The sequence below is a fragment of the Pyrgilauda ruficollis genome, unplaced genomic scaffold, assembly GCF_017590135.1.
Source record: "Pyrgilauda ruficollis isolate IOZ18807 unplaced genomic scaffold, ASM1759013v1 scaffold25, whole genome shotgun sequence".
Classification (NCBI taxonomy): Eukaryota; Metazoa; Chordata; class Aves; order Passeriformes; family Passeridae; genus Pyrgilauda; species Pyrgilauda ruficollis.
This window is the reverse complement of record NW_024523822.1, coordinates 7,900,786-8,105,971: the sequence shown is the minus strand read 5'-3', so window position 1 is coordinate 8,105,971 and position 205,186 is coordinate 7,900,786. Positions and strand designations below refer to the sequence as shown.

The following is a 205,186-nucleotide window of genomic DNA, read 5'->3' as shown; positions in this document are numbered from 1 at the left end:
TTTTTTTTTTTTTTTTTTTTTTTTTTTTTTACATTAATGCCAATCTGTAGATCCCATGAGCACAATCAATGCAGCTGTAGTACAGACCAGAATATCTTCTGTGGTCAACTGTAAATAGCAACTCTGTATCCATGGTTTATTTTTACCATAGTGTGCTATAATAGGAAAAATAGCAAATGGTAAGTCTATATATAGCCTGTTACCAAGACTGTGAGCTAAATGATTAGTCAACAGTAAAAGCCTATCCTAATCAACAAATGGCTTTAGGTCCAGTAATAATATTTTGGATAGAAAAATAATGTATACTAGGTAGTAAGAGGAATTGCAGGAGTGCAGCTAATATTTTATGGGTTTTTAATGGCTCTTTTTAATGTTAAGTAGGAATTTTGTGAATCATGCTGATTTTAACAGAATGGATATGGATAGCAGACTCTATATTGCTGTACTTATATTGCCTGACTTTTTATTTTTTGCCTCTTTCTTTTGTTGGACCAGCAAAAATTAATTTTCCTTTTAGTGACATTAATTAACCATTAAATTGTGAATAGTTCAGGAAAGGAGACCCCCTCTCTCTGCCTTGTTCTTTATTCCTAAACTTACTTAAAAACTCACTATAAAAAAGTATAAATTTTATTCCAGACTTGAAAATATGATGTTCTTTTATATTTTATGTAAAAGTATTTTATGACTGACAAGGTTAGGAATGTATGTAACAAAATTCTTAGATAAGTCTTCAAGGTTACTTCACATTAGACATGATAGGTAGGAAGAAAATACAGACAGAAGTCAGTTTTCCTTATCTTTTGTATAAACAAGCTGGTATTTAATTCAAGGCCTTTTCCTTAACTTTTGGCATACCAGATCACTATCAGGCAGTCACAGGGAGAGATATGCAAACGTGTTGTTGTTGACTATTTGTCTACTGAATTTATGAATTGGATTCCAAGGAAAGCAGGCTCCTGCATTCATTCCATCTTTGTGCTTGCCTGCCTTCCCCTGCCTTTCTCCCCTTCACAATCATTTGTGACTTACCTTACTAGTCTTAAACATGTTTCATGAAAAGTTGGAGGTCTGTAATTATAGTAAATTCCTATTTCTACAAAACTCGAGAGTAGAGGAGAGAATGCCCTGCTTGTGGGGCAGTCTACTCCAGGGCAAAGGAAAAGTAAGGGAAACTCTGTCCTTACCTGGGTTTGGGACCACGCTGTGGACTGGCCTGCAGCTTTCTCCTGTGAGCCAAACACCTTTTCCTGTGAGCTAATCTACAGGTGTAATGGGGACCCAGACCCCTTGGGACTCCGTGGGGTAATGCCAGAGTGGGCCAAGGCATGGTGAGACACCAGTCGTGTGGAGAGTTTTAAGGAGGATCGAGCTGCGAGCGTGCTTGGGAGACTTTATGGATTTTGTTGGTTTTGGTGTGCCAAGCAGGTGAATGGAAATACTGTGGGATGATAATTCCACATCAAGGGAGAGAGCACAGAGGACCCTGTCTGTGTGAAATAAATGGGAGCTACCATGGTGAAAGGATAGAAAGCACACGGGAAAAAGAGCTGGCTTGTGAAAAGCACCACAGACATGATGAAGGAACTAGGGGTGTTTTCTTTGGGGAGTGTTCATGGCAAGTATCTCTTGGAGAACACACACTATTTATTAATTCTGCTGTTTTACAGTAGCATCATGTATTCATTACAATGAACTTTGTTTAAATGAGCCTGATCGAATACCTTCTGAAGGAAATGCTGCTTTTATTTGCTATCAAAGGAATGAGATAAGGTCCCTGCTCTAACATAGGTAATTTATTTGCATGATGTTTATGAATGACTTTGAAGTATATTTGTAATTTAAATCCCAACATTAATAATACCTGTTAGAAATGCAGACATGAGCTTCTCAAGTAATTTTTATTCTTCTTAGTTTTATTACAAACGATATACAACTGAGACTGGACTGATATCTTAGGAGTTTTTTTGTTCATATTTTTAGGGGCTTGAGAACTTCTTTGTGTGTGTTTATAGAGCACCTAATAGTTGTCCATGCCGTCATGATTCCTGATTTCATTGCAGTATAAGTAATTATAATATATATTATTTTATCTGTTTACAAAACTGTATTATAATATAAAATAATTATAGTACTCAAAAACTAAGTATGGTCTTCATCCATTCTTTGGTCTAAGGAATTGTATTTGATGTTGATGCCAGTTCTGCAGAGAAGGGAGTCCTAATTCAGGCACATAAATTTGTAAAATGGATAAAATACTTCAGAAGAAAAAGAGTAATTCAGTTAGTTTGCTCCTACATTTTTAGGGTTGGGCTACATTAAGCCCTTTCTTACTCAGCTGCCTTCTTAGTGTTAGTCCTGCTGTTGGAAGAAATCATGGGAATACTCATGTAGAGTGTCTGCAACTTCCTCATCTCCATCTTGTCTAGACACCAGCAATCTCATAGTATATTCATGCCTCCAGAACATCTAGACTTCTCTTAACTGGGAACTCTGAATGAGGTAGGAGAACAGAGGGAATCTGTTTTCCCTTTCAAAGTTCCTTCTTTGCCAGTGGCTAGGTACAGTATTGTAATGAATACCAAATCAGTGTCATATTTCACAGCATGGTTCTCAAATTCATGTCACAGGGGAAACGTGAGAGAGTGTTATTTATTCCAATGTCATTCACTAAAAATACTACTAGAAATTATAAGAGATGAATAAACTGATCTTGAAAAATACCGTGGTATATGTGTTCTCCTACTGATGTTTTATTTTCAGTTTAAATGTACTTAGAAAGCTTTCTGGCAATTGCACAAGATACAATTTAAATTTCTGTGAGAGAGGCATGGAATTAGTCCATACTTCTTTTTTTTTTTTAGGCACTGTCTGCACCACTATGTAATAAAGCTATGTACCTAACTTCTTCTCTTTCAGACATCCTGAGTTTTTTATACCCTTTTCTTTCTTCAGTGACACAGGTGGAGGACAGTCCTGCTCCGTCTTCCTCAGTTACTACTCAGGGTAGTTTTTGAAGTGGGGATTGTGATATTAAATAGTTTCAAATGAAACGAGAAAATTTCTAAACATTATATTTTTTGCTTGGAAAAAATTTCTTTTGTTCTCGTCAACTGTTGTTTAAGGGAGAGGTACAAGTGGCAGATTAGACTGTTTACCCTAAGTTTTTCCAGAAAATGAAATATATGTGTGAAGGGGGAGAGGGAGCATTTCTTGGCTCTGTTTCTTTGTATTGCTGTTACAACCATAATATAGTACCTGTATTTTATTTCTAAGAATCCTTTTCCTTACTTCAAAGTGTCATTTGTGGCACCTTTGGCTTGAGAAGTGGGAGAAAAACCTGCCTCCTCTGAAATAACCTGGATGAAATACTTCCTTAAATATTTGTGTTAAAGGATGTGGAGACAACCTCTGCATTCCAGGAGTATTAAAGCCAAGTAGAGATGTCAGACTTCCCTTCATTAGGTGAAATTGGTGAACTGTAAATAATAATTGGTCAGTGGCTATAGCCAAATACCCTGTAGAACAAAGCTGGACACTGGCCACGTGGCATTTGCTATCTGCCTGACCTCACCTGTCCTTGAACTGGAAAATGAGACATCTTGTGGGATTCCTCCTCACCACTTTCTGAGGCACTCATACCATACTCCATCTCAGGCATCTGCTGGCTCCTTTTCCTGGGTTTTTTTTTTTTTTTTTTTTTTTTTTTTTTTTTTTTTTTTCATATCCTACAAACTGCTGTTTATGCTATGGACACATCTGGCAGTACTGCTGGTGAGCCACTGTGGCTTGTGGGACGATGCTTGGAAGAGCTCTGCATTAATCTGTTGTGCAGAGGAAGATGTTCTATTGCAGTTTTTCCATGACTCAGAAAAACAAAGAAACCAAAAAGGTCATATGGTGGTGTGTGATTTGTTTTGTGGGTTCATTCAATAATGCCATTGTGCATTTGGCCCGACTGCAGTGAGTCAACTGGGTTGGATTGACTCAGACAAAGTAGAGGACTTGCACAACAGTAGGACTTCAGTCATTCTAAATTCCCTTGCTAGTGCACATCAAAGAGATGAAATTACGTACGGAGTGCAGATTTTTCTATCAAATGGGAGTGTAATACTTGCACATCTAAATTCAGTTTGAAGTGGAACGTGGGCATCTCAGTGTTTTTATGGGACTTGCCTAGGTGTTTTACTACCTTGAACTTCCATTAGTTAGGCAAATAAACCTACTGTCAGGAAAGGATATAGAAATAGGCTTGAGCATGTAAGCTTTTCTTGTATTGACTTGGCTGGATCTACTTGGATCCATCAGATTCAAGCACATAAACAGCAGAAAGTCGAAGTTGTAAGGTGGTGAAATTGCAGCTGCCACATGGTGCTCTGGAGCCTGAAACCCGCTGCTTGAATAATTACGGGACAGCTTCCCCCGCTTTGCCGGGCAACTTGCGTGCCTTGGCACCGCAGCCCCAAGCGCCGGCACTTTTCACCTCAGCAGCTTTCCCTGTCACCCGCGGCGGCTGCGGGAGCAGCTCCGCCGTCCTGCCGTGACTGACTCCGAGCTTCCCCTCAGCGCTGCCCTGCAGCCGGCTGCCCACGAGCACCTGCACTTTCTGAGGGGGGGCTGGGCGCCGCTGCCTCGCCCCTCACAGCCGGTTGAAAGGCTCGGCAGCCCGGCAGCGCTGCCCCGAGGCCACGGGGTGGTCGCGGGGGAAAGAGCCGCCCTCAGGCGGCGGTGCTGCCCTAGGCTACCCTTGCCCGGCGGCGCAGCGCCCACAGCGGGGGGACCAGGCGCGGAGGCGGAACGGCCCGGCCCGCAGGCACGCCCCGCGGGCGGGGAGGGTTTCGGGGGCGGACTACACCTCCCGGCATCCCCCGCGGGCCGCGGCCGCGCTGGGCATGCCGGGAGCTCGGCAGAGCCGCGGCCTCCATGATCTTCCCCTCCCGCCGGCGCGGCAGCGCCTGCTTGTCTCGCGGTGGGCGGGGCTTTCTCGCAGCCCCCCCAGCTCTGAGCGACGTCCACACCACCCTATCAGCGAAGGCTGTAGAGCGGCTGTAGCCAATCAGCGGCGCGGGGGGGCGGGCCCCCGCCGCGGCCGGAGGTAGCGGTAGTGGCGGCAGCCGGAGCGCGGCCGTGCGAGAGCGTGGGCCCCGCGTTGAGGGGCAGTGAGATCGCTCGGGAGCTGTGCGGCTTCGGCGGGGCCCGGGGGCTCGGTAAGCGGCCCTGGGGGGCCGCGGCGGCGCCGGCATGGAGCAGGCAGCACCCAAGAGGTAAGGACCCTCCCCGGCGGCCCCTTCCCCGCCCAGGAGCGGTGGCACGGCCAGGGTGAGGCCTCGGTCCCGGGGTCTGTGAGGGGGCGGTGGGACAGGGACGGCGCTGAGCCTTGCTTGGCGGCCGGAGGGCTCTGTCACGGGGGGAAGGGTTTTCTGTCGGGTGGATGCCCCGAAGTACACCCTCCAGTAAATGCCCCGGCGGAGACGAGCCCTTGGGGGCTGCTGGAGTTGACAACATTTTTAACGTGAAGTGAGGGAAACTTGGTCGCCGAGCAGAGTCCTCTCTGCCCTGAGGGTCTCTCACTCGATGGTGCAGGTCTGTGGCAGGAGCACACATGAGTAGTTCTCTTTTCACGTTGGAAAGCGTCCTTGTGCTCTGCTGCTGGAGGGATGGATGCTTGTGGGGGTGGGCGTTGCATAGTTGCAATTGCAAATCAGGGAGTGGGAAGAGGCAAAACTCAGGAATATTCCCACAGTAGATGTATTTTCTCCAATATATTGGCTCTCAGGTTATATTCCTTACTGTGCACGTATTAAAAAATAATTTATCATTTGACTTAGTGCATAAAACAACTTTGCTTTGTGTTAAATTTAAGTTTAATCATGTATTTCAACTGGAACAAGATATAGTTGTACAATACACTGGCTGTAGTTGTGTGGTGTACAGAATGTAGTTACACGGTTTACATATATATTTACTGTCTTTGAGCTCTGATTTTGCTTTTGCTTCCTGATAATGAAAAATCTACACAATAGGGGGCTACGCAATAGGGGCTACACAATACAAATTTGTGATAAAGGATATTAGATAAGTTTTTACATTCATCTTTAAAACCTGTACATTTCCCATTTAGAAAAGAATCTTTAAAAGTAGCTTCCTGTAGGATTATAGGACTTGAGAAGAATGTTGTCTTAAACATCTGATGACTTCTCCAATAACGCATCAAGTGACAGTACCTACTGTGGAAAACTTCGGAAAAGAATTGGCTTATAGTTGCTATCTAGGGTGGTTTTAGCAGGCAGTGGGGTAAGAAGGGACAGGCCTACACTGTACTTTCAGGCTGACAGTGCTGCATATCTCAAATGAAGGAAGTAGGACAGGCGCCAGCAAAAATTTAGGAAGAGAAATGGAAATGTCTGTGGTGTAATCAGTGTCACCAGCAGCAGTGGAAGCCTTGGGAACTAGTGGTATCACAGGACTGAAAACCATACTGTGAAGTTAGCATAACCTGCCAGATGTTTTGGGGAAGATGTGGCGTTTGCTGTAACTTTATTGCCTAGCTGGAGGTGTGTGTCTGGCCTAACTGAAACTAAGAGATGTTTAAATCATTGGATTAGCTCAGAAAGAGCTAGATTTGGGAATGTCTAAACTCTGGCGTGTTTTTATATTCCACATGGGTTTTGAAGCTTTTTTCCTGGAAATTTGTGATGAGAACTCAGATTTGTTTCTTTAGTGGAAGGGAAAATTTGAACTAATTTTTTTGTGAGATATTAACTCAGGTTATTTCTTAAGATTTGAAGCAAATTTTTCATGTCTGTGCATAATATCGCCTTTGTTGGTAATTTTGTAGTTTCCCAGTTGTTGGTGTTCCCAGCTATTCTAGGCCACCCCCTTTTTCTGCAAGTCCAGAAGAAATGCAGATTATTTTTTGTGGGCTGAATTTTTGGTGCTGACCTTGGATGCAGCAGTGGTGTGAAATGGGCCTTGTTTACTTGGCAGAACAGATGTGAACACCAGAATTCTTTACTTTGGTCGCTGTTGTTCACAGGAGCAGTTACTGGGAGGGATCTCTTGGCATCATATCTGTGGTGCATCTGTTTACAGGTAGCAAGAATTTCATATGTACACTAAAAAGCTGCAGGGGTGTCCTAGAATCCCAGTGTTGCCTTACAGGTGTAGGGCACTTTTATCTCCACTTCCTTGTAGAGAAGCACACAATGCAATTGTCTGTTGCATAAATCTGTAATACAGCCCTTCAGAAAGCAGCAATGGTGATGCCCAAGTGACATTCTAGGCCATTGTGACTTTTTTAATGGAGGCGCTGTCAAAAGAATTCAGTTTTTCCCTTGACTAACACTGCACTGCAACAGTAACACAATACTTTTAAGGAAGAGTCCTTTTCAGAATACTTTTTTACTTTAGAAATAATTTAGAGTAGATTTTCTGATTTTATGCTGAACAATTTGTGCAGTAGTTGACACAGTGTTTTCTTGCATCTTGACTCTTTAACTGTACTTTAGATGTGCTTTATAGTTTTTTCTCTCACTAGAAAAGAGATTTGCTCTTGAAATAGTTACAAAATTTGCCTCTTAGTGTTGCAATTTTCCTTTGTTGTTACTGTTTTGTGAGCAAGCTCTCATGTGAGGATGCAGGTTGCATGCAAAGGGAAAAACAAAGTAGTTATTGACAGAATTTTCTCAAGTACATAGTTTTTAATCGTGCCCACCTCCTGCATGCTGCTGCCGAATGAAAGGCTGCTTAACAAGCATGGGAAGTGTTAATGAAGGTTTTCCAGTCTTTCATTAAACTTGAGTTTTAAATGTTCACTGAAAGCCACAACTTTTCAGGTTTTGTGAGAAGAGTTCTTAGAATACAAACTGTTTGTGAAAAAAAGTGTTTTTTAATGTTTGTGTCAGTGGACGTTGGCAATTGTCAAGTTCCTCCTGAAAATGATGGGACAGAACTGTTTGGGCAGAACGCTAAATGTACGTACACAGCACAGTGCTGTAAACTGTCTTAATCTGGCTTCTACCTGTGTGAGTGCTGTGAAGCAGAGCAAATATCTCATGGCTTCCACATGCCACCTCTACTTCAGATGACTGCAGTGATTTCTCCTACTACCTTCTCTTTTAATATGTCAGTATAATTGATCCCAGCCATTCTTTTTAAATGTTTCAATGTGCTAGTTCTTCTGCACAATAAACCACACATATTCATGTTTCTTGGAGAGGCTGTCCAGTTTTTTGTAACTCATGACAGTAATTGATGGCTTTCTATTCTTTATTCCAGCTTTATTTTTATTTTTGAACTTTCAGGGATTTTTTATCCCTACCTCTGTAGCACATCACCAATTTATTTGTGAAATCTGTATATGATGACTGTAGGGTACTAAAGTCATACTTTTTTTTTTTCCTTTCATTTTTTGGGGAGGAAATCTCTAGCTCTTTCATGTTGCAGTTTAGGATTTACTGATCTTTATGCTGCAATTGAGTGCCTCCTAGGTTTTCCTTTTCTAGAGTTTTGCTGATGTACTCAATGGCAAATAAGATTCTGGTGAGACTAGGAATTGTTTTCTTGTATGAACTGGATTTATAAAAGTACAATTATTTGCTAGGATGTATTTTCCTTGTTAAGAGACTAAGTGTTGTGTGGAAAGTCAAACCTTCTTTGAACAAGAAAACAGTTTTCACAGGTCTTTCCCAGAGGTGTAGTTTAGTTAGTCCTTCTGATTTAAGGAACAGCTTCCCTTCTGGAAGACTTCTAAAATAGCTCATAATCACTACCTGATAGTTTAGATTCTAGAGAAAAAAAGTAATCCAGAACAACTTCGTGTCCAGGTTTTTTGTTGAACTTCTCTGTATCTCCTTTGGACTTTCTCATATATATATATATATATATATATACATGCACACACATATGGCACTTGGCACTTGCATCCTTTGGCCAGAGTAAAGCAGTGCCTGGATTTACTGATTTATTTGTTCTGTTTTAAATGCTTGTGTTATGAAAGTAGAGGATCAGTGAGGGAGAGAGGAATGAGACACATTCTGTCTTTCTCTCCTATTGTTCTTGTGCTCTTTGTCTCTTCATTTTTGCCTCCTGCCCCCTCTTCACCTTGCCCCCTTCCCCCTGCCATTAAGAGCTGATGCTCAAGTCTTAGATGTGTTTCTCTGTCCCAAGATTGTTGCTTGCTTTTAACAAAGATATTATTTCTGGTCTCTTCTTGTATTCTGCTTGGTGCTTTGCAGACAGTTGCACTGGTTGCCACCGTATTCCTTGTTTCTTATAGAGTTTTCATAAATGCTGTTTACTGCTGCCCTGCAGGGTGTATCATGTGGTGTCCTGCAGTTCAAGAGCTGAATATTCTATTTAAACATCCAGAAACAGAAATCATTAGAATGTCTGAGTCATTAGGATTTTTCTGTGGTTCAGAGAACTGTGGTGTCGATGCGATCACTTGAACACCGGACCCAGCATCTGTACTGTTTCAGTGCTTGTGGAGGAGTGGGAGATGCTTTCACAGGGTATTTCGTGATGACATTCTTCAGGCCATGTACCTTTCTCACTGGAAATAGGTTTTATATTAAGCTGCTTTAGTGTTAAGTGTGATTTGGTCTCATCACATGTGTGTCAGAGTTGGATAATATGAAAATAATTTTAAAACTACAGAATGCTTATTTTTTTAAATCTTCTGATTGCTTCTCAGTGTTCCAGATAATCTGTTATTTGACAATTACGTTGGTTTTGATCAGTTTGTGGCTGTTAATGATTGTTTCACTAACTCTTCTCAAACACTTGCAATGCTTTTCCATTAATGGTGCTATTGGAACCCTTTTGGTGTGGAGTTTTTTTTTTTTTTTTTTTTTTTTTTTTTCATTTTAGCAGGTGTTACTCTTTCAATGAGCAGGTGGAATTGTTCTCTATGTGGGCATCTCCAGTCAGGGGTACTGTATGCTTTCTCTTTTCTTGCTGTTACTAAAAAGTTCAGTCCCACTGCTTTTGTGTTTAGTACATCTTTTTTTACTCAGCTCTTTGACTCAGCTAAAGGTTATGCTTTTTATTTTTCAGGGCTCTGCTTATATTATAAACATATTGTGCATGGGGTTTTTTGGTGGCAAGAAGGGGATGATGGCAGCAAGTTATTCTTGAATGCAGTCTCTAAGGCTGCATATAGTCTGTTCAGAGAGGAAAAAAAATTTGGAACAAAGAAGTAAAATGAATGATTTATTACTTTAATACCTACCAGCAAAATATTTTTTCCTCTTTGATTTGTCTCAACATATGCTTTTTCAGTAATGAAATATGTGCTTCTCTGCAAGGTATAAGTTCTGTCTTTCTGCTTTCTAGTGTCTAATCAGCAGAGAGAGTAAAAATGAAAACAGTTTTGTTCGTGTAGGGCGGTTTTGCAGACATTATTTAGCTGTTTTCATTTGAATTTTTTTGCTGTTTTTCTCCATGTTGTGCCTTTCCTTTGCTGTGAAGATTTTTATTTTCCCTAAACACACAGACTTTCCAGCTTTTTGACTGTTTGCTGTAGCAAACTGCATGGTCTTTATTGTAGTTAATGCACCTTTCCTCACTGATTGTGGTTGCTTTTTGTGTTCATGAAATTGCTACATCTGTGAAATTGTTCTTTGATGTATAAATGTGTGCACCCTTGTTTAACACCAATCCATATGTGTGCTTTTACAATTACTTTAAATTCTTTGCTTTTACTTAGATGGTTGGCAATTACAAATCTATTTTGACTCATGAGTTCCCTCATTGGTCAGTCACTTATTTTTATTGATTTTGTATATCACAGAATTGCGTCTCCTAATATGAAGGTTTGGTTTTTTTTTCAGATCACTGTTCTTCCACTATTAAGATTTGTCAGTCTTTTCTGTCCATGCCCTCCTTCCCTTATTGTGTATATGTTTCTAGAAAGTGTTGTGGGATAACTTACTTTCCATAAGTTCTGAGTGATCTGCTGTTCTTCAAAGTTTCCCTTTTTTTATTTCCCTTTTCCTCCTCCTGCATATGGAATACATTGACTGTATTTAACACTACAGCACCAGCTTTTCTTCAGCTCATCTTCTGCTTTATTAGTACTCTTGGCTGTCATGTAGAGTCAACTTTTTACTTCAGTCTTGCAGCAAAATTCCCTATAACTTTATGGTGAAGGATTTACATGCTGCAGCCACGCATCCCTGCTGCAATGTGTGTGTGGTTATATTTTCCTGTGCCATGTTCAGTGTTAGCTCTAGTGCAAGCTTGCAGCTGAGTTGTATTTTGAGATTTGCCAGGAGTCTGGGGGCCTGGATAGCTGGGAATACTAGAGACCAGGGAAAGGCTAGGACTGCTTGTAAAGGACAACAAATGTAAAAAGGAGTTCAAAGTGCTGGAAGAAATCATAGGGTGTTACTGAGTGGTTTGAGACTGTAAGAGAGAGCTAAAGGCAAATGTGGTGGTGGTATGTCATCAGAGATTTTGTTACATCCTGTCCCTATGTGCATTTACAAAGATGCAAGAGAAGCTGCCCCAACAGCTCTTATGGTACTCAGCTTTTGGAATTTCAGTCTTCTGCTGCTACCTGGGAAGTGCTACCATATGCTCCCAGAATAATCTTGACTTCAGAATTCTGCTACTAATGAGGTCATTCACTGGCTGATGGGGGTGCAATTTAGAAACTAAGTACTTCATGTGGATGAAAGATTGGTTTATAAATAGAGAACAGTGTGGCATCCCCTTAGCAGTAAGGGGCATGAGTTTGCATGCTGACAGTTTTTTGAGGGAAGGTAAACTTTCCTGCATTTTTTGTCTGTTTCAACAAAGGAAGTAGTTTGAAGAGTGAATTGGTCCCCTTGCTGCTTTGAATTGAGCAAACATTAATGGGAAAGTGATAATGACAAAAACTGTCATAACTTAATTCATCTTATATGACAGTTGATTAAAATTTGGTTGCTGTTACACATTAGGTATTCTATTTTCATTGGAATATATTTTTCTTTGTAATAATTTATTGTCTGCTTGCTTGTGTAAAAATTTGCTTGAGTTCTTTCTCCCCCCTCAAAAATAAATAACTTTTGCCTTTCTTTTAGCAAACTGAAAAAGCTAAGTGAAGATAGTTTAACTAAGCAGCCTGAAGAAGTCTTTGATGTTCTGGAGAAGCTTGGTGAAGGGTAAGTACAGCTATTTACAGGGGCATAGGATCAGAGGGAAACAATACATAAAGCATATGTTGGAATATTAAGTTACAGAGAGAGTGACTGTAAATGCCTCTATAGACAAGTTTTACTACTAAAGCAAATGCATGCTTTAGTGGATTTCTACACTTTTCCTTATATATTTATGCATTTTTTTATGTCTGTTGTTTGTTAACACAGCAAATATACTTGCACCTGTAATGGAATTAGAAATTCTTAAGTCTTGACAAAAATTTCTGCTGTCTTGACAAAGCATTCTTCTGTCTTTCCTGAGGTCCTGGTAGAACTGATCTTTTTGTTGCCTGAAAAATGCTCAAATTTCTGCATGAACATATGGCTTTTGTGACTTTTTGTGCATAATGGAAAAGAAGCAGTTTGCCTTATTTTTTAAAAAAATTGTCTCTTATTTTTAGGTCTTATGGTAGCGTGTTTAAAGCAATACACAAAGAATCTGGACAAGTTGTAGCAATTAAACAGGTCCCTGTGGAGTCAGATCTTCAAGAAATAATTAAAGAAATCTCTATAATGCAACAATGTGACAGGTAGGTATGAGATTTCTGTTCCCTTTCTAAGAGTCTATGTGGAAATGTATTTGTACTTGTGAAAATAGTTGAAATGTAAGCAGCTGCCAACCTTTTCATGGAAGGTAAATTGTCCAACATAGACTTTTTAATTAAAGGAACCATGTTGTGGACCTCCTCCTCTCCTTGCTTTGGATTGAAGGAAGTACAAATAATGTACATAACAAAAACTGTTGAAAGAATAAATTCTGGCCTCTGCTTAGAATTCTCCCTGCTTGCCTCACTTTATTTGCACTGTTAAGGCCAAAGGTTACTTTAAATATCTTTGGCTTTATGAGATTCTGAATCCACCTGTTTCAAAAGATTGATAAGGATGTTTCTAGCAGAATATGAATGGCTAGCATTTAACTTCCAGAAAAATATTTTCTTTTCTGTCTTTTTCCTGTGGGAATGTCCCTTTCAAAAAGTGAACAGTCTTGTGAAAGTGCTGGTGGATTGTTACCTTACACTTGTTCACAGGTCTTATGATTGCAGGTCTTGTAGAAGAGGAAGCCTTAATGCAAGGATGCAGAAATTGCTTTGCTGTTTCTGTTGTCTATGGAGTTTTGGGCTATAACTTCCAAATCAAATTTATTAATGTCAGTCTTCAGGCAAATATGAACAGTGTTTTGAAATTGCACAGCACTTAATGTTTTGAAAAGATAATCTTGTCCTGATTGATAATAATACCCAATTGTTACTGGAATTCCTGGCATAATATAAATCTGGTAAGAGATGGTCACAAAAATCAGTGGGTTTTCTTTAGAAGTAATACAACCTTCCTCACTTCATGAATTTATAAGGAGCAAGATCAATGTGTCATGCTTGTAAATGGTAGACATTTGGACTAGTTAGGAGGAGACTGACCCACCTTTGCTTCTGAAAAGGCAAATTCATTTAGTGCTAACAGTTGCTCTTAAATGAAGTAGTTTTTTGATAGTGTTGACCTGTCTTTTTGTAAAGATATCATGTTGAAGGAGGCAACCATAGGTCCTCTCTTCTTCTAGTACCAGTCTGTATGAAGAATGTTGCTGCCAGAAATGCTGATCCTAAAATACAGCTCCTTGCTCCAAAACAAAATGGTGTTTGGTTCTACCCCATAATGGAGGTGTTCTGATTCACTGTCTGAAATCTGAGTATCTCACTTCCTGACTTTGTGGGAGATAGATCACAATCAAACTGTAGCCTTCTTTGTTTCAGTTCCTGCCAAAAACTCTACCCCAAACCTACACCTAAATATACCATCTAATAACTTATGAAGGGTGATTTTTTATGTTTACTACATCTGTTTCTGCCTTTCTTTTGCAAGTGACTCCAAGGAAACATTATGTCAAGTGACAGACTGATGAGAGTAGCAAAGCAATACCTTCTACCACATAGTTTGTGACCCTACTATCACTTCACATGAGATGCTTCAGTAGAAAAGCATTTGCAAATCCAGCAGGCTTCAAACCAGCACTAGATTATCTTTAATAAGAAAGTCTAGTTCTGTGCTTGAAGTAAATTCATTCTTGCAAAACTGGGGAAACATGGTTGAGTTTCCATGTGATTTTGCTCTGGAGAGAAGAAAACAAGGCAGTCTTTCTAAGAAGAGAAGCATTCAAGAGAGGTCTTAGAGGAGGGATAAACAAAGCTTTTTATCAGATGACTGATGTTTGGGAAAACTATGTCTGTATTTGAAGGTTGTGGAAAACCTATATACATAGTAGTGCCTTTATAATTTTATTAAGTAATCATAATTTACTCTAAAAAGGCATTGGTTAAGCAAATTACAGATTTAAAATGTGTTTGGTTGCACTTTTTCTTTAGCTGTGTCAAACAGTTTTTAACAACAGGTGTGCTGGTGATTTATTTTTTCTTCTACTAAGAATTCATCTGTTTATCTAACTTTTTTTCCCATTTAGTCCTTATGTTGTCAAGTACTATGGCAGCTACTTTAAGAACACAGATCTATGGATTGTTATGGAATATTGTGGAGCTGGCTCTGTTTCAGACATAATTAGACTGCGTAATAAAACGGTGAGTTTTTTTTTTAAATATAAAGCAGTTCATAAAATCAACTTGTGAATTAAGATTGGAAGCCAGAAAAAAGGCTGGAGTTACAAGACACGATCTTGGCTGATGCCAAGGGGCCTATCTGTGCCTTGGTTCCCAGGAAACAAGCTCATGCAGTTACTGACTGTCATTGTGCATTCCTCTGTGGAGTGGTCACCAGCAGAAGCAAATGCATTTTGAAATACAATTCTTGGGAATTTCCTGAAGATTACTGCTTTGTAGAAGGCAAAACTGGCTTCTTTCCCCAACCTCTTCCACCTTACAGATTGTCAGCAGCCACTTAGTAGCTGCGTAGTTTGGAAACAGGTGTAAAATTGTCTTGCTCTCACTCAGTAATTAGGGAGCATGAGGAGTAACTGGCATTACTCAAGGAAGGAGAAGGGGAAGAGATGCCAACTAAGGAATGTGAGAGGGAACCAAAATGGGGGTTGTATGGAAGTGTCTTCATGGACTTAAAACAGCAATAATATAGAGGAAGCCCGTAGGAAGCAGGTGTTGTTAGTTCTAATTAAGAAACAGCTTCTCTGAAAAGTGTTTTGCTGTAGCTGTCAAGCAACTTTGAACTCCTTTGAGCCCATTGTTTTCAGTAATGGGCTGAAACTTGAGGTATTCTTTTTACCAGCAAGTACTCTGAGGTGACACTACTTGCTGGGTTTCACATTTTGTAAACACTCCCTGAAATGTTCCTTGGCCCTTAATTGGGAGCAGAGGGGGAAAGTATAGAAGAGAAAAGCAACGTTTAGAAAACAAGACATAAAAGAAAATGGAATTAAGTTTATTAGGAAGTGGAGGTGATGTTGAGACTAAAGGGAGACCCTTTGGAAAAGGTAGCTTTTATTGAGGCTGCTGGGATGTTGAAGTGACAGGGAAAAGCCAAAACCAATGTGAGATTGCTGGAGTTCTGCAGTCTTCAAGATTGGTGTTGTATATTAAAAATTCTTATATATCAAAAAATTTTTGCTGCTGTATATTATCCAAGGATCAGTAGCTCCAGTAAGAAATGGCACAAGCTAGTCCAAATTTAAAAAACAAAAACAAACCATAACCCATTTATAGAATTTAAGAAAAGAAAAAAAAAGGTGCAAACTTGTTTGTGCATTGATAGAAAATGCTTGAATTTTTATTTTAAAAAAGGTGTGTGTATGAATGTGTGTGTACTTATATGAAATTAGGCTATCTAGTTTTTCTTATATCTGTTGTAAGATATTGACATAGTAAATTAATTAAAGATTTGAGGGGAAGGGATGTTGGAGTCTGATCAGACAAACTATGTCTTCTACTGCTGTTTGTTAAGGTACATATGATTAAATAGCATGAATTCTAAGACAGACAATAATCAGTAAATGCATGGATACCAATGATAAAGCTTTTGTAAAGGCAAGTCATGGAGTGCATGGCTAGTAGAGTTCTGGGAAGCAGTTGATAAGGACACAATTAATGGTGGCTGCTGTAAATTTGGTTGGATGTGCTGAAATGTTTTTGGACAGACTTCCACACCAGAAGCTCTTCAAGCAAATAAAGCTGTAATCTGGAGTAAATGGCAAGTTCTGTCACAGCTGGGTAATTGTTTTAAATATAAGAAAGAAGGTGTTTTGGTCTACTGCATGGGTTGTTGTCTGTCCTGTTTCAGTAATAGGGTAGAAATACTGGTGAGAGGTTGTATTCCTAGTGGTGGAAACTGGCAAAGACTTGAAAGGCTTTGTACTACTGAGAAAATAAGCACAACTAAATGTGAAGAAATATAGTTGGCTTGGTGAGGAAGGCAAAGTCTTTATATTCAGGTTCATGAGTGCTTGGGCTTAACTTTTAGAAATAGTTGAATAAGTAAAGTGGTTGTCAGAGTTTACAGTGGTACCGAGGACACAGCAGAACTATGGAGATCAAATAAGGTAACAGGGCTGATCAGAAGTAAAGACTACTTCTCTAGAAGCAGATAGCCAGATGTATTTGGATATTTCTGTGATGAGAAGAAGTACCTGGAGGGAGAGACATGGTAAAAGGTTTTGAAAACCATGTGTAGCACCAAGAAAGTAAGATAAGGGTATCTCACTGTTTATTACAAAACAAGAGATCACTTGTCACAGTAGATGCAAAGCAAAAATTTTTTCTTTGCACATGATGATGAGAGTGACTTTATAGTTGCAGAAGTTCTTGTAGGTGCTCAGAGTTGATTTTCAGAAGGCAGCTAAATAAGACCAGGAAAAAATGACTGTGCACTCAAATGGGTAATGACTGGAGCAGGAAGTCCATGTGCTTCACATCTCTGGGAAGGTGAAGCAAACAGCTGTCACAGTTTACTTGGCATGTACTTACATTCAGACAGGCTACCAGGCTGGACAGAATTTTCATCCTGGTGTATATATAGAATAGGGAGTGTTCCGGTGCCTATAACAAAACAATAAGTAAAACAAACTCCTCAATTTCTCCCTTGCTATGCCTCTGTCTTGCAAGTTTTGGAAGATTTAGGCAGAGGCTTTGGATGTGTTTGAATGCTCTTGCTCTTTGTGGAACAGTGGCCTGATCACTCAGACTGTGTGTGATGGGAAACTTGTGACTATTGCTGGAATGAGGCTGCTTAAAGTAATTGAGCATTCTGCTGATGACCTTACATTTTATTTATTTATTTATTTATTCATTCATTCATTAAATGGAAATAAGAAATGTTTTTGTAATAAGAAAATAAATATATTCACTTGCAAATAAGGAGAGAGTTCTTTCTTATTTTATCAGAATATTTACTGAATACAGTCAGACACGTAGAGTTATGTATTCTGTAACTTTCCTAAATTGTCAAATGAAGACTGTGCCGGGCCATGGAAAAGTTTATTTCCTGCTTCTTCATATTTAAGGAAAAGAAAGAGAGAAAGTTGAAGTAAGAACCCTTTAGTGCAATGGCCATTAGGATTATCATTTGGACTTGATCTTAAAGGTCTCTTCCAACCTAAATGATTCTAGGATCATTGTTAAGTCAAGTCATAGGAGAAGGTGGATTTCTCCTGCTGTTTGGGGAGGAAATGTTAATATGTATTTGCCTTTGTTGCTTGTCTCTATTTATTGATCATCCTCTGTTTTTGTGGTTTCTGATTTTCAAAAATTGTGTTTGTCTAGAAAGTGAACAACACTGGGCTTTTTTTCACTGTTCTAGCGGATGAAAACCAAGGGAAACAGAATCCAAATTTGGGGTAATTTTTAGTGACTGTTTGGAGTCTATTCATATGGAGAAGTTTTCAGCTTAGCAAGAGCAGGTTCTTGTCCAAGAGGCCTGAGCCATTAATTTGAAGTTAAATGGATCCCCGCAATTCTGCCTGGAGTCTTCTAGTGTGCCAGGCAGATCAGCAGCACTTCAGCAAATCCATGGTGCTTGTTAGCTCATCCGGGGTGTGGTGTTCATCAGTCCTGGGCAGCAAAGCTTAGATCTAGTTTTGTCTGCTTTTCTCAGAGACTGGTTTGGGAGGTACATGTATCTTATGCATTCAGACTGTGGGTTGCTGCCAGGAAGGGCAGTTCTGCTGCTGTCCTCCAACCTGACTGATGTGTTCCTCCTGCCTTTTCCATGCCTCAGATGCAGTGATTGTCTGTGGCTGCAGGGTGATCTTCGATAAGCTTGATGATAGGATGGGGGAACTTCCTCTCTGTTCTGTTCTCCCCACCCCCTCATGAGCTAGCTCTGGACTTCTCTGGCAGCACAGTGGCTTGATCTGATGCAAGGAAAAGGAAGGAAGAACATGTATGAGACTGACTTCCAGTGTCAATAGATAATTACAGTGTGAAGCAACACTCACTGGCTGCCCTTAACATAGGGGAGAATATTTACACACAACCAACCTTGTCTCTCTAATGATTATTGAGGATGCATTTGCTCATCCACTGATCATGATTAACTAAGTAATTCTAATCCTGACTCTTTGGGAACCAAATTCAACTGACTGAAACATACCAGGTGTTAGCTGTGTTGTAGGTTTATCAGACAAACCTGTCTTATTTGGGTCAATATTGTAAGTAATAAGTGTAGGAATGGATAGCTGTGCTGTGTGCTGTGTAGATGGGCCCAGAGATTGTGTGTTTTGTATCTAAAATTATTTCCTTTACGTGCCATATATAGTGCCTCATGTACTTTTGATGGTTAGCTTCTGTCATGTTTTCTTAGCTAATTACTTTTTGCCATGTGTTTAAGCTCCGCTAATTCAAGTGAATAGTGTTTTCAAATCTCTGGATGCTGTATTTCAATGTCCTGCTGGATTTGCTTTCTCTCTATGTTACCATGGGGATCCAGGGTAAATCTTTTGTTGTCTGGGCTCAAGGATTTTGCTTGTAAGGATGTTGTTTTGCAGTTTTAAACAGTCATATTTCTCAGTAATTTCACAGTTAAAATATTTCCGATTTGTAGGCCTTCGCTTCACTAAAGTTCATGTGATCATTAGCTGTAAAGCAGCTATCTAGGGCTTAGTACCTCTTGTATTTTTTAAGTAGTGTCTGTTGCAGTGTAACTTCCTCAGTTGAGCACACATGGATTAATTAATACCCAGACAGTCCATACACCAAGACTGAAATTCCTTCTGCACTGGCTCACTTGCTTATCTCATTTTGGTGTCCATGGACAAGTCCATCCTGGCTGTGCTGCTGACATGTTCTGTCAGTGGGCCTTCCAGGGGATGAATTGATTCAATGGGCTAATCAGCTGTGTTACTATTCAGACACTGATCTTTAGGCCAACATTCTTAAATTACTTTTCTCTGCAGCCAGGTTGAGGAAAAGGAGGAAAGAACTTGATCACAATTGTCCTGGTTGCCTTATTCTGTGTTTAGCCTTACAAAGCAGTGTAGCTTATACTAGCTTCTGCAAAATGCAAAGCTGAGATTATTCGGTGCTTGTCTAATAAAATCCTTAGTATGGCTCTGAATGATTGTTACATAAATGCTGGGCATTATTTTTCCTTAGTTCTGTAGATCAGCATTGTAAGTTCCTTAAAAAATTGATTGTACTGTCTGACTCTCAGAATGATGGACCTTTCTTTCAACCTTGTGTTAAACTGTGTTTATCTGCTTGGAAATTTGCTCATGAAAATTACTCTTTTTCCCCCCAAATACAAAACTTGCATCTTTTTTCTGGCATACAAAGATATGTGTTGGCTAATTTTTATGAAAGAAAAGGAAGCTTGATCTACACTGGTATTCATCCATTTCCAAAATAACTTTGTATATATTACATGCAGCCACATTTGACCAAAAGCATTCAGAATTGCGTAAGTTTCAAAACAAAGATTGGCCATGCAGCATCCTCTGGTAAATGTGCTTTGGGATACACTAACTGTCCTCTCTTCCCCCTTTTTCTACAGTGTTAGCGGATCATGCTCACTCAGTGAGGACTAATATGCTATTAAATAATACATCCTCTGAACTCCTGTGTTTATTTGTAAATTACTATAACAATTGCTCTGAAGACAGAATTATCCACAAACTTTATCTGACCTTCCTCTTTCCATTAAAAGAAATGCTGTTGCCAGCTTGTGCCGTGAGCACATCTACAAGTCAGTTCTATGAAGACTGTGATTTCTGGATGATTTCTCTAGTTTTGTACAGGTGCATAAAATGTTTGAATTCATTTTGTGGGCTGTCTTAAAACTACCCATGTAATACTAAAATGCTCAGCATCATATAATTCACTATCTGTTTAAAAAGTGTACTTCTTGGAAGAAAGCTTACAAACTACTGCTTCAGTTCCAATAGCTGTATTTCACAGTAAAATGCTCAGCATCATATAATTCACTATCTGTTTAAAAAGTGTACTTCTTGGAAGAAAGCTTTCAGTTCCAATAGCTGTATTTCACAATGTTTATATTTCCTACTGATTTCTTTGCAGTCAGGTCACTGCTAAAAGATGAGAGAGATTATGGTATGTTGAGGAGGAGATAGGATTTTCACATTTTTTTCTGATCTGAACATACTAGTTAGTTGCACAGTCGACAGATCTCCTTTGCCTCCTCACCCATGTTTTACAAAACAAATCTGTATAACTTCTGGGAGAATAGCAGAAGTTGCATCTGTGGTTTGAAGTCAGTTACTCATTTTTCAAATTGAGTTGCTAATGATTTTTCAAATAAAAAGTTGTTAGAATTGCTCAATGCAAGCAGCAGCTTTTTTTTCCCCCTCTTGTAAATAATTTTCAGTTAGTGCCAGTTGTAAGTTGCTCAAGCAATGAAATGACCGTGTAAATGTAGAATATGAAGAAATTTATAATAAAATCTTGCAATAAAAGGTAGCTGTTTGAATGAATGTTTAATCAGTCATCTACTGGTACCCTGTATATAGCTTGCATTGCAAAACACGCAAAATCTTATTCCTGTTGTAATAAGGGATGGAAGTTTAACCTTAATACCTCCCCACACTACTCTTTCCTTTGAAAAGAACCCCATCATTGTTTGCCTTGGAGAGACAGAAATATCACCTGAATTTTTAATGTATTTCCAGTTTGAGTCAACCTCTCTGCATATAAAGTTATAATCTGGGCAATAAAATTTGTCTCCATAGGAGTTGAGCCAAGTTTCATTGCAGTCTTCCACATATATTTTATTTTACAATAAAAGAGTCTTTAGAGTTTAGATGGGTTTATTACTATATATTATTGTGGTGAGGAAACAGATGAAATGTAGAAGAACTGCAGGTAAAAGAAAGGCTACTGTTTTGAATTTGGATGGTTATTTTAGAGGTGGTAAGGAAGGAGGTGAGCAGTGTGCCACTGATTTGGAATAAGTGATAATTTTAATTTGAAATAGACCTCTGGAAGTCAGCTAGGTGAATTTACTTTTCCAAGGAAGGAAGTCCATTAAGTGTTTAGGACCTTGTTCAGATCAGTTTTAACAATCTGAAAAATGGGAGACTCAACAGTTTCTTCAGCCCTGTGAACTTTTATTTCTTCTTGTATGCTCAGTGGGGTTTGTTTTGGTTTGTTCTAGCCCCTCTAGTCCAGTTCTAGTTGGACTCTCCAATTTGTCAGCCTTTCTTTTATGTAGCCTGGACACAGGGCACTGTGTTGCAGATCTGTGTTCTCAAATGCTAAATAGAGGGGGATATTTACTTGACCTGACTCTGCTTTCCCAATGAAGGCCAGTCTATGGTGAGGGCATATTGCTGATGTTGCTGGCTGATGTTCAGCTTGTCTTCTGGAGCCACCCAGAACCTTTCCTGGAGGAATGTTCCCTGCCACATGGATTCTGAGTTCATACTGGTCATAGCATGGAAGTGGTTCTTCGTGGTGTGGGACTCTGCTGTTGTTGAGCTACTGTATTTGTTGTCAAGCTAATTCTTCCAGCTTGTTGAGATCCCTCTACATGGTAGCCCTGCCTGTCTGTTAGTGTATTGACTGTTTCCATCCTGTTTCATGTCATTTACGAACCACGATGGGGGTATGTTCTTGCTCATTGTTCAGGTTGTTGATCAAGATGTTGGGAGTATTCACCCTATGATCAGTCTCTGAGAACATTGCTTATAGCTGGCTCTTGGTTACATGTTGAACCACTGCTGAGCCTGGCAGTCCAGCCAGCTGTTCCTCTACATCTTCTCCATGATTCCCCAGATTTAGTTAAAAACTTATGTTGGAGACTGCCAACAGCCTTGGTTAAGTTAGACAAAATGACATCCTCAGCTTTGTCTTCATCCTCACAGGAAAATTACCAGGTTAATTTAGCATAATTTCCTTCTGGTCGACTTATGTTGGCTGTTTCCAGTAACCTTTTTATCGTTTGTGTGTCTTTAGATTAGCTTCTATGTGGATTCACCCCAGAATATCCTGGGGTCTGAGAATGAGCTGATCAGCCTGTAGTTCCTCAGGTCCTTCTTCTTACCCATTTTGAAGATGATGGTATTGTAAGGGACACCCTGATTGCTGTAACCTTTTAAAGCTGATAAAAGAGAGCCTTGAGTTGACATGAGCCAGCTCCTTAGTACCTTTGGATGTATCTTATCTGTTCTCATAGACTTTTATTTGTCCAATTTACTAGAGTAATTCCCAACTTTATCCATTTTGCTACTAGGCAGAGACAACCGAGAGTCAGAGAAACCCTATTAAAGACTAATGCAAGGAACATATTTGGGAGATTTCTGCATAGCTTGTCAACAGATTGACCACTCAACACTTTTTCTTTTTTTTCCTCCTTCCTCCTGCCTCCTTCCTCGTTCCTCCTTCCTTCTGCATATAGACCAATACAATCTTCTTGCTGTCCTCTGTTTTGTTGTCCAGATTCAAGTCCACCCTATTCTTGGCCTTTGTAATTCAGCTTTTTACTATCCAGGCAGTGCTTCTTTATTATCTTTAGTAATCTGTTTCTGCCCTTTGCATGCCTTATTTTCTGCACTTCAGTTATGAGTTCTTAGTTTGTTCAAGATGGCCTCCTGCTGTGTTTACTTACTTTGCCTGCCAGGAAAGACTGTTTCCATACTTGCAGGAGGTTTCCCTTTATGCCAGCTCTTTGTTGGCCTGTAAGATTGTGCAAGGTGTCTCTTGGTGATGCTGTCAGACCCAGTGGGGATGGTATGAGCAAGCGTGGAGCTTGTGAGCCAAGTGATCTGTTAGCAAATGTGTTCCCTACAATGGTAAAGTTGGGTTAGAACAGTGACAGCTCAAATAGGTGCTTCCTGTTAGAAAGGCATACAGTTGTGTTGTTTTAGCAGACCTGTGTTAAGGGCTTCCAGTGCAGTTCTTGACCTTATTCTTGTCAGAAGAGGACTTTGCACAACCAAACTAACTACATTGGTGCTGATCACAGCTGTGTGTAGACATGCCAAAGCATGTGCTACTGAATCATAGTTAAAATCTGCACTTAGTGCAGTGCTGAAGAGGTTCTGTACTTTTCTGCTTTACTTCTAAGGTTGTGCTCAAGTCTGGTTCAGTACTTTATAGATATCTTATAGGAAGCTGGGACTTGGTAATGAAGGGCTAAAGAGTCTGACTTCCATATTCTGATCAGTTCTTGATCTGCCTGTGTCTATGTGTTAATGTTAGCTAATGTTAAGCATAAGATTTCCTGAAATAGTTTTTCCTATGAGCCGCTAGGTATGTTTTAGACAATTTTATGCTGCTGCTAGGCTGTAGTAATTTTCAAACTACACATAGTGTTAGCACTGTCTTTAATAATCCACTACAAAAATGCTAATTTAAAGGAAAGAGAAGATGAGGTCTCTTGCATATTATATTCAAGAAATATTATGAAAGTTATGTTACTGGGATTATGTAGTGAAAAACAAATCTTAAAAAATACTAACACTGGTCATCACCTGTACAGTGAATATTTGTTGTTATATTTATTGCAGCATATTTTCTGTATGAGTTTGTGCAGCTTGGGTCTTATGATAGTGAGTTCTTACTCTGTCCATTACTGTAATATTGAGGCGTCTCCTTAGATAATATAGGATTAAGTGAAGATTATCTGGCAGATGTAGACCAAACCTTGTTGTCCTAAGTAATGCCATTATTTGGTACTTTACTTCAAGACAGAGGCTGTGATTTTGTTTGAAGAGCACTATCTTTACTCATAGCATATAGATTGGCTCAAAAGAGTCTAGTTGCCCTGAAAGGGAGGCTCAAGGAAAGCAATTTCAGGACCCTGTAGTTTGTAACAGGTAGTGGGAACTAAAATCTAAGATTGGCTTCAGGCTAAACTGTAACAACTCTTTTTCTCTCTGAAGATTTCTGCCTACTTCCTAAGTTAGATGTCAAATACTACAAATGGGAAGGGTATTGTGGGAACTGTCATCTCTTCTTCCCTGCTTATTTGCCCATCTCTCCTGCATCTCAGGTTTTTTCTTAGTCCAGCCTTGTCTTCATGTAAATGAAGAATAGGAGAGGTGTGTGATGATGATAGGATGTGAAATGTTTGAGCTTCCTAGCTTGTGGTGGAAGAATGGCTCCTTTATTTGCCATGAGAGTGGACCTACCCTGTGTGTTCAACCTAATCAGAGTGTTTAGATGCAGTAATCTGATACTTCCTGGAAGCATCAGATTTAATGTGCATGTACTAGTGTAAAAAGAGCAGCTGGGAATGGACTTAGTTAAACAATTCAGCTTACCCAGACCCCTTTAGAGGGCCTCAGGAAGGAGAATGTGTGCAAGAGAACCTGTGGATGAGTTGTCCCAACAGCTGCATGGATTAGGTGGTGTGTGATGGACTGGATAAATGCACCCCTCAGTCTCCCTTGTGTGTGGCATCCATAGCCAGTTAGATATAAATATGTGAATTAGATGTCTGTTATAGTATCCTAATAGATGTGGAACACTAGAATTTGCTGCTTTGCTCCAGATTTTGATTTTAAAGATTGGCTTAATGTATAATGTATTTTATGTAGGCTGTAGAGTTGTTCACCTTTATCATTCATATTCTTTTTAATATACAATCTGTATGTGGTTTTGATGGTGAAGGGTTAGAAGCTGCTCCATGAATGAATCTTACTTAGAAGGTAGCACCAGCCCATCAAAGGGACAGCATACAGGGTTAGAACTAGCCTAAGATACCAAACAGATAAATGTTCCACAAGGTTTTAAGTGAGGGTCTTGACAGGAACAGAAATCAGAAACAAAGCAGAAAGACTGTGACTGTGAGATTATACTAAGGTGCAATGTATAGAGCTGTGCTGATGGAAGACTGATGCTGTGCATGGAAAATCTCAGAATAAAATAGACCAACTTGTTTACAGGAAAAATACTGCCCATATAGATTGATCAGGAATAGAATAGTGTAAGAACCATACATCTAGATCAGGATAGCAACATTGACTAGAACATAATTTTATATTAATATGAAATAGTTTTGTTTCTTTTAATTGTTCTGTGTGGTGATGATCAATGGCATTGCGTGTATGTCAATGTCAAACTACTTCTAGAACTAGGGAGTATTGGGTATTGGGTAGATGGCAAGTTGTGTGTTGTGACAAAGCATGTAATGTTCTGGTTATGTGCTTTGCTATTTGTATGTTCAAAGTTGCTTGTAGGAGCACAGACACTACACTACCTATATAATGACTTTTAACCATGCTTATGAGGACAGATTCTAATTTAGAGTAAAGAAGGGAGGAGACATAATTAGGAAGCATTTTGATGTGAATTTTAAGAGTTTATTTGTGGTTTTGTGAATAAATGAGTACTCATAGGAGCTTTGGATCTGTTTTTATGTATATTGGTCCCTTGTTACTTCCAACAATTGGTAGGCTATAAAAGTGTCCTCCATTTATTTCCCCAAATTCCATCAGGTTTGCATTAGTTTGTGTGTCACATAGTCTCTATGCTGTAAAGAAGAACTGTATGTTATTGTCACATTGAAGAAAAAAAAAAAATCATTATTTCCCCTCCTCTGGACACATTCTCATCCTTTACCCACATTCTTCAGCTGTGGGGCCCAGAGCAGCACACAGCTCAAGGCCAGGCTGCACAAGGCTGTACAGCAGGACAGTCACCTCTGTGACCGGCTGGGGAGGCTGAGTTTGATGCACCCCAGGAAGGGGTTTGTCCTCTGGGCTGCCAGGGTGCATTGCTGACTCCTGCTGAGCCTGCTGCTGACCAGCACACACAAATCCCTTCCTGCAGGGCTGTTCTTAAGCCATTACTCTTCCAATTTATGCTTGTCCCTGTGTTACCCATCCCAGATGTAGAATCTGTTATTCAGGCTTGTTCAGTTTCACCCTGTTCATCATTGCCCAGTGCTCCATTCTGTCCAAATCCCTTTGCAAGGCTTTTTGTTCAAACAGCATCTCCCACTTTGGTATCCTCAACGAACTTTACTAATGGTGCATTCAATTCCTGCATATCAATAATCCAGATTATTGATAAAAGTAGTGAACAAAACTAGCCCTAGAATTGAGGGTATGTCACTGATGACAAGTCACCTGCCAGATGTAGCCCCTTCAGCCTCCAGCTCACTATGTATCTGCTCATCTTGCAGAAGGATGCCATGAGGAACAGTATCATAAGCCTTACTTAACTAAAAATCAGTATCCACCACTTACTTTTCATTCACTGTGGGTGGGTGACCATATCACAGAAAGGTATAAAATTAAACAGGACTTTCTCTTTGTGAACCCATGTTGACAGTGCTTGATGATCTCGTTGTTGTTTCAAAGCCTTTCAGTAGTACCTAGTATGATGCTCTCCATCAGTTTTGTAGAAACTGAGATTAAACTAACAGATACATAGATTCCTGGGTCTTCCCTCATGCCCTTTATGTAAACTGGAATAACACTGCCTAGCTTTCTGTCATCAGGGACCTCAACCACTAGTTTTTCAAGAACTAAAGCTAGTGATTTTACCTTCTTAGCAACACATACTTGCCTTTTGTTCAGACAGTTAACTAACTTACTTATTCCTTAGTAGTGATATATTTTGGAGTTTGCTTATTTTGGGATGATACTCAAACTTTAAATATAGACAAGTCAGCTGAAACAAACCACCCATGTTTTATTCAAATTGATGTAAAATGCACCTAATTTTGTTGTATGGAGTTGTAAATTATATGAATACAGAATCATTGAATGGTCGATGTTGGAATGGACCTCTGGAGATCATCTGGCCCAACCAGCCTGCTAAAGAAAGGTCACCTAGAGTTGGCTGCCCAGGGCCATTTCTGCATGATTTCTGAGGAGGGAGACTTCACAACTTCCCTGGGTAACCTGTTCCAGTGCTTAGTCACACTCACAGTTTAAATGAACCTCGAAGTGCTGTTTAGAGGGAACCTCCTGTGTTTCAGAGTGTGTCCATTGCCTCTGTTCCTGTCACTGGGCACCACTGAAAAGAGCCTGACTTCATCCTCTTTGCACCTTCCCTTCAGTTATTTGCATGTTTGCATTAAAAAAATTCCCCATGAGCTTTATTTTCTCTAGGCTGAACAGTCCCAGCTCTCTGTCTCTCCTCCTGGGAGAGATGTTCCAGTCCCGTGATCGTCTTTGTGGCCCTTTGTTAACTCTCTGGTGTGTCTGTGTCTCTTGTACTGAGAAGTCCAGAAGTGGACCCAGCACTCCAGGTGTGGCATTAGCTGTGTGTCGAAGAAGGGAAGGATCACTCACCTTCCTGCACCTCCTGGCAACATTATCTCATGCAGCCCAGGATACCATTTGCTTTTTGGCAGGCAGTGCACAAAATACTTAAATACCATTAATGTGTGCAAAAACATCTGCACAAGATGGTTCTGGTCTACAGGAACAACATAAGTGAAACTTTTAAAATAATGCTTAGTGCATCCAGTAAGGGAAGAAATGGTGTACTGCGTTTAACTATGCAGTACAGCTCAGCTGCAATACTGCATAGTTGAATAGTGTTTCTGGATTTAGAGGTATGTATACATGTGGAGAACTTTGTAATTTATGTGCTTTCACTGTTATGCATAAGTGGTATGTGTTCTGAAGAAAGTTTAAATGGCACAAAAAATAATAAAATTAATGATTTTGAAATCTTTTTTTTTAATACTTTTTTTGTGCTGATTGCATGGCAGTGTTCAATATGGCAGTGCATTATTTTCTGAAAAGGCAGTTTTGTCTAGGGACCTCTAGGGACGGTGAGTGTACTTCCTTTGCTTCTTGTGTTAGGCTGGCAATACATTGCATCCTTCTAAATAATATTAGGTATTAAAGCCAAACATTTTTTCTGAGTGTTACTGTGCACATACTTGGCCATGTTCAGCAGCAGTATAAGTAGGAGTGATTTTAGTGACTGCATCATGTTATATAGGTGATGATTATGTGAAGCACAAGTGGATAAATCTAGGATGTCTGGAGCTGTGTGGGATTGATGTGTCTTGGAACTGTAAATCTGTTCTTCCTTCTTTTTTCCTGTGCTTTCCTGTTACTGCTGTTCGTGGTAAACATGACTTGTGCTCTCTGCCTACTCCTTAGAGGTGATATTCACTTCTCTGGGCTTTTTTAACCACTTTGTGTATTTGGATGTGTAAATGCTTTATCTATAATATTTAGCCATGTTAGAGCTTTACTTTGCTGAGGGTCCCCAGATAGTGCATCAGGCTGCAGTACTCCAGGATTCTTTTTTGGTTTGCTGGATTCTCACTCCATAGCTTATTTGCCAGCTTTTGGTTCCAGCGTCTCCTTTTGAGAGCTTGACTTTGCCATGAAGCTACAAATCCACTTCAAACCACTTCTCCATCTAGAGCTGATGATCCAAAGATCTTCATGTGGTTAATTTTTCAAGAACTAAAGCTAGTTGTTTACCTCCTTAGAAGCACAACATATTGAAGAGCGATCTCTGCCATGTCCTCTAAGCACCATTTTTCATGATACTTCTTTCTAGATGAAAGTGGGAGGGAAGTTGTATGCTTATCTTGCTACACATTTGTCAGTGCTCAGGGTCATTTTCTGTTGCATGTCCAGGATTAGCTGCACGGAAGGCTTTGGAGATTCAGGACGTTGTATTGTTTCTGAAATTGGGTGGATTCGGCAAAGCTTGGGCAGAAAGTGTTACACTCAGCCTGTCTTAAACCATTCAAGATACAGTGTTTAAAGCCAGGGTTTAAATTGCCTGAAGTGTGAGTTTGCAGGTAATCACAGTTTTAGTGATTCACCATAGAATTTTTAGCTCACATAATGAGGATTGTCTCTTTCTCCAGATATATTTTTGACCATACTTAAGTTTATATTACAGTTGATTTCAAGTCCCTTCTTGCTTGATTCCAGATTAGGTAGATGGTTTTACTCTCATGGCACCTTGCCAGGAAAGTTGTCTTATTTGAGCTGTGTATAACAGGGTTTTCAGTTCTTCTGGCATACAGTCTTTTGAAGCAGCATAGCAGTCAGCATAAAGTAGCACAAATAAAGGCTCTGAGCAGTGTGCTGCTGAATAGAAACACTGAAAGATCTCAGAGATAAATGGTGGTCAAGGAATGCATAATGCACAGCAGAGGCGGTAACTGCTTGGCTTGGAATATACCACCATCAATTTCATCTTCTGCTTGAATAGGAAAAGGTTTATGAAAGTCTCTGGAACTCCTGGGGTATATCAACACATGCAGTTTTTTGAAAGCAATGCCAATTTGAGCAGCAGCTACTTAGTGTTGTCCTTCTTTACTGTGCCATGAGTTGAATCCAGGAACTGTTTTGTTGGAAAAATAATTTGGCAGACAGGTTTGTTTTTAACTAGGATCTGTCTGTTACAGTGGTTCAGTGAGAACCACTGAGACACTGTGAATTACTGCTGTAGGGAAAGGAGGGACTGGAGCTTGGGACTGCTGTTTAAACAAATGTGTAACTGTGCCCTTGGGCTCCACACCTAGGTTTTGTGAGACTGGACAGAAGCTGCAACAGGGAAGTGGTTCTGTTTGTTAAATAATTAAAACTTGTTGTGAGCAGCTCAAGTGCAAATAATCTTGCTGACTAATTATTTATTTTCCTTTTTGTTGATTCATTATTTTGGCTTAGAGTGATCATGAGTGGGTTTTTTGTTTCTTACAGGCTTTTGGTGGTGGTTGCTTTTTGGAGGGAGGTGTGGATGCCTACCAACACTTTCAGAACTGAAGCTGGAAGGAATTGTTAGTGCTTAGTTTATTTTCTGTGTAGGATTGGAAAAGTAGAGGAAAGGGGAAAAATGCAACCCAGCATTGCAGCCAAATCAGAGTATTCATCTTTACTTTTCCAGTTTCTTGTGTTTCTGAGAATGTGTGAAGTTAATTTTAGTTCTTATATTGAAGCATCAGTGTACTGTAATTAACTGGCATTTCAGTTGTGTGGGTAGTTTCTTTGTATTTCCTTGAGCAATTGCATCACATGGAATGAGTTATATTTGCGTGTTTGTGCTTTTATTTGAGAACAAATGTTGATGAAAATCTGAGAAGTGTTATCAAGGGGGTCTGGTACCTGAAAAAGAGACTCTTGCTGTTTCTCTGATAACACTTGTTCAGGAGCTTATTTGTTCCTATTGTGTTGATCTAAAGTGATGAGGATAAACAACTGCTAGCTGATGACTTACTCAAGAAGTAGTGTTATTTATGAAGCAAATAAAATATGTCTGTTTTTTCGCTCTGTTTTGTTTTGTTTCGTAATAAAATGTCTGTCAGCTTTTTGCCAGTTGACTTGCAATTTTTTGTAGCATTTGTGATGGCATGTGACTCTGCACTATATTAGAGTTAAGAGCATTTTGGCCTGCCAGTCTACACAACATCTTTTTTTCTGTATAGTTGGCATTTAATAATTTATTTTTTATTTGGTTTTTTTTAAGCTTTAAAACGGAAGTTTTTCTGGTCTGCTAAAAAAAAAGAAGTCAAGCATTGTGCTCTTTACAATAATCACTATGAAGTGATCATGATTTAAATAAGTCAAATCTATGGACCTTATGTGTATACCTGAAAGTGGTTTTATGTTTTCTTTCAGCTAACAGAAGATGAAATTGCAACTATTTTGAAATCTACTCTTAAAGGACTTGAATACTTGCACTTTATGAGAAAAATACATAGAGATATAAAAGCTGGAAACATCCTTCTTAACACTGAGGGACATGCAAAATTAGCTGATTTTGGTGTGGCTGGCCAGTTAACAGTAAGTAACTGTGGGAAGATAATTTTAAAATGCTGTAGTGCTCCCAACCTTGTTCTTTCGCCATTGTCTTCTGCCCTGAATTTTGTGTCTGAGCAGTGTCACTGCCACTAGTGGTAGTGGCAGAACTAACATTCTTTATTATGGTGGGTATTTGATGTGCTGCAGGGCTATTTAGTTTTTAGATGTCTGTTTTTATAGCCCAGTGTATCAAGTGCCTGATGATCTCTAAATTTTAGTATGAGGTTTATTGTCACCTCTTTGGCCTCTGTAGGCTGATGGGCTGAATCTGTTTGGTATTAATTGGAAGTCACTACCATTTGACCTTTAGGTGGATAATTTAACTTTTAAATGTAGAATTGATATAAAGATAATCTGAAAATAAGCATCTTTGGTTTAATTTAATGAATAATATAATTACAGGATACAATGGCAAAACGTAATACTGTTATAGGAACTCCATTTTGGATGGCTCCTGAAGTCATACAAGAGATTGGCTATAACTGTGTGGCAGACATCTGGTCCCTTGGTATAACTTCAATAGAAATGGCTGAAGGAAAGCCTCCATATGCTGATATTCACCCAATGAGGGTAAGTATGTTGGCATTTCTTGTTTGTCGTATTAAAAAAACCAACCCTCAAACCCACAAAACATCCAAAACTCCCTAATACTGGAGCCATAAAGCTGTATGTTTATGGATAGAGATTTTAATACTAACAATTTTTACTTTCTGTATTGCTTCCTCTTGGCTCCAGTTTGTCTGTGTTTTACCGTACTTCTGTAAGGCTTCAGAATACCTGTATCTCTACTTGAGAGAGAGCTGCAGCAGGAAGCTCTTAATTGGCTTTGGGGTAATACTTAGAATATTCTATTCCATACTGCACTTGGAGATTAGCATCACCAAGAGTCAGTCTGTTTTTGAAAGGCAGTTTTGAAATAAAGGTGACCTAAAGAAGAATTCAGAACTGTCCCATGGGAGCAGTGCTAATAGCATTATTATTAGTTACACCTGACAGCTTTTATTTATTAGTGACTCTTAAGGTCTCTTACTGAATTAGTTTACTTTTTGCAAAAAGAATGTAAATAGAACTTGTTGCTTTATGAGGAGTAGCAGTTACAAAGGAATTACTTGGAGAAGCTAATGGGGATCAATGTTTATCTAGGGATAACTTGATGCTGTTAGTCATGCTGCTATTATTTTGTAATGAGCTATAGAATAGCTATGCTGATTGCACTAAGCATCAATAAATGCTCCGTTCTTAAATTGTTTAAAATCCACTTTGGATTAAGAAGGCACTTTATGTTGCTTAAAGCATATCTTTTTCCAGAAAAATCTTAGCAATTTTCCACAGAATTGTCATACATACTAAATTATTTTATTCAGTTTTCTTTTGCTGGTGCCTCATGCATCAGAATATTAATATAAAGAAACCACCACTATAGAAGAGAAGGTACTGTTCACATACAATTACTATAAGGTGATGCACATCTGAATTTAAGTGTATTTAGTGCTATTTTTGTTTGTGGGGTTCTTGATTTTTGGTTGTGTGTACTCTTTGGAGGAGAGGCGTTTCCTGAAATTTCTGTTAAACCTGGTGAGTGATTTTCATTTAGAAACATTACATAATTTTGGAGGTAAAGTTTAATTGTTTTCCTGCACCATATTTTTTTCCATGTAATTAACTGTTTTAAAATTACAACTCAAACTAAAAATACTCAGGTGAAAGCTGAGAACAAAATAAGTATCTCTTAAGCTTGATTTTCATGAGATTTTAAGATGAAATAACCTCTAAAAATGTTTTGAAGAATGATTGAATGATTGATGACAAATTAGCTACACTTGATCATGCTGGGATTTTTGGTTATACTTCCAACAAAAATGCCTTAATTATATCTGAGTAACATGACTGTATGTAGTTGCACCAGCTGTTGAAAGGTGAGGACTACATTATCAGAGAGGATTTTTATGTGCATGACAATAGCTGCTTATAAATCAAAGGTCATTGTGTTTGAATGCTTGTTTAATTCTTGCAATCAAGTGAATGCTATCAAAGGCCAATGTAATCTAACACAATTCTGGGTTACATACAACATGTGTTCTTGTTAATAAATTACGTTATGGTTTTTAAGGGCTTGTATGTAGTTAGTGCTCTTTTGTATATTTGATACCTCCAGTTTTTCTTAATTTTTATTAGTGAGTTGTTACAGTGGTTAACAAGAAATACACAGATTTAAGTTGCAATAGTTTTTCTGGTGTCATATGATACAGCTTCACAGGACTTTTGGCCATATGTACATGCTTTGTTTTAGTTATGACACAGAATTGATACAGGCAAGCATGAAAGCTTGGGCAAATTTTCATTGCTTTTCCTAGATGTTGCTGGAGTTATGTGGTATTTATGTAAGGCACAATTTTGTTGCCTGGGAATGCATAGTAAAATTACCATGCACACTATTTTGCTGTAGGCTGGTTGGCACTGCCACAAAGGTAATGGACTGCCAGTAGGCCATTTCCTTGTCAACTGCATTTACAGCTTAATAGAAATATTACATGACTTCTTTAAACAAGTGTTTTGGCAGAGAGGAAATAGCAGATTCCATGCAAACAAGCATAGCTTCCTCTGCTTAACCACACTCTGACTATCCAAAGAGTTGTACTAGTTTCAGCTGGGAAAGAAGTAGTGGGGGGTGCAAAAAGGAATTTCAGGTGGGAGGGGGAAGAAGAAACAGGTTTTTTCTGGTTAAGTATTCCTTGGTAATGTATTTGGCTGTAAGTGTCATCCATGCTATTTCACACAGAATCACAAGGTGGGAAGAGACCTTCAAGATCGAGTCCATCCCAGCCCTAACACCTCAACTAAACCATGGCACTGAGTGCCACATCCAGTCTTTTTTTAAACACATCCAGGGATGGCGACTCTCCCACCTCCCCGGGCAGACCATTCCAGTACTTTGTCACCCTTTCTGTAAAAAGCTTTTTCCTAATATCCAAACTATATTTCCCTTGGCACGGCTTAAGACTTATTTCACTTGTTCCTACTGCAAATTTGAGTTCAACACGAGCTGTAGTTGTCACACTTGGTTTGAGGCTCAAAGGTCAAGAGCAGTTGCCAGCTCAGTAGTTTTAATGCTTTATTCATGTAAGAATTATGGACTGTCTCACATACTTGATGTCAGAGTCCTTTTCTGCTTTTGCTAATGATCAAAAGTGAAACTTCTGTGTATTTTCTCTGGTATTATTAGAGGAAGGAATATTTTTGGGTAGTTGTAAAGGAGGGAGAAATGGAGATGTCCTCAAGGTTGCCCTAAAACATGGTAATACAGCCACTAGAAATAGCAAGGAATTTGCTGATTAAAAAATAATTCAAACCTAAATAATTTAACCCCTCTAGCAGGGCTAAAAACACGTTGATTGCAGCAGCCAGGGTTAATGTGGCTAACAGTGCCTACATCTGCCTTTGATTGCTCTGCTGTGATGAGCAGTTAGCAATTTATAGTGGAGCTAATTAAAGGGGACTTCATTGTGGTTCTAGGTCAGGACTGAATCTTTTCCTCTGAAGCTGCAGTGATGTTTTAACAGCTGAATTCCCATGTCCCCATTGACTACAGCATATATGCTGTCCTGTAGTGATAAAATATTTGTCTTACCCCAGACAAAACCTAATTCAAACCATTAACTGTTTTGTTCAGTCACTCCTCTGCATGTGATATCTATCCTTAGTATTTCTAAATTCGCTATTTTTAATCGGTGGCAAGAGCACAGAGAATGGACTGTGTCACTGTAACAGTTGGGCTTTTGCTCTTTTTCTAAAAACTGGTAACATGCTTGTGAAATATCCTCTGTCTTTGCTAATCAAACCGTGATCTCAAATTGTCATGTAAGAATTGTTTTTGGTGGAACATCCTTTAAGCTGCATAGTTTTCATATGATCCTTCTGCTGCTGGTATTTGGCTTTAATAATAAGTAGATTAATAACACTTTACCATAAAGCTAGTTTTTAAACTTAAGCATGGCTCTTTTTGAGGTCCTTCTCTAAGCCACCCTTACTAAAATTTTTCCTTACGTTCGTGCAATGACATGATCAGTTATTCCTGTAAGGCTGAGATTTTTATGATCAATTTAAATGTGGGCTGCTGCTGTTAGAGACATCCTGTCCGTAGCCAGGAGTTCCTGACCTTTCTGTTAAGCAAACACTAACATTTTTGTGGCCTCATATGGAGTTGGATAAAGCAGCTGATGTTCTGAAAAGTTAACGTGATAGAAACCTTCTAGAACTGGGCCAGAGAAGTTGAAGGAGCATGTCGTGGACAGAGGAAATAGGCTGAGGGGAGTTACTGCTTTTGAGCCTTTTAGACCAACTGGCAATGTGTGTTTTATAAAAATTCCTCTTCTTTGCAAGGTGAGCAGTTACTGACAGGTTGGTGTGCTTCAAATAAATGCTGGTAGCTCTCTTACAAAAGACAAGGAAATAAAAAGACTAAAAAAGCCCAAATGCTTTTCTTTCATGCTTATCAGGCAGCTGCAGTAATTCACATTGTTATGGCATGGAAGAAGCTGGTGCTAGATGGCTAGATGTGTTTTTCAACACTTCACAGTATTGCTCTTTGTTTCTTTATGGTGAAGTTTGTTGGAAATGGACATGTGGGCATCACATGTTCTGCAATGAATTGGAGGAAGCCAATTTGAACTGCTTCCATTTGCCTTAAGTTCAATCATGATATTTATTTTTCCATGGCACTTACCCAGATTATCCATGCCTCCTGCTTAGCCTGTGTCATTTCCACCCTGGACTAATCTGTTTGTAATAACCTTTTATTCCTGATGTATCTTATAACAATCTACAATTTCCCGGTTTTTTATTCTCGACATATTGCATTAAAACTGGAGATTGAAGTGAGAATTATTGCTCTGTAGGGCTCTTAAGAAAAAAGAGGTGTCATGTGGAGCATGGTAGTCAGATTGGGACCAGTTTTTCAGCCATTAAGAAGACGCTTTTCTATATGCCTTTTGTGCCAGAAATTGAGGAGAGGAAAGAAGAAAAAACACTTCTGTCTTTCTGTGTAGTCACTCTTGCATTTCTTCTCTCCAACAGATGGTGTTATCTCATTGGTTTCTGTTATTTTCTTTAAGAGTTCACCTATCTTATCTCAGCATTACTGCTTTTAAATTAGACTAGGTTTGTAAAACTATATGGTTTTCTTTTTTTAGTGCTTTTGCTTATCTTTGCAAAAGACTTTGAATTAACTTGTAAAAGTCCTTTACCTTTAAGAACTCTCTATGAGACACTGTTAATTTGTAACTTCATGTCTTCTTGCCTGCTGTGTCAAGATAGAGTGAGCTAATATTTAAAGAGTTTAAAATATGGATATTTGATTGTACATTACTGTTCATTATTTTACTACTCTTCACAATCTTGTGGAAGAGTGACAGTGAGCTGTGATGTTTTAAGGTGCAAGTAACATGTGTTTGCTGTGGGGACCCTAAGGCACTGATGTGATATGGCTGTGACAGCAGAGGAATTGGAGGAGTAGCATGTGTTCTGTTGCAGGGTTTTCAAAGAGCTGTTGTAAGACCTTTGGCCCTCTCTAGGCTTTAAATGGAATTTTTGTATTTGTTTTATACAGATCTAGATGCAGGCAGTAGTTGCAGAGGGGTGGTATTCCTGCCTGTTTCCATGCATTTTCAACATCCATTTCTGCTGGAATGAGGCCACATGATAAGCTGGATCAGAAAACTAACCAAGTAATGAGAAGTAGCTTTCAGTGATATTGTTAACAGGGTACTCCAGCTAGGTGGGGACAAAAATGTGAGGGTGGGACTGGCAGAAGGAATAGCTCATCCATTTTTTGGGCATCAACCAAGTTGATTTAGGTAGCTGCAAAACCAGAGTCTCAGCTGGCCATCTGTAAATTTGTTATGATTAAAACTTAATTATTAAAGGAAACTGCAGAGCTTTTCTGAAGCTGACCCTTAAAAATGCTTGTCCTAAGGGACAAACTGGCATTTTTGTAGCTATTCTGATGTCCTAATTTTCCTTTGAGGCTTTTTCTGGTTGGGCATATTGATAAAATTAGACAAGATTCTAGACCGTTCATGGCTGAGTGTTCCCCCACAAAGCCTTCGTCCTTCTCCACCTCATTCTGTTCTTCCATCTTTAAATGCTATTGCTGTGATACAGCAGAACTTCATTGGGGGAAACTTCCAGTGTTCTTCCAATTTGCATGCAGCTGAAGGCAAGTTTTGATTCATAATATGTTTGCCTCTGGTGCTATTTATAGCCAAAGTTTCAGATAGGTGTTATAACTTTATTCAAGGGAAAAAAAAAATAAAGCACTATTGACACCAGACTGTATTTGTTTAACAGAAGATAAAGTATGTTCTCTCTACAGACTGAGAAAAAAATGGTTTTAAGGGAATTGCTTTCCACATAAATTACCAAAAGAAATACAAGTCCATATCCTAATGGGATATGGAACATTTTTTATTTAAGTGAATAGTAGTAGTATGTGGTTCAGATCACTTGTAGCTCTGCTGATACCAGTGTTGATCTGTATCTTTGGTAGTTTTCATTTTTTGTTCAACAACTTTTCAGGCATGAGCTCTAAGGAAGTATGACTTATTTACTTAAGAGTTCTTAACAAAGGAAAGCTTTAAATTTTAATTAAATATGCTGCTTATTCAAATTAGTCCTATCCACCTGCTCTGATCAAAATGTGAATAATTGCTGGGCAGGAATTGTTGTATGAATCAAAAACCAAAACAGATGAGGCAATACATTAAAAAAAAAAGAGGTGCTAAATGGTTTTTCATTCAAGATTTATTTTATTTGTCAAAATAAGTGTATTCACTTATTTTACTTGTCAAAAGAAATGTATTTACTTATTTATTTTAAATAAATGGTCAATTTTTATAGTGTGTGAACAGACCTCTTTGTCTGAACTGCTGATGATGTGATAAGTAATTGCTGAGGTGCAGACCAGGTCCTAATACCCAGTTCATGATTTGACTCCTTTCAACATAGCTTCTAGGATATGATGATAAATGTTGTGCAAATTAAAATGAGTGATTGTGTACATTTGGACTTTCATATCTGTGCATGGTTCCATTTTTTGTGAGCAAATACCTGAGGTCCTATCTAGATGAAATATTTGCATAGAGTTTACTAGAATCTTAATATCTAGATAATAGATCTACTCATCACCAGGAGAATTGTTGTAATTGTAACAACTGGACTTGATAGCTTATTTCATACGTTATTATTCTTTAATTGGGTGTATGAAAGCATGTTTTTTGATGAGTTGTTGTATGTACCTTAATGTGAGGAGATACATTTCTAAATTTTCTGGAATGCAATTAATGCAATTGTAACTGTTAACTATTAACTGTTAACTATTCCAGTAATGGCATTTTTACTAGGTAGAAAGAAGAGTTTGTAGGTACTTTTGTCAGCTTGACATGACTTTTCATTGTGGTTGAGTTATTTTTAGTAGTGAATTGAAAACTAAATAAAGGGCAAAGTGTGGTCCCACAGAAAAATAATTTTCTGTCAAAAGTTTCACTTGTGGCTCTTGGACAATCTGATCATTGACATGCAGAGATCCTGCTGTGTAGATTTTTAAAATTATTTTTCATTTCAAAGTGTGTATGGATCTCTAAACTCAAAGCTACAATTTATGATTTTAGTTAAAATATGTTTGGTGTTCACCTATGTATGTAAGGTAATTTCAAATGCTTTCTTCCTTAAGCTCTTATTTTTCAAGGAAATGCCAGTCATAGATACAGACATAGTACCCTTTGAACATAACTTCTTTTTTAATATGTAGTGCCTGTAGGATTAATGCAGGCAGTGAATTTCAAAAGGATTTAATTTGGTTATTTGTTTGTGGTCAGCCCTCCTATAGACTTGCTGTAGAGGTGAAGGGGAAGAATTCTCATGAGCGAGGAAGTCAACCCAGGGAAGTACTCTAGGGGTATAGTCTAGTTTCTTGTGGTACAGAAATACAATTTCTTTCAGTTTTTCAGTGTGCCTAGTGTAGAATTTTAATGAAAATTCCTATGGCATGGCTTAGTCAAAATATATAAATGGACTAAAAAGAAATGATGTATGATTTCTCCTCAGACACTGAAGACAAGTTTAGAGCTCTCTGGTTGCAAAACATATGAAATATAGCATGTGATATTTTATTTATTTTCTTAAATTGCAATCAATAGTTCATTGCTTTACTTTACCATACTCAGTGATGTGTATTGAGCCTCCTAGGGAATGATGTGCCAGCATGGCAGCATCCAGTTTCCAAGACTGGACAGCTTGCTATGCAGAGGGATAGTATGTTTAGCCCATTTTATGTGAAAGAGAGATTCCTAATACCACTGTGAAAGCAAGATAGGAAAAATACCATTTGTTCTCTGGCAGAGCTTAAAAAATAAAGCTTTTTAAAATAAAAATTTTCTCCCTAATAGCCCAAGGAACTTTTCAGAGAGGTTCTGCCACATGGCTTCCCAAACAAAGGATTGACAGATCTCTCTGGTTTATTGAACTCTTTAGTGATATGCCATTAACATTGATTTGCTGTGAAAACACTAGATTACTTGAGGTGTGCTCAGTGATTAAATTGGAGGATGATAGCATCCTATTCCTGTTCACATTAAAGCTTTTGACAAAGTCTACAATCTGATGTATGTAATTGTTGTCTTCCTGCTTTTTTTATTTACCCTCCTTTTTTCTTGCATCACTCTATCTTGCTTTTCTTTTCAGTGAGGAGATGGCTTGAAAGTTCATGTAACAAAACTGTTGCAATATAAATGAAGTGCAGTTAAAGAGTAGTTGCAGAATCTAGCATACATGTTTGACTGTGGCTTAGAGAATGTGTTGACACTCCTTCACATCACCTGAATTTTCTTTATGTGATTAGAAGTTTTGGAAATAGAATAAATGTTTATTACTGTTAAAAGTATAAATTCCTTACATTTTTAAATTATGTCGGGTTTGCTGGTGCATACGTGCAAAAAGGAAATGTTAATCTGTCATGTGTAATAAAGTAGCAGAAGCGGAGAATATTTGAAATTTGTACTGGAACTGGAGTTTAACTTGAATTAAATGGAAAACATTTATTGCATGCTTCTAAATGAGGATTTAATTAAAATTAAATTAGTGCATCTTTTTAGACTTATCCCTGAATAGGAAATTTGAGACATGCTTCAGTTGATGGTTGGTTTTCTCTGACTTTGATTAATCACTTTCAAAGTAAGTGGAGGATCAGTACAGTAATTTCATAATTATACACAAGTGAGCTAACTTGAAACTTTTAACTAAAATAACTGTAAAGGGAATTTGATCTTGGTTAGTTTCATGTAATGCTGTGCATCTTCTGTGTGTGATTCAGATTCTTAGCAGTGCTAGTCTGAAAAGAGGACCCGTACCATGATGCTGCCTATTTATTTACAAGGTGCTTCGGTGGTAAATGTTGGACCTGGAAAAATTATTTTTCTAAGGTGTTGGAACAGAAAACAAAGGTTGAATGAAGCCATGAAGTTAATGAAAATATGTTTGATGACTTGAGTGAGCATTAGCTCAAGCCCTATGCCTGTAAACATTGTTAAAGATTGTTTGAAAGAACTGTTAATGAGGGTGAAGCCCGGAATGTGTTCCACAGACGTAGCATGGCACAGGATAACAGTATCCACTCTGGCTGAGCTGGCTGCTTTCTTTTGGGCAAATGTTAAAAGCAAACAACCTTCTACCAAAAAGCTTATTCAGAAGTTTTTAAATTGCTGTAGATTTGCTCATTTGTGATGTTAGAAATACTGTAAACATAGATCAGAGTGCAAAGCAAAATTATTTTGCAACTTGAAGATCTCAAGAAAATTTTATTTGAAATAGGCAATCTGTAGTAAATCATTATGATTCATTAAATCTAAAATGACAATTTTAACATGACAAGACTTTTTTACTAATGAGCTTCACAGCCATTGTTATTTTAAAAAAACAACTTTCCATCATTTGTACATGTCATTGTATGCTGAATTTATTCAGTTTCTGTTTAACCTGCACTATGGATATGGAAAATAATTCAGCAAGATGTTTATGCACAGATTTAGGAGAAGTAATTTTATTAACAATTCTATAATATCTTCCAGGATATTGTCAAATATACGACTTTTAAGTCAAGAGCTATACATATTAGCTACAAATATACTTACATTTCTTTTTACTATTATCTTTCAAGTTCTAGAGTTAGCACTAAATATACAAGGTTAATTTTTATTCGGTCTGGCAATTAGCTTCATTAAAGAGGAGGGAATCTTATATTGCTTTTAATTGAAATGTCTGTTTGAATTTTTTAATACAACTAATGTCTTTAAGCCAAAAAAGAACTCCGTAAACAATTTGAAGACATTCTTGGAAACTTGAATTAATGTTTATTTATTGAAGTGAATTGAATTGTATGTTCACTTTTTCTTAAGTATGTTTTCTGTCAATATTGCTAGTTGACCTGGAGGAAGTGCTTTAGAGACTTGACTGCTGTATTGTCAAATTCTTAGCACATTATTACAAGCTTTAAAAACAGAAGTGTATTTGGATTTTAGTTAAAGTTTTTTTAACATGTGGGAGAAAACCGCAATCAAATTAGGAGGAAAATATTAAGCTTCTGTTGCTACTTACCAGAAGATTTTTATATGCTTTGAGCCTATACTGGTTGTTTACTTCATAAAGAATCTAAAAAATTGTTTAGATTGGGAGGTGGATAAAATTTGGAATGAAGAAAGCTTGTTAAGACTGCGTGTACCCTGTTGCTGTCATGGTATTATATTGCCTTAAAATGTACACTAGGTAATTTTTAAAGAGGATGATGCATATTTAATGAAGAAATTTATTTATTTAAAAAGAAGGGTTGCCAATCAGTCTAAATTTGCTTCAGTTAAAACTTGATGGTCTAAAGACAACTTATAATCCTTTTCTTGTTATAAAGTATTGTCAAATTTGTAGTAGTATCAGTTAAGTTTATGGAAACTTTGTTTTAAGGTGGTTTAAAATAGAAGTAAATCTTTAATTTGTATTTGATGGCACCTGTTTTCATTTTGTTTCCCTGGCAACACCAGTGGTATCAAAAATTGCCTGTAGACCACCCTGGTTTTAGAGAAGAATGAAATCAGCCTGGTTCAGCTTTGACTTTACTGACTGAATCCTTAGACAAAGCCTTAATACACAGTCAGTACTTTACAAACTAACTCAAACGATTTGGGTGTATAATTTGTGATTTTTTTTTAAATTAGAATTTTCTGTACTAATGTCAGTTTGTATTGTTCTGCTGTTTTAAAAGTGCATTGAGATACAGGAAGTATTTTTGATACACTGTCTCAAAAAGTGTGTTTGAAAGCTGTAATAACTACCTGCAAAAAAGTAGAGTAAAAATTCATAGTTTTTAGATAACACAATCTGTCTGCTTTTAAAGCTGTATGGATCCAAGTCTTTCTTTCAGATGTAAGTTGTCATTATTTGCATTCTTACAGGAAACAAAAGCAACATGAGTGTTACCTCTAGATTCTGCTTTCATCTGTGCTTCTTTGCTGTGTCTGAGAATTCACGTTATGAAAATCACATATATGGTGTTCCAAGTGCCACAATTCTTAATACATTATCAGTTTGTGTTTCAGAAACACAAACATAGACATAATTCTTCCAAACACTGCTTATCATTACCTACTTGCCTGAAAAACTCTACTGATAGAAGCCTCATCTGCTGTGAGGAGCTCCTCCTCTGAGCTCCATGCTATACTGTTGTTGATTAAATAAGGAAAAAGTTCGTGTTTTGGTGGAGCAATTCAGATTTTTAGGAATAGTTACAGGAACACTGGACAGTCTGAGAAGTTTAAGGTGTCTTACATTTTCCATTCTCCTCCAGAAACTTAGAATAATTTTGGAAGATAATGAAATAATCTGTTCCCAGAAAAAAAGAGTACCTCTGATGGAGTTCATGGGTACCTGTGGTGCAGTACTTCCCAGTGTCCTGGTGCTGGGACTGGAGGCATTTGAGGTGGCAGCCCAGTATTTTCTCTGCTGCTGCTCCTTTTCTCATGCTATGAAAACATAAAACAGGTAGCATGAGCCAGCACAAGATTTGTTGGCAAATTGACATGCATGTGTTTAATCAGTTGTCTGTTTCAAGCGGGATGTTCCTTAAGAAATGTAATAATCATGAACTCTAACCTGAGACAGAGGGCACGTCTACACTGGGCAGGTACATCCAGACACAAGTGAACTTTGCCTGTACTGTCCCCCTTTCAGTTTTCTCCAGGAGTGTCTGTGGAGCAACTGTGTGCACACTGTAGATGTCTTGCTTTTTGTTTGTTTCTCCGAATAATATGACTAATTTGTGCAAGCTGTGTTTTTTCATATTTAGAAGTAGCTAGCATTTGATTCTTGGTGGTGAAAATGAGCATATGCAAGTTCCTAATTTGTAAAACATGCTGTTGTTAAACAGTCAGAGTAATTAAATTATTTAGAGAAATTGGCACAAAGTTTCTTAGAACTTGATCCTTCTAGCAGTCGTGTGAATCATCATGTATAAATTGTGACTGTGGAGCAACTGCTTGCACTGCCACTTGCTTGGTGTGAAAATATGTGGAGTGCAGTAGCTGGAAGGTTCTTTTTAGACTGGAAATATTATGGTAAGCTGATGGTGCTTGAGAAAGTCTTACTGCTGTAGGCCTGGGTGAATAGTAGGACAGGCTAAAAGCCAGAGGACATGTCTGGCTGGATGTGTGTTGAAAAGTTGAGGGGTGCTCCGTCCGACAGCCGTGCTGGCTGAGGGCAGGATGTGACATGGCTCCAGCTCAGGAGCAGTGCACTGCCCTGACATGCCTCTGTACCCAAAGTAATGTACCTGGACTCTGAGCTTGTTTCCATGTTTACCTCTCCATGTGGAAGATACCTTCTGTTTCAGGCTGTAATTCATAACCTTTGGTACAGAATTCATTCATGGTGCCTGGACTGAGTGTGGACACAGAAGTGCATTTCACCAGGCAGCTAAAGCATATGCTACAGGATTTCTGCTGCTGGCTTGTTGACTCTGTGCATGTTCTGGTTAGATTAAGATTCAGTTCAGCATTAAGTTAGCTGATGCAAAATTTAACCTATTAAATTTTTTTTAAAGTAACTTACTGCAGGACAACAGTGTATTCGTCTGTGGTGTTTCTGATCTAGCATTATGATTCCTAAGGCTGCTTTAGTGTTGTCTGGAAAGAACTTTGATAAAAATCAACTAGACTAACATACACATAATGTAAGAGTTTGTTCTTGACCCCTTAGTACTTATAGATGAAGTCAGTGGGTATAATGTTCATTTTCTTAAGCCATTAAGTCATATGTCTTTCAGGTATTGTTTCATGAGCAAACACTGAGCATGTTCTTTTCCTACTGCCTTTTAACAGTCTAGTTAGGATGTTGCCTTCATTTCTTACCTGTATTCAGAAAATAAAAATATTGTTGGCTCAGCTTTCTTTCACATCTGAAGGGAACATTTTTCCTGTAAAATTAACCTTTAATGTTAACAGAAGAAGGTGTATCCTGAACATCATAATTACATTTGTTACACATTTAATTAATGACAGTTATGAGAAGACACGTAGTGAATAGAAGGAGACTACCAAACCTGGCATTGACACAGGAACTTTTTTTTTTTTCCTTTTGTAACACAACTTTGATCAAAAGATGCTCTTGATGCATGTTGCTAAAATAAATAATTTTTGCACTCCAGAATTTCAGCAATTGACAAAAGTCTCTACCTTTATTGGTTTCCTTTGACAGTTATATTTATAAAAATAGCCTCTCAGAGTGACTTTAAAGGCAGTAAACTGGATTACTAGGGTCCAAGACATCAAATCTGGAGCTAAAACCAGGCACTGAAAATATCTTGCTTTCTGTTTAAATTTGAGAATTGTTACCTAGGCTCTGCTACTGTAGTGTACACACAGGATGATTCGACTTCTGCATTATTCCCTTCTTGAGTTTTGTTTTGCTTTCACGATAGGAATAAAAAAACTCTATCATAATTTCATGATTGCTATGGCCAAGATGGACTTTAGTTTAAAAAAATGTATTTAATTATTTATTTGTATTTCACTACTTATTTATAAACATCTGGGGAATTTTAGTATTATGTTTGTAAGAATTCTCCTAGACTTTCGATGTTGAAATGGGAGCTTTTGGTTGCTATTGAGGCTTCAGAATTTATTAACAAATTCATCTGTAAGGGAAATTTGTTTAACAGAGTAAAACATTATGTTTCTAATGCCTTTGCATTTCAGATGGTGATGGTTTAAATTATGACACCAGCCCTGTGCCTTAGGGCTTGCAGTTCTGTAACTTTTTTCAGATGCATCAACTAAGCATTGCCTAATTTGTTATGAAATTGGAAGAAAAGTTGTTCAATAATTCTTACTAAGTTGTGCTGCTAACATCTGTTTCCTATAAAATACTGGTAATATGATAAGAATTGAAAGAATTGTGTGATTACTAGTTTCAAATAACCATTCCAATGATCATCCAAAGATGGCTTTTCTTTCACTGAGGGAGTCATTTGAATATATGGAGTGTTAAGTCCAAATGGCAGAGAAAACTAATGCTGGTGGGGTGATAAGCAAAGGTGAGGTGTGTTGGTTTTGGATGCTGTTCTTTACAGAACCTCTAGCAAATTTAGGAGTTAAGTTATATGTTTTCTCTTTTTAAATTCATCATTAAGTGTATTTATAATTTAACTAAAGAAATTGATTGAGTATTCACTAAAAAAATGAAGTTGACTTCTTGTTGCAGACAGTTTAAATACGTGTGGTTGGATTTTTTATTTTTAATCAGTGTTTTTAATGTATAAAAAAATTTATGTCATTTGGCAGGTATAGCGATCTGTTCTAGAAACTGATGGTTTTAAATGGCCCTGTTTAAAGCCAGAGTAATGGTTGGCTGGTTCCCTACCATAAGTTAAAGCCAAATTTTGAAATTTAGTCTGAGTTGTTTAGGTCAGGCAAGATGTGATCAGGAATGTTGTCTTTCTTATCCCAATTTCCACATGGATTTTCATCTCTTCCACCTCCTTTTGTGTCCCCGGTGTTTTGGCCAGGCAAAGGGGAGCTCTCCAGCATGCAAGCAGAGAAAAGGTAAGTCAAGTCCCAGGAGTGAAGCTTGGCAAAGCCTCCTTGAGAGATTGGAGTTCTGTTTCACAGAGAAGATCAGAACCCAGCCATGGCAATCCCTTCACTGGATGAGCCTCTGCTTTCAGATTTTTCAGCAGTAGTAGTTTCACTTGTATTTTGTTATTTCTGTACACCAGAAATGTTGTGTTCAGGATGTGCATGTGAGTAGCTAATGGATGTGACTGATATGTTTTGAGAATTCAGCATTCCTTAACTGCGGTACCTTGTGTTCATGTAACATAGAGTTATGCTTCCTCTCCAGTACAAACAGCCTTGCTAGGAAAATATAGGTAAATCTTGTTCAGAGGCAGGGCAGTAGGTTTTAAAAATTTGCATCTAGAAGATTATAAGAAACCTTAGTATTTAGAACTTAGTTTTTTATATGCAGGAATATGTATTTACATATTGATTTATCTCTCAAAGAACTCTGTATAGATACACAGGCACCCAGACATGGAGGAGTTCTTTCATTCTATGTATTTGCAAATAATGCCCTGTTAGAAGTGGCTCTTTTCAGTCATGCAAAAAATGAGTATTTGTTTAATTATTTTTTAGTGTCCGTGTTTAATAACACTTGGAAGGCATTGTTTGTTCAGCAGCTTGCAGATGTCTTCTTGGTGATCATATGAGTGCAAACTGTTGATTTTTATATAGGCCTTCACAAAATGTTTATACCGAAGAGCTCCAGTGGACTTAAAGCTGTATCTGATACTAAACCGAGACACTCTCAGTTTTACTGCCAAGAATGGATACCCAAGTAATGCTTAACTACTGTGTAGAAAATGAGTCTTCTTATGCATTTTCTGGATCAACTGGACATCAGATAGGTCATTTGGAGTGGAATTAGGCAGAGAACCTGGTAAATCATCCTGGATTTACTGCTGGACAGATTCACATGAAGACTTTCAATCTGGCTCTTTTTTTTATGAAAGATATAATTACAGGTATTGAATGTCTGAAGGAATTTATCCTGGATTTATCCTATCTACAACTTTTGCTGCTGTTTTAAAGATCAGCTTCTTAGTTTAATGTGCGTTTGAATTTCAGCTCAAGCAATTGACTTTTCTCTTTATATTGTTGACTTCTAAATCATTACCTGTGTGAGTCTAACAGGGATTACGTAGCCCAGCAGTCTACTAGGTATGTTCATAGTCCCTCTCTTTATTTTTCTGTGTAAAGAAAAGGTGGAAAAATCTCACATCTCCCTTTCCTTTTGTATGTTAGTCGACTTTGGCTTGAATGTGGAGTTTGCTACTGCTTTAAATAAAGGCTTGTTTAAAGTAAATGAATAATTTCTACAAAGTCAGTGTTCTTTGTCCTGGTTGGGTAGCTTGTTTAATCATCTTTATGCCATTCCTAGTTATGTTTTTAAGTTCCCTTTAATTTATGAAGGCAAATTTCCTTCTTCAGTGGGAAGAAGGAAGGAAAGATGTTTCCTTCACAAATATTTTGTCTGAACATTTATGGACAAAGATGATAATTCACTAGACATGGGACTTGGTGGTGGTCTTGGTTATGAAGTGCCTGCGGCTCTGCCACAGGAGTGCCACAGACTCTTTGGAGCATGCTGTGCTGCTTTTGAGTCATTGTTTCAGTCCATCACCCCACATAGTTCCTTGTAAGTAGCCAAGAGAAACTGCAGGAGGAATGTTTAAGATACCACCCTCTGTGCTTTCTGTGTTGCTGTCTGTTCTAGGGAGACCTTTGCTTTATGATTTGCATTCGGTGCTTTCAGGTCGAGTGCTGTGTATTCAGGCAGTGTGCCCACTCTTTCTCTACCTGAAGTTTGAACCGATGGTCTTCAGCAGCTTTTCACCTCTTGCTGTCCTCCAAATCAGTGGCTCTTATTTCTGATTTGAAATAGGTTTGGGTGCACAGTCTGGTGTTCAGCTAAATATATAGGGCTGCAGAGACAAGACATAAGCTCTAAATATAATAATAGAGGAAAGAGTGTTCCTGAAATACACGGCACTCTTAAAGCAAAGTTGTATGATGGCCCTGTTTTATATTAGCATATTGCTTTGGCCTGGATGTATGTCTGGAATTCACATTCACACTGTGCTAGCTTATAGGTGACTTTGAGAATCTGTCTGAGACTCCAGTTGCCTGGTACAGCTTTGGTCTTTGTCCTTTCTAACAGTGAGGACATCTACCTCTCATCATCCATCCACATCAGAAACTTTAGACATAGGAGCTCCTCTGTGGCCCGAGGACACTGTATGTACAGATGAGCAAGAGGAGTGATACTGTGAGAGGGATTGCTTTTTCCCAGGTGAGAATTAGTCTCCTGAGAAAGAAAGAAATCAAGTGAAGTTCAAGTCCCTGTGATTGTGTTCCTGTGTTCAAGTCCCTTTGAAGGTCTTTGTCCCTTAAGCTCAATAGTGTAATATTTGTCAGGAATAGTTTCTGACACTTTTCAGGAAAACATGAGTCTGGAACAATGCTTCAAAACTTACCCTTTGAGATAGGGGACTTGCAAAGGAGGTCTTTTTGCCTTGGAAATCCATAGGAAATAATGATTCTTCCTGTTTCATGTCAAGCTTTTTCTTTAGGATTTTTATCACTTGCGTTACTTCTCCGTGTTTTATCTTCCAAGAGGACCTTCTAACTCAGTCCCACTCTATTTAAGTGCTAGGAACCCTGTTCAGCTAGGAGTGTTCTGGAGCATACTTGAGATATTCAAAAGCCATCTGGACATAGTCCTTGGCATCAGCCTCTGAGTGGTCCTGCTGGGTCAGGAGGATTGAACAAGATGACCTCCAGAGGTCACTTCCAGTATCAACCATTCTGTGACTGTGGTGTCCCTCAGAAATTCTTGTATCCGTAGTAATTTCCTTTAACCTGCACCTTTTAATAGAGTCTTCCTTATTGTTGACTTTGGATCTGAGGAGGAATGGAGGAGTTTGATTAACTTTGTGGCTCTGTGTGGACTTTCATAGGGATTAGGTTATTATTTTCTTATGCTGGGAATCTACCAGCTGATACTCTTTCCAAATTGCATGTGTCCCTCAGGTAACATAGATGTCATTCATGCTTTAGTTTTCTACTTGCTTAGGAATATTTCTTGCTTTTATTGTCTTTGCTCTATGGGAGCTCTCTAGATATTCTTAGGCTGGATAGAGGAATTTCTGTGAATCTGCTTGAGTGGAATGTATACATACCATTATAGCAAGAGAGATGCAAGTTCTTCACCATTTTCAAAGTGTACCTTTCTTAGATCTGCAAAGCCTTCACTTGGTAGTTGCATATATATGTTGTAAAGTATCCTGCTATTCAAAGGTTGTTCAAGCAAGATGAGTCTTGAAGATGCTTTTTGGGATGCTTCATGTGAACTATGCAGTTTACTCAGTGGATAGTTGTCATATTGCTGTTGGAGCCAGGAGTATGATTGCTAACGTATCGTTTGAGGAGAGAGGAAAGGCCATTTACGTGTAACTGTATATGGCTGCTGTGTCTTGAAGAACCTTTGCATTCAGAAATCCTTTCCCCTCTCTGCCCTGAGGTGTTTTGTATAAACTGGGGACAAGCTGCTAGGAATTAAGGGTATGATATGGCCCATTTGTACAATATTGGCATTTCTGGTCAGTGCTTCAACTATTGCTATATTGTTTGCATACTTGAGTGATTGCAACAGCCATATTGCTAAACCAAAATTTTTTAAGCAATATAGACTATAGATTTTTGTTCCTAAACAGTTTGTGAAGGAATGTTACTTCTGTGTATACCTGTAGTAACAGGACTTTCCTTTCACTTGTTTTTTTTTTTTTCTCTGCAGTGTCAGTCATTGTAGAAAAACTGTGATACATGCCTTCAAATGGAACAAAGTGCAGTAGGTTAAACCAGACCCTAACAAAAATGTAGAAAATATGACCACTAAGTGTTTGGACAGGGCAGTAAAACACAGACCATAGACCCAACCCAATATTTTTAAAAATATTTCAGGCTAAATAATCTGAGTGTCTTGACTCTAGATGCTTGCTATTTTTTTTATCTTTCTTCAGGTTTGTTTAAAATTTGGTTTAAGCAAAGGAAAATAGATGCAAGGCCAGTTCACATCATTGCAGATCTTTTCTCTCAGTGTCTGTATATCTTTCTGGCCTCCAAAATATCTTATGCTATGAATTTTTTTTCTTGATTATGAAGAATTTTTCTCTTCTATGTCCTTGACATCCTGTAGAGTGATACCATGTAAATACAACTGAGCAGTTTATCTGCATGACTTCCTGCAGGATGTGCAATTCCTGTAGGATGTGCAGTGTTTTGGAGATGACCAAGTCTAGTGGACATCTAATTACCATTGGATCCCATTAGCGTAATGCATTTTAATTAATCTGTTGTGTTGTGCTTTGTTTCCTCTGTTGGGTGAAATTTGTTAAAAGTGTCATATCATATTGGTAGGAATAAGAGGTCGATACAAAACCTTGAGATGATACAAATAATAACTAACTTGTATAATTCAGGGTGTTACAGAAGAAACAAATTATGAGGCTACTACTTTATGATATGTATTACGTTTTATTTTAACAATTGATAGTAGGGCTTGAGAGGTGGATAACTTCTGGGGGAAAAAAAGATGACAAGGTCAAGCAGACATGATTAGAAAGACTATCACTGACTGATTTGCAGTCAGGTGCACTGTCTAAACGTTTGGTGTTGTTTTTTTTTTTTTTTTTTTTAATAGCATAGATCATAACTACTGTTTTATAGCTAGTGTTTTTGTCAAAAGAGAATCAGCCCTTGATCACGACTAAGGCATTAAGAAAGACATTGTTTATTTCTTTCTTGGAGATAAACTTGAGGGTTTTCCTACTCCTCTGGAACTAGTTTCTCTTTATTATCAGTAAAGGTTATTGTATGGCTAATTACATGGCAGTTCAGGTTGATTTGAGAATACAGATGTTGCAAAAATAGATGAGGCTTATTTTTAGTACTCACTAAATCTAGGGTGCTATGTTTTTCTTTTTTACTGTGGTATGTTCAAATGAGCAGGCTTGAAAAGGTTAGTTAGCCACTGGGGATATTAAAAATAAAGTGGAAACTAAATTGTTTGTACTACTTAGACTATTAAAAATGTATATTTTTAAACTATGTAGAGAAAGCGGAAACAACAAAAAATTTGAATTTGTTCGTATATATCACCTGAGGGTGGAAAGAGGTGACTTTTAAATTAGTACATTTCAATATGGGAAATCTAGAAGGCAGGCAGAAAAAAAAAAAGGTAGTTTTTAGCTTCAGTTTTGTGTTTGATGTGAGTCAAAATGTAATTCAAGCAATTGTGTTCTGTAGCCACTGTATGACCTACCCAGCGGCAATCAGCCCCCGCCTTTAGGAAAAAAAAAAAAAGCCAATTGGCCTGTGTTTAGCTTACTAAATGTCATCTGGATTCAGTAAAATGCAAGTGACCTGCATTGAATTAGTATAATTGTAATACAAACAGAACATCTCATAGTTTTGGTCTCATACAGGAAAAGAGAAAGTTGGAGAGATTTTTCAGTTTGATAAATAAAACTGAAGATACAGAGTTAACTTTGGCTCACAGTTCATTTTACTTTTTACTGTCTCTTAAAAAAAATATATGGCATCTGAATCTCGTGTGTACATTTTCTCTTTAGAACATTTTCTGGTTTTGGGATAATCTTCCTGAGAATGTATGTCATGTCACTTATTAAATCATGAGCAATTGTTACCAATTCCAGTCTCCTCAGACACAATGCCACTTCAGAGATTTTTTTTAAAAATTGATTTACCTAGCATGTACAGAATTTGGTATATTGCTTTATCTCTGTCATTTGGTAGGAATTCCTTGGCTTTTGAATAGGCTTTTGAATTCCATGGTGTAGTTTATCATTTTTCACACCCTGTTCCAGAGAGCAGTGCTTACACATACCAAGCTAATGCAGTGCCTTGAAGAACTGAAGTATCAGCTCTGGCAGTGTATTTTAATTTTAACTCTGACTATGACCTTGTACAGTTCAGTTTGGTTTAAAAGGAGTGTTAGTTTTGTAGAATGTAAAATTAGTGTAATTATGAAAGTAATACTATGCCTTGGTTGTACTTCTCTTTTCATTTGGACATTCACACGTCAGATTTTACTTTGTAATGCCTCCCACAATGCATCATGGCCTATGGAATAGAAAAAATAGTTTTACTGTAGCAACTACATTTCCTTACAGGAAAGAATGTGGCTATTACACTAATCTAGCAATGGAATTTAAGGTTCTACAATATAAATGACATTTCGTTGAAACTAGTAGGCAGAATACTGGAAGCACTAGCAATGCAAGGACAGTAGCACTGTTTTTTGTATGTACCTGGTAGCTGGGAAAGCAACTCCATGAGTCTTGTATTCTCTCAGTACCTTGAGAGTCAGTGTAGCAGAAACAGGGGAGGTTTTCGTTCTTCTCATGAAAGTAGACTGTAAGGTGTAAGAACTCAATTACTCTTTCACAGACTACACAATCTGTAATTAATTAGTTGTTTTCATTATGTCAGTAGGATGTTGGCATTTAATGTCTGGAATTTTGTAATCTGTCAGTTTAATTGTAGCTCTTAGTTTGCACACTGCAGGTGAATAAATTGTTTTGCTTTGTGCTGGTGGTCAGCTTTTGCTGTCACCTGTTCGTCTGTTATTGTAAAAGGTAAAGTAGGAAGCAGCAAACACTGTTGAAAGGCATTGTTCCTTTGTGTTTCATGTTTCTTTTGTTAAACATGGTCATTCTGTTTCTGTACCTAGGCTGCCCAAACATGACAATCCCCCTCCTCCTTTTTTTTTTTTATACTTTGTTTTTAAACTTAATTTTATATGAGCACAGGTCAAATGGGAAGGTGGTGGTGTTGGAAATTATCTTCAAAACACATGCCCAGATTTTGATAGTGAAGTTCTGAAACTGTGTTTGTTTATATTTTTTTGTAGAATAAAACAACAAGTTCTGGAACTTCTTGGGTAGTTTATTGGCAACTTTCCTACCATGTAACCTGAATATTCCTTGTTAAAATTTAAACTCATTAGCTCCTCTTCGGTTCTTTATAGACTTTGTCCCTCTTTGAAGTGGCATTTAACATGTTGGGGGGACTGTTACCATATCTCTCACTGTATCCTCCTCTTTACACTGAGCAATCCTAATTCATTCAATCTTTTCTTGCAGAGTATGTTTTTTAAATATCTAAGCATTGTAGTTACTCTGTTTCAAACCATCTTAGGTCAGTTCACGTCTCTGAAAGTTTGATGCCTGAAACTGAGCACAAAACTGCTGATGGAGGTCTAACATAGCCCCAATAAAGGAGAACTGCCACATATTTCTTGAATGCCTTCTTTCATTACTACTGTTTGTGGTTATGTCAGAGATTTCACATTTAAATCCAGTGAGTTTACTGCAGCTTTTTCTCACAAATATAAGTTACTCACTCCTTGATTCTTCTACTAGTAAATATAATTGCAAATGCAGTTTTTCCACTTCCTGTCTCATTAAATGTTAGTATGTCTCTGGATGTAATCATTGCCTCATTTTCTCAGAAACTGCCGAAAATACTGTGGGAAGAAGAGAAAATATTTTTTTTATTACGGTAAGCTCTATTATTGGAGTTTTCTTGGAGGGAAAGTAAGTTTCATATTCTGGTAAAAACCTGGAACCTTCTAGGCATAATGCATGTGAATTTTCAAGATAGTACTGAATCAGGAGTAAAACAAGCTATGGTGAAAGAAGACTAAATTAATCACAAGAGTGTTCCCTGGATTCTGTCATACTGTGTGCACTTTCTGAACCATTTCCTTGTTCTGTAACTGATAAGAAAGTAGTTCAGTGCTGAAAAAAGTTGTTCAGCTTCAAGCTCATGTTCTTGATCTCATGTATCCTGTGATGGGAGTGATAGCAGTGATTATGTGATCACAGCTTGCTTCTGGCTGAGAGGTACCGACATTCACAAAGGCATCTTCTTTTTTGATTCCTGGCCACCTGTGTGGCTGGAAGATATCCTTTAGGCAGTGAGTTGCCTAGTTCTTGAGCAAGGGCTTGCTTCTGGCTGAGAGGTACCGACATTCACAAAGGCATCTTCTTTTTTGAAGATTGCCTAGTTCTTGAGCAAGAATCTGTCATAATGTATAATTTATTCTGAGAGACTCTTTAGGTGTTGAATTCTGAGGGTTTGAATTGAATTGGGCACTGGCCTAAAGTGGCCCCATCTCTCTGTTACGGAGATTTTGATTTCCTCACAAAGAGCAGGTGTTGCTCATCACTGTCAAAAGGAAATTTTCTCCTCTACGACAGTGTTTAAAAATACTTGTTTTTCCAAGTCTGTGTTTTGTAAAAAATCACTTAGGAGTTTAAAGCACTACAACAGATACTTCTTTCTAAACTAAAGGGGTTTTTTTTTACCCTGTGTCAACCCCCTTATTTGCTAACACTTTCTCCCCTCAAATAAAACCTTAAAAACCCCATAGATACATACATGCAGTGCACCCTTCTTTCTCTCTCTAATAAAATGAATCTTGATCACCCAGTGCTGAAATTGAGGGTACTTTTCAGAATAAGAATTATTAAATAAATTTCAGCTCATTTAGATTTTCCTTTTGGTAAATGAAATTATTAGAAATACTGTCCTAGATGGTGTCTGAATGCTGCAATTCCTTTCAGCTAATTGAAACTTCTGTTTTTTTGTAAGACTTGCTGACTTTCACTGTCTTGTTTTCCACTAGTGCTTGGACTTCTTAAAGTCATCAGAGTTTAAATTTTTTTTTTTATGTCCAAGAACACTAAAAATCTGTGGGCTTGTAATTATTGTGGATGTGAACTTTCAGTATAATCTTTCAATAAAATGTTTAATACTTACACTTTTTAGTACCTATAAGGGGTTATTTGGAATTAGTTATTTTTCTCTGAAAATTCCTGTAGGTGTCAATTGAAATTCAAAACAGATAGCTGACTGGGTGGTTTAAACTCAAAATCTCAAGTACCCTGAAATTATTTTTGTTTTCACTCGAAAAATTTTGCTTATCTAACTCCCTCACTCCAAAAAAACCCCAAGGAAAAAAGCCAAAAAAACCCAGTAAAGCCAAAGAAGGGTTCAAAAACCTTCACAAGATTGCAGATTTTTCCATGCTTTGTTTTTTATTTCTGCAGACTTTGAAAAGGCATTTGTTGCCCTGCTTCCAAGGATCTAAGTTGGAGGGAAGAATTTTGAGGAGCAGGTTACTGACTGTGTCTTCTTTCTGTCGAAATGTCACTGACATCAATGACTTGCACCTTGCAGATGAAATGGGAACTTGAAGGTTACATTCCTAAACTAGAAGGACAGTGTTCAGCTGAATGGCAGAATTCGGGAACATTTTGTGTTGAAGAGCTGAGCGCAGGAAATCAAAATAACACTACTGAATTGGACAGAAGCTGAAACAGTTCCATTTCAAAATAGAAGATGGAAAGTTGGGACAAGATAATAGTAAAAAACTACAGGCAAAAGTAATGGAGAGTTCCCCAAATATTATTTAAATATGTTAGAATAAAATCTGGAGAAATATTGATAGGTCTGCTGGGCTTGAAGGGAGAGGGAGAAGGAAGAAGCAAACATAAGGAGGTCAGTGCAGATCAACAAAGTTCTGTCTTTGCATACAATTCCCTGAAGTAGTTTGTTAACTTTCAGAGTAACTTTCAGATATCTTTGGATAACACAAGTGATGGGTTGTAAGAGTTCAAGAAGCTTTGAAAAATGAAAAAAAAAGAAATTGATAAACTCGTAAATTAATCAACTGGCACTAAGTCAGCATGCTGAGGTGATAGTTCTGGGAGCAGATTGGTGGTAATAAATGTTTTTGTTACTTATCTGATAAAACAGTTTGATAATGAGCCGGCATATATGCAGATACCATGATCCTTTTAGCTGAGTTAGCAGGGGGAACTTACTCTTTGTCTTGATAATTGCATAGCAGCCAGTACAATAAATTCTGTCCTTTAAATACACTAGTGGAGGATATGGTAGAAGTTAGGAAATGTGATGGGACTTAAAAATCTGTGTTCTAAGTAAGCATGTTTAAAACCAGTTATGGAAGACCCCAAACTGAATGAACCTGTGGCCTTAGAATGCTAACTTGTTCAAGCTGTTGTCATGTAACAAATGATCTGTAATATTCTTTCGAAATTGAAAGCAATTTTTTAGCATCGAAGATTATGTCAATTTGGAAGGGACCCATAGAGTTCATTAGTCCAATTCCCACCTTAGTAGGAAGAGTAAACTCAGAGGTGAATCTGAAGGCACTGTTCTGTTGTGTGATGGTGCTAACAAGGCAAGGGTTGATTCTTTTCAATAGATTTGCAATTGCACTTACTATTGCAAAATGTTTGAGATCGGTATCTTTACATTCTTGACCTGTTGTAATGCTGTCAGTATGTTGTGAGCTTACTAGCAATAATAAATATGCAGGCCAATATAAATAGCTTATCTTTCAGTAACCCATCTTTGCTGTTAATCATGAGAATAGTTTTCTCATTATGTATATTTTCTCTGTGTTTATTACTTTATTGTTTTACATCTGAAGTGAATCATACTTTGATTTGATCATCAAAGGTCATTATTCCAGAGGGAAGCTTATGACAGTGAATGGCTATTATGCCACTGGTAAGAGTTGTGGTTTGTTTTATTCAGTTTGGGTTTTTTTCCCTATGGTGTTTTATTTTATTTTTCAAGTGCTCCTAGTGTTAATATATGTAATTTTATAATAAAATAATTTAAATGTAATTTTAACTTATGCATTATTGTGTACATGGTTTAATCAATGGCCATTACTAAAAACTATAAAAGTAAGTGCAGTAGATTGCATGGTAAATGTCACACACATTTCCCCTCATTAGGATGAAAAATTTGGTCATTTATTGTTTGGCCAGAAGTTCCCTAAACTAAAGCTTCACTTATCCCTTTCTGCATTTAATCCTGTATTGATAATTCTAGTAAGAATCAACTTGGATCGGGTATGTGATAGATGTCTGATAGAACCAGACCTGTTTATACTTCTCCACAAAAGGTGTGTAAATACTAGATGATCTTCATCAAGATCTGTGTTTGCAGATGGGAGGAGGAAGCTGTGGTTTTTGGGATGCTTCTAACAAATAAAACTATTATCTACTATGAAGCAGATTATGAACTGACTTTCTTGACTTTAAACACGTGAGATGTTGTTCAGTAACTTTATTTTTCACTGTGTTGCAATATTGTAGTTCTGAATTAATAAAAACCAACCAACCAAACAAAAAACCTCCTCAAAAAGCCACACCAAGAAAACATGTTCAGCAAAGAAAATCCACTGTAGAATCTGCTAGTATTTTACCCTTCTCCATGCTGATGTTTCATTCTTAGACAGTTGCTGAGTTGTGTAACTCAGTCACTGGTGTTTTAGTAGTCTTTTTGAAAGCTATTCAGCAAAGGAGGGAGGTTCTATGATGTGTATCACAAAGAAGAGAAAAATGTGTCTTTTAGTAACTTTCCAAAGTTACTAAAATTTTGCAGTAATCAATATTTAACTCCGCCAGACTTAAATAGCTTTTTGTACTCTGAAATGTGTTACTGAGTTTAAATGTGTTTTGGTGTTTGTTTCTTATGGTAGATTGCTGAACTAAGTAGTATAATTGTGCTTTCAAAAACTATGAAGTCACAAACTGATATCATGTATCCTTACCCTGTTTATAAACAAGTTTTTCTCTCTAGATTCTAGCAATGAAGCTTCACAGTATGAAAATTATAAAATCACCACAATGCAGAAGTCTTTGTTGTCCTCTTCAGTAGAATTTATGATACTGGGTAGATTTTCTGCTTTTTATTACAAGTAAATTATTTCAGCTAAGTAGTAGAGATAAGTTATTCAAGGAACTAAAAGCCAGAAGACATGGTACCTCTACGAAATTGCTGTTGATCACTTAATGTGTTTGTGGGCTGTGTGAAATACAGATATATTACCCTGACTGACTAGAAGAATGGGCTGCAAGGATTTTCTGATTAGGAATTTCCATGTGTGGTGTATGAGCATCTCATTTTTCTTTTGGCGTTTCCTAATTCATCATCATCACCATAATTACATTTTCACGCCAATAAAATTGTCCGTAAAAGAACCTTCATACTAAAAAGAGCCCTGTTTTCAGCCTGGACTTAATTTAAAATACTAGGCCCTTTAAGAATAATAAAAAGAAAATCCTGGGCTGACTTGTCCATTTCTGCTCTCATTTAAGACCTGGTTCTCAGTCTGGTGTTCAACTTAGTTGTAACTGCTGGTGATTGAGCACAGACGTGCTGCCCGGGAACAGGTATGGTAGAAACTGTTGGATTGTCTGGTGCCCAATTCAGAAGTGGCCCCAAAAGCTGCCCTGAATGATTTTATCTTCCCCCCTTCTTTTGTCATACATATATTATAATCTGCCTTGAATTCTGGTTTCACTGTAAGGAGAAGAATTTGCCTCAGACTGATGTGTGAAAGATGATTCAAAGTAGAATTGGGCTTAAGGTTCAGAGGGGGAAGGGCCAGTTCAGGACAAGTATGAAATGAACTCTATATTATAGGCAGGTGAAGACAAACACAGATTAAGCTGATCCTTCTTGCATCTTCAGAGATTTCTTTCTCTTTTTAAAGATGATTGTATGGTTAAGACTGAAGACTGAGTCATACAATCTAATCCTTTGGTTGTATATTTGCCGTGTGTAAGATTTGTCTGTCTCAGAAATGTAAGGCAATATGGAAGGTAATGGTGAGGGTGGGAGAGAGAAAAGAATCAACCCCAGCTCTTTTACAAGTATGTCAGAACCTGCCCCATCTGTTGAACAATTTCCTCCTAATATTTCCTGCATTTGGAACTGCCAGTTCAGCCCATGTAGTTGGGTGGATAGTAGCTTATATTTGATGTTTCTTGTTAGCAACATTTGCCTAACACTGGCTGTATGAGTACTGTCCTTAGCCCCACTGTGAGAGCTACAATAAAATGAATAGCTGTGGGAAACTTCTGAGAACATTACAAGTGGATTTGAGGTAAAAGAAATACTACAAGTAATAGTTTGGGAAAACACAGGGACTGGAGAAATCTAAGGTAAGATGAAAGACACATAAAAAAACCCAAGTATTTCCTGCTTCCATTGGCACCCAGAGTGATGGAAATAGCTTAGTTTTGTTTTAAAATAACATATGGTTATTTTAGGATAGAAATTACCTTTTTGGACAAGAAGTGGAAGCAAAAATGAGGAATAAGTTCCTGTCAGATAAGTGTTTTGTTTTTATTCATGGAGATTTGGGACTAGCTTTGTAATTCTCCAGTAATTGCTTTGCAAGCCTCTTGAAAGAAAACAAGGTAGTTGAAAGCTAAATCATAGACTGTTTTGAAAGAGGAAAGGAGCTTAACTTTTCTGCAGAGAAATGTGTAAGCCAAAATTAGGTAGTAGAGAGGAAAGATAGAATTGAAACCCAGAATTTTAGGTTGGTTAATAGAGTGGAGTGATGAGAGCTGGAGGGAGAGATACATGCTAGCAAGTACATGACACAATTACCAAGCTGGACTAAACAATAAGTACTTTCTGTATTTTTTCTTGTCTCACAAAAATGTGTCTTAATTTTTCTCTTCAGCTAATACAGCTCATGTGACATAGTAGGATTTAAAAAAGCCTACAGTTTAGGCATTACATAGATATACATATTTCTGAAGTAGGTGTTTTCAATGAGTGTACAAAGCGTAAGTGTGGATTTAGAGCTCTAACACTTGAATATCTCCTTTTGTGGCTTTTGTTGCCTGGCATAAACGAATGATTCACTAATTTCCTCTTTCTTCTCATTGTCTTTTGGGAATGACAAAGGAGTCAGGTCTTTGCTGTGGTTCTTAACTGCTGTGTATTTGATGAAAATAATTGGCCAAGGGAAACATTTTTCATAGAACTGTGGAGCTGAGTAGGACTCTAACTTATCTTTGCTTACCTGTGGGGAGGGAGGTCAATGTTTATGATCAAAGAGGAGGTACCCATTTTGACACCGCATAAACAGAAGTTGGTAGTCTTCTGTTATAGCTGTGTGTTTTCCATAGCTACTGCAGAGTTGGCTGTTAAGAGTAGCTGAAGATAAGATCAAAAGTCATCAGTTCAAAGTTCAGAAGAGATCATTAATTTCAAGGACAGAAACAGCTGAATTTGTTAGCCACTGCTCTTTGCCAGGAGCACTTCACTTGTACTGACAATTAATCTTGCATCGCAAGTGAATTAGATAAAGCCAGTTACTGGGTCACGTTTCCTATCTCAGTCTATATACTTGTTTGGCATGGCTGCCCACTGAAAATATAAAGCTGCTGTTGTAGCATGCAGTTTTATTAAACAAAATGGCAAGTTTTGTAAACTTTTAGCAACTATTCAGTACTGAATTAATTTTTCATTAAAATGTTAGTAAACAGTTTTTACATAATTTTGCATGGATTCCACTTCCCTTCAGAATATGAGAAGAATTTTCTAATGAGGGTTTGAATGAGTTCAACCAACTTTCAAGGCCAGTTAGACTTCTTCAGAAGCTATGGATAAAATCTCATTAAGTTCTCTCTGCCTTTTGCCTATGTTTCAGACACAGGCTGAAGCTTCTAGTGCTCCTAGTGTGTTAAAAGTGTGCAGAATCAGTTTTGTTCCCCTTTTTTTGGGTTTGTATTTCTGCCTATGCTCACAGAAAAACAAATGAAGAGCTTTTATTCCCTGTGAGTTTGGAAAATGTGGTTGAATTGACCCTGGGCTTAGAAGACAATAATAGTTCCTGTTCTTCTTGTTCTTGTCAATAGATCTAGTTCTGAATAGTGTGTTGCTACCAAGTGTAAGTCTTAAGTGATGATATTGGTTGCATTTATTACGTACAAAAGTTCAAAAATTTTCATTATTTTACAGTAGTCTGTCAGAGTTGGATGGCTGTTTTTCCCCCCGCTACAAGTGTGTATGTTTAGTTAGAGGAAAACCTGGAAATAATAATATAAAAAATGGCACAATATATATAATCTTAGAGTAGGACAAACTTTTTTTTTTAATAGGATGAATATTTTTTCCCCAGTTGAAAAATCTGTCTGCATGTGGTTCTCAACAGAAGAGATTTTTGTTATATAGGTAGAACGGTGCTTTTTCAATTTCATGTAAGTTTTCAGTACTGTAAGACTGGTTACTTGATTATTTTGTCATCTTTTAGTGTTACCTTACGTCTTTTAGCATGTGTATCTAAATCTTACTTGGCCAAGCAAGTTTTAAGCTCTATATGATGAATGATGAGTGCAAAAGGAAATAGCAATCCTCCCAAATTTCCTAAGCAATTCTCAAATAAAACTAAGTTCACTTAAGAGAGGAGAAAGTGAGCTTGACTGTTCACAGCGACTTTTTATGTGTGTTTAAACAAGCAGTGCTGTAATTTCTGCTAAGAATTTCTGAAATAATATAGTCATCTTTTCAGATTGATGAACAGCAGTAGATTAAATAAGGAGTCTTGTGCTCAATGGGGTACAGTTTAAATAGAGAAAATCTAATGGGAAGTAGTTATATTAGTAGCAGATGGATTTACTTTCTGAATCTTGATCTGAGTAGAAATCCTTGCATACTTAAAATTTGTCTTCCAGATTCTTAGCCTGATAAGAAAGGTGGATAAAGCAATTTCTTTTTTTTTTTAAACTTGGCTTCAGCTGCTGTGGTGATGTGTTTTGTTTAGACTTGCTATTGTTTGATTTTTATCTAGGCTATTTTTATGATTCCTACAAATCCCCCTCCAACCTTCCGGAAGCCAGAGCTCTGGTCTGATGAATTCACAGATTTTGTGAAGAAATGCTTAGTGAAAAATCCTGAACAAAGAGCTACAGCAACCCAGCTGCTACAGGTCAGTATTTAAGTTACTGAGGAAAAGCACATTTTACGTTTGGGGTTTTTTTTTCCCCTCAAACCCAAAATGTTCTGAAAATTTGTAAGGGAAAATCTTACTTTAACTGTTATTATGCCTTATTTGTTTTTTGTTCTGTAGTCTTTTCTCTGTCAGCTCCTGTATCTCTACCCCCATTTTATTTCTCTTCTTGATGCTTCTATAAATTCATTGCTCATTAAATAATTTAGGGCTGGTTCTTGCTATTAATATTGGATCCTTGCTTTGTAATGAGAGGCCCTCAGTAGATCTCAGGATTTAGACAACTGTTTAGTAACAGAACTGAGCCCATGTTACCCCTTTGTGTGGATCATGCATGGGGTATATTCATTCTTTCCTTCTGATCATGTCAGGTTGAGCAGGCAGGTGGCTCTGTGTCCTGGAAAGGTCTGGTGCAGATGGGCAGTATCATGAGTTCGTTCCTGGGCTAAGTTCATCCAAGTGGGCACTTCCCCGTGTGAGCCACAGTTGGCAGTGTGGACCTTTGGAACAGGGCAGGGTATGCCAGGCTCTTGCTTCCTGTATTACTCTCCTGCTAGATTTATTCTGTGTTGAGCTAGCAATAGCAGCTGTTAAATTTTAAGCTCCAGTGAACTCCACTACAAAGAGAACAAAAATTTTGCAAAGTAGTTTTTGGTAATAAATCTGTCAATTTGGTAGATCATGATATGAATATTCAATTTTATACATTGCAAAATACGAAAATGTAGACCACAAGGTAAGTAAAAATTGAAAGTTATAAGTGTCTGTGTGATATGTGAACCTTGAGACCTCCAGGATTTGAAGTTTGTATGCTTAGCTGAATACAGATAGCTGGATAGAAGAGACTTGCATTAACGTGGACAAGTAAAGAGAAACCAACAAGAAAAAAAACTTAAGTGCAAAGTTTCTTTCCCATGCTTACTGACCAGAAAATCAGATACTGTGTTTGTTCATCAGGAGTCTGTGTTGTCTTTTTCCCCAGCTGAAGCATATGTGATAGAGCTGGAGGAGCTGTCAAAATGTTTGACTAGAAATGAAAGTACTGCTGATGAGGAGAGGTTATGGAATGAAAGAGAGAGTAATTGAATTAATATATAATGGGAGGAGATAGATAATGTAGTGCATGTGGCTTCATTAGTTATGTTCTTCGTGGAACAGTTTTTAAATATTTAATAATATTTTTCTGAGGTGCTTAGTTATGTTTTGCCTAAATTGTACTTGCATGTAATGATGCAAAAAATCAGATTTTTTTCTAACGGCAGGTGTTTATTAGGCAGTAAAATGTGCAAATGGTATAATGCACGTTGTCTTAAATGAAGTAGTAATGTTTTAATTTACCTTGAATTAAAAATTAAACTTCCTGCTAAAAGGGTTTTTTTACTGGTTCCACTGTTCAGCATCATAGATCAAGAAATACTTTATGACATTTAAAGTATAGGTTTGTTGATGTAAGCAGCCACAGATACTCTGGTTAGAGCGATTAATTTATGCTCTCAATTTGTTAAGATTAATTAAATTATGAAACTGAATATCTGAAAAAGTTTGATTTTCTATGTCAGATCATCACCACTCTATTTACAACTTTCTGCATAATTTCTTTGGAAAATTGTATCCTTAATCATGAAACAGTTATTAAGTGATGACATTTCCCAAGCTTGCAGTTATTAAAAATAGTTAAAGTAAAATTTTGGTTACGAAGCAACTGAAAGATACTGTATGTTGTGTTGGTTATTGTGTAATGCACGGTACTCTTTATCACTGAAATCTGTGATGTTGAATAGGACTTGTAATTAAATCTGAAGCACAACTGCTTTAATGATATTACATATTTCAATGATTTTTTTTCCCCTAGCATACATTTATTAAGAATGCTAAGCCAGTTTCAATTTTAAGGGACCTGATCACCGAAGCAATGGAGATAAAGGCAAAGCGACACGAGGAACAGCAGAGAGAACTAGAAGAGGAGGAAGAAAATTCGGTGTGTACCCATTTTTCCTATACTTTACGGATAAGTTGCTGGTTTTACCCACCTTCCTGTGCTTGTGTTCAAATACTTTTTTTTACCAGTTTTCTTTGTAGTTTTAAGCCTATGAATTTTGATTATTCCACTCTTTAATTATGAGTAATGCTGTATAAGCCAGCTTCCAGTACTATTCCATGAAATGTCTTAGTAAAAAGCTTTTCTAGGAAGTGGGAAGAGAAACCATGTCAACTTCAGCTATTCAGACTAACACTAAAACCCCCAAAATTGTTTAAGATTCTGATTTCACAGGTGGACTTCTAGATGAGTGGTTTAGTTTTTGGTTCAGGGCGCTTTGCTTGGTGTTTGGGTTTTTTCATTTAAGTCTAATGCACAGAATAGTTAATGATGACACTCAGTAAGCAGTAATTATTGCAGTGTGGTTTAAATAAGTAACATGAAAATGGCGATGGCACTTCATTCTTCAGATGACATTGTCAGCATATGTTTGAGGACAGAAGCAGGTTGTGTGATAAGTAGGTTGAATTTAGAATTGTTTGGCAGTGTTAAGAATAAGCCTGTGTTCCTGGCATTTTTACTCTTCCCTACATAATTTATTTCAGGTTAGTCTTGTGCAGTGCAGCAGAATATGCTTCAAAGAAGTGTCTTGCCATACATACAATGTGTGGTCATTCAGAAAGAGCACAAAGAGAAGATGAAGACTGGAATGTTACAACTTTGAGCAAACAGAAAAGAGCAGTGCAGTAAATGCAGTTTGTCCTATAGCAAATTGTAGAATCCTTGTTACAGAGTGCTATGTGATGATCTATATATAGGAATACTTTTCAAGCAGATTCTGTGCAATCTTTTGTATCTCCAATAATCAGTGTGGATGGCTGCAGTTTTTTTATGTTCTAAGAGTGTGTTATAAGAATATTGATAGCTTTTTTTTTTTTTATAAAGGTGGTTTACTCTGAATTGCATTTGCTTACTCAGTAATAAACAGGCAGGGAAAACTAAGATGATTTTTTTTTTAGCGTTAGGAAATTTTCCTCTGTGTGACTTGATGTGCAGAGTTGATGTTTGTGACTTGACTTATTGAATAGTTGATTTTTGAAGATACTGATTTATTACTGACGTAAAAATCTGATACCTTTACTAGCTTGCTTTCATCTGTACTATTGCCTTCTGAACTGGAGATGTTAAATGCTTGGGCAATGTTGATGTCTTTTGCATTAACCCAAAATTAGGCATGACATCTGATTACTTAGTCTGAGGTTCAGGTCACAGTGCCAGGCACAGTCTATGCCAGCTAAGGATGTGGTGTAAACCTCCCTCTCCCACTACTGCATGGAAGGGTGTAACACAAGTTTGGTTCACCTCAACTGAGGCAGCATTTAGCAACTCCTGATGGTTCTTGCATGGGTACAGAAGTCAGAACCTGACACTGCACTCCCCACTCTGCCACTCCCTAGGCTCCTTCCCTCCATCCTTCCCCTAGTTTAGTGTTCAGTATCAGAGAGCCTCAAATCTAGGATTGAGGCAGCAATCGGTTACTTGTGTTACCATTGTGGTAGTTGGGAATTCTGCCATGAGCTTTTGTGGTGCTGTAAGGGAACAAGTTATGAGTAAAAAAGACAGCAAGAGTCTGCTTGTCACTAAGTACAGAAGATAAGTGCCTCAAATCTGAAAGTAACAGGATATCTTTGATTAACAGGGTTGAGAAAACAGAATCACAGAGTGGTTGAGATTGGCAGGTACCTGCAGAGGTCATCTTGTCCAATCCCCCTACTTAAGCAGGGCCACTGAGGTTTGGCTGCCTGGGACCATGTCCAGACAGCTTTTGAATATCTCCAAGGAAGGAAACTCCACAACCTCCCTGTGTAGCTTCTGCCAATGCTCCATCATCCTCATGGTACAAAAAGTGTTTCCTGATGTTCACAGGAAACCTGCTTTTCATTACATGCTCATTGCCTCTGCTCCTGTCACTGGGCACCACTGAAAAGAGCCTGACTTCATCCTCTTTGCACCTTCCCTTCAGGGGATATTTACACATACTGATGAAGTCCCCTAGAGCTTTGTGTTCTCAAGGTTGAGTAGTTCCAGCTCTCAGCCTTTCCTCCTGGGAGAGATGTTCCAGTCCCTTGATCGTCTTTGTGGCCCTTTGTTAACTCTCTGTGGTGTGTCCATGTCTCTCATACTGAGGAGCCCAGAAGTGGACCCAGCACTCCAGGTGGGATCGCTCGCCACCCTACACCTCCTGGCAACTTTGTCTAATGCAGTGCCTAATTTGTGTAATTAGCCACTTTTGTTAAAAGCTTGGTTTGCTCTTAAAAATGAGTGCTCTTGTAGTATATGGAAATGCTAATCTGTCATTTTTTTACTTACACTAGTAGAATTTTAGGGGCTATAAACCATATAGCAGTGCATGAGCAGCAACAAACCCAGAACCAGAAGTCAACCTCTGCTTGAAGAAATTGCTCTTCATATAAGGCAGAAGGTCAGAGCAGTTGGCAGCTCAGCATTTGTTCAATTTTTTTCTGTGATCATGATGTAGAGGAGTTCTAAAGGCCAGCCTTGCAGAGGGCTGGAGGCAGCCCTGCCTGTAGTTGCACAGGATGTGAGAAAAGAGTAAAGGTTTGAAAACTTCACAGGTAAGGAAAGAGGCAAATTTGAGGCAGAGCTGACTTCTCAGTACTAAATAGTGACAGAATAGGAGAAAGCCATGAAAATGTGGGCTTGTGAATGAGACTAGTTAATTCAGAAAAGAAAGGTAGTAGAAAAATAGAAAGAAGAGCATGACTTCAGCACAGTGAAAGACAGGGAGAAATTGGAAATTGAAGCTTTGTAGTATTCCCTTCAGTGTAGGGGTCACTGGATGAGACTTTAAGATGACAAAGTCTGGGTAAAAACTTTAGCAATATGTTCTTTCAGAATGCTTTTGTCATCTTTTGTTATATGATGTTGTGTACTCCTTTTTATTTTTCACTGCGGATGTTGACTTCCAGGCTGTAATTGTTTAACTAATATTAATAATTAGCACCAAATGATTTTTACAAGGCCTGTTAAGAGACATGCAAGAATATCTTGTAATGGACAAGAGGATGTCCAGATGTTTTTGCTGTAAAGTTTATATTGAAGAATTAAACATTTTCAAAAGCTTCCCATTATAAAAAGATCAAGAAAAAGAAGATTTTTTTTATCTTCTATAAAAATAATTTTGTGTTTTTTATGCTGTTGAGATTTTTTTTAGTTCCCTAAGTTTTCACACAGTTTTATGGTTCAAGAAAATGATATGTGGTAAGATTTGTAGTTAGGATGAAATATTTAACAGTTATTAAATCTGGTGGTATTTGGTAGTAAGTATGACTTTTGCTGTCAGTAAATATATGTCCAATAATTTTGTGTTGCTTGGTAAGCCTTGAGTGAAAAAACTTTTGAAATACTTAGCTTTAATAGAAAAAGGAAGGGTACAAGTGTTTGAAATGAGGAATATTGATGGTGAGATGAGGAGAAATTTCCTTGATGACAAAAACAGTTTCTGGAGTGATCTCTGAATATCTTTTGTGTATCACAATGCTGAACAAATTTTGTTCTGAGCTGGTTTTAATAATTGTTCAGTTATAATACAGACTTTCTATATCTTGCAGCAGTTTCAGTGCAGTACATCACTGTAAGAAATTCCAGATTCATTTGAGAGATAACACCAGAATCTTGTCCAGTTGCTGTCACCAAAGGTTCTGATCAGCCAGAAGTGCAAACTCCTCCAAACTAGGAAACAGCAGCGTGAACTTGTACCAGTGCCTAGGGGGGCCTACAAGAAAGCTGGAGGACTTTTTCCAAGGGCATGTACTATAGGGGTGATGGCTTTTATCTGAAGGCAGGTAGATTGAGATTAGATATTAGGAGGAATTCTTTGTGGAGAGGGTGTGGTAACACTAGAACAGGTTGTTCAGAGAAGCTGTGGATGCCCTATTCCTCCAGTGTTGTAGGTCAGGTTGGATGGGACTTAAAGCAATCTGATCTAGGTGAAGATGTCCCTGCCCGTGGTAGGGGAGTTGGTACCAGATGGTCTTTAATGTCCCTTCCAATCCAAAACATTCTGTGATTCCTTGACACTGTTACCATTTTCTTTTCAATTAATTTCATTATCTGTAAGGTGTTTCTTGAATGCACATTGTTCACGTACTGCATAGTGGAAGACTCCTGAACAACATGATAGGTGTGAGGCCTGCACTAAGTGGTATTCGGATTTTAGTTTTGTAAGCATACTAGGCAGAGGTTAATCAATGGACCCACAAGTTATTAGAGGAAACCAGGATAAAAATCTGGCAGAATAAAATGAAAGCATTACAGTATTTGTGTTTGTCATTTTAGAAAAAGAAGCAATCAATCCCCCAACCCCACACTTCACTTCAAAATAATTTGAAGTGAATAATAATTTGACAATAATGTGTCTTTAATTTAAGTTGGAACTTGTTTGTGGAACTGCCAGAAAAAGAGTAAACCAATTCTTTCTGCACTTCTGAGTGTTTATTATTTTCCTTTTGGAAAGGGAAAGCAGGTAATACAAGTGCCAGTTTGGTATAATTGGTATACAGTTTGGTAGTGGATGAAGTCAGCAGTCCAGCATTCAGAGATAAACATAAATAACCCTTGCACATTCCTCTTCCTTATATATCAGTTTCACAGAACCCCATAAGAAATACAGTATGTAGTTTATATGACTACATGGTCCTGTAGTTCAAATGATAATACAGGTCTTGATAAGTCTTCAGTGATGGCAACAATCCTAGAAAGAGCTAACGACAGTCCCTGTGTTGTAGTAGTAGTGATAGTAAATAATGCATGTATTTCTTAATATTTTAATGTATATATATATAAATGGTTGTAGATTCTGTCTAGAATTGGAGTCACTGTTCAGTTGCAAAGTAATAGCCACCTGGCACTTCAATTTTGTAAAAGAACACATGAAAAATGGATTTTTTCCCAATCATACATCTGTAAAGGCCTCACTGTAGAAATGCATAAACAGACTTGAACTTTGAGAAATGGATATTTAATAACATCTAAAAGCAAAAGCAAATATTGGTGTTAGTGTTAAGCAGAATCTATTGAGGTTAAAGTTCTCTCATGGGCAGTGAATTGAGTCCATATACTATTGAAAAAGAATGGTTTCAGTTAACCTGTCAGGGGCTTGAATTTATTGATCTAACCCCCCAAGAATTTCCTATGTACATTGTGAGGAGTTCTGCTCGTTACTCACTAGTACATGATTTGAGACCCATCAAGAAGGAAGGTGTAGAATGCTCTGTGAAGTTTCTTATGTTAGGAAACCTGTTTAATCCTACCAGTTACATTTGAATAAGTTTTTGTGCTTTAATACCTTCTTAAAGTCACCTATTGTATAGTAATGGGCACTTAAGTTAAAAGTGCCTTACATAACTGGAAGTAGAATGGATTGTGTGGACTTGGAGAAATAATCATATGCAAAGTTTTCACCATTATGTACTTAATTTTCAGGGTCAATTCAGGTAGTTGTCCTTCAAGTGAGAAAGAGTCACATCCCCCCTAAAATTGATTCATATTTTTATTTTTCACCACTGTCTGTGAACATTTTATAGCATGAGAATTTGTAAATTGTAATGTAAATGTTTTTTACTGTTCAAAATGTTGTATTATAGACCTGTAAATGAATGTCCAGGTTGAATACAGTCTTCATATCTGTATCCTTCCTGAGGGATATATCATTATAAATAATGTGCTCAGAATTGATTTTATGCTTGTTTTGAGAGCCGCTCATGTGATGAGAATGCCTTGTGACAAACTGACATGTTTTGATAGGTGCTGAGGTAGTTGTACAGCTTTTTTTAATTAAGCAAGAATTGCAAGTGTTGTGTTCTACATAAGGTTAATCCCAATATCAAAGTTTAAATGTTAGTTTAGGCATTATGAGACATGACCAATCTCTTCTCGTGTATTTTTGGAAGTGTGATGTGAAGTGGATGCTGAAGCTGGGCAGCTATATTATGGGAATGTAAAGTAACTTGTTGCCTGGCAGCTTACAGAAAACATGTCTAAATATTTGTTTCTGGGGACCTTTAAAGGAGTGAGCTAACAAGCAGCTCTCTGTATGTTTTCTTTTACATTTTAATGTCACTATGATGTGAGAAATGTTGAAGTCTTTTCAAGTATTAAATCAAGGAATTACTACTTCAGCGATCCCTTTTTTTTTATTCTTGGGCACTTGATGGTTGACAACTATCAGCACCAAAGCCAACTGTCGATAATCAGTTGTTCCTATATGTAGGATTATTTATTCATTCATTCAAAAGGTTATTTGGTTAATCCTGTATTAATTATGAAAAGTTGTCATCTGTATTTTGAGAGTCTAAGAAATAATTGCTGTAATTATTCCTTTGTATTTTTACAATATTTATAGTGTTGTAAAGGAACTAGTGAATCAGATCAGTTATTCTGTATTTTAAATCTGATACACTGTGCTGTACTTTTCTGAAGGTTTTTATATTTACTTTCATGCTGCTTTCATGTGTTTGCATGTATATGTTGTAGCTATGTCTGTCTATATATATGCATGTAATTTTGCATGAAAGTGTTAAAACTTTATTTTCCCCTGCCTTTTTTTCTTCATGCCAAAGAACATTTGACATATGTGTTAATTAAATTCGACTGCAGTCCTTTAAGTGTCCTGAAGTTAGAAATATAGCATATTGTTAAAAACCACAGCAGTGTGGAGTCAGAAACTGGTTATATGAAGAATAGACATGGGGAGGTATGAGCATGCAGCAAGGCATCATTACCTGGAGGTAGAAAACAGGCTTAAGTGCTGTTTTGTGACCGATGTCTGTTCAGTGTGGTGGGATTTGACTGTGTGCTGAAAGTCAAGTTTTTACCTGTTGTACTGATGGGTCTAAGCTCAGTATTAATCATATACTCAGGTTGAAGTTGGCTTTGTATGTTAGGAGCTTTCACAAAATCCTTGTGCTTGACCAAGCTATATTGTGTGTTTATGTAGATACTGCAGTCCTTTAAAAAAAGATAGCTGTGACTACAGCTACATTTTTCAAAGGTGATGATGAGGTGTTAATAGTAGATGAAATTATTTTATAGGAGACTAAATTTTGCCAGCATGTAAATAAATCTTCCTTTAATACCTTGCAGCCGAGTTGGCCGTCTTTGCTGCCCTCTAGTGTTCTTTTAACATGCCAAACCACAGGCAGGGAGATTTTAAAGGTAGCTGCTGCCGTATTTGCTTCTTTCGTTTAGTTTTTTATCAGTCTTCATCCCTACTGATGTTTAAAAGGCAACAGAAAAATCCTTTAATCTTTATCACCTCGGCTCATTCACTTCTGTACTGTTGTAGACTCAGATATGGTCTGCAAGGCCAACTTCTCTGAATAAACTCCTTGTGTGATGCGATCTTTTATTTTACAAGTATATCATGAAGCCTTGTGCTTCAAGGCTTTTTGAATTTTCTATCCTGATAATCAAACCTCTATGACTGCTCTAGTTTTTATGCTCTAAGGGTTGATTTTGTTAATAACATCATTTTGGTAAATAAGGAGATCCGGAGAGTTAGTCTTACAGGATCGCAGGTTATTGCTGGTACTTTACTTGTACTTTACATTATGTTATTCAGAGTTTCTGTAGTCTATTGTTATTTCTGTAGCATTTCAAGAGATTTTAGAGTTCTCAATTGTGCCTCACCTTCTGTCGCTGTACAGTGGTGTAACTGAAACCCCTTCCAAATATAAGTTTGGTTGCTTATTACTTGTACCCAGGAGAGCAGCAGACAGTTTAACTCCAGAGTTAGTTGTTTTTGTTGTTTGATTCTTGTATCTGTTTTCATAAACAGTATGAGAACATGACACTTCAGCTTTAATACTTCTCTTTTTTTTTTTCCTGGTTAAAATTGAGATTGTGTTTGTTTTTATTTCATCAGTGTGTTTACCTTTTTTAACAACAGATCACAAGTTCTACACCAATATTTATGTACTGTAAAGCATGAATCAGAATTTGTATGAAGGAATCACTTTCATCTCTCAAGTAAACGTGCATGTCCATAACTTGGATCCACTGCATATTTTTATTAAGTTACCTTTTCAGAACCAGTGTAGTTTACTGCCACATTAGCTAAATCTCATATTTGTGAGAAGTTCTGGAATGACAGTTCTGGAAGCAATCTGTGTTAGCTCCAAAATTAAATATTCTGGGGCATGCACAGGCCGCGAGATGTTTGATGTTGTTCTGTCTCACTACATCATTCCTGATATAAGGAAAACACCATTCATCAAAATTGTTGTGCACTTCCCTTTTTGCAACAACTGTTCTTCTAGTACTAAGGTGGGCTTTTGTGATTCTTAATCTCCTAGGGGCTAAAAGATAGCTGTTCTCTTTGCTGAGAGACATTCTAAGACAAAGGCTTTTGGCACTCTTAGACTGGAAAATGAAATGCTATTCTTTGGGCCAAGTCCAGGTAGTTGATTTGACTGAACAAATAAAAGATATTTTTTCAATTAAGCAGAAGTTATGAAAATGGTAATTTAGGACTCCATTTCATACTTGTTCATATTTTTAGCCATCACTTTTTCCCATTAATTCTACAATAAAAGTTTAGAGCTCCAGGAAAGTGTTTAATTTCTTGTTTCAGTTTAGGTAAGTTTAGGGCCATATGCACTGCAAGTGCATATTAATATGGATATTAATATTAGTCAGCCTAGTCTGTAAATCAAATGTAACTGTGCCTTAAACTCAGAGATTTGCCTGCTTGTATGCTTGAGATGCCACATTTGTAGTGATTAATAGGCGAAACACCAGCATGTTGTGAGTCAGTTTTATGTTCTATTGCAGTATGGAAAGAAACACTTGTAGGTTAACTGTTCTGGCACTTTTAAAATGCGATGCAAAACTATTTTTCTTTCTGAGTACCCTATTTAGAAGGGGAAGAATGCAATTCATAGGAAATACTGGGGTTAACAGTAACATTGGGTAGTAGAAAGTAAAGAAAATTGAAGTTGCCACCAGGAGGAGCAGTACCAAAATATTCTCAATTTTCACTGTCACAGTTGCCTAGTGCTGTAGCTGTAAGCTGTCTGTGTCTTTGGGAATATCACAGTTTTTTTAAGGGTAGGGTACTAAATAGAATGCAACTGAAAAAAAACAACCTCGAAAGAATGCAAATGAAGAACTCAAGTATTTTTGCAAATTATAATCTGGAAAATAATTATTCTTCTGACATTTGGAATTTTAATTTAAATCTGTTTAGATCTGTATCCTGGCTTCATTATGGTATGCTGTTAGCTGGACTATCAAAATTAAATCTGGTTTTGTATCTCTTAGTTGAGATGCAAAAGAATAATTTTCAGGAGCTGGTATTACTGCACTCAGTTTTCTGTATCTACCTAGACCAGCCCTTAGTGAAACAGGCACTCAGGACATGCAGCTCGTGCATGTGTCTGTGTGAGAGGCAAATTGTCTGCCATGCCAGGGAATGAGTTCAGTGAGAAACACAAAGTGCCAGACCTTGCAGGCATTTGAGTCTGGGCTTTACTTTTTCTGACATTCTGCCTCTGTTCTCCCCAGCCCCTGCACTTAAAAGTTGCTTTGTACTTTAACATTTCAAATCTATAAAGCAATGGAAAGATTTAGCAAAAAGGGGAAATTTGTTAGTGGGTAAAGACTTGTTTTAATGTTACATATTACCCCAAATGTATTTAAAAGTCTTGTAGATGTGGCATTTAGGGGCATGATTTGGTGGTGGACTTGGCAGTGCCAGATTAACAGATTGATGATTTTAGGGGTCTTTTCCAAACTAAAGAATTCTGTGATTCTATGTAGCGACAACATGTTATTTGTAAGGGGTAAATTAAAAAAAAAATAAAGGGTTATGTGATAGTCTTCCAAACTGTGTAGCTAAAATATTCTCCTAGTCAAGGATAAAATTAATTTATCAAGGAACTCTAACGAAATTTTGAAACAATAGAGGAGATGGATGCATATATGGTTATAAAACTTGTGAAAGTAGCATTTTTATTTAAAATACAACAATTTGACATAGAATAACTTCACAGTGATGGGTATTATTGCTTACATTTAATCAACAAATGAGAATAATTTTTTTTACCTTGATTAATAGATTTTATTAAAATAGAAAATATGTACAGTCATAGTCCATCACATTACTCCTGAAACACAGTGATATTTTGTGTCTAATCTAAATCAGATTTTGGAAACCAGGGGGATTTCCCATTAGTGTTTTCAAATATTGATATTTGATAAGAATTTCGTGTTTCATTAACTGGATGGCCATTGGTGTGCTGCTTCAAATTCCTGGCCCATTACTGTTACCAATTCAAAATGTTACAGTCTATCTCCTTGATACTGTCTCCCCCACACTTAGTAAGTATGTGCTCAAGGGCTATTTTTATGTGTAGTATTAGCAAGTTATTTACTCACATTTGTAACAAAGGTTTTAAAATGGAAGTAAACACTTAAAGTAAGTCAAGTTGGTTTTTGTTTCTGAAGGGGACTTTAAAAATTCTGTTGGAGATTGTTTGATAGCTAAATTGAACATGAACCTAGCATCTGGGTCCTGTATGTAATGTCAGATGCTGGGCACGATCCTAAGTGAAGGGTGGTCAGCACCCTTTGTGACAGTCCCTTGCAAAACAGCAAAATCTCTTTCTGTAAATTGTGTTAAGTGATTTTTGGAACCCAGAGAGATAAAGTGGGTCATGAAAATCACAAAGTAACTCAAACCTGAATGCTAATACAAAGTGAGTGTGTGGGCCATGTTATACTTGCCCTGCTATGCATCTGTGAGAGAGAGAAGAGTTTTTATTCTTCCTTATATGGAAGATCTTTTATTTTGTGATTTCTTTTAAAGTTTTAAACCTGGGAGTCCACCAGTACAACTAGGTCACATAAAGATAAAATACTAATCAATAAGTGATTGCATCTTACCTTTGTTTTGTTTTAATGATCTGCTGTGTTCTGGCAAATGTTTCCCCACAGGATGAAGATGAGTTGGACTCTCACACCATGGTGAAGACCAACTCAGAGAGCGCTGGTACCATGAGAGCCACCAGTACGATGAGCGAAGGCGCTCAGACAATGATTGAGCACAACAGCACCATGTTAGAATCAGACTTGGGGACCATGGTAATCAACAGTGATGATGATGAAGAGGAAGATGGGACCATGAAACGTATGTTGTTAATTTGCTTTCTTCTAATAGTGTGTTTTCTCATGCTGCATGACAGTGTTGTATCATGAAAGGCTTTTAAGTGTCAAGTTCTGTGAGTTAAACAGGGAGAGAGGGTTTTTGTGCCTCTAAGCACTCTATAATTCGCAGAGAAAGAGTTGACTATAGTGGTAGATTCAAAGCAGAAGCCTGGTTTTGGTGCTTTGCTAAGTTTCTCTAGAGGACTCTCAAATTGTCCTTCTGTGAATTGTACTGCTTGTCTCTTTCTCTGCTGTCCCACATACATTTGGACCAGTTTCTTGGAGCTAAACTGGTGTGATTATGTGAGAGGCTGCTGTTTCAATGTCAGTGGTCCTGGGAATGTATCATGAATCTCTTTGGGGTCAGCAATCAATAATATATTTTGCTGCAAAATCATTTTGTAACTCATGATCACTTAGCAGATCTGTATTTTTTCAAGCAAATAATTATTTGGACATTTTTTGGAATGTAATTCAACAATGGTTGATTTAAGGCAATGATGAAAAGATTGTTGAAACGTAACTAAAAAGTTCTAATTGATTTTGGCAGCATGTGAAGGAGTAGGTAACAAGGAGAAAAAAGAATTGTGAATTTTTTTTGTATAAAAATATAAGTTATACTGAAATCTCTATAAATACACATTTTAAAAATAGTTAATTTACTTACTTTCTAGCTGATAGCCATTGTTTGGCTGAAGACTACTGCAGATTGAGGTCCATTAATTTTAATAGAATTATTTGCATGATTAGGCAGCATCAATAGATGACTCTAACTCAGGCTGTAGCTGCCTGATTTAATGTAATGTTTAACTCCAGGCAGTTGCAGGGAGAGGGGGCTATGGGGAGTTGTCTGTGTGTGTAATATAGAGAGTTAATATCTCAAGAGTGGAATTCAGTGCCAGAGAAATAACTTTGTAGTGTTTCATAGCAAATACAAAGCTGCATTTGTGTTTGCATGCAGATACCTGATGTAATTTGCTCAAGATTATTTGGAAGTGCAAAGCAGAAACTTTTTGTGTGTGTACAGGAAGTTGGAAGGAAAAAGGGGTTTTGTAGATGTTGCTTGTTTGGCTTTTTTGTGGTTTGTTTTGAGTTTTATTTTGTTTTTCCTTTAGAGTTCTCAGCTGTGTGATAAAAAAAAAGGGGGGGGAAAGATAGCATGAAAAAAATTGGAATTAATTTTTAGGGTGGAAGTATTATGAATTAGGGTTTAGTGCAGTTTCTATGCAGCTTGACAAATCAGTCTTCATTAGTAAGTTCTGTGTAAATAGTTTACCAAATTGCACCGTACTATCCATGCAGTTTTGATAGGTGCTGAGAGGAAATGACTGTTGTTAGGGCAAACAGATCAGAAGAGTGGCATTGGGTTTGCATTGCAATCTCTTAATCTGTGTTTTATTTGTCTGCTGGGGACATTGCTTTTTAAATGTTCTGTTATTTTCAGTTTTTAATTGATTCCAGTAACAATCTGTAGTTAGGGAGTTGCCTTTCTACATCTTCACATTTGGTCAGTATATGTCTTAATCCCATTCTGCTTTCTTCTCAAACAAGAATAATCTTGGGATTATTCCCCTTCCCCTCCCTCCTGTCCCGTAGATGACTGTCTTGAGCCCTGTAACTGCAGCAAAGCAAAGCCAGCAAACTGGAGGTAGTTTGCCTCATGAAAAGTGATTGCTTAATCATTCAGCTGTCAGGCCACAGGTTTGGTTTCAGCACTTACTTGCTAAAATTCCTTGTATTTTGCATTAGGCACCCATTATTTGTATTTTTTACATTAAAAACTAGAAATAATTCAAGAATGGGACCTCTGCATCTCTCAGCTAAAAATGAATATAAATCATGTCCACTGTAGCTGTCCTGTGTTTCTGTGATTGTTGTGCTATTGGCTGAAATAGGAGCAATAGCAAGTTTCCTAAATAAATGTCACCAGGAAGGGACATAAAAATTCTTGTTGTCTCTGAAAGGCAGCCACAGATTTTGTGCTTCTTTGTGCTCAACAAGGACATGAGATTTTGGAGATTGGTTGCCTTTTCCAATATACCTTTAGAGGCAAAGTAGGCACTTTCTGGGTGTTTGTGTGATTTGGTTATAATAAATCAAAATTAGTATCTTAAAAGTGCTCTTTCACTGATACTGCTGAATAACAGAACATTGCAAGCAAGAAGGTTGGAGAAATAAACTTCGTAAACTAGGGAAGAGAGATTTCATTTCCTTCCTAGAGACACAAAATATTTATGACAAACTTCTTATTTAATTGCTGTTGTGTTTAGTTTCATGTTTTGTTTCCTTCTGCCTTTTGTTTCCCTGCTCAAGGACAAAATAAGAAACAATAATATGTTTTTATTTATAAGTACCCATGCTTAGAGGCCTCTGGGAGCCATGACAGAAAATAACTAAAACCATATTTTTTTCACAAATAGGGAATTGTGCCCAGATAAAATTGGGATTTGGAACAAAAAGAGGCCAGTCCTCCTGCCCCAACATACATTATACAGTCTAGTAATAAACAACATTTATCCTTTCTTGCTTGGTATGTCTCTGCATGCTCTGAACAGAGACTCCGTGGTATGTACCTGAAAGGAGGAAAGAAAATGAAGAACATAGGAGAGTTGGGAGGAACTTAACTTTAGGAGGTTTAATGTGGAGCAGAGGAGAGAGTGAGAATGATAGAAATATTACTTCTTTTGTTTGGTTGTCTGGGTTTTACTTATTTTTGTGTAGAAGCTTTTTCATATATCAGTGGAGAGACTAGTGTTCAGCTTCCTCACGTTCCCTTTGTGGTTTTTCAGCACGGCTTAGTGTTAGGGCTTTCCGGTGCACCAATAGTACTTGTGGTCATTCTCTTTTCTCCTTTTCACTAACATGCCCCCTGCTTCTCCTTCTTTTGCATTGTTGAGTTCATATTGGCTATCTGCATTGGGCTGGAAAAGAAGTTGTCTTTAGTGCAGTTTGGATTTGTTCTGGATTTCTGGTTGCTGTTTCAGTCTTTGGGGAAGCTTCTAGATAGTTTGTGGTTGGTAATGGATGTATTAAAGGACAAAGACAGAGAAGGCATGAGGTGGCATTTGACAGCTAGAATGTAGAAAAGTAATGAGGTTTTATTTTGCCCTATAAGACATGAACATTTTAGGTTTAGTCAGTATAATTCTTATACACATTCTTCCTTCTAATCAAACATAAGAATATAAGAATATAATCTTTGGGACAGCAGGTTTCCTTCCCTGTTCTCCCCCTTCCCCCCCACAACAGATGACTGTTTTGAGCAGCATAACTCCAGCAAAGTTGGCAAACTGGAGATAGCCTGAGGCAAGTGATGGTTTAATCATTCAGCTGTCAGGCAACAGGTTTGGTTCCAGCACTTACTTTCCTTATTATGCAAAATGGTATTTTTTATTACAGCGGGACATGCACCATGCTGTAGAACCTACATGTTGATAGAGGAATTCATGAGTTGGTTTGTTCATTATTTTTCAGTGATTTCAGCATCCAGGGTAAGGGATTGTTTGATACTGTAAGTCAGTCTCCTCTGTGATACGAGGTGTATGCTTGGCTAGCTCTGCAATGGTGCTTCAAAACTCTTAGAAAGGCCTAAATCCTTCAGCTGGTGTTTCAGCCGACAAGCAAAAGCTGGTGAAACATGTTTGACAACTTATGTCCTAATTTTGGTAGGAGTTTTGTAAGGAACCTCAGTTGTGGGCTGGTTTCAGTGTTGCTGTAGCCTAGATATTTGCACTTCATGGATGTATTTTCATTCAGGCATGTTTACTGTGTCCCCATTAAGATGGTTTGCTTGGTGCCATATATAGGTGTATATGTATAGAGGTGATAGATGTTTACAGGTCTGTATTGGTTCTCATGTCATTTTCTGTGACTGGTAATAAAGTTGTTCATTTATGTCACTAACAGTAGTATGTTTTAAAAATGGGGATTTTTCTTTTTAAATAATGTTGTTGTCAATTCTGCTTTTCAGAGCTGTTGCAGAATGCTAGTTTAATGTGGATTTTCTTTGTTTTGCTAAAACCAGAAATAAAGTGTAATTCTGCTGGAATGGACTAATGGGAAGTGTTTGAACAATGCTCTCAGGCACATGGTGTGATTCTTGGGGTGTCTTTTACAGGGCCAGGAGTTGTACTTGATGATCCTGATGAATCCTGTCCAGCTCAGAATATTCCATGATTATAATAGTAGTATAATTGAACATTTTTTTATTTTTTTCCAGGGAGTGGGGGGAAAAAACCCAAAAAATTATTGAACCAGTTTTACAAGTCTTATTCTCAAGAAACAAAGGAATGTTTTGTGCTAGAAATTTTCCTCATTAAAAATTGTAACTTGGGTTCATAGTCCTTCAAAAAGTCTCTGAAAGCTTCAACTAGTTGAAAATTATGTGGATTTTCCATTTAGATGCCAGTTGCAATTCTTTCTGGTAAACAGGTGTGTCATACAACAAACAGAAGACTGAATGAGGCCTGATGCTGAATGAAGGCTTGGGTATATAAGTCATTGTCATACAAAACCTGTGAACTCAGTAACCACTTGGCTACACAGCTTTCAGTAGTCAAATATTTCTTAGATCTGTCCTGTGGTAGAATCCCAGGTGCTCTGGCCTAAGTAACTTATACAGTTTCTACTGCTGCTTCCTTGTGGTTCCCAGTAGCCTGACCTCTAATTCTCTGGGGTGGAGAATAGGTGTGTGTTAGCAGCAGAACTTTCCCACTCATAATATATAGTCACAATTCCTGCTTAAAATATGGCTGAAGGAGGTGGCTGTGGCAGCTTTTTATGTGGTTGTTCACTGTTAGGTGCATTTGCCTGGAGACTGAGGTCAAATTGACATTCTAGGCTTCTGCCTCCCATTTCTCAGAATTAGTGCCACTGTGTTGCAGGGCACCTTGTGAGGGGAGAGAGTAGTTGTAGGAATGTGTGGAATACGAAACTTAAGTAGAGTATGATTTTGTATGAGCTCTAGTATCCTTTGCAGCAGGGGTGAGAGCACATAGGTAGATACAGGTCTAAGGGAGGCTGAAAGCTGATTGCTTTGCAGCTTCTGATTCTTAATAGTGACAAAGCAGTGTATTCTGAGGGAATAAAAAGATACTGACAGGATGTTCAGAGAAGCACTTCAGACAGGAGCTGAACTAACTTCAACAAGCAGCTGAAAATCTTCCTCAGTTGTGAGGTGGATGGAGATCCACAGAATCTGGAAAGCTATGCAAGCTCATAGCTCATAGCTTTTGGCAAAAGGAAGAAAGCTTTCCTCCATAGATGTGCAGCTGCAGAAGAGGTCCAGTGTCCTGGTAGTCACAGAGTGAGAGAAAAACTTGTAGGCTTTCCACTGGACATTGCAAACCCTCCACTCCAAAATGCCAAACAAACAAAATACCAGCACCCATGCCCTCCTGGAAAATTGTAGTGGGAGTCTCCCTTCTGTAGGAGATGGTCACCCTCATCTGCTGACCTTACTTGTTAACTAGCAGCAGAACTTCCAAACTGGTTTAAAATCAATTTGATATTAATACAATACTTTTCTGTTGGAAATGCTTCACTGCAAAATAATTTTTCATGGTAGATGGCACATCAATGGAATTTTACCAAAACATGTATTAGAATGGAGTGTGCATTCCTCTTTATTTTGAAATGTGTGTTGAGAATTATTTATTTTATTTGTGATATGTTTTTGAAATAGTGTCATAGAGTTGGTGTTATGTTGTTGCCTCATTCATTTTGTTCAGGATACTTTTGGAAGAAACTTGCTTACAGAACTATTTAGGGACATCCTTGTTGGCTGTGTTCCTATCAGGGCTATGCTATTGCTCAGGTAGAGTGTGTTTTCAGCATCAGTGGTGCTCTCTCTGTTTTCTGGCTTGTCAGCAATTTCTGACTGTTGTTTTGTTATAGCCTTTTTCTCCAAGCTGTCTTTGCAGTCGGCAGGTTGTAGGGATGATAGAAGATGAATATTCTTGAATATTGAATCTGTGGAAAACATTTTTAAATGTGATCATTACTTATTGAAAAGCAATTAATTAGAAGAACTGAAAAATCCAGTTCCTTCTAGAATGAAACAGGCTATTGCACAATAGGCTTTCAGTGCAATTTTGGGGTGATACTGACTGTGCTGTAGATTTGTTGTGGCAAATGTAACTTACTGAATAGATGAGTGAATTAATTGTCCTTAAGGGAATCTTTATATATTATACTTTCAATTTTCTTGGTTCTTGAAAGATGGTTGAGAAGATAGCATCACTCTGTTGTTCATGAAAGTTAAGAAAAGTACTTTCAGACCAAAATGATCTTATTTTGGGGTAAAAAAAAAAAAAGGTGCAGCTTTATTGGTTTGCTCTGGTATAAAGATCCTGTGTGTTTTCTAAAGTAAATACAAAAGAGATAGCAGCTTTCACATGGCCTTTAAACTGGTAGATGTCAATGCATTCCTATAAAACACTAACTGAACCTGTTAGGTTAGCTAGAGATGGAAATAGTGTCTCTTTTTTCATTTATTTATTTATAAAAATAAAATAAAACCTTAAATTTCTAAATAAATTCTTTGGGATTGTTTACATTGGAGGAAGAAACAAAAAAAAATAGGTTGAAATACCTCTGGTCCCATTGTTTTGCAGTCGTGTTTCTGGTTTTGTGTGTGAGTTTTTGTATTTGCAGTGAAGGTAAGCAGCTCTTGCTGTTTTAATTGGGCTAACTGACTGTATGCTCAGTTAAAATCAGAAGTGAGTTCTAAATTCTTACTTAGTAAAACAAATAAAAGCCATTCTCAAAGTAAAAAATAAATATTCTTTGCTTACCTTGGAGTAATTTCAGTCCTGTTGACCCAATTTCCATAGTATGCATTTGGTAGCAAGGAATTCAAAAGGGTTGGTTTGTTTTTTGTGTGTAGATAGTCTTCTATTGCATGTATAAGGAAGATATTTATAAATAGCTTTTAAAATTACCAGCAGTGCTTGGAAAATCTTTAGTATTGCCTTATATGTGAGAGAATGGAGACTTCCTTACCTGTAATAGGCCAACATTTTGGTACTTGGAGTCTTGCACAGAGACACTGGCAGTCTTTTTGTTTATAACTATGTCTCAGCAATGAAACTTAAGTGCAGCCATCTCAACAGAAGAAAAAATTGGTTGTGAAAGGCCAGCAATGTGGTGTCCTATCTTTGTGGTACAAACAGTTTCAGGGGTTTTGGGCAGTGATCACCAAGTAATGAACAGTTTGTACTAAAAAATGTGCATTGTATTTCTGTTTTTAATTCTACCTCCTTCATACTACTATCTTCTCTTGGATCTGTTTTCTAAATATGTGTTTTTTAAAAATTTAGATGCTTCCATTTTTCTTCTGCTCTATTCAGCTCTCATGAGGCTCCACCTGTAATACTGTGTTCAGCCCTAGCACCCCCAAAACAAGAAGGACATGGAGCTGTTGGAGTAAATCCAGGGGAGAGCAATGAAAATGGTTGGAGCACCTCTGATATGAAAACTGGCTGAGATGGTTGAGGTTGTTCAGCCTGGAGACGTGAAGACTCATTCTCTACATAAGTCCCTGGGGAGACTTTGTAGGACCTTGCAGTACTTAACGGGGAGCCTACAGGAGAACTGGAGGGGGACTTCTGACAGTGGCCTGTAGTGATAGGACAAGGCATAATGGCTTTAAACTGTAAGAGAGGGCAGGTTTGGGGTAGGTATTGGGAAGAAATTATCTACTGTGAGGGTGTTAAAATATTGGAACAAGTTGCCCAGAGAAGCTGTGGATGCCCCATCCCTGGAAGTGTTCAAGGCCGGGTTGGATGGCGCTTTGAGAACCTTGATCTAGTGGAAGGCATCCCTGCCCATGGAAAGGGAGTTGGAATTAGATGGTTTTTAAAGGTCCTTTCCAACTCAACCCATTCTATGACTATGGTTTTTGCTCTTTAGTGCTCTTTCTTGTATTTATTTGGCATCCTTGCTGTTTACTTTTCATCCCTTCCTGAGTCCCAGATTCAAGAGATCAAGGAACGTCCTTGAGGTGATCTTGAGTTTAGTGGGGGCAAACTTGGGAGATTCTGGAGAACATGTCTGCTGTTTGGTCAGTTAAATTTAACCTGGAATTTAGTTCACTGTATTGTTAGTTGCTACTAATTAAAATACAGTGAGTAGAGATCTGCGATTAGAAAAAAAAAATATGTGAAAAAATGTGGCAAAAACTGAGAGAAAAATCAGCTAAAAAATGTGAGGAAAAGAAGGTTTGTATGGAAATAACAGATTGATTGAAGGAATCATTGTGGAGTTGAAGGAAAGCAGCTGAAGTCAAATTCACTAAAGCTTAGAGCACGACAGTAGAAGCACACGTTAAAAAATGCCAGAAGAAATCTTACTGGAACAGAAAAATTTAGGAACAGCAGAAAGAAAAGAAGCAATAAATCAACATGCAGTCTTTGCTTTTATCAAGAATGGTGTGGCCAGCAGGTCCAGGGCAGGGATTGTCCCCCTCTACTGAGCCCTGGGGAGGCCACACTTTGAATCCTGTCGTCAGTTTTGTGCCCCTCATTTGAAGAAGGACATTGTGGTGCTGGAGTGTGTCCAGAGAAGGGCAGTGGAGCTGGTGAAGGGTCTGGAGCACAAGTCCTGTGAGGAGCTGGGGGTGTTTAGCCTGGAGAAAAGGAGGCTCAGGGGTGACCTTATTGCTCTCCACAATGACCTGAAAGGAGTTTGTAGCCAGCTGGGAGTTGGTCTCTTGTGCCATGTCTTGAGACATGGCACAAGAGGCCTTAGGTTTTGCTAGGGGAGATTCAGATTAGATATTTGAATTTCTTTTTTTTTTTTTCACAGAAAAAGTGAGTAAGCATTGGAAAGTCCTGTCCAGGGAGGTGGTGGGGGCAACATCTCTGGAATGCCTGGAAGTGTCAGCAAGTGTCTGGATGTGGCACTTGGGGTGTGGTTGTGGTGACTATGGTGTTTCTAGGTCAGTGGTTGGACTAGATGATCTTGAATGTCTCTTCTGGCCTTGATGATTCTGTGAAAAGATGGCAGTACAAAAATAAACATTAATTAAAAAAAAGGCTGCTATTAGCCATGCAGCAAAATTAGAATGAATTAGGAAATCTTAAAACAAAGAAGATGGAAAGAGATGATGAAATAAGAAGTGGAAGAGAGGGGAAAAACCCACTTAGTGAATGAATAAAAACAAGTGTAAAGCTAGATAAGGAGATTAGCAAGTCCTAGTGATCATGTAAAACACAAGCTTAAAATCTATTTTCAGTTTACCTTTTCACTTGTTAAAACAAATAGATAAAAATTCCTATTACTTTGTTATGCTTGTAATTTAAGTGTATAGTTTTGTCTGATTTTTGGTGTTAGGTTCCCCCCCATCTTGGTTATTTATCTCTCATATTTTATTTGTGGAAATATATTTTATATATCTTCTTGTCAAATATGTTACACTTCCAGGAAGTGACATTTCATGTGTCAGTGCTATGCAGAATATGGTCTCTGAGGTGACAGTCATGTTTGTTTATTATGTAATTTAGTAATGAATTTGCTTTGAAATCCCACAAATGAAAACAAATTTCAATCATTTAGGACTGAACATTTTATTTTTTTACCTTTAGTTTTGTGAAAAGGATAAAAGAGCAGGAGTTCATGATGATCTCTCTCTGCTTCATAAAGCTTTTGCAGCTCTTTGATGATGACAAAAAATCCCCCAGGATATGGAGACAGGGTGCTTTGCAACCATCTGTAGAGGGTGATCCTGTAATTTTCTGGGCATATTAATTGGTAATGAATTAAATTAAGCAGCATCTAGACACAATTTGTGTAGCTGTATTTTGCAAGGTTTTTTTTTTGTTTGTTTGTTTGTTTGTTTTTTAATAATTATTAAATCCCACCCATCTGTAGAGGGTGATCCTGTAATTTTCTGGGCATATTAATTGGTAATGAATTAAATTAAGCAGCATCTAGACACAATTTGTGTAGCTGTATTTTGCAAGTTTTTTTTTTTGTTTTTTTTTTTTTAATAATTATTAAATCCCATCTTTACTGAAACTCTCTTCCTTTCCTACAAGTGCCTGTGGACCAGGCCTTGAAGTTAGGGGCATTCAGCACCCAAAGGGATGCTTAGCACCTCATGTTATTCAGTCTCTATAACAACAAATGAATACTGCATGAAGTAACTTCTCAGATTATTTGTGTGTGCAACACTGAAATGTCTTGAACATTTCTCCACATTGTATCTTGCTAGAAAAATATCATACTTTGACTATGAGCTTTTATGCCAGAGATCCTCAGGGGACAAACAGAGGCTTGCATCACATACAGATGACTGTATTAGTTTCTGCAAACCCCAGGAAAATTAATTAGTGAAGTTTAGTTTATAGTACATTAATTCTTTAATCTTTGAAGAGTTTTTTACCTTTTTTGTCTATTTTCTTTCAACTAAGGAAATGCTACTTCACCACAAGTTCAAAGACCTTCTTTCATGGACTATTTTGATAAACAAGATTCCAAGAATAAAAGCCCTGAAAACTGTAATCAGAACATGCATGAACCTTACCACATATCCAAAAACATTTTCCCTGATAACTGGAAAGTCCCTCAAGATGGAGACTTTGATTTCGTAAGTACTTCTTTATTGTTTCATCTCTTGCATGCAGTTTATTTTATATGTGCCAAAAATAGTTAATCCCTTTCTATAACTATATTAATGCAAATAAAATAAGTAAACTTTCAAGAATACTGTCCAGATATCTAATTTTTGTGCCTCATCCTGGTTGTTGAAGTAAGTACACCTGATTAACACAGGACTTTTTTAATGAGGAGTGGTGTGTGACATTAGAATACCTTGTAATTACTTTTTAAAAAAATGTTTTTGGTTCCTTAAAATTTCATGTGCTATAACAACTTTAAAATTTGACCCAATACTGTTAAGAAAAAATAGAATTGCTATAGACACGGAATATTGTTGTCATGTTTTCTGGCTATCTCAGTAAAATGATAAGCATTTTAAAGTGGATTGGAGCCATTTAATCAATCCGCTTGGAGATGTTTAAGACCACCTACTGTTTTGCACAAGTCATCTTCTTGGTACTATTCCAATAGCATACATCTCTTTACATAGCATTATTCTACCTAATAGAAGTTCATCTATTTTAGGTTGGAGTTTTTACCCTTCAAAATATTTGTAGTTTATTTTATTTTGCCTGTGTTGCAAATTATAACAGGATCAAAAAGAAAATGTTCCTAAGTTATAGCTTGCACTTAAAATGAAATATATAATTAGTGATTAGAGACTTGTAAGTAATTATACCTGGTTTTCACCTTGGCTTATTTTTTAACATGTTTCAGTGTAGTATTTGTTTATCTGTTGTGGATGAAATGTTCTTAACTACAGTGCAGTAGCTAAATATGATCATATGGTGCCTTTTTGAAGCACACTTGAGATTTCAAGAGAAATGTTGTGTTTAATTTTAGGTAACAGCTGTAGGTGGGGAATTTTCTTTCCAGTTTTCACTTACTGCATTTCTACTTAAAGCTGACTCTTAAATTTAAACTACTGATGTAAAGCCAGTTAAATAGCATAGTACAAGCTGTTGCTGCTAGAGAGTTTTGATTTAGTTAGATTTTAGTTTGGATTGAGTTTTTTTAGGTTTGTTTTCATTTTTTTTCCTATCAAATACAGCTATCATCATCCTGATGATTGACTAACAAAATCGTTGCACTGTTCATTGGAAGATAACTGGCCATTGTTTCAGTGGGGTTATTATAGTGGCAATAAAACTGCCTTTAGAACAATTTTAAATTCATCCTATCTTTTCCATTACTTGTGGAGAAACGCAGGCAAAAATTGTTGTTTTTGTAAATGCTAAGATGATAAATCTGTAAGTACTTACTCATTAATAATTCACACGTGGATAATCATGTGGAATTTGTTGACATTGCTTGTACAATGAAGTTGCCTTCTTGAAACAGGAATTTGTCCTAGAACAAAACCCAAGCAGATCTGATCTTCAGAAACTGAACTGTTCAGTTTTCTACGCATACCTTCCAAGTAGTGTTAGACTGGCAAGTACAGACTTCAGAATCCTAGAATGGTTCCTTCTAAAGGAAGGGACCTTTAGAGGTCATCTAGTCCAGCTTTCCTGCCGTGGACACAGTCATCTTTCACTAGCTATTTAAAGCTGTAACCTTGAAAACGTCCAATAATGCAGCATCCACAACTTGCCTGGGCAATGTGTTCCTGAGTCTGTTGGAATTTATGTGATGTGCAGTTTGTCCTTGGCCTCCTGAAAAGGCACTGTTGTGAGGCTCGTTGCTACAAAATTATTCTGATTGAAAACCAAATAGGATTTTTTTCAAAAGTGAGTAACTATTTGTATGAACTCTATGTGTGTGATGGTATTTTGTTTTAAACATGAAGAAGAGATAGACCATCCCAAGAAAAATTTTAAGATGCTTCAGTAGTGGATATACTGCTTCAGAGTAGTCCACTCAAAAATACATTTCTCTGAAGCATCTGATACCAGCTGATGTTGCACAGGATATGGGTTTTAACTGCCTGCTGATTTGAACCAGTGGCAATTATTATTTACTTATATGTTCTAGAACCACTTCTATTTATGTTTTAGACAGTGAGTGGCAGTATTGGCAAGTGGCCTGCAAGAGACTTTCTCAAAGGATAAATCAGTGGGCAGCATGCATAATATATTGTCTGTTCTTTGTGAGATCAACATGAATGTTTCCAGTTGATGACATGAAGTCTTTAAATGATTCATGAAAGGGATAAATGGTGGAACTTTTTGAACTAAATAATTTCATGCTGTTTTGTTTGGAATTAGCCTTAATGGGATCTAAAAAGGTATCCAAATTGTAAATGATGACAATCATAATTTTGTTTAAAGAAGGGATTGCTACACTAGAACTGAAATACAAATGATCAAAATACAACTTAATGCTAGCATATTCTAATAGTACTCCAGCTTCCTGTGTAGAAGAGGAAAGATGCTCTGTAAGCCAGAAGTCACCAAACTCATTTGCTGAATGATACCATTATTTCTTACCCTTAAGCCAAACACACCATGGCAGCTCTGGGAGCCAGTGAGCACTTCACTTGTGAGCCAGGGTGAATGACAGGGTCATGCTAAGAAGAAATATTTAAATGTATTGGATGGAAAACACTACAAATTTATTAATGTATATGTCTGTTAAAGCATGAAGGAGGAAAAAGAAATGCCATTGAGATGGGAAAGAGAGGGAAAAGAAAGTGAAAACAAACTTGATAAATCCCTGCAACTAATTAGTTTGCTTGTCTCTGTATATTTTAAGGTGAAACATGCAGAACTGGGAACTAATTCCTGTGGCCAAATAGTATATTTGCCTTAGGTCATAGTGATATTTTATCCTATTCTTAGTCTATCGTACTGTCTGATAAAACATAGTTATTTTATTTGTTGAAGTGTACAAATACATGTAATGTGCATAGAGCAGTTAGTCTTACATACTTGCTGATGTTTTTAGATAAAGTAAATAAATGATATAGGAAACTGGTCTCATAATGTGGATAAACAAATATATAAAATAAGGCAAATGAACATGGTGCTAGGGCTGGTTTGAAAGTCTTGGTGTGAGCGTAGTTTTCTGCCCTGATGTAAATGTTTTAAAAACTACTTGCCAACACAAATATAACTAGAAGACTTTTCCAAGAAAATAACATGCTTTGGTAATGCAATCTGAGATTTAAAAAAAGTAAATTTTAGCAGCATTAGTTGTTCTGTAAGTATGTATTTATGGTTTGGTTTTTTTCTCTGCTGAAGTACATCTGTTTTGAAATTTAAAAGCTCATCTTAATTCTTTTTCACTGATGCCATGTGGGAATTTAAGATCTATCTCTGACTTTTGGTCCTGCGGGCTTTCATTTCTGTGATCTGTCTGTGCTGGTTATTGATGTCCTATTCCAGGAATTTATAAGAAAAAATTGTCACTGAAGACCTTCAAGTTTTACATGGCATTGAATCAGGTATATTGCAAATAACTTTAACTAAACGGAATTCTGTTACTGTATACTCACCTTGAATATTATGTTATTCCAAATTTACACTGTTATATTTGCTTCTGGGTTTAAAGTGATGTTTTTCGTGCAGAAAGGCTGTTTGGAATTTTTGTGCTACGTTTCTTCTTGCTTTTTAAAAAGAAACAATAACCTAAGACATTCAAGCTCAAACACTTTTGAATATTTTCTGTTCTGTGAGTAAGAATTTGTATAGAGTTGCTGGTTTTAGTCTTTGTTTTCCATTATTCTACTGTCTGGTTTTGATGTCTCATGATAAATTCTCAAACCTAAAAGTATGGGCCTTTGATATCAGTGAATATTAGGGAAATGTATTTCTGGGCAAGTACTTGTAATGTTTTGTTTTGCTTTTTCCACTTCAGCCTTTGAAGTGCAGCTGTTGAAGCTCTGATTTGATATACAGCTCTTTCAAAAAGTTCAAACTAATGTTTATTCAAACTTCAGCTTTTATATTAAATTGTTAATGTGTATCTCACACTCAGGGATCATTGTGGAATTTTGCTTTCAATGAGTTCTACCAGTCTATAGGCAATTCTCCTACACATTTTAATTATTTTTTAGAGGCATGTGGCAGATGGCATAATTAAAGCAGTACTTTTAATCTTAATTCTGTCAGTTTTATTTGGGGTTAAGTGATGCTTTATGCGTGGCAAACCTTGATGCCAGTAAGTGTAATCAACAAGATAGTACTCATTGTGAGGAATAGTGGCATAATGTCATTGAATAAGTAAAAATGCAGTAAAGCTCTGTAATGTATGGGTGTGTGAGATTCCTAGGCATATTAATGGTGCACGGCATAAGCAGCTTTATCCATAAGGAGGCTTAACTGTTGACTCTTAGTTCTAGCTCAGAAGTCAGCAGTTTGGATCAGAATGAGAGCAAACGATGTATTTGTTTCACTCATCTGACTGGCCAGTCTTTTTAAGAGCAGGGTTTTTTTTTTGTAGATATTTTGTATTCCTATGACCATGTTGCTGTTACGATAGCTTTGTTCTTTCCATGGGGAATGTTTCCTGTGAAATAGGCACATGCTAGAGAGAGCTATGTATTAAATGAGTAGTATAACTGCAGCATGTTGTTAAAGCAGTTTCCTTAAATTTTTTTACTGTCCTTCACAGTTGAAGATTTTATGTGGTATAACATTTATAATAGAAATTAGTTTTCACCAAGAAAAGGTGAACCTTTAATTCTGAGCAAGAAGAGCTCAACATTTTTGTTATGTGGGGGTACCCAGATAAATCTTAGCTTGTGAGATTGATGTGCAGTGTGTACATGTTGTGAAATAACCTGCTGCTTACATTTTTACTTTATCATGACATTTTAGATCTCATTAAGATGTAAAATTACCCTGTGAATCCTTCTGCCCCTTAGTAATGTGTGTTAGAGTGGGACATGATATTAACAAAGGATTTACATGAACCTAATTGATAATAACCTCTGGATTTACATTAGTCAGAATGAGTTGCTAAACTTCATTTGCACAAATTGAATATGTTATTTCATTTTAAATGAGTCATTTACTTTTTGTTATGAGACAATAAAATGTAAAAAGGCAAATCTGTTTATTATAGCAATGCTAGGGTAATGATTTCTGTCTCTAGTAGAATTATTTCCAAACAGGAATGGTGTCCAGATTGTTAAATATTAAACAGTGAACATGTAGATCATGCTTTGCATAATAACTGCAGTATCATGTTTAAGTAGATGCATTTTGGATGACTTAAAGATTCTGGAATAGCAACAAAAAAATAAAAAGCCATCTGTTACTGTAGGCAGAATATTTCCCTGGGTTTCAAAATGAATAAATACATTAGAATATAATAATTTTGGAATAGTAGTACTGCAGATACTGCAACTTCAGTTAACATTTACAAATGTATAATGTAGCAATTGATTCTGTAAAAATTAAATAGCATAAAATGACTGAAGACTATCTAGAATTAAATTAAAACTTCACTAATAAAGCTAAGCTGAGATAACTTCATTGGAAATATGTCTTTGTCCAAAATCTCGGCTGGGTTTATGCTGACTTTATTTAAGCAGTGGATGAGTTTGTTTGGAACAGTTCTCTTTCTAATTAATGGGAATTAACATATTTAATCTATTTTCAGTCATTTCTGATTCTCTTCAAAGATCTGAAAATTGTAAATGAAGTATTAATGTAGATTCTTTTTGCTTTGTTTTTAATTAGTTGTTGATTATAATGAAGCATTTCCAGATGCTGACAGGAAGAATGTTTCTTAACTAAGCAAGTATGAAACTTAGATTTCTCTGTTTACATGGGCCATACACTCATGAGGTAAAGGTATTATTGGTGCTGATAGTTTCCACACAGAATTTCATTCCGCTCAGTTCAGGCATGGCTGAAAGGGGAGAGACTGTAAAATGAATTTAATGAAAATGACATACTTTTTCTAGGTCATTTTGTGCGGACGCCAGTAGTGTGAACCTCAGCAGTGGAGATTTTCTGTACCTTTTCAAGTAGGTGGGTGCTAGAGAAACTTCTTGTGTCTTGGGTGATTATTTACAAAAAATGAGAGGTATGTGTTTGGGTAAGTCAATGGGAGAGGTATTTGTATTAGGAATCCACAGAGGATGGTTTGCACGTTGTGGTTTGTTAGGTTTATCATGCAGCTGTTTAGGAGGGGAGTTTTGCCAGTCTGGCATGTAAACCAGAAATGTAGTATTGGTTGCTGAGATTTTATAGGCAAAGATAGCAGAACAACCTATTACACTTTAAAAAAAACTATAAGTCAAATACTTACTGATTTAACTTAATTCTGTTTGTATATTCTTATCATGAAAAGAGAATTATTATTCATGCAGAGAGGGGAAAATACAATGCCTGAGCAGAGTGTTTCTCCAACTGGTATTGAATACAGCATCCTTTCTCTTTGAATATGTCCCTTCTTCTGTTTGTATGTAAGTAAATAATTGAAAATCAATCCCAGTAAATTTTTAGGCTGTAAATAGGATCAATACTTTCTCTTAAATTGTAGGACTATTATAAGGCTGTTACTCTGACTACTGAGTCAAGTGTAACAAAGTGACAGTGCTACCCTTCAGCAGCTTTGGAAAGTGAATCTTGCTGTCTGACAAAGATTATATAAATTTTTGTATCTTAAAACAGCACAGGAAACACCCTTCCAGAACTAAAGGCTTTTTGCGTTCTTACATGTTAAACAGAACAAAAGGCTTTCATTTATCATTGACATACAGCCCCTGAAGAAAAGGCAAGAGGTCAGGCTTGAATTGCAGTAATTTATTTGAAGTTAGATAGTAGGAAGAATGGATAACTACGTACAACAGCAGATTGCATGGGAGGGTTGCAGAAGTTGCCATTGTTGTAAGTGTTGAAGACCTGGTTATATAAACACATCAGGAACTGTTTTGGTGGAGTTAATCCCACTTGGAGCAGAGGATTGTTCTAGGTGACCTGCTCCTGTAAATGTTTCCGATGGCCTTATTTCCTCTGGCTTTTTAAATTACTGCTAATGCGTGATGTTTGTAATCATAAAAGATGTTGAGAACACTTACATTTTACAAGCTTGAGCTCTCAAAAATAGTGACATACTTAATTTGTTTGTTAGGAGCATCAGTGTTTTGGAGGAGCTAAAGCTTGAGTAATCTTAATCTATTTGGCTAATAGCAGACAAGTGTTATTTCCAAACATGAGTCTTCCTCTGGAAGATTTCAGCCAAGATTCAGTCAGTAAGATTTAACCAGGTTTTCCCTCCCAAAACATTATAGGATCCCTGCCATCTTATTTTATCACATCAAAAAATTTCAATGTGCAGTTGGTTTTTACTTACAAAATAGTTTCTAGTGAGAAAACGTTTCAAAACTTACTTTTCAGCCAACTTTCAAATTCTTTGTATAGAGTTAAGAATGAATCTACTACACACCAAAGAGTTCAAATGCTTCCATTATCTTAATGCCTTCTTTTTTACCTCATCAGCTTGGATGAGGAAAATGAGAAACTGAAGCACAGCTCTAGTATGTATATTTGGTTATACAGCATGTCTGTAATTTGTGCATAGTTTAAGAAGAACAAAGGAAAGACATGAGTGAAGCTGATGAGCTGGGACAGTGCTGCTGGTTTTAAGTAACATCTTGTTACCTTAGTAACCAGTTGTCTGTACTAATATACCTCTTTAGGATCATTGTGTAATAGCTCAGTAATGTGCATAGTTGAGAAGGAGTTTTGAGAAACTTGTAAAAAGGAAGTTGTGGCTGGACAAATTTTAAATGTTCCTTTTTTGTCCATCAAACCAATTCAAGTTCAGGTCTGTTCTGTTTTCCCTTACAGCTAAAAAAACCCCAAACAAACAGAGAGGGTATTTAATCCAAGGAGTTTTTCATGTTCCATGAATCAGTGTTAGTGTCAAGAGAGTGTGCCACACCTTTGTGTGTAATGTCTGATCTCCACACTGAATGCTCACACCAAGGAGTGGTTGTTCCAGCTCAGGGTTTCTGCAGAATTCTTTGAAATCATCTCTGTGTCAGTGTCATGCAAATTTACCACCAGGAAACAAAATCTGCTCTTCTGCTCTTTGCTATGATAATTAATGCTAATGAAAAGGACTAAAAATAAAACCTGCCTCAGGAGAGTGGGTGGCTGGAAGATTGTTTTAAGTTAATTTTTATAGCTTCTTAGTTTCAAGGAGGATTTCCGAATTGTGAGGTTTGGTAAAGAATGGGATGTTTTTATCGGTTTAGGGTTTTTCACTCCGGCCTCCTTTCCCTTTTTTTAGACTCAAATGGGATCTTGTCAGATAAGATTCTAGCAATTTAACAGAAAAAAAATTGGATGAGCTTAGTGACTCTGTGGCTGCCTCTGAATAATCACAACACTTGTATTAGATTTCTGTGCCTTGTGTTTTGATCAGCAGCCAATAAGTACCATGTGTAGACTCTATATTAAGCATAGATGTTAACAATATTTCGTAAACAAAATGCTGGAAATTAAATGGTTGACATTTAGTACTATTGTGCTTTATGAGGAACGAAAAATAATCTGTGTGGTTTTAGTTTGCAAATATCTTGTAGAATTTGAAGAAAGACTTCTGCACTAACACATGGACTTGAAGCAGTGGGCTTAAATACTTGGAGTTGTTATTTTGAATTAACTTGTTCAGATATATTATTGGATTTGACTTAGTGCACATATATCAAGTCCAGGGATTGTCCAAAATACTTTGCCTTACATGTAAATTTTATTTCTTTTCTTATAACTTGCATTACTCAGAGATAAAAGGGAACTTCTGTGAAATCTGGGAGCAAAATTTGTATTTCTGTAGTTTCTGAATAACTCATTATTCTCATTTACTTGTATTTTTTAATGTCTGAAAAGTACGTCTTAAAATTACTCAGATGTCATTCTTTTACATTAGATCTGTGACTAAATATGCATTATAATCCACATTTACTTTTGTTTATTGGGAGTTGTAGCATTGCTGTGAACTAGTAATTTTATTTTTGGTGGAAAAGGTAAGATGTGTGCATTGTAAATTTGTAATCGGACTGTTTGGAGACTTGACTTTTTTTTCATTCACTGATGTTATTTGTGCCTGGACAGACATGTGCCTCATGGGCAGCACCTAAAAGTACATGACAGTACTTTAAAAGGTTAAAAAACCCCTATGTGATATCCTCTGGTGTGTGGAGGGTACACCCACACACGCTACAAATCCAACAAAGCAAAAAAAAAAAATTTGACAAGTTTTTATACGTACTTTATATTTTTATTTTAGTAAAAATTTAAAAATAAAGCTATGCAAGCCCAGTATACAAAGCTATGGATATTGGCAAACTCTTCATAAAGTCTTAATCTCATACTTGCTAAAGTCAGTGGCAAAACTCCTACTGATGTCAATCTTAAGTTTCACTGCTCAGGCTGTTAAAGAAGCTACTTTCAGTTGTGTGCCTAAATGTGAAACTGCAGTTAGATTTTTGGGTTAGAAATTTCACAACTTACTCTTTCTCTCAGCATTCCTTAGTTTTAGGCAAGTTCACCCCATTCCTAAGAAAGAAATACTTGAAGAATTAACACTTTTCTGGCATCTGTTTAATGATCATGGTATTACTTATATTTATGTTTGACATTAGGTGTTGTACAGATATAAGAATAGTAATCAGATAATCTAGTTTGTTGACATAAATGTTCCAGGACAAAATTGTTCAGCAGGACAGCTCTAAAGGTACAGTAGCATGGTTACAGCTATTTCAAGAAGCTGCTTGAAGAAGCTTGGCTGAGCACTCTGACTTAATTTCAATGACAATTTTTAGTGTGCCGTAGTGAGAACTAAAATAAGTTACCTTAAACTATTTTGAAAAATTTAACTTACTTTGCATTGCGGCAGACTAGGGTGATGGGCAAAGTTAGGTCTGCAGCTGAGAAGGAGGAACTTTGTAACCTGTGCAGCCTTGACCACATGATGCTATATGACCATGCTGTAGCGCTTGTAGATGTGAATTAGGTGGAACCTTCTAAAAACATGTTTGAATTTTTTCTTCCCTTGTGGTGTCAGTACAGTCCAGTATATGTGGTTGGTTTTTGTATTTCAATATTATACTTTCAAGTAAGAATGGAGGAAAAAGTGTTCTTCAAAGACACAGACAAAACTTTCAAATTACTCTAAAAATTTATCTAGGTGCAAAAAGTTCTGTTAGTAAAAATTACTTGTCCTGAAATGACAGCCTCTTTTATTTTGTGGCATCCTCTTTGGAGATTGTGCTTTTTGGCATGGGGAATTACTTGAAGTGTGAATGGAAGTGGAGGCTTTCTTTCTAAAGTGCAAACATTTGGATTACTTTGATTGGCATTAATTATAGTCCGATGTTCTAAATGCCACAGACAAGAAGAACGTGTATTCCACAGAGATAGCGAACCACTTAAAGATGCAAACTGTTATGCTGATAATGTTCACAGACATAGAAATATGGTATTTCTGTGGTGCTTGTGATATGTGTGTGTAGAATGAAATGGACTTCTTGTTTTGCTTTTGCAAAGTTGTACATTTCATCATTATTTTTGTCTAAAGAGTTTCCATTAACTATTAGAATACGACTGTGAGTCAAGATGAAGAGACCTGTGTAAGTACACCTACATTCAGGCAGGTTCGCATAACAAAGACATTAAATTAAAAAATGAAACTAAGGCTTCACCTTTTATTTTTTTTCTGTGGCTTAAAATTTGGCAAGATATGACCAACTGTGTGCAGTCCACCTTCAATGCTACTTTAGAAAAACAGAGAAGGAATTGGCAGGAGTGTGCTGGTTGTACTGCAGCGTGGTGTGTACATGCTCAACTGTTTCATTTGTTGTCTCTTGTCATAGTATTTAAAGGCCTAGTTTGCAATGGTTGTTCTTCCTTACATAAAGTTTTGAATGGTCCTTTGGAAGGAATGATGTTATGGCCAAATAATGCACCTTTTGCTGACTCTCAGTGGTTGCTAGGATTTAAATCTAAAATTTTGCAGTGCATTTTTATTTAAAAAAGAAAACTAAAAATCTTGAGTCCCAAACAGTTTTCAGGGTAAAGAATATTTGCAGAGAAAAGAGATGGAAAAGAGCTGATACCTCTGAACGGGATTTCTAAGGGATTTAGGGAGAGCAGTAGGTGGAGGGAGGCCAAACTCCATGTTACTTATGCATCCCTGTGAAACTCAAGAGCCTTGTTTTCTTCTCTCTGTGGGTTGATGGCTCTATAGCAACAGCCCAGTGATTATCTCAGAGGTGGGCTAGTTCAAAACTACAGGGGAAAATAGTGACATTGGAAACAGTGGTTAGTTTGAAACTACCTGACCTGTTTTCCATGTTTTAAAGAGCTGTTGCTATGGCAACAGCAGCTCACCGAGGATGAGCGCTGTGAAGTTTCAGAGGTTCGGCAGTCATGTGTGCGTGGAGCAGCTGGATTGCTTCCAGAATCCAAGTGTGCTCCCTGCACCCACCTTTTTTACAGATTCTTATGCTACCCTAGAATTAGCAGATTTGTTAGAAAATATATTTTCCAAACCCTGCTGAGCAGTTTATTAATTTAGCTTGATTTCAGTTGATTTCTTCCTTTGTACATCTCATCTCATTACTGCTTCTCAAAATAGAACACTTCCAAAGAGCGATAGTACCCTGTGGTCCTCATACTGTCCTGTCATCAAATACAATGGTAATTTTCTTCTGCAGTTACATATCCCATGTTATGGAAGTCAGCAAACATAAGCTGTTAGACCATAGGTTAAGGAGAAATAAATTCCAGAGCTGAGACACATTAATTGAAAAATTACCTGACAGTTCTCATCAGTGAATTGCTATCTGAAATTCCTCTACTGCTGGCTGTTGCTGTTATAACTTGTGGTGGTGAGATGATTTTGCACATGGCCAGTTCAAGACACTATTTTACAGTTTGAAATTGAAAATCAGTGCAGTGAACTTTGCCTGGCATCCAGAGTGTACTGTGCTGCTTGTGAGAACTGTCATTTACAAGATGGACAGCAATATAGTATGATAACAGAAAGATTTGGTTAGTAGAGGTGTAATATAATTTTCAATTTAGGGAATTTTTCATGTTATGAAGTTAGAAAAGTGGTTGTAATGTGACCAATGTCTAAAAAAGAAGTACGTTCTTGCCAGACACAAATTTCAAGAGGAAGCCCTTGTTTTTACTGTCCTCAAATTCACAGGAGTAGTTGGGACCCAGCAAAGCACCTTAGTTAAGAGTAATACTGGAGTCTTTGCCTTACTGAGTGGGAGCTATGACAGAATAGAATACTCTAGCTGCTTTATTTTTTTATTTCCCAAATCTGTTGGCATTATTTTGGACTTGTTCTTGTTGAGCCATGGATTGAAAGTCTTCCTTCACCTCTAACAAGCAGATTATAAGACCAAATATGAAGAAGAATGTTCATCTGTGATCTTTAGTTTATTGGTTATGTAGGAAAAAGTAGTGTTTGTAAAGGGTTCTCAACTAATCTCATTAAATGCAAAAGTGAGTTTAAAAACTGTGTTCAGATGCCGAAATCAAATGGTCAAAAGTTAAGGAGTGATGCATTTATGATCACTTGACCCCTTATGGGGCCATTATTTAACTGAGTTTTAATCCACAGTCATGTAATTAAAGAATGTGTTACAGTGCTATAATTAGGAAAAAAAGCAAAATTAAGGTTGCCTAAGGAATCATAGGATCTTCTTCCCCAATGTCTTTCAAGTATTTGACTTAACATTCTTTCACAATTTTATATATAGAATCACAGAATGTGATTTCATATCAATTTATAAAGGAAAAGGAGGGAGAAAAGCAGTGCTTTTTCCATGTACACACAAAAGCCTTTCATTACACACCATCAGTTAGATCTAAGCACTGAATTGTTAACTACTGATGCCCATATCACCTCTGCTGACTGGCAGAGAGAGGAAATCAAAAGGAGGAATAGACTACTGGGAGCCTGGATGGAGGGAACAGGGAATACAACAAAACAAGGAAGGTCACCTTAGTCTTTCTGCTGATCGTGAGGTAAGATTAATATGAGCAGATGCTTTACTCTGGACAAGACACAAATGGCTTTGACCGCCAGTCGTAGTGGCAGAGAGTCAGTCCAGCCTGGCCTTCGTGTAATAGTGCACGCGTGACGGAGTTGCCCAGTAGATGTGTTACAATGCATGCTGAGATGGGACTAGGGACTGATAAGGTGTGAGAAATGATGTATCAGTTATTTCTGCTTCCATGAAAGTGTAAGTAGCCTTAAAGTGCTTTTTTAAAAGGGAGCTGGGCTGTGTGGTCTTTAAACGTCCCTTCGAACCCAAACCATTGAACGATTCTATGAATATACATTTGTGGCTCAGAGAGCCATTTGCAGCTGAATAAAAAAGCACAGGCAGCAGGTCCAGGAGGTGATTCTTCCCCTCTACTCAGCTCTCATGAGTGCTTACCTGAAGTGCTGCTGCATCCAGCCTTGGAATCCTCAGTGCAAGAAAGATGTGCTTTTGCTGGACTGGGTCCAGAGGATGGACACAGAAATTATCAGAGAGAGGAAAGGCTGAAAGACTTGGGGTTGTTCAATCTGAAGAAGAGAAAGCTATGAGGCGTTCATACTGTGGCCTTTCAATATTTATGGTGGAGTTCTAAAAAAAGATGGAGACTTTTTACCAGGGCCTGTAGTAGAAGACAGGGTGCAATGACTTTAAACTGATTCAGTGAGCTGTAAGTGCATTTTTGAATGGAAAGATTTTTTTCTGTGGTTGCTGACACACTGGAACAGATTGCACAGAGAACTTGTAGATGCTCCATCCATGGAAGTATTCAAATATTGGATGGGGCTTTGAGCAGCCTGATCTAGTGGAAGATGCCCTTTCCTATGGGCAAGAGGGTTGTATTACAGATGGTCTTTAAAGGTCTCTTCTAACACAAATCATTCTATGATTCTATGAGGACTATGAGGAGGAATTGTTACTGACTGACCATAACTGCTCACCCTCTATCCCTTTGTGTTGTTGGGGGAGTAGTGGCTATGAGTAGCAGTCTGTAATGAAGGAGTGAAGTCAAGCCTGGGAAGAAAAAGAGACCAGTGTTGCTTCAGAGGTTTTCTGTTGTTGGTTGGTTCTCACCACACAAATATATTTATATTGGCAATAAATTAAATTTGCCCCATGTCAAGTATGTTTTGCCTGCGATTATAAATGGTAAGCAATCTCCCTGTCTTTATCTTGAGACACGAGCTTTCTCATCCTATTTTCTCCCCCATGCCTCATAAGAAAAGGGAGTGAGCAGTTGGGTGGGCATTTGGCTGTTAGCAAGACGTATCCCACCTCACCAGCTAAGACTCATTAGAGCAATCTTCTGTAGCTAGAACTTCATCTTCTTCTCTAAGAATAAGTTTTCGTGATTTGTATCAGGTCTTCTCTCTCTTTTCCTGATACAGCACTTCTGTCATGCAGTCACAGCTCAGTAACTAAGAAGTGCCATTGCAGATGCTTGCTTTATTGGAAAGAGTGCCAGGTCTGGTTCCCTCTCAGTGATCTAAAGCACAAATACCATCTGTCCTACAGTTAAGATCACTTCAGTTGAGTTTCTACATAACTGCTCACACATGCCAGATACAGAGAATCAGTCTAGCTGCTTTTTTCGTTCTTTTTTTGGAACTGTCCTCAAATTGCCCCATGACACATGTACAGAAGTACTTCTTCCAAATTCCTACTCATTAAAGTTGTCAGCTTTTTCTGGAACTTCTTAGAAGAAGGCTTGTCTGCAGTACAAGGGCTGCAGGGTGGCCTGAATGCGTTTCTTGGCTGTTCACTGGAGTGACTTGCTGTCCTCAGAATTGTGACTGTCAGAGCTGGCTTGGAGTCTTGGTATTTTGCAACAGCTAGATGCTTGGCAGGTAGGTACACTCATGAATGTGTTAGTCTTAGAGCTGGTGATGTTCATGAGGCAGGCACATGCTTTGTTCAGGTATACCCAAAGGGCAGTTGTGGTTGAAGCAATTGGTCCCACCTGGTCCATCTCACCATGTTCTCCAATGAGGTAATTGAGTCTTAGGAAGATGTATGTCAAGAATGCCAAGAACATACCGGGGCAATAATTTCTGTGAACAAAAAAGGAGGCATGAGATCTTTATGCTCTGCAGAAAAGGTGACTATATGTGGAATTGATATATCTGTATAAGACTTGTATTGACTAACCTTCATAGCATTGGGTAGTGGGGACTGGAGAATTTTGAGTAAACAGGCTTCAGAAAGATACTCAAGCCATTTTGTGGGACTTGAGATGCTTAAATGGGCCCATTTTTTCCCTGATAATGAAGAGGAAATATTTTTTATTAGGTGAATAAGTATTTTTCATCATGGTCTGGTTTATCCACAGGGTCCTATCTGGATACCTCTTCAATCCACTAGTCACAGTCATTTTACTCATCTCTTTCCTGCAACTTTATTTACAGATTTACAAAATATTCCAAGCTGGAAAGAACCCATAAGGATCATCGAGTCCAACTCTTAAGTGAATACGGGGATCAAACTTGCAACCTTGTCATTATTAGCACCATGCTCTAACCAACTGAGCTAATTTTGGTGTTGATTATTGGTAATCCTTAGAAAGTTAGAATATTCAAAAGACCTAAGTTATCCCAAGCTTTGTGAAGGCAGTTTTTATTCTACAATCTCTTCTCCACGATAACAGCTAGTTTTGGGTTTTCAGGCTTACTATCATGGGACTTTCATTGCCTGATGCCTTAAGTGTTACTCCATATTGTGGAAAGTCTCCTGATCCTACACTCATCCTCTAAGAACGGCCATATCAAAAATTGCTCAGAAGTTCACTATATGTACACCCACAGCCAAGTGAACCAGTTTCTGTGGGTGGTGGCCGGTTTTGTAGTCATCCTCTATGTTTTAAGGGGGAGGTCTCCTTGTGCTTGGTCAGAATAAGTTTTTGAAAACAAAAAAAAGCAGTTTTTCTTTGGGCACTCTTTAGAAGTACACCTTGTTTCTGGAATGAGTTCATTGTATTCTTCAGCAAAATTTCCCAATAGGAAAATTTAGAATAAGAGTTTTCTGGCTGATCTAATGAACCAGCATTTTATTGAGACTTTAATGTTACCTTTACATCCCCTTATGGATCATCCCTCTAAGCTCATGGCTGTGTGATCACTCCTTCAATTTTTTAATTCTTTGAATTCAAACAGTATTTTCTAGTGATTGCCACATACTTAGGAAAATATATCTTGAGTCATACTGGCTTTCTTTACATTGGAAAAAACTGTGTAAGTTTGAATTTTATGTGATTCCTGCAATGTGTGACTGAAACCAGGAAATCACCCTGCCTGTGTTCTTCCTAAAGTCACACGCATCTGAGATACCAGTTTGTTTTGTTTTTTTTTTAATGTGGACAAGAAAGTTTAGAAAGATTGTTCAGCTTTTCAAAGAGATGGCAAAAATGCCTGTGTGCATGGTGATTTCCCTGCAGGGAGATAGTGTGGTAGCATGCTGGGTCAGGATCTACTGCAAGAGAGCCAAAGGTGTGATTCATGTGTATCCACATGAGCACAATTGTGCTTTGAGATGAGAAATATGTCTATCCCTGACACTTGCAGATTTGTCCCTATAAATTCCATATGTGATTTGGCTTTTTTGTATGCATGGTACCATCACTGAGGGCTTCCATGCATGATGCAGCTCAGCTGGTTCTTAAGTACTGCTTTCCTTAAGGTTTTACATATCTTCACCAGTCAAAACCAGTGGTTTCAGCTTGGATTGGAATGGAACTTCTCAAGAAATTGCATTCATATGTATATTTCTAACTCCACATGAGGTCTCATTAAAAGTTACTGGGGATTCTAGATGTGAGGAACCAGGGACGCACATTTACCAGTTGGTACCTCACATATGCAACCTCTACAACATGACAGCATGCATACACCTGTGAGTATTTCAAAGACCAAAAAACCCCAATCTTTCGAGGGTTGTGCATAGAGTATCACATTTCAGGACATTCTGGTTATTGCCCACTAGCTTATTTTAGGTGGTGCTGTATATTATTATTTATAAAAAAGAAAAAAGGCCCTTTGGGAATTAAACAGGAAGGATACTTTTGTATTCATGCACTAGTGGAATGAAATAAGAGAAATTAAGGGAGAAGAAGATGTAAATTCAGAAGAAACTTCCATTTGAGGAATCCTACATCTAAATGTGTGGTTCTTTGCATAACAACCACTCAGTTAAGTTTTGGGGTTGTTAATTTCACACACTATTGCAAGAAAACGAAAATAATAAAACCACCATGAGGCTGCAAGTCTTCTGGTAACATTGGAAACTGTAATGCTTGTTCTCTTACTGCCAGGTTTATGGTTTTGATTTTCTGTTTGGGCGTTTAGAAGAACTAGGATTTCTGTTCAGTAGTAAGGCATTCTGGGACAAAGATGAAAGGAGAAACTTCAGCAGCAATCAAAATTAGAGGAAAGCTCGGACTGCAGTTATTCTCTGTGGCAATACAATCTAATTGTAACCATATTAGAGAGGCAGAGTTGTGGAGGTAAGTACTTGGTGTAATATATTGAGTTATACATTTACATGTTAGTATGACTATAGAAGACACTTATGTTCTCTTATTTCAGCAGCTATTGGTATTTTTGTTAAAACTAAAATTCTTTGGATTGCCATGCAGTATGAAAAAAAGAAAGACTAGAAAGAAGATGGCTCTTGAAATTGAGTAGAAGGTGGATGGAGTTTTTTTTTTGAGAGGCTGCTTTGTTTCTGTTGGAACTGGTGTCAAATCCCAGTCACCTGATAACTCTGTAAATAGAATACAGAGTTAATACCCGTTCTGCACTTTCCTGTGTAAGACTAATGACAGCATTTGCAACCCTTGTTTTAACTGTTTTTTCTTGCCTTTTGTTTCCTCTTGCTGTTATGCAAACAGATGCACTTTGTCTCTTCATTCCACCTTTTCATTCACTAGAAATGGTAAGCACAACACTCTGTGGTACCACATAATGAATGAATGGTTAGATCAAATAATTTGTATGAAATTAATCCCTGTCAGCTGTGATTTATCATGTTTTTTGGTATGGACTCTGAAGATTTTCTAGCCAATAATTTGTATCTGTCAACTATTTAAGTTTTCTTATATCTGTAAGGTTTATCTCTGGCTTTGCCTCTCTAAGAATACCTAATTACACTCCTTGACTCTCTTATCCCTTTCTTTGTGAGTACCAGGTTTCTACCTCTAATTCAGCAAAGCATTAAGTTGGCTTGCCTATGTTATTTATGTTGTAATGTACAAATTGTGTCTATAATAACACTTCTGTAGTCAAGAGTCTATCTTCAGTTATGTGGAAAAATCTGCAGAGTCTCGAGAGTAGTTTGCACCTGCCACGAAACTGTGAGTAGACAGGGTTACTGGGAAAACACATTGCATTTGAGGAAAACTTGCTCCCGGTGCTAATTTGTGGGCAGGCAAAGTTTTTCCAAAGACATGGATCTAAATATGCTACTGCTTGAGAATCATTGACTTCTGACCTTATCTCTTTGGAGTTTTCCAGAATAATCTAGAAAAGTTGACTCTTTAGGTTGTTGGGGTAGAATTGACCCTGTTATTTTCCTCCTTCAGATTAAAAGCAGAAAGATCCAAAAATATAATAAATAGACAATTTTCTTGCAAAGGATATAAAAGGTGACCTATGTAGACTATCATAATTTTTTGTGGCCTTTCAAAATTTTTATTTCAGATAAACTTGAGTTTCACTTTACCTTTATGTTTTAAATAAGACATAACATAAAGAAAACATTAATCACAAAATCAAACAAGTCTACTGGAAATATCCAATGCAATATCCAAAATGAGAAAATCGCTTTATTCTTTCAGTGGTTTTTGAGCTCCTTGTACTTGGGATGTGTTCACATGGCAATTTGAATTTGAATACATGTGGGAGGTTGTCCTAAAGTAAATTAGCAACTAAATATTTATTCCAGTAGTTTCTTTTCTTACATTTTACTCTATTATTTTTGTTTGGTAAGATAGTTTTTGTCCAAACTATTATTAATCTAAAAAATGAGAGATTAAATTCCTTACTAAATGATCTTTTCTGTATCCCTACTAAAGTAGATGTGCTACCAAGTACTTTTTTCAGATTAGCATAACATATCTGAATTGAAGGTACTTCCATTACTTTCTTTGGGGGGGGCTGTGTCACAGTTTTATAGATCTGACAGCTAAACAATATTTTTTTTATCTTGAGTTTAAAATTTTATGATCTTATGCATGGTTAAAGCTCCTTGAACAATCTTCAACAAGTCCTACTCCTCCAAGGAGGAATAACTTATTCAGGTTATATAGGTTACTAAATCTTCCCTTACATGTCTGCCTTAGGGAGAATATTGCACAACTAGAACAATATATATATATATGAGTGCTTAAATACCCACCCCAGGAATTATTAAAAAGATTTGACATTCATGTCTACTTTGAAGATTCCTGAAACACAACCAAGTGATCAGTAGCAGTAAAGAATATGGTTGGTTCCCCTGTGTATCGGTTCTGTACGTGCATCAGGAACGTTCTCAGGTGGGAATAGCTGGTTCCCTGGGAACAGGACATCTCTCAGCGGAACTAATTTTAAACTGTGACAAGTCATCCCTGGCTCTGGAACCATAGCACAAGAAACCCTTGTAAAAACCCTTATAAATGCCTTGACAGCAGCCAGGGGAGATTAGCTGGGCTGTGTGTCATCTTCTTGAAGGAGCTAGTTTTTCTCCCTACAGTTGAACAGACTCTAGACAGAATCAGAAAAAAGGTTTTTGAGCTGAGTCTTTTTTTTTTTGGACACAAAGACAAAATACTGCCAAATGAAAAACCAACCAAACGAAAGCCCTCTGTTTCATGTGTAAGTTGTTTTTAGATACCATGTAAATAAATTATTGGTCTCACAGAAGGAAGAGGTTAGCCACTGGCAGACAGCAAGGAATTTATCCTCAGGGATGCTGCCAGGATTATTAAAATACTTATGTATTGTAGAAAGCAGAGATGGACCCATTATCTTCAGTCTCAGTGTGTCATTCATGTAATTTGGTGGTTTATAGGAATGCTTTTTTATAGTGGGTAATTTTTTGCCTTAGACTATATTGTGAGATACTATTCCTGTTATTAAGGGCTTTAGAGAAGAGAGTATCTACTACTATACATATCTTGAGATAGGTTAATTAAATTCACTACTATAAGTATGAATGCCAACTTATAGAAACAGTTTGAAACTTTTAAGTTCATCTCTTGGTTCCAGTACAAAGGAAGAAAAGATAATAGGGATGAATTTACACTCATTTTTAGGTTTGTGTTCTTATTCTCACTATAGGTTTGCCTTTCTTGCAATATTTTTGACAACTATATTGTGCTGTCATTTGAACTATAATATAATTAACTATGTGCTTTGAACAATTCAGAGACTAATTAATTTCAAGTTTTTGGATCAGATTTAATTGAACAAAATACTATTTTAATTTGCTCATATTATGCTTGTGAAATGGTGATTTTTGTTTTTATTTTGCTATTTAAGGAAATAACCTTCAGGAGAAACCGTCATGATTTTCATTTTGTAGTGAAACTGTATTTTAACTATTTGTGCCCATTCATTTCAGCGTTTGTGAGAGCATTTTGCCCTGCACGGTCTCAAGGCTTTTTTCCAGATTGCCTTTTTAACTGCTGGTGTTGATTTTATTCCTCTGTGCTAATGTAATATGCCTGTTTGCTCCTGGTTGTTTATGTCACTAACATCGTTTGATGGACAGGATTATTTCCATTTCAAAGTAGCTTCTTAGCCATGCTAGATCTGAAGGGAATGAAATACTGTTTGAATTTATGACACGTTATTTTTGTAGTATGTTAGTGGGTGCCATGTTTGTGTGTTTGGCATATAGCCTATGTTGTGAAAACAGGATTTTCTGGTAGAGCTAAAACAACATAATTGCACTGACAGAGACCTTTTGGTTGAGAGAACACAGTGAGAAGGATTCCGATCTGAGTATTTATTCAAGGACTTCCTTAATTATAGTCTAGTAATGGAAAAAAATTAGTAAGTGCTGTTGTCAGGAGAATGATGACAGAGAAACAGAAAGTGAGTGATTTCACAATGAGTTCATAGCAGAGCGGGGATAAGACACAGGAGTCCTGCCATCAGGTCTCATGTGAAGTATAAATTCTGCTCACTCCCATGTATCTCATCTTCATTTTCTAAGATGTATTACTTTGTGACAAATCTCATTTAGATCATATCCCCTCCTGGGCAGTTTGCAATGTGTCTGTGTCAGGCAGTAGAGTCTTGGTTTGGATGCTATTGCAGTTCAGTGAAATAATTAGTGATACATATAGTTATTTAATCACAGTCTATTACATATATGGTTTATGTTGTAAAATCTTTTCTTACTATTTCATTTCTCTTAATATATTTATTGAATTCTGTCAGTGAGGTATTAAAAGTTTGGGATGCTTTTCTCCTTTAGACAATCATTGTTATTACTAGTTTGCCAGCCAAGTAAATTAAGTGTCAACATTCACGGTTGAATATATTTGCTTATCTATATAGGATGCTTTTATATGAATTAGTTGAAACTATTAATTGGTGAAGAATTATTGTTTTCAAAAAAATATTACCTACTCAGACCTAACGTACATGCAAAACACTAACTTTGTCATCTATGTTCAAAACATTGGCAGTGTCAGCAGTGACAGTAATCTGTTCTCATGCTGAAACATTGCCAAAATCTCTAATAACCAACTTCTTTGCCTTTATGTGCTGGAGTATTCTGTTTTGGAAGTATGGTGTGGTCAGCAGTATAGAACATAGACCAATATTCTGTGAGTACATCTTTGAATGCCAGCTCTTTGTGAAATAGCCAGTAGTTTGAGAGATCTTTGTTGAGCATGCTCAAATTCTAATTCCTGTCCTTCCTTAATATTGTTATTCACATAATTTACCCCAAATGCACTTCACATTTGCTGTTATGACATGCTTAGGGGGGAAGCTCTAGGGCTGTAACAATAATCAATACAAAATTATACATAATGTGGTTATATTACAGAAATTTTAGGCCTTACTGAATTTTGAGTAGGCATTACATTCTGTTGACTTGAAATCCCAGATGCTTTAATAAATATGCTTCTTAGCATTACTTGACCACAAGTAGGATTAAAAAACATTTTCAGATATGTCAAGTCATTATTATATTGAAACATTCTTCTAAAACCAATCTGTCACTGAAACTCTTCAACACAACTGAAAAGGGAATTAAAGTAAATATTCAGTTTCAGGCAGATTAGTAACCACATTGCAGCAGTAGAATCCCCATTGTATTTAACGAAGTTTCTGGTATTAGAACCCTTTGCCTCTTTTGCAGCATGTTGTCATGGCTATCGCATTGTCAAAACCTCTTTGTTCATAGTTGCAATACAGATACAAAATCACTAAAAATAGTTCAGCTTCAGCTTCAACAAGATGCTGCTTGAGAAATCTAGACCTGGTGTAGTCTAACACATTAAACATATCAGTAGTGCAGACTTGGTGTTTACCTGTAGAACTGTTTATAGCACTATTGAAATCTAAGAGGGATTTGCATTAATAATGAGGAAAGCCATAAAGGGTGTGTACAGATGTTTCCTAATGCAATAAGTCTGTTGCTCTAAAGGTATATGATCACATTTGGAAAATTGCTATTGCATGTCTTGGCAGTTCGTTAAAAACTGAAAACTTAAAGTTAACCATTATTTTGATAGACTAAGTTCAAGGTCACCCTTTGTTTAAATGATGTTTTGTTTTCTGTAATTAGACCATGCCAGGTGTATTAAGTATGTAATTAAAACCAGAAGGTTTGGCTAATTCAGAGTAAATGAGAACGAAATACAAGGTCATTATTCGTCTCTAGTGAGACTCCAGAAGAACAGCGCACATGGAACTGTTTAGAAAACATTTTGCATGGTCAAAAATTCCTTTAGGTTGCTATCCATGGCTTTTAAATTAAACTGCTCACATATTTTTACTAAAGTACCTGTAGCATAGAAATGTATTCCCTTGCCTAGTGTTGAATTTGAATGGAAGTAAAATATATATGATGTATAATTTTGTGGCATAGATTTAAAAAAAGAAAGAAGGGATAGTAGGAGAGCTTATGATGCAGTCTCTTATTAGGGTGAACTTCTACTGACAGGCGTGGTACTGAGCAGCTTGTTCAAAGCAGCACAAATAATACCTCAAAGGGGATGACTACTTTTGTATTAGTGAGTTGAATTTCTTCTGTAAATACTTAGTGTAGTGCAACAGTGGCAAATTTCCTCCACTGTACACAGTAAATGGAAGCAAAGTTCATGATGATATTCGTTGCTTCTGGAGTTGTGACCTCCCCTGAGGACCCTGTGTGTGGGCTCCTCATTATGGGGCTGGAGTGGATTTGACCTATGGATCTGACCAGTCCAGGGCAGAGTCCCTGGAATTTGGTTTAACCAGGGAGACTTCTGTTGTCTTCCATCTCCCAAGGTTAGTGTTCTTTTTTTTTTGTTTCGTACCATGTATATTTTTGGGAAGAGTTGAAAAGAAATAGAGTCAAGTGTGTTGCTTCAGTTTCCTATATGCAAATTAAATCCCTTAGATTTGTCATACAAAAATTAAAATAGTCCAAAGCTATTTGGGCTAGTTCTTACAGAAGTGATAGGTGTTTGGCTCTTGGGGATTTTGTGGGTGTTTATGGGGAGTTCAGTTTTTTTAATTTGTTTTCTTTTGGGGATTGTTATTTTTGTTGTTGTTTTGGTTTAGTCATTTGGGGAGTGGGTTGAGTTTTTTTCCTGTTGTTGTTTGATTGTGTTTTGTTTTGGTGGTTCTTTTTTTAAAAAGAAAATTAGGTTCATGATATAAATACCATAATTTGGAATATTGTAAATCTACTTCACTGAATTCAGGTGAAACAAGGAATATCTGTACTTTGCAATTTGGAATATTACTATGTAGTTAAAATTAAAAGAACTAGATTGTTTGTTCCATGTTTTCTTTAGACTATTTTAGTTCTTTAGTCTGAAGAAAAGACTCTGAAAATGCTTCAGAAAAGTACTGAAAATGCTTTTCAGTGGGAGTATCAATATCTTCACTGTGTTTAAAAGTGACTAGGAACTGAAGAGAAGTGTCTTAGAGAAGCCAGCCATGTAAAAACACAAGAAGCACTCACTAGAAGCAAGTTGCTGAGCTCCATGTTTTTTGCCATGTTTCCTGAGGGAGGAAATTCAAAATGCTTACACAGAATAGCTGGACAATTCCTTTTGCCATTTCTTTTTCTTTAGAGGTAGGACCAGAATTTCAGCAAGCCTGGAAACTGTGACAAATGACTTAGCATGAGGGGATAATTCTTAATCTTCTGTTTATATTCCATTATCTCTTCTAGAATTTAGGCTTGTTAAATTCTCAGATGAAGGAGTACCACGGTGTTGCTGGGCTGGTTTAGTTGTAGCTATGGGAATGTGATAATGTTTGGCATGACTTTCATGTCAGATGGCTGCTTATTTTTCTAAAGATACCCTTATTTCTTTTCATGGATTTGCATTCTCCATGCTTGCAGCTACATAATCAGTCCTGATTCCTGTTGTCTGTGTTTTTGTTCCTTAATCTCATTTTCTACTGTGAATGAGTTCATTATTTTTGCAGTTTGTCCTGACAACCTTGGATCCACAAAAGTATTAATTTCTTGGAACCTGCTGCCAAACAATTGCACTGTGTTTTTATTGCATGATAATCCTTCAGTTAATTCAGAAAATCAAGCAAGTGATCTAAGCTGTAAATGGTGAAGTCTCTCCCAAAAAGCAAGCAAAGGTGGTGGAATGCCGTGTGGCTCGGGTGTGACCCGCAGCAGGGTGGGTGGTACCTGCAGCTGCTGCCCAGGCTCCTGCAGCTGGCAGCAAGGGGAGGTGACACTCAGAGTGCCCCTGCACGTGTCCATCCCCTGCAGACACTGCTGTACTGGCACCCAGTGGCGCTCTGGCAGGGTCTGGAACCGGGAATATGCAAGTCCCTTTTGCAAATGTGGCTGTTAGTGTCAGAGCCATGGGAATCCTCTATTCCCAAACCAGGATTTGTGAAATGAAGACTGGGGCTTTTCAGCTAAAAATCAAAATGAGTGCCTGATGAATAAACCTACTGCATCAGGAGTCTGGTGATCCTGCCAACTGCTTTTGCAGGATTGACTGCTTTGAAACATTAAAATACACCCCAAAGCAAGCAAATAAACAAAAAAAAAAAAACCAAAAAGAAAAAAAAAGAAAAACAATCACCATCACCCCCGAGAAAACACCAAGTAGCTATCAATCTGGAATGCAGTCTTCCTGAGAAGATACATATAGCATAAATCATAATTTAAGTAAGATCTGGTTTGTCTCCTGTTATCAACAATACAAGTTTCTTCAAATGAGCAAAGGTGAAAGATTAAAATAAGACGCATTCCATTTTTGAAGTTAAGTGAAAACATGTTTGTGCTTGATACAATGGGAAATAGCTTGAAGAATATTTTATTGGTAAGAAAAAAAGAAAGAAAGTAAAAAGGTATTTTAAAGCTTCCAAGAACTTTGCAGGTGGTTGACAATTGAGTAGGTGTCAGAAATTGAAGTGAAAGCTGCCTGTCTTATCCATATGGGTTTTTTTTAGGAGCAGTTATATTTTGTTGTCTGATTATGCCATCAAACTATGCTTTGTTTCGCCCTATACTCACCTAAGCACATGGTACCTGTTGCCAGGTCCACAATCACAACTAACCTTTTGGGAAATTTAAGTAGAATTGTCATGTTCGATGAATTCATTAACATGGAATATATTTTTTTTATGTTTGAGTAATGTCTTGTATGCTTGTATTCATTGAGTTTTTCTCCTTGCTGTGGTGGTTTGCTACATTTGTACATAAAAGAAGCATATCCTGATTTTTGAGGACAAAAGTACAGACTAAAAATTACTATTTTTACTACCTTTCTTAATAGCAACCATGTCTACCTGTAAAGCAGGCAAGAGATAGAATTTTGCTGTAAAGACAGCAAAACTTTGTATCAGTTTAGGGAAATGTACAGGAGACATGCCAAGAGTTTGTTAAATGTCTTAAGACTGGTTTTGGTAAATGTTAGGCTCATGCTGACACTGGTGCTTTACAAGTTCTTATTTATAGGAATCATTAATAGAGTATTTCCTGACTGTTCTGTACCAAAATTTCCTTTCTATTTCTTCCTTCTAGAGTAGTTGTACCAGGCAACTTCACATTAAAGTATAGGAGGGCTTCTACTTTTAGTCTCTGGGAAGCTTATGTTAAGTTTAGAGTATACTTTTAGAGTATATGTATTTAAAGGTTAAACTGAGCCATGTTCAGTCAGAGCTTTGTCACTAACAGTAGCCATGTGAGACTTGTTCTAATTTCTAAATTTTCAAAGCAGCCACCTGAAATTAGTTGAATCCTTTAAATTAGCACAAATGTCATGAGGATGTGGTAGAGGGAATCTGAATACTATTCGGCTGCATTTCAAACTTTGCTTTTGGAAAAGCCATCTGCCTTACAGGATAAGCACTGTGATAATTCATTATGTGGTCCTGGACCATGTACTGTGCTGGGTGCCAGTGGGTGAAAACCTCCCTTTCCCCACTGCCTTTGGTTTCCAGTTCAGGTTGGGAATAATCAATTGTAGCCAGTCATTTTAGTAACACCTTTTGACCTCCGTGTCACATGTTGGATAACGTGAAGTAAAATGATGTAGTCCTCATCACTCAAAAGTGTCAGTTGCTTCAGGGGTAAGGTAGGTTTTCCTTGTGGTGCTGCAGAATTTCTGTATTTGGAGAGTTTTAGCAGGCTATGTGGTAAATTACTTTGCAATACCTGCAGATTTCTTTTCCCGTGTTTTTTATATTCCATAGGTCCACAGATGCCTTTCGGTTCACTGGACAGTAAATTTAGTAATAAGCATTCACTTCAATTCCTCATAGAACTGGGAATGTTACTTAAGCTTTTATTTTAATTAGTTGTGTTGCTTTTAATTATACTAAAAATCTATTGTAAAGAGTAAAAATAGCAATTGCTTCACTGGAACATTTTAATTAAAACATTTTTTGAAGCATTAGGGTTGTTGTCACATTTTCATCAGTGCTATCACAACAGTTGTGGACTCTGCTATTTGTATGCAGCTTGTAAATTTATTATGGTTTTGATAAAGCCATGCTTTTGCACTGTGGTGAGAAGATGTGATGCCAAGTTTACTGGAGGCTTTTCTGAGAGAGGAGATTTTGAATGCTTCCGAATTAAACCAGGGCTGACTGAGCAGTTAGTTGAACAAGTCAGAACTTCAGTAGTAACACTGAAGCAACATGAGGATACAGACACGAAACCTTTTTTCAAATACACTATTTCTTCCTCTTCAAGGGTGTGAGAGCTTGTTAGATATACAATTGATAAGTTACATTGTGCTTTAAAATTCCTTCTTGTGTAACTTCAGCACTTGAGTAGGTCACCATGTACATCCACAATTGGGCCCAGTTCATATTCTTCTTATAAATGTGAGAAGATCAAGTTTATATAGAGAATAAATTAATATGATACGTTGGTTGACCCCAGCACGGCAGAATCCCCCACTCTTGCATTTAAATTACTTGTTTACAGTTTTGCACACAGACTGAATTCGAGGAAACTACTTATCCTGTTCCAGAGCTTTGGGGGAAATACTTTAAATGATTTAGAAGTTGTACTGTATAAAATCAATTTTATTCGCTTTGTCATAAAAGCACAGTCATCTTTCATAGATTTTTGTGATCCTTCCCCCCACCTATACTTATCCAAAATGGGATACTTAGTCTTACTATGTGCTTTCTGCTAACATTTAATCCATACTGTTGTTTCAAATTTTTAGTCACCCTGTACAAAGATTATTTTTGTGCTATCTAGCTGTATATTTTTCAGCCATTTCTTGAAGAGATTAGACTTATATTATTGTGCTGTTTATCCTGATAACTTTTGATTCATATTGACCAAATTTGACCTCCACCAAAGGTGTATATTTCAAGAGAAGTTTATTTGCTCCAAGTTTCAATACTGCTACGACTAATTTGCCTCTTGAGAAGTGGGATCCAGATTGGTACCTGTGCTGGAGGATGGTTTTAGCCTGAAGCCCATAGTCAGCTGTTGTCTTTGCCATGCTGAAAGGTTGATTGTGGCCTCAGTAGCTTGGAGCCAGGGACAGATGGATGGCTTACCCAGGAGATGGGAGCTAGGAAAAGACTGAGGCATGACAGAAGGGCACACTGGCTCACTTCTGTTATTTCCATGTAGCAGTCAAGCTGAGTCAATTCGTCATGGTCAAAAAATGTCCAATAGCCCCCTTGTCCTCCTCCCTCTCCCGGCTCACCCTACAGCTGCAGAATTGGTAGATTGTCATGTAAGGTTGCCTGAGGGTTTCACACAGCAGGACTCACCCTTTTGGCTACCTCCTGTGATTAGATCAGATTTTGTGTAGAATGAAGTTTCTTCTTTAGTCTCTATCCTTTTTTATGCTGCTCCCAAGATTCTTGTCTTTCATTAAGTTGCATCTCACCTGAACATTTTATGCAACAATTCCCTTCCTTATATAATGGTTTCCATATGTTTGCAGTATCAAATTTAAATATACCATCTTTGAGCTCCATTTTGATGCCATCTGCTTTTTTGTCCTTCTTTGAAACAAGAGAGATATAATAAGAAAGTGGTTTTCCTTGATTATGCTCTCAATACAAGGCAGTGGATAACATCCAAAATGGAGTTTCTCTAGAGAGAGGTTTGATTTTGGCTTTGTTAATTCTTCAGACAAAGAGCTGTAAATATATTATTTCTTCTACTGTACAGAAAACTTTACATTTAACTGCTCTGTGTGTTGACTTTAGCTGTGATACAGAGATATCTGTATAACATTTTTATTTTAGGAGAAATAAATGGATTAAAGATGTTTTGCTCATAGGTAGGAACATCATATTATCCAGCCTGTATGACTTCCATGTTAAACAAAATTCAGGCTTCAGGATGTTTTCTCTGAAAGGTCGTTGGAAAGGTGAGGAGCAGAGATGAAATGATATCATCTCATGTTTACATTCATTATGCAGTGCAGTAGTGGGTTGACCTACAGGAAAATAGGTCCTACATTTGAATTCCTTCATAACTTCCTAAGTCAATTGTTAGTTATTTCTGCTGGAGGGAATTTTAGAAAACCATGTAAAACTGGCAGCAATTTAGCTGTTACTGTATTCAGGTTTTGAGGGCTTTTGACTATTTATATTGTGCAACACTGCAGCAATATTGTTACAAGCAGAAGATTTAAAAAAAACCCAAAAAGTAAAGCAAGTTTCTGTCATAATCTGTGCTGAATTTTTATCTAATGTACTTTAGTTTTCTTAGAGGTTTCAATTAATCTGCATGTAATCTGTGTTGGAGGACACTGGCACTATGCCATACGACTACTTTTTTAATTTTCCAACATTAACTGCACTTTTCTGTTTCTCCACCTTTTCATAATTCTGTCCATGAGCTTTTCTGTGCCTAAAATTTTCCTTAAGGCTAGAACTGACACAACTTGTTCTATTCTTATCTGTTTCTATGGCATTTCATCCTTTATTGCTTGGTATTTTCTTACACAATTTTCTGTGGTTGTTATGGCAACATTAAATAACAAATCTGTTAATTTTCAAATTATATTGCTTTCAAAATGTTGTATGATATATTGGTTAGAAAGAGGTGAAATATTTTCAGCATAATAAAGCAAATTAATGTGATTAATTAATTTACCTTTTAGTTCTACAGTGTGGCTGCTTCTAGGTAACTTATTATGCACTGTGATTCTACTTAGGGAAGTATAAATAGAATACATTTGTTGAAGTAGGAGAAACTGTTTAATTGCTGAAAATACTCTTTTGCTATTTTTATTCTAATGACCAGGATCTGGTAATCGTGACTGGCATTCTAACGACATCATCACCAACCAGATTAGTAGGCATTTAGTTCATAATTACTAGGATTCCTTGTGCAATACAGACCATCAAATGACATAAAATACACTCCCAGAATGGAAGATATTTGGAGGTATTAATGTTAAAAATCAACAGAATAAGATATTTCTCTTAGACTGTATTTACATCAATAAGAGATACTGATGGAGGAAAGAGGAATGTGGTTTGAGATTGAAATGGGCAAGAATCTAAAACTTCAAGTGGAGTATAAAGTCAGAGTCAGTAATGAAAATGGAAGCACAGTTACTTCTTTTACAAAATTAACCAATGGACCAGTTCCACAAATATTTTTGTATGTAACTTGATAATGTTGCTATTTTAAAATACCTCTTCCTATGTTTTGGATTTTAAAATATTGTGAAGTCATTATTTTAATTTTTTGTCTTTTAATGGAGCCTTTGGTGAATTTGACATTCATTGCAACAAAATAGTTTTTTGAAGTTTTCTCGAATGTATTTGATTTTACAGCATTGTGAATTCCCATTGTTTATACAGTATTTGTACTTTCAACTTTGTGCACATAGGTGTGTGTGTGAGATGAAGTTAGGAGTACTATAATGAAAACCTTACCTTTTCAGTGATGTCAAAAAACCCAACAAGACATTGCTTTCTTCATGTCTATAGCATTCTTAAATTACTAACATGATTTCTGTGATGATAAGAAGTTGGGACATCTAGACTTGGATTGCACTCTGATTTCAGACTGTAAGAATGCAAGTCTTTTAGACATTAAGCAGAAAAATGATAGTTTTTCCTTCATCAGACCTGAGCTGGCATTTTGTTTCTTCAACGAAAAAATAGTTGGTTAGTGGGTCCACTACTCAATATGTGGTGTAGTTCAACAAGGCAATTTGTATTCAAAACTGTGGCAGCTTTTCAGAAGATGGTGGCTTAATGCCAAAAGCAACTTCTCTGTCACTGCTACAACATACCCAGAAAAATCATTTGAGATTCAAATGAAAACACATCTCTCTTTTTGGGTGACAAGGGGAGATGATACTAGTACTGGGGATTCTTTAAATATTTTTGGGGTTCTTAGCATTTGCTGCTATATGTTAATGCCAGGTTTTAAAATATCTGAGGTAATGTTGTTTTCTGTTTGTGATGGGATGTAGAAATTATAAAGATACTCATGATTCCTGCCTTTCCCATTCCTGCATCCTGCTGCCGCATAAGGTGAATTTCTTTTGTATCAATTCCATAATGTATGCTGTATATTTACATCTTTCTGAGAGTAAGGTTTTTTTGACAGTAAATCCTAGTGTTCATGTCCAGACATGTGCAATAACTGGACCAAGAAATAACCCATGTGCATTGTTAAATTAATATTTAAAGTCCAGGACAGATAGGCAGTCTTTTGACACAAAACTTACATTTCCTGCATCTGTTTAAGCTTATGCATATCCATCAGATCTGTCAGTGATAAGGGAGTTACCCTCTTTTTATTCTTACAGACTGAACAATGTCACTTAATTAATGACCAGTTCTATAAATTTGTTCATTGTCTGTCTTCAGTGTTGTGTCTTTAAATGCAGGATTCCATTCAAACTGAGGAATAGATGTTCTGTAAGCAGAAACCCCAGTGATGTACTCTAAATAAATTGTGAGGGTATTTAATAACCTCAAAGTTTGTATTTTCATCTTTATTTTGGAAAGGCACTGCTATGAAGATGGTCAAAGCTACTGAACTGCTTTTACAAGGCACTGCAAACTGAAATGCATTTTTTTGGCTTTTAATCATAATTTTATTTAAAGCTGAGCTGTGAACTGTATAGCAGCTTCCTGAATTGAGCATGGATTTTGTTTGAGTTGCAACCTTGCATTGGAGAAATCCATTTGTCTAGCTCACATTTTTCTTATGCTTTTTATGTGGTTTAGGAATATGCTGTGTGGGAGTTCACATTATTTCCTGCCCTGATAGTTAAGTTTGGAAATAATATAGGTGATGCCTTTGGTTCTACTTCAGTGTAACCACAAAATCAGTACTAAAACCTGGATTGAATTCCCAACAGTTTTTCTTGAGAGGGATCTAGACTAGAAGCTACAGACACGAGAAGTTTACCAGTGTTGTGCACTTGAACATTACCAGTGTTTTCACTGTTGATATACTATACAATGGATACGTTTTTATGATTTTTTTTCTTTATGGATTTTTAAGTCTAGAAGATGGAGCCCTTAATTGAATCCTAGATAATAATTCCAGAGATGGATTGGAATACCAGTAGAGAGGCCAGAAAGATTCTGCTCAGATGTGTTTCACATGATGAGGGTTTGCAGAGCTCCTACCATTCCTGAATTTGGGCTATGTCATCGTCATCATTCACTCCAGAGGTGCAGAAGGGGAGTAGTGAGCGCTCTAAATTTGAATGGGGATTCATGAACAGCGCTGGCACAAAAGCTTGTACAGTACCTGTTAGCCTTGAGTAGTGAGTCAAAACTATATCTGCAGATTATAAGCTGAAAAACCTAATTAAATAAACTAATGTTGCTCTGTTGTCTGTGAGAAGGCAAATAGATAAATACTCTGTAGACCTTCCTAGGAGAGAGTTCTGTGAAGGTAAGGTAAGAAAGAGCTGTGCTAATTGTTGGCTTGATCACACTTATGTTTGAGTCACAGACAAAATGTTTGATAATAAAATGTTTCTTTGGCACATGATTTTGTCAGTTCTGGACTCTGTAAGTGAATATGCCACTGAATCCTTGAATCTTAATGAATAACTGTAGTTTCTAAATTCATAGAGAGTGAGCATCACACTTCTCACAAAGGTGGATTGTGTTTTAGTGACTAGATTTAGGTTATGGTTGAATGTGCTGTTCAGTGTCTAGATTCCCTGGATTTCATGTTCATTAAGATAAGTGGTCTGTTCTTTTTAATTTAGTGTTGCTTTTAGTTGTATGTTGGTACATGGAACTCTTGATTAATGTGTGTTGACATGACAGATTATCAGTGATTATCTTGTTCTGTATTTTCAGGATTTTTTTAGTATATTATTTGCAATAGAGTGGTCTACTATGTGTTTGTAAAATAAGAGATACTGTATATTATTTAAAAGCTGCTACCTAAGTGGTGTTATTAATAGATTATCCATTTCTGTATTTGTTCACTTATTTTGGATTTAATTTATTCTGGATTAAAAGCAAACCGGTAGATATCTGCTAGATTTAGCCCATCATACAGTGGATTTCATCAGGTTCATTGATACTGTTTGTTTATTATGTGTTTTCCAAGTATGGGGCTGGTGCACTTTGACAAAAGAAAAACCAAATCCACCTTTAATGAACCAGCTGAAACTCTGTAGTGCCTGATTGATATGATTTATAGATAGGACTTCAGTGGAAGGCAGCATCGGGAACAGTTAATAAACTATTGTTTTGGTATACAGAGATTTTTTAAAATCTGCTCAGTTCTTAAGCCTGAACAATTTAAATCAATTTTCATAACACTAAATGTCCATCAGCAAATGAGATCTCCATCCCCTGTGATGCAGATAGCTGCTGAATGCCGTGCAGGAGTGGAACAGTACCATTCCTCTTCGGGTACGCCGTGGGCCAGGATGCTGCTGTTGGGCACCCAAATCTTCTAGGAAAACTGTGAACCACATCAAACTAAATAGTAGTCAAGTAGTTCTGGCAGGTGAAAAAGGATTTCCAGAAAATGTTTGAGGAAGGAATAAAGAATTTTTGAGGAATTGTGGACTGAGACACATTCTTTAAAAGCCAGCAGTGCTTCTCTTTGATTTTTTAAGTTGTATAGAAAAGAAAATTTGGTACTGTCTGGCAAAGATGCTACAGCCTGGGGGATTGATTCTACCCTTGCAGTTCACTGCAGTCAGTCCCTGTGTGCAGCATCCATGGGCTGTGTGTTGGTGTGCATGACTGTCATCCTCCTCCAGTCCCTCTCCCAAGGTGGTAACCTGCAGGCCTTCCTGAGGCAGTGTTCTGCTCTCGCTGCAATTAACAGCTCAGTTAAATCTTTCTGCTTAGCCCAGTCTTTATAAATAGAGTTGCTGCAAGTTCAGATTATACAATTTCTGAGGTTTTGCAGGCCTCTTTCAACTGATGTCTCAGTTTTCTTGGGAGTTTTTTGCTGCCTTTGCTATATTTTCTTCCTTCTTCCAGTGATTAATAAACCTGGCATTTGTTGCTCATAAATTGCCCTGAGTTTTTGGACTATAGGATGACTTCCAGAAAGCTTTCTGCATTAAACAAACCCCAGCAAACAGTATGTCTATAATTTTTACATTTATTACAGATAATTTGTTATTCGTAGGTCCTTGCTGAATTAGCTGTGCTAAACTAAACTGAATTGTCTTCCTTATAAAAAGTATAGCTAAGTCAAGGTTTCCCAGCAAATAAGATACCAATTTGCGTGTGCATTTTGGGTTTGGGGGTTGAGTGTCTCTTCCAACAGACTTTTCCTGTTAGGAAGATTTAGTTTTGTTGGTTTAGGTTTGAGTATCAACCTTTTGTGCTTCTCAGAAGATTGGGATTCACTTGTATTATCCCTCAGTGGGACACTAAGGTTTAATGTTTAAAATTCTTTTAGCCTCTTGCATTGCTTTTCAGGTGAAATGCTTTTCTCAGTCTGAGGGTTATTGCTGTGCATGCACTGTGTGTCAAAACTCACTATTAAAAGAGTTTCCATTTTTCTTTCTATTTTAGAAATAATCTTAAATGGACTATTGAGGAAAAATAGCTTTAAAATATATCATTATGCATTCAATGAATTTTTAGATTTGTAATACCACTTTTTTAACCTCGGGGCTTCTACTTCAAGTTACTAATGTCTTTAGTTTTCACTATATTTTTGTATCTACAAAATACTTTAGCAAAACTAGGAGTATCTTTCATTTTTTAATTTATCTTTACAGTGTTTTGGTTTCTTAAACAAATAGGGTTTTTAAAATGTTTCTCATCCCTAATAGCTTATATCTTTGTTCATAATACAGCGTGCATTTATGTGTAGATGAGTAGAATTTTACAAAAATAAAATACTGTTCTTTTCTGAATATTTTTTAAATGCTCATTTCATGGAAGAATCAGATGTCAGGAAGGCAGTGGATTAACTTGCAAAAACTTTCGGATATGACAGCAACATTTGGGTTTATGAAGCTGAATGACAGCTGCAGTGGCTGAAATGTGAATGGTGTATTCAAGGACACTGTAAGATACCTGCTGATAGCTGAGCTCAGGATGAAGGATTATTTAGAAGAATTTGCCCTGGAGAGCTATAGATTAATAAAGATAAAATGCTGACTTTTTGATGCTACTTACTTGCTATGCTAAGAGCTTTAAATAAAGAGTCTCTTTTCCTTTTAAATCTTTATCTCTTTGTTTGGTAATAGCTGAAAGAATGTTTTGGGTGTTATTTTGGGGTTTTTTTCTTCCCTTGCTCTTTTTTTTTCTCCAAAAGCAGAAGGGGCTGGGGGGGAAATCCTGCATATTTTTAGTTCAGGTGTAGTAGCTACTTTGCCATCAACACTGTGTGGATATATTTGCAATGAAGTTTAAACAGCATGGTGAGTATCCAGATGGAGTGTTTTTCCTCATCTTTAGCTTATTTACTCTGTTGGGAGCTTCTGTAAACATTTGTAGTATTCTTCAGGACGAACTGTACAATTAAGCTTGAGATTCCTGGTATAGAAAATCACAGGATATAAAAAGCCACTAAGATTTTCTTGAAGTGATTCCAAACTGAATTTTTGCCTGTGATACTCTAAAAGTAATCTTTAAAATGTCTGTGATGGATGATGAAATTCTAAAGAGAAGGTGATAGCAAATTAAAGTGTCATGCTTCAGTAGACCCTAGCGTGTAGTGTAACAATACACTCTGTACAAATGACAGGGGAAAGAGAGATTGGTAGGATTTTTTTCCTTCTGTACGCTTACATTATTTTTTACATTTTCTATGAGATACTAAGGATTTGATCTCAAAGGTACTTAAAATGGAAGTTTACTGGCTACAGTTTTTGAGATACATTGCTTCAGTTTATTTCCCCATGTTCAGACTCTTTCACGGTGCTGTATTTGTTTTAGTGAAAACTATATGCCTAATAGCTCCAAGAACCACATGCTATAGTAGGTAAAACTGATGTAAACTATATTTGAAATGCTTAGGATGTGATAAAGCATCAATGCACACTGCCTTACTTATTTCTGCCTTACTGTTTTGTCAGGAACGAGGTAATATTGCAACAGACATTATTGCTAATTTTGCACTGCTGTTCATGATAAGCTGTGCTTTTCCTTAGATTTCAGTTCCAATAATCATGATTGTTCATTGAAGTTTTTGACGACTAGTTTTTTTTCCCCCTGAGCTTTTAAGCCTTTTTAATTGCAGAAATATTTAAATTTTATCTGCGTCCTGATGACTTAGAAATGACAGGGGAAATAAAAATAAACTTCCCTTTTCTTAAAAAGTCTTATTTTAGAAATCTAATTTTAAGGATAGTTTAATGAAAGTAAATGACTCGACTCATGATTTTTGTATTTTAGTACTGACAGTATTTAATGTGCTCAAAGGAGAGCCCTGGGCACTATTCAAAAAAGCATGCAAATGATAGTATGAACTAATGCTACAGAAAAGTTTGTTTTGTTCCTAGTGGTGATTTCTATTGTAATGTCATTTTGTATGAAGCTGATGAAAGTCTCCTAGAGCTGAAAAATATTCATGGTACTGAATAAGATTTAGCTTTGTGTTGCTAAAATTATGCACAGCTTTAATGTTAGAGCAGAGAGAATTCTGCTTGTGAAAATAGCAATTAGTAATGGAGAAGTTAAATACAATTTTTTCCCTAAAAACCATTTTAAAAATACATGAACTTGTCCATCTTTAATTTTCTCTTATATGCTTATTTTACCCCCCAAGATGCTCTAGGTAACTGCAGTCCTGTGGAATGAACTTTGGCTTTCAACAGTTGTCAGTCCTTCTCTCCTATAAATTGTTACACGTCATTTTTATATTTGTATAACTCTGTGCATTGCAACAAGCATTCTTGCCCTTCAGACACCCTGAAGTAAATGCTCTCATTCCATTCCCCATCCCAGTTTTTCTTGTGACTGATTTGCTCACTGCCGTGACAGCAGGGATGGGGATGGCAGCAAGTCAGAGCGCTGCTGTGTGGCCGGTGGGTGCCTGAGACAGCTCGTCCTTACCTGGCACTGCTTCAGCAGGGTCAGCAGGATTTGCTGTGTAAGCAAACATAAAGCAGTTCTCCTCCTGTTGCTGCATGGAAGCAGCTGGACTGACAGCAGTAGCTGGGGAGTATTTCCTTGCACACAAGTGTGTGACAATATTTTCACTAGCGAGATTCACAGATTTTGGATGTGAACTCATAGTAGAGATGAATTGGGCAGAAAGGCCCACCTTGTGCCTTTTGGATTCTGACTCAAGTTTAACTTTTTATACCATTAAAAAAAGGAGTTTGATGTGGAGCTCATTCCACTTGAGAAAAGAAAACTACTCAATAGAGGAAAGTGAACGGCTGGACAGAAAAGTTTCTGTTACCTTTATCCACTAACCCACAAGACAATCCAAGATATGCACCGGTTAGAAGGTGCTATGGGCAACCCCCTTTTGCAATTGCTATTGATGCAGTAATCGTTGTTAGCCATTCTGTTGATAATTCATACTGTAGGAATTGCTAGCAGATGGGAAAATAGATGACTCAGGATATAGTATTAACAATCCATATTTTTTTAATCAAAGGCCCCTAATAGGCATGTTGCATTTAAGATTCATTTAAGCAGTTGCTAGGAAGAATTTGTTTTTTCAAGTAAACACAACAAACTTGATAGAGATTACTTTTTGATTGAATATCTGTTTTCTTAACAATTTAAACCCTGAAAATGCATTTGTTTGTTTTTGTTGCACCAGCTTAATAGCAGTATTTCATAATTTACTTCGATAGACTGGAGGTTTCCAATGGTAACTCATGCATTATGGAATTAATAATGAAATCTACTTTTATCGTATTGAAAACATGATTGGCATAGAGGTTTTGTTTACCTCTCTTGCTGTCCAGAATGGATTAAGATTATAGTATTCTACATCCACCACAACTTTGGCTTCCGCCGCCTGAAAAGTTTGGATGGCTACAGATATGAGCTGGCCAAGTGTGGCTGTTGAGTTCCAGACCTCCTCACCTAAATCCATGGACTGCAAGCACCACCAAGTATCTCAGTCCATCCTTCTGACTCCTGTGCTGGACACATGTGGAATCCAGGTTTTACATTGTACTCCTTGACTTCACAACTTCAGAGAGTCCATTTTTGATTGTACTTTATCTCCTTGCTTCCGAGCTTATTGCTCAGAACTCAGGTCTGTAGACAGGAATGCACACCTATTTTCCAAGTGCCCCTTTTGGCCAGAATTTTCATCAGTATGATGTGATGAGGATTGTAAACAAAATATGTAAGAGACCGTGTGGGTCCTCCTGCAGGCAGTAGTATTGATTGCAAGTAATTATTCTTTGGTTAGCTGAAAATAGTGATCCAAATGAACCTGGTCCATATGGGATGCAGGAAGTTAGACCAAAAGACAAAAAAAGTAAAACTTGTTGCACTTCCCTTGCAGAAGTTCAGTTCTGGGAGGTGTGCCTCCGTATGTGAGGGGAAAGTTCCTTGTGTGTCACTGAGGACACGTAAAAAAACCAATCACCTGAAATCAGTAATGGCGAGGGTGAGAATGATTTTGGCATAGGTGTATTGGGTTTGTGTGGCCAGGTTTTGGTAGCTGGGTGGCTTCTGTGAGAAGCTGCCAGAAGCTTCCCCCATGTCCAGCAGAGCCAGTGCCAGCCAGCTCTGGACCTGCTGCTGGCCGAGACTGAGCCAGTCAGGAATGGTGGTAATGCCTCTGCGATAACATGTTTAAGAAGGAAAAAAAAGGTATTGCCTGTGGTAGTTGTGGCCAGAGAAAAGCAGAGTGAGACTGTGTGGGAGCAACAGCTCTGCAGACACCAAAGTCAGGGGAGAAGACATGAGGGAGGAGATTCCAGCTCCAGGCACTGGGGCTGAGGTTCCCCTGCAATCTCTGGTGAGGCGACTGTGCCCCTACAGTTCTTGGTAGTAGATGGCGATGCAGAGATCCACCTGCAGCGCATGGAGAGCACCTGGATGTTGAAAAGAGATCTGTGAATCTGTGTGAGGCCTGTGCTGGAGCTGGCTCCTGGTAGGGATCTCCAGACCTGTGGAGAGAGGAGCCCATGCTGGAGCAGGTTTCCTGCTAGGACCTGTGTGTGACCCATGCTGGAGAAGCCTGTCCTGGAAGACCTACACCTCATGGAAGAGTGACCCACATTGCAGCAGTTTGTGCAGACTGATGCCCATGGGATGGACTCACATGGGGGAAGTTTATGAAGGACTGTCTCCCATGGGAGAGACCCCACACTGGAGCAGCAGAAGGACATCTCTGCCTGAGCAGCAGCAGAAACAACATGTGATAAACTGATGAAAACCTCCATTCCCTGTCTCCCTCCACTGGTGGGGGGAGGGGAGGTACAGCTGGGAAGGAGGGAGGGGTGGAGGGGAAGGTGTTTTTAACAGTCTGATTAACTGAGGGAAGGTGTTTTAACAGAAGTCCAATTGACTTCTTGTTATCCTGCTCTGATTTTGTTATAAGTAAATTTAATTAATATCCCTGATTCAGTTCTGTTTGGCCCATGATAGAATTTGGTGAGTGGTCTCTCCTAGACCTTATCTCAGCTTGTGAATCTTTGTTACATTTTCTCTCTTCTGTCCAGTTGTGGGAGTGACAGAGCAGCTTTGGTGGGTGCCTGGCACCCAGACAGGGTCAGCCCACTACAATAGGAAGTGTTCTTCTGATGACTTGCTAATTTGCACTGTATTCAACAAACCTTGCGTGATCATGCTGGATTATTTTAAGCCCCTGGAGTGATCAGCAGTGGCTCCTACCACCTTCACACAAGGGCAGTGCTCCTTTCAGTGGAGCGCTTGTAGCTCTGACCTGTGCTCTGATGGCAACTGGAACACTTCATGCCTGGAGCTGCCTCAGCTTTTGGATTTTTACTGTATCCCAGCATAATGAGGACACTCACATTAAAAAAAGCTTGCTAACGATTCCTTATCTGTTCTGCTCCTTTTTAACATCTACATGTGGACCTTCCTGGAAAAGCCCCCAACCTACTAAAAATAAGTTGAAAAATGAGCAAGGAGGAGTTAAATTGGTGTCCCATTTGCTGGTAGTTTGAGATAAAGTGCACTAAGTTTCCAGACTTACTTGTCTCCCAAGTGTGTGGCTGAGTTGCCTTCTCCAAATATTATAACTGAAAATTGTAGTTCAGTTAAAAGGTTAGTTATGCTTTTATTCTATTTGTCCCATCTTAGGTTGGTGCTGCTGAAAGATACTTCAGCCACTTGGGAACTTGAGTCGATGGAACTCCTTTCTGAAAGGTTGCCTTCTGCCAGGATTTCCCCCTGGATCAGGGAGAGGAGAAGGTGGAGGCAGGAGCTGCTGGTGCTCAGCTTGCAGAACTGGTTGATTTTGTCCCATAAGGATGACTGTTGTCTGGTCTCTTCATAGGCAAAGTTGATTTCCCTTGCTCTAGCAAAGCAGAGAATTTCAATGAGGCTTCTTTGCACGTGACTATATCTTGAGAATACATTAGCTTTGAGGAGAAATTATTTGATGTCGTCTGGCTCTGGCAGTGGTTTGACTTCCTTGTTTGATTTGCTTCCCTTAGGCATTGTAGCTCTCTTTAATGATTAGGTTAACAAATACATCTTTAAGGAGAAAAGTTTTATCATTGTACACCTAATCTTCTGGAAAACTGGGTAAGTGTACTCACGCTAAAAGGCTGTGTCTGTTTGTGGCATTGTAAACTGGAGTTTGGACTATTGCTTTCTCAAATCCATGTGATTACCTGGTGAAATAAAGGGTCCCAGTGAAGGCAAACGCTGCTACCAAAAATTCCATTAAGATCTCTGTCTTGGAAGTGGCCCATCCTGACACTAATTACTGTCTCTTGTGTGGTTGTGGGTGTTTGATTTATGAAAGGGCATAGTTTGGACCATTATGTGGAGTGGCAGAAATGGAATGATATATTACTGTCACACAAATGCTATCCTGATTACAATTGTAATTGGAACAATTCGTTACAGTTAACAGCTTTTTAGAAGCTACTGAAATAAAATTTAAAGCCTTTCTAAATTCCTGTAGCTCATACAACTGAATGCTTCCCTCTCCCTTCCCATTAATGCCAGTAGCCCCAGTAGTTACTGCTACAAGCTACTTGGTGAATTATTTATGGCAGTTTAAATTGCAAACTGTTTACAAGTGGAAGTAAATGAATGCTGAGCTCTATTGCTTTAAGAATTTGAACCAAAATATTTATTCATGCAGGGCAATAAATTACATAGGAGTAATGAAATATCTTGTTTGAGATATTTCTACACATCTTATTTGATATATTTGCTGTTGCATTCAGTGTTTGGATTATTGCAGGCTTTTAGAATTTGTGAGGTAATACCTACATAGCACAGACAGAAGTCAAAGAAATATATTTTTAAATTTGCCAAGGAAACATATATGTGCACAGACACAAATAATTTCTCAGATTCAGCTGTGGCTGGTGGTTTTCTCACCTGATGTCAGATAGGTGAGACCTTCCTAACTTCTGTTTTCTGCCACTTCCTTCCTTTAAATGTCCTGAGTATCAGCTGTTCATATAGATTAGTACTGTGGCTATCTGGGTCTCCTGGGAGACGTGTCTGAGATAATTCTGAAAGATTCTTGGTCTCTGGCTTAAAAACTTATTTTAAAAAATATTTTAATATTCATCCCAGATGTCTGTGATCTTTAAAGAGTAGTTAATTCTGTTTGCTGGCTCAGTTTCTTGATTGAAATTTAAATAAAAACTCACCCACCACATTCTTTGCTGTTAATTTATGAAAAAATGTTTTTTCAGAGCAGAATAATTATGTAATTACATCAGTTGGAGCCTATTCTGTGCCGTTGAAGCCTGATGTCTGCAGTGGTGACTGAGAGAGAGTAAGCGGCTGTCCAGACTGGCCAAGAGTGGCTAGGGACTTCATCACTGGCAGTTCTCACAAAACACACGCACGAGATTATTCAGCCTTAGGCATTTGCTGGGCTGTGGAGCCCCAAATGCATTATTCCTGTCACACGAGCTAAATACATTATTCCTGTCACACGTGGGTTTATTGCTCCTCTCATCTGTGCTGTGTTGGGATCAGTTAAGCAGTGGAGTTGGCACTGACATCTCTTCCTATTATACTTAAAATCTCTTGACACTTAACTCCTCTAAGAGAGTATCTTCACGGAAAAGTGCATCATATGCGAGTTACATATGTCAGTGGGCTAAAAATTAAATAGAATAGTACAGGCTTTTAATCTTTTCTTCCTCTGAAAATGAAAAGGTCTTTTTCTGCACAAGTCTTGGTAACTAAGGAATTCCTTTCCCCCATCTTTTTTCTACATGTTAAATGGGAGGAGTGCAGTAAAATGGATGATGTTTGACACCTTGGAAGGCAACTCTTTCCTTCATAAGGAGAAGAAGAGTCTTTGGGAGAAAGCACGGGAGGGCAAACAAAGTGTCGCAAGGAGGGCAGCAAAGATGGTGGTGAAGGGTCTGGAGGGGAAACCATCTTGAAGAACATCTGAAGTCACTTGGTCTCTTCAGCCTGGAGGACACTGAGGGGAGATCTCATTGCCATCTACAACTTCCTCATGAGGGAAGGAGAAGGAGCAGGCACTGATCTCTTCTTTGTGGTGCCCAGTGGCAGGACACGAGGGAATGGCCTGAAGTTGTGTCAGGAGAGGTTTAGGTTGGACATTTCAAAATGGTGCTTGGGCACTGGAACGGCTCCCCAGGGAAGTGGTCACAGCACCAAGCCTGAAAGAGTTAAAGAACCGTTTGAACAATGTTCCCAGGCACCTGATGTGACTCTTGGGGCTGTACTGTGCAGGGCCAGTTGGACATTGATGGTCCTTGTGGGTCCCTTCCAACTTGGCATATTCTGAGATTCTGTAAGACCAACATTGCTGAGCACATCTGAAGTCTCATACAGATCTTGGGATCTTTGGTCCTGGAAGATGTTTTGACATGTGGGGCTTAATTCTCTTCTTCGTTAGTAACCTAACCTTTTATGGTTAAAATGATGTTGCATGAAGATGTGCGTCTTTTCCATATGCTCTGTTATGCATTTCTGATATGCCCACTCTCTTTATTATGACTTTAAATTATTTGTTTACTATGTGCAGTGTGGTCTGTTAGTAGAAGTCATAATGCTGGGGTTTGGACTGTATGTAGCAGTATGTGTTGCTAATTTATATGCCTCAATTGCTGATAAAAATAAAGATCGAAAGTAGCAGTTAATTCCTCAGGGAAAACAGATCAGATTGTGTTGATAGAAGCCTGCTCTAGTTTCATGAATGAAGTATTGACTCATTGGTAGTTGATTCAGAAAAGTTGGTTTTTTTTTTTTACCCATGAGTTACGTAGTGTGCTTGTTTGCAATGTCAGACTATTTGCAAACAAAATAAAGATTATCCCTTTCATAAGAGGAAATTATATGTGCTATTTGAAATTTGCTGACTGTTTTTCACACTGGTGAATAATGTGACTGAATGGCACATGGGCAGTTCTAGCAAAAGAGAAATGCAAAATGGCACTAAATTACTTCAGGAAAAAACCACACAGGCCAGACAAAGAACGCATTTCAAATGCAGATCATTCCCTGCAATAGCAGGTGGGGCAGTAGAGCCCAACATGCCCCAGTATGTGACAATACTCAACCTTTGTTGGCAGCAGCCAGCCAGGCAGTGAAGTCACTGACATGTTTTATGATCACTCACTTGTAATGAGTGAAATGAACAGTAATGAACTGTTAAACATTCTGAGAAAATATTTTTTGAGAGAAAAGAACTTGGTCAAAGGTAACCCCCCATGAATTCAGGAAATTATTTAATATATTACTTAAAACACTGTTAGCAATTTGTTTTGAGTAGTTCTGACAGCAGCGTGTTGAGGAAGGTGCCTTGACCTTCTTATCAGAAAGTACCTCTAAATATCTCTCAAGAGTATTACTTACAGAAGCTGTGTATTTTTCAGTCTTTTATATAAAGTTCAATAAGAAGTATTTGATTATGCAATGTAAGTTATAACATTTATATATATGTAACATATATATATATATGTTTGTATTCTGTGGCATGCTTTTTTCAGCCTAATGAGGTAAACTCCAGTCCTGGATTTATTTGTGATTTGCAAGGTCTGCCAAGGTTTGGTTTTTTTTTTTTTTCAATTAAATGTGCTATGTGTGTTTGCTTTCCTAGGCTATTATTTACTGTGGAGCACACTGAGGCTTTTGGCTTTATCAACAGTTACATGCATATATATTATGTGTATATGTACACTCTTAAGTGTGTAAAACCCTGCAGCTGTAAATTAAAGGGTTATGAAAGGCAATGATTTTCTTCTTTGTTGAAAACAGTTTCTAATATTTTTTTGTGGAATTGTTTTTTGTTTGGTTGTTTTGCAGTTAAAAAATCTGAGTTTAGAAGAATTACAGATGAGATTAAAGGCTTTGGACCCTATGATGGAACGAGAAATTGAGGAGCTTCGTCAGAGGTACACTGCAAAGAGGCAACCTATCCTAGATGCAATGGATGCAAAGAAACGGAGGCAGCAAAATTTCTGAGTTTGTTTTCCTTTCAAACACAATACTAGGAGTCAGTGTGGACACTGGTAACTTTGTAAGTCAGAAGGAATTCGATTATGAGAGTTTTCAAAAATCCAATCTGTTAAATTTTCCTTCACAAGCAGTGACAATTGCAGCAGTCAAGAATATCCATATGGTGTTCTGCAAAGGCAGCAAAACACTTTACCACTTGTTTGCAGTTTCAGATGTTTAATGTAATAGAAGTCTAATCTGTTACTTCCCAGTCTCTTTCAGGTGTGTAGTGGTAACTTGGTGTTGTACATTGGGAATTGTGTTTTGGAGCACCTGGAATGTTTTCTTGATTGTGCAACACTACCGAGCCTTATATTACAATGTATTTTTCTCCCACATAGTAGCATATTTATTATGTAATCTTTGGTTATCCTATTTATTTTATGCCTGTTTTCTGTTGAGAAGTATTAGGATAATATTGTGGAGAGCAGAGTCAAATTAGATAAACTTACTATTGTAGTATAATGAAAAGCTGCTCATCACTGTATTATCTTTTAAAACTCCAAATTCAACACGTATCCTGATTCAGGACAGCACTTGAACATGTATCCAGCCCATTCATAGCAGTAAAATTTAGGAATAAAGTAATAGGCACATGTTTTTCTGCTCTCCTGAATCAGGGACTGTTGTACAGTCCAGTTGTTACACTACAGAGCATTCTTTGAGAGAGGAGTTCTGTCCTTTGTACGCACACCGAGTCAGCTGTCATTAAACAAGAAAACAAGTGCCTAATCAGTTTTAGTTTTTGTTATTCAGGAGAAGCAATACTTACAGTCACTCCTTAAGTGTAAACTTCCAATTGCTATTGCAATTCTGACGAGTATAAACCTCTATTTTGCACCGTAGTTTTATAATGAAGTAACAGCTACACTTTCTGGGTATGTTTTTTCTTTCATTTGGGGTTTTTTAATCACTGTTTTGAGGGGAGAGGGGAATTATTAGTGCTTTGCGGTTTGTTTGTTTTCGTATTGTAGCTACAAAGGGATAGTAATTTAAAAACCAAAGAAAATAAATTGAATACTTATATTTAATAAGTATAGAAAAGAAGCAACATTTAATAGCGTTCTGGGGGGTTTGTCCTGCAATTGCTAAACATTCAAAATTCCTGTAGTCTTCTGTTGGTAGATTTTGGGGACTCAGAAATGCAGGACCAAGCTCTTAATAGGTTTTTATAAGTTCTTGTCTGGTTTATGTTGTGGAATAACTATTGGTAGAATTTACAATGTTGTAAAAAATATTTGAGACTTCACAGAAAATGTGATCCACTCTCTGAACAATCTACTGTGTTCTCTATTGAAATCTTTACTATTGTTGCCTTGTATGTAAATAACTTCACTGTGATAGTCATACTTTAAACAAAACAGCTGAAAATATCTTTACATTCAGCCTTCAGCTGTTAAACTTTTAATGGTGACTACTGTATGGGCATCTTCTGTTAAACGTTTTCTGGAAGTTAGTAATCATCTCATACCTCTTAACATTAATTGTCAACATATGTGGACCATTTAGATGGAATAGTGCTGATTTTGGAAATGATGCATTATGTCACAAAGCTTATGCCAATGGAAACAAAAAATTCTTACAGGATTAGCATTCTCCAGCCATGCTGGTGCCAGTATTTGGGTTTGAGCTGTATACAGCCATCGCTGTCGTTGTCATTCTCTGTGTGTTTGCATGCACACCACGCTCTGACATGTAAACCCTAGTGGCAAATAAATCTTGTGACTATTAGAATGTCCTTATCCTCAACTCTCTTCATACTTCTTAGAGCAGTGACCATTCCTAGTGAAAATGCAAGAACACAGAAGATCTATAAAAATTACTTTAGGCAAGATAAAATGCACCTGGTACTCCTACGACTCACATTTATAGAACTAAATGATGTAAAGTAAAAAATGGTATAAACATATCACTGTGTCATTAGATTATAATCATAATGCAGGAAAAAAATAACAGCACCAACTTCCCCCTATTACTATGGTTCTTATTTATTTAAAGTAATTTCTGTTTCTTGAACTTTCTGTTCTCACAAGCTCAAAGGTGTGTGTGCATACATTGGTTTGTGTAGATATACACACGTATATATTCATATCTATATATATAAAAGAGAAAATATAGAACAGATTTAAACCATCAGGAGAGGAACCTAGCTTGCCTTTTCTTGGTGTGCCTTTTAAGCAAGGTGTCATTGTCTAGACACTCTTACGTGCATCCTCAGCAGCTAAATTTTCCCTTACTCAATCTTAAACTTCTCACACCAAAAATAAGACTTTGAGTTTGAGTAATGTGGCTTTACAGTGTAATAGACAATAATATAAAAGGATCACAAATTTCTTATTTTGTGTATTCTGAAAACTTCAGTAATGTGGTACCTTAAAGATGAACCGTATATCCCGAGGAACATCAATAAAAGGCTATTTTAGACCAGAGCTGTTGCAGTCTGACATTTGAAAGCTATCAGAAGGTAAATTACATCCTTTTTTCCTATCCTGATGTGTCTGCATAGAAACAACTCAGACTTCGTGCACATGCACGCACACAGAAATGGAATATACATGCATGAGGAAAATCTGAATGCCGTGAATAAAACAAATAAAACAAGCTACTTAAAAGGCTGAAAAGTAGCATCTGATGCACTGTTACAGGATGTTTGTGACCAAAGAATACTTTCATAAATTAATATGAAATTAGTATGTTGCCATTCTGGTATGGTGCAAACTACAGTCAGTGTAAGAGCTGCCTTGGGCTTTTGCAGCCAGCGTACGGACCTCTGAATCCTCTGCAAGCCTTAACATTGGACTCAGAGATGGATGCAACTTATGTTTTCTTTCTTCTGTTTATATAAATGAATCAAATCATCCATGTTGTTGACTACACATCTCTACTGGAGGATGAGCATCTCTAAGGGAAAGCCAATAGAACAATAAAAAGATATTTTAAAAGCAAGCCTTGCAGGAAATCTGGTAGAACTACTGACAAGTTAACCTTCAATAAGATTTTAACCAAGCAATTTCTTACTTGCTTCTGACTTTGTATGTTTAGATTTAGTAAGTTAAAACAATTTTGGAAAATCATTGCTTATTACTAAACATTTTTAATAAAAGCTAATTTTTCCTGTATAATTGTTGACTTGTTCATTCTAACTGAAGCAAAATTATCTTAATAGTAACCATTAGTGCTCATTTCCGTAGTCATCCCTCATGTTTTGTTTCCTTTCTGTAACACTGAGCACAGAAGCCCACGTCTCTCTAAGTCAGCTGTAGAAAGGATTTTTCCAGATCACAACAGTGCTGCAAGAACTAGAAGTCTGAGGATCCCATGAAAATGGATCAGGCCAGAAATCCTTAGTACTCCGTGGAAGTCCTTCTCTCTGCAATCTGATGTTGCTGAAGGCCTAATCCTGAGACAGCTGAGCATCACCCAAGTATCTTGGCTGTCTTAAGCTTGGAGGTGCTAGTGGACATAAGGGGTGTGAGTTGTTCCTTTGTTGTTCTCATGACACTAAAAGACCAGTAGGCAATGGATAGCCTTAAGTGGAAAAGTGGCTACATTTAATGTCTCAAATATGATTCCATTGCCTGTTTCTTTTCTGATTTTTTAAAATTATTTTCTTAATAACTTGCCCACAAATACATTTCAGTAAAAGAAACTCATGACCAATGCTCCTTAGTGAACCATGGTGCATTTGAAGTCACAGAAGTTTGTTGCTAATCTGGATTAATCTGACATTTATTGGATATTGTCATTATTTACTACTTATTTACAGCAAATAATAGCTTGTCTGCATTGCACAGTGTATTCTGATGAGCATGCACAATGGCTTTGGGCTGCTTCTCCATTTCAGATATAAATATGGCTCATGGTGAGTGAGTCTCTGCCCAAGTACATGGGATAGCCTGACTCACCATGGAAAGGCACTGGTGCTTCCAAGCAGAATGTGTACTGTACAGCTTCTGTGAAGCACTTGGTGTGCATGTGGCTCTATCAGAGTGGTATGATGAGGGTTACTTTTTCTTAATTGTATACCTGGTTATAAAGCTAATCAGAACGACCTCATGAAGTAAGAAAGTCTTTATTTCTTCGCATTCTTAAATGTGTGAAAATTCTTAAATAGGACTCCAGCTTACAGTAACATTTCTTTCTGTCTTTGCAAAGGCAGTGATGGATGTTAAATAGTTTAGCTTGAAACAGATCTTAGATAATCAAGTCCAGTATTAACCCAGCACAGCAAACTCCATACTAAACCTAAGTGCCACATCCACATGTGTCTTCAGTACCTCCAGGGATAGCGACACCATCACTTCCCTGAGCAGCCTGTTCCAGTGCCTGACAATCTTTTCAGTGAAGAATTTTTCCCAATACCAAATTAAAACCTGCCCTGGTGCAACTTGAGGCTGTGTCATGCATCTGGCTGGGAAATTTGCTGTGGGATATTTCAGGCTGTGATGCAGCAGTGTTATGCCCACTATTGACAGTGAAAGCCTTGGAGAAGACACATCCTGCATAGGCCATGTTGTTTCTCATGATTATGTTGTGCCAAATGGAGTAATAGCTTAAGCTTTTTGGAGAGAGGCAAATTACATTGATGGCTTAGTGTGAAGTTCTTAAGTTGCATTTGTGAAATACTTTTTCACAAAATGTGTTTCTCCTCTTTGTTCAGTGCATTCATTCTGGAAAGGGCCTATCTTTTACATGGTATGCTCTCATCCATTTTGATTTGGTTTAATTTTGTTAGCATTTTTAAAGCATGTGTGAAAATTCCCCATATTTTGCTCCATATCTTCCTCCTGGTCAGGAAAATGAATGTGGGCATTACTTTTAAGATCAACCCCTGAGCCAAGTGTCCTTTGGACATCGTGGGCACATGCAAATGTCAGCAACAGCTTTTATTCTCTTCTTCTGTTCAGAGATCACTGAAGTCTGAGCTGTCCTGTTTTTCCTTCCTTTGAAATGATGGGATGTTCAGATTCTAAGCAAATCTTTCTGAATAATTGTTAGTCCCAGACCAACAGATGCTTTATACTTCTTTCCATTATTTGCTACACAGTCCTCAGGACAGATTCACACTTCATTTCACTAGGCCTTCAGAGAGTCATCTGGGTTGAAGAAGAGTAGTATTTGTCACAGGAACAGGAAGAAAGAAACAATTTTTTAAAGTTTTCTTTGGGGAGAGAAGAAAAAGAATATGGCATCTGCACCTGGCCAGGCGGCTTGTGAGGCTAACTGTGGATTGTGGAAAAAATGTGTTGGCTGAAAAAAGCAAATCAGGTAGTCATCTGTACAACTTACTGCTCTGTGTTGATGTTTCACATCTGATTTTCTTCCATTAATGTTTATGGTCTTCAATGTTCATGCTTTATTTATCCCATTTCTACTTTAAAGATAGAAGTTTTAATTTTTTTAAGCTTTATATAAATGGAAACATACCATAACAGTGCTAAGTGGAAAAATGGAAAAAGAACCTAATCAAAGTCACCAAAGTGGGAGTGTTTTCTCCTCTCTTTGGGGTTACAGAAGCTTCTGATGGCAAACGTTTGTCTGTGCATGGAGAGACTTTGCATGCTCCAGCTCTGGGCAGACATGGATGGAGATGGTTTTATCGAGAGGGCTGGATGAGCCGTGCCCCTGCTCAGGATGTCCTGTAAGTGTTGTGCCCTGCTGGAGGCCACTGCTGTCCTGCTCCTCTCCCTGCCGGCCGTGGCGCAGGCGCTGAGGCTGCTGCAGAGCATGAGGAACCAACACACAGCAGAGAGCCCTGCTTTGCTCAGAGAGTCAGTGTTGATCTGGAAGCTGTTGATCCCCAGCAGGGCAGCACTAAGCTCAAGTCAATGCCTGTGGTCTGGGAAGCCTTGCAGGAGCCAGCTGTTATCTCAGGGACAAAGCCATGCTGTGGTGGCAAACAGCTTTTGATGCCACTTTACTTGGTTGGCTGATCTGCAGCATGGCCCATGACCCTTGGGAGAGATAAAGTTCCTTGTGTTTATTTTTTTATTGATGTACAAAAAATATTTAGGAAATTATCTCGGTGCAGTGGAAGAGTTTGTGTAGTGGCATCAGCTAACAACCTCTCCATGCCCTGTGCCAGGACCTTTCTTAGCACATTAGAACTCTTCCTCAGGCTCCCAAGTTCCTGCTGTGGGTGCTGGCTTAGCTTTGGCGGAAGTGATGGTGGGAGCAGGAATTTTTCATGTGCTGTAGGCAAACAGCCAGAGTTCCTGCCTAGTGCTGGTACTTGTTTGGTGCAAACAGGCCTTTCTAAAGGCTACAGAAAATTCAGAGGGGATAAATTGGGCACTAAGCAGGGGCTGCCCAGACCCAGGCGGCAAGAAGACACTGGAAAGAATTAAACTATAATCTGATTCTGGGCTCAAATACAGGTTTTCTGTCTTTCACAATGGCGGAAAACATTAATGGTATTCACCATTTACCATGGCACTGCAAACCCCAGCAACCTTAAAAATTTTTTCTTTAGGTATCACAGCTTCAGAAATTAAACTTGTAAATATACATGGCCACATGCTAATGTACCTGCATATATTTTCCTCTGTCAAATTAATTAAGCCACATATTGTTTACTAAAAACTGGTTTCCTGTCCTTGTGGATATTTCTTCTGAGGACAGATATTGCAGTATCTCTCCCTAGCTTCTCCCAGAGAAAAGCTCAGCCCTCCTAGTTCTGTTTCACTCCTCTGGGCAGTATTTGGAGCTGCCCAGTATAATTCTTACAGCTGTTCCTTTGCTGCATACAGGTGTGCCCAGAAGCAAGCACCCTACCCCCGCATTCCTCCTTTCATTCCCTCGGTGTCGGTGGAAGGATTGATGCATCAGAAGATGGCTGTGGCCCTCAGATGTTTCTAACACTGCTCTTTTTCCCTATTCATATCTTTCTGCTGCTTTGCACTCCTCCTGGGCTCCCAAGGCCTGCATGGTTGCTGTTTAAAAAAGCCTCACAGCAAATACATCAAAGAGGGATACCAAAAGCTTTTGAGTTGATTTATATGACACTAAGCCTTTTGTGTGATGCATCAATTTATATTTCATTTTTATTGCAGTACAATGAGGTATATAGGCTTAACAGCAAGAGGTGTCCTTTTGATCTCTCATGGCACATGAAAACAGGTGTCATAGTCCAGAGATTATGGAGGTCAGAGATTATTTGAGGAAGGATTAAGTAATAGTACCATTTTTCATAGCAACCATATCCAGAAGCATGAGATTCTTTTAAAAGTGCAGCTGTTATTTCAGTCTAGATAAGTCATATTTATTTGTCATATACCAATTTTTCCTGCTGAAAGAAGACTGGAATTTTTCAAAGTGTTTTGTATTAAAAATGCAGAACCAAGTCAAATGCTTCACTTACAAGTACAATAATAAAATAACTCCCCAAACTTTTCCTGAAATCCAGAAGCAATTTTGGGTTGCTTTTCCTGTTAGTTATCTTTCCAGAAAATGGCCTTGAGACTGTTCACAAAATAATGGGGTGACTGTATTAATGTTCAGCTCTGCACCAATTTATATACACATACAATTGCTTAGTCCAAATCCAATTTACTTTAGAAAGTGAACAGAATTCTCTGATGTGATGGGTACTGGTTCAGTATTTCAATAAATACAAGTGAAATATTGCTCTGACTCATTCCAAGAGTCTCTCATTCCATTAGAAACAAAAAAAACCAAAAGCAATTTGGTAACCCACTATAGGTATGTGGGTATCTCTCCTGCTAAGGAAACACATCCACCACTGATTGCTCAGCTTTTATAAAAATAGATTAGTTTTTGAGGCTGTTTACATTCCACAATGTAATGTGGGTAAAATCAATAGCAATAGTGTTGTGTTAGATTCAACAAACCCAAGAAGCCTATTTCTCCTAGTTAATTACAACTTCTGTTGACAAGCAGATGTTTAAACAGCCCCTAAATATGTAATTATTAGAATAAGTAAGGAATTGAGGATCTCTAGGATTATAGGACCAGCAATACAGTAATCCTGCATCCGAAAAATCAATGCAAATTTATTCCAAGAGTAAGTACAATTTTGAAGCCTTTTAAGTGTAGTTAATGTTGATTTATTCAGTCCATCAACTGACATAAGTTTATACATCTCATAGCACTTGTCTTCAGTTACTGTCTCCACAAAAAGCTCAACAGTTTGGTCCTATCTTTCAGCTAGAGTAGGAGAAAGTCTTATTTGCATAGTGTTTGACTAATGTGAACTGTTTAGTTCAGCTCTTTGCTCTGGAACAAGGAGCAACCATTCAGGCTTTTTTAGAAGAGCTAGTGCTCCATTTCTGAGCTGTCTTCCAGCTTCTGTCCTGCTCAGGGCTGAATGGGCGCTGTGCTGCACAGCCACGCAGCTGCTGTGTTCCCTCGTCACAGCAAGTGACAGAACCTGCATGGCCTTACCTCCCCAAAATACTGTGAGGCTGCCATCCTCATGTTTGGACCACTAGGCTGCTGTGAGGGGAGGATATGTCTAACACCCCTGGCTGTGCTTAGAAATTTGAAGTTGAAACTTTTGGAAGGTGGTCTCTGATTTTTGGTCTCTAAATGAGACCATGCAAGACGTGACTGTCCTGTGCACTTTGCAAGGAAAGAATTGAAACACTGTCAGTTGCAGCTTTGTTTTCTGTTCAGGTTTATTCTTCTTTTCTGGGCTGCATTGTATTAATGCTTTATTTTAAAAGCCCAGAACTGAAACAGACTAGCTTTTCATTCCCCACGGCTTTCTTCTCATCTTCTCTGGCAAGATGAAAAGATACACTTTGCTTTTATAATACTGCTTTCTCAGGATGGAAAATTGTCAGGTGTCTTGTTTCAGGTATCATTAACTGTCTAGCAAAGCCTTTTTCTTCTGTATTCTTGGTATGCCTAGGCTGACCTTCCTCTGAATCTAAAGGGATTCCTAAAGAAATCAAATGCACCTAGAAACACCTGCCACCTCTGTTCCTTTCCCAGCATGTTCAATTGCTCTGGTGCTCTGGGGCTCCTGCCGAGTGTGAGGGAGCATATTTGTATTTTTGTGTGCTGGTGGATGGGCCAGTACTGTGTTATTACTCATGAGAGGCAGAGACTTTTGCTCTCCAACAGTGCACTGGTAGCACTGGGGAGAGCACCAATACAGTTCCAGTTTGGGGAATGTGAGAGCCAGGAGTGGGGCTGCCCTCACCAACGTATAAGGAAGGCCCAAGCATTTTTGCCATCAAAACCATAAGCAAAATTTCCCTATATTTATAAAGCATTTCCAATACTGCAGCTGAGATGTCCCTTGCAAAAATCAACAGCCAGACCTGGTAGTTCACTTGCCAGGCTGAGTAAGGAAGGATTGGAGAAGGAGCTGCATGCTGACTTTGGCTGGTTGAGATGTCCTTGTTATGGGGCCTGCCTTGCCTCTCTGCTGACCCTGCAGGAAAGGGGAAGTCACATAAGGAGAGTAGGATGGGGATAAGCCACTCTTCTGGAAGGTGCTTGCAAGCACCTTCCCTGGTTTCAGCTGTCTTCTTCAGAGCATGCTCCCACAGGAAATGCTGAGAAGCAGCTCACCAAAGAAAAATACATCCAGGGCTTCTTCCTTCAATAGGAAGGGATCAAAATGTTAAAAAATGATCATGCTAACTGTGTCAGTAGGAAGGTGTGCCTTGATGTGGAAAGGAGAAAGAAACAACACAGACAGTAGATTTTTCCCAAAAGTATACCACAATTTTGACGTGTTATTTTCTGCCATACTTGGAAAACCTAACACAGGGAGGTGCTAGCCCATAGTTTGATGTGCCTAGGCACTGATACAATAGAAATAAATTAGAATTTACCTAACGGGAATCAAATGTGGATGGTCCTTAAGGGGGCTATGGTAGGGTGTCAGTATTCAGAACAATTCCTAGAACGGGACGGAACATGAATACCACAAACAGCATAGTAGTTTGAAAGGATAATTACCACTGGAGGTTGGTGGAATTGATGTTCCTAAGTCAGGAGCTCCAAACCCCCATTTTGCTGTGTTACAACCCCACCACGTCACGTTTCCTCATGTCATGGAGGCTGCAGGAATAGCCACTTTCAGGAGGTACAGGACTTGGGACAGGCAGCACAGCAGCTGCTGGCAAGCAAACTGAGCTGCTGTGTGAGTACCACTCACCTTCCAAGTAAGATAAGGAGTTTTCTTTGAAAGCCAACAGCGTCATCAGTGGAGTTATCTGCTCAAAGCTACACAGGCTTTTGCACCACACCTGCACATTAGGTGACAACAAGCAGATGTTGGACCGTGCATCTGAAAGTGGGCAGCTCTTAGGCTGCTTTAGATCTATAGAAGGAATTGTCAGATTTATAGCAGTCTTTGTCCAATTCCTGAAAAACTTAGCCCTGTTTATATCTGAACAGGGATTTGTGAGAAGCCAGAGCCCATTAGTACCCTTAAAGAAAAAAAGCAAGAGTGGGAGGTGCTGATGTTTCTTTGCACTTTTGTGAAGCTAAAATGCTGGATTTGTGCCACCGCCTCTTATGGCAAATTCATGTGTTTATCCAAGTGAGGACTTAGATGATTTAGGGTTGTGTGTAAAGGGTGAGGCGATGTCAGGCAAACAAATTTCTGCAGTGGGAGGTCAGTGTGAGTCCCAACACCTGCAAGATGATTCTCCATCCTCATTTCTAGCAGGGCAAATAAATTCCAGAGCCAGACCTTTGCCAACAGTGTCATGTGGTCTCGGGAGACACTTTCTAGACTGTTTGGAGGTTGCTTCCTCCACCTGACAACCCATAATTTTACATCTGAGAGGTGAAGAGATCCACAATCTTTATTGGGAGTTATGTTTCTTAGCAGCTTCAATGATTGCTCTGTAGAACTGTTGCTTTGAATAATGTATTACCCATTGCTCTATTTTTAACCCCATAAATTATTCTCAGATGAGAAGCATAATCCTTTTTTTTTTTTTTTTTTTTTTTAAGGAAAAAGGCAGAATCAGTAAAAAATGCTTCAGAAATCAGACGGGAACATTCTTTTATCCTGTCTGAATAGTGTGCAACTTTCAAGTTAGTTACAGGAGATCAAATTAATTTCTGGTGTAAGTTAACGGGAAGCCAGGTGCATAAATTGGAAAAGAAAATAAGAATAACATAATGAGAAAAGAATAGTTCTGGCACAACACCTCACCAAGGGATATGAGTGGTGCCTTGGGTTGAATGTTGTTTGAAAGCGGCATCAAAGGTAGATTAAAGTCAGGAGTATTGTGGGAGGAAATGGATAACCAGCACAGCAGGAGCAGTTACTCCAGGGGCTTTCTGCTGCTTGTATGTGCACAGCTGGGGCCTCTAGGGATGGGGCTTATTTTGGAAGAGATGAAAGGTCATGTCAAGTTGATTTAGTGCCTACAAATGCTGGTGGTATGTTGTTTAGTCCCTAATCTGTCAGGTAGAGAACAAGAAGCTTGTATTGTTTGTTCAACTGAAAAATGCGGGTTCCCCACCACAAACACCAATTAAGAGCATTTCTAAGAATAGAAATCTAGCTTGATGTGCATGTTTAAAAAAACTTAACTTCACAACGAGGCTCAGGCTTCTCTGATTGTAATATATACTCAGAATGTCCTGAAACTTAAATCAGTTCTAGATTCCTGGTGAAAGATAATTTTTAATGCATTTAATTTCCATTTTGTGGCACAAAACTGAGTTCTTTAGTGCATTGCACACTACTGGGACAAGACACACAGTACAAAGAGCACCAGATACAGTAGTTCCCTGCAGTCCTGTAAAGTTCTATACAAAAAGGTACAAATACTGGAGGTATTAAATTTGGAAAACTAAATGCAAAGGTTTTTGGTTTTAAGTTTGCAATGTGAAGTAGAGCCCATGCTCTGTATAACATAGGAGGAAAAACCAGTCTGTTTTCAAAATGGAAAGTCTGCAGGGAAAGAGAAAATTAGCAACTGATGAAAGTAAATGAGTAATAAACCGGGCAATAATACAAAATCCGAACATACATAAAAAGCTTAATCACAATCTATATATAGATTTTACATCTCAGGAACATAATGTAACATATTGCTTCTCAAGGGCATCTCTGACTCTCATAATACCCTAGATTTGTACTAGAAATCCAGATTCTCTAACAGTTTATTCCTTGCAATAAAGCAAGTTACCTCATTTGAAATATTACCACAATTCTCATTTAAACCATACAAAGCTCTCAGATGAAAGGGAGTAAGCACAGCATTTTCACTGATGCCGTGAAGGTGACTCTCACAGGCAGGAGGAGCACAGGCCATTGCAATGTTCTTCAGTAAACTGCACATCCATACTGAGCAGATTCCTGAGCACGGAAATTTTCCAGCTCGGAGAAAATGGCTAGTTAGTCCTCTCATCCTTCAGTGCTGACCCAGTGGTGTATAGAAGTGCAGATGCCCTGCTCTCACACAGCAGTGAGTGAGGAAGTCTGGCAAAAGTACTGACTGTGCAAAAAATGCCCCACCTCTTCTCCCCGTGAGGCTTTGGAGAGATTGTGTTTTTCTTCAAAGTGTAATGTAAACATTTTCCTGTAGTTTTTATTTCATGAGAGATAAGTTTTTTCAGCAATTACTGCACTGAGCCCTGGAATAGCCATTACTTCATAAAATGGTGGAAAAGATGTGCCCTGGTCTTCCTTACGTAGGTATTTTGGGGCAGCTAAGACAGCAACATTTCTTAAATCATTAAATTGTTATTCTGCTCAGTGAAAAATTCTGTTAGTCATAAGCAAATATGCTTATGTCATAAGCAAATATGCTTAAAACTGCTGTACAATACTGTCCAATGCTCAAACATAACAAATCTAACCAGAAGTAATGCAAAAAAAGAGCTACATCCCCTAGCGTGACCAGGAGAACAGGACTTGCAAAAAGAAAACTAAGAGGAAGCTTGAGAGGTATAAAGCTGTGAAAATACGTATGTAAGGCCATATGGTTGCTGTCTATAAATACACTAAGAGGAAAATGAAATATTTAAGCTAAAGAACAGTGTTGGCAAAAGTAAAAAAAAAAAATCTGGTATAAAGCAGCCATTAATAAAATTGTGCTAAAAGTTGTGCAAGCCTTGGAGAGCAGCACAGCTCTGGAATGGTCTTCAGGAGGAGGGGGGAGCAAAAATGTGACTACTTTTAACATGGAGTTAGTTAAGTTTATGAAAGGAATTCCTGTGCACTGTGTAAAGTAATTGTCATGATAATAAGAACATCTTAAATTTCAGTACTTTATTTATTTAGTGTCTTTGATCAAAAGCACTTAGATAAAAATGCAATAATGAAAATTCCTTTCAACCAGTACAATAAAGTTGGAATTCCTTGGGTATTTCATTTTCTTTAGTAAAATGCAATTTGGACACGTTCCAGTCAATATTTGCAGAAATGACAGAACATCAGCCCTACAAATAATAATAAATCTAGAATATAAGATAAGCTATAGGTTATTGAAATGATGTGTTGCAAAGTTAAATCCAACCTTTGCAATGTTAAACTAGGAACAGCTGAGGGAATTTGTGACTCTTTGGCAAGTCTACAGGTCTCACCAAATAACTGCTCTGGAAGTCTCTGGTTTTCAGCTCTGTAAATCTACTGTTTATGAAACTGAGATAAAACCACTGCTTGAAACTGAGTTCTCCAAAAGCCCCAGCGAACAGACAGAGTTTGGAGTGTCCTTTGCACCAGTGAGAGAATTGGCCACCCTTGCAGCATGTAACCTGGCTGGAGGGTGTGTGCTGCCCATGCCACCTCTTCCTCCCCTTGTTTCTGTCTTGGTGTTTCAGTTCAGCGGGTGACTCACGCTGCTCCGTGTGTTAGGGGGCTGTTTGTGGGTGTGTCATAGCTTACACACCTGCACTATGAATCAGGACAGGAGGACTGAATTTATTCCTGGGAGTCAGCATAAATTGAATTGAACCGGCCCTATCCAGAAGTGCAAACCTTAGCAAAATGTTTCAAGTTTGGACACTAAATTCAGGTTATCTAGGTCTACCTTCAGGTATATGGCCACTTATATGGCACTTTCAGGGACAGCAAGTAATGGCTTGCCAATTGACTTATAACTTGTGCAGGCTGTGTTGAAAATTGGTAAGGTTGGAAACAACCTTTTCCCCTCACACTTCATGGCCTAAATCAGCTACTGATGTGAGGGGAGGGTGTTCAACAGAAATGGTGGGGGTGGGGGAGTAAGTTATTTCACACTGTGTATTATTCTGTCATAGATCACTGGGCAAACAGAAATCTGATCCTGGGTGCTCAGCTTTCTGGTTTTTAGGTGGAGCTGATACAGCTTCAAAAGATCCAGACCAAGCTGCATACTCTAATAGCCTAAATGAGGCAATTACCTATTCATACCATATTTGCTTTATTTTGTTGGTTGAGCCACCCTTTGTCATGGTTTAAAAACACAGTCTTCCAAACAAGACAATTTCAGCTTTAGCATTTTAATTTCTCTTCTAACTAGCTTGAATTTAATTTCTGCACCTCTCTAGTCTTCCCAAGTAAAACAAACAAAAAAATTAATTGGAACATTATATGTAATGAATGGGGTGGAAAAGCAGTAGGATCTGAAGAGAAATACTGTTCTGCCCACTGAGTGCCAGTAGTCTGTTTTCTAGCACAGATGTAGAAAGAGGAAAGCAGTGGCTTCTGCCCGTTGACTCCAAGTGTTTGATCTCTGTACGACTGTGTAAGGGACGAGACTGAGCACTCAAAAAACAACTCTATGCAGATTCATTATTACTCTTTAAATCGCATATGATCTGTTCTCTCATGTTGGTTTTTGGTTTTTTTTTTAAACAAGTACATGCTAGCCCTTGAAAGGATTAAAATTGACTACATCACAGAAGTAGGTAGGAGGATCTACCCACAGATAGTGCAGTATTAAGCTCTTTATCTGTTCCCTTCTTAGGCCCTTATACTCTCCCTTAGCTGTAAATTGAGAGTTTCTTTCTGAGTGAAAATGGTTTTTTTGCTTAGAGATTCCTTGGCAGAAATTTTAATGGAATTGTCTGTCATCAACACCTGCTTTCAAGCTTTACTGATAAAATTAGATTTTATATCTCAGCATCACATATGGCATCTTTATAATTAGTCTTTTTGCAGTATATGAATGTCAATTCCTAAAATGCTGCCTGTACTGTTCATGTGGGAATATTTCACTTCATTAATCAAATCCAAGTTTTTCATTGGTGCTTCTAATTGTTTAAAGCCTACATCTTCATATGTCTAATCTCAAAACCTTTTTGATGGACTGATACAACACATTTGCAGCTGCATGAGGACCAAGCTGTGAGCAGATCCCTTCTGGAAATGGGATCCTGAGAGCTCTAGATGGGCCTCCATACCTAGAGTCACTTGTGGGAATGTAGTCTTTGAATATGTAGCTACCTGAAAATGAGGGGTGGCCTTCTTTAGAAGGCTCAGTATTGACCTAATCTTGGAAACAGAGGAAGGCCTATGCCCAGAAGATTCTGAAAAATATCATTATACATAACATTTCAGAACAAGAACACCCAGATTTTAACACACATACTCAGGAATAAGCAAACTCAGAGGTGTTTTCAGGCAAGTGATGATCAGAATTACTGGTCAGCAATATAGGTAGAAATGTTCCTGTATCAGTGACTCACAGGTGGCTGTTTCAAACCGTTGTAAGGGAAGTCTTATACTAGTACAGACACCAGTATAGGTGATAGGTGATTTTTTTCATTACTCATGCCACAGCTGAGAATTTTTATTCCACTTGGGTACATTAATTTCTCTGCTCATATGAGAAAATTCACAAAGTAACAGATCATCACTATACCACTAGCAGTAATGGCATGGAAGTGGTAACATTTGCATGGAAAAGTCAGCACTTAGTACCCTTATGCAACAGGATGAAAATGTGCAAACTCTTAACTTGTAATAGAAATGTCTTTAGTTTCTCAAGTGCAAAGTGCAGTGTCAGCAACACTATCTTCTAGGAAAAAAAAAAAAAAGACAAATAGGAAAACATTTATAAACATAGCTCTTGGTAGCTCTCATGCAAACTGCTGTCAGACTTGTACACTAATGCAGTGAATCATTCAGGCTCAACTCACTGGGGGTACTCCTGCTCATATTGGTCAGACTGGCCATAAGGGATTTAACTTTATAAGCATAGTAGTCCCTTAAGTTGACAGATGGAACTTCTTTCATGCCGTCACCAAAATCACAGCTTCTCATGGCACTCTCTAACTGCTTCTGGCGCCTATAGAAGTGGGAGAATTTATTAAAGATCAGTGTAATGGGAAGCACTACCACGAGGATACCAGCTAGGATGCATGCAGATGCCGTCAGCTTGCCAGCAGTGCTCCCTGGCACCACATCCCCGTAGCCAACGGTGGTCATGCTAACAGTAGCCCACCACCAACAAGCAGGGATGGTGGCTAACCCCTCATTGTCTTCTTTCTCAATGGTGTAAGCCACTACTGAGAAAATGGAGATGCCAACAGAGAGGTAGAGTAAAAGAAGCCCCACCTCTCTGTAGCTGTACTTCAGAGTGGCTCCAAGAGACCTGAGACCTGTGGAGTGTCTAGCAAGCTTTAATATGCGGAAAATCCTCATGAGTCTCAGGACTTGTGCAACTCTGCCTAAATTTGCTAAAGTTGGGCTACTTTCCACCACCAAGTTGACAATTAGTGTAATATAAAATGGAAGGATGGACATTAGGTCAATCAAATTCAGGGCATGCTTGAAAAATTTTAAAAAGTCAGGTGCTACTGCAAATCTTGCCACCAGTTCAAAAGTGAACCATGCAATACCAAAATGTTCCACGATTTCAAAGCGAGGGTCTTCCTCGGTGTTCCCGTTGCTGTCAACAATCTGGAAGTCTGGGAGGCTGTTCAGGCACATGGTCACAATGGAGCCCAACACCACCACTATTGAAAGGACACTGAAGATGCGGCTTAAAACCGAGTACCCAGGATTATCCAAAGCAAGCCAGAGCTGCCTCCTGATGTTTCCAAAGGGCTGTTTGTCAAATTTAGAGGCATCATTGTAGAATGCCAAAATCTCATCAAAAGAAGATGTCGTACTTTCCTGGTCACTTTGTTCCTCCCATTTCTCTTGGTCTGGCTCCATTTTCCTCCCATGGTAGCTATAACTGCAGCAGGAGTCTATAAAGAATTCATTGATTCCCCAGTATTCAATCTCCTGGCTGAAAGAGAAGACACAGAGTTCACCCATCACATGGAGCTTGCCAGTGTTATAAAAATGTAGCACATAAGGAAAGAGCTCAGGGTTCCTGTCAAAATAAAATTCATTCTTGGTGTCATCATAGTCATCACAAAGCTCCAGTATCGACTCCTTTGAGTGGCAGCTCAACAATTTGCCCAGCCTGGTCTCGGGGAACCTTAATAATGTGTTGGATCTCATCTTTTTCTTAAAGCCTCCAACGTTGATGCTGATCTCATTGTCTTCAAAATTCGCTTCAGATAAAGCGCTCAGACTCTGCCCTGTCATAGTGAGCTCCTTCCAAAGGTGGGTAGGGAATGAAAACCTAGGATACAATTACACAGAAAGTTGGCAAAACTAACAAATCTGCAGCATGTTCACCTATTGATATTCTTTCTTTCTTTCCTTCTTTCCCTCTCCTCCCTTTTCTCTCTTTTCCCCCATTCACTCACTTTCCCTCCCTTTTTCTCCCTCTGCCCCCGTTTCTCCCCTTTTCCCTCTTTTCTTTTCTCCCACCTCCCACTGAAGACCTTGAGGGAGGCTCCTTTGTTCCCGCGGCAGGCTCCTGTCCCTCCCCTCGCCCTTCACCTGGGCTGCGGCTGTCGCTCCCACCGAGCCCCCGTTACTCACGGCCTTTGTGCCACCGGGGCGGCGCGGACCTTTCCCTCCCTCCCGCCGCTCCCGACCCCACGACACCAGGAGCCCCGGCCGCCGCCCGGGGTCCCGTCCCACGCCGCGCCTCAGGGCCCGGAGCCCCGCTCGCCCCGCGGGGAACCCGCCCCGCCCGGCTCCGCGGCTCTCCGAAGGGGTGCCGGTGCCGGGCAGGGCAGAGCAGGGCACGGCAGGGCAGGACGGCCCCGCCGGCCGCGCGGTGCTGAAGGGACAGCGGCCGCCCCGCTCAGCGGCGGGAGGCGGCGGCACGCCCGCTCGTCATGGCGACGACCCCCGCGGCTGCCGCCCGCCCCCGCCGCTCCCACCTACCCCCGGCCCGACCCCGCCGGCAGCGATCGGGCCGGGTGGGTGGGCACCAGGGCTGCGGAGGGGCGGCTCGGCGGAGCCGGTGTGCCGGAGGTGCCTCCGCTCGCTCACTCTCGCTCTTGCCCCCGCGCACCGGCGGCAGCGGCGCCGCAAACTCGGGTTTCCTCCCCACCGCGATTCTGCTTCACGCCGGCTCCGAGCGGCACAACCTCCCGAGGGGGGACGGGGGACGCCCACCCACGGCCGCAGTGGCTCCGAGCACCCGCGGACCTTCTGCCGAGGGGCGTCGCCCGCCCCCGCCCCTCTCCCCCTCACGCTGCCGGGAAGGGACCGGGGGTGCGGGTGCCGCTACCCCGCCCGCCCATGGCACCAGCGGGTCCTCGCTGTGGCGCCTGAGCACGGTCCCTGCGGAGACAATAGGAAAGACGGGGACACTTGTCAGAGCAATTTGGTGCGAGGGGAGCGGAGCTGCGTGTTGAAGCTGCTCGCCGCCCCCTCAGTCGCCGGCTGGGAACCCCCGACCTCCGCACACAGCCCCCCCCCGCCAGCCATTTCGGGGGGGGAAATCGTGAGCGGCGGCACCTCGAGCAGGGAGGGTGGGAGGGCTGACCTCCTTGCGCTGCTGCCCTTGTCGGGTAGACTTTTCGTGCTAGCACATGGAACAGTGTCCAGCTACATGGTCAGCGATGGCAGTGTCCCTGCCCACGCTGCAGGCGACTGGGAAGAAGTCCCCTCTGTTGCTGAGCCCGGGGTGAGGCCGAGTTTCTCGGGGGAAAGGGTGATCGAGGCAATCCCTGCTCACCTGACCCCGCCCTGAGCAGGGCCGGCTGTGCAGAGCGCAGATGCTCCGAGACAGGTGCTTTATGCCGGGATAACCCACATCGCCTCCTGCCAGCTGCCTCCTGACCGCCTCTCACTCGTGGTCCTACGCATCCTACGCATGTGAAGTCCGGCTCCTGGAGATGCACTGCTGTCAGTGCTTTGTAGGGTTAGGGTGTGTAGGGGGATGAAGATTCCTTTCTCGCTTCCCACTAGCCCTGTCAGAGCCCTGAGCACTCCAGCCCTATGCATCGCCTTCAGCCTGTTGCTCAAAGCCTTGGTGAGGAAGAGAGGTTATAACTCCCAAGTCCAGCCACAGGTGAGCCTCATTTACAAGGATCCCCCCCCCCCCCGTATTAAAGGTCAGCCCTTTAAGAGCCCAGGAAACTGAGTACAGGCATGAAGTGGGGTAAATAAGTCCTGGTGTATGCCACTGGCCAGGTTCCCCAAGATCCTGCTCAGCTTTTCTACCTGGGGTGTCGTGAGCACCCCAGCATATCCCACCAAGGCTGGTGCATTGTGTGGCCAAAGACTCCACACCTCTGGGGACGCTCCCACAGCGCTGTGCGGGGACCCACAGCACCCTCAGCCACCCGGAGATGCTTCCGACGATCCGTGCTTCAGTGATGCTACGGATGGTCTCCCTGCTCGCCTTTTCTTGGGTGGTGTGTGCTCTTGCTTTGCTCTGTAGCTGGTGAGTGGCTCCTGCCTCCCTTTCCTACAGATGCCCTGGGTCAGGGCTCTGTGTCCCAGCATGCGTCACTGCGTGTCCGGTGACATCCCAGGGGACGCTGAATCCACACGGAATTACGGACACCAGGCTGCTCTCCTGGCCACGGAAAGTGCTGCTCCTCTGGGAAGTGGCACGGAGGAGACAGAGACTGCACACAGCAGGGAGGAGGCTTTGCAAATGTAGTGGCGACCTGCCCGTGTCCCTGTACCAGCGGTGTTTCATGTCCAGAGAGGCAGCTCTCCTGCTTCCCAGTGGCACTGTAGCTATTGTGTTAGTTCCTGAGAGCCGCCTCCTCCCAGGGCTCTGCTGGCGAGCCACTCACTGGGGAGCTCTGATTATACTGGCTTTTAATGCCTGGGGCAAGGGGTAGCAGAACACAGGACTGGGAAACCACCACGTTAAAATTTTTGTGTTGGATGCCCCACCACTTTCCCCAGGGCTTGGATAAATCACGAAACTTCTCTATTGTAATTTCCCACTCACTCTTAGGAGACCAAAAATAACTCATTCCTCAGTAGAATTACAAGGAATAGTAAGCTGCTGCTGCTGGAAGTGCATTCAAGTGACATCCGTGTTTTTCCCCTGCTCTGCTCTTCTTTCCTGGGTAGCTAGTGGGGGCTTTAAACATATTGAAACATCTTCAGCAAATTTTTAAAAATATTAATTACTTTCTTATTCTTAAATTAAATATTTTTCCCTATTGCTGCTTTAGAACAAACTAAGTGGAGATGTATTTGGAGGATTTCCAAGCTTTTATAGATTGTTCTCACCTTGTAAGTCATTTGGCTAAGAAAAAAGGGTTATAGGCAGTCTCATTACTCATTTATCAATCTCTGATCTTATCTGTACCTTGGAAAAACTGCTGGTCACTTTTCTAAGTTGCATTTTCTCATTAAAAAACACATAAGGATACAGCTCTCACTGGTCTCGTATAAGTGCTCCTGTAATTAGGGCTAATAGACTCAGCCCAAGCATTTTCCTAATAAGGCTAAAATGATTCCAGCACCCAAATTAGTAATCCAAAATCCATCTGATTTTTTTTTTTTTGCAAGGGGCACATTCTGCTCCATGGACATATAAGAGTTACTGTTACTGACCTAATATTTTTGCCTTTCCCAGCAGTAAATACAGAAAAAATTGCTGTGAACAAACTATCACTGGTGTAATCTGAGGCAAAAGATATGTCAAAAGAAATCAGGTATGTCATTTTTGCACAGAATGAGCTTGTGATGTGTCAGATAAGAGCACATTTTGGGATGCAGCAAACAAAAAACAACACTGTTTACACTGCTTTGTGGACATTTCTTGGACTGTAGAGAATGCAAGACCAGTGCTGAGGTGGGGCTGGGCTGGGAGCATAAGGAAGCGTGAAGGAATTGCCTGTTGGAATGGGGAGATGAATGAGTGATTCATATTACCCTAGGGCAATATTACAAAAGCTAAACTAACTTTGGGTTTGGTAGTTATAGTTCCTGACTGAGACTGTGTGAGAGACAGGACTTGTTTTATTGGCACACATGGTACCACGTTATTTAAGGAATATGAGAAGGTGCCAGTGCGGTGTAAAAACACAGCATGGGTACAGGTGCCCTTCAGGGCTGGGGAGACTTAGCAACTGCAGTGTTTGACAATACACCCTGCTTGGGGGTTGTGGTGACCTGAACTGTGAGGGAATGTGGAAATTATTGCCATCCTACTGACTGACTCAGTGTAGGAAGCTGCTGCCTGAGAAGCCATGTCCTCAGACAACTTCCCCTGCCCGGTCCCTGTTGGCTGCCCCACCACCACTGCAGTGAGCTAACACTGCTGGGGACATGTGGCACTCTGTCCTGCAGGCACAACACTGCATCTGAGATGCATTGTCACCTTTGGAAGAAATGGAACTGCTCCAAAACTACTAAATCTACAAGTGTTAATGAAATACTGAACAGGGTCTAAAGGAAGTTATGGGACCAAAGTCAGTAATTTTATTGGCATGGTGGATATGGTGGATTCACTTTGAACTTGAGGACACAACCATCTATTACACTGAAGGTGGAACTTTAGTCTGCACTTCATATTTACTGAAAGGCTTCCCTCTGTCCCTAGGGCCAGATTCAAATGTACATTCTTGTTGACTATTTCCTTTTGTTCCAGACAGATTGGAAAATCCTGGAGTCTTAGTGTGTTACTTTAAGATCAATAGGTAAGACCTATTCTTCTTTCCAAAGGTGGCTGAGACCTTTCTGTGTTGGCATTTCTACTGTCACAACTGTTAACTGTGGCCAGTGAGTAAATACGTTTAAAAGAAGTAAAAACACCTTTGCACATCATGCTCACTTAAATACTAGAAAAGGACTGTTGCAGAACATTGCCAAGTTTGTAAGAATGAAGTTGAAAATGTATTTAAACAAATTCATAAAGACTATATCCATTTCTGGATATTTATCCAAATATCTGAGTACAGCCTCAATTTGACAGAAATTTGAGAGAGAACATTGCAGAAGAGGCATCCTTCTAAACACACTTTGTTCTTACCTCCCCCATGTCAGCAAGGTAGCCATTTCATGATGCTTGGTTCCTGTTAGTCTGTGGCTAGCCTTTTCTAACTGGAAATCTAACAAAAGCTGAGATTGTCCCTTTTTCATCGTTCTCAAACCCCCATAACCAGAGGCAGAAAAGAAATGCCATTTGTTTGTGAGTCTGCTTGCCCTATAAGTGCCCTGACTGCCATGCCTGCTTTTCTTAGGAGGCAAAGGCTTTGCACAAGCTCTGTGGCATTTGCAGTATCAAACGGGGGAGGGAGAAGAGTCACTTTACTAAACTCTAAGTTTATAAGGCAGTGATAGCCATGTCTGAAAACAGACCTCCACTGTGACACAGTGGAACTCAGTGGACCACAGAGAGACCATCTGGCAGCTGAAGAAATTGAACGTGAATGGAACACTTCTTTTTGTCTGACAGCACCCCAACAGAGTGGCAAATACTGATCTTTTGTGGTGCAGTGATTGCATGAGCATTGGAGTTTTACTGCGATGACTGCGGTATTCTGCCTTTTGTTGTGAGTTGATCTCCTTCGTCACTGCTGTGCCTGCTCCACCTGATTCTTGACTCTGAGGGACATGTGGCAATATTTGCTTTGGGAAGCCCAGTGGGGAGCATTGCCTTCCTTAATTAAATCACTACATCCCAGAATCATGGAACACAAGGTTAAAAATAATAATAACAAAAAAAAGGATTATTAGATAATTGTGACTTTCTTTTAGATAGATTGTAGAATTTCAAAACCTTCTGTTCCCTACTGGAAACTGATGTCTGAGATGGGTGAGATGAGCCATACCTACAGACCCCTAGACTCCAGCTGAGCTGCAGCAGTAAGCGTTGCCAGTAGTAATGAGCAGTGGGAAAGAAGGGGTTTTAGAGCTGCATTTTTGGATGTAAAGATTGCCAAATGCAATGGTCACTTTCACAGTGGCACGTGTTGCAGACAGCAATGGGCACAGCCTCTTTGCTATTTGTCTGAATGGAGGTGGGGAGAGAAAAGATCTTGCTTGGATGCAGGTTATGGCTATTAGTTCTAAAATGTGATTAAAAAGCCTAGTTCATGTCAGCTGATATGGAGCATTGGAAGGTTATTTTGCTTGCATTTCGAACTTACTTATTTGGAACTTATCCAAGTTCCTACTTGGAAACATAGTATTCAAAGAAAGCACGACTATGAGAAAGCCCCTCCTAGCTTACAGCTATTTCAGTGTGGGAGGAAAACGGATATTGATTATGAAACCAGCATGCAGAAGGGCAGGAGTAGCCTCTTGAGCTGGGTGACCCAGCCTCACAGGCTGCTCTGACTGTCAGCACTGAGCAGCAAAAGGCCATGCCATACTTTACACAGGTTAGTAACCTCCAGGCCAGGTTCTTCAGTGTTGCAATGCTGGGCCAGCTCCAATGTTGTTACCATGGCCTTACATGTGGATCAGCATTATCTCTTTTCTTCATCTTGACATTTTCGGGGGAGTTTGGTGCTAGGAGATTATTAGCTAATCCCATGTTTTTCAAATAAATAGGAACAACATTGAAAATGTGTTGGTAACAGCCAGAAGATACTGCTTGTGCTGCCAAACGCAAGTTCTTGATCCACTGACTCTCTGTCCTGACTCCTTGGATGAGTTTCTGCTGGGTGTCCAAATCTTCCCATCCATATAGTCACCCCATACAGCATACACCCAGGCATGACACCAGGCTCACTGCCCTCGCCTTTTGTTGCCCAGCCTCATCACTAGAGATATTGGCAAGGATGGACTGATCATTTCGTGCCCAGCACATCCACAGAGCGTGAGGCCAGTCTGAAGGGAGCCAGGTAAAGCTTGGAATCATAAGCACCTTTCTAACCTTAAATTAGAGGAGCATAAGAGAATCTTACTCTTCATCTTCATCTGTCCAAATGTATTTATTTTGCAACTGAAAACCTTAATGTCTAGCTAGATCAATGAGTGAGATAAAGCAAGGAAGCAAAGGAAATGGAAGACAGTGTCCCCTGCACCTCCCAAAGGTTGTTTCTACAGGGACAGGGCAGAAGATGTGCTTTTCGCTTTCTATGTGTGTTGCCACTGCCATGCCTCCCTTACTGCCCAAACAATGACACAATAGCTTGGTGATACAATATCTGGTCTCTATTGCCATATTCTAGCTTCAGAGAAAGCTTTACTGGATCTTCAGATAAGGCCATAGAGATTTAACTGGAAAGATTTTGGAGAGCTGACTTAATTATGAAGACCCAGTTCTGGCCACAGAGGTCCATCAGGGGCTCCAGCCTCCTGCCTCCCAATATTTGTGCAGCTGAGCACAGATTCAGAAGCTACTGTTTCCTGGCTCCTAAAAAAAGGTCTCAGCTTCTCAAATATGAAATATTAGCACTGTCTGTTTTTTATGAAGCCACCCAACATCAGATCCTTTGTTTTATCTTTGTGTTACTTGTAAATGATTTAGTTTGCCCTGAGGGCTCTGGTGTTCGCAGTTCTTTAGTATCCACTTTGTTCACGCTGGTTGCCTCATCAAGAGAAGAGCAAAGTTTGCCTCTGAAGTCAGCCTGAGTGCAAAGAAACTTAAGGATCCTGGGTGCCTAAAGAAATAGCAGTATGGGTCTGCAAAGGAGTGGTCCCAAAGTGGCAGTATAGGTATATCCTTTCATATGCAGCCTAGCATCACCAAAAAGGAGCGAGTGAAAGCACATCACACTTAACTGGCTTCCTGAATCTTCCCAAAGCAGGTACTGTGAAGAATTTCTCTCAGTTTGTGTGAACCATTTGCCACTGCCTCATAAACCACCATGTGCAGAGTTTGCCAGCTGAAATAAAGGTAAATCAATCTCTCCTTTAGATGCTTGTAGTGCACTATCTGGAAGATATATGACCATCACATGCTGCCAGCAAAATATATTTCTGCACTATTATTACCTCCAGCAGCTTTAGCTTTTTTTTTTTTTCCTTCCCACAACCCCCCCTTTTTTTTTTTTTTTTTTTTTTTTTTGGTAACAGCTCAAAGAGAAGAATTTGTGCTGCACCAAGCCCTACTGGGATTGAGATAGTGGTTTGGGGTTTTTTAATTGTTTAGTGAAAAACAATCAGCCTTAACCATATATTCTTTAATAACTGCATACACAGCAAAAGGAATTTTAAAACTTTTTCATAATCTGCATTATGCTTATGTCCCTTTTTTTTTTTTTTTTTAGAATGGGCACCCTCCACCCCTTTAGAAGTACTAACAAATTATTTGCAGTAACAGTCTGAGTCATTCATTGTAACTTTGCCATGGCAGTACCTTGCTTGAAATGTATCTCAAAAGCAGTTTGGTCTGTAATTTATCCTAAAGGTCAGACTTGCCTATCTGAGTATCTGATTGAGACTGTGTACATTCTTATATGCTTCCAAAAAGATTCTGGTTATAAAGAGGCCTCTCACTATTGGATGAAGGATAAAGAAACTATTTCCTTTGGATTTGATTCACTATGATATTTTTGGATCATATTTAAAGCAAGAACAAGCCAATTAAAAAAAAAAGGATCACTAAATAAGACTGTAATTAATGTTTCCCACTGTTCCCATTGCTATCGTGGAACAAAAGGTTTTAAAATTTCTGAAACATGTTGGGACATCTGTGCTCAGTTTCTATACACAATGCAGAAAGTCCAAAACATCATGGGAAACCTTATTCTGAAGGGATGCCAGTCCAGATCCATGCTCTGAAGAGTTTCATATGGTTCAGATCAATTTATAAAAAAAGCCTCTGAACTGTTTTATCCTTAGCTAACATGATTTTAAACTTCAAATTTTTAACCTCTATTCAAGAAAGCACTTAACAATATGCTTAATTATAACCCCCTCTGGTTCTCAGACTCATGCTTTTCTTCAGTCTCCTGGAGTTTGTTATTCCTATAATAAAGAGTGAGAGGAAATAATGAAGTAATTTTTTTCAAGAGCATATACTATAGAATTATGAGAAAACAGCAGTAGTTTAAACTCCACCATTTGGTTTGCTGACTGATTCATTTGGTATACAGTCAAGTGAGGGCCAGCATGTTGTGAGGAAAACCTGAATTTTGTTTTATTTGTTTTTCTTTTGAAGCTGCTGCTTTGTGGAACAATTCTGAAATTCTCTGCAGTCAGAATATTACACTAACCAGCTGCAGATCAAAGACTTCACTGAATCTAGGTCAGGTCTAATTTGTGAAGCTCACAGAGTTAGTCACTATGGCAGCTTTCTGAAAGGTACAGATGGAGAATCCATGAGCTGTGGGAACAGAATTATGGGCCTTCTTCTCACCATCAGTTTTAATGCAGTTTATTTTATTTCCTTTTCCAGGAGTTTCTTTTTTTAGAGTTCCTAGTAAAAGAGAGATTAAATGTGACAGCCACATCTGTTTTAGGAAATTCCTGTGGAGATATCAGATTGGTAGCTGGCTCAAGCAATGTTAAAAGTGAATGCTTCTGGTCTGAGCAGGTGGTCTATGAACGTTATGAAAAATCTGTAGCCTTTTATAGCGACTTTTATCTCAGGATCTCAAAGCACTCTGTAAATATCAGTTGATCAAGTCTTACAATATCCCTGGGAGGTGATCACTGTAATTGAAGGGAGTGGGTTTTATGGCTCACAAGTTTGCTGCTGGCTGTGAAATCCTATTTGTGACTCACACAATCTGCCACAAGTAGAGCAGATGTAGTGCTGCTGTGACTGGGTATAAGAGCTGCTTGAGAGGCAGCACTGCCTTTGCCACTGGCACACAGACTTTTCTTTCCTGCTGGTCTGCTTCACTGTCCCTTGCTGTCCCATTCTTATTTCCTGCTACTCCTGTCAAGTGACACTGCTTTTGTAAGTCATCTTGAGCAAACATTTTCTGGAGAGTGCTTGACATGTACGTGTGCTCTGCAGATTGTTTTTCTGCAGTTCCTAAGACAAAACAATGATAAAATGTACTTCAGCCAGTCTTTTCCCAGGTGTAGTGGGGGAAATGCAACTGGGTTCTCCCTTTGCAGTATTGTTGGGGTTCATTTAAATGGGTTTAGAATTTAAACCTAGCACCACAGAGACCACACCAGTAGTCAGAGAACATCTGTCTGAACAAGCCCCAGCAGACAGGAGAAGCTGTCTTGTAAAGCATTCCTCTCTGACCTACAGATGGGCTGGAGCATAGGCATCACCAAGGGCAGGTTTGCTTCAGTGAATATTACTTTTTTAATTCACAAGAAACAACTTAATGAATTCACAATTAATGAACAGGCTTGTTTCAGGGTATGGTCATAATAGGAAAAATAATATTTGTGTGTTGGCATCCACATATATGTGTGTAAGCACTGCTTACATGATAACCACCAACACTTAGAATTTAGGACAAGACTTTTATACAAAATGAATCTTCCTGTGGTTTGTTTGTTTGTTTTTGTGGGGTTTTTTTTGTTTGGTTTTTTTTGGGGTTTTTTTTGGGGTGTGGATTTTTGGGTTTTTTTTGTTTATTTTTCCTATAGCAATAGAGGCTATTTATGTAGAGCATACTTTGACTTGCACTGAACATTCTTAAAATTCTGTCATATTCTAGTTCTAAGTGTGATCTTGGGATGTTGATGTTTGGGCCCTCCAAACACAGTGTTGCTTCGTTTAGTAAAATCTGGATGGAGGGCACGGATGAAGATCAGTATTTCCAGATGAAAACACATGCAGTTGCTTGGATAAGGACATGAGATTTTGTTGCTTGTGTGATAACAATCAGATTATAAATATCAACTTTTGACAGTGTTGACCCACAATCCATGATGTTGGCTGGAAAATCACCATTTGTTGTTTTAAGTATTCTGGAAAGTATGATTGCCATCCAAGGCCAAACACAGAGTACTCACCACTGTTGGTCTGGAACTTGTTCTGCATGTTATACCTCTTAGTATAATAAGGTTAATAATACAAACTCTATCCCTAGCCAATATTTATAGCACAAAGAAGTTCTCAAATTCAGAGATATTTGAGGGCTTTAGTATTACACCAGAGGAGAACTTGACATCAGACATTCAAGCGGTTATAATTTTTCCATTTGCTTTGTAAAGGACTTTACCTTCCCATTCTCAGAGCAGTCAGCACATGTGGATCTCCACCCTGACAGTGACCTCTGGATATGCCATACTATAAATATTAGACAAACATAATTATTGCTAAAACTTGAGTAGGTTATTTCTTCTGTAGGTTTGTTGCTGAAAAGATATCCATAGGCATGTGTTGTTCCTAATCTACAGCTACCAACAGATTAGTACAAGGATCAGTGTGTGAAAATTGTTTCAGTTATTGGAACGAATTCTCAGCTCTTTTAATGCAGTGACACAAAGTGCCCTAGTTCAGCTTTTGCATTTTGGCTATATCACAACATTTCTTGTAGCAAAACGAATTGAATGGTCAGACGGAACGGAAAACAACCTGGGAGAAATTGGAACTTTTACTGGGGCAGAGGAGGAAATCAGGAAGTCTACTATTGCAAAAGTTTGTTCTGTGCCCTAAGAAGGGGAATAAGGAGAAGAGTTTATTGGAGATTAAAATGTGTAATAGCAGGCAAACCTTTGTACACTCAGAGTATCCATTTCTCAACATAGCAAACAGGAACATAGAAACATATGTGGTCAGCAATAACACTCATAAATCTTAAGAGATTATGTGTTCCTAAAGTAAGACTTCAGACTGATCTATTTTGTTAAGTGCCAAACTTCAGCATGATTCAATCAAGTTTTGCTTAATCGGAATTTATTTACTCTTTGTGATGATGAATCACTGAACATGTAGTCCAGTCTGTTGAACTAATTTATCAGGTATTTTGATGGACTGGTGATTTGCCTTCACTGAATGCTTCATGGTTTATTTATTTATATCATCTGGATTGTGTAGAACAAGAACTGGAGTTCTGCTAAGAATTAAACATTCCTCAGTGATGCCTTTAGTAACAGAAACACTCTTTAGGTAGGTAGACTTGTTGCAATACTAGGCAAACAACGAAGCCAGGAAAACTCTTATCTACAGCTCCAATACCACTAAATAAAGTAATTTGTTAAGCTGGGCGGATTTGTATCAGAGACACAACCTGGCAAAGATGGAGGGATGACAGTGGTGAGGTTCCTCTGTGCAGGACACAGGGATTTTTCTGGAGGCTGACCCAAGAACATAGGTCATCCCAAGGAGAAAGAAGACATGGGGGAGTTGCTCACATAGCCCAATTAACATGCAAGTACTGTGCAGAGAGGCAGACTCACGCTAGCTGTTCCCCGATTCCCATGGATAATGATAGTATGAGACAGGCCAGGCTGGACTTCACTGTAAGTTAGCAACTCCCAAAACTGGGCTTGAATTGATGTTCTCTACTGAGCCATGTGCCACTGTGACCACACTGCTGTGGCCGCATGCTAAAGCTAACTTCAGAATAGCTACGAGCAGCTGGCAGGTATGTGGCTTTGGCCTTCTCTTTTCCAAGGGAATATATCTCAGCAGGTATTTTTTGGAAAAATTTCCAACTCTCTACCTGTGAAAGAGTTAAAGAATAAACACATGGAAGTGGCAAATAATTTCCCAGAGTGGAAAGTTCTGATTTTTTTGGACATACAGATGCAGAATAAGAATCCTCTGACTTGCAAAGAAATGCAGTCTGCTAGGTCTGGGCTTCCCAGTGCAAGAGATATGGATGTACCTCAAGTGAGCCCAGTGAAGATGTTATGGGGACTGGAGCATCTGGCATATTAGGAGTTGTGAGAACTTGGGCTGCTCAGCCTGGAAAAGAGAAGGCTCCAGGGGATCTCAGTATTGTCCATAAAACAGCTGACTGGGTAAAGAGATGAATAAAAGATGGAGCCAGACTCTTCCCAGTGTTGCTCAGTGACAGGACCAGAGAAAGTAGGAACAAACTGAAACACAGGAAAGTTACTAAAACATAAGAAAAGAAAATATTCAATGCAAGGGTGGTCAAGTGTTGCCACAGGCTGCCCAGAGAGGTTGTGGAGATATTCAAAACCTGATTGAGCACAATCACAGCCAACATGACCCTGGTTTGGGCAGGGGATTGACTGGAGGCTCCCCAGAGGTACCTGCCAGCCTCAACCATTCATCAGATTAAATTTAAAAATCCTAAGTATCAGTGCAGATTTTCCTGAGAATTTATAGTGGCAGGCAGAGCATTTCAGTTTCTCAGCTGAGGGTGTAAAAAGAGGTAGAGATGTGCTTCATTAGCTCCCATTCAAGGGCTGGTGTTTCTGCCATAGCACTGAACTGAGTCAGTGGCATTAGATTTTGATCCATTTTCTTGTTGTTGCTGCTTCATGGGCTTCATCAGCCCTGGTCTTTGCTGAAAGCCTTCCTTAGAATAGTCCCACTTAGGGATGAGACTATTGTAAGGAAGCCTCACTAGAAACAAAGAAATTGTCAAAATCTGATGTTACATGGATTTATGACATATGTCACTGGAGCTGAAAGTAGCAGTAGACAAAAACTTGGGTTTTTTTTCATCTGATACTTTCTTATGGCCTTAGAGTGTACTGAATTGCTTTGTAGGCCAGCTAGCCCTAAATAACAAAGCCAATCAGTTTGTATCTGAGGATGATGAAATCCTTCTGAGATATCTCAAACATGTTTGGCATGTTTAAACACATCCTTTCAGCTTGTCATCTTTCACACAGCTTCTATATGATGCTAATAATAATATCATTTACTTTGCATGATTGGTCCTGTGATTCTTGCTTCTACATCCCAAATGCAATACCTCCAATCTTAACTTCTTTTCTCCTGCAGGGAAATGCATAAGACTTCTTCAGTTATTTTAGATATTTAGAGCCAGAAGACTGAGACCCATTAATGTACAGGCCTAAAGTTATTAAACAACCAGGGGTACTTGAGATCTAATTGCTTTATTGGTGCTTCTGTGTTGACTTTGATTGTGGTAAGAGATTTACGCTGCCAAAAAGAAGAAATCAATTGGGCCTTTATGTACAGACGTGTATTACAACATTTCCTATAACATGGGAAAACAGCCATTTTTAAATTAAAAAAATTGTATAACAGTGCTGTTACTTATTCAAAATTAAGTCTTTAGGGTAATTAGAAGCATATAAAACCTGCAGAAGGTCAGAATGGAGATCTATGCTTTCAGTCTTATTTTAGATTCAGATAAGCAGCACAGGGTCTATACACAGTTTCAGGAAAAAGGTACTTAGCTTTCCTATCCAGTTACAAATCCACCATGAGTTATTTGGCCCTAACATCTATGGAGATGATTGTAGCCAACAAACCCTCTTCTAAAAATATGGCTTTGTTTTTGTTGTTTTTATATCTGGAGGACAGCCAATATGTTGGTTTACCTATACAATGAACCAAACCTGAGGGATGAAAGCTGGAACAAGAGCAGGAGATTTGTCTGAGGACTACCTTTCTCAAGAAAAGAGGTGCCACATTTTTCCTGTGGAATGCATGAGTCGTGTCTGAAGATATGCAACTGCTAACGCCATCTGAGGATAACAGAGTATCAGCATTAGCAGTTCTGCCCCTGTCTCCTCTCAGGCTGAACTGTGATGAGGATACAAAAGTTCCAGCTCTGCTGTTTACCCAGCTGTGGAGCAGCTGGTTCCATGTGAAGAATTTGTCTTTCCAGTTTGCTTTTGTAAAAGCTTAAGAAACTACTTGAAACAGTAAAAAAAAAAAAAAAAAAGAAAAAAAAAAAGCCAACCCAGAAAACACCGTAATAATTGCCAAGCAAGACTAAGGAATGCCAGAACTAAAACTGCAATAATTCACATCCATTGTGTACATTATCTTCCAATTTCTAATCTCATGACCACAAACCAGTGGTTTCTTGGCCTTTTTTTTCCCCTGACTGCAGAGGATGGACCTGCTGTGGGATGAATCATGGTTACCTTATTGCAGAAGCTGTGGAATTTAGAGGGTGATGGCCGAGGACTTCAAAATAGGAAAGGATTGTACTGTGGTTTGGGAAACTGAGTGCTGTCTTGGTATTGGATTTTGTTGCTATTATGGATTTTGTTGTTATTCTACTTCACCTCATTCCAAACGTAATGCTGGGCTAGTCACTTAACTCACAACTTTTCACAGATGGTAACTGATTTTCTGGAAACCCTGACAACTGGAATCTGATATGGGATATGCAGAAAACTCACGATTATGGGAAATTTGATTTGAAGATATACTTAAGATGCTGAAAAAAAATCTGCTCTTGAGCATCTCAAATGAGAAGCCAAAGTCTGTGGTTTCTTTTGGGAATTTTGACTCAATGACCATGAGTAAACATAGAAGAATACTTTCTTCTCAACTTCAGGAGTACTGGGAAGATAATTTGTCAGTGTTTGTAGAACACCACAATCTTGCAGATGAGAAGACCATAAAATGCCTTTCTTGGAATAAGTACCTGTGTTTCACAGTGTGTGAGATGATAGGTGCCATTCCTAGAATAACAGGGTAAGGTTTTTCAAATATTGATGCCATTATTTTTGTGTAGTGATTCAGCAGAAAACCATGGCAAAGGCTTTGGCAGTTCATTAAATCCACTCCTCTGCCTGAAAGCAGGATCAACTAGGTCTAATATTTTCCTGTTAGATACTTGTCTAAACTCCAGTGACAGAGTTTTCGTGATTGCATGATTTTCCATCACTTTACTTTCCTTACCATTAAAAAGTCTTTCCCAGTAGCTAGCTGAAATCTCCTCTTTGCTTGCCCAGTGCTCGGGGCCTCAGAGAGAGGAATGTTCATCTGTGGGACTGTCCTGTAGCGCACATGTAAAGGGTGCAGAACCTTTAAGACAGTAAAACATGTTGCCAGCCCGCTGGGCTGCAGCAGGAGGGCTGGGGGCTGGCTGCCTGGAGAGCAGCTGGCAGGGGAGTCCCTCTGCTGGGGCTGCTGTGGGCCAGCTGTGCCCTTGCAGCAGAGGCCAACAGCTGCCGGGGCTGCGCCAGGCAGAGCATTGCCAGCAGGCTGAGCATGAGGAAGGTGATCCTTCCCTTCTGCTAAGCACTGGTGAGACTTGTGTGAGCTGCTGGGTCCCCAGTACAAGAGAGATTTGGACATTATGGAGCTGGTCCAGTGCAGGCCATTAAGATGTCTAAGGGACTGGAGCAGTGACGTACAAGACCAGCCTGTGAGAGCTGTGGCTCAGCCTGGAGGCGGAGCCTTATCCATGTGTATAAATACCTGAGGGAGGGAGTGTAAGGAAGGTGGGGCTGGCCTTTCCTTTACAAGCTGCCCAGAGAGGTTGTGAGGGCTCAGTCTCTGGTAGAGGATCATCATCACATGACCCTGATTTGGGCAGGGGACTGACTAGATGATCTCCAGGGGTGCTTGTCAGCCTCAGCTATCGTGTGATTTGATGCCTCCAGGAGCCACCTATAGAAAGCATGACCCTCCTTACCTCCTGCCTACTGAAGACATTGTACAACCATTCTTTGCATTAAAATTGGAAATGGCTGTTTCACTCATGGACTGCCTGTATAATAAGGAGAATCCAAGTGGAAATACCTCATGTTTGAATACCTTTTATGATTCTCTATGGTGAGAGTTCTCCCTTCTCAGAAGGATCTGAAGTTTGCATGTCTTCACAGCTTTCTATAGTAAGGAGTAATTGGTTTTGTTTATTTGTTTAAAAAAAATATTTATCCCCTTTTGAGATTTTTCAAAAACACTAATACCTAGGTAAAGAAATACAGCTTACTGACAAGCCTAATGTTTCCCTTACCAATGATTTATTAAAATGCTCCTCCGTTTCACTTTTGTCCTTATCTTCTTCAGACAGCTGGGAAGTCAATTCCTGGTGTCTTATGCTTGAAAACACGTTTTTCAATAGATTTCTTTTTTCTTCCCCTTCAGCCCAAAGCATGAGATATCGTTTGATAATGCATTATAGCTACTTCTCTGGGGAAGAGAATTATCTAAATTAAGGTTGATTTTCCAGTATATTCTGAACATTCATCTGGCACAGGAGAGAGGCTTAACATCTTAAAACAATGAACCTGTAAGAAATTAGTGCAAGATTAACTTACACTGGAACCAATACTACACCTCAAAATTCCTTGCTCTTTCCTCTTCAGCCTCATGTTGCCTAAATTCCTGAGCCATCTGTGTGTCTACCAGCCAAGTTCCTCTTAATCATCAGCTTCTAGCCCTGCCTCCAGGGCCATCCAAATCCATATTGTGCTGAGCAGTCAGCTTTAAAGTTCACAGTCCACACTGCCACCCTGCCCTTTTCTTCTGCTAAATGTTTTTTTGGATTCCCTGAGCATCCTCCCTTCTCCTGGGGAAGAGACTGGGATGGGAGGATTGGTAACCTCAGTAGCCTCTCCTAGGCTGTGTGGTTAGGGCAGTCTTTGGGCACCTGGAAGGTGTGGGCTCAACTTCAGTATGATGAAAGGAGCAAAGAGCTCAGGTTTCTTTTACCTGTGGAATAATCCAGCCACTAAGATGCGAAATATCCAAGTCCCTGATCTTAATCTGACTTTGTCCCCACTGACAGGTCATTCACTTTAGTTCTCTGGCCTCTCTCTTTTCTTGTTTTTGCTTCAGCTATCCCCTGGCTTTATGTTTGGTTTTTGTTTTTTTCTTCACAGGCTGCTGTACTGTGAGGGCAGTTTAGGAGAGAGAGAGAGACTCTCACTTAGGATTTTACAACAGACAAGACCCATTAGCAGACAAACCGAGGCTGCCATTGCCCTCTACATCCATTCATTCTCTCCTTTCAAAGACAAAAACCTGTTTCCTAGAAGCTATTTTCTCATATGTTTGTGTGCAGTCTACTTTTAAGGGATTCAGAGAAAGAAATGTCAGACCGCTCCTCAGGTAGCTGTTTCACAGGGCAATACGGCTCACCCTGGCAGTGAGTCAGCCTATATTTCTTTTAGCTTGTTTTTGACCCTTGTTTCTCCTCAGTCCATAAATCAGTCCTTCTCCTCCTTTGTGATGTTTACACTTTCAAAATATACAGACATCCCCAGGGTATTTCCTCACCTCCAGCAGATTGTCTCAACATGAGCGCCTGAGCACACTCTGCTCTCTTTGCTCAGCTGTGTACAGCCAAACTCGTCTCATTGACTTAATTCCTCATAAATCAATAGGTCCAGATACTTACCCCGTTGCTTCCTTTGGGATGAGTCTGCTCCACAAGATCACAGTTTGTTGGTCTCTGCTGTTATTAGGACCTTCTGCCTCCCTTTTTTAAGCACATTTCTCTAGTTCATGTCTGCATTGAGGTTGACCCTCCTCCTGCAGACTACTGCTTTGTGCCCATCCACTTGGCTGTTGTTTTGTTATTTCCAGCCTGTCTTACTTTCTTTATGTTTTGTGTCTGTCCCCATTAGTTTACACAACACCTCTCTAACTCATAGGAGTTGTTACATCAAATATAAATTGAATGAATGTGGTGTTTATTGCTTCCTTCCAGATCATAATAGACATTAAATAAAAACAGACTTAGGGCAGATTTCTAGTCCTCCTTTCCTCCCCTCCCCACACCCAATCCATGCCCCAGATATTCTCCCATCAGCTCTTTATGTTCATGTTTATCTTTTGTTCCTCTTTGTTTATGGACTTACAGCCTGTGTTCAATCTCTGTGACACTGCTCATTTTCCAGCCAACTTACATTCATTTTTCAAGTAATTTTGTAACTGAGGCTTTCCCTGGACTGGCTGTAGGCTGCTTCTTCATTCTCTTTATCAGCTGGTTTTGTAAATCAGTAAAAGAGGAGTGACCATGTTTGTTTGGCAAGATTTGGCCGTTGCTGACTCTCTGGGATGGCTTTCAGGCTAGCCCTAAGAAAAAGCACAATCACTTGGGATGGGAGATATGCTCCGTTTTGCACAAGCAGTGAAATTTCCCTGTGCTCTTTACTTGCTGATTTTATTAATCCTGTTGTTTTTATTAATCCAGTCCCTTAACAATGTAAAATATGGGTCATGATGGCCGGCTGGTTGTTGTTCAATGCTGACTCTTAGCTACCTCCTACTAGCAAATACTTAATCCATCTGCTTGGGAACATCTCAAATTCATAGCAGGAGTAAAGAGACTGCCATTGAAAAGTTCTGAGAAATGAATTGTGACAGATCTAGAAGGGTGTAGGCAGGGGGGAGATTCACGTGGTGAAGATGTCCTCTCCAGCAGAGGCTACAGCAGGACCTGTAGTGTGGCTGCAGCAAGCTGTTCTCTGAAGGCAGGATTGGACAAGAGGAGCACTTGCACCCCATCACTTATGGTTGGCACCCCACAGCTGTGGCTCAGCGGTACACCTTGGTGCAGAGAAGACACTGAGGGGAATCACTGAGATCTTTCAGGAGAAACAGGCACATGATGGGGCTGAGCATCACTGAAGCCTGATGTGGCATTATGAAGAGAAACACTGTGTAGTGTTTCTACTCCACCATTTAGCATTTATCTTCATTTTTCTGTAGCACATCAGACCTGAGAAAAAGCAAGTTAAAAATATCTTGTCTTTCCACAAGAAATACAACTTACTCTCCTGCTAGTCTCTTCTTGCTATTTATCTTGGGGCAGAGTTCAAGCCTTTCAGCTCAAAGAAATAATAAAGCAGTAATGGTCACCTGATCAGTGTTAGCTCAGCCCATTAATGGGCTACTTGCTGCAAGTGTTTGCTGGGTAGAGGACTTGAAAAGACAGGATTTGCAGAGAAGACTTCCAAGGTGAGCAGGGTACGTAGATATTTATGGATCTTGAGTAAGAAAAACTGATAGTATAAGAAAAAGTGTAACCTTCCAGACCAGGGGAATGAATGGAGGGATTCAGTGGGAGCAGAAGTGTGAGCCAATGCCTGTTTGGAATGGGGTGGTATAACCAAATGTTTGATCCTGCAATGAGCTGGGTAGGGAGAAGGGCCAGTGACCACAGTTCAGGCAGGATGATACCCAGAAGTTTTTGGTGCAGGGGCACCATGGTCAGTGGTTCTGTGCTACAGCTCTGTCATTAAATTAAGTGTGCAGGCTAAATCTTGGGCACTGAAATTAGCTGGCAGAGGAGGGGCCTTAGATTTGCTTATCTTCCAAAAAAGGATGGCTGCACTCAAACTTAAACTTGAGCTACATCCCAAAGCATGCCCTCCGACTGTTTAGGAGAGTTTGTTGGCACAGACTCAGGGCACGACGAGGGTTGTTCTTACATTACAGTTACTGTGATTGAGTTCAGTTCCTAGGAGCAGTCTCTGGTGCTTTTCAATTTACTTACTCAGGTGATGCTTTATATGCAGACAGAGTGTAGGCCATGGTCAGGAGCACGCCCATCCCTCACAGACACACGTCCCCCCAGTCCCCTGTGCATACCATGGATCCCCAGGAAGGTCAGACACCAAGCCTACCCAGCAACTCACCCTTGCACCCTCTTGTCTCCAGCTGCCTATGCCCAGAGACTTGCACACACACGTGTGCTTGCACACACATGACTCTCTTCAAGAGAGAGAGCCCACGGTCTCTTCAAGAGTTGATCTCCTGCTGCCTCCAGTAGCCAGTTTCTCCAGCTCCCACAGATATGCATGTATCCAGCCCAGGCTTATGGCCACTTTGGTACTTGGCTCCCGGGCTACTTCCTTCTGCTGGCTTGTCCAGCTTGACAACAGCTAGAATGACACATTGTTGTATGGACCCTCACTTGCTGGGGTTGTTGGCACCCCAGGCACATGGGCCTCTGTAACTTGTGGCTCAAATTTAGTTGCTGCACTTAGATGTCAATACACACTCATGTATGCAGAAAAGAGTCCCTCCCTTCCCACTTCCCACCCCCCTCAGGTAAACAGAGATGGAGATTAATAGGAAGACAAGAAAGACTGTGCTGATCAGGTGCAGGGCATAATCCCATGATATGCTGACCAGCCACAGGTTTGCATGCAAACAGCTCCTTTTATTTCCTTATCCCTCTCTGTACTCATGCTTATTTCTCCAAAACAACCATGGTCCATCCCTTTTCCCACCTGTGGTCCTTCTAATCATCCCATAATAAGCCTCAGCTGGATGGTCCTCTGAAGATACTTTCCATTGACTCACCTTCCTGGGAGCTACCCCTGACCCACAGGGCTACTTGTGCCCTAGTGACAGCTCTCCAGAAGATTTGGGTTAGGGGCTCTGTTTCTCTGTAAAGAAACCTTAACAAACCTAAAGCAGAATTCCATGGTAAGGTAATGTTTTAGAAATAAAATACAGAAAGAATAGCAGGAAAATGTGAAGGAGTGTATGGATGAAAAATGTACAAAAAAGCCAAAATCTGGTTACTGATTGATCTGTACTGACCAAGACAGAAGGGTGGTCTCTTGGGCTCTCCCCAAAAACTTGATGTCCACTAGTCATGTCAACAAAGCAGGCTGGGATGTAGAAGTCAACTCTGCAGTATTTTCACAAAGCCAGCAACTGTCTGGGTGCTTCTGGCTCAAACTAGGAGGGTCTGTCTAAATTCCAGCACAGCGTGTTCCACTTAACCCACAAACAACTGTACGGTTTCCTTATGTCTGGATGGTTGGGACCAGGGTATAATTTTAGAAGTTGCTCAGACAGAAGCAGACTTTAACCCTTTCACCCTCTGCCACTGCTCTATGGCTTGGAAGTCAGATTAGCAGTGGACAGATCTAGTGTATCAGGCTCTGGGTCTCTTTCCCTGCAACTGCATGAGGACAGGCAGTGGACTGGTCACCTTGTGAAACACTCTTTGGGAATGTTGGGCAAGGAAGCTGCTGGGATGCACATGCATGGAAATGAATGAAAGGAGCATTTTCATACCTTGCATTGCACCACTGAATGCATGGATGGTTGTTTTCTGTTGTCTGAGTTGTGGAACAGAGAGATCATGTACCTCCTGCTGCTTTTTCACAGGTGTCACTGTGATGCCTTAAGTTTCAGCTTTCACATTTTCCAGATTCTGTGCTGCATTAGTATGTAACTCTGAACTTCATATAAATTTTAGCAAGTTCTCCTCACAGTTTAGTTAGACAAAACAATCCTTTTCCAGCCTGAGAACCAAGGACACCCTTGCTGCTTCAGGCCCAAAAAGTATAAACAACAGCAAATTGAGGAGAGCAAACTGGGGGGATGGGACTTCATAACCTGAAGCTGCAATTGGACAATTAACCCCAACATGTAAATGGACCAAAACTTATAAGAGTGTGAAAACTCATGACCCAGTGTCCATCTTGGTGTAGCCTGGGCCAGGCTCTTGTACTGCCCAAGGTGTATCCTTTGAAGGCCTTTTAAATAAAAACCTACTTTATTCCTTTAACACTGCTTAGTCTCTATTCTAGGTGACCTTTCAAGGCATCAAGTGTAATGGTGGAGGTACTGATTATCACAAATGAGAACAGGATCTCTTGGCCTTAACAGAAGTCTCTTTGTAGAACTACAGGCTTTCTGCAAGGATGCTTCAAATTATAAGGGCTACAGTCTGAAGATACTGCTTTTGTGAATGAAGGTTACTGGTGATTTTGTCAGAACTGTGTAAAAAAAGCACGTGCTTTTTTTTTTGGCACGTGCCAAAAAAGCTGTATCTGCAGATCCATCCGCTGAGGAATTATGAGATCAGGAACTTATGCTCTTTGGCACAGGTAGCATAAATGTTGCACAGAGATCCTGGTTCTTGAATTACATGGGAATAACAGTGCGTAAAAATCACATTTCCATTACTTTTAGGGAGCAGATTTTCAGCTTTATTCTCTACATAAGCACATGATATGAATAAGCATATTAAGGTAAGGGGGTGGGTGGAGGGCTCTGTCTTCTAGTGAATTCTTTAGGAGTTAAAGCATTAAATGATATTAAGCTTCTCCAACTCAGTTTGAAGCCAGAGTACAGCAGAAGATTAGAATCCACTAACTAGTCCCTGCTGTCCCTACTTCTCAGTTTAACTAAGTAGTCTCAGCTGCTAGAGAGGATCTGGACTTTTCTGTTCACCAGGGAAAAATGTTCTCAGGGACCACACTTTGGAAGGCACAGAGCATCAAGTGCACTAAGCCATGTAGCCAAAATGCCCTGTTTAAATAAGTAAAGCCACCCATGGTTTGAGTGACATCTGCAAATGTCATTAAAATGCTACTCTTCAGCCAACATGGTGATTCTAATGAGAGAGTCCCCAGTGCAGAGACACGGCATTAGTAAGCTGCCAGTGCAATTCCCAGCCCCACGTTCCCATCCCCCTGCACTGTGCTGAAACCACACCTGCAGGAATGACACCAGACTTGGACTGCTAGATGTGGAGAGTTATAGCCAGCTCTGATCTCCAGAGAGAGGAAAAGGAAAGGTTTTAGAGTGACTTTGCACCTGTGAAACAATGTGCTGCTATTACAATGCCCAGCACCAGCCAGCCTTTGCTCCAGGGAGGGCTGGAGTACTTTAGAAAGCTTTTTGCAACAGCTATGGTCACTTATAAACACATACAGAGGAAGCAGCTATTAAAAGATTTTTGAAAGGCTCTCTATTGCTTTCTGATGCTTTTGGAAAGGTTAAAGATGCAGTGGATGCCAAATGATAAGCTTGCAATCCTCAGCACTCCCGAGACCTGAAAGAAATCTGCTGGCAATTGTTTTAAGCTAATGATTCCCTGCAGGTTGATTGGTGCTTATTTGCTGAGGGGTGAGAGGCTGTAGCTGCAGAAGTTATGAAAACAAATTGCCTCTGTGTTAAGGAATGCCAAGCTGCCTGCTCAGTCTAACCCACTTCTATGTTTTTTATTTTAAGGTCTGTTTGCAAACTCTGAGCTTGGTTTCTGCTGATTAAATAACCCCCTGCTATGATTTACTGGGATAAATATCTGAACCACAGCAAAACATTGAAAAGCAGGATACTGTCTTTCCTAGTTAAATTAAAGGGGACTAATAGGTTGCATTTAATGCAAATCACATTTCCTATTAGGTTCTTGGGAACCTCTTTCTTTTGGAAATATAGGGGAAAAGATGATTTTTCAACATATTAGAGCTGTGTTTATTCCCTCTCTGTGACTAATCAACTGCCTCTCAAAGGTATTAGGTTTGGATTGAAGCTGGAAAATCACCTGGTCTCCAGAAAAGCCAACAAGGAGACTTCATTCTGGGGTGGACTCCCTAAAAGACTTGAGTACACGGGTCCTGGCTGTGTCAGAGGACAAAATGTGATTCCCAAGCAGCCTGGCTCACACTGCCTGGCTCTCACTGGGATGCCTGCTGTGCAGTGAGTGCACTAGCACTGTCACTTCCCAGGACATCCCAGTTCTTTTGAGACAGAAAGCTGACATGACTTCTGATTTAGAGTTGGTTTTAAACTGATATGTGTGAATAAAAACAAGGTCTGAAAGAAGGCGGGGAATCCTCTGATGGGGGAAGGTTCTTCAGAGCATCCTCCTGAGAGTTAAGCCTGGCAGTCCACCCAGACCAGGCAGAGAAGAAAACTGCTCCAGTCAAGGGATTCCTGCACCCTCCCCCAGCCTAATGGCCAGCAGTGCCACAGGCAAGAGTCCTCTCCAGGAACATTTTTGCCAGGGAAACCCTGTCATGCCTAAAGCAAGGCGCTGGGCTGGAAGGCTAATTCAGTGACAAATCCTGTGCTCATGTGGCCACTTCCCCAGCTGAGCAGTTGCACCTTGATGTTGGTAATGCACAACTACCCAGTTAACTCCACAAGACAAAGTGGGAGCAGGTGGACCTGCAGGACATCCAACACCAGAAACTCAGGCAGGCTAGCAAAGAAAGTCCAGGCTTGCTAGGCAATGTAGGCATAATTAATAATTAATTATAGACATAATACCTGGAATCCCAGCTTCCTTTTGCAACCAGGCTTCATTTGCTCAGTTATGTTTTCAATGGTCCATCAGTAAAAGTGCAATTCCCATAATTATTTCTAACATTGTTTCTCTTCATTATGAGCCACTGCATTAGTTCTAACACAAGTGCTGAATTTTTTCTATCATGTGCAGGCATTGAAATAATTCTGTAAATGCCTCAGCAAATAGGACACAAGCTTCTCTGGGAACCTGTACATTTTATGTAAGATGAGTATGTGATCATTTTGAACTCAAAGGCTATTTTTGTGATGTGGGGGAGAGAAAGGCAGTTAGAGCTGAGAGCCTGGATGATTTCAGAGGCGTGCTGAGCTTTACCAGGGGAGGTGAACTTTTCCCCTCTCTGGAGCTTGAGACTTTCAGTGCAATTGCTGCTACATTTTCTGATGAAGCCAGCTTTGGGAAAATATTTTTTATTATCCACTGAAGGAAGAGACACATAGATGATACCTACACACAAAAACATGTTCTTCTCCTGAAGAATTCAGACTGATCAGAGTGGGAAGCAGAGTCTTGAACACAGTATTATTATTCAATCTGTTGGCATGAAACCTGCTCTTTCAGAATCAGTAGTACCTTCACAGGCAGCTGCTGCTTAAAATAATGCAGCACAGACCAGCAAGTCAGTTGAAGGCAAAAACTGTAGATTGCCTATACATTCATGCTTTTCTTTAAAAATTACAAATTGATTACACTCCTCTCTGAGAAAAAATCCTACCTATAGCAACACACTCCTCATCCATATCTAGGCATAAGCTTCCAAGTCAAATAAGCCAGTAAGTGCATACACATTTATGTTTCTCTTGGTAATCATGACCTTTCCCTAGTATTCTGCATGCAAATGCTCTAGCTGTCAGTGATATAATACAGATGCAAGCTTCTCTGTCAAATAAAGCTGTGCACTAGACATGCAATCTCATTGCTCTTGAAATAAAATCAACATGGAAATATTGTTATTTCTACAGTAACTTTAATTAGCAGAAAAATTACAACTGACTATAATCCCTAAGCAACTACATGGCATGCATTTTGGACTCGCTGCTCTAGTAAATTGACTACTGCAATCAATATGGTCTGCATCATCTACATAAAAACACTGCTTTCTTCCCATTCTTACAAAAAGGCACAAAATCTCTTCTTGCATGCCAAGAAATCCTTTGGCAAATGTACAAACAAAGAAATATAACAGCAGAGGCTCATAATAAACATCTGAACAATTTCAATGAGTGATGTTTTTGTTGGTATCTGTCACCTCATTTTAGATTTCATTAAGTGATATGTATCACTGATAAAAAAAAAAAAACCCTTAAATTTATCCATTCCAAGAGCACTTCTCTGCTTATTACACTTGTTAGGAGCTGAGACAAAGTTTTTAGCAGCTCAGTTCATAAGATGCAGGGGATTTCTAAGCCTGCAAGGGGCTGCCAGTTGAGCCTGACCTCTTGTCTGTCTCCAGATTTTCAATTACTTCCCACTGAGTTGGAGTCCAACTGCTTTTTTTTTATAAACTAAAATTTAGCATGCAGAAAGGCAAATTCAGACTTGAACAGGGGACATTAGGAGGAAATTATGGAAAATCCTTCCTTTCCAGTTTTTTTACTTCCACTGGTTAATTGTTCTCACTGCTAAGACTCTGTGCTTTATTTCCAGTGTGAATTTCATTTGGCTTCATCTCCCCTTCATGGTTCTTGTTATGCTTTTTTCTATGAGAAGCGCCCCTTCAGACTGTGTATTTTCTTTCACTAACATGTCTGTAAATTAGTTCTTTCTTGTTTTCTTTTAAATCAGGCTGATCTCTTTAAGTCTTCAAACTTTAGGCATTTTCCCTGGCCCCTCAATATTTTCATGTTTCTTTGCATCCTCTTCAGTTTTCCTGAAGCCTTCAAAAAAACTTGAGGAAAAGAATGTTGATGATACACAGTATTGTGGTTTTGGTACCCACACTCTGTGTCAGGCTTCAGTTAGTTTTGCTCACCATCAATTCCTCTTCAATATTGCACAGGGAATTTCTGGTAAGGTATTTCTTTACTGGGACCTATCCTGAGTCATCCACCCCAGAATAGGATACCTCCTCTCTGCAAAGATTTGGTCTCCATTCCTTGTTTAGCAGTGTACAATGTATTAAAGGGTGTTTAAATGGAATGAGCACAGTCTCAGTCTTGCATAACTTTCATCCCACACAATTATTTACTTTTCCGTTACCAAATATCTTATTAGCAATGATTTTATGCTTCCAGATCACCAGTGGAGATATCAAACAGTGCCAGACTCAGCACTTGGCCTGACAGAGCCTTAATAAAGCCAGCCTGATTTGATAATCGATGTCACTATGATATGTTGGTTGCTCATCAGCTTAGTGTTCACTTTATTGATATTTTCAAACACTACCATCAGAGCATTGTGTAACACTAGATCTAATAACTTGCCAAAGCTGAAGTGTATTATTTATAACGATTGCCTTTACAGACAAGATGAAAAATAAAGTGGGATTGTTGGAAAAGAACTGCTCTTTACTCTCATAGAGTTGTGAACTTGCTGAATAAACCTTGATCAGATCTAGAAATTTAAAATGCAATGTCCCCTCATTCTGTGGAGAGAATAACTGCTCAGGGTGTGTCTTGGTGGTGGGGTCCTAGCCACGAGCTTATGGCCACCAGCAGCTCCCAGAACCTGCTGAGGCTCAGCTTCACCCTCCTCAGCCCAGCCCAGCACACCGCAGCCACCATCGTGCTCCAGCTGCTTGTCTCGCTCCAGACACGGTGCCACTGTGCACTGTGTTTTAGTTACACTCTCTTCAGTTGGGAAAAGGTGACACCACGGGGGTTTAGCCCAGTCTTGTGCTGTCCTCTGGGTGCCTGTTTAGCCCCAGGACAATACCTTCTCATCTGTGGTTGCCTTTTGTGAAAGAGTCTCCCCTGTGAAATGCCCCCTACTTCCCTAAGAGCCACAGAGACTTAGGCAGATTGTGGTAGCTCTCCATGTGACCTTCTTTGTTCCTCTACAATCACAGAATCACAGAATAGTTTGGGTTGAAGGAACCTGTGGTTGCTATTGGAATGATCTCTGGAGATCATCTAGTCCAACCTCCCTTCTAAACATATTTACCCAAAGCAGGCTGCACTGGATTGACTTCAGGTAAATTTTGAATATCTCCAGAGAAGATGACTCCACAACCTCTCTGGGCAGCCTGTTCTCTTGTGTCCACTGTCACAGAACAGTGTATTATCACAGTAATGATATTTTGCCTTATATTTAGATGGAACAACTGGCATTTCATATTGTGCCTATTGCCTGTGCCTTGTTCTGTCACTGGGCACCACTGGAAAGAGTCTGTCTCTTTTCTATCCTCTTAATACCTTCCCTTAAGATACTTGGATGCAACGGTAAGATCCCCTCCCAGCCATCTCTTCTCCAGGCTGAACAGGCCCAGCTCCCTCAGCCTTTCCTCATAAGAGAGCTCTTTTATCATCTTCACAGCCCTCCACTGGACCTGGGCCAGTAGCTCCTTGTATTTCTTGATCTGGAGAGTTCAGAACTGGACCCAGCACTCCAGATGGGGCCTCACCATGGGCAGTAGAGGGGCAGGATCACCTCCCTTGACCTGCTGGCCACACTCCTCCTGCCACCCCGGGGTGGCCACAAGGCACACACACTTCTGGCTCATGGACACTTCGTTGTCCACCAGGAGCCTCTGGTCCTTCTCCCCAGAGCTGTTTGCAGCAGCTCAGCCCCAGTCTGTACTGGTGCATGGAGTTATTCCTTCCTGTTCATCCCTCCCCAGGTGCTGGACTCTGCACTGGCCTTTCCTGAATTTCTCTCCAGCCTGTCCAGGTGCCACTCAACAGCAGCACAAGGCTCTGGGGTGTCAGCCACTCCTCCCACCATGGAACCACCAGCAAACTCGCTAAGGGGACACTCTGTGCCTCTGTCCAGGTCATGGTGAATGAGGTGAAGAGGCTGGGCCCAGTACTGACCCCCAGGAACACCCTGAGCTGCAGCCCCCAGCCAGGCTGTGTGTGTGAGCACAGCCCTGTGAGCTCTGCTCTCCAGGCAGTGCCAGCACCTCCCTCTCTGCCCACCCAGCTCACGCTCCCTGAGCTTGCCCAGGAGGATGCTGTGCCAGGCGGTGCCAAAGGCCCTGATGAAGGTGAGGAAGACAACACCCACTGCTCTCCCCTCATCTACCCAGCCAGTCATGCCACCACAGAAGGCAATCAGCTACATAAGCCAGCTTTAGGTTACCTTTGGAGTGCTGGACTTGTTCTGTTAGCACCACTGGAGCTGGAATTTGCTGTGCAGCACTTGGCTGGTAAGTGCAAAACACTTTTGAGTGGCCAAAAAAATTTGCATGTGAGTTGCAAACCATGTGAAGACCCTTTTCTTCACTTTGAATTTTGTCCCCCAGATTTGATGATTTCTCCTTGCTGGTAAGGCTCTGCTCTTTTCCTTTGTAATTGAAGAAGTTTATTGCTAGTTTGTGGGTTTCTGAAGAAGTGCCACCCTTTATTGCTCATGTGCAGCCATGATATTAAAAATAAAACAGCCAGTTGTCATAGATCAGAAACACACATATTAATTAGAAACAGACAGTAAGCAATATCTGGGAAAATCTAAATCATCTAAAGCTTAGAGGGTTGTAGTCTAGTTCAGTTAGGTCACAGGTAAAGCTTTTTGAAATGGGGATCAATAAATAGGTTTGTATGAACTGTGAGTGTATTTTTAGTGAAACAAATTTTAACTCAATTTAACCATTTTCCTGTAGAATCTGCAGCCAGAGTGAGCCCTGCCATGCTAGGTTACTGTGGGAAAGGCAGTGAGAGGAAATGGAGCAGAAATGAGCAATAAATAAAAATGAAACTATCTTGATTATTCTAAGTCCTGAGCCTGAATATAAAATGGATGCTATTAAAACATGGAAATTTTACACCAAGTTCATTTATCTTTCTCTAGGAAAAGTCTGAGGAATTAAAAAAATTTCCCTCTCACAGAAAGTTTAAAAGTACTGCTGCTGACTGAATATTCAGCATTGAATGCTGTCTTCTCTAGAGGATGTGATACCCTCGTGTTGAAAATACAGGAGATATATATATATATATATATGTATGTATGTATAAATCAATGTGGTACCTCTTCTGAGAGCTCAGCTTTGTGCAGAGGAATTCTGGTGCTGAGAGCTTTTCCTCAACTATAAACGTGATGTGAGGGCTGTGGGAGAGGTTTGGAGGGGTCATGACAGGATGATGTCAATGGGTCGTAGTGGCTTATCCTCTCAAAAAAAGTTATGCACCCATGAAGCAAAGGTTCATTTTTCTCATCCATATGACAGCCAAGGAAATTTATCTAACAATATAATAAAGGGCAGTTGGTGACCAGGCTGTGATTCTGTGAATAAACTTCATCTTTCTCCTTATTTTGGGTTAGCAAAATGACTCCATGTCATGGAAAAATTCAACAAATGAGACAGCACTGCCAGCACTGATTTTAACACAAATCTCATTAAATTTGTTTACTGATTTGGGGTTTTTTAAAAGCCGCAGAAGAAAGTATGAGAGTGAGAATCTTAGGCTTTCTTTAAAAGGAAGGACAGTAGAGAAAGGTCTCAGAATATGAAGCCCACACATCCCAATGCCTCTGAAAACAGAGAAATAAAGCAACAGTGAAGGCCTTGATTGACCTGTTTAAAATCTCCTACTTAAACTAATTTAATTATTTCTATTTTCCCAGTATATCTCCTGAGTGTTTGACAGCTTTGGGTGATTCGAATGCTGGGGCAAGAATCCAAATGCAAGCAACAGGGTTAGTGAACTACCTTGTCACGGGCACTCCTACCACGCAGGTGAGAGAGCAGGCTGGTGTATCTGCCTGCTGGCTTTCAGCCAGATCTGTGCTTGTGGACACTGGGGAGCAGCTCCATGCCAGCTGGGCGCGGGCCAGGGTGTGGCTGCTTCAGCTGCGGCCCTGGCTGGAGGCAAACCCGGCCAAAGCCGGCTCCTCCTGGAGCTGGCCCAGCGCGCGAGGGGCGCGCGGGGAGCTCGCGCAGACCTTGGGGCTGGAAAATAGCGGGAAAGGTCTGAGAACACAGGCTGGGTGACACGGTCTTGTGTGTAAAAGGGCAAAGACTCCCTGCCAGCTTCCCTGACTCTGAGCTGCTCCTGCTGGATGGGCTGGGGCAGAGGGCAGCAGCCCTTTCCACCAGCAGTGGCTGTGAGTGCTGTGTCTGGCCTGGGGGAAACACAAACAAGTCACTTGTCCCCAACTTGTGGCTGTGCCAGATCTCCCTGTGGCAGCTGGTGGTGGTCCTGCCTGCCTGCAGGGACATTGTGGGATCTCTGCTGCACACCTCTATGGTCCCTGGGCTGCACAGTCCTGCAGGGGCCAGAGGGCCCTGTGACAGGGGCAAGTAGGGCTGCTGGGTGAGTGTTCCTCCTTTTCCACTCAGGAGGCACAGAGACACAGACTGTGGGATGCCTCTTCAGGCACTGAAATGTGGTAAGCATAGGGGATGGCGAAAAACAGGCCACAACCAGTTTGGGTAAGGAAATGAACTCACTGCCAGTAATAATATCAAAAGAACAGTAGAAAAATTACAGCTGTGAGCCTGGAATACAACACAAACACAAAATAAACCATAAAAGCTCCCAGAGAGAACTGCAGAGGTGCCTCCACCCTTCTAGGTTGTCAGCAAATATCTCAATGGCAAAGTGAGTGGAAGGCACTGAAATGCACTCAAAATTCTGCATCCCTCCAGGCTCACAATGCATGCACCTCGTAACTCAAGAAATGCAAGCACCAGCTGAATGGGCAGACAACATTTTTTAACCTCTTTCTACGTAATTTTTTTTTTCAATAAAAGAAAAGAGGCAATTGGACTAATGTATTGCCAGGGTTCATTTGTCTCCTTGAAGGGCAAGATGAATTAAAAACTCATGCTCAGTTATTTTCTAAGTCAAAGAATAGATTTAAAATTTTCTTTACGCAAACAAAATTAATGGGGCCAAAATTTGTCAGTTGCTGCTGGCAAGTCTCTTCCAATGAAAATAGGTGTCCTTCACATACTGAAACCCTGCACAGAGCCAGAGCCTGTAAGCAGTGCCTTGCATTTCTAAGCCTTTTCAAGCATGGGCTGTGATCATGAAATCTGGAACATAAGGACCGTGTTCTGATTCACAGCATGGGGAATAATTGGCAGTGGCTGACTTGCCTAGTGAGTACTACTGGCCTTCCAAGCAGACTTGCCCCAGCATTCTGAAATGAGTTCAATGTGAGCTGCTCTTACACAAAGGTTTGCATAGCTCTGGCTTTGCTAACTCGGTTGGAAGCAATTAATGGTGTTAGCATTTGATGCTCAAAATTCAGGCTGCAGAGGTCTCAGGAGTTTCTTTCCTCCCTTGGAGAGAACGGCTTGTGTTGCTTTGGAGCCCAGCTACAGGAAGCATTCAAGCATGTGCTGATCGATGGATGGGGCTGAAAGCAGATTCCCAGGATGGAAGTGTGCAAAGTTCTTTGTTTTTCCCTGTAGCATTTGCTGATGCTGTCCCATTATGGTTCAAAAGCCTGCAAATAAACTTACTGGCCAAATTCACTGCTCCAGGCAATTTCCTTACCAAATTTGCCAGAAATTCATGTTCCAAAAATCTCATATTTCAGTTCTTAAAAAAGCATGTTTATAGTCCTCATTACTGTGGAATAATGTAAAAAATGTATAAAACATATCAGTGCTATATTTATTTTTGATAAGTGGAACTCATTTGATACTCTAAATGCTCAGAAGGTCATGAATAATTCCTGTCTCCCAGCTCAAACTATCTTCAAAGAAAGATCTGTGTGTCTTGGACTACATTTCCACTGTCTTGTAACAGCAGTATCAGGACTCCCATCCAGAAGGGCTGTGCCAGCCACCTTTACTCCTACTATTTTTGACATGATCAGAGGTACAACCCACACAAATGCTCCGGGAGATGTTGGAATACAAGTCCAAACAAAGCCACATGGTCACCAGGCAGCAGAAGTGACTGGCCAGTGGTCACTGTAGTGACCAGAATGACCCAGGTGACCCAGAATGGCAGGGCTGCTGAGTCCATCACCCTTCAGAGCCATGGAGACATTGACTGTGAGATTAAATGCCAAAATCATGGGGAAGACAGATGAGTAATTGAGCCCAAAGTCTACCGAGGATGGAGCAAAGCACTTAAGAAAAGCAGCAGCTGGGCAAAGCGCTTAGCATGAACTTAAGCCTGTAAGTAATACAATTTTGAGTATTCATAACTATAAGAAATCAAAAGAAGAAAAGCTATCCTATATTATATTGGTAAAGATTCATATGCAGTATGGTATTCTGAGGATGGCCATATATTTTCCTTCCTTATTTTGTAAATTTAGACCATCCAGAGCTTTAAAAATATTCTGTTAATAATTATTAGATTGATTAGTAGTTACTGACAAGGAAAGTAAAATGATGATTGGGTCTCTGTTCCTCAAAATCCACCAAGTAAACAGCCACTGTCCTTCCTCAGGGCTCTTATCAATGCTCCCCTGTACTGCTGTGTAACTACATGTCTGTGAATATATAATGCTGAAAGAAACCCCAGCCCTGTGCAGTGTACAATCCATCCTTGCATCTTTATGCTGTATGAGTCACAGTGCATTTAGAGATCTCCTTCCATCTAAGTGTGATCTATTTACAAGCATGCGTAGGTTTTCATAGTTTCACAATAGCTGACAGAAGAGCATAATTTATCTAAAAAATGTTCTGGCCTATTTGCTAGTCATGTGAGTACAGATTTTTTTTTTCTTCCTTTTTTTTTTTTTTAAATTCAGTGTCTGACTCTAAATGCAAAGTAAAATCTTGATCCTGCTCTGTCTGAGGTGATTTGTTTTCAAGAAACTTTCTCCTGACAGGCCTTTGATATGGTGTTTTAGCACAGAATAAATGAATAAATGTGAATTTCATCCTTGTATTTTTTGTAGAATCTGCTATCTCTACGTACTGTGCATATTTCAGAAGTCAAGGCTATAAAGGCAAATAAAAGCCACTGGATTGTGCCTAACACAAAGCTGGTACAGAATATAACTTTTACAAGACTCCCAAGATTAAATTAGACTCAGAAACCTTTATTATCCTCATTCCTTTGTTGAAAGTAATAACTGAAACCACAAACTACCATCAGAAGAACCACCCAAGCAGTGAGTTGGTCCCTGGCAGATCTTTTATATTAGACAACTGGGGCTAAATTCCATTTGTGTTTCTGTGCTTGATGTTCCTATTGACTAGCTCCAGGCAGCTGCCTGCTCACTGCCTTATTTAGGTCCTATGAATCACCCTCTGTGGCTCCCCCACTGCCATAAGGAGGTAGGTGAAATTTAGTTTTTTCTACACCTACTCAAAGACAAGGCCGGTTTCAGTGCAGCTGTGCATGAGTGTGGGGCTGGGCCCACACAGCTGCTGGCTCTCTCTTCACTGACCTGGCTGCACATACTCTTCCTTGCAGGTTCTCCATCTGTGTGTTATGGCACAGATGTCCTCTTCGATTACAGCAGCAGGCAAAGACCTCTCTCTTTGTCTTTTCCTCCTGAATTGTATCAGATCATATAAAGCAGTGAGCTAAATTAGAAATTTGGAAATTCCAAGGGCTATAGGAATAAAAGAGATTCATGTTGCTTTGTGAAATATTTTGAGATGTATTGTTGGAGCATCTGATATATAAGTTGGGTGCTTTTAATCACCGTCAATGATTGGTAATTCAGCAATAAATTCAAAAAATGTAGCACTATGCAGGAAAGTGGAGCTTTCACTTTGGAAGGCTTTGCAGATCCCACTTACATTCACAGGCAGTGTCCCTAGAATATATGTGTCCCATAGATTGTGTTAGCATTAAATAAAGAGCAACATAAAGCAGTGGAGCATCACTAGTCATCTCTGCAGGCAGCAGTGGCCAGGCTGTGTGATGTGACTCAGATGCAGCCCCTGATTATTCACACCAGGGACCTGGACACGGTGGGTTCTGCCTACACCTCCTTTGTGGATGTATTGCTGGGGAGGGGGAGGGTGCAGTAATCATCTGTAGGCAGCTCTTTGCCCAAATACAGAAGATGGACACAGCTTGGGTGTGTCCAACAAGTCCAAGGGTTCCCACGCAACACATGGATTTTTTTTATCAAAAGAAGCAATTTCTGCCCTGAGGTAGATGTTCACACCTCACCTTTTGGAGTTTATTCCTGCATATCTGATAGCAGAATTTAAACACAGCACAGATCTACCAAGTGAGAAACCATGAAAAATCCCTTTCATGAGGCAGCAATCCCCAAATCCCATGAAATAGCTCAGTGAAAGCCTCCTGCAGCCAACTGTGCAGAGAGTCTCTCTCTGTGGTTTCAGGCAAGTAAGAGCTGTGCAGTTCTCACCCTGTTGAAGTAAATAGAAAAAGCCTCAATGAATAAGTGCAGCCAAGATTTCATCCAGGAATTTAAGTGCTGCAGCGCTTTATAGCTTCCACTCCTGATAACTGAAACATGGACAACCACTTGTTTGGCCGTATTTAAAAATAAACTGTTGAAAGGGAACATAAAGGTGTTGATAAGACCCTTTAGGCATCTCCTTGCTTGTGCCATAAAACCAGACACAGAAAAGCAAAAGGATGTTTCTAAAGGGTCATGCTTTTTTCTTCATACTCAGCAACAGCACCAAGCTGCTTGCAGGAGTTGCTCCATCAAGTACTTCAGTCACATTTTGCCAGGAATGGGAAGGCTGATTTCTTTGCTGCTGTTGGAAGTGCCCTGTCCCTGCACATTGATGAATCATTCTGTTGATGAGGACATATTTTCAGGGACCCTGTCTCTTGTATAGAGGTGTCTTTTGCTTTTTGGGAAGGCTCACCTATACCACATGACAACTATTTACAGCTGAGGGGAAAGTGACCCTGAGCCTCCACTTAGGTTCTTACAAAATCCATTTCTAGCTCCTCTGCTTGTGTTCTTCATCAAGAGCACAAAACTGTTCCATATTTTTCTGATATTTTCTCTACAGAAAAGTATCCAAGTCAAAGCTTCTCAGACAGCAGAGAAGTGAGAACATTGCTATATCTGAATCTTGAGCAAAACTTGATAGCTTACCTTAAATATTTTCCTTTGGCACATCATTTTAAAAACAGATCTAACAAGGAAAACACATGCAGACACATTTGTGGTACTGAGGAGACTTAACTTTGGAGCAATTTATTTAGGGAGGTGTTTATGTTGTTCAAGTCTCTATAGGCACGTGTTCAACAAAAAGTTTGAGACATGATGCAGAGATCAGCTCCTGAGATTTTGTGTGTCACACAAGATCCAGCTGCATGGTTTAAAAGTATCCTTCTATTCTTAGGCTCTACATCTGTGTCACCCTTGCCCCAGAGAGAAAAAAAGGGTTGCACAGGAACATAGTTGGCACACACACACTGTGAATCAAATGGGTTGGGGCCTGAGAGAGACAGAATACTTTATATTTATGTCTGAATTATTTTTAATATATTTTCCCCTGTTTGTTATATACTTTTCCATCTCCTGTGCTCTCATTGCACACCACAAAGTGTTTTTCTTTCATTTCTTCAATTTTGAGAACTATTGCATGGACATGAAAATTTTGGAATAATTTGGCAATGTTTGTGTCATTCTCACAAAAAAGGTAGCTCCAGTCCAAATCTATTAATTTCCATTTCTGTAGTCAAGCACGTAATTCATGTGAATAACACTCAGATGCAGTTCATAAGAAGTCTGTATGTATGCCAGGGAAGGGGATGGTCTCTCTTAGGTGGCCTCTTTAGTTTGGAATAGAATCCTCATTTTAGTACTGCGAGTCATTTTAACACGTGAGTTTTGTTGTGTCACTAGACGTGATCCAAACCAAGAAAATCTGACCTGAGGAAAAAAATTGTAAAATACTATCTTGGAACAAATTGACCCGAAAAATTTTTTCCTGCCTTTCCTACTTACGTTCAGGAGCTGCAATAGTCCCACCTTCCTGTCCTCCTGTGCAGACAGAATCACTGGGGCTTGTCTCAGTCCTCCCAGGTCTTGGCTGTGCAGCTGAGAATTGGGCAGCTCCACCTGAGGCTCTGTGGGATGTCAGCATCCTTGACTGGACACAGCGAGTCAAGACCCACTCTGAGCCAGAACTTGCAAGTTCCTCCCTTTTTGGAGTCCCTGGGTGTCCAGGCTCAGGGTGTGCTGCCTGGCACCCCCCTTTCCATCCCGCAGGCTGGGGCTGGCTGCCAGTGCTGCTCGCTGCACAGCGACCCTGCCTCCAAGCAGAAGTCCCACCTGGACCCTGCCTCCAAGCAGAAGTCCCACCTGGACCCTGCCCCCAAGCAGAAGTCCCAGCTGGACCTGCCTCCAAGCAGAAGTCCCAGCTGGACCTGGCTCCAAGCAGAAGTCCCACCTGGACCCTGCCTCCAAGCAGAAGTCCCACCTGGACCCTGCCCCCAAGCAGAAGTCCCAGCTGGACCTGCCTCCAAGCAGAAGTCCCAGCTGGACCTGCCTCCAAGCAGAAGTCCCACCTGGACCCTGCCTCCAAGCAGAAGTCCCACCTGGACCCTGCCCCCAAGCAGAAGTCCCAGCTGGACCTGCCTCCAAGCAGAAGTCCCAGCTGCCAAGAGCCCGTGGCAGACCCGGCTGTCTGGGCTGGCCCAGCACCACAGACCCAGACAGAGGGACCCTGCTTTTGTGTAGACTGCCCAGAATCCAGGCAGGGGTTTGCTTGTTTAATTTGGTGAAAGCTTGAATGAATAAGAGACTTTTCAAACAGAAACTTTGCAGGAGTAGAAACAAAAGATTTTCCCATGAAGTATAGTTCTGTCAGGAATACTCCTTGCCATATTTTCTGTAACTAGGGTAGCCTCTACAGCGAGAAAGGTGTTTCTTGTCAAAGAATGCACATAGCATCTAGGATATGGAGGAATAAGCCCTCCTCACTGGTGTTTCCTAATAGTCACTACAGCAATCTGTACTACCTTTCTCACCTCCCACAGGTTTTTGAGAGATAAACTAATCCCATCATGGTAGAACCTGACCAGTCCAGAGCAGATGCCCCTAAGTTGGTCTGAGGATTCTTTCTGACCCTCAAAGGTTTGTAATGCAAACCTTTCATAATTGTGCTGATCTTCAAAGAAGGGATGTGAAAATTCATGATGGGATGTCAAGTCACAATAGTTGATATTTTAAAAAATGTATCATTTGCCAGGACTGCCAGCTGCTGGCCAGACCCTGAATTAGCTGCCTTTTTCAAACAGCAATGTCCCCCATCTGCCGGATAAAACACTCCTTTTGTGCACATTTTCACAGCTGAGGTTTGAACTAAATGCCTTGTGGTCTGCAGACATCAGCTTCACAAAGACAGCCAAAAAGTTTCTTGCTCTGGACTAGACAGGCAGGAAACTAAAACCTTTCTCAGCTGGAAGCATTCTTTGCCTATCTCACAACATCCCTTCCAATCATATAAAAATCTTTGAAGGAGAACATCTCCCTGCAATCCTTCACAGAGTGAATCTGCTCAGGCAAGGCATATTTTGGGGAAGGAGCCAGATTTGCTTGGTGGTCCTGGCTTTTGGCATCCACCATGACTCAGTAGGGAAGAGAGAATAAATAAAATACTATTAAGAGGTACAACAATGTTACCAAATGAGATTGTGCCTTTCCCAATTAGAGTTGTTTTTTCTATCTCCATATGTTGCATATTACAGAGCCCTTTTGTTGGTAAACATATCCATGGCTCTCTGCAGGGGTGCCAGGGCCACTCACCAGCAAGTTGGAGACTGAAATTGTGCATGACGTCTGATATGCCATGCAGAGATGGTCCTGTTTCCATGTGTACTCTGCTATAGCACTGAGAAGCTCTGAGAATCTGGAAGCTGTGGCCTCTTCCACAGGTAACTCTCCCTAAGAGAAATGAGGGAGTTTGGGAATAGTCTTAGTGATTTTTGTTTTTTTTTATAGTAGATCCACAGTAATAATACAGCAACTAAAAAAATTTCCAAATGCCTCTGCCCTTACCCAGGCCTATGGCAGCAGTACATTTGTGAGTCAGGCAATGCCATTGCAGTTTGTAGTTGACAGAGGAAGAAGCAAAGTGATTTTTCCCAGTGGTAACTCACTGTGCATCAGCTGAGCTGTGTCTGTGCTTCTGCTCTCAGTCCACGGCAGATCCAGCTTAACTGTCTTTCTCTGTGGGCCCAGTAGAGTGGTTACCTGGTCTTTGGTGGCAGACTGCGAGGTTACAAACACATGTACAGGCAGTTACTGGGGCTTAGTCATTCCATGATTGTCTGCATATGATGGTAACTCACTTTTGTGCTAAGCTTTGAAATCACCTGGCACTTTGCTGGCAGACCATGCAATAAAGTTCCCAAATCCTGGTCCTTGGAGCTGTGCTTTAAGCACTGGCCTGTCAGTTCATTTAATGCTGCAGCAAGCCAGGTACAACTTTCTAACAAAGCTTGAGCATGAACCACAGGAGAGTAAGTTTTAGTGTAGGTACAGTATGGGCTTTGAAATAGGATCTGTTCTGCCTCCAGCTGTTTCTTCATTAGCCTTTACAGGCTGAGTAAAAGCCGATGGGCACCAGAAAATCTCTGGTCATCTATTTCTCCATTAATTCCTTTGCATGCGTGTGGTTCAAGAGTGATGTAAATCATCATCTCTCTCAGTCTATTTATCTGTTTCTTCAACAGGCTCTCATGGTAACCAACAACTACTGTATTTAAAGAATGCACTGTACCACACCTACTCGGTACAGCACTTTGCAATGGAATAGTGAAAGAAAGAGGGAAAGAAAGAGGGACAGAAAGAGACAGGAAAAGAGAAAGACAAAAAGAGTGAGAAAGAGATGAAGGTAAAAAAAAAAAAAAAGATAGAACCTCATGTCCTTTATCAGGAAAAGGGAAAGATTCGGTTTATTTCTGCTGTGACTATGAATACCAGATCAGCTAACTGCAGTTTAGGAGGTCTTTCTATATGGTCTACCCAGTCCCAGCTATTTTAATTCTCTGTTGCCAGCTGGCCTCTGCAGAAATCTATTCAGGGTTCAATTCTAAACAGTAATGTTTGGGAAAAGTACAATCTAAAACAGACAGATCTGTATGTGTTTAGGTTTTGCTTTCTTTCCACTTTTAAATATTAAAAATTGACTCCAGCTGTGGGGTAAAGTAACGCCCAACCTATAAAGACACCGACAAATAAATCACAATGCAATTTGCTGTGCATTTTCTGAGGTCTAAACACCAGCTCTTGAAAGGAATTTTCCATGATTACATCCTGGGAGTATATCTTAACTACCAGCAACTTGTTTGACTTTTATATTTCTTAAAAGTCATCCCATTCCAGCAGGGCCAAAGTCTGCCATTACTTCTCTGTCACATATCTCAGGAGTTAACTGAGCCATCGGATGCTACTGAGGACACATGCAAAGCTTCCCTATCTCTATCTAGCATGCTGTTATGCAGAATACTTACCTTGTGTGTCTATATTCCTCTTTGTACAAGGGTAAATCACTGATTGGTCACTCCCCTCAGCTAATCAATTCTGTTTGTGTCCCCCTCTTTGCTGTGGCAAGTTTAGGCAGCTTTGCCTGAAGCTAAAGCTTTTATTACTGCTCATCTTAAAGTCACTGAAGAGCGGAAGGTTTTCCATTTCATCGGGGCGCTGCCCAGAAAAGTCAAGTTTAGCTCCTGAATTCTGATCCAGCTTACCCTGGCATATTTTGTGGCTCACAGCAATCAGCTCCTGCCTATCCTACATTTCCCCCTCAAAAAGCATAAATATTTAGTGTTTGAGAAAGGAAGAAGACAGAAATCCCATCTTAAAGGCACCACACTTCACTTTTTCAGGGTGCAGCCATTAATCCACAGAGTCCTGTTAATCTGCACAGCCAGGATAATAATCTAGAAATAGCTCTGATGTTGCTATCATATTTTTAACTTTATAAATTAACTTACAGTTGAAAAAAGCTGGCTTTGAACCAAAACCCCTTGAACGATCCTATTTCAATTAGTTACAAAACATTAAAAAAAAGAAAGTTTCTGGCCAAAAGTTTGCAATGTAAATTTTTTTGCGGGGGAAAATAAGTAAAGTAAAAATTCCTGACCGGTTGTGCTCTGCATGGCATTTCGCTGGTGCTCACTCCAGATCTGCAAGTTGTTCTCCCCTTGAGAGCCAGCCTGGGGAGTGCCTGCCCCACCAGGCAGGGGATTTAAGAGGTTCCTGCTGTTCTCTGCCTCCAGCTACGCCACCACTGCCTCTGTGCCACTGGCTCCGTGTTTTGTGTCGTTTTCTTCTGGACCAGATCAGCAAGAAATACAAAGAAAAGCCTCTGCTAAAACATGTTTTTGTATCCTGGATCAGTTCCCTGATGCAGCCAAAGCATTACATTGTCATGATGAGGGCAGTGAGAAAGAAATTGCTGTGGAGCATCTTGCACATCTGCTGGTCTCTGGAGGAATCCTGAAAAGCAACTTTACTTTTAAAACACATTAATGGGCCCACAAACTGGTTTGGTCCCAAGCCCTTTGCCATCCCTGATCAAACAAACATAGATTCACTCCTGGGCAGTGTCAGACCATTCTTCAGAGCAGCATCATCCCCCCATTCAGCTGAATTTTTTTTGTTGAGGTTACTGTACCTTACCCTCAGGAAGAGTGTTAAGACCTCCTGAAATCACAAAAGGAGAAACAAGGATCATGAAGCTGAATAGAATCATTGAGTTGAGTAGAAACTGCACCCATAAGAATAAGGTAACTATGAAAAAACCTGAAGGGTCCAAAGCTGTTGCCAACAGCAAGAGTTGCAAAAAATATCCAACCAAACCAAAAAGGATTCAGTGAATGAAGCTGATGGAGAAGGGGAAGAAATACTACCAAAAAGACTGGAAAATGCAAAATTTTAAAGGGATGCACAGTGCTTTTAATAGTAACAAGGGGACAGTGTGTTAGAACAAAGCAGGGGGGATGTATATGAGGTTTATTGTGATAAGTTAGATAGGTCATGCAGGACAGTTTAATAAAACTTGGAAGACAAAAAGAATTATCAAAAGCAAATGATAGCCAGAAGCAATTTACTCCAAATTGTGACAATATGACAGAGCTAAGAGAGATAAAAATACCTGCTCTTAAAAAGGGTGAGAGGTAGAGAGAGGGTCTGGAAATTTACAACTTAGAGAGCTTTGCAATGATTTAAAGTTATTCAAATAAATGCACATATTTAGGAGCACCTAGAGAAAAAAATATTATAAGAAACAGGAGCATGAAATTGTCAAGAACAGATCTTGTTAAAGTAATGTACTTTTCCTCTTTGAAAAGAAATCTACATCATGGAAAAGGGGAAGTATATGTGACGTGTCTCAACTTTAGTAATATTTTTTACATTTTTCTGATGTTCTCATGCAGAAACTTAGCAGTCTGGCCTAGCTGAAACTGCTGTGGGAAGGGCGCACAAATACTTGGAAATTGTAGTTGAAAAATACTCAGAAATTAGTTCTTAATAATTTCCTGACAAACAGGAATAGTTGCATACATGAGGTTTCAGAGAAATCTGTCCTAAGCTTGGTACCATCCTGCATTTTCATAATGACTTGAATGATGGAAGACCAAACATACTTGTGAAATTCACACATGACCACCACATTGGCAGGCTTTTGGGGGGTGGGGGTGGGTGGGCAGGAGAGGAATTTAAAATGATCTTGATAAATATAAGAAATGGTCTGAAAGCAATTAGGTGAAATTCAATAAGGACAAGCACAAAGTCCTAGACTCAGGATGGGAAAAATCTATCATATAAAGACAAAATAAATGCAGGAATGATTCTTTCCAAAAATAAGGCAATTTTTGAAGCAGAAAGGAATCAAAATTACAGTCCAATTTTTGTGAATCCTGTGGGCATTGAGAGTATCAGGTAATAAATGGGCACTCCTCTAAGACTTAAGCCTTAATTTTTCACCCCCAGGAAAGATCACAGAAGTTCTCACATTGCCATTTCCTAAAAGACTGGAAAGGGGCAGTAGGCTGGCTTTGTTCTTCCCTGATCTTGAGACCCTTACTGCACTACTGCTGTAAGTTAAGGTGCATTTGGAAAACCTAGGAGGTTTCCTAAAGAATGAGGAAAAATATATGCCTTTTGTTTTCTTCATAAATATCAGTATCTCAGTATTGTGATCCTCTGTTTTCCTGGCTGATAATATCCTGCTTGCATGGAGTTAAATCAAAGCAGGCTGTTAGTGAGAAGCTAGCAGGAAATGAAACAATGTAGGGCCATAAGGAAGTATAAATATATGAGGTCCCATCATGGAGAACACCGAGACTCACTGAGAAAGCAATGGGAACTGATCTGTGAGACCCAGCCCTGTCCATGGCTCTGAGTGGGCACGAGGTTTGTCACTGAACAGAGATTTTGTGTCCTGGTGGGGAGGCACGATGGCCACCACAAGAAATCTGTGTTGAATGCCAGCTTTGCATTCATCCCAACATAAGATCAAAAGGAGAGCAGCAGGCCAGGGGTACCTGGTGTGGAAGGAAATTTGGGCAGGGAACCTGGAAGGAGCTGCTGCAGGACAGGCCATCCCCAGGGAGGGGACAGGCACCTGTCCTCTGCCTGTGCAGCGAGGAGGAAGGAGCTGCTGCTCTCACCTTCGCTGCTCTGCAAGAACGAAGAAATGAAACTTCCTTTTAGTGGTGTTATTGATCTCGACTCCCTCAGACTTGTTTATAGTGTCAGCATTTTAAATATCCTTACAGAGATCAAGGCAAACTCAGCTTTTAGAGCAGCAGGAGGGAGACACGGGAGGCTTTCTCTGCAGAGAAGGATGCACTGCCTACAGCTTCCTCCGCTCCCTGGGGACTGGGTGTCCTCTGCCTCCCCCACTTTATGTGGTGGGGCTCTGCATCTGCTACAGTTTAAAAAAAACCCCCAAAACATTCTCGTGGATATGCAGGGCGTAGGCATTTCAGAGACCTTGGGAGTTAAGTGGGTGTAGGAGATAGCGTGTATGTCCTACACAGAGCGGCAGAGAGAAAGGGAGAGACGGAGCAGCGCTGGAAAAACTGAGCAAGTGACAAATGTTCTCTCTCTTAGTAAATGAGTAAGCAACGAGAGAAAATAAATACAAATTCTCTGGTTTAACTCAGAGGCAGCTTTTGCTGGCTTTGGTGTGCATGCTTCTTCCTGAGCACTGCAGCCTCCAGCACCATGCATTTTTAATGATGTCTCCACAGACACACAGATGAATTTTGGGAAGATCAGTGGGACACATGGGTTGCTACTGTCTCCTTTGCAACCTATAAGAAATTGGTGGCAATTCTGAAAACAAGCCAAAAATCTCAATATTAATATTCCACTTAGAGCCACTTAGCAAATAACACCCACTTTTCCAAGGATGCCACTTGATTAAAATAAAAGCTTCCATCAAGTCCCCAAACAATCTCCGTATTAAATCCAGCTATATTGCAAGCAGTGGCACATTTTCTCCTTGTCATTATGCTTTAATGACAAAATAGAGACAATATTTAACCTTCTATTAATTTCTCTGGGTTTGATTACATTATTAGTCCCATAAAGACTGTCAACTGAGAACCAGGTTCATGACAATATGACTGGCTGGTATAAGTGAGCTGTGGCTGTGTGGTCAGATGTGATGGTGTCAAACCAGTGTTTGCTGCCTGAAGAGAGACACTATTTGCGGAGGAAACTCTTTCCTGTGCAGAGGTGTTTAAATCTAATCGAGCACTTAAGATTTTGCAGACTGGTGATTATCACTCTGTGTGTATTTACCTTCTCTCCTGCTGAAACCAGCTGAAGAGAGATCATTGCTGTCAGCTCTGAAGTACCAAAGTGGATTGGAGGGGGAAACATCACCTGAGGCTGAGCCCACAGCCTTGCAGAGCAGCCTGGCAGGCAGTGGGGACACCTGAGCTTTCCTCTCTGCCAGTGAGCACTGCAGGGAGCCAGCTCAGGGCATCAAGCAAGACCCACAAGGCTGCAGCCTGGCAAAGAGACACTGAATTCATATAAGGTATAAAGGGAACACATTTCACATGCAGTTGTGGGTGGGACAGCACTGAAATACAGCCACCGGCCTTTCTTGCAGCACCCTTTTCTGGGTCCAGGTTTTCTGTTTTTCCACCACAAACACAAATATATTGCCCTCCTAGCTGCAAAATGTAAGAAGTCCAAATGTAGGAGTTGTGGTATCAAATGCCATGGAATTTATGTTTCCTAAATTCTTCAGCTAAAATCATGGTTGTGTTCCAAGACCATGCTGTCTCTAGAGGTATGGACTTCAGGCTGTGGTGCCTTTGCTTGCCAACTCTAAAAGAAAAAGGAAGGATAAATTAATCTCTTATGTGCTGAGAATGTGTTCAGCGAGCCACCTAGTTTGGAAGGGGTTTATGAAAAGGCTCAGTTCTACAAATATTTATTGCTATATTACTGTGCTATTGTTCTCACACAAAATGTGGGCTTCCTATCAATTACCTAGGAGAGAGAAAAAAATCCTAAACCAGGATCTTAACTCTAAATTCTCGTTTTTCTTTTGAGGAGTAAGTAATTTCAACAACATTGGCTTTTATTTGTTCAGGTCTAAATCAGTTGTAGTCAATTAAATTTTATGTAAGGGGAAAAAAAAATCACAAATGAGACCAAGCAGATCAGATAATCTCTTAGTCTCCCTGTGGACAGGGTGAGGTCAGTTCTTGCTTTTACTTTGCACCATACTGGTTGCAAAGTATTATTATTGTTGTTGCCATAACATCTTTTTCGTCCCGCAGAATGCACCCACATGGCAAGATGCTGAGTACATCTAGATGATTTTCAATGTTGCTTCCATGCTCCCCTGCTTTGGCTTCTCTGTCCCTCACCACACTGTCCTTAGATGATTCTTTGTCACATGTAAATGTTCAATTTTTTATAAAGCTGAGATCTTGTGATTTTGAAGCATCTGCTTTTGCCTGTGGGAAATCATTAAGCACACTGGTCAGCTAAAGAGTTGGGGGAATGTCAGTATCTGTTGGTGTACACCTCATAAATCATAAAGTAACTCAGAGCTGCAAGACTGTGTAAGTGCCTGCAGTACCTAGGTGAAGGTTGCAGCTGAGATCCCTGCTCCCCCTTGCTTTGCTCACCTTTGGAGGTATTTAGTCTGAGTTTCCCATCCTCTGCAGGATCAGGCATCCCATTTGGGATCAGCTGTGTTGATGGAAAAGAAGCAGCATCTGCTCATGTTCTCCATTCCTGTGCCTTGCTCCTGGGGATGCAGGTGAATGTACTTTGGAGCCTGACCTGGGGATTGGCTCAGGCCAGCAATTTTAACTGTCTTAAGTCATACAATAGGATTTGGGCTTGCCTGCTTGGAAGGACAGGGGTGCTTATGGCCCCTTGGGTGCTTACAGAGTGGAGGACAGCAACCACAGCTGCCCCCAGAAAGGCAGGCTGCACCCTTGAATCTGACAAGTGCACTGGCTTAATGGAATCCATTTAAAGCTGCCATAATTAATGCAGATGCAGAACAGATGTGAAGTCTCACCTGGCATTTTATGGTTGCATTAAATAGAATTTGAAGCACATGAGAAAAGAGCTTGCACCTTCCTTGCACTGGCATCTTTGGACACTCTTGCAATACTTAGAACTGAGCCCAACATGAGTGTTGTTTGTTGGTCTTGAAACTGGAAAGAGACATTAGTGGGATAGTTTTCACTGGGAAATTACATCATGTTAGAACATGTTGCTGGAGATTCCTGGTGACTGCTACCACAGTGTAGCTTCCTGCCATAAACAAGGCCTGGGAGACAGCTGTGGGGAGGCCAAGCATCCTCGGGCTGGGCTGATCCTGCTCGTGTTGGCAGCTCCTTGGGCAGAGGGTGACTCAGCTGCAGCCAGGACAGGGCTGAGCCCCAACTCAGCATCATTCCAATGACACGGTGCAGGCATGCTCTGCTTGCTGCCTGTAAGTGCCAACAAGCTTTTTGTTTTGTTGGTGGTTTTGCTTTTGATTTTAACAGCCTATAAAGAAGTAGATCATGCTTTCTTTTTTAACAGTCTCAAAACAAGCAAAATCACCCCTCTTCTAAAAATTTTGCCTATGAAACCTCTGTTAAATTCAAAGTTTTTGTCTATGATTATTCTCCACTGAATAAAGAGGAAGCATAAACTGTGAGTAAGAGTTTAGGTCTTGTAGGGCTACAATACTTGAGCCATCCCTTTGGGAGCTTTCTCTACTCAATTTAAAAACACCTCCCTTTCAGTTCTCTTGTGGTGATTATCACACACAATTTTGCTGAGAAGCAGCTCAGACTGAACCACTTCAAAGACAACATTACATTTACAAAGGAAGGAATTTCTCTCTGACAGTTCAGCAGGCATCAGCATGTCCTGGAAAATAAGCATGCATCACAAGACAGTGTGCTACACATGGGGAATCCTAAACAAAAAACTGCTTGTAATGAGACTGCACACAGAGAGCTCACATGATTCTGAAGTAGCTGCTTTCAATGCCTTGGAGCACTGAATTAAACTGCTCAGAGCAAAGAGAAGCTGCTCTTTGGACTTCATGTGAAAATCATTATTAGGGAAAATAATTATCATTTACCATGTTTGTACAGTGAAGTCTTAATCGGTGTTGTCAGATTGCAAATTTTAAACAATAACAAACAGAAAGTGCCCCTTTCTTTCTTGAAAATATGGGGATTACAACTTCAGACAACATATAATTGATCAACTGGCATTGAACCAATTTATTGCAAAAGATTGATACTTGCAATATGCTGTTTAAAACTACTGACACAGAGAACACTTGTAACCCATACCTGAGGCTGATGGGTGACCTACAAAAGCTAAGATGTCTGGCAAATATATTTTCCTTTGGCATTTTTCAAATCAGATATTTACTTTTCTTCATTATTCTTTCTCTTTTTTGTGGGAAGATGTGCTTTCCTGGCCAGTTTTTAAATGCTCATTCGGAAACCTGAGACTGAGTTCTGCTTTTTATTAGGTTTAATTTTAAAAACAAACAAAAAACATGATTGCAAAAAAAAAAAAAAATCCATTTTGCAAGCAGCTTTACCACTGCTATGAGTGCTAGTGGTAGGAAATCCACATCTGGGGACATGCAAGACGAAAATAGCTCAAGGTTATTTTAGACCTGAAGGTTTGTGCAGTGCTACAGACCCAATCAGCTCCCAGCCAGCAGGCTGTGCCCTGACCCCCATCCTTGCACCCTGCAGCTCTGCAGCACACCAGGCAGCCTCTCCAGCAGGCTCAGCACAACCTGCCATGCAGCAATGCCAGCTGAAAGACATTGTGTCCCAAATCCCCTTCCCTCTTGCCACTGGGAATGTACATCCATGTTTTGACTAGGAAAATATGACTTGTGACACTGACTTGGTGCCTGCCTGGCCACTGGGTTTTCTTGTCTAACCACGCAATACTTTTCACTAGCAATTAGAATTGTTTTTTTCTTCTTCTCTTCAGCAGTCTCTGTCTACACTTGGAGTTTCAAAATTAGCAACCTTAAGAGTTATATAGGCTAAAAAAAATGCTATCCCAGAAGGATGGGATTACATGTAATGCTTTAATATATAAAGGACGGCTCAGAAGCCATGTTCAGGCTTAAGGGCATAATCTCTACTTTGCCATTCCCATATCCCAGGACAGAGGGGAAAAGGAGGATGTATACATACAAAAGATTCATCCTGACATAGCATAAAAATAGAAAAGACAAGGGGCTGAGACGAGACTTTACAGAAATGACAAACACAGCTTGCATCCAATGTAAAAAGTTATGGAAAACCTGTTATACACTGCAAACTCCAAAATACTATTTCTTGGAGAATTAAAATCACCCTCTAGGAAAAAAGGAAAAAATAAAACCTCCTCAAAATGTCAAAGACATAAACTTCCCCTGGCTCACAGTTTCTGTGCGGATTTGAGCTATTTATAAAGGCAATCTCCACGGTTTCTGTCATGCATTGCTGTTCCGCATGTCCTGAGCTAGCAAACCAGTGGATACAAACCTGATCTATATAACCATGGCAATAAGTGAAGATATCTGTGCACACTCCATGTTGTGCTTATTGAAATAACAGGAATTGCTGCATTTGATTTATAAAGAGATGAGTAGGTTTCTGCATGAAACTCTACTAATAGTTGAAAAAGCCTGTTCTACTAGGGACTGAAAATGGTCTGTCCCCACCCACACATTCATCTGGGATTTGATCACCAACCTTTGAGAGAAGCTCACAGAACCTATTCTACTTAGCAGATTATATTACAGGGCAAAGGAAAACCCTGCAGGCTCAAGATTTGAGGGGAATCCATTTATTCCACATGTGCAAAGACTGGATGAAGAATTGGAGGATCCGCAGCGCCAAAACCTCTCCATGTGCTACACACATAAGCCACTCTTGATTGAAATCCTATAAATCTTTTCCTTATATAATATGTTTCCTTGTCTGGTATAGCTTGATTTCAGTTTCAACTGCTCTTTTTTTCCTTTCCATCATGTTCAAAACTATCATAAACAGCCTGAAAACTCTGCATCACAAATGGCTTTCTAATGATAACAAAGGTATTTTCAAATGAAAGATCAGTTCCTCATGTCTAAGTTGAAAAAGGAACAGTGTCATTCAGTCGGAGGTTAAAAAAATCTATTAATCTTAAAATTATTATAATATGCTAAAAAATATAATAAATACAGAAAGGAATGTTCTGCAGACCCCAAATTTCTGGCAAGAAAATTAATACTTACGCCAAAGAAAGTTAAAACTCATGAAACATCCATGATGGAAGTATTTTAGATATATATATATATATATATATATATAATTTCTATTCTATTTTCTTGAATACATATTCTAACAAAATGGTCTGTGTCTAAAAAATAACCCACATGACAGTGAAAAATATTTTTCTCCACTAGCAAAATAAGGTTTCTCTTCAATGAGGCACTTAAAATCCATCATTTGCCTGAAGTAAATGTAATACACCCCCAGGACATACCCTTGCAAAATCCTGTTTACTTTCATGGCGATAGTATTCCTCACCAAAGCAAACATCTGCACTTCTGCAGCAAATGCTACAGGGATCTCTACTTGCTCTTTCAGGAAACATCTGTGTCAATATACCTCATTGAAGATGTTCCCTGCAAAAGAAGTCTATCACCATGTTCTTGATTTATTATTATTTACTGTTGTTCTCTCCAAATAATTCCAAGTTTTATCTCCATCTCTGAAGATCTGTATGTTCTGTGCTTGCTTGAATGGTTTTACAAGGATGAAAGCAGCATTTCCAAAACACTACAGTGAGTATTGCTGTGGTTACAGCAGAAAAAAAAAAAAAAAAAAAAAAAAAAAAGGGAGCTTTGATCTTTGGTATTTATAAAAGCTAGTTTATAATGAGGATATCTTATGTGTTCTTAGAACACAAAATAGTTCATTTATGAAAACAGAACTCTTATGGAAATAAACCTATTGGATCTTAATTTAAAATGCAAAGGCATAAAAGGGTTTTGTCCTTTGCAATGTGAAGAAAACTTGTTTCCAATTCGTCAAATATTTTAACAAGGAATATTGTGTATATACATGGTTTGTGATATCAATTGACTGGTTATTAAACATAGTTCAGCTCTTCCCCTGCTCCCAGCACACTCACAGACACATGTGATATTCATGTTAACAATTTATTTCTTGGAGGGAAGAAACCAGTGTGTTCTCAGTCCAGTTATCCCAGAGGTTGCCTCAGGTTATTTTACTTTTTATGTTTAATATTGCAGGGATTTTATGGATTTACCAAAATACCATAATTTTTATTTTTAAATCACTATTTTTTTTAAACAGATTCAATCCAGATCAGCCCTTATCATACTCTGTTTCAGTTCACTGCCACCATATGTAAGTGTTGTCAAGGCTGTAATCCATAAAGTATCTGGCTCCAGGGCTGGTTTCAGTGTGGTTTTGGAATACAGATTTTATAATATGCAGTTTCCTTCCTCTGAAGTCAGTGGGCTATTCAGTGGAATAAGGTTTCTGAGGCACAGGTCAGCTCTTCAAAGGCACATAGGCACCCAAATCCTGTTTAAGGATATTCCAGTGATTTGAAAGAAGGTGCCTGCCTTATTCCCTCCAAAGAGGGGGGATTTCCTAAACCATAGATAGAGCCAGGTTAAACAGACACTCAGGCCCTCCCCAGGCAGTCTCTCAACTACTTGTCCCCTACCCTTACTGCCAGGGCACTTGCACAAGACATAGGCAGGACATGCCCTTCTTTTGAGACTCAATTTATTCAAGCAGGACCATCCTCAGAATGATCCAGCTCGTGCCATGGATGAAACTGAAAGAACTGATGGATTTTTGCCTTTGGATTGCGCGAGTTTCAGTGATGTTGCTGCATACACATGTGCAGTGGGCTTGCCGCACAGACCATCTGCATCCACGTGCCTCTGGTGTGGACATCTGGTGCTTCTGGGAAACACCAGACTTGCTGAGCTGGAGCAAAGCAGCTGAATAGCAAGCAGGCAACAGTGTTGATAGTGTCCAGAAGCTCTGTGCTTTTTGTGTCTTCTCTATGAATGTGCAACCTCTGAAGTTGCCTCAAAGCATCAGATCTGCTGTGTTGGTGTGTGGTGACAAGAGCACGTGCCTCCAGCAGAATTTATCTGCTGCAGCACAGTAGTCACGGCTGTGAAATCTGGAGGGGTGCCAGTGCACTTGGAGCTGTTGTACTGGACCTTCAACTAAAGCTGCTGCACACCCAGAAAGTCAGCCAAACATAGCAAAATCCTCAAAACTAAAGTGAAGCTCCAAGACAGAAAAAGAGGACATGTTTTGGGAAACTCAGATGTATGGCTTTTTGACTCACAGCACCAAAGGAATGTCACTTTGCTCAGTTGTCCCTTGGGTTCTGACTTTCTTATTTGGACTTTCTGATACATCAGTGTTTGATGACTTCTTGGGATGTAGATAATGGCAGACCTAGGTCAGAATTTACAGAATAATGGTTTCAGCTCTGTACATGTTCATTAGAGAAAGCAGTTTTGAAGGGGCCTTGTGGCTTTAGCTGTTTGAAGTGGTGCATATGACTGGAGGAAGAGGAAAACATACACACAAGAGTGTGTGTATGCATGTACAGAACTTAAATCATCAAGCCGTCAGAGTGTGGATTGGGCATGTTTGGTAGTAGTACAGGTCCTGCCATAGGACAGGTAATAGGAAGCAGGGAAGAGCCTTGCAGCAGGTTACCTTACTCTGAAAAGCTGTCTTTGATTTCAATAGGAGAAAATGCAATCCTCAAATACCTATATTAAAGTAGAAAACTTAATTTGAGCAGATATTACACTGGGTCATCCAAAGAACAGCTTTGGCCTTCTGGCATTTTCCAGAGTGGGAAGGAGTATGTCAAAGAATAAAAAAATTGCATCACAATTTTCCTGCTATTCATATTTTTTTCCCTAAGTCATCAAAAAACACTCTCTGTGCCCACCTCCTTGGTGACTTCTCATGTTCATTCATAGCCAGAGCAGATACTGCTGCTGTGTTTGGGATGTATCTTCCCTAACTACAAATATGAAAAGCAGGGCTCTGGATCCTCAGCAAGTTCCCCTCTCCCCTCTTGTCATGGATTTGAGGAAGATGCAGGTCTTTGGGTCCATGCTAAGAAATCCCATGGAGCTATAGGTTGAGAACAGGGCCAAACCAGGCCTCTCACAGACCTCTGGATGGGGAGAAGGATTGAAGGCAGAGCAGATGGGCACGTTCCAAGGATGGAAGAAGTAAGCAGATATTTGAGCAAAACCTCACAGGCAATTTCTTCCAGCTAATCCCTGCCATAATTCTTCTCCCAGCAAAGCTGATCTGGTTCATCATTTCCATGAGGCAAAAGGCATTTTTGTAGCTGCTCACGTCTCAGAGGTCTTAGACACTTGCTTTTAATCATATAGTGTATGCTGACATCTGGTGGCATTCAGCAACAAAATCTTCATTAAACAAATATGTTTCAGTTTTAAGGAGTCAGCATCCTTATTTTCCCTTAGCTGGGTGCAGAAAAGAATTCCTCCCAGACCACTTCAGACTGGGGTTCACTGTAACACATTAGTATGGGACTGGCATGTCCTGGAACTCTTGTGGGACGTGTATGTGAGCAGTGACCTCCAGATAAGGAAGGGACCATCAGCCAAGGCACCTGACTGTGTTCAAATGCAGTCACAAAACGGAGCACAGGGCATCTTGTCATTCCCTCTTGTGATGCAAAACTACCATGGGTTTTAGCAGGAACAGAACCACTGTAAAATCTTAGGTGGTAACATTTCTGAAATTTATTTTATCCTTATTTCAAATTGGAGAAAAAAAAAAAAACCAAAACAGCATGTATGAACAGCCAGAGAGATGTACCAAAACCTTGTTTCATGGTATGTAATAAGTAGCATGGAATCAGCTGTCACAGTTAAAAGATACCCATGATGTAGCTGTTCCATTAAAAGTTGGATTAAAATCATGTTTAAATTTCATTTCCTTCAGTCCTTATCCTGCTTTTGATTAGTTTTAAGAGCAGTTGATGGTCTTATGATTTGAAGATTTTGCATTTTAAATTTTGTGTACATGGTCTGGAATTTTATGTGAAATTGTGTGTTTGATCTTTGACCTCTGTTTACTACAGTCCTGATTTGCCACTAATTTGATAGCAAGACATGAGGGCCTACTGTAAACAAGCCGCTCACTTTACATAGCTATGTTTGGCTCCTAAATGAAGAAGTATGTATGGAATATACTTTGGGCACTGTAGCCTCCTAAAGAAATAATAAAAACCACATCACTGCTTAGTTCTCCAGGTAACGTTTACATTTGGAGAAAATAAGTTGCATGCCTAATAGAGAGAGAAAATGCAGTTCTTATCCATTTTGGGTTTGTTTGCTTAAAATTATTCTTTAAAGTACTTGAAAGCTGAGGCTGTCTCTTTTGAAGTCAGTGGGAACTTTGACATTGATTTTAAAAGGATCAGGATTAAGCCTAAATTGGTAGGGTCTAAAAGGCAAAAATGAAAATGTCCAAAGTCTACAAACCTCTCACTGATCCACCATGCAGAAAGGAAGGACAAAAACCTTCTCCAAGGTCTGTAATTTACATCTTGATTCCAGAACTTCTATTTTTTGTACATTTGTAGACTTCAAGATGAAAAGCAACTTTCCAAAGGACTGTAGTTTCTAGCATATGAAGTAGTACACACTTGCACCGTGGTCTTGTAAAGCTGCTGGGGGAAGGGAGATGAAAGCTACTTATAAAAATCAACTGACTGTTGGTACACATCTTCCACAAATTGTCCTGCACTATCCATTACACATTATTCCCTGCCTGCAACCTGCTCCAGGCAGATCCCCAGCTCACAGGTACAGCCTTACACATAGTGAGGGACCAGAAAAACTTTGCTTGTAGACATTTAACTCAGAAAAATATCTGATCATCCTGCTCAAGCTCAGCACTTTTGGCCCTCATCTGGCACTAGCAGCTGGGTAAAAGCAAGGTCTTCAACTCTCACCTGTACCACCCTGCTGGAATCATCTGTCCGAACACTGAACTTCCCATCATCTGGGCTCAATCCTCACAGTGGAACATCTAAGTACCCTGGACAAAGGGTACTTTTGGCAGAGAAGGAAACCATTTGGCAGAGAAGGAAACCAATTTGGCAGAGAAAGATACCATTGACTCTTTAATTTTCTGTCCTGGGAAGTCTCAGTAACTGTGACCAGAGCTGAGTAGTCAAGGATGGGGACTCTTCGCAGCTGAGAGTGTGGCTCATCTACAATAGCAAAGTGTAAGCTCAGAGAAGTCATGGGGCATAGGCAAGCAAACATGAAAAGCCCTCTTATTTCCTCTTCAGACACCCAAGTGCACTCACTGAGTATCCCATATGCAGGGGCGCCGGGTCAAGCTCTTCATGGATGACTTCCAGAGGTTAAAGCAACCGGGGTAGGAAACTGCCTACTCTGTTGGTTTATGAGGTCCCAATATCATACAAGCCAGAGTTCAGGGAGACACACAGATCAGGCACTGTCCCACATCATCTGAACCTGAAGCTGACAAAGCATCCATTGCAGCCTCCAAATCCTTGTGACCAAATAGAGGAACAGAGGGATGATGTTTGGCCCAAGAATAACAGATAGAAATGCAGCGTCCAAGTGAGGGAATCCGTGCAATTAATAGCCAAAACCGTCTCTTGCATCTCCATTGCTCATAAATATACCAAGATGTTAAAAACTAGATGAGATGTAATCTCCCAGGCTGTGAAGTCCCTTCTCTTCTACCTAAAAATTACAGGCAATAGAATGAAAGGAGTCAAACACTGCACCTGCAGCTTACTCTCTTTAACCAGCCTTGAGATTTCTCAGCAAACCAACTCAAGCAATATCTACTCCATCTTCACAGGTGCTGCCTTGTGCTGTGTGCTACTCCAAGGGAGTGAGGTTCTACTCACAGGGAGTAACAGTCCTGTCCTTATACTGACATGGTCAGCCACCACAGAGACACAAATCTGCACATCTGTTGCCTTTGCCCATGTATAAAAACAGACAGATCCAGCAACAGCAAGTCAGGTCACCTTTCTGAAGATACTTTTATTGAGGTATTTTTTGAGCTACCCCAGTTTCCCCACAGCACAACAAATACAACAACCAAAAATGCATAGAGAGATTTGTACATGGTGTGTTCTGCACATATCCCCAGTGAAGTGACTGTGCTAATGTGTTGTAGTACCCACTGAATATGCCTTACATTTCCATGTTTTTGAAATGGCTGTAGTCTATCCTGCTGGCCCAGCTGGCAGAAGACACCCCTGATCTGAAGACACCCCTGACCCTCAAATGGAACTTGACTTTGGGAACAAATTTTCAGCACAGCTGTGTGCCACTGAAAACTGGGAGTAATGTTCTCAATTAAAACATCCTGCAGATCCCATCTTCTGCTTCCACTGCACAGGACATTTCCTCAGGATATTTTAGGATCCAGTCCTAAGGACTTAATACATTTATGCCAAACCTCTGCTTCACTTTTAGCCTGAAAATAGAAATGCACAAGTGTAGGGACTTTGGTATATAGTTGTTTTTCCTAATGGAGGGTAGTAACTGAGCAGAAATAGTTTTTAAAATATTCTTTAATATTTTAATAGGGATGGCTTACAATGTAAAGAAAAGTTAAATTAATCTGAATAACTGAATAACAGTTTTATATGCAAGACAATCAGATATCTTTAACAAATAAAGGATGCCATATGAGCCCCTGGAATGTTTAGACTGAGTTGGTATGTCTGGACCCAACCGTGGAACAACGATCTGTCACTGTTAGATCAACTTCAAAAGCAATTCAACAAGGGCTCCATGCAGACAGCATTACAGAAAACCTGTTCCAATAGCTTTCTTATGCAAGAGAAAACCACAGTCATATTTGTATTTTAGGCAGTGAACCAACAAGAATGAAGCAAAACAACAGCAACTGTCCCCAAGAGATATTTTGGGCTGCTCCTCTCCTCCCACTCCCCTTACACTCCTTTTCAATCTCCTACCAATATGGGCATTTTTGGCAGCAGAGAACCATACTGAAAAAGTCATTGGCAGGCTGATAGGGACCACTGTGGCTTTCAGCTACCAAAGACTATTTCTCCAGCCTGGGGGAGCATCAACCTCTTTGCTCCCTATTTTGAGCTGGGGCAGAGGTGACTGTGTGAAGAAGGGTGAGGAATGGGAGAACTTTCCTCAGCTCAGCAACCTTTGACAATCATTGCTGCTTTTCCTCTGCATCTCAGGAACTGCTATACAACAAGTGCAAATTGAGAATGACAAATAAGAGCATTAGCCTGGTGTTTCTGCTCAAATGATCCGCCTTGAAGTAGCTGATGCTGACACTTAAATTGTCAGCAGACCTCTAGTTTAGCGCTCCAGTTAGAAGAATGGGTCCTTTCACACTTCCCTCTGGGCTATTGTTTCAACTCTCTCTAGACAGGGCAAATATCATTGCAGCAGTTTACACTCCAGTTTCACTGCACTGCTTATTTTGCAACCAAAACCAAGATTGCCTAGAATTTTTTTCTATAATGTAAGCTTAGACTGCAGAGAGTAATTACACAACACTGTAAAAATAATCTGCAGCAATTTACACAGCCATGAAATACTGGAGCTGGTTTTTTTCCAGCATACCTATATATACATGGCTGCAGCTAATTCCAATATTTACAAAGGACTCACTGGAGCTGTGATCACTGAAACTGGTATTTCAAGTTACGCCACACACATGAACAAAACATTTATTGTTGTAAGACAAGATTTTGTATTTTGGGGTGTTGTACCATCATCTAACTGAAGCATTACCTTGCCTCTTCTGACTTTTCTATATCACCTTCTGTCTGGAT

The 205,186-nt window shown here is 39.3% G+C and overlaps 2 protein-coding genes across 2 annotated transcripts; one reads left to right on the top strand and one right to left on the bottom strand.

The window, feature by feature from the left end:
* The first annotated feature begins 5,019 nt into the window (after positions 1 to 5,019).
* Positions 5,020 to 133,926, top strand: STK3 (serine/threonine kinase 3). The gene is made up of 11 exons (XM_041470835.1): positions 5,020 to 5,264; positions 12,069 to 12,149; positions 12,587 to 12,715; positions 14,638 to 14,752; positions 31,138 to 31,302; positions 31,723 to 31,890; positions 62,191 to 62,328; positions 64,202 to 64,327; positions 75,344 to 75,536; positions 85,966 to 86,141; positions 130,616 to 133,926. Exons 1-11 carry the CDS (start codon positions 5,242 to 5,244, stop codon positions 130,772 to 130,774), a joined length of 1,473 nt encoding a protein of 490 aa, XP_041326769.1. The 5' UTR covers positions 5,020 to 5,241; the 3' UTR covers positions 130,775 to 133,926.
* An 11,236-nt stretch (positions 133,927 to 145,162) lies between these two features.
* Positions 145,163 to 149,329, bottom strand: KCNS2 (potassium voltage-gated channel modifier subfamily S member 2). Its single transcript, XM_041470822.1, has 2 exons — positions 149,280 to 149,329; positions 145,163 to 148,311 (listed from the first exon to the last, which is right to left on the bottom strand). Exons 1-2 carry the CDS (start codon positions 149,327 to 149,329, stop codon positions 146,841 to 146,843), a joined length of 1,521 nt encoding a protein of 506 aa, XP_041326756.1. The 3' UTR covers positions 145,163 to 146,840.
* Between the last annotated feature and the right edge of the window lie 55,857 nt (positions 149,330 to 205,186).

Excerpts from the sequence above, each read along its gene's own strand:
- KCNS2 (XM_041470822.1), bottom strand. The coding sequence starts at position 149,329 with ATGGGCGGGCGGGGTAGCGGCACCCGCACCCCCGGTCCCTTCCCGGCA. Across the intron at positions 148,312-149,279 it reads CCCGGTCCCTTCCCGGCAGC|GTTTTCATTCCCTACCCACC; the intron begins GTGAGGGGGAGA and ends ATTGTATCCTAG.
- STK3 (XM_041470835.1), top strand. The coding sequence starts at position 5,242 with ATGGAGCAGGCAGCACCCAAGAG. Across the intron at positions 14,753-31,137 it reads TTAGACTGCGTAATAAAACG|CTAACAGAAGATGAAATTGC; the intron begins GTGAGTTTTTTT and ends GTTTTCTTTCAG. Across the intron at positions 75,537-85,965 it reads GGAAGATGGGACCATGAAAC|GAAATGCTACTTCACCACAA; the intron begins GTATGTTGTTAA and ends CTTTCAACTAAG.